Source organism: Myxocyprinus asiaticus, chromosome 24 (genome assembly GCF_019703515.2).
Source record: "Myxocyprinus asiaticus isolate MX2 ecotype Aquarium Trade chromosome 24, UBuf_Myxa_2, whole genome shotgun sequence".
In the NCBI taxonomy this organism is placed as follows: Eukaryota; Metazoa; Chordata; class Actinopteri; order Cypriniformes; family Catostomidae; genus Myxocyprinus; species Myxocyprinus asiaticus.
In genome coordinates, this window is record NC_059367.1 from 20,486,409 (window position 1) to 20,774,766 (window position 288,358).

Sequence of the window (288,358 nt, forward strand, 5' to 3'; positions counted from 1 at the left end):
CACGGTTAAATGTGGTCCTGGATCTTTAATGTTGTGGGGCTGTTTTTCTGCTAGAGGTCCTGGACATCTTGTTCGGATACATGGCATCATGGACTCTATCAAATACCAACAGATAAAAAATCAAAACCTGGCTGCCTCTGCCAGAAAGCTTACAATGGCCCTGGTTGGATCATCCAGCAGGACAATGATCCAAAACAAACATCAAAATCAACAAAAAAATGGTTCACTGACCACAAAATCGAGGTTCTGCCATGGCCATTCCAGTCCCCTGACCTGAACCCCATAGAAAATTTGTGGGGTGAACTACCAACATGGACCTCTGAATTTGAAGGATCTGTAGAGATTCTGTATGGAGGAATGGTCTCAGATCCCTTGCCAGGTGTTCCCCAACCTCATTAGGCATTATAAGAGAAGACTCAGAGCTGTTATCTTGGCAAAGGGTGGCTGCAAAAAGTATTGAATAAAAGGGTGCCAATAATTATGGCCAATGCATTTGAGAAAAATATTTATTTAATAATGAGTTATTTCCCATTTCAATTGTTTGTCTTCAATTAAAGGTTAGATTTTAGTAAATTTTTTGAATGAAAGATCAAAAGGATAAACAATGCAGATTTTTTTTCACAGCATTCTTTGTTCATATTTACCATGCGTGCCAATATTTTTGGCCACAACTGTATGTATTAGTTTATTAGAGGACGTATAAAGTGTTACCCATTTCACTGTTAATTAAAAGAACAGTTAATCAAACCTATTAATTTAAATGGATATAATATCAAGTTTTAGATGTCTATTATCATGCCAGCAAGAAACTGTCTTACCCTGACATACATTTTGTAAGTTCAAATGGGACTATGATTACAACACACCACAGATTATTATTATTAATGTCGTGAAAAATATAATTTTCTTACACATTCTATATGTGTAAATATCTGACTTTTTAATACCGAGTGTGTTCATTGATAGATTCACAGTATGTCCACCTCTTCAGTCACTACTACAACACTACACCAATTCCAGAGTCTTGTACAGTGGGCGCTATGCATGAAGGGTGCATTGCTTCATGTGCTTCCCTTCTTACTCTGACGCACCCATCGCTTTGGAATAGGATAAATCTGGACTTATCAGACCACATTACCTTTTTCCATTGCTCCACAGTCCAATCTTTATGCTCCCTAGCAAACTGAAGTTGTTTTTTCTGATTAGCCTCATTAACAAGTGGCTTTCTTGTGGCCACACAGCTGTTTAGTCCCAATCCTGTAAATTCTCGTCACATTGTTTGTGTAGAAATGCTCTTACTTTCACTAATACACATAACCGTGAGTTCTACTGATGATTTTTTACAATGTAACTTCACAAAGCACGATCATTCAAGATTTTTTTTTATTCCGTGAAGCTGACGGTTCACCACTATCCTTCCAGGTTTTAATAATGCGTTTGACAGTTCTTAACCCAATTCCAATGATTTCAGCAATCTCCTTAGTTGTTTTCTTTGCTTGATGGAGGCCAATAATTTGCCTCTTCTGAAACACAGTAATATCCTCCATGACCACAGGATACGTCTTCCGACATGGTTGTTTAAGAAATGAGAAGCTACACACTGCAACAGTTAGGGTTAAAAGAATTGTTGCCAGCTGAAACATACACTATATTGCCAAAAGTATTCGCTCACCCATCCAAATAATTGAATTCAGGTGTTCCAATCACTTCCATGGCCACAGGTGTATAAAATGAAGCACCTAGGCATGCAGACTGCTTCTACAAACATTTGTGAAAGAATGGGCCGCTCTCAGGAGCTCAGTGAATTCCAGCGTGGTACAATGCACACAGGGTATCAGAAAGTGTGCCTCAATGTTATTAAAGCTTTCTCAAGTGTTCTTTTATACATAGTATACATACCAGTTTTTGCTGTAACCCTTCCTGTGCTGTTTCATGCAGTGATTTCTATCAATGACGGATCAGAAACAGTATAAACCATTTTTCTTTTATTTTGTTTGTTTGATATTAGCAATGCATTCAATACAGCACAGAGAAAAATCTAACAGAGCTTCATAAAGAGGTCTATTGTGGTTTACTCCAGTCAAACTGACAAGTGCTATAAAATGACCACTGTTTTTTTGGGACTGCTTAATCTACACAGAAGGGAAGCATATTGAGCTTTGGGCTACAAGACTATTTTACTTTGAGTATCCAGGCCCCTGGATTTACTGTTCTTGCTACAGGTCGTCAGATCTACAGTACCTGAAGGTGCACTCTAGGAGGATCTTTATAAAGACACGTGGCTAACATTACATAACCTCAGAGAGAGGATATTATACATCAGTTTTAATTCAACAGATTAAAAACATGGATATATACTGATGATACCAGCAGGAAAAGTTAAAGAGCCATTTAAAGTATTCATAATGCAGTTATGCAATGGGGTATAGAAGGATATACAGTAGAGAGACCTCATAGTCAAACATTATAAACTATCAAATTTACTATCCCTCCACTTGAAAAGTGAGTTACTGTTTAAACTGCTCTTAAAGAGAACAATGTGTAAGAATATATGAGATTAAGAAATGATTTTGAAACTGTAAAAAGAAAAAAAAAAAGAAAAAACTTTAAGGCCCCCAAAAGAAAGTCTTGATTTGTGAGCACCATTGAATCTGTTACTCTTTGAGCTAAAGGTACACTTCAAATTGAGGCTAAAAAGACAAAGTTGAAAAGATTGGAAATATAAACTTAAAACATCACTGAAAAACAGGTCAACAGTTTAAGGTAAAAAAACAAAACAAAAAAACAATTAATGCATACGTTTCAATTGACTTATAAGTAATGTTAAATTATGCAATAACACCTTTTAAAAAAATCCAAATGACGCAGAAACCTGAGTTTAATATACAGTAATAGGAACGTGCTAATGCCATGTCTTTGGGTTTTACTACATTTAGGTTTTACATACAGAAATTATAGGTTTCAAGTGGACATCATAAAGCACTGTATGCAACAAGCAACAACTAGGACCTTCAAAACATACAATACAAAGTGCACAGATTCTGTTGAAGCAATTAACAGTTTCCAGTTTAAACATGTTTTACTTTGGGGACCAAATAAAAACAATTCATTATAAATCTGTGTATTACCAGCACTAGCCTTCAAGATGGGTAGACAGTTGAGGAGAAAGAACACACAATTAGCATAAATTCAAGTATTATTTTTCAAATATATTTTGCCATTATCATATGTAAAACTACAACATGATCTTAAGTTGCATTGCCTTCTTCCATGCTGATATGTAACAGACAGTGACTTTATTGGGCTAAGCTACAATACAATCAAGATAAATATCTGAATTACATAATTCCATGAAGCTTTTGTGATGACAACATGCATACTGTGACCTTATATTTACCCAAATCTGTTTCATTCTTTATAATGTGACAGATCTGTTAAGATTAATGAAGATAACTGTTTGCAGACTATTGCGTGTTACAAAAGCCCACCATATATACTGTACATACTAGCATAACTAGCACAAATGAATCTAGGTACACTGTTACATTTTCAGGCCTTCTCGGTTACTGACCACATAGCCGCAGTTAGAAATTTAAATATGTGTAAAAGCACAATAAAGTTTCCTATTCCAATATACACTAAGTATACAAAATGAAAGATGTACAATATTATATTTGTTTGTTTTAACATTATTAATACTCTTTAAATTATAGCACTGCTGTTGAAGAGCATATAGTATGCTTATCCCTCATATATACATATATTTTTTTTTTCCTTGATAAAAAAAAAAATTCAATAAAATGCTGCTATATCTATTCATTCTTCAATGATCCCTTTGCTTTACTTCTATTCTCTACAATGTACAGTACTTTTAACAAACACTGATGAACAAGCTTTTTTTTTTATTTATTATTGTGCTTTGTCAAACCGACGCACTGAGTAACACCCCAGAACAGTTACACACTGTAACAGCATTGATTCATTGTTTTTTTTTTTTGTTTTTTTAAAGTGCTATACACCAGGGACAAATGAAGACAACTAAAATGTTTTCTCCAGTTGATCAATAAACTTTTTCAGTCTTCAATATCAACACTTTGATAACAGTGAAATCTTTTTGCATTTTATATACAGGCCTTCTTCTTGTGTCGTTTCAGAAGCTGACTGCCTCCCATTTCTATCCTTGTTACCCTTTAATGGAAGCTGAAAGAACTTCATAATAAAACTGTTATTTAACAGAATCAAATCAAAATACAAGGACAGATAAGAATTAATATTTTAAACAGCCTCAAAATGGTCCATTTATGCTGGAATGATTTCAGTACTTTTGTAATACCTGATACAAGTAAGAGAAACACAACCGCTCTCTGTTTGAGGACACAACCTTCCATGACATAGTGCAGACACACTCACACTAAGCTACAGTAATTGCACATAATCACCACGTATCTGAACTTAACCTCTCTATACACAGACCAAACCTGACCCACCTACTTGCTGACTAAGATTGCAGTCAAAAGCAAAGAGATAATATTGCCTTTCACAGATAGATTTAGCCTTCAGTTAAACCATTCTCTGACATGCCAGTCCAGATCCATTAGGAGGAGACTCAATAATGTGGGCAGACACTACTAGCCAAGATTAGCATTGTTAGCATTATCAATATCTCAGCTGCCTGAGCAGGAGATAAAGGTGGCAGGACTGTTCTCATTTCTCATCGTGTTGAACTGAGCCAGAACACTCTGAGTGAACTGGCCAGGAGTTGTACTGAGGCATGGTCTCATAATGATTAAGAGTTCTTTGAGCCAGTCTTGATACAGTATCTCACAGCATCTAGAAGGCCTGAGAGACTGACATCACCTCATTCAAAGATCTCCATCAGAGGGTGGTAAACACAACCTGAAGAGCCTATGATGAGAATTAAAAAAAGGATTTTGTTAGAAGGGTCCATACTGTATAAGGAAATACATTCAACACCAAAACCAAACCATGAATGACAATTTTGATTTTCATTGAGGTCTAGAACAAGACTGGGCAGCGAAGAGCAAGTGATACCTAGGAGCAGGAGGCATCTGGTCCATTACTCTGAGATTTTTGGCAGAGATCTCCACTCTGGTGCCCTGTAGAAAACATGAGTTAATGTTGTTCAATCACAACTGGCAGAAAAGGTCAAATTTAGCCTCCACACACACACACACACACATACATACATATATATATATATATATATATATATATAAAAATGTTTTTTTATTTATTTATTTTTTTAATTTTTTATTATTATTATTGATTTACAACCCCATTTTACAATGACTCCATTTGCCTATGCATATTCATTGATTTGTTAGGCCAGAAACATACTTTACACAAGTATGGAAGTATGTGCAGTCTGGTTAAACATACTTAACATGTGCTCTTGTGTTGATCTGGCTGTATAAAACCTCAGTGCTCAAGGGGGTGATAGAGTTACCTTCAAATTTCTGTGCCATTAAACCACTCATTCAGGCAAGTTGCCAGTTTACACTAATGTGGGTTATAGTGCCCCTTATGACAACACTGAAAATACAGTGTGTACTTGCACTGTGTGATGATTCAGGGTTTGACACATTTCAGACCACAAGAAGTGTCTGCGTTCACATACTTTCACAGAGTGTTTCATGCCTTAGTTTTGATATGTATCGATAACATTAGTTAAACAGTTTGAGTTGTATGCTACCATTTAAAAATTGTAGAACACAAAGACTGTTTGTTTTTAAATAAATTGATGCTTCTGTTCACACCAAGGATGCAGTAACTTAATCAAAAATACTGCTGAAAACTGTAATGTTGCAAATTATTAATACTGTCTGAAATAAGCGGTTTATACTTTTATTTACTTATAATGTAGTATTTACCTATGATGGTAAATCCCCATTTTAACAGTCAGTACTCCATTCTACAAACAAATATACTGTGTCACCTTATATTTAAAGGGATAGTTCACCCAAAAAATGAAAATTCTTTCATCATTTACTCACCTTCATTCCATCCCAGATGTGTATGACTTTCTTTCTTCTGCAGAACACAAACGAAGATTTTTAGGAGAATATTTCAGCTCTGTAGGTCCTCACAATGCAAGTGAATGGGTACCAACATTTTGAAGGCCCAAAATGCATATGAATGCAGCATAAAAGGAATCCACATGACTCCAGTGGTTAAATCCACATCTTCTGAAGTGATATGATAGGTGTGGGTGAGAAACATCAGCATTTAAGTCCTTTTTCAATATAAATTCTCCTCCCTGCCCAGTAGATGGCAATATGCATGAAGAATGCAAATCGCCCAAAATAAAAAGAAGAATGAGAAAGTGGAGATTTATAGAAAAAAGGACTTAAATATTGATCTGTTTCTCACCCACACCTATCATATCACTTCTGAAGATATGGATTTAACCACTCTTATGGATTACTTTTATGCTGCCTTTATGTGCTTTTTGAGCTTCAATATTTTGTTACCCATTCACTTGCATTGTGAGGACCTACAGAGCTGATATATTCTCCAAAAAATCTTTGTTTGTGTTCAGCAGAAGAAAGAAAGTCATACATATCTGGGATGGCGTGAAGGTGAGTAAATAATGTGAGAATTTTCATTTTTACAGTACAGTGTCTTTTCCAGTTGCTGAGGTTTTGAATACATCTGCATTTCTTACAAGTCACTTTAAACTTGCAAGTCAAATTTTAGTAAAAAAAAAAAAAAAGAAAAAGAGTCGAATCTCTCTAGAAATTCATCAGTCTTCTTTTTTTTTTAAGAGATGGAAGGTTATTCCATGCACTACTGTTTTGAAAGAAGAAAGTAAACTGGACCTAACCAGGACAGACAGGGGAGTGAATGGCCCAGATGCACAACAACAAGAAGACAAGTACATCAGAGTCTCTAGTTTAAGAAAAAGACTTCTTACAGGTCCTTAACTGCAACCTTTAATAAACAGTACAAACACTTGCATTGCAAGTAGAGGATTCTTAGATGATCAGAAAGTTTGAAGAATTCAGCATTTATTTAAATAGAAATAATCATGTCATCACATTATGTCTTTACTGTAATTTTTGATTAATTTAATGTATCCTTGGTGAACAGAAGCATCAATTAATTTTACAAACAAAAATGTCTTGGTGTTCTAAAACTTTTGAATGGTAGTGTCTCCATGATAAGCTGTACCTGTTTGCGCATGATGTCCATGGTCTGCATGAGACAGCGAGGCATGAGGCCGTGGTTTCTGGCCAGAGTAATGGTCTGCTCTAATGACACAGTCAAAGTGCACCTGCATAGTACAAAACATTAAAATTCAGAGGCACCTCAACTAGAGATATTTTGTAGCAAAAGCTAAAAGTAAATACTAATTTAAACGTTTACAGTAGAGACATGACTTAAACAGTAAAAGATTGACTAAACTTGAAACTTGAGCACTGTGGTTTGAGCCATCATTCAATAAGAGTTAATGACATCTGTGGTTTCAAGACTAACGATCAGATCTAGAGCAACATTACTTCAACATTTTACTGCAGATACCTCTGCATCCCAGTGGCACACATGGTGATGTGACAGGCCCCAAGGCGGTTACAGAGCTCGGAGGAGACCAGCAGAACACTGACTCCAGAGGGTTGACCTGCAGAGCCGGGTTTAATGTTCATATACGTCTGCATGACCCGACAGAGGTCATCCAGGGTGTTAAGCGGCCGGAGGAGCTGGAGAGTGGATAAATGAGATGGAGTTAAACTAAATCAGAACATTTCACGGAAGCTTGTATATCAAACATATGACTTAATTTCTACATTTTTGACAACACAGTTGATGTTGTTGGCTTGTACAAGAATTCCAGTGCACAAACGTACAGGGTAATGATCACTATACCAACCTGGTCTATTTTCATGGCAGTCGAATTTGAATCAGAATTGGATTTCTCCAGATAAAAAGCCCTGAAAATTATAACAATAACAATATTATACAAACATATCTAACATAAAATGTTAACTCTAAGGTAGTATATACAGTTCTCTAGTATATACAGAATCTGCAGTTTAACAGCACAATTAATACTTTTGAACACTTGCTACGATGATGACATATGGGAGGGGAGTATACCTGAGTTTGCGATAATACCCTTTGACCTTCTCCAGTGACAGAGCATTTGTGCGCTGTTGAAACTCTTCCATGGCAAGAAAATCCTGAGACAACACACCCTCTGGTTTCTCCAGCCCTGAGGTAGGTTATGAAAATGCATAAAAACTTAATGCTTTGCTACTGTAGGTATGCTAACAAATACAGTTGAAGTCAGAAGTTTACATACACCTTAGCCAAATACATTTAAACTCAGTTTTTCTCAATTCCTGACATTTAATCGTAGAAAACATCCCCTGTCTTAGGTCAGTTAGGATCACTATTTTTAGAATGTGAAATGTCAGAATAATAGTAGAGAGAATTATTTATTTCAGCTTTTATTTCTTTCATCACATTCCCAGTGGGCCAGGTGTTCACATACACATTGTTAGTATTTGGTAGCATTGCCTTGAAATTGTTTAACTTGGATCAAATGTTTTGGGTAGCCTTTCACAAGCTTCTCACAACAAGTTGCTGGAATTTTGGCCCATTCCTCCAGACAGAACTGGTGTAACTGAGTCAGGTTTGTAGGCCTCCTTGCTCGCACACGCTTTTTCAATTCTGCCCACAAATTTTCTACCATATTGAGGTCAGGGCTTTGTGATGGCCACTCCAATACCTTGACTTTGTTGTCTGTGACGAGGAGGAGGGCGGGGCCGGACCATGACTATGCACGCCCGGCCCCCAGTCAGGCTAATCAGCAGAGGAGAGGGATAAGTGCAGCAGGATGCGGCAGTTCGAGAGAGAGAGCCACACGCAGCTGCCGTGTGTGCATTTGTGTTGTGTCTTTTTGTTTCATTAAATATTATTTTGACTGTTCAGCCGGTTCCCGCCGCCTCCTTTCCCAATTTTAACCTTTAAGCCAGAGGACTTGCTCCGGTCCGCCGGGGGAGGAGTGGCCATCGTCAGCCAGAGGGTGGAGGAGTAAGAGGACCAGGCAACGTTGTGTCTGGGAAATGGCGAGCAATTGTTTTCTCTCTCTCTCACTGTCACTCCACCATGCCCTTTCCCTCTCCTCTTTTTTGTTTTGTTTTTCCCTCCCCTTGTCCCCCTCCCCAGCTCTAGAGAGGTGGGGGAAAGCCTGCTGGCAGGCGGGGCCAGAAGGGAGGGATAAGTGCAGCGGGATGCGGCAGTTCGAGAGAGCCACACGCAGCTGCTGTGTCTGCGTTTGTGTTGTGTGTCTTTTTGTTTCATTAAATATTATTTTGACCTTTCAGACGGTTCCTGCCTCCTCCTTTCCCATTTTTAACCTTGTTACATTTTCCTTACGCCATTTTGCCACAACTTTGGAGGTATGCTTGTGGTCATTGTCCATTTGGAAGACCCATTTAACTTCCTGGCTGATGTCTTGAGATGTTGCTTCAATATATCCACATAATTTTCCTTCCTCATGATGCCATCTATTTGTGAAGTGCACCGGTCCCTCCTGCAGCAAAGCACCCCCACAATATGATGCTGCCACTCCCATGCTTCACGGTTGGGATGGTGTTCTTCGGCTTGCAAGCCTCACCCTTTTTCCTCCAAACATAACGATGGTCATTATGGCCAAACAGTAAAATTTTTGTTTCATCAGATCAGAGGACATGTCTCCAAAAAGTAAGATCTTTGTCCTCATGTGCACTTGCAAACTGTAGTCTGGCTTTTTTATGGCGGTTTTGGAGCAGTGGCTTCTTCCTTGCTGAGCAGCCTTTCAGGTTATGTCGATATAGGACTCGTTTTACTGTGGATATAGATACTTGTCTACGTGTTTCCTCCAGCATCTTCACAAGGTCCTTTGCTGTTGTTCTGGGATTGATTTGCACTTTTTGCACCAAACTACGTTCATCTCTAGGAGATAGAATGCGTCTCCTTCCTGAGCGGTATGATGGCTGCATGGTCCCATGGTGTATATACTTGCGTACTATTGTTTGTACAGATGAACGTGGTACCTTCAGGCATATGAAAATTGCTCCCAAGGATGAACCAGACTTGTGGAGGTCCACAATGTTTTTTCTGAGGTCTTGGCTGATTTCTTTTGATTTTTCCATGATGTCAAGCAAAGAGGCACTGAGTTTGAAGGTAGGCCTTGAAATACATCCACGGGTACACCTCCAATTGACTCCAATTAACCTATCAGAAGCTAAATTAGGCTTGACATTATTTTCTGGAATTTTCCAAGCTGCTTAAAGGCACAGTTAACTTAGTGTATGTAAACTTCTGACCCACTGGAACTGTAATATAGTCAATTAAAAGTTAAACAATCTGACTGTAAACAATTGTTGGAAAAATTACTAATGTCATGCAAAAAGTAGATGTCCTAAACGACTTGCCAAAACTATAGTTTGCTAATATGAAATCTGGTTAAAAATGAGTTTTAATGACTTCAACCTAAGTGTATGTAAACTTCTGACTTCAACTGTAACTGTAGTGTACTCTATCTACCACTAGATGGAGAACAAGACTCATCAAGGCAAACAAGTGCCTTTTATTCAATCTAAATGAGCAACTTAGGACCATGACTGATTTGTACTAGAGAGGCTGATACACATTTAAAGTATATTTTCTTTAATACAATAACTACAGTTTAGGATGTAAATAGTAATTTATCCCATTTCTTTTGTATGTTCGCACCTCTAGTGAAGAGGACTGATTGAATCTTCAAAGAGCCTCCGTTCTGCAGTCTTGAGGGCAGCTCACTGAAATGACAGCTGTCCAGGAACATCGTCACCCTAATGGCCTGCCGACTGCCTTTCACCTGGTAATGCACTGATGTATCTGAGAAAACAGGGAGAGGAGGACTAATGTGAGACCCTTTTCCCCCACAATTTTTTTTTTCAGTGCACCTGTAAATGTAATCAGGAGGTGCACCGAAAAACTTGTCAGGTTAATTAGTTGGGAGTTGTAATTAGCTCAATGGGATGAGTAGGACAACCCCTGCAGATGTGTGAACCAGGGGAACAAGCTGTTCACTTTTCTACAACACATAGAGGGACTCTGATGACCTTGTAAATAAAACACCTTAGCAGCAGGAAACAAACCACAGTACAGCAAATCCTTCCTCTGATTCACTCAAAGCAAAACAGAAGAGTTTAGATAAATCTGCTCTCATATCACTGCTAACTGTGCTGACATTCCTGAAGAGGACATCTGGAGGGTGTGTGTGTATGTTTGTGTGGAGAGGGAAGTGTGTTTGGGGAGGGGTGCAACTATAAAAAGGATGAGAGTTTTGGCTGTAACTTTTTAGTGGAATTGCACAGCTTTTATCAGAGAAAGGGAGGGACCCTGGGTGTAATTCTATTGATATAAGAAAGGGATTTTTGGTCATTCTTTGACTTACAGCATGCATTTTTAAGCCATTAACTTTTTAAGTCTTAAACAATGTACATATGTAAACAATTCTGTCAATCAAGCTTGTTAACAATCCAGAAATACAATCCTCTTGAAGGCTTATGTTTTTGTTTTGTTCAATAGTCAGTAATATGTCGGACCCCAGTAAGATCTAGTTTTTACATCATTTAATTTAAATTAATGATGTTATCTAAAATTGAATTAAAGGTGGAGTGTGTAATTTCAGCACCACTGAACAGAACAGGAAAAATAATGACCATTTTCCATACATTCCTCACGTCTTCCATTGATCAAAAAAACAGATAGTCCCGCCCCAATGTCACGTTATTGGTTGAGCAAATGTTGTTTTTTGGGCAGGTCTGGATGCCCAAACAAACACAAAGTTTTGTTAGCACCACAGAGCCACAGTGTTTAGTCTTTGAGAAAATCAACCTACAAATGGCTTACTTGTGCTGTAGTTGTCTCTGTATATTAAAGGGTTAGTTCACCCAAAAATGAAAATTCTCGCATCATTTACTCACCCTTATCATTTACTCACCCTCATGTCAGAAGTGATCCAGTTGACTTTTTCACAGGACATCTTTTCAGCAGTCTCTAGGCACAATCATGATTTTAAGCTTGATTACACTTCCTATAGCGCCATCTAGTACTCTGCGCATGTGTAAAGCACTAGGAAGTGTAATTGAGCTTTAAATCATGATCGTGCCTAGAGACCGCAATGGCAAGATGTACTTCTGAAAATATGGATTTAACCACTGGAGTCATATGGATTGCTTTTATGCTGCCTTTATATGCTTTTTGTACCTTCAAAGTTCAGGTCACCATTCACTTGCATTGTATGGACCTACAGAGATGAGATATTTTTCTAAATAAATATTTTTTGTATTCAGCAGAAGAAAAAGTCATACACATCTGGGATGACATGAGGGTGAGTAAATTATGAGAGAATTACAATTTTTGGGTGTACTCTCCCTTTAATATAGGTCAAAAGAATTTTAACATTGTAAAATTACAGGGAGCCTGGGTAGCTCAGCGAGTAAAGGCGCTGACTACCACCCCTGGAGTCGCAAGTTCGAATCCAGGGCATGCTGAGTGACTCCAGCCAGGTCTCCTAAGCAGCCAAATTGGCCCAGTTGCTAGGGAGGGTAGAGTCACATGGGGTAACCTCCTCATGGTCGCTATAATGTGGTTCTCGCTCTTGGTGGGGCGCGTGGTGATTTGTGCATGGATGCCATGGAGAATAGCATGAAGCCTCCACACACGCTACGGTAACCCCACAGTAACACGCTCAACAAGCCACGTGATAAGATGCGCAGATGCGGAGGCAACTGAGATTCGTCCTCCACCACCTGGATTGAGGCGAGTCACTACACCACCACGAGGACTTAAAGCACATTGGGAATTGGGCATTCCAAAATGAAAAAAAAAAAAAAAAGAAACATTGTAAAATGACACACATCACCTTTAAAGCTGTACAGAGATTTACAATGGATCTATATTTACGTTGGCACTGTGATTTACAAGCTATTCCTCGATGTGTTAATATATGTGGTGTCATACTTGGGACAAGGCACTCATTCTCCAGTGGGCGGAACAGCACTGTGACTTTCTCCAGATCCTGCAGGGCTGCTTTCGTATCTTCCAGCATGATTCTCTCTTCTTTCTGTTAAAAGAAACAAATAATGAAGTTCTTTTGAAACAGGAGAGTCTGAGACCAGTACAACATTGCATCCATAAGGAGCATGATAGCCGATGTCATGCAGCACAGATAATTCATATTGTATGTATCGTAAATAGCAGAAAATGATGCATTTTGGATGGCTTCCTGATGCAGAGAAATCCTGGAGGTTATATGGCCCTGGAATTTAGTGAGATCTACTGTAGCATGTTATGGCCTGGGTTCTTTAATTAGTCCTTACAGTACATGACCAACCAAAGATTCAAATTTAAGAAAACAGATCAAAAAACTTCAAGTAGGGGTTCAGATATGATGTTGTGGTTCTTTACACCACCCACTTTTTATGGCTTTTTGTTTTCCATTCACAATTCAGAGGCCATCTGTTCATTCTGAGGTTCTAATAATTTAGCATGCTTGTGTTTATTACTGGAGAATGCTGGGACATTGTGGGATGAGTGTCACTGAATCAGCCTTGAGAACACGTGACGCTTCCTGGTCTGATCTAGAACCAGGATTCTTTGCTTAAACTCTAACATAAACAGCAACAGCAAAACAGCTCTTAGATCAGCTGATGTTAAGCAAGCACATGCTGGAAATATGTCTTACCACGTGTGGACAGAGTGTTGATTGGAAGTTAAAAAGCACTCCGATAGTGGCGATCTGCTCGAGCCATTTTCGGCTGACCTCTTTACTGTCCTCATCATACTCTCCGTTATTGTTGAAGCGCAGGTTCAGCGCGCTCACAAGCTGCTCCGCCAATGCACACAGCGCCCCCACCAGGGACTGGCAGAATATGACATCCCGCCGCAACTGGAGTTCTGTGTCTGTGATAGAAGGATAGAGAAGAATTCATGATATTTGTATAATTGTTTTTTTTTTTTTTATATATAATGCATTTATACTGTATATGATTAAGATGTGTACACTCACTTTTTACTTATAGTTGTACTTTAAATTTATCATAATTGTATTTTTTTTAATGATTTTTTATTTTCATTTTGGGCGGCTGTGGCTCAGGTGGTAGAGCGGGTTGTCCACTAATCGCAGGGTTAGCGGTTCGATTCCCGGCCCACATGACTCCACATGCTGAAGTGACCTTGGGCAAGACACTGAACCCCAAGTTGCTCCCAATGGCAGGCTAGTGCCTTGCATGGCAGCTCTGCTGTCACTGGTGTGTGAGTGTGTGAATGGGTGAATGAGACACAGTGTAAAGTGCTTTGTAGAACCGCTAAGTTTAAAAAAGGCGCTATATAAGTGTAGACCATTTACCATTTTCTTTGACATCATTAATTGTCACTGCCCATTCATGGTCAATCATTTGTGAGCAAGGAAATATAGATTGTATATATTCAGCATTCTAGTCCTGATATACATATTAAAGCAATAAGCCATGAGAGGCTGTGCATTATAGTGATTTTACCCCGAGTAATTGGTTTTCTTGGGCAATACTCAAAGTGGAGTGCCTAAAACCCCCTTAACCGTAGTAAAATCAAAACAACACACTGCCTTGAGTGGCTTATTACTTTTATAAAACAGCGTCAACAGCAGTATGATAAAATACACCAATGTTCAATAAATAGGTACATTTGTTAATAGTAACAAGCACAAAACAATTTTTCCACCAAGCAAAATAGTTAATTAGTTTAACTGTAGGCCTTTACAGTAGTCAAGCAAAGTAGCAACTTGAAGGCAAGGAGTGCATGCATCAGCATTTTTCAACAGCTTCAAATATGGATAATCCAATCAGAATGTAGTTCTGAATGTGTTTTTAGAGAATTTAATAACCCGCACAGCCATGTTATCAGGGGAACTGATGAATTCACTGTTCAGAGATCAACATGCATCTTTTAGTACAAACAGTGATTGAAAGGAATCCTTTGCTAAGATTGTGTAATACTTTGAGCAGCTGGTAGGTTTCAGTGTAATGCTGGGTGGGAAAGGGTTTGGAGCTGCTGTGTGTGTGAAGCATTGAGGATCAGGGCTCTAGATCAGGTTCCAAAGCAAACGCTCAACAGCTTCCATATGTCTCCCACCGCAGACCCCACGGGACAAACCCACTCTCTCCGTTCTCCCAATTTATCTCTGTCTGCTGCAGCTCAGAAGCTCACAGACAGACACACATTGCTGCAATTTGGCTGCACACACACACTCTGTACAGAATTCCAATAAAACACACCCTTATTGCAGAACATAGAGGTGTCTGTAAATTGAGGATAATCCAAAACATTAGTGGGGTTGACACACACACACGTTTTAAACTTTTCGAAATCTCATAGAGACGATGACACAAGCACTAGATTATGTAAACATTCTGGGTTGCCTTTCAATACCTAATCTACAATGGTCAAGTTCAACAAGAGGGAAATAACACATTCAGGTGTAACTTACCAGTGCATTTAAGTAACGCCAATAAGAGCTGACTCCTTCCATCTGCAATACAATTACAAATGGACTTGAATACAAGCCAACACAGAGAACAGAAATACTGGATAATACAGCTGAGTTGCTGGGCTTAGTAAAATTAAAGTCAACATAAAATGTACATATTCAAATGTAATCCATCAGGAATTGACTGGATCGTGAAAACTGTCCGTTTCATACCAGAATGGATCCAGACCTGAATGCAAGTTTGCAGTTGACTGGGGAATATAACTGCCCTCTTAAAACACTGCCAGCTCCCACTTTCAGAAGGCTTTTTTGAACGTGGAGACTAAATTTTTAGCTCACCCTTGTCATGGCCTCATCTTGACATGTCCCAATTGTAACGCTTCTTTTTCAAATATACTGTCATTATGGTTTAATAGTTATTAAATATATAGTTATTATTATTAAAGCTGAAAACTTTTATTACATTAATGTCAGAAAAAAGTAATGTAACGCATTACATTTATATTCTTGTAATCAGATTACAGTAACTGACTTTCAATGAAAGTAATTGTAAACACATTACTTGAGCTAAAGTAATAAAGTAATATTTACTGTATAATACATTTAAAATATGAATTCATATCTCTGTCTGTTAGTGTTTCTGTGACAGCTGAAGGGTGTGTGACAATGTATGAGGAGGAAATAGACATTTTGAATTTGAGCAGGAAAACAAAAAACCTTTCTAGGAAAAGTGATTTAGAAAGTAATTAGTAATGCAGTTACCTTTTGAATTAAGCAATCAGTAAAATAATCTGATTACATTTTAGAGAAGTAATTATTAACTGGCATTAAATTACTGCAGTAGAAGCCTAAAAAAACCAACGCCTGACTAGCTATTTTACTTTAGGTTAGCATTAAGCCTAGTAGATAACCTAAAAAAAAGGAGCGCCATTTATAACATTTTGATGAAATATTACTTTTTTTTCTTTTTGAAAAACATGCATTAATGAAACATGCAAAAAATAAAAAAATGTGTTAAAGTATTTTCTAGTAGGTAAAATTGGATTTCATGTTGACTTTAATCATCTTCTTAGGATTGAACGTACCCTCTACGAAGCGATGAAGGCTGTTAATTAGAGATTTGATTGAAATAGGCAGGTTCCATGGGTCCTCCTGAATGTTCTTGTGTAAGATGCACCGCCAGCGTATAGTCCAGTCATCTGTGTGCCGAAACTCTGTTTAGGTGTAAAAATTGGAGTGAGAGATTAAAATGAATTGGTGTGGTGTGCAATACTTTAAAAATGCTCAAGAAGGATGATAAACATTTTAAGAGGTCAATAGGTGAAACTGGCATGCATGCTTGAGGTAGGAAACACAGAAATACACACAAACACACACATAGTAGATACAAAGCTGCTGTTTAATCTCTATATTTAAATACACGCCAAATATGAACACAACCCAAAAATACATGAAATACACTGGAAAATCGAATGTGGTATACTCTCGGGCAGAAGTTACAAAGCACACATACAATCAAAAAACATACACACACACCCTGTCCACCTATAAAAGTGCTCAACAAACTCCAGACACACTATGTACCCAAATACACCAGACACACAACCCTCAAATGAGTTTCAAACATAACATGCATTCAAATATAGCGCACATGCACATCCTGCCCGGGCGGTACCTGGCTGACTGTGGTCAGTGTGGAAATGCTTGGTTTCCTCGCAAGCTTTACTCATGACACGGCCCTTCAGGAGACCGTTGATAGAGTCAACCTGAGAATTAAAAAGACACAGTTAAACCTATCACTACTCTCACATCCCGAGATAAATGAAGACATGCTACTTGCCCTCTCTAAAGCCATGTCTGCTGGTTTAAGTTTGTCCACATGTAATCTGTTCACACTGGATAAAAGAGCCCTTTATTGATATCTGGGCTTTGGAAGAAATGGAGAGGGGGTCTCATTCTGCTGACCTCTAAAAGACGATAGATTCTGAGGGCAAAGGTTTGAAGGTCAAAAAGTAGTGGTCAAAGAAAATGGTGATGGGGGGGCTAATGTGATAAACTATACTGTGGAAGTTAGTGAGGAAAAAGAGGGGATGTATTGATGAAAAGGGAATATATAGATGGAGAACAGCTCTTCAACTCTTGACTTGTCATATTTAAGACATTTTGGATAAGAAAAAACAATCTGCTAAATGAATAAATGTACATGTAAATGTGAATAATATTACAAGAAAAAAACGAGGAGTTGAGTGTTGTGAGAGGCAAAGCTTAAGAAAAGAAAATTACATTTTAATTGGCAAAAGTGTGTGTGTGGGGGGGGGCATTATTATACCTGATTGAAAAGGTGTTCCAGACATCCGTGTAGTTTATCCTGCTTGTCTAGGGGGATCTGCATATCACATGGCAACTCATCTCCTGTAAATAAATAAATAGTATTAATAATCTTGTTTCCTTTATTGAAAGTAATCAATTTCAATATTTCTGTCAAAACTGTAAACAGATCTGGCAGAGTGCAGTTACCTGAACCCATCTCATCACTGCCCAGGTAAGAACTGTTGCTCCGGACACTTGTGTATGACAACACTGAGTCCCGGTTACTGTTGCATTCACTGTAAAACACACAAAAGTAGAAATGTTTTCAGTTCAGTGTTTCCCCTAGGATTTTTTCAGCAGCAGTGTAATTACGCACGTCGGTGGAGGAATAGCTTAAAACGACCTTAGAATCATAACACGGGTTATTCATGTTAACCTTGTCATGTCTGTGTTTATTTAGTGGGAGCTTTTGACACTTGAAGGGCTCTGGAAGCCCATATAGCTGTAGTAATATCTGTCAAATAATGAAATGCCTCAATGCAGAAAATTACTCTGACATTTTTATTAAACATGAATACAAATGCATAATATGAACCTATTTAACAGATCATTCACATATAACAACTATCAACACTAATGAATCACTACACTATACAACTGCCATTTTTGTTTGTTTGTGCATCATCTGTGAGGGCAAAATTATTTATTTATTTTTTGAGAAACTGAACATGAAATTGAAAATTGAGCACTCCATTAACATCCAAATGTATAAAAACGATGAACAAATGAATGAGACCACTTTGGAGTCATTTGGGTGTTAATAGGGTACTGACATAAGACCTATATCTTAATATATCCCTAATATCTCAACTCTGTTGGTCCTTACAATGCAAGTGAATGGTGACCAGACCTTTGAAGCTCCAAAAATCACATAAAGGCCACATAAAAACAATTCATAAGACTCCTGTGGTTTAATCCATATCTTCAGAAACAATATGATAGGTATGGGTGAGAAACATGTCAATATTCAAGTCCTTTTTTTTACCATAAACCTTCACTTTCACTTTCAAAACGTGAATGTAAAAGTGAAAGTGAAAATGGAGATTTATTGTACAAAAAAGGACTTAAATATTGATCTGTTTCTCACCCACACTTATCATATCACTTCAAGATATGGATGTAACCTCTGGAGTCGTATGGATTAATTTTAAGTGGCCTTAATATGATTTTTGGAGCTTCAAAGTTCTGGTCACCATTCACTTGCATTGTATGGACCTACAGAGCTGAGATACTCTTCTAAAAATTTTCATTTGTGTTCTGCAGAAGAAAGAAAGTCATCTCATGAGGGTGAGTAAATTATGAGAGAAATTTTCATTTTTGGGTGAATTATACCTTTAAGTGAATTCAAATCAAGCGGATATATTATATAATTGTTCGTATTATCAGTCAGAAATTATTCACAGCTGAAGAAAAGACAAAAGTGACCTTTACCATGTTAAACACAATTCTTGCTAGATCTTGCTATTCTACTATCCAAGACAATGATCAACTGACCATAAGAGCTGAAATCATTTCAACAGCCATAGTGATTTAAAAATCAACAAACTTTCTGTTTCAACTTTTATCCACTGGTATCAACAATGTAGATGTCTTTATGACAGCCTTGTATGTTTACTCAGAGACAGACTGAACTTTTTAAAATGCATTTTTTTGCCCTAAACAGCGTGTGAGGAAAGTACTACTCTTCTACTTCTACCCATTAGTAGAAGAGCAGCAGAAGTTCCCTTTTCCCCACCCCACAGAGAGCAGAGGCCAAATTTAGTGCCGCCAAAAGCAAAGAATGGAAGACCATGATCAGCAGGTTGCAACACTCCCAGAATTTGAGCGAGAGAAAGAGAGACTGAGAGAAACAAAGAGAGCATTCCCTCATATTTTAACGAAAGCATCCTAATTATTAGAGATGGCGGGAAATATTGATATTTCAAAGTATTGTAAAATTTGACCTCACAATATTGTATCAACATTCTAAAATGTAAAATTCAGTTCCTTACTGTAAGTGCATAAATAGAGGGAAAAATGTTTCTACCTATAAAACATGACAGCTGCAGCTGTGCATGAGCTCACACCATCACAAAGTAGCAGGATTTTAAAGCAGAACGCCACATAATGATAGAGGGTGCAGAGACAGGCATCCATTTAGGCCAACAGAAGCATAAAATCCGCAGGCTGTTTGTTGTCAGTCTTAGCTTTGCCTTCCTCAGTTGGGTCTAGATTAGAACCAAACAACCTCTGGCCCATATAACGATGATATAACAACAGTGACAATGTATTGTTTAGCGGTTTAAGAGAGCAAACTCTGGGTTGCTATGGTTCAACAGGTTCTTTGTAAGAGATGTTTAAAATCTCCCTCTGGGTCTGTTTTAGCAACATCAGTTTGACAGGAAACAAGTCTCGCTTTCTCTCTCTCTGTCTCTCTTTCGCTGTCTTGCTTTCTGCTTCATGCATGTGCTGGAGGAAGAACAGGATTTTTAAATCATCTTTTATACACATCATACAACTTTTAATGGAAAACAAATTAAATGACCTGAAAATAGCTTGAATTATGCACTAGAGAGAAATGCTGGTTCCAGTTTAAAATCTTAGACGAGGGTGGTAAGGTTTCTCCAATACCAAAATTTTGGCTTCTGTACGATACCAGCCCTGGTGCATTGGTATCGATACTTAGGCAACAAATAAATAGCAATTAAATTATTGTTATTAGTAGTGTTATTGCTATTACTTTGAATATTAAATTTTTCTTAAGAGTAGTAATAATTTTCTGTCATTATGTCTTTAATCTCACAAATCCAGTAAAACAGAGATTTAATTATGGCAGAACTTTTAATCCGCAACTACAGTACGTGGTATCCTGCACACTGACAAAAGCAGCTTGCATTATTCGCGCATGCCCGCAGTGAGAATCACATTAAGATTGCTGTCTTCTGGAGAGAAAGACATCAGGCTTATCTCCAAGTTGTAGAAAAACACTGGACATATCTGACTTTACTTTGGCAGCAAAATGCTTTTATGCTATGAAAAATTTGAGAAATTATGACCCCATTTCCACCTGGTATTAAGATGCGTTTCGGGTGATACGATCACATTTGGTCAGCCCTAAGTGCAGGTCTAAACGGGGTCTAAAATGTCCTGTATGCGTCCCGGCAGCAGTGAAGCGCCACCCCTCACCTGTCAATCAACCGTTGCACTAAAACAAGGGTTTAAACTTTGTCGTTTACGAGCGGCTTTAAAAAGAAATAACTATCTGATGAGAAATTTTGAAAAAGCAAAATACATACACAATCACGAGAGCTTCACGGATCTTCTTCAGTGTTTGACATCAACAGATGAACATCCGAAGCTCCTTTAATACAGGTAATCCACTAAAATAATGGATAATTCTGTTTGACGTTGCGTTTGTACTTAGATAAAATTTCAACCACATCTAGGAGAAATAGCGCTCAGGTTTTTTTTGTGCTTTCTTTTATGACTTTGTTGCGCTTTAATATCATGCAGTAACATGCTGACATAGTGATTAATGTATGTCGTCATGAAACAGAGAGCCTCCCCTCCAAATCCGAACACAAGTGGTCAAAGGAGATGCATTTAAATGACCAGGTGTAAACAGCGTTGTGTATCACCTGACCACATGTGATCGGATCACCTGAGATGCATCGTAATACCCTCATGACATAACCTAACGATTTGTTATTTTAATGTTTATTTATAAGCGAAAAGATATGTTGCAAATTGCAGTTAGGTTGTTTTTCCCCCATTGTTGATTTTTATTTTTTAATTAGACGCTAATTTATTAAACGTTTATTGTTCATTTGACTTGATTGTGTCAATATTAGCCTATATCGCATAATTATGCATAGTCCATAATTATACTGGATGTGTTTACAGCGCAAAATATACACTGAATATACACCGAAATGAGGTGATTGAACTTTATCAATCCCGGACACGATGGCCAGCACTAAAATTTCTTAGCGGAAACACTGATGCAAACTGTATATTATTTAAAGACATCCTTCTGCTGTTCAATGATCACACTTGGCCAGATCGAGATTTTAATTTGATTAATTGTCAAATTGTCATCGATTTCATCTAAAAAAATTTCACATTCCGTAAACTTTTCTAACTATACACTATACTGGAGTATGGAACCAAATCATGCAACAAGATGATATCGTACCGTTTAAACATTTTTGATATCGAGACATTTCGTTAGTACACCGCGCAACCCTACGAGGGGGTAATGGGTTCGGGATATGTTGCAGGTTGGACTCAAACTCGCTTTTCTGGACTTAGGCGACTAGTTAAAATGAGTAGTCATGCAAGTCCAAGTAGAACAGCTCAGAAACATCAGCTGAAAAAACCTTTCCCCACCTATAGGAGTCTCTGTAGCTCATGGTGTCATGTCCAGAATCCTCCTGATCATCTTCATTCACTTTGAAGCACACTCTCTTGTTCCCTCCATGCTCTGTCTTGTCTTGATCCGTCTCCTCTGGTACGGGAGAGATTGAGGATGTGCTCTCAAACGAGGGGGGCTCAGAGCCCTGTGGCTGGGTCGGTCCGGTTATGGATGACAGGAGTCTAAGATAAAATAGTCATATTTAGAGAGGCTGTAAAATAGAGCTGGACATAAATGAGTTATCAGAACAATGTTCTGACTCTAACAACGAATTATGAGAGGGCTTTCACACTAAACCTGAATGAGTTGTGAGTTAAATTTCCCATTTATTAACAATACCTGCAGCTGTGGCTTACCAACAGGTTGTATTTGTGTAAATATGGAAAAACATATTGAAAACATTATCAAATTATTCCTATATTAATTCAACTTTGGATGTCATAGTTTTGAGTCTCTATTCTTTTTTTTTTGTTTTTACTTTTTTTTTATTTATGGTCTTTTTTGGCCTTTTTGAGACAGGGCAGTGTAGAGTAAGAAAAAAAAGTGTAAGAAGAGATAGATGGTAATAGGATAGGACAATGACTCTACTTCACCAACAATTAACTTCTACATCAGCACATGCTTGCTACTGAATAACAAACATTGGTTCCTCCTGAGAGGTTGTGGAAATGTCTTCACTGCAATCATCTGTTATGGCTTCCGCCTTATGTTTTTTTCTGTCTAACCCATAAATATTTTTAGACTGTTAAAAAAGGACATCCTGAAATTTTGAACGAGGAGGGTAAGAGGAGAATAGTAAAACTGACTGTACTCTGAAGAGAGGATGAGAATTTGAGAAATTTGCACCATTTTTCCATGAGTTCTCCATATTTTATAAATTCATTTCACAGAGATTTCATTCAAAACAGCTTTCTAGATGATTAAATATTTTTGAACTGAGCATAACAAATATGAATTCAGTATTGACATTTCCATGACTTCTCCATTTTTAAGGAATAGTTCTGCCGAAAATGAAAATTATGTAATTATTTACATAATAATTTTTTGAATAATCCTCCCATAGATCCCAGAATTCATACAATAATAAGTTCATAGCGACCATGCCCCAAAAATGACAGTATACAGGTTTGGAACAAATATAGGTGCGAGTAAATAATAATATAATTTTTCAGGTGAAAGGTTTCTTAAATTACCATGACTTTTAAAGACCTGGAAATCACACTTTTAAAATCCCCTGATATTTCCAGGTTTTCCAGATCCAAAAACAAACAAGCATGACTGAATTGTAGCAGCATAAGCCTTAAGTAAACATACACTGTTTAACTGCCTCATCAGTTCCCTACAATAGTGACTAGGGCTGTCAATTGAGCAGAAAAACTAAATTCACATTTTTACCTTAAATATTTTCAAAATTCGAATAATATTCAAATTTTCAAGTCAGCTGATTTTTAAATTGATGTGTTTCCTTAGTCAACAAGAGTGCACAATAAATACATAAACCATACAGCACCATTATATTATTGCAAAGAACATTCCTGGCTGTTAAAAAAAAAAAAAAAAAAAGAGCATTTCATTTTCAACTAATGTGCATAAAATAAATAAATAAAAAGTTTCAGTCTGTCCATATTCTCAAATGTTAAGTCAAAAGTAAAATGAGGGGGAGAACCCTTCAATAGACAGTTCACATGGTGTTACACTTGCACTGATGCCACGGTATACTACCACAGACTCAAGCTTCATAATAACAGCGAAATAGCACATTGTTTTTTATTCAGTACAGTTGTATGTAGGGGAGCAATATTCCCAGATAGCAGTGGTATTTGGCTGAACTCGGTGGTGAAGCGGCTCAGACTATGAGCACAGACCAGAGGCTGTTCAAACAGGCGGAAAACAACAGAATTGAACCGAACGTGAGGATCTGGAGACAGACACACATTTCCAAGTTGAACTCCTTTCCTGAGAAAGTGTTTAAAAAATGTATTTCTTAATCTGAGAAACGCTTATAAGAGAGCAAGATCCAATGGCCAAAGACCTCCACCTACTGTAAGGGGCTGTTCACACCGAACACATTTGCAATCATCCATTTGTTTTTCTTTGTAAACGCACGCTAGACGAACATCTTTGTTTCGCTTTGTTTTTGTTTATTCAGTGTCTCAAGCTGGAGCACAGTTTTTTAGATGCTGTTTCTAATTAAAAATAACTTTAAAAGCATCTTGAGACACCTGCTTTCTGTTAAACTGTATTTGTTGTGCTGTGTCTAGCCATTTTTAGTGCAAGAATGTGATCGATCTGAAGTCTTCGTCAGTTCGTTGCACACATCCAAAATTCAAATGCACAGTTTTAGCATTCAAATGTGCATTTTCTTTCTTAAATTCGATGAAGATTCCAATTTTAATTTGACAGCCCTAATGGTGACCAACATTCTCCTCATTACTTACACATCTATCTGCTCCACATATTGCTTCATCTCCCGCACTGCGATGTCCAAGCGGTTATAGAGGCAGATGTAATTGTCCTGGCTCTCTGTGTCTTCTTGTTTGAGGAGGAAGCTAAGTCCTCCCTCTTCATGCTTCCTTCCATTCTCTGTGCTCCCCTCTCCCTCCTCCATCTCTTCATCCAAACTGAAGCAGCTCCAGGTGGGGGCCGCCATACTGGTCACACAGTGTATGGAGTGAGACATGGGACTCAAACTGGCTGCAGGAAGAATAAAAACAAACTAATTAATTAATGAACTAATTAATTAATTAATTAATATCAATTGAGACGACTGAAGATCTTTGAGCTGGGGAAGAGGAAACAGAGCCCAGTGTGATGATTCCAAAACCAACTGTTTTTTTAAGGCAGCATCCTAACTGAAATAGAACCTCATAAATGACTGATTTGGAATATTCTACAAAGGCTGCCACTCTGTGTGCTACATACATTGTCTAAAGTGTACAACAGACTCAACTAACAATTGATTCCATTGAGTTTATCATTAGCATGTTGCTAAGCTAACAACGTGATACTCTAAAAAGCACAGAGATACATATCACCCACAAATATTGGGTCCATTTTCAGGAGTGTGGCTATAGTGCTTTAAAATTCTGTCTGGGTAGGCAGCTCTGGTTTTGCAACATTTCCAATGCCAGAAAACGTCAGATGCAGTGAAGCATAATCTTGTATATGGTTAAGCCCATTGAGCATGAAGTGGTAGAGGAATTTTAAACATCTCTGATCATGAGACAATTGCAGGCCAGATGTGAGACAGAAAAATAAAAGGCTCTCATGCTAAGGAGGCTCAAGGAACAAAAGCAGTATGTGGTTCTTTTCTCAACTACACATGATGGCTAGACAGCAAGTTTGGCTGCAGCAATCTGAGCAAGTGGAGTCAAAAACATGAGCCAGATGGAGCCAAAGTCGAGGGATGCCCCATTAAAAGGGATACAGTAGCTCATCCAACATACTGTAATAATTTGCTCACCTTCATGTTGTTCCAAACAATTTTCATTTCGGGTCAACTATTCCTTCAAATTTTTTAATTCAGCCAAAGATTACTTGGTTAATACTTGCCTATTTTCTGTTTGCCCCAAGACTGTTGTGCCTGATGATATACACACCCAAAGACCTATCTCATATGTGCTAGTTAAACATGTAATTTCAAAACCATCTTCATTAATCCCTCGCTTTACTTATATAACAGCTTCCACATACTGTACAGTACTTTTGGTGCCGCTAGTATGGCCAATGATGTCATGATGTTTACCTTAAATAAAGCATCAGACCCCATAAACAACAATCAAACAGTCATAAGAAGAGATGGAGGCTTTGGGCCTCAGGGAATGGTAGACTGTGGGCCTATGGGCAGTGGAGTATTACATCACTAAAAGCTACTCATCAGGGCCTACTGGTGTCTTAATGGAGGTCTGATGGAACCAGCTGTTTGACCATTTTCAAGATGTGTAATTTTTGCATCAGTCAGCACTGTTTATTTAATTTGAGGATTCCTAAATGATACATAGAATTTGAACCAACCTGGAAGCTTTAAAAGACACTGGATCATTTTGGGAATAGCAGGCCATGACTTTTCACTGTTTTAATTATTATTTTATAACTTTCAATGATCATAAGGGCAAGATTTGTTTTACTGAGCCCATGAGTTGAATTCACAATCTACCCAAATTGCTGAGAAACCTATTTGGGAATTTAGAGATTTTATGGAGGTAGTATTTCAAGGTGATCAGTGTAATTTTTTTATTTGTTAAAATACTGTACTTTCTACTATACCTTAATATTCAGAGACAACTATAATTAACCCATTGGAAGGTTGATTTCTCCGAAAAGTATAAACACTGTTCCATTTGTCAAAACATTGCTCAGTTTGTTTGTGAATACAGCCCGACATAGCAACATTGGCACAATCAAGTGAATTTGGTGCATAACTATACATTTTTTTACCCACCAAAGGTAGAAGGGGGGAGTGTTCAGGAAACCTTTTTGAAAACACTAGTGTATGGTGGAATTAGTAGTGGATAAACTACACATACACTTCAACTTTAATCAGCGTCAGATGTCAAAATTCTATGTATCATTAGGAATCCTCAAATGAAATAAACAGCGCTGACTGAAGGTAAAATTACACATCTAAAAATGGTTAAACAGTTGGTTACCTTGGTCAGGATCGAGGCCGAAGATGGAGTTCTTGCGTCCGAAGCGGATGCTGAAAGCTCGGCCAGCTGAGGTAGAGCTCTTGGGGCAGGACACCTGAATCAGGTTCAGGTGACAGTTGGTGGGGACGAAGTCCATGCAGCCCAGAGCGTGAGGTTTATTGCTCGCCTGCTTAAACGTGGGCCAGGCCTCCATCTGCAGTTCCTCCACAAACTGAGATCCGGGATGATAATAATAATAATAAAATAAAAAAGTCTGTTACTGTATTGTGGATTTTAGCATGGCTAGAACACTGTATTGACTAATCAGAATCTAAGACTGGAAATATTCATGAAAGATTAAGGATATAACAATGGGAGAAAGACATCACACCTGTGTGTAGCTGCAGATGCGTTTTTCTATGCTCTCCAGTTTGGTGTCGCAGATGTTTCGAAACTCAAACTGCGGCATGGTCACCACCTTCTCATTCTGAGCCATTAGCTGCCGACAGCTCTTCACAAACAAACTGTCGTCCTTCACAAAAGCCTCCAGAATCTGACACAAACAACACACATCAGGAAATTAACTTCTGCTTCTGAAAAGGAGGAAATATTTTAAGGCAGGCACAAAGTAGTACATATATACAGGCATGAGCTTGACCCTGGTCTGACCTTTGCAGCAAGGTTGAAGCAGCCCTTGGGTTCCACCATCCTCTCCAGCACACAGTGTTTGATCCCTGCTGTGCTGACATACTCGTACAGAACCCCATGTTCCACATGAACATTGTCCACATTCAGACTGACTGAAGGAACATCATCCGACATGGACAACAGTTCCAGTCTTCTAACAGAGCCTAGAACATTCAAAGTAGAATAAATAACAGGGACAGTGTAAAGGACTATTTGTCTTGGTGCATCCTCACTATTTTTGGTATTAAAACCAAATTAACAATTCAATGGTCCAGTGATTGCATACGTCTATCACACTGAGTCATCAACACGCAATGCCCCAACAATGTACCGTATGCAAAACCTGACCTCCACCCCACACACACACACACACACACACACACACACACACACACACACACACACACACACACACACACTACCTGTTCCATTAGGACAGCCATCCTCTGAATCAGAGCCGTTCTCATAGGACCTGAAAGACGCTTTCTCTTCTATATTCTCATACACGCGGTATGCCCACTGACCACAGCTCTGCATACATACACAACAAAATAAAAATCACATAGAAAGGGAACAGGTATACAGCATGAGAAACAAATAACCTCAGGATCATCTTATGTGGGCCTCCATAGTCTATTAAAAGTATGAAATATATAAGGCAGCATTATACACAAAACAATGCAGTGGTGATTCTAACCAAGTCTTGCTGCTCCAGGACAGGCTGATGGCCACTGAAGTGCTCCAGAACTTCCTGGTAGCTGCTCTGGTTCATGTTGTTACCGTTGACTTTGAGCACACACTGACCGGGCTGAAGACCTGCTGCTGCAGCCTCTGAGCCTGAAAACACACATTTAATTAAATAATATACAGTCTGCATGCGCTACGGGCTTCAGAATGAACGAAAGGTGCCCCTGTGTGCTCTGTCATATTTCACACACACACTCACACAGGCACGCACGCACAAACACACACTTAGCTTTACTTTGCTATCTAAAATTAGGACATATCATAGACTTGTAACAACTTCTATAACTAACACAAACCACTCATTTAAATAACAAAAATAATCTCATCACCTAATAAAAGCTTAGGTTGATTTTTGTCTTAACTCATCTTTAAGGACCATCAGTACGGATTACGCAATGCTTTGTACAGCAGCAATCTGGCTATGTGTGTTTTAAGTGATGCATTTGACATGTTTGTTGAATATTTGTGCAGTTTTCTTTGGGTTTTATTTGCTTTTTAAAGCCTAGCCTTTTCATACATCATGTTCTAAGCAACCAGTCCTGGTATGTCAACTCAACTAAATGACATATTATAAGTTTACGCTTATAATGAGAGTGTGTGAGATGCGCGCACACACACACACACACACACACACAAACAAACAAACACACCCTCTCTCAAGCCTATCCATGTTTTCTCCTTTGCACAAAATAGACTTCAAAAAAGCTGTTTGCTAGAGAGACCTTAAATCTGTCATCTCAGCCCAACCAGTCATTGCAGCAAAAATATTTATGAGGAAAGATGTTATGATTATTATTTAAAAAGATTTAACATATTCTTTACCTCTGCTTTTGAAAAGATCGCTGGAATTTACACCCCTGTACTCTGTGTGCACTGCATGCAGAAGCATTTTCGCACTTTCAATGATGAAAGCTGCTATAATGACACATAACAAATCTCTGCATTTGTCTGAATGACATGAAGATGAGCTCACTGCTTTAAGTTCAGAAGTATGCTGTTTAAATCCAGAAACATGTGGTGGGACTTCTGAGTTTGGGTTCAAATGGTGAGGAACAGTTTTAGAACTCCAGATGTTCATCACATGATCACAACAGCCTGTGTTACGAATTTGCTTTATTTGAAAGCTTTTTATAGCACATAAACATCTGCCTGGCAGGTTAGAGAGGGGTAATGCAGTGTGTTCCTTAATTCATAATGACATGCATTAAATTTTATGGTAAAAATACAGAGGAATGCTGTGTTTTTCCAGGATAATAATCACCTAGATATAAGCTTTGGGATCATCGTATGAATGTGATATAGTCTTAAAAATGTCTCTAAGACACCCACCCAGATACAGACATACAGCCCAACAAGTGTTTTGATATCTAACAATTAGAGGTAGACCGATACATCGTTTTTACCGATTAATCAGTGCCGATAGTTACTTTTTGGAACTAACTGTGATCGGCAAAAATCTATGCTGATAGTTTTATTTTTAAACTCTTCTTTTTTTTCAATTCCTCATCAATAAACCCCATCTGGTGAAATATATATATACAAAACTCTTAATCTGGTGAATACATTGGCTATTCAAAGCTTCATTTGGTATATACTTACATATAGAGCACTGTAACAGAGCCAAGTCTCTGTCATTTCAAAAGAAGAGTCCCCGTGTGTTTCAGACTTGTTTATAGTTAAAAGTCCCATGCTATGCAACAAATTTGTCTGATTATTACTGGAATTTTGGTTTTACAATAAACTGCTTTTGGGATTTTATTCATTTTGGACTCTTGTAGCCTTAATGTCTGTTTCCATCATAGTACGACAAAGACAATATTTCTTTTTATCATGCTATAAATCAATTAAAAAAAAAAACTATGTCAATTAAATGGTTATCGGCATTGTCCACTACCTTAGTTATCGGTATCGGCAAAATCCACTAGCGGTCGATCTCTACTATCAATGGTTGTAAATGTTATTGTTCTAGATAGTGGGATGAACCAACGGGAACTCACCTTTCTTTACTGCATGAACGTAAGGTGGACAGGAACCACAGAGAACAAACGGCAGAGTGCCATGAACATCTGGGATCTTCACAGTCCTTTACAGATACACATAGAGAAAGGACACAGGCACATTAGACAGTGCTTTCTTTTCCACATTCTTGTTATAACGCTTTCTGTGATATTTAGTAGACTATCTTATTACAAGTACATCATTGTTTGGGACACATATACAGTGAGTGTAAACACTGAGGCACAAGAAGTGCTGGCACTGGTTTAATTATTAATTCTCTTTTGAAAAGAATAGTGCTTTGCAGGGTGCAGGTCTCCTGCATGTAATTCCAATACCAGGAGGGTCCTTTTACATGTACCCGTCTACATTTAACATGTGCGTATGTGTGCAAGTATCCAATATCTGACTTGAACACAAACTCACTCTTTGTTCTTGGTGGCAACCAGTAGTCTGAGGGAGCGACGTATACAGAAGGACTGGTTGATCATGGTCTCCACCTCAGAAAAGGGCCTCAGGAACACCAGATCCTCATTAATGGAGTAGATCTTCCTACCTGACTGTAGCCCTGCCATCTGCACAAAGCAAAAACACCATATGGAGGAAATAAATCCCAATAATCCAGCTGTGTGCAGAAACAAATTCCTGTCTATTCCAGTTCAATGTGCAGAGACATTCACAACCCCCCCCCCCCCCCCCCCGCCCCGCCCCAACCCCAAAACAATAAAAAAAAAAAAAGTAAAAAAATAAATAAAAAAAAGTTAATAAAAAAAAAAAAAAAAAAGAAAAAAGGAAAGAAATGGAATAAATGAAAGGATAACAAAAGGAACGGAGTAAGTGAAATTAAAAGAAAAAGAAATGCAAAGAAATAGGAATAGGTATAGGAATGGGAATAGGAAAAGAAAAAAGGAAAAGGGAAAAGAATAAGAAAATTAAAGCAAAATGAATATGAATAGGCAAGGAAAAGGAGAGGAAAAGAAAAGTAAAGGAAAAAAGTGAGTATAGGAGAAAGGGTAAATAAGGGAAAACAGAATGAGGACTCTGTGGAGAATATGATGGGACATGCTTAATTGCTTCTCATAGAGCCCCAGAGATCAGAACTGTGAAGGAAGAGGGAGTGAAATTAATTAAGCAAGCGTGGCCTGGGCCTGACGGACCGACTGTCTACAGATCTAAGAAGTCTGTGATGCAAGTGTCAGGACACAAATAGAATTAGAGCAGTTCCATTGATTACCACCATTAGCGAGACACTCTCCACCTCTGTACATACTGCTGAGACAGTATAAAACAGACAAAATGTCGTGTGTCAGGTCTAACAGGCACAGTAGGGGTAAATTACAGTAGGTGGTTTAGATCCTAACCATAATTATCTACAAAACACCTTCCATAAACAACTGACAGAGCCCTACAGAGAATGAAAATATATCACCCTGTGCACTTCAAATCGCATATCCAAGTTGGAGAGATCCTCCCACAAATGACACATAATGATCAGGGTTTATCCCCAAAAGGCAATTTTTTAAGATACTCTATGCCGACTACACATTAAGACACATGCAACAAAAGACATTGGAAGCCAAAAATTATTTGCCTTTATATATAATTATTATTTTTTTTAAATAAAAAAAATTGTGTTTGTGAAGGGAATACACTTTTTATAGCACAACCCCATAGACTGGATAAAATATATAGACATCTATCAGACAGTATTACAGTAGAGGCAGAAATGCCCCATGTCCCCTTGCTTTCCACAATATATATAAAACCTTGTGGGCTGTGAATATGTGGTATGGACAAAAATAAAATTACTTTATATAAAACATTAAGAACATAAATGTTTTGAATGTATATGATGTGCTGCTATGCACAAAGGGACACTCATTTTCAGAAATAATGGACCTCTGTATACTGTCTAGTAATATTGCTGTGTTTAAAAATGTAACCTAATTTGAATGTCTCAATTATTGCAAGTACTTAAGATGTTAAATACCTTTTAAAAAAAAAAAAAAAAAAAAAAAAAAAAAGAGTGAACATCTCATTTACTGTAATTACTTAAGAGTATACTAAACAAAAGTTATCAAAGCATCGGCAGACAGGAATTATAGTCCTTTTATTATGTATATTATGTACCTCTGCATATGAGCCCCTGGTCACACTCTTCACTATAATGGCCTTGTTTTTCTCTTCGATCTCAAACCCATAGTCCTCCTCATCAGGATGAATCTGTATAGGGCCAACAGAAGCACAACATCAGCACTAGAGTCATGATTATCAGGACATAAAGTCAATACCTGAGCAATACTTGAACTGGCCAGATTTAAGACCCCATAGAGATTTGTGGCTTTTTGTCCATGTCTTTTTTCTTTGAGGTCATCTATGTGCAAGTGTACTCTTCAAAGTTGACAACATTTTAATTTATAGCATTTTAACATATCAAGTTTAGTCTTTCTCTTCCAGGAAGACTCATCTTGCACTTATTCATTTTGTCCAATCAAATGTTCTCTGAAATGGGAATGCCCCTTCCCCTAATACCACCTACATCTAAGTTACATTTAAAATTAATGGCTGTGATGTATCAAAAAGCTATTGGCTACACAAAAAAAGTGACAAGCTCTTAAATTCACTTGTCAAATGATTTTGCGATTTTTTTACCAAAGCATTAAAACAACAAAAATTGTACGTGATGATTTAATTTGTATATCTGAGAGTAAATGCAGCAGTACACCTTGACTAAAATAGTGTTTTACATTAAGAAATCAAACTGTGATTCAGCATGTCAATATCACACTAAAGGCCGATTTATACTTGTGTCGAACCTACGCCGTAAGCATAGGCTCCGCATAGTGGCCAATGTGGAAGTTTTAATTTATAGTTCTGCATCATTCTGTGAGTTCATAGACAAGTATATTGAGAAAATGCCTTTATTTCTGAAATAATTATACAGATCATAAACAAAAGTGATGCAATTTGTGGATTCAAATGTATTTCTTAAATTATTGTAGCATTAACAATTAGTTCAAAGTAGGTGAACATGTTGAGATTTAGATACATAGGCCTATTATTTATTATAAATGTTTTCTGCCAAGCAGAGAGACAATAAATCAGGCAATTACTGTGTGCTTGATCTTAAGTCGCTTGAATAATAATAAATACATATTTTTGCATACTTTTGATGCTCCGTGCTGAACCCCCCCCATGTGGGGGGGGGGGGGTGTTCGTACTGTTGTTCTATGGACATGCGCTACACGGACGGCTTTTGTGGTTGCACACAGTCTCTGTGTTTAGACGCGCTCCTCTTGCCAACTTTCACGGGGAAGAATGTGATGCCGGATGCCGCAAGAGGGGCCCCCCTGGGAGTTTGTATAAGCCTGTGCGTTAATGCGCCCCTGCCCCGATGCAGAAGTATATATCGGCCTTAAGAGAGCCAGCATGGTTTGTGCAAATGTGTGAATAAGCTACATATCCTCTATAGCCCAAAAGCTGTTAAGTCAAATCTACTAAAAATAACAAAAACCTTAATCTGTTCAAATGTGCCATGGCTGCAGCCCCAGGATGGTGTTGTCAAGCTGCTAATAGTTCAGCTAAGGTGCTAAAGGCGCTAAAGGCGCTGGAGGTGTTATCATGGATGAAAGGTACATTGGCTTTAGGTCATGAGACAGGATGTTCATCTCTGGATCATAACAAGGATTTAATGCTCAATTTCTCCACAGCTCCAACACAAAAGGTTTTGTGTGCTTTTATTAGCTACGGGCTAAAGCAGAACATGTTTTCCCAGCCCTGTAAATGCTTTCCTTTCTTTTATTCACCATCCCTTCTTTTCTCTGAAAAGCCTTTGACGTCAGAGAGAAGCGTAGCATGTGGGGTTGTGACATAAGAGAAACTGTGGAGGGATTTAAGGGGTTGGAGGATAAGTCTAGAAGCACTTCTGGTCAGAGTGGAAAGAAGGCAAGATTTTGAAGCATTTGATGGCTGGAGGAGAAATCTGTCTGTCTATAAGGGATGAAAGAGTAGTTTGTAAAGGTCAGGGTAATAACTGATGGATACTGAGGGTCTTAATTGGCCCTGCACCAGCACGGAGCAGAAAAATCAATGTGCGTGTGATGGTTGAGTTTGAGAATGTGTGTAATAGCGTATAAACAGTGGTATCCAAAAGTCTGAGATCACATTTAGGGCCCTATGATTTCTGCAATGTGGAAAACACAGACGAAATCATGGAATTCAGTCATAAAAACAGACTTAACTATAAAACATGGAATGTTATGGAATTTGACATTTTTGGGATAAACTGAATGTATGAATGATCAATTAATCAAAGTAAATTCATGATATGCCTTAATATAATGATTAAACCACAAAAGGCTAGATCAAATAATCAAAGCACATCTTTTAAATTCACTGCCCGGAATTAGCATAATCACGGAAGTGAACTCTGATTTATTTGCATATGGTGCAGGAATTGAAGATCAGATTTATATCCGTTTGGCGGAGACACATTGATGTGGCCAAGTGTAAATGGAATGAGCTTTTTCAATTGGATAGCAATCCGATCAGTAAAAACGCATGAAGTGGCAAAGTGTAAATAGGCCCTAAGAAAGATTTTAAACTGATATACTTCTTTACCCTCTTCAGTGGTAGAATCCCTGCTATGCAAGTGTGTGTGAGTGTGTGTATCTCACCACTAAGGACTTGGCAAGGATGTTCTCGATGAGTTTGAAGTCACTACGGAGCTGTTTACTCTTGGAACTAGTGCCATCAGTCTCCTCATCAGCGTAGAAACGGAAAAACTGTGACTCATCCTTAAATTCACTTTTCTCCAGAACTGCAAGGCAGAAAAAATCAGAAATTAAATTGAACTCAAATCATGATTCCCACATGTTTTGACCAATTATTTTCCATGACATTTCCAGTTGCCTGTGAATACAGAAGGATTTTTAAAAATCAGTTCAAGACGATCCTATAATGAATAACTTATGTTACGCTATACATTTATGTTCTACGATGAATCAATGTTCAAGAAATGCTTTATTATAGAATCAGTCTGAATCAAAATGGTTTACGGTTTGATAAATTAATTGATAAAAACCAACTCGAACGATTCGTTCACAAATCAGACGGTACTATGGCTTTCTAGCAAGTTTTACACCACACAAGAGCAATTTCTAGTTCATAATATATTTAAGAGCAGAGAATAACTACAAAATATTTAAAAAAATGTGGGAACCCTGTAAAATTAAACTGGAATAAACCACTTCCCACCTTTACAAACAGGTAAAACTAAACACTTTTCCTCCATAATTCAATACTGCTCATATCTGCCGATGACAAAATGATTTGACTGTGTGAAACTGGCCAATTGAATCACCTCTCAGTAGTCATCAAAACAGCTCATGATGTGTCTGGGAATGATGTTTGGGAAAATGTGAGGTGAAGGAGGAAGGCACAAGATTTAATGGGAGGTCTGCAGTCAGTAGAAACCTGGTGTGTGAGAGTGTAATGTTTTTCCCCCTAAGGAAGACACTGAGTGTGTTTTCATGCCATTCATTTCATGTCTTCAAAGCAAAATTTGGATGGGGATTGTTTTGGAAGTCTGGATCCAGCGTGACAAGTAGCAAAATACTACGATTACTTTTGACAGGATACATGAGTCTATGTGTATCTCATCAGAAAGTTATTTTCCATTATTGTGACTAACTTTTGTTCCAGCTGAACCCCAGATTTTGTTCCAACAGCTGTTTACATCTTAAAACACAATTGTTCTGATCTCTCTTTTGGTCTTTCTTGTGCACACACACACACACACACACACACACACACACACACACACACACACGTCGGTGCAGCTATCCTTAAGATTTTTATACTGTGCGAACTATAGATTATATCCCCTAACCCTACCCCTAAACCTCACAAAAAACGTTCTGCATTTTTACATAAAATACAAAAAACAAACAAAAAAACATTGTTTAGTATGTTTAAGCGATTTGAATTATGGGGACACTAGAAATGTCCTCATAAACCACATTTATAGCATAATACCCTTGTAATTACCAGTTTGTAACCTAAAAAGAGGTCCTCGTAAACCACCCAAACCCGCCCACAAACACACACACACACACACACACACCTCTGACGCACTAAGTGTGTGAGAATAATTAATCATACAGTAACTGTGTTTCTCCTATTGCACTAATCAATTAATTTAGAAAGAACAAAGAAAATATATTAGCCTATATTAGTCATATAGTAAGATTAAAGTCTTAACCTTTAAAACAACTACTTTAGTGTTTCAATTAGGGCTGTCAGCTGGATGGAGTGCAATGGAAATGAACAGAACAGCGTTTTTATTAAGTTATTATATTATACTAAATTCAATGCATTCATCTGCCACAATAATGTTAGATTTTGGAATTATCTTTATGCTGATTAATTAATATTGATTAATTATTCTGCATAATATGTAATGAATTCAATTAAAATATTTGTCAACCCTGGTTTCAACATAATTCTCAGACTGCTTTACTGCTTCCAAGAGTCAAAGCTCTTTCCCTTTCACTCTCTCTGACACAGAAACAAACACTGGCATGGATCAATCCTTTGCCCTGGACACTAGATCTATTTCAATAGCAAACAGAGAAGGCCATGGAAAACTGCAAAACCTGCAGGTTATATAACCACCAGATACAGAGTAATTTACTACACAATTGTAAATAATAAGAGTGCTGTTTTCGGTGGAGATTTTTAAACTTTAAAGTTTATTTTTTCAAATAAGTGAACATTTAGCAGTATTTAGGACTGACATTATACCCACCAACCCAAAACCAGATCCTGTTTCTATATAAAAGACATATTCTGTCTTTATGAAGCAGACATTGACACTGACCGTGGTGCATAAAACCGGCATTGCAGAGTCCCACGCCAAGAGTGACAGCATCCTCACGGCTTGTGCAGTCGCCCTGTTCAGCAGAAATATCACACACAAGGTCACAAAACAGCCAAGATAGTGAGGCGTGGCATATTATATTACTTCTATGTTGGATGAAATGACACACTGGAGAAAACGTGGAGGGTAAATATTAGAGCATCTTGAGCACTTTTACAAAGCTATTTGCAATAGAGCAGAAATAGTATATAATGTAGATTATGCATGAAAAACCAAAAGACATGAGCAGAAAAGATGAATAGAAACCTAAAGTGAAAGAAGGTGAAGGGGATGAGAGATAGAGACGAGAGAGAGAGAGAGAGAGAGAGAGAGTGGGCAAGTGTGTGTGTTTATGTAACAATAACAGCTGCAGTGGGTTGTGGGGGAATGGATCTAAATGTTTTTGCTAAACATTACCTGTGACACAAGCCATTCCACCAGTTTGCTAGCTGGTATGACAGATTTAAAGGTTTTCAGGTGATGGTCTCTGTCTCTATAAAAGCAAATGTTGAAAATTGAAAATAGCCAATTCGCAAAGCCAAAACACAAACAACCATTTGATTAAAACAAAAACTCTCAATACTTCTCATACACTTCACTGAAGCACTGGCTTTAAAAAATGAACTAGACAGATATTCTATCAACTGAGGTATTCTATTAACACCTGGCTCTTGTGAATGATACTTGACTGCAGACAGCTCTGGGGGGGCTCTGTCCTTACAATTAGTGTACTGTAATTAGTGTATTGGACTGTCACCTATAAAGGAAAAGCATCTGCTAAAGGTCAAGTAACTTACAGACTGTCCCAATAGCTCCCCCTCAGCTATTTATAAGAGATATCAAAGGTGATTGGTGACAGAAAAGCAATATGACTCTATAGTGCTCATATTATTGTGTCACGTGCAGCTGGCTAAGGTGAAACCACACTAAACAAACTCTCACCTCACCATCTTTTAAAACAGATGCTTTTAAACAAATATTCAAATTGACTTTTTGAATTACTAACAATGAGATGTGTCATGGAAAATGTATTAATAAGAAATTAATATTAAATATTTGTCCCCCACCAAACATCAAAATCCATTGCAATCTTTAAAATACTTTCTCCATTGCTCTGCACTTAGCATTGCTGTAGCGTAGTACTAATCTAAAACATTTGTGCATTTGTGCTTTGGATAAAAGTACCAGTTAAATGAATGAGATATTATTGCTCTGCTAACCTACACATGCAATGCCTTTAAAATGAACAAAGTGTTAGCAAAATGTACTGTCAGATCTTTCATTTCACATTAGCTTAAACCTTTAATGACAAGTAACAATGTGGTCTGTGTAAAGTACAAAGCTCACATTATGGTACAGAAAAACATGTCACTTACTTGATAACAGGTGTGAAGAGACTGTGGAGACGACAGTAGAGTCTTACTCCCTGTCGGACACATACACAGACACTCATATAATGCATCTGCACAAACAGCTGCGTCTCTTTACAGTGTGTATTTCAGCTTATTGTCCTGTTCGAATAAATTTTTTTCAACATTTGCACATTTGACACATTTTTAGATTTAGATTTATCAAGATCACATGAACTCGAAATTGTATTGACTAGCTGTCAGAAGGGCTGAAAATTAACTTCTTCAACTCTGGGGCATTCTTGGGCAGCCGCCTGCAACTGTTCACACTCAAATTTAAAAGCTCATTAAACATACTGCGGACTAATTGCCAAAAAATTAACCCCCCCAAATAATAATAATAATAAAAGACAACTTATTCATAAATAATATTGTATACAGTTGTGCTCAAAAGTTTGCATACCCTTGGAGAACTGGTAATATATGTACCATTTTAAAAGAAAACATGAGTGAGCAGGCAAAACATTTCTTTTATTTCTTATGGGATTCATATTCAACTGTAGGTTATAACAGAATGGCACAATCATAAAACAAAACATGGCAACAAAGAAAAAAATGAAATGACCCCTGTTCAAAAGTCTGCATACCCTTAGTTCTTAATACTGTGTATTGCCCCCTTTAGCATCAATGACAACGTGCAGTCTTTTGTAATAGTTGAACTATGTCTTGCAAGTGGTATAGCTGCCCATTCGTCTTGGCAAAATGCCTCCAGGTCATGCAAAGTCTTTGGTCGTCTTGCATGAACCGCATGTTTGAGATCTCCCCAGAGTGGCTCGATGATATTAAGGTCAGGAGACTGTGATGGCCACTCCAGAACCAAATTGGTAGGGCCAAACTGGCCTTGTGCTTAGGGTCATTGTCGTACTGGAATGGCCAAGAGCGTCCCATGCGCAGCTTTCGTGCAGTAGAATGCAAATTGTCTGCCAGTATTTTCTGATAACATGCTGCATTCATTTTGCCATCAATTTTCACAAGATTCCCTGTGCCTTTAGAGCTCACACACCCCCAAAACATCAGTGTGCCACCACCATGCTTCACAGTGGGGATGGTATTCTTTTCACTATAGGCCTTGTTGACCCCTCTCCAAACATAGCGCTTATGGTTGTGACCATAAAGCTCTATTTTGGTCTCGTCACTCCAAATTACAGTGTGCCAGAAGCTGTGAGGCATGTCAAGGTGTTGTCATTTGTGGCATTGGCGCAGTAAAGGCTTCTTTTTGGCAACTCGACCATGCAGCTCATTTCTGTTCAAGTATTGTCATATTTGTGCTCTTTGAAACAACCACGCCGTCTTTTTCCAGAGCAGCCTGTATTTCTCCTGAGGTTACCTGTGGGTTTTTCTTTGTATTCCGAACAATTCTTCTGGCAGTTGTGGCTGAAATCTTTCTTAGTCTACCTGACCTTGGCTTGGTATCAAGAGATCCCTGAATTTTCCACTTCTTAATAAGTGATTGAACAGTACTGACTGGCATTTTCAAGGCTTTGGTTATCTTTTTATATCCTTTTCCATCTTTATAAATTCCATTACCTTGTTACGCAGGTCTTTTGACAGTTCTTTTCTGCTCCCCATGGCTCAGTATCTAGCCTGCTCAGAGCATCCACGTGAGAGCTAACAAACTCCTTGACTATTTATACACAGACACTAATTGCAATTTAAAAAGCCACAGGTGTGGGAAATTAACCTTTAATTGCCATTTAAACCTGTGTGTGTCACCTTGTGTGTCTGTAACAAGGCCAAACATTCAAGGGTATGTAAACTTTTGATCAGGGCCATCTGAGTGATTTCTGTTATCATTATGATTTAAAAAGGGGCCAAACAACTATGTGATAATAAATGGCTTCATATGATCACTATCCTTAAATAAAAGACATTTTTTTGCATGATCAGTCATATTTTCAAAATCAATGCCAAAATTTCACAATTCCAGCCAGGGTATGCAAACTTTTGAGCACAACTGTATGTTCACAATCTTATGATGAATATAATATTTTTGTTGTTGTTGTCCTAAATTTGTAAGCATGTAATTCTGGTTCTGTTCACTCTGTCTCCTTTAAATAGTCTTATTTTATTCCACTAGATGGCAGCAAGCACTAGAAAATTATTTTTTCCCTCTATCACCTTCCATCACAAAATGTCGACCTGATATGTATGTGGCGCTCTAACGCATTTTAGCCCTCGCATATGTGCTTGTCCACAGACATTCAGTCTAATTTTCATTTCATCCACCTACCCCATTGTTTCACAGAATATCTCGGCCTCTGAGTGGACTAGAAGCTCAATATTTGTCATTAGAAAGTTGAGATCTTCCCCTTTGCAATGATATTTATCATTTTATCATCAATAGTGGATAACATATATTTCCGATGATTTGTTTAGTATGCTTTTCCTGCTGGACTGAGTATTTTGTTCTGGACATTTAAAAAATAACATTGGATTATTCACAAAAGCAAGCCCACAGACAAGTAAAAAATGGCTCAGTTTTAAGAAAACTACCTAAGGTAAAAACAGATATAAAGTTTTTAGCTATTTGGGGATTACAGCAGCGGTGAACGGTGCATAAAAGAGACATTTGTATTTGATGTCTTACAAATATCATATTTCACTCTTTCATTCTTCTGAAAATATTTCAGACTGTGGTATTAGGGCAACAAAATAATAACTGTACAGTCACATTCCTGAAAATTCCTATGATTTGTCTATTTAGGTGGTATTTTAATTACTTTTAAATTTCACATTAATGTTTCTACCACATGACCTCTAGATGGAGCTGATTTGCAACGCAAATGTTTTCAGGACTTTTTTTGTTATTTTATGTCAAATAAATGCAATAGTGATTATTATCTATGAAAAGTTCCGATTCTAAGCTTTCAAACGATACCCTTTATGCCTGACTTATTGTATTGGAGACTTGAATATTTTAAGCTTAACCTTTTTTGCGACATAGCATCCCCTGTTGGCAGAGTTGTAGAGGTTAATACAAAAGGAGTGGAAAATTACTCTAAGTAAAAAAAAAGACAAAAAAGGGTGTAGTTGAGTGAGTTTGGTACCTTTGATATGATATCTTCCATCTCACTCCTGGCTTTATAAGTGCCGTCATCATAACGAAAGCGATATAACACCTGCTCGTTCTTAAATTGGTGTTTATCTGACACTACAGTGAAAAACACACACATTTAATACCTTCTATTTCACTATGAAACATTAAACTATCCTCACCTCTAAAGTAACAATACACATCAACATGACCTAAAAATATTATATTTTTCAGTTTTTATAGCCACTGTTTTTCTAACAGTCTCAGAATGCAGTAATAAACCCCTAATAAACATGTTCAAGATGTCTGATTAATCAAAACGTGTGAGTGCTATCTGTACACAAAATCCTGTTTGACCTCTCCTTGAATGCTGCCACCATATTATTGATTGACATCTATTATACTAGGATTTATCACTCCAATCCCTTCAGGTGCATGTTGTTGTTTTTTTCCATTCTGACTGAATGTGTAAGAATCCCCTGGTTGTAATGTAGAGCTATGATGCTCCCCTCCTCTCAAACACTCACGAATTATTTAAGAATGTTGTTCTCAAGCAGCATTTTTCATGTTATTATCCAGACTGCTGATCATCTGTAGAGGATCTCAGTGACTGCTGGTCAATATGATATATGGGCCAAATTTGTAAGTGTAAATCTGTCAAAATAGTCATTTTTAAAAGTCCAACACTTGTATAAACAGTTAATGGACTGTGGTTTATTTTGGCAAGTATATGTCCAAAACAGAATGTGGATAGCAGTAGCTTTGCTGGTGAAACCCAAGGAATGCATAAAAACATGTTGCTGAAATATTATGGGGGGTGAGAAGTGGGGGGAACAGTTTGAAAGAGGAAATGACAGAAAAACAAAGAGAGAGAGACACACACAAAGAAAACACTGAAAGAGAATAATACATTTATAAGATGTAGTGACAGTGGAAGTACCATGGTACAGTGATAGTGTCAGGTGGTAATATTACAGTACTTTGATGTATACTTTTAAATATAGATGTATAAAATCCTTTGTAATTAAAGGTGTTAGCTTATATATTTGAAATTACTAAATTATATATAATAAAGAATCAGTAGGGGTGTCAACTGGTTGTCTACTTTAAAAGAATACCATGGTACATTTTGGAGACTCTGTTCTCTTACCATGGTGGATGATACCATTCTCCAGGAGCGCCTGACCCAGGTTAATTCCCTCCTCAGCTTTACTAATCTCCCCACTTTCCAGCAGCCATGAGACAAACTCACTGATGATACACAGAGATAACAGCTGTGTCAGTCTTCACATAACAGAACAATTCACATATGCTACAGAAGGGCCTATAACACCAGAGGGACTTACAGTTGAAGTCAGAAGTTTGCATACAACTTAACCAAATACATTTAAACTCAGTTTTTCACAATTCCTGACATTTAATCGTAGAAAACATTCCCTGTCTTAGGTCAGTTAGGATCACTAATTTATTTTAAAAATGTGAAATGTCAGAATAATAGTAGAGAGAATTATTTATTTCAACTTTTATTTCTTTCATCACATTCCCAGTGGGTCAGATGTTTACATACACTTTGTTAGTATTTGATAGCATTACCTTTAAATTGTTTCACTTGGGACAAATGTTTCTCACAAGCTTCTCACAATAAGTTGCTGGAGACAGAACTGGTGTAACTGACTCTGTAACTGGTTTGTAGGCCTCCTTGCTCTCACACTGCTTTTTCAGTTCTGCCCACATATGTTCTATCAGATTGAGGTCAGGGCTTTGTGATGGCCACTCCAGTAGTTTGGCTTTGTTGTCCTTAAGCCATTTTGCCACAACTTTGGAGGTAGGCCAGGGGTCATTGTCCATTTGGAAGACCCATTTGCGACCGAGCTTTAACTTCATGGCTGATGTATTGAGATGTTGCTTCAATATATCCACATAAATTTCCTTCCTCATGATGCCATCTATTTTGTGAAGTGCACCAGTCCCTCCTGCAGCAAAGCACTTCCACAAAATGATACTGCCACCCCCCTGATTCACGGTTGTGATGGTGTTTTTCGGCTTGCAATCCTCACCCTTTTTCCTCCAAACATAACGATGGCCATTATGGCCAAACAGTTACATTTTTGTTTCATCAGACCAGAGGACATTTCCCAAAAAAAGTAAGATCTTTGTCCCCATGTGCACTTGCAAACTGTAGTCTGGCTTTTTTTATGGCAGTTTTGGAGTAGTGGCTTCTTCCTTACTGAGCAGCCTTTCAGGTTATGTCGATATAAGACTCGTTTTACTGTGGATATAGATACTGTCTACCTGTTTCCTCCAGCATCTTCACAAGGTCCTTTGCTGTTGTTCTGGGATTCATTTGCACTTTTCACACCAAACTATGTTCATTTCTAGGAGACAGAATGCATCTCCTTCCTGAGTGGTATTATGGCTGCGTGGTCCCATGGTTTTTATACTTGTGTACTATTGTTTGTACAGATGAACGTGGTACCTTCAGGTGTTTGGAAATTGCTCCCAAGGATGACTTGTGGAGGTCCAAAAAAAAATTTCTGGAGGTCTTAGCTGATTTCTTTTGCTTTTCCCATTATATCAAGCAGAGAGGCACTGAGTTTGAAAGTAGGCCTAAAAAAAACATCCACAGGTACACCGCCAATTGACTCCAATTAGCCTATCAGATGCTAACTGGCTAATTGCCTATAGGCTTGACATAATTTTCTGGAATTTTCCAAGCTGCTTAAAGGCACAGTTAACCTAGTGTATGTAAACTTCTGACCCATTGGAATTGTGATATATTAATTAAAAGTGAAACGATCTATCTGTAAACAATTGTTGGAAAAATTACTCATGTCATGCACAAAGCAGATGTCCTAAACGACTTGCCAAAACTATAGTTTGCAATATGAAATCTGTGGAGTGCTTAAAAAATGAGTTTCAATAACTTCAACCTAAGTCTATATAAACTTCTGACTTCAACTGTATGAGGCACCAGTCAAAGGTACTTGGGAGCTTAGATTCACTCAATCTACCAGAGTGAAGGAAAACGGTCGACACAGGTAAAAAGTTCAACCAGAGCACAAATCAAGGTGATGATCCAAAGCTGCATTCCATCTTCAGTGGGGATTTAAATGGTTTTAACGTTCAAACACTACAAGTGGGGTTCACATATTATTTCTTTAGCTTTGACGAAGTCTTTAGGGAGTGACTTCAAATGCCTTTTACATTTAAACCTGATGTGTGTACTTTTTTCGATGTGAAAATACTTTCTCCTTTGGAGCTGTGGCACAGAAAGTAGCACACTTGCTCACAACATAGCTGTTGGATCACAGGGACCTCGGATTGATTTTGTCCTTTAAATATCCCCTTCTCTCTTTCCTGTCTGCATCTACCGAGTACTCTAAAACAATGCGTTAGGGCGAGTATATGATTACATAATTTTCAGTTTTGGCTAAACTATTCCTTTAAGTCATTTTATTTATACTGTACTAATATCCATAGCAACATACAAATACAAACACTTCAGCTACACATTTCATCAACTGCCAAAGGAAAAGTAAAAAACAGTAATTAAGTTGTGACTTGGTTCTGATGATGGCTGGGTAGGAATTTTAACAATAGCAAGTAGTGACACCTAAACAGTTATGACACCTTTAAGGGAATGTGAGAAAGGTGTGAGTGTGTGTGTGTGTGTGTGTGTGTGTGTGTGTGTGTGTGTGTGTGTGTGTATGTGTGTGTGTGTTTGTGTCTTTGAATTGTTGGAAGATGACAGAGAGGGGAGAGGGGTCGGATGAAAGGACGGTTTAACAGATGGAGAAGGCGCCCCACATATATCCAGTACAGTAATACAACCAGATTCTCCATTCATGTCTCAGCTGACGACACAACTGCTTTGTCCTCTATGCTTCCTTCAAATTAGCTGATGACAACTTAATACACTTTTAAAATTCCTCACCTTCATAATTGTCCTTCAATTTTAGTAGAGTGCTTGATCAGCAAACAACGCACAGTGACAATAATTTTTTGCTAGTCGTAATACTCAGAACATACAGAACTCTCCCAATATTTTGGACTCATGGGTTAGCAGCTCTGATACATTAAACTGTGGCATTCAATACTGACAATGCAAGTTAGAGTACGGCTTGTGTCATTTCCCCAATATGGTTTACTTTCTCCTTCCCATCATTTACTGTTTTCTCAATATTATTCATATATATAAATTATGTATAAATTTATATATAAATTAGTGCTGTCAGTCAATTAAAATATTTAATCGCGATTAATCACATGATTTTTCATAGTTTATCACAGATTTTCAAAGTGCTGAAATTTGACACTATATCTACACTTCTTTTCCTGACAAAATGTATTTAGTTCCTTCTTAGGAAAGATAACAATATCCATATTCAAACAATGTTTTTAAACATTTTCCCTAATAAAGTATTCCACAGTATAAAGATATAAATGCACCAAAATAGCACCAATTCAAGTTATATTAAATGTTTCCAAAAGTCTAAGTGTGAGGTTGACTAATTAATTTTTAGACCCAGTATTCGGTTTTCATAGCAATGGGCATTAAAACTCTTAAACCCTCATCCTCCACATCCTGCACGGTCCTGCTTTGTAAGCCTGCACTCGCACCGCACCCACAGTAATTAACATAACACCCGACCCGTTAACCGACAGTAGCACAAATGTAATACTGTACCCAACCCGTTTAACAAACGGGTTGGGTACGCAATCCGAACTGCACCCGCATTAAAATAAATCTACCACATCAGGTAGACAAAAATTAAGTAATCAAACTAACATTAGGCACTCTGAGTTGGAGCATTTAAGAAAAATAGACACGTAGCCTAACGTTGTGGTGACAATTAACAGAAAAAAGATGAGAAAGATGAACATTATATGACATTTAAAAAAATTACGTTGGCCATTTGACCTGTAGTCCGCCCGTGTCTACTGATTCCCAACCCGCACCGCAAATGACAATATAAATATTTTTCTACCCGTTACATCAAATAATAGCGGTTCACCTATCAGGTACATGCGGGTACCCACCAATGTGTAGGACTTTGCTCCACAATATTAATAGTGGCTATCCACTTTGCTACAGCAACCGTGAAGCTGCATTTACATAATTTGCCAATTTAAACTCCACATGAAAAGCGCTTGCAGAGAACATCTCGTTTTTCTTTTAGCACTGGTACTGTCCACGTAATGATACTTCATCTGAATTATCTGGAATATGACGCAGGATCTGCACTCACACAGAGCTGAATAAAATGTAAGAATCGAATGTAAAAATTGGTGAATTTGTTTATTGCGATAAAGAAAAATGTGCGTGTTCAACATTTTAATCACATGCATTTACGTGTTAATTTCGACAGCCCAAATATAAATGTGATACAATAAGGCCATATTAAAGGAATATTCCGGTTTCAATACAACTTAAGCTAAATCGACAGCATTTGTGGCATAATGTGGATTACCACAAATCTTGTCCCTCTTTAAAAAAAAAAAAAAAAAAAAGGAAAAATCTAGGATACAGTGAGGCAATTATAATGGAAGAAACAGGAGTGCTCGTCTTTTCTTTCTTTTTTTTTAAGAAAAGGTGAGACAAGTCATAATTATTTTTTGTGGTAAACGATTATGCCACAAATTCTGTCGATTAATGGTTTGGGCCTTCCGATCTAAGTTTATGGGAATTTTTAAAATTTTTATTATCTGCCAGGAGAAAATCTTAAATATGATCACTCATAAAGGTAATAGCACACTTTTATTCATGTACGTAGCACAAACGGTGCATGACGAGTTATGCACTGAAGTTTAATGTTAAGAGTTAGGGGTTTGTTCAGATCCCTCGTGCCAGGTATGAGCTGTAATGATACTTGCCTTAACAGTTACCCTTAATAAAAACTGAAAATGATTAACACCATAAAGGTCTATTCAACTGTAATCAAGCCTTTCAGACACAATATAAATAATACATATTTATGATGTGGTTATATGGGTTTAAAGCATGCCATTGGAGATCTTACTAAGTAGTTATAGAGTCTTTATATGCAGCCCCACCTCAGAGCAAAGTGCAGTCAGACCCATGAAAGAGAGCAGTGAAATGAAACAGAGTCAGTCTGCTGTGATTACATAAATCTCTAATTCAGATTGGCAGGAAAAGGAAAGGGGTGGAGGTGGGCGTCCCTAAGGGAATTAATTAGTGTTTATGAAACTCATTAATATCCTCCACAGCTAATGCACACAGAGCTCTCTCACATGCTGTAGATTTGTGTGTGAGAGAATGTTTTCCACTTGTATCTATATCTGTGTGATTATGTATCTGTGCCAAAGTGTGACAAAAAGGGATACTAATGAGATATTAGCTTATTAAAAGGAATGTTCAATACAAGTTGAGCTCTATCAACAGCATCTGTGCCATTCTAATTACCACAGAAAATCATTTTGACTTGATCCTCAGTTTGTTAAAACAATTATAATAACTTATATTAATTCTTCCGTACAAAAATATGTGTTATTTGAGCTGTATATTTGTCTAAATCATTCAATTAGTGGTGGCTACTGCTCTAGGCAGATGAACTTCTAGTTATGCTTGTAATGTAATGGATTTGCCTAGGCCCTTTCTTCTCTGGCCATTTAATGCTCTTCTCCCTGCCAATAAAGCTTCTTGAATCTTAACAGAGAGGTAACAAAAAGAGAAATAGATGTCCTAACCAGTCATGACCACTTTGTTTTTATTTCTGCAGTGTCATGCTGAATCATACATCACAGGTCCAAAATACAAATCCACATAACAGTATATTAAACAAATGTGTTCTGACTCAAATTTTCATGTTCAGTGTGGACAGACAAATTGCTTGTCAATAGAAATTGGTTGCATTACACCTGGTTAAGACTAAGTTTGGTTAAGAATTATAATCCCTCCAAAAATCACATTAAGGCAGCATAAAGATGTCCATATGACTCCAGTCCATCTTTGTCTTCTGAAGTGGTGCAATCACTTTGGGTGAGAAACAGATCAACATTTTAATCCTGTTTTGTTATAAATCTCCACTTTCAATTTCCCTTTCGGAATGTGAAAGTGGAGATTTATAATAAAAAAGGACTTAAATATTGATTTGTTTCTCACCCACACCTATTATTTAGCTTCTAAAAGATATACATTTCACCACTGGAGTCTTAGGGATTACTTTTATGCTGCCTTTGTTATTTTTGGAGAAAAAAGAAAGTCATATAATCTGGGATGGCATGATTTATTTTTAGGTGAACTTCCTTTAAGCTTCAAAAATAAAAAAATGGCAGCAAATGTCATATGGACTACTTTTATAGTGCTTTTATGGGGGCCTTTTTGTAGCTTGACAGCCCCTGGCCACTATGAACTATCGTTGGCAAGAGCTGCTTATCAGTTCTTCAAAGCTTTCTACTTTTGTGTTCCACAGAAGAAATAACAGTATATGGGTTTAGAATTACATGAGCGTGACTGAATAAAGACAAATGCAGTTTAAATCCGAGTGTGTGAATTATTGCCACACTTTTAAAATAGATTCAATCAGTATATAATAGCTTTAAACGCACCACATAAGGGGTTTTTCCCTTATGTACTAGTGCGGTGCAAAAAGGGAATTTTAACTGGTGAGGAACGCACGCACGCACTCACGCACTCACACAGTATTTGGAAGTTTAATGGCGTACATAGCACTCATTGTTCATTCATGGTGTTGAAAGACGGGGTGAGCAGGAAAATGAGAAAGGGAGAAATGAAGAGAGAGACACACAGAGAGAAACTGAATACAGATTTTTCTCTAATGAAGGCTTTTTTGCTGGGAATGTCTGTGTCCAATGGGGTGCTTGGCAGTAAGCTTGGGAAAGCATTTACAAGTGCTAAGTGAGTGTATGTGAGCGTGTATGTATTTTCATTCATTCAGGGGCCTCTTGGATTAGGATGACTTGCAAGATATTCAGGAAACAGTCAGATGGTGTAAAAGCAGCCGAGGAAAGTTGACACACTCAGCGCAGAGCAACCCAATCACTGGCCTTGGATCTGATGGGTTGTAAGGTGAAACTTACAGTGGGAGAGAATCTTTAAAATGCAATTACATAACTCAACACTGGCAAAAACTCACTTTCCCAAGAAGCACTTGGGTACGATGGTGAGCTTCTTGCGTCGATCTTTGATGAGGTGGCGGTTCTTGGTCATCATCATATGGTAGAGCTTCTCTCCCTTCTCCGCGATCATGACATAGGCATCACGCTCCATACCGAGCTTCAGACCTGCCAATCATTAAGAGATGAAAACACTCAAAAAACCCTAACTAAAACTGAATGACAATCTTACACATATAAGTATCACCAAACGGAATTAAAAAAAACTTTTCAAACTAGTTTCCGGAACTTGAAAAAGTGGTCTTGAAAAAAAAAAAAAACTTTTTAAATTCTCTGATATGAAAGATGAGGGAGGAACTGAACTAGTCTGCATGTAAAAAAAAAAAACTGTTTTAAAGTGTAAAATAATTTTAAACTGGTGTGTAATTATAGTATATTCCTCAGAACAGTTAAATTGCAAAGTGTGTCTTTTCTCTTGCTGTTCCTCTAAATCAGTGTGGGTGTTGCTGTGTCAGTTAATTTTTAGGTGAGGCTGAAAGGAAACACTGGTTTAACTGATTTTATTATAAGTGTGTGCATGTGTTCACACGTGCACATGTGTATGTTGCTATTGCGGCATTTTGGTAATTGGAGGGGGCCTTATAATTGGCATCAGTATTCTGGGTAAAAACAACTCATGCATATAAGCTGCACAACACACACACACACACACACACACACACACAAAATAAAATTGTTACTTCCATTTGTCTACTTAGACCACTAATTAAAAATAAATAAAAAGAAAGTAGCATTTGTAAGTCTTTAGAGTGGTGTTGAACTACTGCAGGAACCCTGTGAGATGAGGGATAAGTTTATTAGCATTTCTCAAGGCACGTTACCCAAAACAACATTCATTCTCAATTTCTCACAACACTTCTGGTCGAGAAACAAGATGTGGTTAACATGCAGAGAATAGTCAGAGCTAGAGAAGGAGTTGAAGCTCTACCAGGCAGAGTTTACAAAACAACAACACATAACCAACTAAAAACTGTGCAGTGGTGCACTGCAGCTCGGCTACTGCCGATAAACAGACTTGTGTGCATTAACAGTGCAGCCAGTGTCAAGCTGTAATGGAAACAGGAGCTTCACAAAGTAAAACTCCAACAACCCCTTCGGTCGAGAACACAGAATGAAATATTGAAGTTTTCACCCATTTAAGGCACTGTCAATGAAGAGGGTACAAAATAGGGCCTGAAATTACTTCTAAAATTAAATTTTTTCTTTGTTGTCAACAAATGCCCTGCATCCAAAACTGCTTACTGTCACAGTATGTACTGTAATTGATGAATGACTCACTTTTCGGCTAGTAAAACAGTACGTTCTTTTAGGTATGCATGCGAGTAGTATAAATGCGAGCTGTGATTGACCTTTGACCCGAATATATGACCCAAGAACAATAATCACGAAAATAATCCACTCTGGCACAAGAAACAACTTGCTTGGTATACTGTATATTCACTCACTTAGCACTTTATTAGGAAATACTATGGTCCTAATTAAGTGCCCGACATGGTCTTCTGCTGTTGTAGCCCATCCGCCTCAAGGTTCAATGTGTTGTGCATTCTGAGATGCTATTCTGCTCACTACAATTGTACAGAGTGGTTATCAGAGTTACTGTAGCCTTTCTGTCAGCTCAAACCAGTCTGGCCATTCTCCGTTGACCTCTCTCATCAACAAGGCATTTCTTTCCTCAGAACTGCCACTCACTGGATGTTTTTTGTTTTTGGCACCATTCTTAGTAAACCTTAAAGACTGTTGTGTGTGAAAATACCAGGAGATCAGCAGTTACAGAAATACTCAAACCAGCCTGTCTGGCACCAACAAACATGCCACGGTTGAAATCACTGAGATCAATTTTTTTACCCATTCTGATGGTTGATGTGAACATTAACTGAAGCTCCTGACCTGTATCTGTATGATTTTATGCACTGCACTGCTGCCACACGATTGTCTGATTAGATAATCACATGAATAAGTAGGTGTACAGGTGTTCCTACTACAGTGTTCAATGAGTGTACCACTTACAGGCAAAAAGTTCAACTCACGATTCACCACTGTTCTTTTAAATCCAGCATTTTAAAACATGATGTCTCCTCAGCTCCCAAGGGATTATGGGACTGTAAACTGTCCAGTCGATCCGCACTTCAGAATCTCACCGGAAATAGTAGGCCATCCGGGTATTTCTCGATTACAGCTTCATGAATACTGAGGATTCGGACATACTACTCCATTGGCATTCTGTTTTTGGCATATATAATAGGAAAGTGTGGATATTCGGACGCAGCAATGGTCAGTAAACTGAGGTGCTTAATTTTCAGACAATGTTGATTGTTAACCTCAGGAGAACAAACTAAACATTATAACTGTTTTACATTATCCATTTTCTGCGAGGTTTGACACTGTTTTGCAACACATGTCTAAGAACAGTTTAAAATTCTCTAATGCTTTAAAGTAGTAATGGGCCACAAATTTGCACCCCATTAAGGGAAAGTGCCTTAAACAAAAGGTTAATGTTAAAGAAAGTGTAATAATGGGTGTAGATTGTGGAGCTGATCCAGGAGGTGGTGGCAGCTGGCGTGGTTCTCGCTCAGAGCTCTTTACTATGTCTGAGATCCCAGAGAGAGGGAAGCCACCGGCAGCTGCAGTTCTCACTCACAAAGACCATTTTGAGGAGGTGTTTGTGGCAGCTGTGCGAGGCTCCAACTCAATTAAATCACAGCAAAAAGGAAACACATCATTAAATGACTCTGCTCAAGCATAATTTGCATTGTGGCTTCTGATGTTCTGACACCGAATGGCAATTTTAGAAATGAGTTTTGCATAAATGCAACATTCAGCATGAAGATTCAAAGGCCAAATCTTCCTGTTTTTTTTTTTGTTTTTTTTATTTTGAACAGCCTAATCCAATGATTGCACACAAAGACGAACTGGAGGTCTGCGGGTATGTGGAATTTCAACATTGGGGAATGCTCACTCAATTTTCAAGCCAAAAAATTACAAAAATTCATTTGCAAACGTAATTCTTTCAAATGGACAATAATCTGTTTGTAATAAGCAACTCTTTCTAGAGAAGAGTTGAACTGGGATGCATTAGACCAGAGGTTCGCAACTGTTGTTGCTGCAGGACCCAGATTTTACATCGGACATCAAGTGGCGACCCAACGCTGTACATTATTTATTGAACAACATATATTGTAGTCAGGGCCATATTATCTTCTACCATGCATAGTTTTTCCTCATGATTTGAGTATGATGTTACACAATCTGTTCATGTTTGCATCTACCAAATTTAGTAACAGATAAATGTATTGCAAAACACTGTAAAACTTGATTGAGCCAATGCCTTAAATGTCAAAAACATGCTACTGTATATATGAAGTGTTTCCTCCATGCCTATTTATTTTGCCATCATAACTACGCATTATACAGTATAGTTAGTTGCAATTTTATTATTTGCAATTAGCACTGCTTTTCCACACTGTCTGCAACCTTATCAGAATAGACATGCAACCCATTTTTGGGAAAAACTGCTGCATTAGACTCATGATTAGAGGCATTTTTTTCTATGTCAAACCAAGTATTAATTTGAACAAGTAATTTGATGACGTCTTTGAGCTGCATAGAAGAACGAGGGACCAGACAGTCAAGAGAGGTGTGACTGATGTGGCACCTGTTGGACTGGGCTCCAATTTCAAATGTTGGAAACCTGATACGCTCCATAAAACTTCTGCTTTCATCTGGCATCACAGCACAAAAGTGACATGTTGCTCTAATGCCAACTAACAGTGCATGATAATACTTTGGCTGAGCATTAAGGACTTTTGACTTGGAAACTAGTAACTGATCCTTCTAACCAATACTTCACGCTGAAATATGACAGTGGTGATCAGAAGGGGCTCTGTGGTATATTTCTGCTTTTACAGCTACCTAAACAATCAGTGCAACCTTGCAGTAAAACACATCATAGAGGCCTTAAAAACAAGAACAGGTGTCCCACAGAGGACAGGAGTTCCATATCACAACATCACAACAGAAAAAAAAAAAGAAAGAAAAAAAAAAGCCTAAAAACATATAAGATGAAGCTGAAATAAAGGATGCTAAATTACTAAGTACATCATGAACATGTTGACATCAAACTTATATATTATCTTAATTGTATTATTTTGGTATGATTCATAATATTTTTCAAAAATGTAACAATGTAACTGATGAAATAATCAAACATGTCCACATAGTAAACTAATTTCATCATTTTGGATAATAATTGAATGTGTAATAGTGTATTTTTCTAGTAATTAAAATGCATTTAATAACTTATTTTGCAAACAATTCAGAATTGTCATAGTAAGATCAATACTTCAAGATGCATTTTAAAACCATATCAGGTATACATCATTGCTGTATCTCTGAGGTTACCAAAGACTTTTGTAAATTTAATTGAGATTTATACTGTCCTGTGCCATCCTCAATGTGTTAAATAAGAGCAAAACTACTCACTTTCTCTCTGTTCACGTTCCTTTAAAATGGCATCCAGCCATTTCTGTTTGTCCTCTGCGTTCTTGGCCATGCACACAAACCACTTGTTTTTGGCCGTGTTGTGAATCTTCCAACCATTGGTCACTGTGTAGTTATTACTGTGATAGTCCGCTAAAAAGACCAAGTAAAACAAAATGAAATATAACAATAAAACAAGTTGAGCACCAATTGTGCATCAATTAACAACTAAATCACAGAAATGATTATACAGCATAGCATGCAAATAAGTATGGTCTAAAATCCAATTGTCTCTAAAATCCTTTGTACTTCATATTAACCGTAAAAACAAAAACAAAACAAAAAACTTGCAGGTTGACAACATGTCAATAAGCTTTTTCATCAGTCAAGATTTTAGGTAAGAATAATATGAATGCATAAGCAAAAGTGTGCATTTTAGGTGACTAGTCACCATTTCTTTTCATTTTTCAAACTTTTTATGTTCATTTTAAAATGGTCCTACGGTGTGACAAATACCTTTTCTAAAAGTACAAATATGCCATGTACTTATAAAAACTGCATGCAGAATAATGATTAAATAATTATCAAAATTATGTTTAAAATAGTCTTTGATAATAGCATGTCACACCGCAGGACATACAGTATAAACTTCCCAGAAGTATTTTATGTCAACTACCCCGTTAACTAATTTTACCTTATGTTTTGCCAAATAGGGTTAATTTGATTCTCTCTCTCAATGCTAAATTAGTTACTGAGCCAAACACAAATATTGACATAGATATTCAGACTTACTTTAACAATCTTGAACCATTAATAATGCAGAGAGGTTGAGGGCCTGGGTAGTTCAGCGAGTATTGACGCTGACTACCACCCCCGGAGTCGCGAGTTCAAATCCAGGGTGTGCTGAGTGACTCCAGCCAGGTCTCCTAAGCAACCAAATTGGCCTGGTTGCTAAGGAGGGTAGAGTCACATGGGATAACCTCCTCGTGGTCACGATTAGTGGTTAGCGCTCTCAATGGGGCGCATGCTAAGTTGTGCGTGGATCGCGGAGAGTAGCATGAGCCTCCACATGCAGTGAGTCTCTGCGGTGTCATGCACAATGAGCCACGTGATAAGACTGACTGTCTCAGAAGCGGAGGCAACTGGGACTTGTCCTCCGCCAACCGGATTGATGTGAATAACCGCGCCACCACGAGGCCCTACTAATTAGTGGGAATTGGGCATTCCAAATTGGGAGAAAAGGGGCTAAAAAATATATATAAAAATATGTACAATTATGCAGAGAGGTTAAACTGTCCCATTAAAGTGAGAAATCGTTAAAGGTGCATTTCGGCACATGGCAATTCTTCCCACCATTAAACCAAAGTCTGACAAGTGTGTGTGTGTATGTATGAAAGGGATTTAGCCTTTCACTCAAAGTCCAATTTTATCCCAGATCTGACAGTAGGTGAATTATATAGAGAAATGAATGAGGTATGGAATAAGTAATGAGCAGTGAGTTAGTGTTGAGGTAGTATAAATAGATCTCACTGTACTGAGAGGATTTAGTACGGAGTTTGAGTAATCGTATTTGTCTGAGTGTATAAGAGCAGCTCAGTAATAAACAACACCTACTGTAAGTATTACCTGAGCCTTATTTTCCAATTACAACAATGGCCTAGTCAAAACAAGGAGATAGCTTTGCCAAGTCAGCTAATATCTAGTGTTGACTACTGGATACTTGTTTTTGTGATAAATTAGACTTTGTTGTAAGCTAAGTAATATTAAGTCATAAGCTATCCCTTACTTAGTAAAAATTTTCAATTAATAGGACAAATCTATGTCCTTGCTGATGAAATAAAAGCCAAGTATTAAGTATGAAAAGATAAGTATTAATTTAAATATTAAAAATTAAAATAATTATAAGTAGCTTTTAAGTATTTCTAGTAAACTCTCATATTAATGATGATCAAAAAAATAATTATATTTTAAGAGATTGTTCACCCAAAAATGAAAATTCTGTCATTGTTTACTCACCCTAATGCAAATATGTAAGACCTTCTTTCTTCCATGGACTACAAAAAGAGATATTAGGTAAAATGACAACCTCAATCACCCTTCACACTGTATGGAAAAAGGATGCATTTAGGTCTGTCGCGATTATTAAATAATAGTATGATGGCGGTTATTTGAGATAACCACGATCATTGTGCACTTTAAATTCCAAGCACATCTTAATGCCCAAATAAGGCAATTTTAAGGGAATATAATAATTTTTAAAATGCCATGAACGGCGAGTTTGTGTCATTCAGTTGAACTCTGAGCGTCACTGAACCGCACCGCGGATGTCAACCAGATCAGCTGCTATCCGGAAGAACGTGTGAACAAGCACTCTGATGTGCGATCGTTCAACAGTGTCAAACTCCCAAGAAAATATAAACAAACAAATATAAACTTTGATTGTGAATGCAAAGAGCTCCAGCTTCACTTTAAACGAACGTGCAATGGAAATATTCCTGGTCATAACGGGTTCATACATGCCATGTTAATGACCCGAAGTGACACAGAGGAGGAGATGCATGCTTACTCTATTTCTGTGGAGTGATAAAATTATGAAACAAAATCTCAAAAGTTTTACTTCATGAGGAATAAGGACTCATGGGTTTAATCAAAAAGCATGTGAAAGTGAAAAAAAATTAGGACAGAAATATAATATATTATGGTATAATATTATACAATAGAAATCTATATCTATATCTATCTATATATCTATATATTTTTTATAAAATTAAATTTATGAACTCCGAAAACAGTGTAAATGTAAAACTGACCAAAAAGAGAGACATATTTTAAGTATTTAGAAATATTTTGATATTTAAAACATTATTTTTCAAGCATTAAGCATTAAAGCCTTAAAAGGATATCATACAGTATATCCCAGTTTTTTTATTTGATTTATATATTTGATGTTAATTATGTACAAATTTATTCTTAAGGTATATGAAGCACACATGAATCGTGAAAGCCCTAAAAGAGACAATTAATCGTCATAGCCTTTAAACAGACAATTAATCGTCATAATCACAATTATTTGTTTGACAATTAATCATCAGCCAAATTTCATAATCGTGACAGCCCTAGATGCATTGAAAGTAAATGGTGACTGAGATTATTAGTCCCTAACATTTTGCCTAACGTCTCCTTTTTTGTTCTGCTGAAGAAAGTAAGTCATACAGGTTTGTATGGGCAAGTAAATAATGAACTGGGATGCATTAGACCAGAGGTTCGCAACTGGTGTTGCTGCAGGACCCAGATTTAACATTGGACATCAAGTGGCGACACAACACTGTAAATTATTTATTGTACAACATATATTGTAGTCAGGCCGTATTATCTTCTATCATGCATAGTGCTTCTCATGATTTGAGTATAATGTCACACAATCTGTTCATGCTTGCATCTACCAAATTTGGTAACAGATAAATTTGCGGCAAAATATTGTAGAACTTGATCGAACCAATGTCTTAAATGTCAAGAACAAACTACTGTATATATGAAGTGTATGACAGGATTTGAATTTTTTTGGTGAACTATCGCTTTAAAAACGTTTCCATAAATGCAAAATAGCAATTAAGATGAATATCTCAATTTCAAACCCATTATCTGCTATCTTCACCCACAATCTGTAATCTTATCCCAAAAGGCAACCATAATACTGTACATCCAAGATGTTGGACGTCATATGAAACCAGCAACAATAAACATGACACTGAGTAGACTGAAACACAAAACACATGCTTATATTTGTTGCAATAAGACACGTGTGGTTTAGGCTGGTACTGTGAAAGCCCTATGGTTTGTTTTTCACATCACAGAGAGGATGTTTTTCTATGTGGCTCAGAAGCGAGAGAACAAAAGAGACAGCGAGAGAGAGAGAAGTTGCACTTCCACCCTGCCACTTAAGGTGTGGTGAAAGACAAAAAGCAAAAGGTGAGATGAGCAACCGTTACTTCCCCTGAGAGTTGAATTTCATGCTCTGCTCAACAGCTGAACAGCACCTTTGACGAGGGTCCCAATGTGCTCAGCACAGCGAAGGTGCAAAATGCAGAGTCTATTGATTCTAAGAAGCACTGGGTGATCATATCTTCAGGGCACAGCAATGCTAATTTCTACATCTTAAGTTCCCTTTCAGTGGTTTTGTTTATTGCTTGTGATGTTCATAAATATCACATGGTGTTCAGATGGAACAAACAAGATATCATACAGGAAACTCCCTTAAACATCCCATGAACAGAGTTGTTTTGTATATTTGTATAGCAGGACGCAAACACACAAATAGAAAACAAAGCTCAAAGAAAGACATATCATCTTGTTGCTTTTATTAAAGGGGTAGTTCACACAAAAATTTAAATTCTGTCATCACTCACCTTCATTGAATCACTCAATCTATTTCCCATACAACGAAAGTGAATGGTGACTGAGGCCAACATTCTGCCTTACATCTCCTTTTGTGTTCCATGGAATAAAGTCATATGGGTTTGGAACAACATGAGAGTGAGTAAAGATGACAAAATAAAATGTTTGGGTGAACTATCCCTTTTAAGCAAAACAGTTTAGATACTGAGTGAGTTTACATGTACAACAAAATGCTGGTAATTATCAAAAATTGGTTCATTACAAAACCCTGAAAACCAAAGCAAACTGCATTTGCTTGAGATTTTAAATTTGTTGGGATTTCCTCTGGTTTTTACACGAAAATGTATCCAGACATGCGCACATTGAATAAGCTGCCATAATGGCGGTAAAGGTGTTTACATGCAGAGTGAATTCGGGGTAAAATCTAGGTGAGCCAATCAGGTTAGCTTATGACCTTTCCCTGATAAAAGAACACTATTTACAGCATTTAACATGACCTTCATTGCTATCAGTGTGTGCACATAAGATGTGCATGCAAACACTCAGAAAAGTGGTTAGATTTTAGAAACAAAACTAAAACATACCAGTTCCGTCTTCCACATTCTCAACCTCCATGACCTCAGTGTTGATGCGGCCTCTGAACACATACTGTGGCCCATTGATGGATTTCGTTCTCTTGGTGGATTTCTTCCCTGACACGCTGAATGTTAAAAGAGTGGAAGAATGAAAACAGTATTGCTGTTTTCATACATTTATCGAATGGGTATTTCAGTAAAATTATTAACCAACTGGGGGAAAAATTTAACAGTAACCCAATGCATTTTATGCAGGTCAGTTACCAATGTTACAGACTAGATTAATAGACAAATCAGAAGAATCCTACTTCTATCTGGTTTTAGCTAAATAATATCCATTGGATGGAAAACACTGTTAAACTACAACTTAACATCCTGAAACTGTATCAATTGTGCAACTTGAGTTGTACAACTTTGTTGTATTGTGTAACTACAATAAAGCTTGTAACGTCATTGACATGAATAATTCTGGTAACATGATTAATAAATAATAATTAATATGAAATGATTTTAATATGATATGATTAACTAATGCGAGCAATACTGGCAATGTAAGTACTGTTATTAACACTGGTAACTAAAGGTGGTGAATAACACTAATAACATGAGTACTAGGGCTGGGCGACAGGACGAAGTAATCGGTTTCGACAATATCTGACAAATACCTCGATGTCGATTGACACACTCATTGACAGACGATGATCGACAATATTGGAAATTTTAAAAACCATGGAGCTGGGAAGTTGCCATATCTGCACTGACAGACAATGATCGACAATATCGGAAATGTTCAAAACCATTGAGCTGGGAAGTCACCAAATATATGAAATTAGCACCCGCCAAATGCGAGTAGCCTAAGTAATTTTGCTCATCTTCTCACCACTGTGGAGGGGTAACTGTAAGACGTCTCAGAATGACACATGACAATAAATGCTGTTAGACACAAAAGACACACGCTTGAAGATAAACATTGTATTATATTTTGAAGAACAGATGTAAGAAAAGCTGTCGATGCGCGTCTCTGATGCATGTCTTTGATGCGCTGTTTGGTCAGAGGCATGCAGCGGGAGTGTGTTTGCGAGACGCGCATGTAAAGAGTTCTCACTCTCTCTCTTTTGTTTTTAGTCATCTGAAAACTGCTTTCAAGAATAGTGTTGTCTATGAGAATGCTACAAATGACTGCAGACCATCTCAGGAGGTGCTCGAAGTTTAGTTCACTTCATTTTCATGGAGCAGTTTGCGCTTAACATGCATTGTTAACGCAACTGCAGGTTCACTTTATAACCTATACATGTGTATAAAACAAACAAGTTCACCTTGAACCTAAAATGTACTTATATTTAAATTATTATTATTATTATCATCATTATTATGTTTACATTTATAATTGTCTTTAGATCTTAATTTGTAATAGTAATTGTCCACCTGTTGCAGACGGATACTTGCGTGGCAAATAAAAGGGTGGTTGATGATGTAATCGGATGTTGCAATATTTAAAAATAAAAATATTGTGAAAATATTTCTTACGTATCACCCAGCCCTAATGATTACTGTGTATTGCATGCAAGTCTAACCGGGACTTTCTCTTGCAGTAGACTAGGAGGTTGTCAAAAAGGAAGAAGACTCGCTCCTGGATGTTTCCAGCTGATATCTTCAAAAGGTTGCCTTGGAGCAGAAGTTCTGTGCAAATATCGGTCAAGTTTGTCCCCTTGAGAACAGAACAAAAAAACATTAGTATTAGTCTGGATAAAACATCCACCTCACATTTACATTTATGCCTTTGGGAGACATTTATATCCGAAATGACTTATATACATTTTCATCAATATGTCTGTTTTCTGGGAATCAAACCCATGACCTTGGCATTGCTAACGCCATGCTTTACCAGTTGAACTACATTAACATCTATACAGGAGCCATTAAAATCAACATAAGATGCACTAAAAAACTGCTGTGTAATTTCACCATAATTTTTTTTTAGTCACAAGTAATTCCTTACATTTATATAGCACTTTTCTAGGCACTCAAAGCACTATACATAGTATAGGGGGAATCTTCTTAACCACCACCAGTGTGCAGCATCCACCTGGATGATGCGATGGCAGCCATAGTGCGCCAGAACACCCACCACACACTAGCTATTCGTGGAGAGGAGAGTAGAGTGATGTAGCCAATTCAGGGATGGGGATTATTAGGACGCCACGATAGATAAGGGCCAATGGGGGGAATTTGGCCAGGACACCGGGGTTATACCCCTACACTTTACGAGAAGTGCCCTGGGATTTTTAATGATGACAGAGACTCAGGACCTCAGTTTAACGCCTCATCTTTTTTTTTACTGGGGCATTAGGACCCACACAGACCGCAAGGTGAGCACCCCCTGCTGGCCTCCCCACCACTTCCAACAGCAACCTTAGTTTTCCCCATGTGATTAGTTGCTTGTGTTTCATGAAGCGGAACTTACAGCAGCAGTTAGGTATTTAAATGACGCAGTTATTAATTCATTCATCGATCCATCCATTCTATCAACAGGTGGACATTAGATTTGCCTTGGTTTACAATCTACTTGCATTAGATTAACAGTGTCTCATTCAATTTTAAAATCCTATTAAAATTAGGGCCTATTAAACATGACCTTCCATACCTCTCTCTAACATAAGAGCAGTCCCTCTCTCTTTAAGGGTACAGAGGTGGCCCAACAGGTTTTGTTAACAGAGACTGTGTCCAATTCAATATCTCAGACCATAACAAATTTATTCTGCTCAGATGGCAAAGTCCATGATGACTCTGTACAGGATGTGATTTTCCATGCTTGGCAGGTATGCTTGAGTGGGTGTGTGTGAGTGTGTTTGATAGGCAGACTCCATTTTCTCTGCTTAATCAATGGTGTGCCCAGACGGTTCAATTAGAAAGAGATGGGAATCAGCTTCCTGCTTGTTCTGCACTATTTACCTATAAAGGTGAAACACTCGGGACTAAATGGAAACTTGATGCATTAGCTTATAAACCAGAGAACATATTCAGAAACCTTGCTCTCAACATGTTCAAATTCTGAGATTATTTAGCATTAAGTGTTTAATATCAGCTATGCATGATGTAATAAATCTAGAATTTCAGTTTCAGTTCATTTAAATAGAAAGCCTTGTTCTTGAACTAAAAGGTCTTGATCTGATCTGGATCTTGAGTGCTCTAGTCTTGGTCTGGGTCTTGAAGGGCCTGGTCTTGTTGATGGGATTGCACTGCAAGGGCAGCAACTATGGTATAATGGCCCAGGATGCACTCAATGGTGAAAGTTTTAAACAGCACCACTAAGTACACTTAGGGCTGACTCCCAGCTAAAGAAATGCCTCACTTTATACAGCCACTCAGTATGCATCAGATAAATCAATACAGAGGGTTAATGGACAGGGTAAAAAAGTGAGCGAGAGAGAGAGTAGTTCTTATGGTATAGAAAAGAATAAGAAAAGGAAAACGGTGGGTATACTAGCAAAGAAAGACAAGCAAAGTGCTTAAAAGAGAGACCAAAAGAGAAAGAGGAGTGGGAAGTGACTTCGTGGTGGCACAGTGATGCATATTACACAAATCTAACTGATCTCCATGGTAACGGGCCTTTGTGTTAAGACTTCCTCTTCCTGCTTGTAGTATGTTCTAAGAAAATGGAAGCAGCAGACACAAGGCGGCACTGACACTGCCCACATCATTGATTCTTTCTAGGCCACACTTAAAAACTGATAAAAATAAAGTACATTGTCATTGAGCCACTTTTCTAAACTAGACATACTGTATTTTAAGAAAACACGCAAGCTAACTGTAAATAACTGCTGCAGGCCTGTTCAAGAATTACAGTTAACCGTTTGTCATTTTATGCTTTTCCTTATAAACCATCAACCAGGAAACATACACAAAGGAGTTCAATTTGTACAGTGTTACGCTACCTTCCACGTAAAAAGAAATAATGACTGGTAATTTGATCCTCAATCATTTCCAGTTTATACTTGTATGCTTTAGTCATCTTTTATTTGGTTCCATTAGACACTATACTTGCTCAAAAAACTTTTAAGTTCATTACATCAAGTATTATCCATCTCTCAAGTCATTTCCGGACAAAGGCATTTGCCAAGAGTGGCACTGTTCTCTAGGGCAGCACATCCTTTTATTCCTCATTGGACCACTCTTTCTTTCAGTGAAATCACTAAATAAATAAATAAATAAATAAATAAATAGTGTCACATTCCTGATATATAGCCACTGACATACTGTTGCAGTTTTGCTATTTTATTTATTTATTTATTTAAAGTAGAGCTGTCAAAATTAATGTTAACACATGCAATTAATTACAAAAATTAAACGTTAATTTTTCATAATCGCGATTAACACATTTACAGTTAAACCAGCATAAACACGGGTTAAAAAGGGCAGAACCATTACACTGATGCACAGACCACAATACACATACAGCAGTGATTCATTGTCGGTGATAAAGTAATGGGGAAAGGAGCTCTTAATGCTATTTATTGTACAAAACAAGCCTAGATGGAACTTGTGACAGAAATCAATATTTTTCAGCCTAACGCCCTATCTACACTGGGAACATTCGTTGATGTGACGCAGCGGCATGAGGCTGTCTACACTGGATGCGTCAACACGAATGTTCTAAACTGTTTATTTGTGTTGTTGGGAGTAGTAGTGCCAGTGTGTGCACCAAAAACTGAAACGGGACACCCGTTTACTCTTTGCGCGAGGCGCTGCAACAGACGATTCCAGTGTAGACAGCATCATTGATTATAATGGGGTTCTAATGCTTTTGACACAACACGAAGTGTCGTTTGTGTGGTGTAGACAGGGCGCATTTTAATTACCACAGAAGCATGGCAAGTTTTAAATATCACCAAAACGCAGAATGAGACGTTTTTTTTTTGGTCTGCAATCACATTTAATGTGGATTTCAAAGCAGTGCTTGACGCTGGCACTGAAGTCTTGACGTGAATCATGACCGTGGCTTCAAGATTACTGTAATAAAGTGGATAGCCACAGTCTGCCTGCTGATTAATATTGGGGAGGATGAGAGTTTAAGACATTTCATGCCCATTGCAATGAATATGCAACCTATGTGCAGACTAGTTCTTTCAATTAGTCAAATTCCCACTTAGACTTTGGGAAATATTTAATGTTACTTGTATTGTTGCTATTTTAGTGCATTTATATCTTTATACTGTGGAAGGTTTTGTCTGGAAAACGTTAAAGCATTATATTGTTAATATTGTTTTGGGTAACATTTTATTTTACAGTGTTATTGTTACACGTATTACATGAATAGACTATAGTAATAATAGTCAATTATTACCCTAACCCTAAACCTATAGTAAGTACATGTTGTAAATTAGTAATAATCAGTAATTATTTGTGTAATTAAGCCCAAAGTATACTTCGGTCAGACGCGAATGGATGCGCAACACAAATCTCGTCATAAACAGAGTGCTCGAGCACTGAACGCGCAGCCCAATTTTTCTAACCGCGCGTCTTTTTAAGGTGCAGAATGCGCATGTGTCAGGAATTACTGTACACTTAACCAGTGCTGCCAGAAGGTGGCAAAACAGGCTCCTGGGTATTCACAAGTCAAAGAAGAAGAGACAAGGACAGCAAACAGTTGAGACCACAACGACAATGGAATCCAAGTTGAAGAGCACTTGTGTGAGGAGGTTAGGAGATACCCGCCCTTGTACAGATCTGCTCTGAATGAGTATAAAGACATTTTTATGGGTCATAACTCCTGGAAAGAAATAGCACAGACACTGAGCAAAGACGAAGCGAGGTGGAAATATCTTCGGGACAGATATGTTAGAGCCACGAAGACGCTGATGCTCAGTGCTGCCTTCTGCAGGTCAGAAGGAGTTAAAGCCAAGCTATCGTTGTGTGCATGTGTCAACCACCTGTTTGCACACACTGTCTGTATGAAGTTAACTTTGACAAGCTCGCGTTCAGCGTCAAAATTGAAGTATACTTCGGGCTTTACACTGTAACAAGGACACTGTAAAATAAAGTTTAACCTTGTTTTGTCTTTCCTAAGAAAGAAAGTAATGCATTTTGAAAGAAAAGTATATTTAGTCAAATTTCAGCATTTTAAAAATCTGCGATTAATCACGACTGACAGCACTGAAAAAAAAAAAAAGTTATAAACATGGGCAGGTTTTGAACTTGAGAAGACTTGCATTAAAAATAGTCTGCATGTCACTGGACTAAGTTCTAAATGAGTTTTTTTGCAGTTTTATCTTCATGTGTGCATTCAAACATAACTGACAAACTGATCAAATGTAAACGCTGAATGCACTGTTAGCTGCTTTGGATAAAAGCGTCTGCCAAATGCATAAATATGCAAACTGTAAAAAAAAAAAATATATATATATATATATTTTTAATTAATCATTCAATTTTATTATTATGTTGTTTTTTTTTTTATCAATTATATATAGAGAGTAGTACGACAAAGTGGTTGTATCAAAAACACACTTACTAACATTACAAGAGAGACAAACACACACCTCACATCTCCACTCACCTCCCAGCCCTCTATGTGTGACTGTAATATTTCAAGAGCCTCAAGCTTCTCCATCTGTCTCTTGGTCTCATTGATGTTGCAGCACACAGCTTTCATGGCCTGCAGGGCCTCCTCTACAGCAGGGTAATCTGGATGCTTCTTTGGGGTCCTCTTCAAAAGCTCCTGAACGGCAGACAGCAGGTGCATGCTTGTGTTACACTGTTTTACATATCAGCTATCTGCGTATCGCCTCCAGTTATGTTTACCTGTAGTCTTTTATGACTTTTCAGTTTTCATGAACATGACCATTTAAAAATGGTATGCCATACACACAGTTGTGTGTTTGCTTACTGGGCCAAGTCAAAAGTAAGCACCTTACCAAGCACCACTAATAAATATCTTTAACACATAATGCATATGCTCTGCTACCCTTCCAAGGGGGAACCATACCTTGAGTAGTAGAGGGTATTTACAGATTCTCTGGATGGGAGAGAGGAGGTACCCTTCAAGAGGAACATCTGTGCTCTTTTTACCTCCCAAAAGCATGAGGTGCTGAATAAACAAATAGAAGAAAAAACAGAATATAGAGTTCTGCAACAACCCATAAAGCACTGATCTGAATTAAGCTATTGACTCATGACAATATTCTAAGTGAAGGATTTCCAATGGAAAACATTAAACTCTCTAACATATTATGTATGAAAAGTTAAAGTAAGCTTGGGTACCAGTTTCACTTTAAATTTGATAGATCAATTTATTTCCTGTAGCAATTTTATCTTTTATACCTTTTTATCTATGATATACCACTAATGAAATCTGACAGAGGTGAAACTGTTCTGTGATCTGAAGGATCTTCATCAGAATCTGATGTAATGAAAAGCAATGGACTTTTTCCTATGATAAAGATCAAGTGAAAAGGTGCTTACCAGCAGGAAAGTCCGTACGTGGGGGATCTTGTTCAGCTCCATCAGTAGTCTGAGTGCTTTCTCATGGTTACTACAATATTCCCCATACACAGAGAAACGCTCCCTCTGAAGTAGAGAAAACTGAGTCACAATTCAAAATACTACAATGCAAACTTCTATAGATTTTACCAATGGATTTTTACCAATTTATACAGTTCAACATCAGGAAATATTCAACCTTCCTTGCAAAAAAAATAAATAAATAAAAATAAAAAGGTATTTCCTGTTCTCCCAGCCTGGTCTGATTTGCTAGTTTAAAAGAGATTTTAGGCACTTGCAATCCAGGGAGGGAGACAAGCTAGACCAGCATAAACCAGCTAAAAACAAACCATGTTAGGCTGGTTTAGGTTTTTCAGGAGGATTATTACATTTGACAAGATCAACACTCACTCGGTGTTAGCGATGTGTTTTAATATTTCATCCATCCATGCCACAAATTTTTTCGTAGTTTGTATACATTTTTGGTTAGATAAGCACGTTTTATGCACACTCCTATTTATTATTCTCACGTTCATATGTGAAATCTCCAACAGATAATAAACACTTTGTATAGCTCAATGCCACCTCCTCCTTTGGCCATTCTCTAAGAAGTTGAGAAGTGACATAAGGAGAAGATTTCGTGTAGTGAAACTTTAAGAGAAACAACGAGGATTCTCACTGCTTTCATTATGCCCTACAATATTTGAAACAACACAGGAAGTGAAATCTATGTGCATAGATTTTGTCTAAAAGCCACACCTTCTCTATGGACTGCAAAAGCTAGGTGGAAATAGGAAGTTTGAAAAAAAATAAAGCAACTCATCTTTAGGTTAAAGTGAGCACTGCATATACAGTATAACCTCAGCCTGTGGTAATTTCAAACAATTTCTATAGGTCCATCATTTAACTGCCTGTATGTTCTAAATTTTGTCATTGTCTTTAAAGGTTTGGACACACCTACTGATTCTTTTCACATTTAAGAATAACCATGTTAGTATGGAAATTATGTTGTGCCCCAAAAATGTTGCACTAATTAAAACACTTTATATACAGGTGCTGGTCATATAATTAGAATATCATCAAAAAGTTGATTTCACTAATTCCATTCAAAAAGTGAAACTTGCATATTATATTCATTCATTACACACAGACTCATATTTTTCAAATGTTTATTTTTTTTAATTTTGATGATTATAACTGACAACTAAGGAAAATCCCAAATTCAGTATCTCAGAAAATTAGAAAATTACTTAAGACCAATACAAAGAAAGGATTTTTAGAAATCTTGGCCAACTGAAAAGTATGAACATGAAAAGTATGAGCATGTACAGCACTCAATACTTAGTTGGGGCTCCTTTTGCCTGAATTACTGCAGCAATGCGGCGTGGCATGGAGTCGATCAGTCTGTGGCACTGCTCAGGTGTTATGAGAACCCAGGTTGCTCTGATAGTGGCCTTCAGCTCTTCTGCATTGTTGGGTCTGGCATATCGCATCTTCCTCTTCACAATACCCCATAGATTTTCTATGGGGTTAAGGTCAGGCGAGTTTGCTGGCCAATTAAGAACAGGGATACCATGGTCCTTAAACCAGATACTGGTTGCTTTGGCACTGTGTGCAGGGGCCAAGTCCTGTTGGAAAATGAAATCTGCATCTCCATAAAGTTGGTCAGCAGCAGGAAGCATGAAGTGCTCTAAAACTTCCTGGTATACGGCTGCGTTGACCTTGGACCTCAGAAAACACAGTGGACCAACACCAGCAGATGACATGGCACCCCAAACCATCACTGACTGTGGAAACTTTACACTGGACCTCAAGCAACGTGGATTGCGTGCCTCTCCTCTCTTCCTCCAGACTCTGGGACCCTGATTTCCAAAGGAAATGCAAAATTTACTTTCATCAGAGAACATAACTTTGGACCACTCAGCAGCAGTCCAGTCCTTTTTGTCTTTAGCCCAGGCGAGACGCTTCAGACGCTGTCTGTTGTTCAAGAGTGGCTTGACACAAGGAATGCGACAGCTGAAACCCATGTCTTGCATACGTCTGTGCGTAGTGGTTCTCCCCCACATTTTTGAATGGGTTTTGTTTCACAATCCTCTCCAGGGTGCGGTTATCCCTATTGCTTGTACACTTTTTTTCTACCACATCTTTTCCTTCCCTTCACCTCTCTATTAATGTGCTTGGACACAGAGCTCTGTGAACAGCCAGCCTCTTTTGCAATGACCTTTTGTGTCTTGCCCTCCTTGTGCAACGTGTCAATGGTCGTCTTTTGGACAACTGTCAAGTCAGCAGTCTTCCCCATGATTGTGTAGCGTACAGAACTAGACTGAGAGAACATTTAAAGGCCTTTGCAGGTGTTTTGAGTTAATTAGCTGATTAGAGTGTGGCACCAGGTGTCTTCAATATTGAACCTTTTCACAATATTCTAATTTTCTGAGATACTGAATTTGGGATTTTCCTTAGTTGTCAGTTATAATCATCAAAATTAAAAGAAATAAACATTTGAAATATATCAGTCTGTGTGTAATGAATGAATATAATATACAAGTTTCACTTTTTGAATGGAATTAGTGAAATAAATCAACTTTTTGATGATATTCTAATTATATGACCAGAACCTGTATGTATATATATATATATATATATATATATATATATATATATATATATATACACATATACATACAGTTGTGCTCAAAAGTTTGCATACCCTTGGAGAATTGGTAATATATGTACCATTTTTAAAGAAAACATGAATGAGCAGGCAAAACACATTTCTTTTATTTCTTATGGGATTCATATTCAACTGTAGGTTATAACAGAATGGCACAATCATAAAACAAAACATGGCAACAAAGAAATGAAATGAAATGACCCCTGTTCAAAAGTCTGCATACCATTAGTTCTTAATACTGTGTATTGCCCCCTTTAGCATCAATGACAATGTGCAGTTTTTTTTAATAGTTGTCTATGAGGCCCCAAATTCTTGCAGGTGGTATAGCTGCCCATTTGTCTTGGCAAAATGCCTCCAGGTCATGCAAAGTCTTTGGTCGTCTTGCATGAACCGCACGTTTGAGATCTCCCCAGAGTGGCTCAATGATATTAAGGTCAGGAGACTGTGATGGCCACTCCAGAACCTTCAGCTTTTTCTGCTGTAACCACTGGAGGGTCAACTTGGCCTAATACTTAGGGTCATTGTTGTGCTGGAAAGTCTAAGAGCGTCCCATGTGCAGCTTTCGTGCAAAAGAATGCAAATTGTCTGCCAGTATTTTCTGATAACATGCTGCATTCATCTTGCCATCAATTTTCACAAGATTCCCTGTGCCTTTAGAGCTCACACACCCCCAAAACATCAGTGAGCCACCACCATGCTTCACAGTGGGGATGGTATTCTTTTCACTATAGGCCTTGTTGACCCCTCTCGAAACATAGCGCTTATGGCTGTGACCATAAAGCTCTATTTTGGTCTCGTCACTCCAAATTACAGTGTGCCAGAAGCTGTGAGGCGTGTCAAGGTGTTGTCGGGCATATTGTAACTGGGCTTTTTTGTGGCATTGGCGCAATAAAGGCTTCTTTCTGGTAACTCGACCATGCAGCTCATTTCTGTTCAAGTATCGTCGTATTGTGCTCCTTGAAACAACCACACCATCTTTTTCCAGAGCAGCCTGTATTTCTCCTGAGGTTACCAGTGGGTTTTTCTTTGTATCCCGAACAATTCTTCTGGCAGTTGTGGCTGAAATCTTTCTTGGTCTACCTGACCTTGGCTTGGTATCAAGAGATCCCCGAATTTTCCACTTCTTAATAAGTGATTGAACAGTACTGACTGGCATTTTCAAGGCTTTGGATATCTTTTTATATCGTTTTCCATCTTTATAAAGTTACATTACCTTGTTACGCAGGTCTTTTGACAGTTCTTTTCTGCTCCCCATGGCTCAGTATCTAGCCTGCTCAGTGCATCCACATGAGAGCTAACAAACTCCTTGTCTATTTATAAACAGACACTAATTGCAATTTTAAAAGCCACAGGTGTGGGAAATTAACCTTTAATTGCCATTTAAACCTGTGTGTTTCACCTTGTGTGTCTGTAACAAGGCCAAACATTCAAGGGTATGTAAACTTTTGATCAGGGCCATTTGGGCGATTTCTGTTATCATTATGATTTAAAAAGGAGCCAAACATCTATGTGATAATAAATGGCTTCATATGATCACTATCCTTAAATAAAAGACAGTTTCTTTTTGCATGATCAGTCATATTTTCAAAATCAATGCCAAAATTTCATAATTTCTGCCAGGGTATGCAAACTTTTGAGCACAACTGTGTATGTATATATGTTTTTATTATTCTTTAAAGCAGCCACCCTTTGTCTAGATTACACCCCTGCAAACTCTGGGAATCTTCTCCACCAACCACATGAGGTATCCAACTGGGATGCTTTTTAAACAGTATTGAAGGAGATCCTATGTATGCTGGGCACTTGTTGGCCTTCACTATCCAGTCCAACTTATTCCTTCCTAAACATATTTAAACTAAAATTTTAGTTTTGTAAATAAATTTATATTATATATATATATATATATATATATATATATATATATATATATATATATATATATATACACACACACACACACACACACACACACACACACACACACAGACACACACAGACACACACAGACAGTATATACAGTATATATAAACTAAAACAAACAATATACACTCAGTGAGCACTTTATAAGGAACATCTTTAAACCTACTTTTTCATCTGATTATCTAATCAGCCAATCGGTGGCAGAAGTTCAGTGCATAAAATCACATAGATACGGATCAGGAGCTTCAGTTCATGTTCACATCAACCATCAGAATGGGGAAAAAATTTGATCTTGTGATTTTGACCATGGCATGATTGTTGGCGCCAGACAGGCTGGTTTGAGTTTTTCTGTAACGTCTACGGTTACACATGTAACCTCGGTTCCCTGAGATGAAGGGATCGAGACATTGTGAGAATCGCTATGGAGAATTCCTTCCAACGACTTAGTTGAAGCCCTTGTACAATAACGGGAATCCTGAGATTGGCAATGGTGTCTGAGCCCCACCCCTTTAGGTGTTCAGTTGGCCTATATAAGTGGGTACGTGAACACCATTTCTTCAGAATTTTCTGACTGAGGGTAGTGCACAATGTTTCGTTCCCTTCATCTCAAGGAACAGAGGTTACATGTGTAACCGGACACGTTCCCGTTTGATTCAGTTCACTCGACATTGCGAGAATCGCTATGGGGAACTGAGTCCCATCACGCCGCACTACGTGACATCATACCCCCTGAAGTATAAACACCTGAAAAAGAATAGGAAGTCACAGGCCTACAGGATGGTGACTTATTAAAAACATATCTTGGAATGTATGAATTAATGAATAACCCCACATGGTGAAAACCAGATGAATGTTAATTTCAGCCTGGGAATCTATTTGAACCATATAAATCCACACACAATCTTAATTTAACCCCTTCATAACCAAAGGTTGGGAAAGGACATTTATTCCTTATTGGAAGTGCTTGTGACTTCTAAGGGGGATCATTTCAACAACAGCCTATATACAGGTGGCTGTACCAAAATATAAATATATCAAGTAGCCCGCCTATAATAAAAGGGCCTAGGCTCACCTGCTGAGTGTTGGAACAATAAGCGCTCTAGACAGAGAGGACTTTGGAAGAGATGGACGCCACATAGTGTTTGTGATGACCAACCTGCAGCAAAGCAAATGTCCTGCAAGGACACACCATTTGTCCATGTTCATGAAAGGCCATGCCTCTAGTTGAATGTGCTTTCACACCAATAGAGCATCTCATGACCTGTGATTCATAAGCGAGGGCACTCGCCTCAACAATCCAGTGAGAGAACCTTTGCTTGGAGATGGACATGCCTTTTGTGCATCCTCCATAACAAACAAAGATATTTAACTAACTATAAGTGACTTATCAACTGGCTTGCTATAGCTAGTAAACAGTGTTTCAACAAACATTCAGTAGACTTTCAGTAGCCTGTATATAGATCTTTATTAATGACCTACTTACATTTAGCAACTGACATGCTATAGTTAGTAAACAGTGTTTCAGCAAACATTTAGTAGACTTTCAGTAGCCTGTATATAGATCTCTATTAATGTCCTACTTACATTATTGTTGAGAACATCAGTTCATTAAAAGGTCATTAATAAAGATCTATATACAGGCTACTGAATGTTTGTTGAAACACTGTTTACTAGCTATAGCAAGCCAGTTGATAAGTCACTTATAGTCAGTTAAATATCTATTTGGGACCATCAAAATAAAGTGTTACCCATTTTACTTATTAAAAAAAGGGGACAAATTGGATTTTATGTATTTTGACAATGGTGAATGTGGTTATGTGCTGAGCTATGCACTGTAAGAAATTATTTTGGTTAAACTTAAAGTAACCTTTGAATAAAAAGGTCTAGTAAACTAACAATTAGTGGAATTAATTATTTTTTACATTATATCAGTACATTGCCATTGTGCCATTAGTTTACTCTATAAAAACACAGATTCTTATGTTATCTGAACAAATTAGTAAATTTAAGTTGATCTGGCAAAAATATAAAGTTAACAAATCATGGAAGTATTTTTTTACAGTGTGGTGTATCATGCTCTATTGAATACTGTAGCTTATGTCTCAATGAAATTCAAACAAGGAGGTAAAGTTGATAATTTTTAGTGCTCTTCTGTTTCATCTTCAATTAGTTAATTATTTTCTATGCTGTACAGACATTGTGGCATAAAAGTGAACTAAACAAACATGTATAAATAATGAGGAACTACTGCAGCTGACTCCACAGCATAAGGGTCCTGCTTTCTGAGCATCTTAATCATTTCATGGAATACAGTGAAGAATGTAAACATTTAGCATCTAAACCATATTTTATCATATGACACAAATATATTCTATATTGTATAATAATGATAATAATAATTATTACAATACTATTTTACCTAATTGTTTGCGTATCACATATGGACCTGTTTTTCTTAATTACTACCTTTTATTTTCATCAAGTCTTATGTATTATGGTGCTCCTTTTCACTCACTTGTTTCCCTGCAAGGTGCAAATCTATGCTGTAATATACTGACTTACTGTACATTTCTTTGCAGATATTTTATTATACATTTTTATTTTTCCATGTTATTAATGTCATATTCTTATTTTAAATTTATTTCGGGTATATGTTAATACAACAAAAGAGTAAATATGTGAGAAGGTGCTTCCTTTAGTGTGAATATTACTAGTGCAAGAGGGCGGGAGAGGGGGTGGTGGGCCGATAGCGCTGATATACATAACACACACTGATTAAAAATAAAATTGTTGATTTTATTTGTTCATCTGTGGGGATTAATTTGACTACTTTTCACCATAATTTTATAGTTTATGCGGTCTGTGCGGGAATTACCACATTATGAAGGCCAAACTTTCAGGAATGTTTTACACTGTGCAATACAGTCCTGTGCCAAATATAGAACCTGTTATAAAATACACAACAATATAACTTCATAACATAAATAGCTAGTATGTGCCTTACTTTGCAGCTTATAACAATGATGATAATTCTCTTCAATTACCTGGTCCAGTTCTTAATGGCAAAACTGGCCCGACCAAGTAATCAGTAAAGGAAGACGAATGATTTGAAGCTGCTATAGTGAACAGCCCCATGCTGGTCAAAATAAACAACACACGGTAGGCTTTGCTGCTCGGGCTTTCTTGCAATATAATATTTCACTATAAATGCTGTCTTGAATGCTCGGGAAAAACATTTCCAGGGACAGCAGAGCAAGAGCGGCATCAATACACTTTAAGAGTGTGGACAGCCAAGGAAAGGACTCTAAATTAATAAGCTGTTCCCTTGAATGAGAATCTCAAAACAGCCTGAGACCAGGTGCAACTCAAACATGAAAGAGTGCGTCCTATGATCTGTTGACACAAATCAAAACATTTGGGATTTAGGGATTTACATTGAAAGTGTCACGATGCAGCACTCCGTTGCAGCTGAGCAACGTGACCATTTTTAACTACCTCTATGATGCACGGTAAGATCGTTTTTTGAGATACTGTTTTGAATGGCCGCTTTGCGAGCGCGCCTCGGATCTAAAATGGGCCGAAGCCTGTCGTCTTACTCCGTAACGGAAGACATCGGCTGTAGAACCTTTGTGTACGCTGCAGTTCGGAACAATATCACATTCTCTGCGAGGAGATTGAGAGTTCCTGCACTCAACATAGGTGCATCCCAAGCCAGGACTATAGATGACAGAACGCTGTAAGCAAGACAAAGGGTGCGTCGGTAAAAGAAGCGTGAAGGGCCTCTTTGAGTGTGTGCACCTCGTACAGTGCAACGAGCGCTTTTATCTTTATGAGAACATCCTTTATTTAAACACAACACACAGAAGCAACATTGTGTGTAATATCCCAGTCCCAATGAACTCCGGCGGGGAGGGGGAGAGAAATGAGAATGTTTGTGTGTCTCATGAAGGCATCATGAGCACTTTTCTCTTTTTTGTAAGAATCATTCTTTATTTAACACATCACACAGAAACACCATTTGTGTATCATCCCGGCGAACTCTGGAGAGGAATGAGCAGCATGTAAATGTGTGTGTGCATCTCTTGCAACAAGTGCTTTCTTTTTTGTGTGAGAATATTGGTTGTGTGAAAACAACATACAAACGCATTTGTGTATTATCTCAGCAACCTACGAGGGAAAATGAGCAGCGTATGAATGTGTGCATCTCAATACTTGCGACTAGCACATTTCTGAATTCAATTTTATGAAAACATATTTTGTGAACAAAATACACAAAAACAGCCTGCGTGAAGCCTCCCGTTGAACACCAGCAGGGAGGGGAAGCAAATAACGTGTAAATGTGTGTGTCGAGCATGTGCAGCGCGAGCAGACGCAACAAGCACTTTCTCTATTGTGTGAGAAGATTGTTTATGTGAAAAATCATCACACAGAAATAACACACATGCGATCTCCCAACGAACTCTGGTTAGGAGGGGAAGTGAACGGTGTGTAAATGTGCATGCATGTCGAGCCGGTGCAGCCTGAACAGGCGCAAAAATTACTTTGTGTGAGAAGATTGTTTATGTGAAAATCATCACACAGAAATAACACACATGTGATCTCCCAGCGAACTCCGGCGAGGAGGGGAAGTGAACAATGTGTAAATGTGCGTGTGTGTCGAGCATGTGCAGCGTGAGCAGACACAACCAGTGCTTTCTTTATCGTGTGAGAAAATCACCACACATAAACAACACACATGTAATCTCCCAGCGAACTCTGCCAAGGAGGGGAAGAGAACAGCATGTAAATGTGCATGCGTGTCGAGCATGTGCAGCGTGAGCGGATGCAACCAGTGCTCTCTCTATTGTGTGATAACATTGTTTATGTGAACACAACACAATGGAACACACTTCTCTACCATCATGGCTTACCCGGCGGGGATGGGTAACGTGTGAATGTGTACGCGTCTCGACAGTGAGCGCATTTCTGTTTCTTGTGAGAACATTCTCTATTTGAACACAACACAGAAACTATTCGATGGCTCGACTGTCTTTGGCAGAGCCAGAGCAGTGGGGGCGGGGGATCTCCGTCAGGTGCTGATCTAAAATATAGCGGTGAGTCATCCGACTGAGTCACCGGTGACTTTTTATGACCCACAGCGCCATCTTGAGGCAACCACAAAATTTCGTGTCACATCCATGGCTCTGTCATGGCACGTAACAGCTTGAGTTGACGGCTAGTTTTTAACTGCGGTCCTCTGACTCTAAGGTCAATGAGGTGAGTTAACACGCAAGCCGGATATCCAGGTAGAATGGCGCTACCCTTTGAGACACAGTCTTTTGACGGTGGCCAGACTGCAGGACCACTCATCCAGGCAAGATATTTCCTGCTTGACTGGAGGGACCACTGTAAACTGAGCTCCTCAACCACCCACGAGGGGACGCAAATCAGCTCTTATCTGTGGCATGTGCATGCTCCTCACCCTCACTGGGAGAAGGGACGGAGACATACTCTGTGGACCACTCGCTCATATTTGATGCTGCGAGGGACAGGATGTCATCACCATTGTCAAAACCGGCAATGTGATAAGGATGTGCACTCCGATAGAGGGCAGGAACTCATGCATATACTGTACTGGCACGGATGCTACATCAGAAGATCAAGGGGATCGCGGGGCGCGGAATCTTCCTCTACTTCATCCAACTCAAGCTCACAGCAATGGCAGTGATATAAATATGATATGTAATATAATATAAAAATAATATGAATGTTTACATTATATTTTAACTAGTATTTACGCTGCCTCATTATCATCAATGAAGCTTGTGCTCGCAAATATCTGTTCGGGTGTAAATGTGTAAAATGTGCAGAAGAGACATCTTTTTAAAACATTAAAAAATCTTACCGATCTAAAACGTTTAAACGGTAGCATAGGTCTAAAGTTTTTAAGTCTTTACATAAAGAAAATGTATAGTCAGATTACAACGTCGACAATAAAAAATTAAAAAAAGTTAAAAAGTTAATACAGAAGCACTCTTGTTGTGGAATAAGCAGAGCCGGAGCTGATGCTCAGCTTAAGCAAAACTTGCGTGTCGAGCGTCTTTAAAGGAAACACCCCGGAGTTACATCTTCGATGCAGTCCTATTTAATGCGTTATAGCTTTATTAAAGTTCAAATAATAAGGAAACTGGCATTTCTCTGTGCGGTCAGCGCCTCTTCTATGAGTTGCACAAAGTGTCCTGATCTAAGGGGGAGAGATTGAGACTGCACACAGCTGATGCACACTCAGTTGCGGGGACGCTCATCCCTCGAGTGCGTGTGCTTTATGCAGCTAGATTATAATGCGATGGCAACTTATTGAATCATAATATATGTCACTGTGCATTTCTTATCGTGATGAAAATTGGAAAAACGCAGCTTTATTAATAAGAGAGAGTTTGTTTTTTTGTGAGTTAAAGATGGATTGAAGTGAATAAAAAGGTGAGAGATTAAACACTGCAAAAAAATACATTTTTTATTTGTTTTTGTTTTGGCTCGTTTTCCAATATAAATATCTAAAACTCCTTTAAAACAAAGTACATTTACTTTAGCAGCTATACTGCAGAATATATTTATTTTTTTCTGAGAATGTTGAATATAATATTAAAAATACAAATATTTTAAAATATCTAAAAATCCTTTAAAAAAAAAAAAAGATGCATTCACCCGAGAAGCAGCATATACGATGTTTAGACTTGCTTTTAGATAACAGATCTTGAATATAAGTGTATTTTGTCTTTACTGCACTCGCAGAAGTATAACCAAGTGAAAAAATACACTTATATACAAAATACACTTATATTTAAGATACATTCTCTTAAAGCAAGTCTAAATATCTTATGTTACTTCTCAAGTAAATCTATCTTGTCTTAAGGATTTTTAGACAATTTTAAATGGAAAACAAAGACAAAAACACTTGATAACAATAGGATTTTTTTGTAGTGAAATTTGTACTGAATTAAACAAAATAAAAAGTATTTTTTCCCTTTAATTCGGTGAATGTCATTTAGAGGTATTTTTAAAAGATGATTTTGTCCTCTCTATTGTTAGCAAGCATGTTTAATACAACCTTTTAAGTCGGGGCACAAGCTGAATAGTCAGTTTAGAGCTAATGATTAATCGTTGCAATATTCGCCCGAATAGTCGAATAATCGTTCTAATAATTGTTAGATTAGTCGATTATCAAAATAATCATTAGTTGCAGCGTTATTCAGGTGTGAATCACATCAATATTCATGATCATCCACACCTCCTCGCATATGGCCTGTCTAACACTAAAAGTGTCTTACAAAAGTCAAATTATTATATTGTTTTGTATGAATGAGTGATCAGGATGGTTTTCACATCATTTTGTAGCAAAAATTCTAGGCTACAAGATCCAGTTCTCAAAAGTCTTGTAAATAAATGTTTAGTATGTGTTATAAGGCCTTATTTAAAAAACCACGCATAAACGGTATTTTCTCAAAAATACAAACATGTACATACATGTTGCTCACATATTATTGTAGCCCAGTTTGTGCTGAATACAGTGTTATCAGACTTTAGCTATTAATATGTTTTTAAGCAACTGAAAAAAGCAGAAATGTCAAGGCATGTCAAAACTTCACCAGGGCCCAAGACCCCAGAGAGTTAAACAATCCTGACAGAGCAGGAAACCGATATTGTGAGGTTATGACTGGAGAGCTGTTGTGTTTGTTTTTCTCTCTCTTTTAACCTTTAAATGCACCTCTATTTCCATTTGCTCTCTCTCATTCTCTGTCCACTTTCATCCAAATGTGAGCAGGTCATCTTCACCTCTTCATTTCCCAAGACTTTATGTATTGTGCTCAGCCAATGTTTTTCATGTACATATGTATGACCCAGTTTACACATGGTATTACTGTAGGTCTGATCTGATCAAAAGTGGTCAGTGCTAAATGCAGCTGTAAAAAAATGATACATACTTGCACAAGACCTCTCAGAACTTCTCAAGTATGTCTGATATCAACATGCAGTGACAGATCATGTGAAGGATTCTTAGCTGAAGTTTAGTTAACAGAAATACTCAGAAACTGCAGGCAGATTGTTGCTTTCTTCTTTTTTTTATGCTTCATCAACATGCAGTTATACCAGAATCCAGAGACCCTCTCCTCATAATCCGCCAACAAGTGGTGACCAGGAGTAAACTACGATCTGTGTTGTCTGATCACTTGATCCTGATCACCAGAGAGTGTAAACAGTGTAAACAGGCCTGACATGTCTGCAGCAAGTTTGCCATTCAAATTAGTGTGCATGCAGTGTGTGTGTCATTGTGTTTAACAGGAGTTTCAGTACTCTGGTTTGGCCCACAGGGCTCCAGACTTCAGCTCCTGTAATGAGAGAGCTTGGCAGCATCACACACCCAATCCATGACTGAGACAAACATCTGTCCTGGCATACAGTATGTTTTATAACACAGCCCATCCACAAACACACGTGCATACACATACACAGTCACTGCAATCATACGCAGCCATTGCAATTAAGGGGAAATTCACTCCAGTTGAGGTTAAACCTCAGGATGTTTCAATGAACTTGGTCGAAGGTCAAATACAGATGCCAAACCCAAAATGGTTTCTTGTGACAACCATAGAAAGAGTTAAAGGAAAGCATTAGCATGCAAGTCTTTAAACGATAAAACTGATGCTTAAAACCAGCACTGAGTAAAAGAAATGACTTAAATCACTGAATATCATCATTTTCATTATTACCATAAAGAATTTCCTGAAAGGGGCAACATATTTTTACTTACAGACAGAACAGTTTCAAACAGAAAAAGAAGCAGAATTCTAGGGGCCTGGGTAGCTCAGCGAGTAAAGACGATGACTACCACCCCTGGAGTTGCGAGTATGAATCTAGGGCGTGCTGAGCGACTCCAGCCAGGTCTTGTAAGCAACCAAATTGGCCCAGTTGCTAGGGAGGGTAGAGTCACATGGGGTAACCTCCTCGTGGTCGCTATAATGTGGTTCTCGCTCTCGGTGGGGCACCAACCGTGAAGCCTCCAAACGCGCTATGTCTCCGCGGTAACAAGCTCAACAAGCCACGTGATAAGATGCGCAGATTGATGGTCTCAGACGTGGAGGCAACTGAGATTCGTCCTCCACCACCCGGATTGAGGCGAGTCACTACGCCACCACGAGGACTTAGAGCGCATTGGGAATTGGGCATTCCAAATTGGGGAGAAAAGAAAAAAAAAAAAAAAAGAAGAAAGAAAGAAGCAGAATTCTAGACAGATATTTGTTAACATTGAGAAAACACTAGGGATGCACCGATATGAAAATTTTTGGCTCGATACCGATTTTAACAAAAAACTAATGCTGGAAAAGATACGGATACCGATATTTTGCAACTTACATTATTTTGTCATCAGATTACTGTTTTACTTAGGAATGCTTAAAAATTTACAAAGAGGTACAAAATATTTTTCACTGTTCTAACAATAATTTCCACTGAACATTGGATCTGTTGAACACATGGTAGGCCAAAATTTTAAACAGATTCACAGTGAAAGACACATAAAAGATTAAAAAAAAGATACAAAAAATTACTAATTGGATAACATTATGATTGCTAAAACATTTTTGCACTTCTGTTTTTGTGGTTTAAAATGCAGCCTTTTATGGTTTAGTAATCGCACAAAGCCATATTGCGATTTCAATCTTATTTTAAATCAATCTTACCAATGTCTCAGAATTCAAAGTCTGCTGGTTTCAAAGCATGCTGAATTGTTTCCCTCATCATGTAGCCTATAGGTAAGTGCTGCTTTCACAACTTTTAAGTCCATTTATGGTCACAAAGTTTTTACAATGTGTGTTACTAATTAATGATAAACTATGGTTTTAATTTGGTCAACAATTGGATAATAAATATTGGCAGCTGATACATTGGTGCATCCCTAGAAAACACTGCTGGTTATTTCAAGCAGGGGTTTAAAGTACTTGAATAATTGTACTGTACATTACTATACTAAAGTATTATTTTGGGGAATTTGTACTTACTCAAGTTTTCTTTAAACTGAATACTTGTAATTAATTACTTAATTACATTTTCAAGGAGAAAAAATATACTTTCTAATCCTTACAATTTCATATAGTCCTTCAAAGTACAAGGTACATTTCACATGTCACCACAACTTTCACCTTTTGCCCATTGTAATGGGCTAACAAGTCAAATTACAGTTCTATTAAATTATGGTTATAGTTAAAACCTATTACTTTTTACTTTTAAATACTTACTGCATGTACAGATACAGTGCATCCGGAAAGTATTCACAGCGCTTCACTTTTTCCACATTTTGTTATGTTACAGCCTTATTCCACAATGGATTAAATTCATTATTTTCCTCAAAATTCTACAAACAATACCCCATAATGACAATGTGAAAGTTTGTTTGTAATCTTTGCAAATTTATTAAAAATAAAAAAATAAAAAAATAAAATAAAATAAAAAAAATCATATGTACATAAGTATTCACAGCCTTTGCTCAATACTTTGTTGAAGCACCTTTGGCACCAATTATAGCCTCAAGTCTTTTTGAGTATGATGCTACAAGCTTGGCACACCTATTTTTGGGCAGTTTCTCCCATTCTTCTTTGCAGGACCTCTCAAGCTCCATCAGGTTGGATGGGGAGCGTCGGTGCACAGTCCATTTTCAGATCTCTCCAGAGATGTTCAATCGGGTTCAAGTCTGGGCTCTGGCTGGGCCACTCAAGGACATTCACAGAGTTGTCCCGTAGCCACTCCTTTGTTATCTTGGCTGTGTGCTTAGGGTCTTTGTCCTGTTGGAAGATGAACCTTCACCCCAGTCTGAGGTCCAGAGCGCTCTGGAGCAGGTTTTCATCAAGGATGTCTCTGTACAATGTGCATTCATCTTTCCCTCGATCCTGACAAGTCTCCCAGTTCCTACCGCTGAAAAACATCCCCACAGCATGATGCTGCCACCAACATGCTTCACTGTAGGGATTGTATTGGCCAGGTGATGAGCGGTGCCTGGTTTCCTTCAGACATGATGCTTGCCATTCAGGCCAAAGAGTTCAATCTTTGTTTCATCAGACCAGAGAATTTTGTTTCTCATGGTCTGAGAGTCCTTCAGGTGCCTTTTGGCAAACTCCAGATGGGCTGTCATGTGCCTTTTACTGAGGAGTGGCTTCTGTCTGGCCACTCTACCCTACAGGCCTGATTGGTGGAGTGCTGCAGAGATGGTTGTTCTTCTGGAAGGTTCTCCTCTCTCCACAGAGAAATGCTGGAGCTCTGTCAGAGTGACCATTGGGTTCTTGGTCACCTCCCTGACTAAGGCTCTTCTCCCCCAATCACTCAGTTTGGCCGGGCGGCCAGCTCTAGGAAGAGTCCTGGTGGTTCCAAATTTCTTCCATTTACGGATGATGGAGGCCACTGTGCTCATTGGGACCTTCAATGCTGCAGAAATTTTTCTGTACCCTTCCCCAGATCTGTGCCTCGATACAATCCTGTCTCGGAGGTCTACAGACAATTCCTTGGACTTCATGACTTGGTTTGTGCTCTGACATGCACTGTTAACTGTGGGACCTTATATAGGCAGGTGTGTGCCTTCCCAAATTATGTCCAATCAACTGAATTTACCACAGGTGGACTCCAATCAAGTTGTAGAAACATCTCAAGGATGATCAGTGGAAACAGGATGCACCTGAGCTCAATTTTGAGTGTCATGGCAAAGGCTGTGAAAACTTATGTACATGTGATTTTTTTTTCCGTTTTTTATTTGTAATAAATTTGCAAAGATTTCAAACAAACTTCTTTCACGTTGTCATTATGGGGTATTGTTTGTAGAATTTTGAGGAAAATAATGAATTTAATCCATTTTGGAATAAGGCTGTAACATAACAAAATGTGGAAAAAGTGAAGCGCTGTGAATACTTTCCGGATGCACTGTAAATGCTAAAACAATTTTACTTTTCACTAAATAAGACTATGTTTTTAGCTAGATACTTTGGCTTTCAATTAAGAAGAATTTCGGCACGGTATTTATACTTTTGCTCAAGTACAATTTCTCTGTACTTTTACAGCTCTGATTTCAAGGTTTGGATTATTTCCATGAATCAACAACCTTATCAGTAACTTTTTATTTTTAAAAAAAGCTTTAAACTACACCCTAGAAAACATTTCTTCAAAACAGGAAAAAATAAGCAGACATGCAATATATGGACATTGAGGGTGTGTTCACACTTGGCAGGTTTGGTTCGATTAAAACGTACTCTGGTGCGATTGCTCTATTAGTGCGGTTCATTTGAACAAGTGTGAACGCTCTCACCCGAACCTTGGTGCACACCAAACAAGCAGACCGAGACCGCCAGAATAGTGGGTCTCAGTCCGCTTCCAAACAAACTCTGGTGCGGTTCGATTGATATATGAACGCAACCTGAACCAAAGACATCTAAACGGACCAAAAACAGGAAGTAATTTGCCAAATACTGACCTCATAGGAGCTATGTTGCCCATTACAGTTCGGTACAGGTGTCGGAACCGCCGTCAGCCATCCTCGCAGCATAACTTCATTTGTGTGTGCAACGGAGGAATTCCTGGTGCTGTTTTGACTCCTTTACACATTTTATTAGCTCTTCGTTTGTTCTCAGCTGGTAAAAATACCACCATATATACATAAATAAATATAACGAGCGCATTTCGCCCAGCAGCCAGCATTGTTTTGGATGATCAGCAAGTTCGGTCAAAAAATATACATCATAAAAGCTGTCCAATCAGGTTGTGAATTTTTCCTGATGCCTTTGGTTTTGTATCGTTAGGTTCGGTGTTAAAAATGCCAGTGTGAACGCTAAGCGAACAAGGACTAAATGTATCATTTTCTTTTTTTGGTCCGGACCAAGAGAACCGAACTACAAGTGTGAACACACCCTAAGACTTCACAGGAAGATGGCCATGACACCATCAGTATAAGGCACGTATTGACTGCAATGCCCCTAGGCAAGAGTACACATGAAACTCCACTAATTCTATTTCTTGGGATAACAGAGCCATGTGCCAAAGCTAAGTTAAATACAGGGCTGTGTACTATTCCTTCTTGTGTCTTAAGTCAGAATCTCACTGGTCTGAATTACACACTGAATCCCTTCTGTGGCAGCTACTCTTTATGACTGAGTGCATGGAAAAATACATCTTGGAGACACATGATACACGTTTGTTACACTTTTTGGAGGGGCTTTTTTCCATTTTTATTTAAAGGATGGGCAAGAGGGGACAGAACATTTTATTACTGGGTGGGGTAGTATACCTGGTTACTATAACAAATTAGAGTAGCTGGTCTATTTTGGCTTGTGTGGAGTTTGTTGTGGCAGAGTTATAGGCCAATGGCTTGAGTTTTCAGTCTCAGAGGCTAATAGTATTTTGAGAGAGTGGAAGAGTCTTTGTGACAGCATAAAGATTTAATATATTTGGAACAATCCCACATTAAGAGCAAATCAAAATCAGGTGAGAAGTATAGGGATGGATTGGGATTAAGAATTTTATTATTTGCATTAAGCTATACACTAATGCACTAGTTCAAAGATTCTTTTATATGTGCAAGTAAATAATTGATCAGCAATATCATGGACTCACAAACTTGAGGAAGACATGTCCGAGAGAGTGGTGTGCCTGAGGTTCAGGCTGCAGACTGGAATCCAGAGTGGAGAGAAAATCACAATGAACCTTCAAAATGGACTCGATGTTGGAAAACAAGATCTGTGAGAGAGGAAGAGAAGAAATTAAAGAAAATCACCCAAACGTAATGCTCCTTTTTTCCTCTGGTTCAAATCTAGTAGGTTGTGATCCAAAAATGGGTCATGGGTCTCTTCTGATTGCGGTCAGCAGGGAAAAACCAATGCTAAATGCAAGTAAAAAATGCTAAACTAATCATAAGTTGAGTTAAAAGTGCAAAATAAGTATTCCTTTTAAAAGGGAGAAGAAAATCTTAATCTTTTGTTGTTGACATCAAAAGCTCAATCCAATAAAAAACTACAGTATACTGCTGCAAATTAATCTGCTATTTGGTATTGTGGCTAATACTAATACTGGATGAAAAAGCAAAGGCAGTTGAGAATCAATGCTCTAGATGAAAGATTTGTTCTCTACAAATGGATTTTCTAAATAAAAAAATCAAACATTTTACCTTGACCTGCTCTGGTGTCAGACATTGTTGATTTTCTGAAGTCTGTTTAATTCTCTGGAGAAAAGCCTGTTGATTTACACAAAAGAGAGAGAGTAGTGGTTAGTGTTTACAGATGGAATCACTGTGGTCTAAAAGAAAGGGAACGTGCACTTAACTCATTCTTACTATCACACTTGTGTTCATTTTTTGAAGATGTAACACAATTTTCTGCATATTTACACCCTCTCTCTGGTTGTAACTCCCACCTAAACCATTCTGATTCTGTGAGAAACGCATACAAGAATCTCAAAAGTATCAGAGAGCATGTCAAGCTACATGTACTGTCTACCGGTTTAGCAAGCAGCAACTCCAGAGAGACAAACAGAGAAGTGTCATAGTCAAGTTGTCAGAAGCTTTCAGAGGGATTTTAACAGCACAAGAAAGCTTTATCCTGCTGTGGATACAGACTATGTGCCGACAATGAAAGGCTGGGGGCCCCACTAAACAAACACATACATGAACAAGATAATAACCAAGAATATAACAACAAACCAGCAACACAACATCTAAAGTAACAATTTATATCAACATGAAAGACTCAAGCTTGATTTTAAACATCAATCCAATCTTTTGTTTTAGGGTCCTTTCACACTTTGTTCAACAACTTGGACTAAACACGAGTTCGTTTCATCCCCCTCCCCCTGTGCTCGCTGGTCATATTATTTGGGTCTGAACCACGGTCCGATTACGTCATCAACATGAGTACAAGTGGCAGCTGTTTATCACTGTAACTATGTAACAACTTGAGAAGACGTCACTGTGTTAAGTAACGTATTAAAGTTTTTCTCTTTGGATTTACTATGAAAACTTTGGATTTACTAACGACACTTGTTTGTCTTCCATGGATGCATTGAATGTGCAATGATGTTAAGAATGTTAGCGTTTGTCTGCTGCGAGCCCGCAGATGCGTTGCAAGGGATGTGAAAAATGTGAGCTGCTCTCTGATGGTGATTTATTTGAACACAATCAGGTATGAGAAATGTATATACCACAATAATTGCGATTGGGAGCCTGCAAAGACACAAATCATACATCATCACAAGCATTTTACTTCCATGATTTGGTACGATTGCATCCATATCAGCAGCGAACCGTAACCCAACCACCTTTTAAGGCAGACTCGTGTGTGTGGTTCATGGGTACACATCTCCGTTCGGTAAACAGCGTTCACATCATCCAAACGAACTGACCATTGATGTCATTCGAACCCGGGTGCACACCAAAAGTGCTTGTGTGAAAGCAACTTTTGTGTCAAAAGCTCTGATTTGTCTCAACAAAACCATTATGCATTCAATGCTCTTTTGGAACCCACTGTCTGTACAAAAATCTAAATATCATTCCTGAGCATTCACAGACAGAGAAATAAGATAAAATGAGAAGCAGTTGAGAGAGAGAGAGAGAGAGAATATTTTTAGCATTTGCATTGCTTCATAAGTGTCTCCTCCGGAGAAAGACAGTCTGAGAAACACTCACTGACTGTTTCGATTTCTGGCTCTGTAAAACAATTCTCATCAGCAGAGGCAGTGGCAATGAGCCGATCTGCTAATAGTGATTGTGACTCACTCCACCCCAGTGTCTGTAAAAATTACCTGTCACTCTGGCTATTGTTTCTGACGGTCTCCCACAGCAACACGACAAGGCCAGCTAAGTCTTTTTGAGAGCATTTTCACCTTTATCACGGCTGTTGTATTGTTCATTCCATAGTTTTCTTTGTTCTAATTATAAGCATGTATAGGTGATTCTGTGCGTCAGTGTATGGCAAACTGTTTCAGAAGCTCAAATAGCAGAAAATCTCTACCATTTTGCGATTTAATGTAATTACTTTTAATACTTAAGTAAAAACATCTTAGTCCTTAAAGGACAAGGCCTGGATCCCATTAAAATGAAAATTATGTTATAATTTACTCTAGTTCATTTCATTCTAATCCTGTATTACTTTGTTTTATGCAGAATGAAAAAGGAGATGTTTTAATCATTATCTTAGTCCATCTTTTCAATAAATTTGTGTGGATAGTGCCTCACTGTAAAGCTTAAAAAAGTACTATAAAAGTAGCTCATGCGATTTATGCATCATATTCCAAGTCTTGTGAAGACATACAATAGGTCTTGGGGAGAAACAATCCAAGAATCTAGTCATTTTTTAGTGGAAATATTGACATTCATTCTGCATTAATAAGTGCATGTGAGAAGTTGGTTCACAATGGCATACAGGTTCACATGAGAACTTGCGTTGTTTTTAGCGCTACATTTTAACCTAAAAAGTAGTTCATGGACATGTTATGCATCAACTACCAATTTCTCAATAATCCTTCCCTCATGGATTTTAAAAGCATTCAGGACATTAAAAATGGGCCATCTCTCCTCTTTTCCATTTACCACAATGACAGAACAAAACGTTTGTTAATGCCAACCACTCACCATCCCATGGCATCCTCCTTATCCCCCTCTCTTAATGACAGACTAACTCTCAGTCACACTTCAGTATCTCTGGAAGCCATTTACCACAGCAGCTTATGCTCCTCTAAGATTGTTTGTTTGTAGAGACTGTCAAACGCATTTAGCTGTAAACTTCAGTAACATCATGTGAAATCACATGCTCGCACTCACACTGGGTTTAAAGTATAGCTGAAGTATAAGCCAAGAAAAGTTTGATTTCCCCAAAAAGTGTAAACACTGTGGCTCCATGCCACTACCAAAACATTGCTCGGTTTGTTTGAGCATCCCGACCAGCACGACACAACAACATTGGCACAACTAATGGTGTGAGTTTGGGGCAGCACTTTCCATTTCTTCGATCAAAGGAAGATGACATTTGGCCACACTAATGGTGAAGAAATCACATCAGCTTTAAAACACTGCATGCTCTTAGTAAATATGAATTCTGATAAAAGGGTGGTGGCGCATGTTTTGGCACTGTGAAGTAAACGCATATCAGAGCTCCCAGAAGGGGCCTGAACACAAGCTTGTAACTGATACCCAGTGTAATATGGGTGATCATAGTGGCTGTGTTGTTTGCTACTGTCCTGCAGACATTAAAAGGGGACCGACCCTCAGGCGTGGGCTAATTAAATCTTTCATATGGCACATCCAAATGTATCCATAAAAACGGTTATTCATGTGTGACGCAGCCTGAGGGGCTGGTGGGGTTAGAGGCAGGATGTGGAGCAGGGGCATGAAGGGCAAAAGGGGTCTTTGGATAACACAGAGGGAGTTTGGTTCTCTGAAATATTGCTCCAAAAGCATCCCTTCCTGAAATACTGTTCATTCTGTTTGTTTATGCTTTGTGTATTTTTTTTTCTATTTATACTTCATGTTTTCTTTTTTTATAAATAAACATGACTTGACTGTTGAAAAAGTATGAATCACGTAAATAAACAAACTATAACATCTAGGCGATATTGTGCTTCCATGGCAACTGTTACTGTTCCTCTGGGCAACAGTGAGTGTGAAGTCAGCAGCAGACGATGACAGGTGCGACCAGGGGCAAGTGTACAAAATGAAAAATGAATTCATTCATCCTGATTCAAAGACGCAATAGGCACTGAACTAATGACGTCAACCTGCAATTTTTTGGGGAATTGCAATTCAGTCATCAGACGAGTCTGTGATTCATTTCATCTCAATAAAAAAAGTCTGGAACAGATCTAAATGAGAGGACTGATTTCCTGCCCAAATTGATTTTTCACGTGTATGTGGGCTTCAAATATCACGTGTTCATTTGACATGTACTTTTCAGAGAAAAGAATTATGAAAGTCAGAATTTGTCTAATTTTTTACATTTTCTGATAAAAAATGCTAGGGTGTTGCTATGCGGTTGTCGTTCTGAGTAGTTGCTTGTTGGTTGGTAGGGTGTTGCTTACTTGTTAAATTCAAAAGAGCTCACCTGTCATATTCTGGTCCCTAGATATGGCTTTGGTCCATCCTTCAGTGTAAGTCTAAGGTATTTTATGCCTGTTTTATCGTCTGCCAGGTAGAAAACGTAAGTCTGATCGCTTAGAAAGGGTATAGCACATCTCTCCTTAGAGTAGCAAAAATGTTGCAGAATGAATTACGCACTGATGTTTAATATCTTAGCAATCACCACTAAATAACGGCTATTTTTAAAACACTCCTGATGAGGCTCAGATATTTGAAGACTGTGATTGTGGCCGCTCTGTCCAGCTGGTAAGAGAGACAGGGGAATAGAGTTACACACAGTAGAATAGCCACAGGCTATTCGATCTAGATGAGCATGAATGTGTCCATATGTCCCCACAAAGGAAACAAGCTGTTAACTGACTCTTTTTTCCCCCCTCAATGAAATGCTTTGCCAGGAAGCAGACGTTATAATTTTGCCACCTGCAACACAGGGTGACCTTAACCAAACACTACGATTAATTCAATGACAGGAGAGAGACCTTGGCCTCTTGCATTTCAGGAAGGAAAAGGCAGAACAAATCTTTTCCATAACAAAAAGGCTGCTGTTTCCCACACAATACATAAACACTGTTCACTGTTTAGATGGGTTTCCTTTAAATTAGTGCATTATCAAACAATGATTGTCATTATTGAGATGGGGGGGAATAATGATTCGGAAGCTTGCACTGCCTTTCACCCTTGTATTGGGGATGGACTGCTGCCAATTCACTTACCCCATGGAAACAGTGTACACACACAGAGCACTTATGCACTGATACTGTAGCCCCTCCCCAAAGTATTTGTACATGTTTACCCACTTAAACGACACTTAAAATGCAATAATTGCATTAGATAATTTTTTTTAATCAAGTGGCATCTGCAAACAAATTATGACCTTGACCTTTTCTTAGAACTAACTGTACTTTTCCTAGTCAATCTTTTTTGCAATCACTTTTAAGCAACTGGTGCCAAGTTCACACAGGTGTCCAAGTAGAGCAACCCCAGGTGTAGTTCATCACATTAATAACTATGGAAATGATCCAGAAAATACTCAATTAGTTTTAACTTTGAACAATATATCTAATATCTTTGTTTAAAATAAATGCCACTTGGTTTGAGATTTTGTTATATAATGCAAAAACCTTCATACAGTACATTGTGGTTTAAGTGTCTCAATGGCAATTCCATTGCCACTGTAAATGGAGGTTTTAAAATATATCTGAGAAATAACTATAGCCATATCCTATAATGCCTACTGTAGTATACATTTCCCAGTATACATAAGTACATAGAAAGTACTTTGGAAAGCAGGCGTCTGGATGGAATATAAATGTTAAGCATATGCACTTGTGGTAAATAATGGCATCGTTACAGACCCTGTAGCCAAGGCAATGTCTTTTACAGGCTTGTGTTGACTTCCTAGGAATGATGTTGACATTAAAGGAATATTCAGAGTTAAATACAAATTAAACTCTTTCAACAGCATCTTAGACTTCCATTGTAAGTGCATTACTGTCAACATGTTTTTGTTAGATTAAACAAACTAAGGAACAAGTTGAAATTATTTTCTGTGTTAATTGGTTCTGTGATAAAACTTGAAGACATTCATATGAAGTGTAAACACTGGTGCATAGCAACATTGCCGTGAGTTTGGGGTGGAACTGGGTGTTTATTTGACCATTGGCAGGCGGGTTGAGTGTTTGGGATACCCGTTTAAAAACACCCGTCATTTAGGATTATCACACCTTTTGATGAAATAATTTCCATTAGTTTTCCAGTCATTCGAGATTAATGGATAAAGAATTTTACAAATCATTTTATAGAAATTCCACTCACAACTAGGGATACTTGAGTACTCAAACGCGACAGCAATTATTGATCATGAAAACGTTGATCGATAGTCATGCGTGATGTGACTTTTGACTAAATTCAAAATTCAGTGACAACTACCTGACAACTAAACACAAACATGTCAAAGGGGGGGGCTTGTTTTTAATTTGAACATCAATTACATTGCGATTTTGAGTAGTTACTTGATTGTCAACAGAGACATCTCATAGCAACCATACTGATAAACGATGCTGCAATGCTAGTGTTTGTTCTACATGTAAATCAAAAGAGTATTTTGTTACATTTGGCAAAACTGGCAAAACTATGTTTTGAAAACCTGTCTCTGCAAACATTTGCTAAACACATTTTATTATCATTTTATGTAAGCACTTTTACACATTAGTGAATATTATTTAATAAGGGTGATTATTTATCATTTAATCTGTAAATCTCCCTGGGTGCCGACATGTTTGCATGACATCACACACTTGCATCTCGCCAAAATGGGAAGATTTCCGCATTAATTTCTAAGTTAGAAGTCCGACATGTCATTCCATTGCACTTTTCCCAGTAGAAAGGAGGAAATTCAGACTCTCCAAGTTGAATGGAATGCATCATGAATCACACAGAACAAAAACACAGGGCACCATGAATTCATTCTAAGGGGGAGAGATTGAATCTTCTCCCGGCTGATGCACACTCAGGCGCGGAGGAGAATTTATAGTACAAATTTACTTAAAATGTATGTATTTCTCACCCACACCTATCAGATTGCTTCTGAAGACACTGATTTAACCACTGGAGTCATATGGATTCTTTTATGCTGGCCTATGAGATTTTAGGAGCTTGAAATTTTGGCACCCATCCACTTGCATTGTATGGACCTACAGAGCTGAAATATTCTTCTAAATCTCTTCACTTGTGTTCTGCTGAAGAAAAAAAGCCATACACATCAGGGATGGCATAAGGGTAAGTAAATGATGAGAGAATTTTAATTTTTGGGTGAACTATTCCTTTAAAAAACAAGTTTTTTTCCTTGTAATTCAGTGAATGTCACTTAGAGGTATTTTTAAAAGATTATTTTTTTTCCTCTTTATGTTAGTAAGCACATTTAATACAAACTTTATGTTGAGGCATAAGCTGAATAAACGGTTAAGAGCTAATGATTCATTGTTGCAATAACCGCCCAAATAGTCTAATAATTGTTCTAATAATCATAAGATTAGTCAATTATCAAAATAATTGTTAGTTGCAGCCCTAAAAACAGCCTTTAATAATGAATAGGCAAGACACTGGAACAACGACAAGCAATGCAACAACCAAAGATGTATGTCTGACATATACTGTATATACACAATATGTACATTTGTATATATGTCAATATCCCCCCCACAGCTTCATTTTCTTTTCCTCCCCTTATTCTCCCCAATTTGGAATGCCAAAATCCCAATGTGCTCCAAGTCCTCGAGGTGGCGTAGTGATTCGCCTCAATCTGGGTGGAGAAGGACGAATCTCAGTTGCCTCCACATCCGAGACAAGTCACATGACTTGAGCACATTACCACGGAGACGTATCGCTCACGCTATTCTCCGCGGCATCCACGCACAACTCACCATGCACCCCACAGTGAGCAAAAACCACACATTATAGCAACCACGAGGAGGTTACCCCATGTGACTCTACCCTCCCTTGCAACCGGGCCAATTTGGTTGCTTAGGAGACATGGCTGGAGTCACTCAGCATGCCCTGGATTCGAACTCACGACTCCAGGAGTGGTAGTCAGCGTCAATACTCGCTGAGCTCCAGCCGCACCTGGGCAGATCTTTCCAGTCTGATCATCAGTATCGGAGCTGAGATGAGGACATGAGTGAGAACAATTAACTTCCGTCCAACTCATCTATATGTCCTCAAGTGCATTAAGAGCCCTTTCGGTCACACTAGCTCACTCTTGGAGGGGTCAGACCTTCCATTGAAAAACTATGGGCAACTCTAATGACCTTCTCTATGGCCTCTCACACAGAATAGGGAGTCTTTCATTATCATGCAAAGATACACACCACTCCAACCCTCTCTGATAAACAAACACCACTGTAACTCAATTAGCAGATATTAGCAATGCCAATGTGTTGCCTTTTGCAAGTATAGACAAATGAACATTTATTACACTGGCTATGTTGGTAATAGCATACTACCTTTGCTATAGTATGTATAATGTGCACAGTATGCAAAATGTCTTTATGCATTAAATAACCAGATGACTTACTGCATGGAATTCTGCATCCCACAATGCAATGTGCTTGACTTTCTTTTCTTGACTCGTTTTATTGAGTGCCTCATGTCAGACTTTTTACACAAAATGGGATTTAAAATGCAAAAGTTTTATTTCCAAGATGACAAGTGGACACCACACTTTATTAAACATACAACATAATGAGGTCATGTGATAAATGTAGTGAAGTCATGTGACTGTTTCAATACTACTTTTTAAAATGTTTTAAATAAATTAAATTAAAAAAAAAAAACAGTAGGCAGTATACAGTTTGTACTGTGCATTATTCAGTAAGCACTGCATCAGTATTCCATTACAAACGTTGCAAATTTCTAGATAGATCACAGGATAATAAACAGAAATACACTGCAACACTGTTTAGGATTCTTACGAAAGATTTGCTTTTTTGAATTTTCTCTGGTTGGCATACTGAGTACAATAAAAATCTTCCTCACAAATGTCTTCTTTTTTAAGAATGAATGCCTCCAAAATCAGATAAATAAATGAACTGAGATGAAACTTTTAAGGGAGGAAATAAAGTTGAGTTCTCTTTACAGAAAACAAAAAGAGGAAGGATATGACTCCGGATGGGAAACAGTGTGGTGTGAAAAGGCTTCATGTGGTCAGTGCTTGTCAACTCACAGAATCAGGCCACATGCATGTATGTGCACTGCTACAATAGAGAAACAAGTTGATGCAAAGCGGATGAATCTGGGTTCTGATCAATTTAGAAGGTGTCTCTCAGCTTTGCAAATTCATTCCACATACTGAGGCTAGAAAGCTTGGAAGACTTTTATCTTTCAGGTAATAGTGTTTTTTCACAATTCTTGGAGTGAGGGCAGTTTAGGTAATATATATATATATATATATACACACACAGTTGTGCTCGAACGTTTGCATACCCTTGGAGAATTGGTAATATATGTACCATTTTTAAAGAAAACATGAATGAGCAGGCAAAACACATTCCTTTTATTTCTTATGGGATTCATATTCAACTGTAGGTTATAACAGAATGGCACAATCATAAAACAAAACATGGCAACAAAGAAAAAAAATGAAATGACCCCTGTTCAAAAGTCTGCATACCCTTAGTTCTTAATACTGTGTATTGCCCCCTTTAGCATCAATGACAACGTGTAGTCTTTTGTAATAGTTGTCTATGAGGCCCCAAATTCTTGCAGGTGGTATAGCTGCCCATTCGTCTTGGCAAAATGCCTCCAGGTCATGCAAAGTCTTTGGTCGTCTTGCATGAACCGCACGTTTGAGATCTCCCCAGAGTGGCTTGATGATATTAAGGTCAGGAGACTGTGATGGCCACTCTAGAACCTTCACCTTTTTCTACTGTAACCACTGGAGGGTCAACTTGGTCTTGTGCTTAGGGGCACTGTCGTGCTGAAAATTCCAAGAGCGTCCCATGCGCAGATTTCGCACAGAAGAATGCAAATTGTCTGCCAGTATTTTCTGATATCATACTGCATTCATCTTGCCATCAATTTTCACAAGATTCCCTGTGCCTTTAGAGCTCACACACCCCCAAAACATCAGTGAGCCACCACCATGCTTCACAGTGGGGATGGTATTCTTTTCACTATAGGCCTTGTTGACCCCTCTCCAAACATAGCGCTTATGGTTGTGACCATAAAGCTCTATTTTAGTCTCGTCACTCCAAATTACAGTGTGCCAGAAGCTGAGAGGCATGTCAAGGTGTTGTCATTTGTGGCATTGGCGCAATAAAGGCTTCTTTCTGGCAACTCGACCATGCAGCTCATTTTTGTTCAAGTATAGTCATATTGTGCTCTTTGAAACAACCATGCCGTCTTTTTCCAGAGCAGCCTGTATTTCTCCTGAAGTTACCAGTAGGTTTTTCTTTGTATCCCGAACAATTCTTCTGGCAGTTGTGGCTGAAAACTTTCTTGGTCTACCTGACCTTGGCTTGGTATCAAGAGATCCCCGAATTTTCCACTTCTTAATAAGTGACTGAACAGTACTGACTGGCATTTTCAAGGCTTTGGATATCTTTTTATATCCTTTTCCATCTTTATAAATTCCATTACCTTGTTACACAGGTCTTTTGACAGTTCTTTTCTGCTGCCCATGGCTCAGTATCTAGCCTGCCCAGTGCATCCACATGAGAGCTAACAAACTCATTGACTATTTATACACAGACACTAATTGCAATTTAAAAAGCCACAGGTGTGGGAAATTAACCTTTATTTGCCATTTAAACCTGTGTGTGTCATCATGTGTGTCTGTAACAAGGCCAAACATTCAAGGGTATGTATACTTTTGATCAGGGCCATTTGGGTGATTTCTGTTATCATTATGATTTAAAAAGGGGCCAAACAACTATGTGACAATAAATAGCTTCATATGATCACTATCCTTAAATAAAAGACAGTTTTTTTTGCATGATCAGTCATATTTTCTAAATCAATGCCAAAATTTCACAATTTCTGCCAGGGTATGCAAACTGTATATATATTTTATTTTTTTCAGACTCCATTTTTTTCACATTTTGTTATGTTGCAGCCTTATGCTAAAATGTTATAAATTATTTTAGATTTAACATCAATCTACGCTCCATACCCCATAATGACAAAGCAAAAAACAGATTTTTGATAACTTTGCAAATTTATTAAAAAGACAAAACTGAATATCACATATAAGTATTCAGACCCTTTGCTATGACACTTGAAATTTAGCTCAGGTGCATCCCATTTCTCTGGATCATCTTTGAGATGTTTCTACACTTTGACCTGTGGCAGATTCAATTGATTGGACATAAGGTCTCACAGCTGAAAATGCATATCAGAGAAAAAAACCAATCCATGAGGTCAAAAGGAGCTATCTGCAGAGCTCAGAGACAGGATAGTGTCGAGGCACAGATCTGGGGAAGACTACAAATAAATTTCAGCTGCATTGAAGGTTCCCGAGAGCACAGTGGCCTCCATAATTCTTAAATGGAAGAAGTTTGGAACAACCAGGACTCTTCCTAGAGCTGGCTGCCTGGCCAAACTGAGCAATCAGTGGAGAAGGGCCTTGGTAAGAGAGGTGGCCAAGAACCCGATGGTCACACTGGTTGAGCTCCAGAGATCAGGTGTGGAGATGGGAGAAATTTGTAGAAGGACAACCATCACTTCAACACCCCACTGATCTGGGCTTTATGGAAGAGTGGCCAGACGGAAGCCTCTCCTCAGTTCAAGACACATAAAAAAAAAAGCACATAAAGGACTCTCCGACTATGAGAAACAAGATTTTCTCATCTGATGAAACGAAGATTGAACTGTTTGGCCTCAATTCCAAGCATCATGTCTGGAGGAAACCAGGCACCACTCCCAACGGTTAAGCATGGTGGTGGTAGCATCATGCTGTGGGGGTGTTTTTCAGCGGCAGGGACTGGGGGTACTGGTCAGAGTTGAAAGAAAGCTGAATGCAGCAAAATACAGAGATATCCTTAATGAAAACCTTGTCCAGAGTGCTCAGGACCTCAGACTGGGCTGAAGGTTCACCTTCCAAAAGGACAATGACCCTTAGCACACAGCCAAGACAATGCAAAATTGGCTTAGGGACAACTCTGTGAATGTCCTTGAGTGGCCCAACCAGATCCCAGACTTGAACCCAATCGAACATCTCTGGAGAGACCTGAAAACTGCTGTCCACTGACAGTCCCCATCCAACCTGACAGAGCTTGAAAGGACCTGCAGAGAAGAATGGCAGAAAATCCCCAAATCCAGGTGTGCAAAGCTTTGTCGCATCATACCCAAAAAGACTTGAGGCTGTAATCATGTGTGTTTTAACAATTCTTGGAGTGAGGGTAGTATATATATATATATATATATATATATATATATATAATATTCTATTCTGAGATGCAAGTTGTTGCTGTTTTGGTGGCACAAGGGGGACATACACAATATTAGGCAGGTGGTTTTATATATATATATATATATATATATATATACACACATACACACACACACACACACACACAGTACTGTAAAAAAAAGATTAGAATAGAAGAACAGGGAGCCCTGCAACAGATGTCATGGCCCCCACAAAGCCCCCCACTGAACATCGTGTCAGTCTGAGATTACATAAAGAGACAGAAGCAATTGAGACAGCCTAAATAAATAAAAATAAAAATGGATAAATAAATCTTTATGGAAATAAACTAGAACTGTTGCAAAGCTTGGAACATCCTATCTGCCAACAACCAAGAAAAACTGTGTCCAGGTGTACCTAGGAGAAATTGGTGCTGTTTTAAAGGCAAAGGTGGTCACACCGAATACTGATTTAGCTTTTTTATGTTTACTAGACTTTGTATGACATTAAGTGATAAATGAAAACTATTTATGGCATTATTTTGAAGACATCCTTACTATTATGCAAAATTTTTCACAAGTGCCTAAAACTTTTGCATATATGAATATATTATATTTATTTATATACTTTTGCATATATATATATATATTTATTAGGGCTGTCAATTTAACGCATTAATTCAGTGCGATTAATTATATAAAAAAAATAACGCAAGAAATCATGTCCCCGGACCGTGATAAGGAATATTCCTTCCATCTGAGCAAATCAAACTTGAAGTACCACAGTTTTCTCCAGTGGCAGTAAGCGAAACTTCAGCTGTTTGGGCAACGTGGTTATACAGAGAACAAACCACTCACCAACAGCAGACAAAACAAGATGAGATCACATTCTTGTGTTCAAACACAGCTTGATGGAGCGCAAATACGAATGCAGGGATCTCAAGACGTGTTTTACTAAGCTTCAAACTATGTTTAACTTGACATAGCGACCTAAAAACGGTACGTTTATGACGCAATGCAAACGAGACGCTCGAAAAGCGTCTGACGCAGGTGCATTGATGCATCCTTAGAAAATCCCTCATAATAAATATCTCGGACTGATTGACCAATTCAATTTCAAAATGAATTGTGTGAACTGTAGGCCAATGATTGGCAGATGACATAAGTTCAATAATATGGATATAAACAAAATATTGCATACTAAAGCCACTTTTTGAATTGTCTTTTTGGTAACACTTTACAATAGAGTTCAATTCGTTAATATTAGTTAATGCATTAGGTATCATGAACAAACAGTTAACAATATATTGTTTACAACATTTATTAATCTTTATTAATATTAGTTAATAAAAATACAATTGTTGATTGTAAGTTCATAATGCATATACTAATGTTAATAAACAACTTTTGATTTGAGAAATGTATATGTTGAAATTACCATTAACTAAGACTAATAAAAGCTGTAAAAGTATTGCGCATTGTTAGTTCATGTTAACTAATGTTATTAACTAATGTTAACTAATGGAACCTTATTGTAAAGTGTTACCGTCTTTTTTAATGCCTTACTCGTGTGCCACAATGATTGATTGAAATTGATGACTTGGACCAAATAATAAAGCAAAGCAGCCAATAAGTGCCCAACATAGATGGGAACTCCTTCAGTACTGTTTAAAAAGCATCCCAGGGTGATACCTCAAGAAGTTGGTTGAGAAAATTTCAAGAGTACATGTCTGCAAATTCTAGGCAAAGGGTGACTACTTTGAAGATGCTAAAATATAACACAGTTTTGATTTATTTTGGATTTTGTTTAGTCACAACATAATTCCCATAGTTCCATTTATGTTATTCCATAGTTTTGATGACTTTTATTCTAAAATGTGAAAAAAAAAAAATTATAATAAAGAATGAGTGTGTTTCAAAACTTTTGACCGGTAGTGTATATACACACCGATCAGCCACAACATTAAAACCACCTGCCTAACATCGTGTAGGTCCCCCTAGTGCCGCCAAAACAGCTCTGACCTGTCGAGGCATGGACTCCACAAGACCTCTGAAGGTGTCCTGTGGTATCTGGCACCAAGACATTAGCAGCAGATTCTTTAAGTCCTGGAAGTTGCGAGGTGGGGCCTCCATGGTTCAGACTTGTTGGTCCAGCATATCCCATAGATCCTTAATAAGATTGAGATCTGGGGAAATTGGAGGAAGTCAACACACTTTGGCATGTTCCTCAAACCATTCCTGAACAATTTTTGCAGTGTGAAGGGGTGCATTATCCTGCTGAAAGAGGCCACTGCCATTAGGGAATACCATTGCCATGATAGGGTGTACCTGGTCTGCAACAATCTTTAGGTTGGTGGTACGTTTCAAAGTAACATCCACATGAATGCCAGCACCCACGGTTTCCCAGCAGAACACTGCACAGAGCATCACGCTGCCTCCGCCAGCCTGCCTTCTTCCCGTGGTGCATCCTGCTGCTATCTCTTCCCCCCGGTAATCGACGCACACACAACCGGCCGTCCACATGATCTAAAAGAAAACATGATTCATCAGACCAGGCCACCTTCTTCCATTGCTCCATGGTCCAGTTCTGATGCTCACGTGCCCATTGTAGGTGCTTTCAGCGGTGGACAGGGGTCAGCATGGGCACTCTGACTAGACTGCGGCTACACAGCCCCATACGCAGCAAGTTGCGGTGCACTGTGTGTTCTGACACCTTTCTATCATGGCCAGCATTATGTTTTTCAGCAATTCGTGCTACAGCATCTCTTCTGTGGGATCGGACCAGACGGACTAGCCTTTGCTCCCCATGTGCATCAATGAGCCTTGAGCGCCCATGACCCTGTTGCTGGTTCACCGGTTGTCCTTCCTTGGTCCACTTTTGGTAGGTACTAACCACTGCATTCTGGGAACACCCCACAAGAACAGCCGTTTTGGAGATGCTCTGACCCAGTCGTCTAGCCATCACAATTTTTCCCTTGTCAAAGTTGCTTAGATCCTTTCGCTTACCCATTTTTCCTGCTTCCAAAACATGAAATTCAAGAACTGACTGTTCACTTGCTGCCTAATACAGGTGCATCTCAATAAATTAGAATGTCGTGGAAAAGTTCATTTATTTCAGTAATTCAACTCAAATTGTGAAACTCGTGTATTAAATAAATTCAATGCACACAGACTGAAGTAGTTTAAGTCTTTGGTTCTTTTAATTGTGATGATTTTGGCTCACATTTAACAAAAAACCACCAATTCACTATCTCAAAAAATTAGAATATGGTGACATGCCAATCAGCTAATCAACTCAAAACACCTGCAAATGTTTCCTGAGCCTTCAAAATGGTCTCTCAGTTTGGTTCACTAGGCTACACAATCATGGGGAAGACTGCTGATCTGACAGTTGTCCAGAAGACAATCATTGACACCCTTCACAAGGAGGGTAAGCCTCAAACATTCATTGCCAAAGAAGCTGGCTGTTCACAGAGTGCTGTATCCAAGCATGTTAACAGAGAGTTGAGTGGAAGGAAAAAATGTGGAAGAAAAAGATGCACAACCAACCAAGAGAACCTCAACCTTATGATTGTCAAGCAAAATCGATTCAAGAATTTGGGTGAACTTCACAAGGAATGGACTGAGGCTGGGGTCAAGGCATCAAGAGCCACCACACACAGACACTACAGTTGTTGTATTCCTCTTGTTAAGCCACTCCTGAACCACAGACAACGTCAGAGGCGTCTTACCTGGGCTAAGGAGAAGAAGAACTGGACTGTTGCCCAGTGGTCCAAAGTCCTCTTTTCAGATGAGAGCAAGTTTTGTATTTCATTTGGAAACCAAGGTCCTAGAGTCTGGAGGAAGGGTGGAGAAGCTCATAGCCCAAGTTGCTTGAAGTCCAGTGTTAAGTTTCCACAGTCTGTGATGATTTGGGGTGCAATGTCATCTGCTGGTGTTGGTCCATTGTGTTGTTTGAAAACCAAAGTCACTGCACTCGTTTACCAAGAAATTTTGGAGCACTTCATGCTTCCTTCTGCTGACCAGCTTTTTAAAGATGCTGATTTCATTTTCCAGCAGGATTTGGCACCTGCCCACACTGCCAAAAGCACCAAAAGTTGGTTAAATGACCATGGTGTTGGTGTGCTTGACTGGCCAGCAAACTCACCAGACCTGAACCCCATAGAGAATCTATGGGGTATTGTCAAGAGGAAAATGAGAAACAAGAGACCAAAAAATGCAGATGAGCTGAAGGCCACTGTCAAAGAAACCTGGGCTTCCATACCACCTCAGCAGTGCCACAAACTGATCACCTCCATGCCACGCTGAATTGAGGCAGTAATTAAAGCAAAAGGAGCCCCTACCAAGTATTGAGTACATATACAGTAAATGAACATACTTTCCAGAAGGCCAACAATTCACTAAAAATGTTTTTTTTATTGGTCTTATGATGTATTCAAATTTTTTGAGACAGTGAATTGGTGGGTTTTTGTTAAATGTGAGCCAAAATCATCACAATTATAAGAACCAAAGACTTAAACTACTTCAGTCTGTGTGCATTGAATTTATTTAATACACGAGTTTCACAATTTGAGTTGAATTACTGAAATAAATGAACTTTTCCACGACATTCTAATTTATTGAGATGCACCTGTATATCCCACCCCTTGGCATGTGCCATTGTAATGAGATAATAAATGTTATTCACTTCATCTGTCAGTGGTTTTAATGTTGTGGCTGATCAGTACATCTACAGCCATATACTTCTCTCACAATATCCCTTTTTTTGAGCATCTCACCATGAGCTCTGTGTATTTAAAACTACGTGTCAAGTTAAAAATAGTGAAACTTTTAAACACACAGCTCGAGACCCTTGTGTTCCATTTTATTTTTTGCATTCCATCTAGCTGTTTCATAATGAAAGACTGCATCTATATAAATGTCCCCTGAGAAACGCATCCATCTGTGGCCAGGTGAACCCGAAACCAGTCAAACGGGTATCCTCAAGACTGATAAGTCAACTACTCTTTAGTAAATTTTAAAAATACCTAATTGTGCAGACCCCTAATTATACAATGTGTTTAGAAAGAAATTTGACCAACATGCTTCCACATCTCACAATGCTGGAAATCCAACCCACCAGCCGGGCTGAATTGCGGCATGACAGAAGGTCAGACATGGGCAACACGCCTTTTGTTTGATGTGAAGCAGTCAGGCAAAGATGGTCAGACAGTGAGGTGGACCAAACCAGACTGGCCATATGCTGCCATGGTCTTCAACCTCTCCCAACAGGACAGAGGGTCAAGAGCCTGCTGCCACCACTTCTGCCACCAGCAGACATCAAGACTAGCACTGTTCTGGTTGACCTAGTAGCACCAGGTATTGGTGCTGAAGTCAGTATTGTGGACAATAAGCACCAATTTTTACAGGGATATAATTAAAAATAATCTCAGGTAATTTACCTGTAAAAATTTTGTTTTAAATAATCAAAAACACCCCTCGCGCACCTGGGTGGTCACGTAGGACACAGTCAATACTATGGAAAAAATAGAAAAAGTCCCTCACACTGTTTTGCAATCTACAAAACTTGGGACTTTTCTCCATTTTTCCATATACATTGTAAATAAATTATGGTAACTCTTATAATTTCCACATTCTGTTCTGAGTGCTATGCCAAAAGCAAATGTAAGCAAACTGTGAAGAAATCGATTAGACAGTGACACAAAGGGTACTCAAGACACTAAGCCATTTTATTGCTAGAATATTCTTATTATGCATCACTGAAATCCTGTTTTAACCACATCCATCGAATAAAACAAGTGAAGTCTTTCACACAGGGCAAATAAAGTGCTGCTCGACTGAAATAAGGGACAAGAGCATATTGCAAAACCCTGAGTTGTGAAACTGGGTAAACTCAGCAATTTCTTAAAAAGTGAGCACGCAAAACCATCGACTAAAACTAGGGGACAAAAGACAAGGTTTTTTTAGCTGTTCAATTCTAAACAAATTTATTTGGCAGAAGAAACAATAGCATGTTAACAGAAGCTCTTATACTGTAATGTAAAGCATTTAGATGGCCTAAGAACATGTATACTGTAATGCTTGAAAATGGTAATCAGTGACTCCATTTAAAGCAAGAACAAGTGAGATTCCAATCAAAAGTCAGAAAGAGTGGTATGGGACAACCTAAATTGCTTAACACCATGAAGAATGCAACAGGCGACAAAAAAGCAGAAATGCAAAAACAACTATAGGCACACTTCTAAACCATTACTTAGTGGCACGTGATCCCTGCAAACTGGATGGAGAAACAGAAGTGAGAAAAACTTTGCAGCTTCTTAATGATTTCTTTTTTGATATTAACATTTTATTGATTCACATAACAGGATTGAAGAAACGGAACATACACACACAGAATCAAATTATATCAAATTATTTTTACAAACTACAAACATCCAGTGGTCTAACACAAAATGAATTTATACACACATACAAAAAAAAAAAAAAAAAAAAAATTTTTAAAACAGACAACAGGAAACACTTATGAATAGATAAAAAAATAATAATAATAATAATCATACATTTAAAACTACAAATCTCTCTCCACTGCCCCTCCACCAGAACCCTCCAAAAAGGCCAAATAGTTGCCCCATTTTTTATTAAACACATCCATGCTACCTAGCCTTCTATACGACATTCCCTCAAATGCCGCCACCCTGCCCATCTCTGTGTGCCACTCTCGAAACAAGGGCGCTCCAGCCGACCTCTATCCCCTAAGAATAATTTGTCTGCCAATCATAACACTGGCTAGGATAAACAAAATTATGTATTTATCCCCTATATTAATGACCACCCCATCGCCTAAAATACAGAGTATGGGGCAAAATGAAATTTGAGTTCCCAATACGTCACACATAAAACTCTGAACCCTCAACCAAAATTCTTGGATCTTAACACACCATCAAAAAACATGGGTGTGTCTTTCAGACCAAGCCTATACAATCTAGAGGTGGTCCAATAGAATCCATGTAAAATCTTAAATTGCACAAGGCACACCCTTGCATCTCTAGATGTAGACTTTACATTTTTAGAATCTTAGCCCACACTCCCTCCTCCAATACCAAGTTTAAATCTTTCTCCCATAATCTTTTGAGAGAAGTTGAAGCTCCGTCCCCCAGACTCTGAATTAACAGAGTAATACACTGATGCCTCATGACTTTTTCCAAAGGCAGTAATCACCATTCTCAGAGTGTCTGCCGCTTTAGGGGGGTGTGTGCTACTTCCAAAAACAGCACAGAAGAGGTGGCGCAGTTGTAAATATCTAAAGAATTGAGATCTGGGAATCTCAAAATGTTGAACCATATTTTCAAAGGATCTCAACACTCCACTCACATATAGGTCACTGAGCGTATTAACCTCCCTCACAATCCACTCTGACCAGCAGAAAGGGGACTTAATAATACCTAATTTTGGGTTCAGCCATATGCTCAAGGCAACATTTAAATAAATGTCTGAATTAAACATTCTGGACACTTATGTCCATACCATCTGAATGATTTCTTAAATGGCTCCTCTTATAAAAAAAAAAAAAAAAAAAAAAAAAGTAACATTTCTATCCTTCAATCTAAATGGAGGAAATCTGCCTTTTAGAAAAGTAAATATTTCCTTATAATCTGTCCAGTAACTTTTTATTTAGGTTGTCGTTTAGTGAGACCACAATATGATCTTGCATAACTAAAGCCAAACAATTCTAGAACATTTTGTCACAACTTTATTTAATTGTGTTCTATCCTTCTTAATTTGTAAAATGCAAGTTTACTCAATCCTTTTGAGTTGGGACTACATAAATACTTTTGTGGTGTTAAAGTAGCATTGAAACCGTTCGATTTCCATTTCCCAGCATGCGTTGCATGGGTCTCGTTAGGGAGAGTAAATGTTAAAATTGAGTGTTATTTTGTGTGTTTTGTGCAAGATGAATATAAAGGGTGATACCTATTAGTGTTTAATGTTTTGTTATGTTGAAAACATATTTCAAACACGTGGAACCACTGTCCACGTCTGAATCAAGTTCAGCCAAAGAGCTATTTTTGGAGTGTATGATCAAGTAGTTTACACTAAAAGCTAGCATCATAGTGAAAGGTATGTGTTGCACTACTACCAAGGCACTGAGATAAGGTGTCCTTCAGGGTGTGATTACAGTATATTGACACAACAAACAAGAATGTTTCATATTTACACACCTAATCACATTAACAATAATATATTATCTACAGTAATGTACATATTGCATTCCCTGGATGTTAGAAAAGATTTCTGATGAATTAATATCTCAGTATAGACCTCAAAGTTTCGAATTTTACAAAATATGGAGTGTACTGTCCACAGACTGTCAGAAAACTGAATGCTTTTATTCTGCGTTCAAACTGAAAGTAGGCAACAGACATTTCTGCAGACACAGAGGTTTGCCAACAGTCAAAATGCTTCAAAGTCACTTTCATTCAGCAGGAATTCTACAGGAACAGCAATGAAGGGACGTTTTAAAATACACAACAATGCAAGGAACTATGTATTCTAAAAAACTAGGTCAATTAACAAAAATACAATTAAATGCACATTTCCAAAAGTTTGAAGTGTCATATCCAAACTCATCTGAATATTCATGATTCATCAGTCATGAAACTGTTCAATAACTCACTAACAGCAGTCTCATCAGCAAGATCTCGCGCTCTTCGCTTTCAAATTACATACATCACTTAAAGCGTGATTGCGTCACTCAAGGCCACCTAGAAGGCCTGGACTGGGACATATCCTAAAGACCACACCCACCAAGAACAAATCAATCTGATTGGCTGAAGAATCTGACAATCTGACATCTGACATGACTTTGCTTTTAAGCACTGAGGGATTCATTCTGATTGGATAAACGTAATTTTTTTGCTATTCATTTGTAGATGAATTAGGAGTGGAAAGCGATTGAAAATACACAGGCAAAAAGGTGAATGAGAATGAAAGGATGAAAAAATATTCATTTATTAGGCATGTTACGCCAGCAGAGAAGGCTTTGCTGGCCCTGAGAAATCGCTACTGAGTGTCACCAAACAGATTTGCAAAAATAATGGACAGGATTTGAGACAGGATATAATTAAACTATAGGATGTTCACTCTCCCTTTGTCCAGGACATCCTCAAACTGTAAACCATCAGTCCTTTCTTCACTTAAATGCCTCAACACATGTTAGCAAGGGCAGTATCCTGCCCAAAGTTGGTTTTCCCGCTTTAAACAAGCATTGCTGTTTACTTGCTGATACTTCAGCATTCAATGAATAGCAAAGGGTCACAGAAAAACCCCTGAGGTTCTCCAAACCTCACATTTGACTTTTTTCTCCAGTGCAAGGAGAATCTTTACAACCCATCCTGGTTCCCACAATGTGAGTAACAGCAAAACTGATTAAATCCAATGAACACACAGCTAAATATGTACCCAGGCAGGGCTCCAGACTAAAAAAAAAAAAATGACAGAATAGCATTCTGAGGGTGTGTTCACACTTGTAGTTCGGTTCTCTTGGTCTGGACCAAAAAAGAAAATGATACATTTAGCGTTCACACTGGCATTTTTAACACCGAACCTAAAGATACGAAACAAAAGGCATCAGGAAAAAGTCACAACCTGATTGGACAACTATTATGACGTATATTTTGTGATGGAACTTGCCGAATATCCAAAACAATGGCGGCTGCTGGGTGAAATGCGCTCGTTAGATTTATATATGTATATATGGTGGTATTTGTACCAGCTGAGAACAAACGAAGAGCTACTAAAATGTGTAAAGGAGTCAAAACAGCACCAAGAATTCCTCCGTTGCACACACAAACGAAGATATGCTGCACGGACGGCTGACCACGGTTCCGACGCCTGTACCGAACTATAATGGGAAACATAGCTCCTATGATGAGAAGAACCAGGTATGCTTGAGGTCAGTATTAGGCAAATTACTTCCTGTTTTTGGTCCGTTTAGACGTCTTTGGTCCATGTTGCATTCATATATCAGTCGAACCGCACCAGAGCTCGTTTGGAAGGGGACCGAGACCCACTATTAAGGCAGTCTAGGTCAGCTTGTTTGGTGTGCACCAAGGTTCGGATGGCAGCGTTCACACTTGTTCAAATGAACCGCACTAACAGAACAATCACACCAGAGTTCGTTTTAATCAAACCAAACCTGCCAAATGTGAACACACCCTGAGATGCTATTCTTCTCACCACAATTGTACAGAGCGTGTATCTGAGTTACCGTAGACTTTGTCAGTTCGAACCAGTCTGGCCATTCTCTGTTGACCTCTCTCATCAACAAGGTGTTTTCATCAACAGAACTGCCGCTCACCGGATATTTTTTGTTTTTGGCACCATTCGGAGTAAATTCTAGAGACTGTTGTGTCTGAAGAGATTCCAGGAGATCAGCAGTTACAGAAATACTCAAACCAGCCCATCTGGCATCAACAATCAGCCATGCGATTATCTAATCAGCCAATCATGCGGCAGCAGTGTAGTGCATAAAATCACGCAGATACGAGTCAGGAGCTTCAGTTAATGTTTCAACCATCAGAACAAGAAAAAAATTTATCTCAGTGATTTGGACCGTGGTATGATTGTTGGTGCCAGATGGGCTGGTTTGAGTATTTCTGTAACTGCTGATCTCCTGGAATTTTCACACATAACAGTCTCTAGAATTTACTCCAAATGGTGCCAAAAAAAAAAAAAAAAAAAACATCCAGTAAGCGGCAGTTCTGTAGACGGAAATGCCTTGTTGGTGAGAGAGGTCAACAGAGAATGGCCAGACTGGTTCGAACTGACAAAGTCTATGGTAACTCAGATAACTGCTCTGTACAATTGTGGTGAGAATATCATCATCTCAGAATGCTATTCTGAGATGCGGGTTGGTGCTGTTTTGGTGGCACGAGGGGGACCTACACAATATTAGGCAGGTGGTTTTAATGTTGTGGCTGATCAGTATATGTATTTATATATTTAAAAAAAAAAATCTTAGTCTTTCTTTAATGTGACTAGATGGCCCAGACACAAAGACTACAAGGGTGCAAACTTAATGAAATCCCAGATGTAGTTTATTGTGCTACTCCAATCCCAAATAATAATAACCAGGGGGAAAAAAAAAAGATTTGGTATATAACACGGGACTTTTAATTATAAACAAGCCCGAAATACACATGGGACTACTAATCTGAAATGTCTGTGCTCACAGTTGTGAACCCACTGACAGCTGATTTGCTGAGAAAGTGACTCGAATTCAAACCGCTAACCTGAGTTCCTGAGTTCCTGAGTTCAAATGAGCTCTTGTCGGGTGATTCATTATAAAGATCCAGTTCAAAAAGAGTAATTTGTTCACGATTCAGACATCATTGCTCATGCTGTTTTTGTTGTTGCGTGCAGCCAGCAAGCTCATATCATCAACAGAAAGGGTGAAAAGCAGCGCAAGACACACTGGCGCTCTAAAGATTTTTTCAGTAACTCACAACATATCTGATGAAACCGCATATGAAAGCACACATCCCGACTGTCGCCAATGGCGACTACATTTTAAATTATTGTCGCAATCATTTATTTTTGGTCGCATTTGCGACCATTTTATTCACAGTCTGGAGCCCTGCCAGGCCCTTCCAAAAGGCCCTTTCATGGCGCTCTGTGAGAATCTGCTTCAGTGCAAAAGGGTATGTAGTTTTGGACGCAAGGAAGAGACCATTTTGGCCTGCATGGTGTGAAATTGAATAAATACACCAAGAGGGATGGGGGGTAGAGAGAGGAAAAATCCTCTCTTTGTGCCTGCGACCCAGCTAATGGAGACAAAGACCTCAGTAGCATGAGGATGAGGTCTGAAAGAGGGGACCCGAGCTCACCCCTCTGATTCACTATCACCCCTCTCCACCATCCCTTCAAGCAGCGCCCACTGCAACAAAGTCCTCTTTGAGTTTGGCCCCCTGTCCCGCACTTCCGTTAAGAGGGGCTTCAAAGTTCACGGCTGTTTGAGCCGCTCACAGGGGTGGAAATGAGCCATAGCGCCACAGGAGAGCAGAGACAGAAAGACATGAGGATGACAAGGGAAAAGAGACACTTAGAACTATGTATTAAGAGTGTAGAGTAAAACACCTAATCTGAGATGTGATCGGAGCTGTGGTGCAGAAGGTAGCGAATCTTCTCCTGACATGTATGAGAGCTGATGGCTTACAGGACACGAGTTCATATCCCGATCATGTTGTCCCTCTCTATCCCCCACTTCCTGTCTCTACTATTCTACAAAATAAAAAATTACAAAGGCCCAAAATAAAATTATATTTAAAAAGAAAATATGAGAGGTGTTGCCCATGTAAAACGTGCCACCATGATGCTAAAATTTAGAAAACAGAGTAATCACAGACGGAACAGTATGGTTACTGATCGCAACTAATTTTCTCACATAAGCACCTTAATGCTTTCTACAGCAAGCCCCGAGGGGATAAATACACAATCACACACATACACACAGGGTAAAGTTACTTTTTGAATCGCATCCTTATCCGGTGCGTTACAATTGTTTACATCCACACGGTACTCCTGTTATTTCGCCGATCTCCACGTGACAGGGAAGCAGACAGAAAGTCAGAATGAGCCAGTATGTCTCCCCACTGCCATTCTGAAACTCTGTGTGTGTGTGTGTGTGTGTGTGTGTGTGTGTGTGACAGAGCTCTGACTGAAGAGAACGAGACCTCAAGCACAACATTCGGTAGGACCCATTTGTTGACTGCGCTGTCTGGCGCAAAGTCGCAGAAATAGAAACCATCCAAAAATAGAAAGCCCTGTCGCTCGTCGTGTTTTTCACGGCTGGTTAGGACAAAAACTCTTATTAACATGGAAAAGATACATTTTATCGCGTCGCTGCGTCGCATCTGGTTAGGACACGGTGTAATGCCGTCAGTATTAGTTTCCATGTAAGCTTCTGCTGAGTGCAAATATTTTTGCTGTTATTTTTTATTGATTTATTTTTTCATTTTCATTAATGCATATTGTTCATTTAATTTTTGTTTTTTTCCAAAAAGAAAAGCATAGTTTGTTGAACTTAGCTTATTTTGAAATTGTTTTTGGTAACATTTATGAATAAAACAAAATATAAATTTCACTTACGTGTCTTACTTTTCATTTTTAACTTACATTTTAATTCATGAGTCGATTACTTGTTTTTTGTGGGTAAGAGCACTCGACTACAAAATTAATAAAAAATGCCCATCCCTAATTTATCATCTGGGAGGCAAAAATATTAAGTCTGATTGCTTAGAATTTGAGGTAACATTCAAGCCGGACAGTTCAATTTTGAAAAATCTCTTACCTTAAAGGAATAGTTCACCCAAAAATGAAAATTTGCTGATAATTTACTCACCCTCAGGCCATCTAAGATGAATGTACTCCGTCAAAAAATGGAGTACATTCACTTGCACTGTTTACAGGAGGAGGCCTGAAATGAAATTCTAAAAGTCTTAAATTCTGTTTTGATGAAGAAAGAAACTCAGATACATCTTGGATGTCCTGAGGGTGAGTAAATTATCAGCAAATTTTCATTTTTGGGTGAACTATTCCTTTAAGCATAAGCAATAGTTATAGTGTGCATCTCATCTCGCTCTCTTTGTCGTGAATCAGTATATCGTGAACACTAATTTAGCAACTGGGGGAGTTTATCCAATGACCATTGGGACACTGATGACTCTGCGACAAGATTACAAGGTCTCGCATTTGAACGCAGCTGGTATTAACAACATTGCCATATTACAGATACCCTTGTGCATTTTTGTTGCAGATATTAAAATGTACAGTGATTGTATGAAAGATCAATTACATAAAGAAATAAAAAATACAAAGGAGTGTATTTCTAATCTTCTAACAACTCAAATATTTAAAATATTGTTTCTCTTTTACGCCCATTATTTATAAAACATAATTAGCTCTCTTAACCCTTTCGCACGAGAATTTTTTCCTGTACTGACTAATTTCCCTGCATGACTTCTTTAATGCGCACTGTAATTAAGATGCACTGAAGGACATATTATACATTATCAAACATATAATGTGTTTTTTAGACGTTTATAATGATTATGATAGATGTCAAACATGGCATTTTGTTGTTTAAACTGCAATGCAGAATGGGATTTGGAGTTCGTCAAGCCTAGATAATTCTAAAAACCTAGCCCTTCCTTTTTGTTGCACCAGAAGTGGTGAGAATGAGTGATGGATGGAATAGGAGAAGGCTCAAGTGGACTAACTACTGTAGTTTATACATTTTTGGTTTGATGTCAGAATACATTAATTCAGTCAGCTCCGACGGTAACGGCTTTAAACTTTTATTTTGTGATTATTTGAATGTTTGTAATTTAAAAAAATAAATGTATTGTGATGTTGAAAAGACTATTTGAGCAGCTGATTCATTATGACAACCACTTCAGTCCCTCTCTGCTGGTAAACAGCAGCATGAATGCAGATTGCACCGTTTTAATTATACGCCTGTGCCCAGCCTAGTATAATCACACCTGTTTGATCGTACATGCGAAGTGGTAAAAGACAAAATAAGGCTTTGACTTCATAATTTTACACTTGTGCTCCAACATGATCACATGGGAAGTCGGCATGTTGCTTCTTAGAGTTTCAGTACCCTACAATCGGCCCCGATCGGACATTTTTGCATCAGCTCAAGCATGTTTACCTTCCCTTGTGGTGCGACTGGAAGCTTGTTGTGTCAGCAGTGTGGGAGAAACTGGTTTTAGCTAAAGAAAGCTCAACCTACAATTTTGCAATTTCATTTTGTGATCAGACTGTGCGCGCATCCTATAACAAATGAAAGTCTCCCGAAGACAATGATGACATTTCCAATAAGGGAATACAGAGAACAATGATGCTCCCTGATTTTTATGCCACATTGTGGGAATTTTTAGGGAGTGAACATTTCAGTGCACTGGACTATTTTACGAATGGGACAGCCCTAGAAATGGCCAACTCCCTGGAAAGTGACCTGACTACTGAACTAGGAAGCTGACTGAGACAAACCCATGGTGATGTTTGCCTTCACAAGCACCACTAATTATGCCTAGCATAATTTAACAGCTTTGGCAGTTCAGCTGTTTTGGACAGCTCAGATTATGTATGCTTCCTGCTTGAGGTCATTTGTGTACACTACCAAGAACAGTTTATTCACAAGAAAACCCAAGTGTCTATGTAACCACCCCATCATTAAGGAGCTGGAGGAAGCGTACAGAAAAACCAACACTTCTGCTGACTGACCGTTGGACAGTACTGCTACAAAAGGTCTGGTGTTGACATGTGGAAGTCCAGATAAGATCTCCTAGTCCAGATTGGAGTGGCCATCTGGAAGGCATTTGGGCTCATCACCATGGAAGAGTGATTTGAGCACGTATGGAAAAGTGCCATGTGAGCCACTGTTTCATGCACCACAAGGGGGAAAAGGACCCCTGAGCTTGCCTACATGACAACAGCAGACACCAGCTCTGGTTATGTTGCCACTCTGTACAGACCAATCATTATTAGGTCACATATGGCACTTTTCCACTGCACGTTGCGGTTCGACTCAACTCGACTCTGCTCGCTATACTTTTCTGAGCTTGCTTTTCCACTGCAGTTAAGTGCCGCATCAACGTGGGTCGGATTATAGGCTGATCGTCATAGTTGCGCCGCCTCTACTGCCGTGACATCATCTTAAACTTGACACAAACATCACTGACCATAAACAATAACACGACCGCTAGCTGTTAGCTACTAGCTCATTGTGCTGCATAAAGCAGTTTATGCATGGTGATGTTACACAAGTGTAACAGTTAAATTGGCCTGGTTGTTTTAGAAGCAAGCTTTCCAGTAGCTGGTCAACTAAATAAAGTGAAGCTTTCAAGTAGAATATAGAGTTAACGTAAAAAAAAACGTACCATCCTCCATCGTGGACTCCAACAACGCAGAGTCCAGGGCACTCTCCCTCCCATTGCTCGCCGGTCTATTGCCATAGATAGCATCCATGTGGTCGAACCACTTCCACTTTCTTCTGTTTGAACCACTCCGGCTGTTGTGGTCCTTGATGGTTCTGTAGTCACTTTTACATATTTTTAACTTTTCCCTACACTGTTGGTAGGTCCATTGGTAGCCATGTGCGGCCAACAGCCGAGACACTTCCTGAAAGACTTTTTCATTTTGCGTTGCTTCGTTCATCGCTAACGAGAGGAACGTCTGCACCTCATTTATTGACCACGGCGTGGTTTTGCGCACAGCCATTTCTTTTTACAATTCAAAAGTCGCGTGAACAAATGATATTGCTGTCGCTGTTGCTAACTTTAAAACTAGCGGGCTGATGTCCCGTGTCGCAAGTCCAGTGACGCTGGTAGTGATGATTCTCTCTGACCAATCAGTGATCTGCAGGGATTTGACGTCACATTTAGTATCGGCTCGGCTCGCTTGGAACCTCGACTGAGGTGGTACTAAAAAAAATATCAGGTACCAGGTACTATCCACAGTGGAAAACCTCCAAAAAGCGAGCAGAGTCGAGTCGAGCTGTACCGTGCAGTGGAACAGCCCCAATAGAGAGCTGCTTACTGTTTAATTACCTGTTGTGTGTACTGACATATAATGGTATTTCTTTGGCTATGGTGGTTTATTTTGTCATTTACCACAAGCTTATATGTGTGTGTGCATATTATCTAATTTCCTGATGTGTCATTTCTGCTTTCTTCTAGAGTAATGGATTAAATGACATAGTCAGCCCAACAGCCAGAGTATAATCAGCATTGCTTCATTTAAGCCACATTATTACATATTCATAATTTCTATTATTTCTTCATTGATTGTCCCCCCTAAGTGTGGCTTTGTGGCTGGACAAGAAGACTCTCCCCTCTCTCCACAAAAAAACACAAGATGACATAATATCCAATGCTTTACGTCCGATTGTCATATATTGAATGAATTCCTTTGTTTCTACATGAAACAAGATGCATGAGATCACTTGACTTAAAGAGTCAGAAAGAATTAACTCAATGACTTTCCATTATCCTCTGAGCTACATTTCTGTACCACAAAATTAAAAAACAAAATCCCAGTTGGAAATGTGAAATATGTTGAATTTAGTTCTTTGACCAATATTATTGAGTTATTTATGGGCATTAGATCAAGCAAACAAGCATTAAGGACTTATCCTATCAAAGCATTCTCTACAACATCAGTCAATAAATCAGTTTAATTACACATCTCTCTGGAAAACTTGACTCTGATTGGTCAATCGCAGCATTCCTTGATCCAACTGTTTTATATAATGACAAGTAAACTGTATGACTGACCATTGTCCCACGCAACTGATGTCTCTCTCATTACTCTGCGGTCTCTTTTATTCTTTAATCAAATCAACAGTTTATATCCTTTTATTTATTTAGCAAGTAGCACTAATGAACAACTCACTAGGGTTGCTACAGTGTTACCGGTTTTACTTGGTACAAGGGACAACACTGGTGTCAACTTTTATACCAGCAGAAACATTATGAATGGAACTTCCAATATCAATACAATAGCTTAACAAATAGAATAGCCTTAAATAAAGAATAGTTGCCTAATTAAGAGTTTGCGACCCATGATAAATTAATCTAAATAACGCATTGAAAGCCAGATCTTCTTTACCTACATATTAAATTACACAGGCAGCAAAGTACGCGCACTGACAGAAGACGTTTAATTGCATCTTATGGAGTTTCGTGTTCCTTTCCACAGTCGCCTTCGGCTTGCTATCAGGGTTTCTAAAATACAATTATTATTTAATTACTTATTTTTATACACACTTCATAATCGTATTTAATCAAACTACACAATGATGACTAAGACTTTATAGATATTACAGTTTCATTTTCTGTTAATGCATGTTTTTCTGTAAAGCTGCTTTGAAACGATGTGTTGTGAAAGGCTCTATACAAATAAAAATGTCTTGACTTGCAAGTAGCGAACACAATGTGCATGGTGGGTAACTGTAAGATGTCTCTGATTTGGAATGACACAAGAAATTCTGTTAGACACACAGACACACGCTTGAAGAAACACTATTATATTTTTAAGAACAGATGACAGAAAAGCAGTCCATGCGCATGTCTGACGCGCTGTTTGTTCGGAGGCGTGCAGTCTCGTGGAACACACGTATGTAAAAGGTTCTCACTCTTTCTTTGTTTCAGTCTTCTGAAAAATGTATATGAGAATGTCTATAAGAATGCTGTAAATGACCTCAGACATCTCAGCTCAGGAGGTGCTTTGAGTTCATTTCGCTTTATTTCCACAGAGCAGTTCGTTGTGAGCACAACTCTGCAGGGTCACTTTATATACAGTCTATACATCTGTGAATTAATCACAAAACCGCGTTCACCCTCGAACCATGATTTATATTTCAGTGATTATTTTCATCATAATTATTATGTTTACATTTAGAATTGTTTTTAGTTTAATATGTATTAATCATTTTCCACCATTGTCATAGACGGATAGTTGCCTGACGGTAAATGGAAAGGTGGCTACATAAGGTTTTTTTTACCACTTCGTTATTTTAATTGCTTTTTCGTTTTGTTTGAGTGAAATTTGAATTTAGAAAATGTCTTTGTTTTAAGTTTTTCATTTTTTAAATAAATGTCACCGGTGTGAAAATTATGAAACCGTGGCAAGTTTACAACTCAAATTATAATATTTCTTGCTTATTCCACGATTTGTACACAGTTCATATCTATCGCAACAGCACACTCTGTTGTTTGTCATTGGATGAGGCAAGTGGGATAAGTTACCAAAAAACTCAGTATGTTTACATGCACAGTTTTAATAGAGCTACAGCAGATATTGGGGTAGACGAGCTAGTCTTTATCGGTCTGTCAATGTATAGACCCTACATAACACTCTGTACAATGTGTAATCAAATAAGCCGTGTTAAATACACATCGTGCATCACTTCTGTCTTTTGGAGCATACGCTAAACGGCGAGGCTAATTGTGGTCCAATTAACGTCATGCTGTACGAAGAAGAGCTACAATTGCATTATCTGGGTGTGTAAGTCTAACTTCACAAAAATTGGACTGGTACAATTTCAGTCAGACTAAATAGTTTACATTACATTTTAAGACAAATTATTGTTTTAGTTCGACTGAGATCGAACATTCAAACATGCATGTTTACATATTGATTGTTCATTTCCTTCTCTAGTCACGGTGGTGCTCTCAAATCAGAAGCAATGGGAAAACCTCAAAAATCTCAAGAGTCATGGTACTATGGCCGGCCTCTGGCTACAAACCGCAGGGGCAATTCCCTCGGGACAACTGTGGAATTCCTCAGAGCTCTCTCTGTCAAAGGGGCCAAAGGGTTGATGGCCCCTGTATGGGCTCCTATTTACGGCTGCCATTCTCTTTGAAAAACATGACTCAAGTAGGCATCTATTGTGTAGAACTGCAGAAGTAATGTTTGTAGTGGGATCTCAATCAAAGCTATTGACTCTCAAGAGACAGAGAGAGAGAGTGAGAAAACACTGGCATTGTAGTATAGCTATTTCAAGCAAATAATCTCCATCACATACAGCAATCAGACAGGAATTCAGACCTTATATCCACACAAATCCTCACCACCTGAACAATTAAACAGCAAAGAATATAAAACAGACAAATGTTAGACAGGTCTGAATGATTCACAAATTGGACTTCACAACATCTCTCATGAACTCTCATGACCGCACCAAGGAGAGCTCTGGAGGTCATTTTTAGTGAAAAACAACTTACATTTTGGTCTGTTCCTCATACAAAGCTTTCGAATGCCTTCAGAAGACTCACAATATAGCACACAAGTCGCATGGACCACTTTTATTGTGCTTTTGCATCCTTTTAAAAGCTTGAAACCTCCAGTCCTTATTCATTGTAATTGTAAGGAAAAGAGTGATCAGTACATTCTTCAAAATGTCTTCTTTAGCATTCCACAGAAGAACGTCATACAGGTTTGGAATAACTTGTAACAAAAGCCTGTAAAACGTAGTTATGCAAGTGTTCGTTTCATGTCTGTGATATCGCTGCAAGCCACAATCTGTAGTTTATTTAACATTTTGAGAACATCTGCAGAGAGACTTATCCCATATGACTGTGGTCTGCATACATCTCCTCTGTCAGATAACATTCATAATCTCTAACACATGGATTTGTTTGCTGTCTACTTGTTTGCTAAAGGTAAGGAGGTGCCAAAAAGCATACCTTATTCATTTGCTTTGTGTTATGGCACCTGGCCAGATAGATGTAATTAAATTTGAGGTGTGAATCAGCTTGTGAGAGAAGGTGAGAGCCATTACACCATCAGCTGGTTGCATATCCAAAGAATGCTAATCTGTCTATGATACCTGAATAAACATATAAAGTTAATTTACACCTCAGAGGCCTTTATCAGGGCAGACAGGAACACAGACATCTTTATCATGCTATTTCATGCTGTGCTCAAGACCTTACAGTGACTCACCAATCAGCCAGCTCTATCTAGGGTTTGCATGTTTGACTTGCAGTTTAGATTGTATGATTGGCTTAGAATATTCAATATCACTCAGAACATCAGCAGGCTTTCTTACTCACAATATTTGTCAAACCACAAAAAGCCACAGGAGGGTTATTTTAGATAATTTATTTTATGCAAGATCCACAAATCTTGACTGCTGATGCAAGAAAAACATGAACATGAACAAAACATGCACATGAAAACATGCAAGTACATCCCTCACAGCCTTGTTTTCATTTATGTCAAAAATCAAACATGACGCTACAGTGAGTAAGATTTATTTGGATTTTGGTTGCATAATAAATTGCATCTGGGATTTCATTTAATTTTGGAGTCATTTAGCTCCTAAATATTTACCTGCTCTTTGCCCGAGCAACCTCAGAGACACTTGGTGGGAACCAAGAAATAATCGTGTTCACATAATCAATGATGAGAGCGAAGGTTGCGTCTTCCCTCTAAAATTACATTTTGATTGTTAGGTTTAGGGTGTACGGTTAATAAACTCGCTTTTGGCACCACTCAGTGGACATTTTACATACCCTGAAACTGGAGTTCACACTTCCCCAAACGTTTAACAACACTTTCAGCTTCGGCCACTGGGGAGTTTCGGTAAGCAAAGACCGATTTCAGAAGCAGACCTTTCGACCTACTTTTTCTGAATTCACAGTACGATCTGTCTGTAACCAGGCACGATGTGATAAAGTGACAAGCTATAAAAGATATTTCTCCCATGTATATCTTTTGTTTTTGTCCCAACCAGCTGCGACCGAGAATATCGACAGTACATTTTGTTGGTCAATTTGTATCTACTTCTGTAGCATTGCGGGGAGTCCCACCCACAGTGAAATCTCATTAGCCCAAAATTCCTCTCCACATATAGAGCACAACAGTGCCCACCCACTTATTCAACCAACTGGGTTCCGGAAGTATTTTCCCCATACATTTTCCCCATAGGCTTTTCATAAAATCCTTCATAAAACAGTTGTAAGCCATGAACCAAACAAACCAACTCCAAGGTAAATCATAACATCACAAACTTTGTTTTGCGGCAAAAACGTTTTTGAAAATCTGAAAAAAAGACAAAGGTAGAAGACTGTGTACTTACCATCTTTCATGAGGGCACGGACTACAATCCCATAAAGCATTGCGAATAATGTCATTGAATAAAAAAAACGATAAGAAGATATAAAACTAATGATTTTAGGTTGTTGATTATAAGTATAGCAACAATATATTTTAAGTTTATTGCATAATATTCAGATATGTACAAATAGATAAGTAGTTTAAGGGTGAAGAGAGACAGACTCGATTACGTCATTCACAGAGTGTCATTGGAGCGTGCAGTCACTCCGAGGCATATTTGGCGGGCTAGGTTGGCCGCGGTTCTCTGATTGGTGAAGCTTTCTCTGCTGGACCATAGGTAATGTAGTTGTTTACCAATAATTCCCATCAAAAATAATTCCCTTGTTAAACCCCATTTCAATTTTAAACAAAGTCGAAATGGCGCAGACTAGTGCCCGACCGATATATTGGTCGGCCGATAAGCCTTTCACCGATATATCTGTATCGGCGTATATTTTACTGATATGCGACGATATAAAACACATTTTTCAGAACATATAATGCAGAAAACAATGCTTTAGAATTGGTGTCATTACATAGTTTGTCCAGCAGAGCGCGCTCCGACTCCATTGTTTACAGAGCTGACGGTGGCTCTGCAGACAGGGCGGAGTTGAGCTGTGTGTCGGTAAGTTGCTAACTAGTTTGTGAAATACATACTGGAAACTTAATAAACAATGACCCCATCATTTTCCCTTTTCAATATAACTAATATAACGTTAACCCTGTCCCTGACAACCATGTCACTCATGTCTGTTTGCTGTTAGACAGCTATAGTTTGTCAGTTCATCAGTAATGTAGCAGATTGAAAGGTAAACATCAGAGCATCTTTTTGCAGCTCAGCAGACAATGGTGCGGTGGTGGATTGTGTCTGATGAGTGTTGATTTCATGCTATGTTGTTACCTAGTTGGTGAGACACAATGCTGGAAAGTAAAATAAACAACATCTGTCTTTTACTCTCTATGACAACGAGCTTAAAGCTAACTAGCTAACCACGTAGCTACTTTCATTGTTGTCAGCTGAGTGGAAGCTAATGAGTAAACATGTATTCACCAAACTGTTTTGTTCAGGATTCACAGTTTGGTACCCCTTCAACCGAACAATTCCAGTCATTGCATTTATAAAATGTAATTTTTAAAAGTCTGGTTTTCCACCATTGAAAGTTTCCCCTGAACTTGTAAAGCAGAATACGGTGTAACACCGCTGCTGCCATTTATCTTGACTCGGCAGTATTAATATAGTCAGCATTTGACTGATAATAAACAGTACTGATGTTTTGTTTAGCTATTTATTTTATTTGTATTTATTCTTTGTTTAAATGGTCAACATTTGACTGATACTAAACTGTACTGCTGTTTATTTAGCTATTTCTTTTATTTTTATGTATTCTTTGTTTAAATGGTCAGCATTTGACTGATACTAAACAGTACTGATGTTTATTTAATTTTTGTTTATTCTTTATTTAAATGGTCAGCATTTGACTGATACTAAACTGTACTGATGTTTATTTAACTATTTATTTTATTTTTATTTATCCTTTATTTTAATGATCAGCATTTTACTGATACTAAACAGTAATACTGATGTTTATTTAGCTATTTATTTTTATTTATTCTTTATTTAAATGGTCAGCAACTGACTGATACTAAACATACAGTACTGATGTTTATTAAGCTATTTATTGTATTTTTATTTATTCTTTATTTTCTCAGTGTTCATTTCTAGAATTTGTTGACAATGTATAATAATAATGTCAAATATTCTTTGATAAAAATATTTGTTTAAGAAAGCAGCCTTCCGAGTACCTTTGCATAGTCATATCGGTGCAAAATCAGTGAAAAATCCAAATAGAAAGGGTCTGTTTTCATTCCAGCTCAAAAATTAAATATATCGGTAATCGATGAATTTTCCCTCTCTAAAATCGGTATCGGTCGGGCTCTAGTGCAGATGCCTGGCTTTAACAGAAGCATATACCATCGATGAACAACCTTGGAGCTCAAGGTAGGTCTGTCTTTAAAGGTTTATAAGTTATCGTTGACAATCAATTAGCCTATGGAATTGTTTTATTTTATTATTTTTTTTACTTCTGGAACTAGACTGTTGCGCTCCACTGTAACTGAATAATAAACATCATGTTTTTATTGGCTGTGATTGTTGCATTGCACAGCATTTTCCTTTTTTAGTGTTGACAGACAAGTTATTTATAGATAAACACTTATGTTGCACCTTGTTAGAACGCAGTGTAAGAACACTGTTTGTCAAACCACAAATGGTCACATAAGGATTATTTTTGCTTATTTTGCCATTTATAATATCCACAAATGTTGACCGAAGATAAAGGAAAAATATTCAAAGTATCCTCCCACAAAACACAAAAATGAAAACATTATCCTTACATGGATTATAAGGGCTGCTGATTCACAACATTAAGCTTCTTTTTCACTTACAGACAACAGTCATTAAAAACTTTTCTTTTAACTGTATTTCCTTCACCTTTCAATCAAGAGTAATGTTATCAGGGTAGAACATGAGGAAACTCAACCCTCTCAACAAAACCAGTCACACATCAGCTTTCAAAATGAAGCCATATTTAACAACAGTGCCCCAATGTTTGTTTGTTTGATATCAGATATGATGAACATCATGAGGAAAGGTCTACCCAGCTAATGGATTTCAGAAAAGTTAAAGAGATTCCTGAAATTCCTAGTGCTGACTTCAGACTCTGTGCCACAGCTTATTATGCATGACTTGCCACGACTTTAAGACACTGTGACAATCTGACACTTTAATGGATGATGGATCATAATCAGCAGAGCTTGTGGCAGTCACGGTGAGAGCTACCAGCTGCAGACTGTTTTAGTACAGATGGCTCTGCTGATGCTGTTGATTGTCATCAGTAGTACCGAGCATCTGCAGGGTCTACGGGGGTCAGCGGACTAACTGTATATCAGACCTGGCATGTACGGCCAGTTGAATTACAAGATAATGTGCCAAACCGTATCCAGACACATGGTGTCAATGGAAATGTGATTGGTTCTTTGTGGAGCTTTTGTAACAGTTACCGATTCAATCCACAAAATACATTTGCGGATTGACAAATGATGAAAGCATATCGATATCAAACAACAAAGTAGAAATTTCTCATGTCCAGTAATAGTTCCTACACCCCTGGTAGGGATAAATCTAGTATATCTCACATTTCTTTTTAAGCTACAATTTAAACAAACATTCTAAACTTATGCTGCAGTTTAAGGGTCAGATGAGGGTTGTTTCTGTTGTGTGGTTGGCGAGGATGTGTACCTGCTAGGCCGTAAGGCAGCTGGGTAGCTGGTTGTGACACTGTGGTACAGATCGGGTCTATAAAATGCACTATTTATAACCAAGAAAACCTACAATCGAGCTTCCCTCCTGCAAGGGCTCAAACAGAGACATCATCTGCAAGAAGGAAGCACACCAGGTCGACTTCCTCTCTCGGCTCCTCCTCACATTCCTGTCATCCTGTTTGGGTAAATTCTTACTCCTCCTAAGGAGCCCAGCTGGGGCAGAGAAACTAACAACAGCTGGATGGGCAACATAGACATCAGAGGGGGCACAGATCCCAGCCCAACAGAGGAAACGGATCCTCAGTTATATATAAACACTTTAGCTCTCCAGCGGAGCACGTGAGCGGAGTGGAGCGAGATGTCGCTCCGCTCAAATATTCGCTCATGTGCGATCGCTCGACTCCAGTGCTCAAGTTCAAAAGTCATCGCTCCGCTCCTCGCTCACAATCGCTCATGAGCGAGAGCGATGTTGGAGTGGAGCGGCATGAAACGAGAAATAAATTAGGAATCATTTCTTTGTCAACATTCTTGTTTATTTTTTTGCATCAGGTACAAAAAAATCCCTCTTCATATTGGCATACGACCTAATATTTCATGGTGCAAATAACAACTGCACAAACAATGCCTTGATGTAGGCTACTTAAAAAAAAATAGCCTTGTTCTCTCTGCCCTATTTGGATGTGGTTAGTTTATATGGGGACGTGGGGTAATGTAACAGCCTAATTACCAGAACTTCTCATTTATTTTAATCCCACGCTAATCGTTCATGTCAGTAATTCTTCCAGACTTTTTGCGGGCTGCGCGTTCCCGTGCTGGCAAAGGTAATAGCGTCTTTTACCTGTCAAATGCTCAGTAAAAAATAACCCCGGTTATACTTATCCCATGCAAATTGACAGGTTGGTAAAAAGCAAGTGAATCTGCACTATCCGGCCTGTGAACCCTTTAACTCATTGTTTCTAAAGTTCACCAAGTGTCTGAAGTGGATGTTGGTCATTGAGAAGACACCAGAAAATTTAAGACGTGCTTCAAAACTTCATCTAACACTGGCTGTTGCTTTTGGCTGATGCATTAGAAACAAACAAGCATGATTTCTTTTCATTAGTAAAATTAGAAATGGACACAAGTGCTAATTTTGTAATTTGAGCAGAGTGAATGGGAAAAATTGTGCCCCGCTCACATGCTCTGCTCTCCATACATTTAAATGAATTGCTTGAATGACAATCCTGCTCTCTTCCTCTATTTGATTGCTTTGTGCCACAGATTCACACGGTTAACACTTATTGGGGGAATCAACATACGAATGGCTTAAGGGAGTCACACACTGGACGCGTCTGGCGGAAGACATGGTTTGTTCTAAATTTCGAAACATTTGTTTTCTATGAATGTACGCACACCAGAGCTACCGCTTGCTGCAGTCGGCGGTGCCCAGCAACAACTCCAGAGGCTGCTCGCTCAAATTTCTGCCACGCCACAAAACGCAACTCGAAAATTATGTATTTTAAAGTTACAAGTATGTCTTTTGTGGTTTGACACATTGCCCATTCATGAAGCCCGTTCAATGCTACAGATTAACAGACTAACTTGGCCATTTCTAATTGTTCAGTTTGCACAGTTACACCAGTTTCATACACTAACCTGCAAACTCATCAACATCACTTTGTTCATTCTCGAAGAAGTACAAAAACGTTCATAACTTTTGTTTGTACTGTCTGCCACCTGAACCGCATCGACGTGCCCTGTGTTTGATAACTGTCTCATTGCTGTGCCATCAAATGTGAAATAATAAGAAGTATTTGGCACAATATCCTACACTCTGACTTCTCTGATCTAAAATCTAACAGAAAAGATGTTAAAAGAAGTTAGAAATTGGGCAAGATAACCAAAAAGGGCTCTTAAGGCAACTGTTGTTCTGCCAGGTGGTTTATGAAATGGAAGCCTTTGAAAATATGACATTTTCCTTTTATAATGTCTGTTTGAGAGTCCTTGTGTAATTCCACAGATAAACAGTGGCAAGAAGAGCCATTCAAACACAGAGACACAGCCTTGAAACCTTTATCACTAATAAAAAGAGTCTGAGTATCCTGCTTAAATATCTAAACAAATTGATGATGCAATTATCAGTTTCCCTAGAGTGTGGCAGCCAGCCATGTCTGGGATGACTACATCTATGGTGTGTGCTCACAAAAGAACATACCACCTAGAGTGACTGCCATGAGCTGAAAGGCAGACTTCTTTGATATCGATCACTAGCACTGCCTTGTTTTTCACATTATAGCCCTTGGAAAGACAGAAGCAATGAAAGATGAAGAGCCATATGAAGCAGTTTCCTCTTCTTTCACCTGATGCACTGCCATCCGCTTCACTTCACCGGTGTCAATACACAGGCAAGCTTCATCCCGATGAGAGGCCGTCAGGTGCATCTGCAGGGACTAATTTGATTGGTTGTGCTTTGTTTAATGCTTCCAGATCAAATAACATTAGACACACCACTAGGGAGATGAATCCCTATGAGACAGCAGACTATGATTTTTACCATATGGAGGGACACAACGATAATTAGGACAAGTGTACTCATTCATCTTCCACTCATCCCTTTGGGAAGAACAAAAGGGCCAATCAGAAACACGGTCTTTAATATAAAGTGATACTTCATCATTTGCTCACCTTCATATTGTTCCAAACCTGCACGACTTTCTTCTGTGGAATACAAAATGAATGTTAGGGACTGAACGCCCCAGTCACTATTCACTTTCATCGCATATTTTTCCCCATTCAATGAGAGTGAATAGTGACTGAGGCTCTCAGTCCCTAATATTCTGCCGAAACATTTCCTTTTGTTCCATGGAAGAAATAAAGTCATACATGTTTGGAACAATAAGAGGGTGAATAAATGATGACAGAATTTTCATTTTGGGTGAACTAACCCCTTAAATCTTACTGCTACAGCCAGGTCTACATCACCAATTGGCAGCACCCTCACGAAAGCCACTTTGCCTCCGCAGCTTAACAGGCCAATATGATTATGAAGGATTGGTACAAACTGGTTTAATAACTGTAAGGCTGCTAAACCCTCTTTGGCATGCTTATAAAACCACTCAAAACTCCAGCTACTTTGATGATGTTAAATTTATCCCAAGGTCAAGAGGCTTAGGACTGGGACAAAAGCGCTGGTGTGGAATGTGAAAAATGAATTTCGGAATGCTCAAAAAATGGAAAAGTATGGTTTGATATTGGTGGACTAGTTTTATAACACTAAACTTCGAAGGGGAGATGGAATATGAATGGGTTCAAGGTTTTCTATTCTTAAATCCAGGCAAGCTATGTCATGATGTGATGCTAATCAGAGCAAGAAAACACTTGTCAAGTATGCAAGTCCCTGTCTGGAGATTTCAGTTACACTTTTGTTTATTTTGTACTTTTATTTGATCTATTAACATACTTTAACAGTGCATTTAAATACTATGGAGGGTCACTGATGTTTTAAATGGGGTGTCAGTGCTTTGAGGGATTGCATACTGAAATCCTTATCACAAGACACACAAAAAAAACAAGTGTTCTGAAAGTTGCAGATGATTCTGACTGAACGTCTGAAAAAAAAAAAAAAACACAAATCGCCCCTCTCACACAAGCCTAAACCACTGCTTTTATGAGCCTGAGCTTATAAAACCTAACTGCACATGACCAGGAAATATGCTCTGATTTAAGTAGCTTGGTTGAAAAATATTTAAAAACCAGTCAAAGTGACAACCTCTTGTTTCTCGATTTGAAAGTGTTCTTAGATCAAACGCATCTCAGAGTCAACTTTAAACTGTACAACAGAAAAGTACCAGCAGGGAGATCACCCAAAGAGGTTAAATATTAGTCATTTAAAACCCAATGGAGAAGCAGCACTGTATATATATACACGCACGCATACATTTCCTTGCAAAGCATTAGCTACTAAAACCCCAATGAAATTCTTCAACAAAACAATCCCTATTGTATAAAAGAATAACCCAGTCAACACGATTTGTTTCAGAATGTTTTCAAACATTCTGTCTCTTCCCCTTTCTTGATGATCGCACAAAGTGACTAAAATACGAATAGTCTGACAGCTTCGCCAGTAGGCAGGCAACCCGTTATTTCCAAATGAAGAGTTTTATGAGCCTGTAAATGAGAGTTACCGCTCAACTGCAACTAACTAGCTACATGGGTGCTCAAACGACAACATTCAGGTGCATAAGAGTTTAGACTGAGCCTAGTGCATGTGCTCTAAGTGAGAGAAACTTACCGACTGCAGAAATACCAAGTTTCTCACGTAATCCCGTTCGGTGTTCAATATTTCATTTAAAACGCACAGTCTCAAGCGAAACTGACGGTCCGAGTCCTTATTGCTGCTGTGATCCCCGTTTTCTTGTTGACTGTCCTCCTCGGTGTTTATTTCGCTCATTTTTTTTAAACCCTTTGAGAGAAACACCTTCAAACAAGCCAAAAAATATACGGCAGTTGCCCGAAAACTCTGCGGAATGAGGTGAAGGTGGAATAATTAATCCATTTAATCCGTCGCGCGCCCCGCACGCGACCTTTCAAAAGGATGCGGCGGGATAAAATGTTACGTTAAAATGGGAGAAACGTCTGTAAAAGTAGCAACACGTAACATCGAAGTTAACCGCAAGACAATTTGCATCTCATTAAAAATACTTTCCGTTTAAAAGGCAAACCAATGAAGCGAAGTAACACACTGGGCGCCTGCAGTATATATGAAGAAAGTGCCCAGATGGGCGAAATGATGTGACAAATGGGAGTGTGCACTGAAACGATTGAGTAACCGTAAAGCGCTGACAAACCGTGTGGTGAAAGCCGAAGTAGCGTGTCCACGAGTGTTCAGGGCTATTAAGTGTGAGTAACGTGAAAAGTGAGACGGTTGTGAAAGCTGTACAGAGAACAGCTAGTATACCGCTGAGGGACCGTCTGCAAGTTGCAGCGCTCCCACAATCACGTCACCATTTTTGACGTGTGTTTGCATTGGAGGCTAGATCTATTTTGTATGTTTTTGGATGCCTATTTGTGTCATTCGGTCATTAAACCCATTAGAAATAGCTTTTGGCGTCCTTCAAAATGGCAGACCTATCATATTCTAGTGGGTTTTATTAAAGGTGCATCATTAAAAAAAGTTCTACTTCTACCTAAAGAAATTAAATTAAATTTTGAAACATGTGCATAAAATTATGACTATTCACATGAGATAAAGACTCCAGTCATATTAGTACCCTTATAAAAGTTGTTTTATTCCACATGGAGAGGGTCCCCTCAGGGGGGCTGCCATGTTATGATCACATGATCATCCAAATACTACTGGTTTAATCTCACTAACCACTCTGTTATTGGACACTTTCACTCATGGATTAAATTAATCATGACTGACTGTGAATAGTGAATTTCTACAATGGCACTGGTAAGTGAAAACTTTTGCGTTTGAATGATGCTTCATCCATGCCTCTAGGAGTCAGTGTAAGTCCAAGATAACATACATAAAAATTACTTGGTGCACCTTTAAAGCATTAACATGATTTATCTGTCGATAAACGTTATTCAGAGAATCGCTGTATTTGAATTTGACAGGAATGAAAAGGAGGCCATGAGGGACAGACTTACGCTCTCACCTGAAGTTCCTGATCACAGCTAATTTTCTGGAGTTTTCAGTCAACTGAACAATTTCTGGAAAGATATTTTTCACATTTTTTCAGCAGAACGATCAGCACCCATTTAAACAACAGTACAACCCATAGTACATACTGTAAGTATATTACAGCCTCGTTTTAATTCCCATCAAAAATTTAAAATGGCACTCCTCCACATAAGTTCTATGAGAAATAGAGGTGATAGCAACTGTGACTGTCACTAATGTTGGCTGAAAGTGCCAGTGCAATATGACAAACCAGGGCAGGATCTTGGGGGCTACTGGGGTGGGCTTTGATGCCCCGTTATATGTTATTGCCTCCCTAATGTAACCATTCTAGATCTGGGCCTCTGACAAACCAATTTTTAATAAAACATACTGTATATCGTTGTCTACATGACATGTCTGTGGTTTCTCAGTAGATATTTGGTTGTTCTGATGCACAGACAACAAGGTTTTGTTCATACCCTCTGTGCCCTTAAGGTGATGCTTCCTCAGCATGATAAGCAGTTATCAGAGCCTGTCCACATCCTGTTTACACCATTACAAAACACTACAATCAGCAGTACATTTAATACTCTCTCTTGCACAAATTGTGCCACCAAATCACCAGACTCCACCAAATGAATGGGTAAAAAAACAAAAAAACATAAAGGGTAAGAATGACTTGTTGGTTTGAATCACTATTAACCTGCGGACTCTTTCAGCTGCAGGCATTTCACAGATGGCTGACATTTGAGAGGTGTCAATAACCACCGCCGCTGTGCTTAACTTGGCTTGAGTACTGCACTGCCCAAACTAACTGAACAACATAGTAAAAGGGTTGTCACTGTATGCTTTGATATCACTTTAATATTAATGTTTATCAGTAACAAACGACTAGAATGCCACAAAGAGAGATAATATAAGTAGATTAGGGTGAACCGAATACAGTTTACACACTGCAAATATTTCCCTTCTTATGCAAGTTTGAAGATTATTAGTATGCACATTCCACTCACATTAACATCCTCTGTCTGTATGGGAAATTTGAAGGTTTATGATTTAGAATGATGAATCTTATTTTTGAAAGATGTTTAGCAGATATTAATTAGACTGTGATGCTTTCCAGATGAAAAGACCTAAAACAGGCATCTCAGAGATGTATGTGAGCTATCTGGGAAGTAATGATGTGTTTGAACTGTACTCACGGCATAACATGGTGGCAAATGCTCCTAGAGTTTTGTACACTTTAAGTAAGAAAGCTTATATAAGCAAGACAAATACAGTGCATCCGGAAAGTATTCACAGCGCTTCACTTTTTCCACATTTTGTTATGTTACAGCCTTATTCCAAAATGGATTAAATTCATTATTTTCCTCAATTGTACAAACAATACCCCATAATGACAATGTGAAAGAAGTTTGTTTGAAATCTTTGCAAACTTATTAAAAATAATAAGGGGGGGGGGGGAGAGTACATAAGTATTCACAGCCTTTGCTCAATACTTTGTTGAAGCACCTTTGGCACCAATTACAGCCTCAAGTCTTTTTGAGTATGATGCTACAAGCTTGGCACACCTATTTTTGGGCAGTTTCTCCCATTCTTCTTTGCAGGACCTCTCAAGCTCCATCAGGTTGGATTGGGAGCGTCAGTGCACAGCCATTTTCAGATCTCTCCAGAGATGTTCAATCAGGTTAAAGTCTGGGCTCTGGCTGGGCCACTCAAGGACATTCACAGAGTTGTCCCGGAGCCACTCCTTTGTTATCTTGGCTGTGTGCTTAGGGTCGTTGTCCTGTTGGAAGATTAACCTTCACCCCAGTCTGAGGTCCAGTGCGCTCTGGAGCAGGTTTTCATCAAGGATGTCTCTGTATATTGCTGCATTCTCCCAGTTCCTACCTCTGAAAAACATGGCAGCATCATGATGCTGCCACCACCATGCTTCACTGTAGGGATGGTATTGGCCAGGTGATGAGCGGTGCCTGGTTTCCTCCAGACATGATGCTTGCCATTCAGGCCAAAGAGTTCAATCTTTGTTTCTCATGGTCTGAGAGTCCTTCAGGTGCCTTTTGGCAAACTCCAGGTGGGATGTCATGTGCCTTTTACTGAGGAGTGTCTTCCGTTTGGCCACTCTACCATACAGGCCTGATTGGTGGAGTGCTGCAGAGATGGTTGCTCTTCTGGAAGTTTCTCCTCTCTCCATAGATAAATGCTGGAGCTCTGTCAGAGTGACCATTGGGTTCTTGGTCACCTCCCTGACTAAGGCTCTTCTCCCCCGATCGCTCAGTTTGGCCGGGCGGCCAGCTCTAGGAAGAGTTTTGGTGGTTCCAAACTTCTTCCATTTACGGATGATGGAGGCCACTGTGCTCATTGGGACCTTCAATGCTGCAGAAATTTTTCTGTACCCTTCCCCAGATCTGTGCCTCGATACAATCCTGTCTCGGCAGTCTACAAACAATTCCTCGGACTTCATGGCTTGGTTTGTGCTCTGACATGCACTGTTAACTGTGGGACCTTATATAGACAGGTGTGTGCCTTTCCAAATCATGTCCAATCAACTGAATTTACCACAGGTGGACTCCAATCAAGTTGTAGAAACATCTCAAGGATGATCAGTGGAAACAGGATGCACCTGAGCTCAATTTTGAGTGTCATGGCAAAGGCTGTGAATACTTATGTACATGTGATTTTTTTTGTTTTTTATTTGTAATAAATTTGCAAAGATTTCAAACAAACTTCTTTCACGTTGTCATTATGGGGTATTGTTTGTAGAATTTTGAGGAAAATACTGAATTTAATCCATTTTGGAATAAGGCTGTAACATAACAAAATGTGGAAAAAGTGAAGCGCTGTGAATACTTTCCAGATGCACTGTAAATTAATGAATAAATTGATAGAAAGTTAGATTAAGATGAAGTCCACAAAATATCATTGTAAATTTGTAATTTTGGTGTGTGCATGTCAGAGGGTGCCTTGTATCAGGGTTAAGACAACCAAGAGAGGATTTCCAACTGATATGTTAGAATTAATACATATGCAAGCATTAGAAATGTTTGACAACAATCATAAAGTATAAAATGTGTCAGCATATTTCACTTTAGTTAGGCCTAATGCCTTATTTAGCACATTACTAATGAGTGTTACAACTGTCCTGAGGTAGTGTTTAAACAGTACCCAGCATGGCCGGTCAGCTTATTAGGCGACCACTTAGGGTGGCATCGCTTTGGGGGCACCAATCTACCGAACCAATTACAGCATGTGTCCAATCTGTTTTGAACAAAATGCACCCTGTGCATTCTGAAATGTGTTGTGCCACCCCCCATTGAACATAGAGACCGTGTACTAAATGCTTTACTAGCATACTACTCTTACTGTTTCTTTTATATCTATGTTTGGCAAAAAAATGTGAGAGAAGTATGGATAGCATGCCATTAAGGATAGTAAGCATTGATTACATTGCGCTTTGCTGGGAAACAAGTGACTGAAAAGAAGCATTGTAATGCATAATAGTTGATCAAAATAAAAGGTATAATTAAGAAAAACAGGTCCATAGGAGACACCATATGAGATAACTGATAGAAACAGTTAGGTAAAATAGTTTATAAATTATAATGATTATTATACAATAATGAATAGCTTTGTGTCATGACTACAAAGTGGAAAAATCCCCAACAATATGAGGTGACTAAGGGGGCAACCAGCCATTCAGAAATGAATTTCAGGCCCTGATATAATACATACAAAACATTTCTGTAATTTTAACGGTAAAAGACTGTAAAAATGTACATTATGTTTGACAAGAGAGTACATGTACTTTTTACAGTAAATTATTGTTAAAATTACAGCAAAAAACAATAATCGGGCATTCCCACAATTCCCTGCATGACCCATCATATTTCATTATATTTTATGAGAATAGTTATGTTTCTTCTTATTTTTAATATCAGTTATGTACATTTGGGTGTTCTGTTTTATATTTAATGTAGTTTAGTTAATGTTTCCTGCATTATTTAAATTTCACATGTGTTACCCTGATGGTGTTTAGTGTTTGTGTGATTGACACTGAGTACTGTTTCTACATGTTTATTGGTCATTGGTCCTGGAAGAGCCTCTATTGGTGAACTTCATGCCATCATGTGCTCTACTGTAATTTTTTTTTTTTTTTTTTTTTTTTTTTCGGTGAATAACAATAACTTATAAAGTAAAAAAGCAGTTTTTTGCAGTTTCAGAAGGTTAATAACAAGTTTATGAAGGTTTTTTTTTTTTTTTTACTGTAAATTTAACAAACGTAAATTTAATAGTGTGGTCATGTAAATTACAACAGTTTTAAACTGTAAAATTACAGGTTGTTCTGTAAAATCATTGTTTATATATGTTTGTTTGTTTAGTTCACTTTTATGTCACAGTGTCATCTACTGAATACAGTGTAGAAAAGAATAAAGTCATATGTAACAGAAGACAAAAAAAAATTATCAATATTACCTCTGTATCAGGATTTACTGAGACATATTCAACAGAGTATAATATAGTTTGTGACATTACTACATTCACCATGGTCAAAATACATAACATCTGAATTGTCCCCGTTTTGTAATTCATAGATAAGTAGCATGTGAAATTTCAATGACATATTTTCCAATGAACTAGAAATGTCCCCGTTTTTCATTTCAGAAATCTAGTCACCTTAAGATAAAAACATCTCATGTATATAAAAAAAAAAATATAATAATACAAAAAAATGCATGTTTATTCTGGTCAGTATATGTGCAGTACAGCAAAAAGCAAAAAGTGTTACAACCCTATTGACATAATTATTACACCCATAACGTAAACCATTTAATCAAACTAAACGCACGTTCTGTGAGAACGAGCGCCATCCAGTGGAAGATGGAAAAAACAACTCTGTAAATGGGTTTAAAACCGGCTAAGGATTATCAAGGAAGTAAATACACTTAAATAAAAATTGACAGTAAAAGTACATTTCTTTTTAAGAATACGCAACGCTCTGTGTAGGCATAGACTGTATGATGTCACTAAGATAATTTAGAATGTTAAATGATCCATTCTGTGTTTTTTCATTTGCTTGCATCTAAACACTCCAACAGAGGTAACAGCTCACTATTGTTGAGGTAGATTGTTTTTATTGAATTTTATTTACTTTTACAATGCTAATATATCAAACAATATTTTTAATTCCCAAATTCGTCCTAGTAAGTGTCTAATCCTATTCTAATACAGTATAATTATTCTGATAAAGGTGATTTTTCATTTAAACCTTTTCTGGCTAAAATTCCAAGTGTATTAACAAAGAATCTGGAATCATTTGTTTAGCTAAAAGACAGAATTTAGAAAAAGTAGGAGTAAAATGAACAATTTTCCATAATCACATAGCCTTCTCAGAGAATCTCAATTCTGGGATCCTTTGTGACCTTCTCATTCCATTTATTTTCTGACAGCTTTACTGGTTGGTGCTTCTCAACTGTGGCATAAGAAGTTACAACAATGACCCTCTCAGCGCTTTGGCTGGTGTTGTTCTACTGGACAGTCCTGCACTCCCCCTGTGACTGCAGCACTTTAACCAAAGCCGACCTGCAAGAACTGGAGAACATCAACACCTGGGTCATTACCCGCAGCTTTCCCTGCAGTGCCACCTGCGGGCTTGGCCTCCGAACTCAGGAGCTCTGCCCTATTGGTGGCACCAGAAACTTCTCCACTGCAGCATGCAAACTGCGGACTATCCGCTGCCTCGACACCTGGCAGTGTGGACTGAAGACCCAAACGGTGATTGCTGGTCAGCGGCTTGAGCTTGACTGTCTAGAAGAAGTGATGGAAGCCATAGGTCGCTTTGCCTTTGTGGTGTCTTGGCGCTTTGCCCGTGGAGTGATCACCTCTGATAACTCACTGTTTATCCGCTATGAAGCTCTGAGTCTAGACAAGGTGGTACTAGACCCTCTCAGAGAAGAGGATTCCGGGACATATCGTTGTGACGTACTGGACACTGGTAAACGAAGAGTGAAAAGAATGTACAAAGGAGTGAAGGTGTTATCTCCCAACATGCTAAGTTTGGACTTTACTAAAGGTCTGATTCATTGGGAAAACCCTGAGAGCCTGTGGCCTAACATAACCACCACCACCACAAGAAAACCATATCCAAGCAGCACTGTCCGCAACATGGTGCTGGTAAGCCTGTCCATATCCGTTGCAATCACGGCGGTCATCTTTCTATTCTTGTGGGCTTTTTACAGAAAAAGACCAGCTCAACTTCTCCATGACAGTTTATAAGGCCTATTACTTGTGCTTTAACATTTGGATGATATCAAATAAAAGATGCATGACACAGAATGTTCCCTTCTTTTTCCTTTATCATTTCCTAAGCCATTGATCAATAGAAGTGTTAAGAATGAGTTTGACAATGTCAAGAATGTGTGGTATGTTGATTGAAGATTGAAGAACATGTTCAAACTACTGTGTACTATTTTTAGGTTGGAGCTGTTAATGAACCGTTTAAACCATTTTAAAAAAGGATTCACATTGCTTCGTGTGAAAATGGTACAACACTAACACAGGGCTCATAGCTAACAGGTTCCTAATTTTGATCCCAGTGAAGGATGCTGATGTTTTATGTCCCTTATTTCATACTCACAGCTGTACATATATTGTAGACATTGTGTGTCTCCATTTAAAAGGATATTTCATCAAAAAAATGAAAATTCTCTCATCATTAATTCACCCTCATGCCTTCCCAGACATGCATTTTTTTTCCTTCTGCTGAACACAAATGGGAATTTTTTTTTAGAAGAATATTTCAGCTCTGTAGGTCCATACAATGAAAGTGAATGGTGACCAGACCTTTGAAGCTCCAAAAATCACATAAAGGAAACATAAAAGTAATCAATAAGACTCCAGTGATTAAATCCACATCTCCAGAAGCAATATGATAGCAGTTGGTGAGAAACAGATAAATATAGAAGTCATTTTTTTAGTCTATATCTCCACTTTCACATGTGAAAAATATGAATAAAAATTAATAAAAAGGGTTAGGGTTAGGTTATTGAACTATCCCTTTAAGAGAAACACATTACGCAGTCCTGAAAATTATTCAAAATATTAGTTTTCCAAAGTACAATTCAAATGAAAAAATACAGGACTGTCCATTAACAGCCCAAGTATTTTTGATATTCTTGTCCCTAGATATGGTTTGGATCCCTTGTTCAGTGCAAATCTATGGGATTTTTTTTCACCTATTTTAACGAACCGCCAGGCAAACAAATAAATAAAATAAAACAAAATACAAATAAGATTACTCAGAGAAGTAATAACACAACTCCTGAACAAGCTGCACAATTTATGTCTGTATGCAGGATGATTTATGTGCTGAAGTTTAATACTTGGGGCTAGGGGTTTAAAAATTCCCTATAATGGAAAAATAGAGGTTCAAATCCCTGACTCGAACTATGAGCAATAGCAGTTGTTATGCTTAATTAGCAAGGACATTAGGGACATAAGAGTCTCACACATCATGTGTAAATGAACTGGCGTTTATTCAGGACGTTTAAAAGGTCAAAGTGTGCCCCACCTCAAAAGCAAACTATCAGACAAATAAACCAGTGAAAGGTGCTCTATGAGCACAGGAAAAATACACAAACACACTCTACAGCTCAAGCTTAAGGCAGAGAGAGGATAAACTTCCATCTCTCACAGCAGAATGTGACATCAGTGAAAACTGGAGCAGTGTTCACAAATCATCTCTAACCAAACATGATCAGCTTTGTATATTACATAACTGACAATCTGAATGAACAGCAAAAGACCTCCCCTCTCTTGCACACTTTGTGAGCACTAGCATCAGTGTAAATAAACTCCTTTATACAAGTGAAATTATTTCGTTAGCAGGTAAATAGAGACCCAAAAGTATTAAGACTAGTCTACTTCTGGTTAGGTGAAACACTTTCTGAAAGAATTACAAACTCTCACAGGCAAACAACAGAGCAGTCATTCAGTGTGTACTTTAACAACTTGACAAGTGTGTGTGTATACTTTAAAAATACATGGCATTACAACTTGTAAAAGGTGCATTGTTAATCTTCAAGAAAAACGCAAAGGTGTCCTTTCACAAGTTATGAAACCTACAGAACAACCCAAATAAAGACAAGAGGGTAAGAAATTATTAAAAGACCAAACCCTCTAAATGAAACGCTGGTTTCATGGTCAGTTTTCAACGTGTGAAATACAGCAACAGACACAAAGCAGTCCAAGAAATGAGCTGCTTCTTGCAGACAGTGTATAATTCTATATATTCCATAAAGACCCTTCTGACTGAAGGTTTTATCATTGATATGCAATAACCATGAAATTATCCCCACGTATTCTCATTCAGTGATACTAGAATAAGGGGAACAAATAAACAAAGCAGCACAAAATTAAAATACAAATTCTCAAACTTATTCATAGCTCTGCCATTTTTCCAGCACTTTTGAAAACATGCAGCAGAATGTTCAACCATCAGAGAGCATGAAAATACTGATCTCCTGCAATGACCATTATATATCATAAAACACACAAATACACATCCAGACCATCAACAGTCACGTATTGCTCAAAGGATAAAAATTCACCATTCAGAAATGAGTTTATGCTACTTTCCATATTCTGGGATTCAGTAATATATAGCAGTATATTGTGTTCAATTGCAGCAGGGCTACTCAGCTCTGCATCTAGCAACAAGCAATTCCACATGTAATATCTCGATCATGCTGCGTAGCATAGAAAATAAAGACGTCAAACAATCAAGACGTCAAATCATTCGTTCAAGCATTTAGGCAACTCCATACTTGGGTCAATCCACATTCTAGCATTCTTAGGTGTTCAAGCATAAATTATAGAAAATTTTAGCACTCAATTAGGCCCTAGTTTCATTTTATCAATAGGATACATTCAATTTGGTCATAAAAAGACAACTTGTGTCCTTAATACAGAAATATTCTGCTTGTTTTTTGTTTTTCACTTTTTGGGAGATACTAGAAAACATTTTGTTTGACTTTAACAAACATACTGACCTAGAAGAGCTTAGTCAAATTCGAACATCACAAGCAACATGCAAACTGTACAAGCAGCTTGCTGGACTAAGTAATGCAGTAACAATAATGCATTGACTGATTATAACTATTGTGGAATGAAAAATGAATGTTGAGTGACAACTTTAGATGTATTTTCATTTTGCTATGGGTTTAGATGGTAACTCGTCAAGACAAAGCTTAAGTTTCCTAATTAATGCATTATGAAAATCTATGATCAGACAACAAGGAAGAGCCTCAAGCCCTCAGACACAAAGCTGCTTAAGACAGAGCCAGTTGTGTCTGTTTTGTAATGTCAAATTTTGCTTTTAACATTTTATTCCCACATTAAAATTTAAGAATTGGTAATTGGACACTCATTATGCAATTTAAATCCCTGAACAGCGTTGATATTCTCCTCAAGATGCAAGAAATGTGACTTTGTTCCCCAAACATTAGAAATTAATTAACCCCTTTTTCAAGAAAAAAAAAAGAAAAAAGCATTTGCATCAATCAACATTAGAATCTCCAGGTCATCTGCAAATACTCATTAAATATACAAACGCTGGTCCGTAGAGTTTGTTTGGTCTTTAACATCAGCTGGTGAGGTTTTCGGGGAAGTAGAAGAACAATAAAGTTTGTGCTGGTCTTAGAAGGATCCAAATATAAGGCAACATCTGCAACTCAAGGGAGTTCTAACAATGACAACTGACGAACATAAAGACTATAAAGCCCCTTGTTTTGCCATTGTCACTGAGATCTTTGATGGCAAGCGTTACCAGGGAAGGAATTTCCATGAAACAGAGAAAGTGATTTACTTTAAAAAGTATAGATTTTAAAACATGGCTTGAGCACAAAAGTTATCCTCTCCTTCTTAATTAAAAATAGCAAGGAAGTTTTCAACATTAAAGATTTATACAGCAGATGTGGACAACAAAAAGGCTGAGAAGGGGTGATTCAACCAAATATGCTATTCCTTTAAATGATAAATCAATGATCCACCAAAACTAATGCAATTAAAATTGTTGTACAATTATTGTTGCAGGAGTACTAGTCTGGTTTTAGACCTGAAAGGGGTCTAAACAAGCTAATGTTCAAGCCCTTTTTCACTGCAACAGTGTACTGGAAAAATATTTTACAAGACTTGGCAACATGAAAGATGATTGCCCAAAGTCTTAAATCCTCAAGAATGATAAAGGAAAAGCCCAGTGACTACATTCAGCCAGAAAAAAAGCCCTTAGGTAAACTCTGAATGAGTCCTTCTATGGATTAAGGGCGGGTGGAGTCTACATCCATGAATGAGTCATGACTGAGTGATAAAAACAGGAAAAGTAGGACAGGATGATGCAGGATCCTTCAGATGCTAGAAGTGATGGAGAAGGTCTTATAAAAACAAAAAAACAGAACTACTGCAAGAGATCAGCATGTTATTGATTCCCACTGGGTCTATCTCTTCCCAGTTCTCATGTATGATGGAATGCCTCCTCGTGCGGTCAACCCCTCAAAGCGCTTATATGTATAGTTGATGAACACCCAATCTTTACTCTTTAGATCAGCCTCAGTGTGGTTGGATACAACAGGAGCTTTAAAGATAGAACAAGGAAACATCATTACATCATTTTGAAGAACGGCAACCCGTAAAACTTCAGTAAGCATCACAAGTGACTAAAAACCCACCAGAAGGCTGGAGAATGTCTGAATCAGGGAACTCGTCAAAGTTGGAGGTGTCGTCAATACTTTTGATCTCAATTGGAATGGCTGCAGGTCTCTCCCTGGAATAAACATGAACCTTTCTGTTCATTCAAGTACCAAAGATCTACAAGCATTTTAGTCATCTCTAACAACTATTAAACATTAATAGCAAGATCATTTCCTTTCTAAACATCATCTTTGACATGACATAGAAGTTCTACCTGATATGGTCATAGTCCACCCCCTCAAAAAAATGGTTACTCTTTATCTCTTCCACTCCAGTGGCTCCAATCCTGTGCTCACTCTCACAACAGAACCTAATGGAAAACAGCAGAACAAGAGGTCAGTGCTTAAGAAAAGTAAACAAGATTGTTTAAGATTAACTATACCTCAAAATGTAGGATAGCAGCACAGTTAATACAATGGAATGCTAACTGAAAATGAGTCACATAAGTGTGACGAAGCAAAATGCGTTGGGTTAAACTTGCAGAATAGTGAAAACAGTGTATAAAACAAAAGTCAGAGAACACAGTTTAACAATATAGTAAAAGATATGACCACAGAACCCCTAAACAACTGAGGAAGAGGATAAGGAGGAGTGAAAGATAAACCTGAGGATGAGATCTTTGGCCTTCTCTGAAATTGGGACCTCAGGAGGAAAGGTCAAAGTTTCCCGCCAGTTCATCACCTTCCTGTAAGTCTCCTGAGGTGTTTCTGAGCAAAATGGAGGGTAACCTAAAAAAGGCACAAAGACAAATTTTAGCCATATTTTAATAGTATTAATTTGCTTTATTTACTAACCAAAACCTTCTGAAAAATCTCACCTATCAGCATTTCATACATAATGACCCCCAGACTCCACCAATCACAGAGCTTGTTATATCCGTTTTGCATAAACACTTCTGGGGCGATGTAGTCAGGGGTTCCAACAGTTGAAAAGGCCTGCAAAAAGAAGCCTTTTATTCAAACAAAACTCTTTGTCTCCATAATAAAAGATACATGCACATTGAGGCAGTAATTCCAATTACTGAGCACATAAATTAGTTGTTTAACCTATTATGTTCTAGGAGTGTAACGGTTTACTCATCTCACGATTCGGTTCACGATACTGAACTCACGGTTCAGTTCGTTTTACGATTGTTTAACTAAGCCTGAAACTTGAAAAGTTAAGATTGTAAGTGTTTTTATTATTATTATTATTACTACTTTATAATCATATGCATAACAGTTTGTTTCCTTAAAGATGTAGCTAAAAGTACTGTTCTTATAAGTGCTAAATGATCGATCAGAGATGTACTAGGACTAAAAATCCACCCAGAACAGGGAAATGGTGACACCAAATGAAAATATTAGCTAATAATTCTGCTTACTGAAAATAATGAATTATGTTAGATACTTATGCTGCTTACACACGGTCAGTGATTACAAACATTTAAAATATTTTAAATAAAATTTATTTTTCTAAAATAGTATTGTCTCTGATTACATCTAAATATTCTTTTTTAAAAACATAGGCTATTTAATGGAAGTACATGCATATCCAATTAAATAATAATTTTCTGATTAAATCAAATCAGACATGACATTTGACGTAAGGATTATATTCCCCCATAGCATTATTATACATAATATTCAGCATTATATATAGTAGATTAATATGGCACTCTCATTAAACCGCTGTAAACTTTAAAATTTTCTCTCGCGCTGTCAGAGCAGATCACTCTTGCGCTTCAAACGGACATGCAATCCCTCGAGCTCAAAAGGCGCATCTCACTCCCGCTCTCAATGCACATTGTCACTTTTTTGAACCGTGATGCATCGTACCACGATAAATCGCTGCACCCCTATTATACTCTGTATCTTATTTTGTATGCATGGCAACGAGACTCTCTTATCCTTCCCAATAGGGATGTGCATGAGTGATAGATTAATCAACTATTCTTTCTGCACCAACTAGTCGATTATTTTTTTATTTTATCATTTTAATATTTATTCATATATTAACAAATAAAAGCAAAAACATTAACAAACAGAATCAATGCTTAACCCCCTCTATTACCCCCCCAATCCCACCCACAAGAACACCCCAGTTGTCCCACATGATTATAGACACACAAAAACAATTATTAAAAAATAAAATAAATAAAATATAATAATCACACACATAACATCTACACCTGTCCCTCCCCGAGAGCTCTCCAAAAATGCAAGATATTTGCCCCACTTTCCCACAAACAAGTCCAAATCACCCAATCCTCTAGATACCCCTTCTTCAAAAGCTGACACCCTCCCAATCTCCGCACACCACTCCGGAAATGGCGCTCCGTCTGACTTCCAACCTGTTAAAATAACTTGTCTGCCAATCATAACACTTGTCAGAACCCAGTTTTTTATAAATTTGTCCCCCAAATTTATGACCGCCCCATTGCCCAAAATACAAAGTCTGGGGCAAAGTAAAACTTGAGTGCCCAAAACGTCACACAAATAACTATGAACCCTCAACCAAAAATCTTGAATCTTAACACACCCCCTTAAGGGACGAGTTGTGTCTCCAACTTCTGATTGGCATTGCCAGCAGGTGGGTGTGACTTTAAGACCAAGCCCATATAATCTAGAGGGGGTCCAATAAAATCTATGTAAAATCTTAAATTGCATAAGGCGAACCCTTACATCTCTACATGCAGACTTGACATTTTTTAGAATCTTAGTCCACACTCCTTCCTCCAATACAAAATTCAAATCTTTCTCCCATAATCTCTTGAGAGAAGTTAAAGCTCCATCCCTCAGACTCTGAATTAGCAGGGAGTAATACACTGATGCCTCATGACCCTTTCCAAAAGCTGCAATCACCTCTCCCAAAGCGCCTGCTGCCTTAAGGGGGTGTGTGCTACTCCCAAAAACAGTACAGAGCATGTGGCGCAGCTGTAAATACCTATAAAACTGATATCTGGGAATCCCAAAATGATGACCCAAATTCTCAAAAGATCTCAACACTCCACTCTCATACAGGTCGCCGAGTGTAGTAACCCCCCCTCACAATCCACTCTGACCAACAGAAAGGGGACTTGTTGATACATAATTTGGGGTTCAGCCATATGCTTGAGGTAACATTTAAATAAATATCAGAATTAAATACTCTGGCCACTCTTGTCCAAATCACGTGCAAATGTGATATAATGGGGTTTGACTTAACGTCTCCGGTTAGTTTGATAGAAAGGCTTTGCAATGGCGAAATAGGGGCAAGGTCTTCCTGTTCAATAGAAAACCAGGGAGGGGCTCTTTCAGGTGGAAGTGACCAATGAGCCAAATGCCTGAGACGAAACACATAATAATAAAACAAAATCTTGGGTAGGCCTAGCCCACCTTTGTCAATCAGCCTATGTAATTTGTTGAAATGTAGTCTGGGACGTTTACCATTCCAAATGAAGGACTTTGCTATGCTATCAAATTGCTTGAAATAAGAGAGGGGGACATCTATAGGGAGTGACTGTAGCAGGTAGCTGAATTTTGGAATCATCGATAAATGTAATGAAGCCCACCTGTCCACGTCGCTCGAAAACCTTTTTATTAAAATGTCAAAATTAACTAACTAAATCAGACATATTTGCTGGGAATAAAATACCCAAACACTTAATGCCCTGTTTGGGCCCCTGGAAGGCGCCCGGCTGGAAGGCCGTTACTGGACAGTACGCTGTCAGAAACAAAGCTTCTGATTTAGACCAAATTACTTTGTATCCTGAGAAATTGGAAAAGGAATGAATAATTCTTTGGAGGCAAAGCATAGATCTAGTATGGTCAGAGACAAATAATAAAATGTCATCTGCGTAAAGCAAAAGCTTCTGCGCCACACCTCCCACCATCACCCTTGGAAAATCATCCTCCTTTCTTATCGCGGCTGCTAATGGTTCCAGGGCAAGACAGAACAATAATGGGAAAAGAGGCAACCCTTCCGAGTGCCCCTATCCAGAGTAAAATATTCTGAAATTAATCCATTTGTTTTTACCGCTGCTACAGGGTGTCTGTAAAATAACTTAATCCAACCCAATAAATGTACTCCCGAACCCATACATTTCCAAAATCTTAAAAAATAATCCCATTCTACCATATCAACTGTCTTTTCGGCATCAAGTGAGATGGCAGTGACCGGAGTCTGATCATTCGCTACTGACGACTAGATATTGATGAAACCCCTAATGTTATCAGAAGAGCTTCGGCCCTGAATAAACCCCACCTGATCTATATGTATAAGAGATGTCATAACTTTACTTAATCGGTTAGCCAAAATGTACAACATTTTTACATCTAGCTGGATCAGGGAAATTGGACAGTAACATTTACACTCGCTTGGATCTTTGTCCTTTTTAAGAATCAAACTGATCTGGGCTTGTGTCATGCTTGGGGGAAGATCTTTAATGATTCCGTATAAACTTCTAACAAAAGTGGAGCCAATTCTGTAGCATATGATCTAAAAAATTCAGCGGCAAAACCATCTGGCCCCAGAGCTTTGCCTGTAGGCAAGGCCTTAATTACCTCGTCAGGCTCCTCCAAGGTTATCTCAGAATCAAGAGAATTTTTTTGTTCAGTTGTCAATTTAGGGAGTTCTAATGGTTCCACAAATTTTCTAATATCTTCATCAGTAGACGAAGACGTGGAACTAAACTCAGCAAAAAATGAAACGTCCCTTTTTCAGGACACTGTATTTTGAAAATAATTTTGTAAAACTCCAACTAACTTTACAGATCTTTATTGTAAAGTGTTTAAACAATGTTTTCCATGCATGTTCAATGAACCATAAACAATTAATGAACATGCACCTGTGGAACGGTCGTTAAGACACTAACAGCTTACAGATGGTAGGCAATTAAGGTCACAGTTATAAAAACTTAGGACACTAAAGAGACCTTTCTACTGACTCTGAAAAACACCAAAAGTAAGATGCCCAGGGTCCCTGCTCATCTGCGTGAATGTTCCTTAGGCATGCTGCATGGAGGCATGAGGACTGCAGATGTGGCCGGGCAATAAATTGCAATGTCCGTACTGTGAGATGCCTAAGACAGTGCTACAGGGAGACAGCAAGTACAGCTGATCGTCCTCGCAGTGGCAGACCACATGTAATAACACCTGCACAGGATCGGTATATCCGAATATCACACCTGCGGGATAGGTACAGGATGGCAACAACAACTGCCCGAGTTACACCAGGAATACACAATCCCTCCATCAGTGCTCAGACTGTCCGCAATAGGCTGGACTGAGGGCTTGTATGTCTGTTGTAAGGCAGATCCTTACCAGACATCACCAGCAACAACGTCGCCTCTGGTCACAAACCCACCTTTGCTGGACCAGACAGGACTGGCAAAAAGTGCTCTTCACTGACGAGTCACGGTTTTGTCTCAGCAGGGGTGATGGTCGGACTCGCGTTTATCATCGAAGGAATGAGCGTTACACCGAGGCCTGTAGTCTGGAGTGGGATCGACTTGGAGGTGGGTCCGTCATGGTCTGGGGCGGTGTCACAGCATAATCAGACTGAGCTTGTTGTCAATCCAGGCAATCTCAATGCTGTGAATTACAGGGAAGACATCCTCCTCCCTCATGCGATACCCTCCTGCAGGCTCATATTGATATGACCTTCCAGCATGACAATGCCACCAGCCATACTGCTTGTTCTGTGCATGATTTCCTGCAAGACAGGAATGTCAGTGTTCTGCTATGGCCAGCGATGAGCCCGGATCTCAATCCCATTGAGCACGTCTGGGACCTGTTGGATCGGAGGGTGAGGGCTAGGGCCATTCCCCCAGAAATGTCCGGGAACTTGCAAGTGCCTTGGTGGAAGAGTGGGGTAACATCTCACAGCAAGAACTGGCAAATCTGGTGCAGTCCATGAGGAGAAGATGCACTGCAGTACTTAATGCAGCTGGTGGCCACACCAGATACTGACTGTTACTTTTGTCTTTTTTGTATCTTTTTGACTGCCCTTTTGTTCAGGTACAAATTTTTCCATTTCTGTTAGTCACATGTCTGTGAATCTTGTTCAGTTTATGTCTTAGTTGTTGAAACTTTTTATGTTCATACAAATATTTACACATGTTAAGTTTGCTGAAAATAAAAGCAGTTGAAAGTGAGAGGATGTTTCTTTTTTTGCTGAGTTTATAAAGATCAAGATAGAACTCTTTAAAGGCATTATTAAAATCAATGGCTGAGGTAAAAATTTAACCACCAGCAGATTTCACTGAGGGAATGGTAGAAAAAGACTCTCTCTGCTTTATATATCTAGCCAAAAGCTTCCCTGCTTTGTCCCCCGACACAAAGTATGACTGTCTTTGCCCTGAATAACCAAAACTTCACTTTCCGTGACAAAATAGTATTATATCTGTATTTCAATCAGGTCAATTCTCTGAGGCCATCAGACGATATTCGGCGCTTCAGCTCTGCCTCTGCACTTTTAATATTCCCTTCCAACTCCACGAGTTCTCGTGCTTTGTATTTTTTGGTAAATGAGGCATACTGTATGATCCAACCCCTAAGAACCACCTTAAGTGCCTCCCAAACCACGCCCACAGAAGATACAAAGGACCAGTTGGTCTCCATATAAACATTGATTTCAGTCTTTAACATTTGTTGGAAATAAGGATTTTGCAAAAGGGATACATTAAAGCGGCAACTATATGATTTCTTTTTCTCCATATGGCAACACCTCTAAACTCACCAGGGCGTGATCTGAGACTAAGATATTTCCAATTGAGCAAGCCACAACAGATGAAATGAGGGACTTAGATATATAAAAATAAAAATCTATTCTAGAATAAATTTTATGGACTGATGAAAAAAAATTTATAGTCCCTACCAGATGGGTTCTAAAGTTGCCAAATATCTGCAAAACCAAGCTCTAGGGGGTTTACACACTTTTGCTTCACTATGATCAAGGACTGAGTCCTTCAAAAGATTAAAGTCTCCTCCCAATATTATATCATGGGGGGTGCCAGTGGCTTGCAACATCCCTTCAAGATCAATAAAAAAGCCCTGATCGTCAACGTTAGGCATGTAAATATTAGCCAAAACCAACCTTTGCCCCTGAATTTCTGCTACAACAATAATGATTCTCCCTAATTTATCTTTAATCTGTTTGAGAGATTTGAATTGTAGATGTTTATTTATCAATATAATGACTCCTCTGCTCTTACTTGACCTGGCACTAAAGAAAACATGCCTACCCCATATCTTCCCAAATTTTTCAGCTTCTTGTGAGGAAAGGTAGTGTTTCTTGAAGAAACACTACATCACATTTCTAACGCTTAAGAAAATAAATAACCTTCCTCTTTTTATGGGGTGCCACCAACCCATTCACATTCCACATGGAGAAAGATAACCCACTCATATTAACATTTGACATTTTTATATAATAGAAAAAAATAAATTGTGTCAAAAACAAGATTATACAGACCACATTCCAACATTAATGCAACAATCAAACCCCGAACTGCCCCCTGGACCAAACAAACAGAAAAAATAAAAACGTGTGCATTAACCCCGCGCACGACAGTGCCAACCGGCGTCAATCCCTCTAAACTCGAAAGGTCCATGTACACATACAGGAGCCCCCGCGATAACTTTGCCATCGGATTGCTCAAGTCCGGTGCTTCTGCACAAATTCTGTGAGACAGAATTACACAACAGAAAAAACTTTGTAAAACAAACCCCAGCCAATAGGCAGAATAAACACAAAGCATGTGTAGATTCATTCACAGAACAGTCTCGAAGGGGTGTTCCTCCACAAAACAAATTCCAGCCGATATAAAGCCATTCAGTTTCCTCGGACAGACAAACAAGTGTTCAGTGAGCTGGCTGTTTATGAGTGCAGCAGATGACGTAATCATTCCAATGTCCCGCAAAAATACTCCACAAAACAAACTCCAGCCAACAGGAGGCATAAGCACAAAGAACGAACGGATTCATCCACAACTGTCCCGAAGCAGTGTTATTCCACAAAACAAACTCCAGCCGCTAAGCAGAACCAGCACAAAAAGAAACAAAACTTTATAAAAGACATCCTTTGTGTAGGCATGTAGATATTTTGTGGCCATCATAAATATCCATTATCAATCTGGCCGGGAACTTCAGTGTAAAAGCGATCTTCCGTCCATGCAAAAGTTTCTTGAAGGAGTGTTATTCCACAAAACAAACTCCAGCTGCTAAGCGGAACCAACACAAACAGAAACAAAAATGGCACCCAGCTTCCTCATACAGCCAGAGTAAGAACAGTGAGTTAATCCACTCTGGAGCTACATGAGAAACACCAAATGGCTTACTCACCCATTGTTTCTATGAAGGACAGTGCTTGCTTGGAACACGTAAATACTTTGCAGCAATCCGTTGTATCTATTCTCAGTTTGGTCGGAAACATCAGTGCAAAAGTGATCTTTCGTTGATGTAAGAGTTTCTTACATTCCTTGAATCGATCATGTTTCTCTCATTGAATTAGCAAAGTCCGGGAACAAGAAAATATTGTGATTCTTCCAAGAAAGCTTTCCTTTGCTCCTCACCTCGCACAACACAAGATATTTATCGGATGATCTCAGAAATTTGGCCAGAACTGATCGGGGTCTGTCCCCCTCAGCAGATCTGCGAGCCGGGATTCTGTGAGCTTGCTCGATTTCCAGCTTATGGCCAGTTATGTCAAGCAGACTCGGGAAGAGCTCATCTAAGAATTTCACCATATCTCTGCCTTCTTCATGCTCAGGAATTCCAACTATCTGTACGTTATTTCGTTGGCTCCTATTTTCCAAATCTTCTAGTTTTTCCAAAATGTTTTCCATGTTTATTTTGGTCGCGAGTGGATTAGCGGATAATTCCCTTTCCGATGACTCCAGATAATCGATCCGTGTCTCAACATCTGACACTCTTGTAACCAACTCAGAGAATTTTGTTTCCATCGCCGTAATCGATCGACGCATTACAGTGAGATCTTCCAAGTCAGCAACAACCTTTGTCAGCATCACAGACATGTTGGACAGTTGACGCTGGATTTCTCCCGCTGCATAATTCAAATAGAGTCCCTGGTCCGCAGGCCCATCAGAGGTTTCAGCTTGAGCACGTAAGTGTCTTTTAATGTCTACAGAGCCCGAGGATTTTGACTTCTTTGCCATGTTTACCTCAAAAAACAAATACGTAGCTGGGTGTATTGAATCTCACCGGACTATAACATGAAAAAAAATAAAAAAACCAGCAAAGTGTGCAGAGCTCACCTTTTACACGTCTGCTTCTCACATGGCATCGCGTGACCTCCCCCAGCTAGTCGATTATTAAAAACACTACTCTAATATCGCATTTGCCTGCCGTGGGCAACGCTGAATTATCCTGTACTACCTCGGGATCTCTCACCAAATCTCTCAGTTACATATGACTTCACTGTGCTGTGAATATGTGTCGTCGAGGTGTTGGATGAGGTAAGAGTTAGGAATGGCATACTACCCATACTACTTCCGCCATATATGTCTATGGCAGAAATAGTAATGGTAGTATTTTAGTATGCCATTCCGAAATCAGCAAAGGAGACACAAAGGTGACTTTTTTTTTATTCTTACTGAATTCTAATCTATTTGTATTCGATTCTTGTTGGAGTTATACATTATCAACCGTAAAGGATCTGTTTTTATGGTGGAAATGAAAAATGCGAAACGGTACGAGAAACTCAGAAGGTTATGAGCTTCCATTAAAAAGCTTGCATTTTAATTTACAAGTAATCAATTACTTGTTTTTTGTGGGTTAGAGTACTCGATTACAAAATTACTTGAAAATGCCAATCCTTACTTCCCATTCACATTAATTACCATCTTTAAAAAATCCATTCAGCACACAGCTTCCTGCATTAGTCTTTTAGAAACAGGTTTTGTGCCAACCCCAGTATATGTGCAGGACAGTACTTGGTGAAGAAGAAACTCTTACCAGCTGTCTTCTATTCCTCTTCCATGTTTCTGCTTTTCTCTTTGAATTCATGTTTTGTAAGGCTGCAGTGATACAAAAACTCAGTTATTCCCAGAAACTCAGATAACGGGGCCAAGGCATAAAATCCCTTAACAGTTCAACTTTCACCAATCAGAGACCAAATCTGATTAAAGTGAGTAAGATCTTTAAGACTAATATCAGAGTTAGAGATGTATGTCTGCTTACTGAAGTCATTTGGAAGACTGTGATTGAGGTTTCTGTAGAATTCTGTGCGGTGAGCTTTCTTTAGACCAGTGCATAAGCCAAAATCAGACAACTTCACATGGCCCTGAAGGAGCATAATGACAGTCTGAATGAGAATTGCTCTTTAAAGCAAGGCTAGGAGACCATGCTACATTGCTTGATTAAACAGAATTGTAGTGTTGCTTATCTTGTTATGAATAATGTCGTCTTTCAGGTCTAAAACTACTGCAAAATAATTTGCTGACTTGTGTGCATGTTTTATGTTCTTACTCTTGAGTCCAGCAGCAGGTTGTCTGGTTTGATGTCTCTGTGAATGAAGCCCAGCTGGTGAATGGAATTAATAGCCAGCACCGTTTCAGCAATATAGAACTGTGTTGCCTCCTCTGTTAAAGTGTCTTTCTTCATCAACAGAGTCATCATATCACCTGGGCAAACAAAAACCCATGATTCATCTTTTGGAGAGCCTTTGATACTTAAATTGTACCATCTAAATCTTAAACAATAAATTGTTTAGGGGAAAAAAAGAGACAATCTTGCACCTAACCTCTAAAAATCTATTACTGTGGATGTATGCATGTGCTCAGATGAGACACTAATGTTTCTCTGAAATTATTACATTGACCAGCGCTCACCTCCAGGCAGAAACTCCATGATGAGGTAGAGGTTCATCTTATCCTGAAAGCTGTAGAACATCTTGACCACCCACAGACTGTCTGCCTCTACAAGAATATCCCTTTCTGCTCGAATATGACCAACCTAGAACACAAATGTCAGAAAGCAGTCTACATGACAAGAACACTGATGTCATATGGACAGATGTGACTCCATCAGTGAAGATGTACCTGTTCTTTCTCAAGCATATCAGCCTTACGTAAAATTTTCATGGCATAAACATGGCCCGTGTCCTTCTTCTGAACTAGACGCACCTACAGAAAAAGCATTTAGTTTTACACAGCTTCACAACAAGCATACATACTACTATGCAAGCAATGCAATGACTTACAATGTGACAATTATAAAATATTTCATAATTTTTTCACAAGACCACAGAAAATTGTTTGATGAACACATTTCCTTTCCTGTTTTGACATATTTCCTATTGAAACAGGAAGGTAGGTTAAGAAATCTAACGGCTTGACTACAAAAAAGAAAAAAGAAGCCAACAGTCTTTAAGTTAGGCCACTGCCTTGCAAAAACATGATTTACTAGCTATTGCTAATTGGTGGCGAGTGGAATTAGGCTGAAGGGACATTCTCATTCTAGAGAGCATTTTATTGGACAAATATTGTATTACACCCCTGCATACAAGAATCATCAATATTTTGGTTCCATTTTCTCAGAAGTTTGTTTGTTTAAGCGCCATGCCAGCTTCTATAGCTATTTACATGCTGAAACAGGATAAAAAAAAATAAAAACAGGTAAACACACTAAAAACCTATACAAGATGTTTAAGATCCATTTAAAACAATTATTCTGGACTGACTTTTTTTAAAACGGTGTCTAGGGTCATTTTCTAAGAAATGTGTATGTCTGCTAAAAAAAAAAAAAAAAAAAAAAAAAACAAATTAAAAAAAAAAAAACTATTTTGTCCAACATTTAGGCTTCAAAGCTAAGAGACTAAAGAAGCTAAAAGAAAACTTCAATTTTGATTTCATGGGGTCTTTAGCGACAAAAGTCATACCTCTCCAAAAGCTCCACGACCAATCACTTTGAGTGACTCAAAGTCCTCTAGTCCAAGCCGTGTTCGTTTGAGACGGAGAAACTCGGTCTCTTTCCTGGCATGCTCAGACCGCCGGATACGCTTCTGTAGGGCCAGGAATTGCAGAAATTAATTAACCAATCACAAGCAAGTGCCACAAAAGTGCTTTCATTCTGTTTCTAGAGGCTACTAATAAGAATCTCGTGGAGGCAGCATTTTGACAATTTTAAGCCAATTAGTTAAACCACTTTATTAGGAACACCTGTACACCTACATTTTCATGTGATTTTTCTAATCAGCAAATCATGTGGCAGCAGTGCAATGCACGCAGATACGGGTCAGGAGCTTCAGTAAATGTTCACATCAACCATCAGAAAGGGGAAAAAATGTGATCTCAGTGATTTGGACTGTGGTATGATTGTTGGTGCCAGACGGGTTGGTTTGATTATTTCTGTAAGGCCGGGCATACACGGTGCGATTTCTGACATTCGGGAGGTTGTGAGCCCCTGCACACATTATGAGTCAGTTTATCTGAAAATCGTACAGGTGCAATCGTACACGACACGACTTTACAACCTGGCGAATTCCAGAGCAATCGCGAGAATTTTCACGCCATTTATCATTATAAGACATAAAGCCAGAGGAGAACATTGCTTTAATTCCCTGTAGCTTGTGATTTAGAAATAAAATAGAACGCTGGCATGGGGGCTGCATTAGCGGAAAACTCAAAAAAAAAAAAAAAAATACTTATTACAAATGCTGTCCTACATTTGACAGATTAAGATTTCGAAGGGAGGCTGTGTGATTACATGACTGTATATATCAATCATAACGTCAGTGTGTTGTTGCCAGTTACTGCACAATAATAAATTGCACAAAATGTACAAGATTAAAAAGTGCGGAAAAATCACACACCATTTCGGTAGGTTACACCTGGATTTAATTTAATCGCAAGCATGATGCTTATTGCAAAATTCTGAGTAATTTTAGTGGAGTAGGCTACCTGTATTATTCAGCTTTAGATGTAGGTTACGTCCTTCATCTGTGTCACTGCTTGCATGTTGATAGCAGACATTCTGAAGAAGATCTGTGAGGTCTTGTCCATGTGAATGTGCTTTAAAGCCGCACATAGCAAAGCTTAAAAATCTTATTAGTGCAGCGGTTGATTGACCGGTAGAACTTTCAAACTAGAAGTCCATTGTTTCAACAGACATGTGCTTGAAGAGTTAAAAAACTCTATCGTGTGCATATACAATTATAGCAGATGCTCTATCCCCCTAAATGTCACCCTAGAACTGAAACATATGCAAGTATGACAAATAAAAGCAGACCATGATGGAAATTTGAAAACTCTGTCTGTCAGAGTGATAAAGATTGTTTTCCATCGCAACCCGTATGGCAAATGATTTGTTTGAAGAGCAGAGAACAGCATGGCATTTCTGTAGAACCATTCCCAGTGATGTGGTCGTGAAGAAAGTGAAACAGTTTTAACACGACCATTTTCTCCAAATGTGTAAAAGCTTCATGAAGACTCAGTTTACAATGATCATGTGAGTTGTAACACCTTCTCTTGATTGGTCAGCTTCGGGCAGATCACCAAATCGGCCCAAATTTTTTCACTTTCGGTTAATCGTGTGAGTAAACGCGCCCGCTTTGCTTCGTTCATGCTGAGCGGATGACAGCCTACATTCCGGGTTTCATTTGTTTCTTTTTGCTTTCAGAACAACACGTGATGTAATAAGGAAAACACCACTATTAATCCTTGAGATTTCAACTCAGCATACAGGTGCACCCACCTTAAACCATGGTCACACTCAAAATTACATTATATAATTAAGAGAAAAAATACTCACATTGTGGGGTTCAAAAATCTATTCAAAATACATTAAACCTGGAAATAAAATTATTAGGATTTTGCAGGTGCGATTCACCGAAAAGGGCTAAATAGTTGATCGCTTGTGATGCGTGGATGGTGTGCACGCTCCGTGTGAGTCTAGTCATACTTCAATAGTGTTTAGTCTCCCATTCAGCTGATGAAAACACGTCATGATCATGAGGCTTGACCAGGAAAATAAAAAATGGCACTCCATGTCAAAAAGGTTGCCGACCCCTGCTCTAGAGTTTACTCACAATGGTGCCAAAAAACATCCAGTGTGCAGCAGTTCTGCAGAAGGAAACACTGTGTTAATGAAAGAGGTCAATGGAGAATGTCCAGACTGGTTGGAGCTGACAGAAAGGCTACAGTAACTCCGATAACCACTCTGTAAATCTGTAGTGAGCAGAATAGCATCTCAGAATGCACAACATGTCAAACCTTGAGGCGGATGGGCTACAACAGTAGAAGACCACATCGGGCACTTTATTAGGACCATAGTGTTCCAAATAAAGTGCAAAGTGAGTGTATATATGTAAAACCAGTATCTAGGCACTGTTTGAGTGTATTTCTGTGTATTTTGACTTACCTCTTCATCAGCTAGTCCCTCTTGATCCATGACCTTCTCCAACTTCTGCTGCCTGAAACAGATACAGGAGAACTTAAACACACAAGCTGAAACACTAGCACCAGTGTTTAAGAGTTTGAGCTGTTTTCAGTCCAACGAAAGGTGTGGTCACCTAGTTTGACATTAGGCTGACAAAATAGAGAATTTTGTATGAAAGAAGCCCTGGAATATGGGATGTTTAAAAGATATAATTGTCTCTCCATACACTTTATTTTGTCTGAGTCAAACCCAAAGTATGCAAGGAATTGTTTCTAAACGTCAAAATGCTTAGTGGCTAATTTTGACCTGCCAAACTTGTTTGCAAATTAAAGTTTTAAGGCTTCATTAGAGAAACACCCAGTTCTGGTATTGCTGGATAACATGTTATGTGTGACTCTCACCTCATCTCTCTTTCCTCATGCTGTGATATGAGGTTACTATAGAAATTCTCCAGGGTCACTTTGGCCACGGTGACCCTCTCCTTAGTGTGGTTACTCATCGAGGAACAGGATGTCTGACTTGTCATCGCCATGGCTAATTGGACGGGTAAAAAAAAAAAAAAAAAAAAAGCATTATATTAGAATGGGCAGAATTTGACCAGTGAGGCTATAGCGATAATAACAATTCTCACTTTCTAGCTACAATCAAGGGACACAAAAAGTCCAGGCATGTCTTTGCACTTGTATGAATGGTATGTTTTTAAAATATCACTTGTATGCCTGTGTTTACACTTTAATGTGTGTACAGAATCAACATCTCTTTCCATTACCAACTCTACAGGAGCTTCCTTAAAATGAGGGTATTCACTGAAAGGCAGCATTCAACAACAACTACTCTAGTGAATTTACACTGTAACCCACAGTCTTTTAAAACGGAATGTTCCACTTCCTAGAAATTCCTTGCCAGTAAAGTCTGACTGGCCCTTATTTGCTCTTTGGCCAAAACAAGCATTAATGCACTGGCTAAAATAAGGCTGATATTTTACTCTGCTTGGAAATTCAAACAAACACCATATTTGTCATCGGAGTCAACTTCCAGACTTGATGTCACTGCGACTGACTGAGGTCTGAAGGAGTTTTTTCAGACAGCATGGGGAATTTCACTTTGAATAAATATTGTGACTAATGAAATTAAACAAAAGTTGAAAAAGAAAACTTCTCTGGTTACTCAGGTGACCTCGGTTCCCTAAGATGTAGGGAACGAGACATTGCAGTGAACGCTTTAGGGAATTCCTTTTCCACGACCTAGTTGAAACCTTTGTATTATAATGCCAATCTTATGATCCACACGCATGCATCAACCGAGCTTCCTGCAAAACACGAGCTCCAGACCAGTGACAGGATCAGTGCAAGCACGTCATCTGGGCTTCCCGCAATACGCGAGCTCCAGACCAGTGACAGGATCAGTGCGAGTGCGTCAACCAGGCTTCCCGTGAAACTCAAGCTCCAGACCAGTGACAGGGTCAGCGCCAACCGGGCACTCATTAAAATGCGAGCTCTCATGACAAACGCAGAGCGGCTCACATGCGCGATTAATTCGGGCTTCCATCGATATCGTTGCGCATGCGACCCATTTGAAATTCACATTAGAATTTGCTATTTTAAAGTACCATGGAACAGTTCACCATCATGTGAAACGTCTTGACAACATCGACATTCTGAACAGCACTAATGAGGGAGAGAGAAATCACCTGCTGACCAGCACTAGCAACAGTTATTAGACTTTACACATCTACACATCAACACCCTTACTAACATTTATCCCAGTTAACTGTAACAGAATTTTTCATTACAACTATGGAAGTTGTAGCCAAGAAAACCACAGATAGCACGGATAGTTGGAAACAAATCATGGGTATGTAAGTACTGTGAATTGGATTAATCTAAAAAATAAGCTGTAATCAAACGATTGATGATCACTTGTGTGTGATGTTATTTTTTATATTATTATCTGTATAATTTGTTTCAACATCTGAAGTACCTTATTGTGTTGTGGAAATCCCAATGTGGATCCTAAATTTGCACTTTTCAGAGAGCTCAAAATATTCAAACTATATTTATATGAGTATATAATACACACAGAATAATTTAACCTCTTCATAACCAGAGGTAGGGAATGAGGTTTTATTCTATTGGAAGTGCTTGTGACTGGATAGTGGCCTACACAGACGGCTGTATTAAAATTATAACAGGTAGCCCACCCGTAATAAGGAGCTTGGGCTCACCTGCTGGGTGTTGGAATAGTAAACCCAGTAGACAGAGGACTCGCGAAGCAATGGACGCCATGTCTAGATTATAAAATCTCACGAACGTGTTCTGCGAAGACCATCCTGCTGCAGGGCATACATCCTGTAGGGATATACCGTTTGTCCATGCGGAAGCCATGCCTCTAGTTGAATAAGCCTTTACACCAATAGGGCATCTCACGCCCTGTGATTCATGCCAAGTGAGGGCGATCGCATCAACGATACAGTGAGAGAGCCTTTGCTTGGAGATGGACATGCCTTTTGTGCCTCCATAACAGACGAAGAGCTGATCTGACAGTCTAAACTAGCGACCGGCTCCACATACGTTTGCAATGCCCGCACAGGGCATAATAAATGTGCTAACTGCTTCTTATCTGAATTAGATGGTGGAGAAGAGAAAGCTTGTAGGTGCACTATCTGAGCCCTAAAGGGCATGGAAAGGACCTTAGGCACATAGCCTTTTTTGGGTTTGATGGTGGCTTTTGAAAGCCCCGGACCGAATTCCAGACATGAACTGTCAACCGACAGTGACTGTATATCACCAACCCGTTTAACTGAGGCCAGAGCCAACAGCAGTGCAGTCTTTAAAGAGAGCACATGTAACTCAAAGGATTCCAATATATGGAGTACCAAAGAGGGCAGTGGGCTGTCTCTGCGGAGGCAAATAGGTCGATTTCCGCTTTGCCGAACATTCCCCAAATCCTCAGAACTGTCTGAGGATGAAGTCTCCATTCCGCCACCATTGGTCTCTGGCATGACAGCATGTCTGCTCCGCAGTTCAGATGGCCAGCAACATATATCGCACACAGGGAGAAGAGATGGCGCATGCTCCATATGAGGCGGCGTTGCGCCAGGCTCATCATTGGTAGCGATCAAGTGCTGCCCTGGCGATTTATGTAAGCTACCACTGAAATATTTAAATATCACAAGGAAGGCGCGGGAGACGGAATCGTCCCTCAAAACATGGGCGACCCTAGAGCGGACAGTCTTGAGACTCATGACCTCACAGTGAGGGCAGCCTGTCCCCATGAGAGCTGCTTCGGCATGGGTAGCTGCCCAGGCAGCGTACGCAGTTCTTATATTGGTCTTACATTACGATGTGTCGCTCACAGGAACACTTGCGATACGACATCTTTAAAAATACTCGTACACACAAACGGCTGTTTTATTGTGCGTTTTACATCACCAATCCGGCTGCGAGGCGGACACTAGAAAACTAGAGGGGGTGGGTGAATCTTTCACTGCAGGCACTGTGAGTCAGGCGAAGAATGTCCTGATGCGTCTGCAGGGAATCCTGTCTGCTGATGGGTGCCCGTCTATGGTGAAGAGAGGGCTGATCAAGACGAGATGATTATCATAGTCAAGACGAGACGATGTCGATCTTGAAGGAAGAAAATTCTGAAGAAATGGTGTTTGAGCGCAAGCTTATATAGGGCAAGCGCACACCTAAAAGGACGGGGCTCAAACACCATTGCCAATCATAAGATTGCCATTATGATCCAAGGGCTTCAACTAGGTCGTGGAAAAGGAATTCCCCAAAGCGTTCACTGCAACGTCTCGTGAACTGAATCGATAGGGAACTAGAACAAAAACAGTTACAAAAATCTAAACGAGCTGATCTTTTAAACTGATGAAATACAGTTAATACTATATTGAATTCTCCATCACGGGCAATATATCACGTTATATGCAGCTATTAATATGATAAATATATAACCGAATACAAATATAGAAAGTTTAGGACACTGACAGTGAAAAAGATAAAAGGAACACAACAGACAGACAGACAGGCAGGCACACAAGCAGAGTCAGATAGACAGAAAAGTAAACAAACAGGCAGACAGAAATCAGTAAAAGCAGACAGACAAAAGAGCAAACAGACTGACAAAATAATGTCAACACACACTAAAGTTCCTGTCACTTCGGAAAAACCACGCAGTTAGTGGATTTGTCCAAAGAGTTGCACTTTATAAAAACAATGAAAGGCCACTTATAATTAATTAATGTTATAAAAACATCCATTATCCTGCTATAGGGGAAGTATGGAAACTAAAAGAGACAAAAAATAAAAATATTTTCAGTAGAGTAGTCTGCTAGCCGCCGCCGCAGCAGCTAATAAACTGTCTGTCCAGTCTCATCTACTCGGATGGCAAAGTGTGAAACGGCGGAAAACCCGCTTAATTTCTAACTAAAGCTCAAGCGACTTTTACAAACTAAAAATTACTTCTCAAACAAACTGTTACTTACTCATAAACAAGGTGTTAGTTTTAAATAATACTTGTTTTCTTACCTTCCACTCGACCTCAACCTGACTTGAGCCTGTTGTGGACGACAGTCATGATTTCCTTCTTCCGGGTTTGAGCTTTAGTCAATCGTGAACAAAACAAAAGTCCCCTTTATGAGTTTTCATCAACCGTTTCCCGATTAATAAACCCATTGAGAACTATCATGAAATTCCTTTTGTGTTTTTTAAATTTGCATGCACACATATTTTCACAGACATTTTTTTCTTCATTTTGGAATATAAATTAGTGTATATTTAAGAGTATTCACCGGCTCTTTAGCCATTTTCACTGTGTTTCACTATTTTATTCATTGTGTTACAGCCCTTTTTGTTTTAATCGCTCAACACAAAATATTTTTATATTAACAAAAGGTTATCCATATATGTATGTTGTGTATTCGTTGACAAAAGAATTGGTCTATTTCCAAAAAACACTGTTGTGGTACAATCTTGGGTAAACCTGATCAAATATTAACTAAAAAATTTAATAATAGCAATTTAACACAATAATCAAAAAGGATAATGAGGATCAGAATTTGGTATCTAAATTATGGTATTTTAATACATTTCAGAATCAGAATGAGCTTTATTGCCAAGTATGCTTACAAATACAAGGACTTTGTCTTGGTGACAGAAGATTCCAGTGCACAAAAAATACAACAAGACAGAGATAATAAAAAATAAAAAATTTTATAAAAATAAAAAGTGAATCGAAAATATAAGTATATATAGAAATACACAATAGGACTATATATATATATATATATATATATATATATATATATATATATATATATATATATATATATATCAGTAATATTTGTATGGAAGCCCATTACCGTCAGGTAGAGAAAAAAAAAATCTTGGCTTGGTAAATCAAAATTATGAGATACAAAGTTACAACTGTGTGATAAAAACTCATTGATGAGATCAAAGGTCATAATTTTGAGATAAAAAGTCAAAATGATGAGATAAAAAGTTACAATTATGAGACACTGATTCATAATTCAGAGATGCTAAATCATAATTATGAGATTAAGAATTAAAAATTGAGATAAAAAGTCAAAATTATGAGATAAAAAGTCATAATTCTGAGATATAAAGTCATATTTATGATACTAAAAGAAAATTATGAGATATTAAGTCAAAATAATGAGATAAAAGGTCAAAATTATGATACTGAGATACTGAGATGCTTAATCATAATTATGAGATTAAAAAGTCAAACTTTTTAGATAATAAATCAAAATTATGATATAAAAAGTCATAATTTTTATTAAAATAATTATGACTTAGCATCTCATTATTATGATTTAGTATGTCATAATTATGATTTTTTTTAATCTAAAAAATATTACTTTTTATCTCAAAATTTTGATTTACCAAAGCACTTTTTTTCTATGTGATGGAAATGGGCTTCCAATAATTTTGTATTCTTTTCTGTAAAAAAAAAAAAAAGGAATCAATGACCTTGCTGCAGTATCTCCATGGCCCACTGGAGGGCTGCAAACCACATGTTAAAAAACACTCTTCAAATCTCATGAGTTGTATATACCTGTGAGAAGTTGGTCTGTGTTGTAGACTGTAGTATTTCCTCTTTTCCCCTCCCAGTTATACGAGTGTAGTTTAAGTGCATGAAATAACACACATTGTTATTGGGATAAAAGGTTGTGATAGAAGTGCTCTAGAGTCAGATTCAACTTGACCCAGTGACCTAATCTGTAGTGCACCGATTCATCAAGGACCAGATTGTCTGACCGGATTCTGCAACATTCCTGCTAGGCACGAAACAAAGTGTGGCGGAGTGAAAATGTGCCCTGTCACTTTAAGAATCTGCCACCAATCCCTAACCTTAGACTATAAAAGGGCCGGCCGTTAAGGTGGGACAGGTGTGGTGGGACAAAGTGCCTGTGTGGGTGCCTCTGCCACCCCCCCCCCACAAGATGCCGCCCTGGGCAACTGCCCATGTCGCCCATGCCTAAATCCACCACTGACCAGCGCACACTATTTCTCTGATCCCAGTGCGCTCAAACTTTCTCCCATGCGCCCATACACATATACCCTATAGCCTAAACACATCCACATACACGCAGATGCATCACTTGTTTAATTTAATTGATTGTTTGCTTTATTTACATTGACTTACATGATCTACATTTTCATTATTGTTTAAAATAAACATTGTGTAATGTTTGTCACTGGCACTTGTTTTATCTCTGTTTTTTGCTAAATTTTTGCTTTGACTGGTGGCTTTAAAAGAGCTATTTTGCATTTATTCTTTTTGACAAGGGTTTATCTTGCCTGGTGCCCGAATTTATTTATAAAGAAAAACGCTGTTTACATTTATTTTGGGGGCCACCACCGTTACAAAAGAAAGAGAAACAAGATTATGTGTTAAGAAAGTTATGCTACAAAATGCAAGTATCATTCTGAATAATGAGATTTTAAATTTCTAAGCTTCTAATATCTGCTTGTGCCAAAGCAGAAAAGGGGAACCTGGGTGGTCAATTACCATACACACTCATTCACATGGACTAGCAACTAATATTCTCAGAATTTTGGTGGTAGAGAAGTGATTAGTGTTTTGGGCTAGCAGTCTGAAGGCACAATAATTGGAGAGTTTAGAGACCCTCTTTCAGCATTGTGTCTTTGAGCAAGGAACTTAACCCCATTTCACTCCAGAGGGACTGTTTCTTAAGGATGGGTGATACCACTTATTTTCTTTTCTCTGATATCGATCATTTCAAGTCCAATATCGTCGGTACTGATACCAATATTGATATTTCTATTAAACTGATTATTTAATAAATAAATGTATTTATTTTTGCGATTTCTTGGGATATAATGGGTAATTTAAAATATTATTTTTTGTTATAATTTTTTACTTTTATTTTTTTCACATTTGTGAGCCTAAACAGAAAATGATTAGACTGTTTTGTTTACCCTTACAAAAATTAACCATGTTTTCACTACAGTAGGCCTAACTATAGTTTAACCACACAATTAACCATGGTAACTTCTACAATATTACTGTAGTAAAACCATGGTTTCAGGCACACACACACACACACACACACACACACACACACACAAACAAACAAACAAACATGGTTACTACAATATTACTTTAGTAAAACCGTGGTTAACTATTTTATTCAATTATTTATTAACAAAAATTACCCACAAACTCATGAGAAATGTCACCTTTAGATGTTATTTTAGTGTGAATTTACTCCAGAAGCTGTTTCTCTGATTTTCTATCATTACCTCAGCACAAGGCTGATCCCTCGTTTGAACGAGCCTTGAGACGGCGCAAGCGCTTGTCTGCTTGTGTCTTTCAGCGTGCATGTTAAGATGAGCAGAAGAAATAGTTCCCATCCTGTACAAGCATTTGCTAATATAGCCTAATCATTTTTATTTCACTTTGAAGCTTATGATTGTACTTGTATTGTTCATGGTAACCAAATGATAATATCCCTATTTAAAAAAAAAAAAAAAAGTTAGAATCGATATTTTTGTGTGAGGATCGATATTGTCGATACATCACTATCGGAAGTATGGATACTTTTGGATCGATCTGCCCATCCCTACTGTTTCTACTGTGGCTGTGTCTCGTTTGGAAGGATGCGGCCAATTGTCGGCCGAATACGACATCGAGACTATCTCGTTTCAGAAAAGCGAGTAGGACACTCCGAATGCAGCCTTCGAAGGATGCATGAGGTGTATCCTTCGTGCGCACTCACAACCCACAATTCTTTGCTTCAATGGAAATGTCTAAAAAATAAATAAATAAATAAATGACGCCAATTTGCCCGTAAATATGATGTTCAAATTTTATGTTAATTCCCAAGTTGAAGTACCTCAGTAGATGGGTGCAGAGTATATTATATTAATATATAATTAAAATATAGTATTAGACTAAAAGTACTCCTGTAAAATCTATTTTCTTTTCTCTTTACATCATTATAACTCTCGTAAAATTTACCTCATACATTCCCTTCTAAAGGGACTTTGTTCCCTTCTCACTCAAAGCACTGGCGCTTGTTAAACAGTGGCGTGCTGTCGTAGCAACCATGTTACATTCCGTTTCCGTTTGTCCTACGAAGACCCTCTCGTCTAAACGAGGCGTACTGCAGCCTTCAAAGGACGCGTCCTACCTAGCACGCAGCCTTCAAAACGAGACACAGCTCGTAAGTGCACTTTGTGTCTGCAAAAAATGACAAGCTATTGCTACAGGTTAAAGGGATAGTTCACCCAAAAAATTAAAACTATCATCATTTACTCACCCTCATGCCATCCCAGATGTTTATGGCTTGCTTTCTGAAAACAAACATAGATTTTTAGAAGACTATTTCAGCTCTGTAGGTCCTCAGAATGCATGTGAATGGGTACCAAAATACTGAAGCTCAAAAAAGCACATAAAAAATAAAAGTAATCCATAAGACTCCAGTGGTTAAATCTATATCTTCAGAAGCTATATGATATGTGTGGATGAAAAACAGATCTATATTTATATTCAGTTTTTACAATAAATTCTCCTCCCTGCCCATAGGTGGCGATATGCACAAAGAATGCGAACCACCAAAAACATAGAATGTGAAAGTAAAAGTGAAAGTGGAGATTGATGGTAAAAAGGATTTAAATATTGAATTGTTTCTCACCCACACTAATTATATCGCTTCTGAAGATGTGGATTTAACCACTGAGTCTTATGGATTACTTTTATGGTATAAAATAATTTACTGGAAGCTGGTATTTACAGGAAAATTGGATCCTAAAGGTTTATTTTGTCATCTTTTTAGTCTTAATACATTTAGTGTAAATCTATAATTTACTCTATGCTGCCCTTACTGGTTATTTGTTTGATTTATAAAGTAGTTAAGTATTCACATATGGTACACACAGAAAGAGGAAATGCAACATATGTGAGATTGAGAACACTGTATTCATGTAATTCACTGAATGTTGATGACAGTAATAAGGCGGGAACAAACTGGAACTCCTGCTCTTTGTATAACTGAAGGGAGTGGCTAAAAAAACGTGCCTTACTAGTACATGCCACCACACTCCGGCTCTCTTTCTTTTGCTCTCTCCCATCCAGTCTGTCTGACTGTGTTGTATGATATACTGAAGAACCGGGGAATATTAACCATTATCCTGGAGGACAAGTATATCACCTTTTTCTGCATGTATTCTATAGGACCTGCTAGTAGTTGGTACACTAATTTGAAGATTTTTTTTAAAGTATCAAAGGTAAGGAGACAACATTAACTCTTAATATTCACTCAATATTAAACAATTCCAAAGCAGCATTACTAACAGTTGACACAGGGTTTTATTCTGTGTGTGTGTGTGTGTGTGTGTTTTGTTTTTGTTTTTTTCTTTTTTTTTAGATAGAGTCCCTGGACAATTATTTATGTGTGTCTTGAATCATTGCTAGCATCATTCATAAGATCCTTCATTAGAAGGAAGTGTGGAAACCATATGGCTCATCGCAGCAAATATTAGCAATACTTTATTTAAAATAATAGTTCAGAAGGAAAAAAGCATAATTAAAACCTACAGTTTTATATGTATCCTTTCACAGTTAGTTTCAGCTTTTGATTAACATTGAAGTGTTGTATATAATGTATATTACTTCCTTAATGATTCACATTGTTCCAACTAATGTCCATACATCCAGAATCTTGTGGATTCCATTTGAATAATAATCACGAGAACATTTGAATAGCCCCATTACAATGAATGTTTACATGAATTATGAATTGTGCTATTCTTCAATTAGGATTTTCTGCCTCTTATCCCCCCAAACGCACATATGATTCACATGTGATGTGGACAGGATGTGGCGTGATGAATGAATAAGGTTGATTATTATATACAGTAATCCACCACATCACTATGCTTAGAACATAGTGTTATTTTTTACATACATGTCCTTATAGTACATGGGCTACACACAGAGACGCACACTGAGTCATTCATTCAGTTCTGGCCTGCATTAAGAACCACAAGCAATGTAACTTTGATTGTAGTATTTTAGTTCCATTTTATCATAAAGGTGCTTAACGACAGTGCATGATGCAATGGTTCTTTGTGGCCTTTTTTTTTTTTTTTTTATCTCTGAATGTTTGTTAGAAACATTTCCTGGATAGCAAGTATGTTCTGGTGAGATACCCGTACACAGTGCACATTTGTGTCAAATCTACAACGGAGCAGATCCCTTTATCTAATTCATAGTATTGCAAACTTTAAGCCTTGTTTATACTTTCACCTAGCATGGCAGTGCTTCTTGGCGGCTTCAGGCATTTATAGTTGACGCGCACCGCAATTGCACTGTTTTCCAGATGACAGACGACATTGCAGAGAAAATATCAGCTAATCCAGCAGGAAACTGCAGCGAAGTCTAGCTTTGATGAACTTTACATTTACCTAGCCAGGTATTATAATAACTGTCCATGTTCGCTGGTCATATGCAAGAGGTGAACAAAACAAAAACACTTCAGAACTATTAGTAGGCAATTTACATTGTCCGTCAGTGGTTAAACTCAAGCACTTTTATTTGTTTACAGATACTAGTGTTTTATATTTTATAGCCAAGATACGTTTTACATTTAAAATAATTAAAAAAAAATTTTTTTTACACTATATAAAATAAACAAGAGCTGTTCAGTTAATGAAACCAAACTTTAGTATATTGTTTAGACCATTTTATTCAGTATACAGAAGGTAGTGGATGAACAGGCTCACTTGTCTTTTTGAACAAGAACAACTGAGGAGCTACAACAGGTAATTTCGCTGTGAAAACATTGTCCTTTTAATATTATTTCAGTAGTTTTACCATGCCTCAAAAGCATAGGCACATCTGCCCTGCTCCTTTCCTCAAATTCGTGCAAAAGTGCGCGAGCACCACGCGAAATGTAAAAAAAAATTGGCATGTGCAGGACCACACCAAATGGAGCTTTGCAGAGACCAGGTGAACTCTGCGATGACGTCATTTGTGCGCGCGAACCTTCGCGAACAAGCAGCTGCGTCCAGCAGGCTGGACTTCGTATTTACTTTGTAATTTTGTTGCTAGATTTAGCAACTTTTCAGACTACAGTGGCAAGTTTTTTTTTGTCAAAAAGCACCTAGCAACAAATTTGGCTACTTTTAAAACTTATTTGGAACTCTTAGCAACTTTTGAAAAGTGACTAAAACGCTAAAATGCACGCATTTTCCCTCAAAATTGCTCAAAAAGTCTCTGTTACATACGTAACCTCAGTTCCCTGAGACGAAGGGAACGAGACATTGCATTCTGCTAATGCATATGGGGAGTGTCCTTCTAAACGTCCTAGTTGAAACCCTTCTACAATAACGCCAGTATTCTAATATTAGCTATGGTATTTGAGCCCAGCCCTTTTAGGCACGAAGCTGTCCGCTATAAAAGGAGGCGCACAAGCACCATTCCTCAGAATTTTCTAACTGAGGGACAAAGAGCACATCGCTCGCACCTCAAAGAACTCTGAGTCTTGCAGTGCGGCCAGCATTCGCAATGTCTTGTTCCCTTTGTCTCAGGGAACCGATGTTACGAACTTAACCGAGACGTTCCCTTACGACTCAGTACACTTGACATGCGTTCTGCTAACGCATATGGGAAACAGAGTTCCATCACGCCGCACTACACGACATAACCTTCCAGAGAGGAAATATGACACCACAGTTCCGAGGGATGGTGACCGACATAAGTATGCTGCAAGTGAGTGACCCTCATGTTGGCCAGGAGGGGAACACTCTGAATAGATATATGAACTATAGTCATAGAGTATGAATTAACCCCTTCACGAACCCAGTCGGGAAGGAAGTTTTATTTATAATGAAAGTGTTTGTGACCTATGGGAAATTACAAAGGCCTGAAAGCAGGTGGTTGTGTAAAATGATGGGGAGCCCATACTTAAAAGGAGGGGTAAACTCAGCAAAAAAAGAAACATCCTCTCCCTTTCAACTGCTTTTATTTTCAGCAAACTTAACATGTGTCAATATTTGTATCAACATAAAAAGATTCAACATCTAAGATATAAACTGAACAAGTTTCACAGACATGTGACTAACAGAAATGGAATAATGTGTCCTTGAACAAAGGGGGTGTCAAAATCAAAAGTAACAGTCAGTATCTGGTGTGGCCACCAGCTGCATTAAGTACTGCAGTGCATCTCCTTCTATAATTATAATAATTGTATTTATTTATCACACATATACAGTGAAATTCTTTTTTTCACATATCAGGGTGCAGGGTCAACCATGATATGGCACCCCTGGAGCAGATAGGGTCAAGGGCCTTGCTCAAGGGCCCAACAGTGGCATCTTGGCAGTGCTGGGGCTTGAACCCCCAACCTTCTAATCAGTAACCCAGAGCCTTAACTGCTGAGCCACCAATGCCCCTCATGGACTGCACCAGATTTGCCAGTTCTTGCTGTGAGATGTTACCCCTTTCTTCCACTAAGGCACTTGCAAGTTCCCGGACATTTCTGGGGGAATGACCCTAACCCTCACCCTCTGATCCAACAGGTCCCAGACGTGCTCAATGGGATTGAGATCCGGGCTCTTTGCTGGCCATGGCAGAACACTGACATTCCTGTCTTGCAGGAAATCACGCACAGAACAAGCAGAATTGCTGGTGGCATTGTAATGCTGGAGGGTTATGTCAGGATGAGCCTGCAGGAAGGGTACCACATGAGGGAGGAGGATGTCTTCCCTGTAACGCACAGCAATGAGATTGCCTGCAGTGACAACAAGCTCAGTCCGATGATGCTGTGACACACCACCCCAGACCATGACTGACCCTCCACCTCTAAAGCGATCCCGCTCCAGAGTACAGGCCTTGGTGTAACACTCATTCCCTCAATGATAAACACGAGTCCGACCATCACCCCTGGTGAGACAAAACCGCGACTCATCAGTGAAGAGCACTTTTTGCCAGTCCTGTCTGGTCCAGTGAAGGTGGGTTTGTGCCCATAGGTGACGCTGTTGCCGGTGATGTCTGGTAAGGACCTGCCTTACAACAGGCCTACAAGCCCTCAGTCCAGCCTCTCTCAGTCTATTGCGGACAGTCTGAGCACTGATGGAGGGATTGTGCATTCCTGGTGTAACTCGGGCAGTTGTTGTTGCCATCCTGTACCTGTCCTGCAGGTGTGATATTCAGATGTACTGATCCTGTACAGGTGTTGTTACATGTTGTCTGCCACTGCGAGGATGATCAGCTGTACTTCCTGTCTCCCTGTAGCGCTGTCTTAGACATCTCACAGTACGGATATTGCAATTTATTGCCCTGGCCACACCTGCAGTCCTCACGCCTCCATGCAGCATGCCTAAGGCACGTTCACGCAGATGAGCAGGGACACCGGGCATCTTTCTATCGGTGTATTTCAGAGTCAGTAGAAAGGTCTCTTTAGTGTCCTAAGTTTTTATAACTGTGACCTTAATTCCCTACCGTCTGTAAGCTGTTAGAGTCTTAACGACCGTTCCACAGGTGCATGTTCATTAATTGTTTATGGTTAATTGAACAAGCATGGAAAACATTGTTTAAATGCTTTACAATAAAGATCTGTAAAGTTATTTAGATTTTTACAAAATTATCTTTAAAATACAGTGTCCTGAAAAAGGGAAGTTCCTTTTTTGCTGAGTTTATATGTTTGGCCAACGAAATAGCAAGCGCTCTAAACAGAGAGGATTTGTGAAGACGTCTAGGTTGAAAACCTTGCAAATGTGTTTTGAGAAGACCTTCCTGCTGCAAAACATGTCTTGTAAAGACACAACATTCGTCCATGCCCATGAGGAGGCCATGCCTCTAGTTGAGTGTGCTTTAACACCAATTGGGCAAATCTTACCCTGCGACTAGTAAGCCAGGGCAATTGCATCAACGATCCAGTGAGAAAGTCTTTGCTTGGAGATGGACATTCCTTTCATGCATCCTCCATAGCACACAAAGAGCTGATCTGACAGTCTGAACTGGCGGTGCGCTCAACGTATGTGTGTAGCGCCCGCACAGGGCATAACAAATGCACGAATTGTTCCTTATCCGAATTAAATGGAGGAGGGATGAATGCTTGAAGGTGAACCACCTGCACTCTAAAGGGCGTGGTTAGAACCTTAGGCACATAGCCTTTTCTGGGTTTGACAGTGGCTTTTGAAAGACCGGGACCAAACTCCCGACATGAATTGTCAATTGATAGTGCATGTAAATCACCGACCCATTTTACTGAGGCCAGAGCCAGCAGTAATGCGGTCTCAATCAGAGGTGAGCAGTAACGCGCTACATTTACTCCGTTACATTTACTTGAGTAACTTTTTTTTTTGAGTACATTTACTTTTAGAGTAGGTTTAAAAGTGGGTACTTTTTACTCTCACTCAAGTACATTTCTAATGAAATTTTTTTACTTTTACTTCTTTACATTGGGTGGCATTATTGTCATTACATTACTGGGTTTAACTTTAATTAATGTGTAATTTATTGAGAGATTATTGAATGGGTCTTTTACAAGAGCGGAAGTTCACACAGCTGCGCGTGCTGAGCCGGTGTCACAAACTGTCACTCAATCACTGCAGCAGCATCAAACTCTTCAAAGTGAAACACTTTCTTTGCTCCGCACAGTGAAAAAATAATAGTTTCGTCATGCAGTGCCTTCATTTAATACCAAGATAAGCTGATATTTCAAGATAAAAATCACAGCTCCAACTTAAGGCAGCACGCTGAGGTAAATTTTGGCTCTAATCGTAACGTGGGCTTTTCTGTGTAATGAGATGGTAATTTTCTGGGTGATTCTGTAACTGAGCTCTTATGACATCAGTTTTTAAGTGTACATTTTTAAATCAGTGCAGCAATATATCAGCGTGCTTTGTCCCGCATCCTGCATGTAATAAACAGTATTTATGCATTTACTCCGCGCCCTCACGTGGGTACTGGAAACCATCGCAGCTACTTCAGGTGGATTAACTGTGTAAATCCATGTAATCATCCAAGTTAAGTGTAAATCACTGCCATTCATGTGATCGACAACTGGAGCAGGAACAGACAGCATTTCTGCGCGTGCACAGTGAGGTGGATAGATCGAAATAGTGCACTATATAATGGATAGGGGTGGTTTCAGACACAGCGAGTGAGTTGGTGCCCTACGTAGGCTGCATACTCTGCATTTAGAGATTGGCGGTACTGCTGTACAGAACTAATGATCTAAATACTTATGACACTGAAAACTGTAACTACACTGAAATAAGAATCCACACAGGACTTTAAAAGCTATGAAATAGCGAAAGAAGGCATTAAAAAGCATGATCTTGCTTTGGTTTATATTTCAGCATTATATATAATGTCCTTGTGGTACATTTTCATGTTTTCACCATAATATTTACTAGAAATGTTTCCAAACCTCTCTTATTGACAAATTCATCAGTCACCATTCACTTTCAAAATACATACAGTATATATATAAAAAACACATTCACTGAAAGTAAATAGTGACTCAGGCAAACATTCTGTCTAATATCTCCTAATTGTGTTGCATGGAAGAAAGAAAGTCATACGGGTTTGGAACAACATGATGGTGAATGATAACAGAATTTCCATTAATAATAGTAATAATTCTGTAATACATGTTAAATGTGTATTATGTAATGGAATATAGGGGAGTTAATGTCCATTATGTCATTTGTGAAAGTAACGAGATACTCACTACTTGAGTACAATTTTAATTGGATACTTTCTTACTTTTACTCAAGTAATTATTTATGTTAGAACCTTTACTTCTAATTGAGTAATTATTTTTTTTGGAGTAATTGTACTTTTACTTGAGTACAGTTTTTGGCTACTCTACCCAACTCTGGTCTCAATAGAGAGCACACGCAAATCAACTGAGTCCAAAGGCTCGAAGGGGGGACCTGTGAGTGCTTTTAGGACCCAGGTTAGGTTCCAAGTCGGGACTGTAGCTGGCCGAGGTGGATTTAACCATCTTGCTCCTTTAAGGAACTTTATGATTAAATCATGTTTGCCTATAGTGGCGCCGGCTTCAGGTGCGTGATACGCAGATATAGTCATCACATAAACTTTGAGCGTTGACGGAGTGAGCCCTGCGTCTAATCACTCTTGAAGAAATATGAGAATTTCAGGTATGGGGCAGTTCACTGGGTCTTTGCCATGTGAAAGACACCAGTCAGTGAACACATTCCATTTTAGCACATAGAGGCGTCTCGTGGACTGCGCTCTGGCCTGCAAAATGGTGTTCATAACTGAATGTGTCAGTTCTGGCGCGTATAGCATGCTCCATTCAGGGGCCTCACATGCAGGTTCCGCAGCTTGGGCTGGGGATGCCAGATTGTGCCTTGCACCTGAGAGAGGAGATCCCCCCTCATCAGTATTTCCCATGGCGAGCCGTTCAAAATCTGTCATTTCCGGAAACCATGACTGATTTGGCCATTTCGCCCAAACCAATAGAATCGCTTCCTTGTCCTCTCGGACTTTACATATGACAGAGTAAAGGAGGCACACTGGGGGAAACGCATATTTGTGTTTCACAGGCCACTTGTGGGCCTTTGCGTCCGCTCCCAGTGGGGCTTGGGACTTCGAGTACCAGAGGGGACAGTGTGCGTTCTCCACTGAGGCAAATTGATCGATTTCCTCTTTGCCAAATATTTTCCAAATCCTTAGGACAGTCTGAGGATGAAGACTCCATTCGCCTGGTATCACCACTTTGCATGACAATAGGTCCGCACCGTAATTCAGACGGCCTGGGATATATGTCGCTCTCAGGGAAAGGAGATGATGCTCGCTCCACAGGAGGAGGTGATGCGTCAGTCTCATCAATGGTGATTAATGAATTCCGCCTTAGTGGTTTATATATGCCACAACTGTCATGTTGTCTGAGCGAACCAGAACATGACAGCTCGCTATTTCGGACTGAAAAGCCTTGAAGGCTAGCAATACAGCCGATAGCACTAGGCGGTTGATGTGCCACGCCCTCCTCACATCTGTCCAGGTGCTGCATGTTGCCACCATAAACCCCAATGATTTTTGAAACTGTGTTCTTTCCAAGTTTAACTGAGACGGACACTGTAGAATGGCCTGAACGCGCTCGCTTGTAAGGCGCGTGTGCCCACTCATGGAGATTTGTTGGCTGGGGAGAGCATGCCCTTCGCCCAGTTGACACTGAGGACAAAGCTGTTTAGATGTTGAAGCAGTAAGTCTCTGTGTTGGCATAACAGAGCCTCTGATTGGGCCAGTAACAGCCAATCGTCGATGTAGTTCAAAATGCGCACCTTAGAACGAGGGCAATTCGCGAACAAAGGGTCTTGAGGCTCATGCCCTTATGTTATTGTAAGTGTTATTTCCTAATTGCTTATGCCTCAAAAGTATAGAAAATGGCTATTATTCCCCACAAACTTTGCTTTTGTGACCAGGACAGTGATATTTTGAAATGTACCTATTTCCAATGAGAAAATGGGGAATTTGTGTCTTTTCGTAAACATAAAGTCAGAAAAAAACAACAACATATGAATCCAAATTAACATGTATTTATACTAAAGTAATATTCAAAGCCATGCTGGTCCATAATGGTAACAAGTACCCGTCTCTTCCCTCGGTGCACCTCAAAGAGGATTACAACAGCATCAAGACCTTGCTGGACGCCTTGAAGTATAATGAGTACGGCTGGGAGGTCATAGGAGACTTCAAAATGGTGGCATTCCTGATGGGTCTCCAAGGTGGTTTTACCAAGTTTCCCTGCTATCTTTGCCTTTGGGACAGCAGGGACACCAAGGTGCACTACCACAGGCGGAACTGGCCACAGCGGACCGAGTTCTCTGTGGGGAGGAACAACGTCAAGTGGGAGCCACTGGTGGACCCCCGGAAGGTGCTGATGCCACCACTACACATCAAATTGGGCATTAAGAAACAATTTGTCAGAGCTCTAGATAAGGAGTCGGCAGCCTTCAAGTACCTTCAAGACTTCTTCCCTAAGCTTTCTGAGGCAAAGGTCAAAGCCGGTGTCTTCGTCGGACCACAGATAAAGAAGGATTTTGGATTCATATGTTGTTTTTTTCTGACTTTATGTGAATGAAAAGACACAAATTCACCCGTTTTCTCATTGGAAATAGGTAAATTTCAAAATATAACTGTCCTGGTCACAAAAGCAAAGTTTGTGGGGAATAATAGCCATTTTCTATTCTTTTGAGGCATAAGCAATTAGGAAATAACACTTACTACCCAGGAACAAAAATTGTGTTACATAGTGTAATTTTAAAAAAAAAAATATTATTTGTTAGTTCCTGTTAGTTCATAATGCATTAACTATTGTTAACATTTACTGTTAACAATAGTTGGAATAGTAGTAAAGCAATAGTAGTAAAGTCGTTTTAGGGCTTGTTGACATAACATCGGCATGGTAACGAAGTTGTAAAATTGGCTATAATTGTTCATAGAAAAGGTTAGTAAGAGATTTGATCACACTAAAATCATCTTAACATGCATAATGTATGCAGTATGTCTTGTGGCTATCCTTTTGAAACAGTGAGCATTTTAATGTTTACGGACTGGCCCCATTCACTTCCATTGTAAGTGCTTCATTGGAACCCAGATTTATGCTTTTTATTAAAGAAATTTAGGGGCCAAGTCAAAATTAATTTTTGTGGTAATCAGTATTATGCCACAAATGCTGTTTATTGAGCTTTACTTGTATTGAACACAAAATATTCCTTTAAGCTTTATGTTGGTAATAGCAGTGACTAAGTATGCCAGCTGTTTTCTTGATTGGCCTGCAAATTGCTGTGACTATGGGTTGCATCCTTATAATATGCATTTTTTGCATACTAATGCTTTGAAAGTCAAAATGTCCCCAACATTTTTAACTTATCATTAGCATCAGCAAATAAATATACAGTAGAAATTCATTATAAATGTATAAATGTAATTCAGTGCCAATAAACAACAATTTTGTTTCCTGCCAAACCCATGTTTCCATAATTTGTCCAGACAAATATTTAGCATTTGACAATATTCCTGATTTTCATCAGCCAGGCAAATATTTTGGCAAACATTTTGATGGCATATAGCCTATTATACATATTAATGACTGACTGATTCCTTTTGGAAATCCGTTGTGTTCAGATTATCCACTTATGTGAAAACTGCCTTTTCCAGCCAGGGCTATTGCAATACACAGGAAGCATTGGGAATTATTTAGGGGTTCCTACAATGTAGGACAAGAGCAGAGGTTTATTCATAGCTACGTAATTACTATGAAGGCTAGATGCTTCTATCTGCTAATATAAAAAATCTAGTCTTTTTACCATGTGCATTAACACAGCGTGCAATATTCAATGTAGCTCAGAAAAGCACATATGTAATTTATTTAGGATATTAACATTTCTTCATAATGTGAATACATACATTGTAAAAGTCTTCGTTTGTCAGTTGGTGTTATTCCAGGTCTTGTATAGCAGGTGCATGCAGGCAGCCTTAAAAACAACCCTGATCTTCTAATCTCATTACATACAAAACAAGAACGCACACATTCACCCCCACACAAGAACACACAAATATGCCCTCTCCCACCCACTGAAATACCGGGTGGTAAACACACACCTTCCTCAAATTTACTCTCCTGTTTATTAAACAATAAACATTTACACCCAAACACTGACCCTACTTTGGGGTCAATATCCTAAAGCCTGCTCTGAATGTCTGTTTTCGAGAATATTTTAACTTGTATTAATGCCTAAACACAAGTCATGTGTATAAATGTAGGTAGATGCATTATTTTAATTTTAATTAGAGTGATAAGAAAGATTAAAGACTAAGGCCAGGGTGTCCCGAAACATAGAATTTTTACACACACATGTCCACTCATCCCTCTTTGTTAGTGTCTCCATGCAAGAGTTAATCTCTCTTGCTCCCCTCCCCCTTCTCAGGACACAGGTAAGCACTGACTTGTGCTCAGACAGACTGGACAGCTTCACTACAGCATCACAGAAACTAAAATTGAATGAATGAAGATTTAGGATACACGCTACAATCATAGGGATTTCTGTAGGATATCTTTTGTCATTGTGGTGAGTAGTTGCTCTTTTAATGCAGTCACTTCCTCCTGGAATAAATTTGTTTGTCTGTTTGAATAAGGGTGTGTAGGAAGGTTGATCCTGTTTCAATAGTGACAAGGTCTTGCATCAGACAAGAGTCATGTGGCCAAGCATAAGTCTGTCTAGGAGGCTGAACTTTTATTGCTTAACAGTTTCTTTAATCTAGCACATTTTATTAATTTCAAATTTTATTTAACCTAAATTGTTTATCCCTTCTGATAAAACAAACAGCTAAAACCAGCCTAAACTGGTTGGCTTGTTTTAGCTGGTCCCCCATGCCTGATCAGGCTGGTCAGTTTAGAGGGATTTTGAACACTTTTTAGCTGGTAGTGCTGGGAAACCAGCAAGCCTCCTAGCTTAAAGGGATAGTATACCCAAAAATGAAAATTCTCTCATCATTTATTCACCCTCATGCCATCCCAGATTGGTGACTTTTTTTCTGCTGAACACAAACTAAGATTTTTAGAAGAATATTTCAGCTCTATAGGTCCTCACAATGCACGTGAATGGGTACCAACATTTTGAAGCCCCAAAAGCACTTAAAGGCAGTATAAAGGTAATCCATAAGACTCCAGTGGTTTAATCCATGTCTTCAGACGCGACATATAGGTGTGGGTGAGAAACAGATCAATATTTAAGTCCTTTTTTACTATCAATCTGCAATTTAACTTTCACTTTCTTCTTATTTTGTTTTTGGCGATTCGCATTCTTCGTGCATATCACCACCTACTGGGCAGGGAGGTGCATTTATAGTAAAAAAAATAAAATAAAATACACACATATTATATTACTTCTGAAGATACACAGTAGATTTAACCACGGGAGTCTTGTGGATTACTTTTATACTGCCTTTATGTGCTTTTTGCAGCTCTAAAATTCTGATACCCATTCACTTGCATTGTGAGGACCCACAGAGCTGAAATATTCTTCTAATAATCTTTGTTTTTTGTTTTTTTCAGAAGAAGAAAGGCATACCCTCATGCTGTCCCAAACGTGTGAGTAAATGATGAGCAAATTTTTATTTTTGAGTGAACTATCCCTTTAAACCAACTTGGCCAGGCTGGGAGACCAGCTAAAAAAGTGTTCAAAATCCCTCTTAAACCAGCCTGACCAACTATGACCAGGCTGGGCTACCAGCTAAAACCAGCCAACCAGCTTAGGCTGGTTTTAGCTGTCTTTTTTGGCATGTTTTTTCAGAGTTACTTTTGTATGAACCTCTCAGTCTTGGACATATTTTTACATAGTAACCAAACAGCTACAGACTTTCTGTGATGGAAAGTTTTAAAATATACTTTACTAAAAGCCAACAGTATATCTCTCTTTCTTTCTCTTGAAAAAAGATTGTTATACATTTACGAAATAATCACAATAGCTGAGCACAAGATTCCAATATGTTAAATGTACGTACATACTGTATAACATTCTGACTTGCCCAGACCAATTTATTACCAAGATTTTGGCAGGACCCAAACTATTTGGGGAATTCAGCATCAAAATGTAAATAAAGCACTGAATGAACATTAGACAATTTGCCTGTTAAGGTAATATAAAAAAACAAAACACTTGGGAGTCTCAATGACCTGCCACTTTTATTCTGCCAAGCAGATTATTACAGTCTCTGTAAGTATTTCCTGACTTACAAGCTTGGAATAAAATTGGTAAAAAAATGTTCTTGTTACACTCCAAGTGCAAGCTTATGAAAAGTTGCATCAGCCGTTTTTCTTGTCCTAGAGCACACTCAGCTCTAGGATGTTCCAGTCTGTCCCATATAATTCTTGGTATTCATACATAAGCACAATATGCATGCTGGTTCCTCTGCTCTCTCTATGCTGTGACCACCATAATTTCAAACCACACGGAAAAGAGAAAGAAACCTGGCAATTGCTATTCGTGACTACTTTATACAATACATATTCATATACTTCAGTTACTTTATATAGTTATATTGCTTACTAAAAACTTTAATAAAACACTTTCTAGGAAACAAATAGGTTTTTTAGGTTGAGAATGGTACTTTTCACTTTAAAAAGGGGCAATTGTTAAATTAAAGGGATAGTTCACCCAAAAATTCTCTCATAATTTACTCACTTTCATGCCATCCCAGATGTATTTGACTTTCTTTCTTCTGCTGAACACAAAGGTTTTTAGAATATATTTCAGCTTTGTAGGTCCATACAATGCAAGTGAATGGTGACCAGACCTTTTTCAGCTCCAAAAATCACATAAAGGCAGCATAAAAGTAATCCATATAACTCCAGTGGTTTAATATAAAGTGATGCAAACACTTTGGGGGAGAAACAGATCAATATTTCAGAACTTTTTTACTATAAATCTCGACTTTCATTATAACTTTCAGAATGTGAAAGTGAAAGTGGAGATTGATAGTAAAAAAGGACATACATATTGATCTGTTTCTCACCCACACCTATCATATCGCTTCTGAAGATATGGATTTAACCACTGGAGTAATTTGGATTACTTTTATGCTGCCTTTATTTGATTTTTGGATCTTGAAAGGTCTGGTCAGCATTCACTTGCATTTTATGGTCCTACAGAGCTGAGATACTCTTCAAAAAATCTTTGTTTTTTGGGTGAACTATCCTTTTAAATTTCTTCTGTTTGGTCTAGTCCTTAACAATTATTTTTGTTCGTGTTACCTAATTTAGTCAGGTTGATTTATTCATTAATAATATTTTATCATATCATGTTATTAAATTATATTTTTTACTTGGACTTATTGCTTAGACTGCCTGACAAAAAATATTTTTTCACTGAATGGTAAGCCTACTCTTTTAGCCTTGACTTGCCAAACTGCATCTAATTTCACCTCCCACATATGCGAATTACAGTGTATTTTTACTTTGTTTCCCATAAATAAAGCTTCAATTACTATTGCAAACACAGATCTGCAAAGTACTTCCCACAACTAATTTATATACACTACCAGTCAAAAGTTTTGAAACACTCATTCTTTATTATAATAATTTTTTCTTCACATTTTAGAATAATAGTAAAGTCATCAAAACTATGGAATAACATAAATGGAACTATGGGAATTATGTTGTGACTAAACAAAATCTAAAATAAATCAAAACTGTGTAAAATTTTAGCATCTTCAAAGTAGTCACCCTTTGCCTAGAATTTGCAGACATGTACTCTTGACATTTTCTCAAACAACTTCTTGAGGTATCACCCTGGGATGCTTTTTAAACAGTATTGAAGGAGTTCCCATCTATGTTGGGCACTTATTGGCTGCTTTTCTTTATTATTTGGTCCAAGTCATCAATTTTAAAAACGTATTTTTTCTTAATTAAATGTTAGTTTTATAATGAAATAAATTAATATGGTAGAAACAATTATATTTTTGTCTACAAAACTAATTTCAAACATTTAAGCATACGCCTTCAGATCAAAAGATTTTTAAGATCATGAGAAACATTTCAGTCAAGTGTTTCAAAACTTTTGACCGGTAATGTATGTGAATTTGATGCGAAAAACGCACATACTCACAGCTGGTTTATATCAAGGCTAATCTTCCATTAGGTGTCTTTATAGCATTTGGTAATGCTCCGAGGAATGTTCTGAAGACTTTTGGTACATTTTAATGTTTTTTCCATTGCTTTTCTTGCTCTCTCTAAAACACTGCCTTTTCACCCCTCTCTCTCTCTCTCTCTCTCTCCTCTCTCTCTCTCTCTCTCTCTCTCTCTCTCTCTCTCTCTCTTTCTGTGTTTCTCTTATGTGTTGATATAAAGCTGTATGTTCCTGTCCTTTAAGGCTACATTAGATGATTATATCAAGTGATTGCTATTTTGCTGTTCAACAAGTTTGAGAATCACATCTGAAATGTATTTCCAGCCAGTAGACACCTTTGCTCTAAACTAAACAATTGATTTTCATATCATTCATATTAAAAAAAACACAAATGTTTTGAGAGGCTGCTATTATTATTATTAATATTATCACACATAAAGACATGTTATTTTACAATCATTTGAATTCACTCTAAAATGGTAATCCCAGAACTACATTTTTCTGTGTTTCAGATTGTTTACAGAGTTTGACCTTGAAGACCTTGCTCTTTGGACTGTTGAACCTTATATAGACCAAAATGGAGCTACAGAAAATGTCAAACGGTCACCATGATCTCAGCCCTGAAAAAATCACTATGGAGAATGGGTACGTTTCCAGACCAACACAACATTTAGGAACTATCTGTAAACCTTTTACTTTCTTCCTCTCCTCTACTAAATCATAAATCATATACAAATTTTACTCAATAGATATTGTTGCATGACATAACCTGCACTTGCCATGTAAATTCTACATTTTTAAAGCAAAGGTTTGTTTATAAATATGTAGCATATTCCACTTAGGAGACTTTTTTTTAAGGAATAGTTCCCCCAAAAATTTAAATTCTGTCATCATTTACTCTTGAACTCATATGAATATCTTTTAAGGAATTCACAAAAGGTGATATTTTAAAGAATGTTCAATTTCCTGATTTCCATACAATAGAGGTTAATAGTGACTCAATTTAAAGCTTTAAAATGCACCCAAAAGCACTCTCAAATCAAATCATATAATTTATTTAACTCAAAATCATTACAGATTAAACACATACATTCTTCTAAGAGTTCTCCCCTCTAAAAAATTTTAGTTGTTTCAGTCATTCAGTAGCTGTGTAATTTCCTGTATTGCTCAAAGCAATTTCCTTATAGGCAAGATGGAACAGAACTAATGAAAATATTCACCTCTGTTACATTTCAAATGGATATAAATATAAATAAACAAATACTGACAATCAATTGTTCAATTTGCATATATTACACAGATTTGATGCCTTTGAAAACATGACTGAGCCGGGTGATACATTCCTTACCAGTGAGATCAATGGAACGATAAATACTCAGTTTACAGATGTGAGTATGACATGCAAATATCCTAAATAATGTCATGCAAACCTTACAGGTTATTGGCTGGGTGAAACTGATTGGGAGCTTACAACACTCACAAACACACTCTCGTTACAGATAAATGTACAAAATAACAGTAGGAATAACTTATGACAACTCTACCTCAATATTGTTTGTGGAGTTACATGATACATGCTAATATTCCCATTCAGGTTAAGGAACTTTTGTATTCACTGTTAGTGATAAACACAGTACATTACGCACTATTTTTGAAGAAAGGTAAACTTTAGTGACAAATCTACAGTATGAAATGCCATAATTTTTGTGTTTGCTTTATGTGTATTCTAAGTACTGTTTGCTTTATGGAAATTCATGACTAGTATATCATTCATCTTTCTTTTTTTTCAGTTTGTGGGAAAGACTTCATTCGGAATGTCTATTTTCAACCTTAGTAATGCCATTATGGGCAGTGGAATTCTGGGACTGGCTTATGCCATGGCCAACACCGGAATCATTCTTTTTGTGTAAGTCAGATTGCAATCATGCATACATTTACATGTTTGTGTTTGTTTGTGTATGTAAAAAGGGGCTGCTTTTGGTACAATGAAGGTTGTTGAAAATGACCAAAATGAGTGTCTATATTGCCATAAACAGAAATGTACTGAGTTTTTTATTTTTAGCACAGTAAAGTATTTTAAGAATCTTCCCTGTTAGGATGCAAGGGATGTGCGTTCATGTGTGTCACATAAACATGACTGCCAGTCTGCTCACATTCAGCAATACAAATAAAAGTCAAATATTTGCATGCTTCTTCTTGGGTGGCACAGAGGCAGCCATTTGTCAAGTAGAGCCAAATTAAACTCTCCTAAATATTCACTTGATTCTTTTTCATTTTCAGTCTCCTTTTTTCCCCTGATTATTTTAGCAAGAGGGGTGGTGGATGCCTGGATATGTATACCTTTGTAGATACTTCTTAACCATAATGACTTAAACTATAACATATACTATAAGCATATACCCAAACCAGATCATATATAATCTACTAATACTGTATATTAAGCAATTAGTGAGATAAGAACAAGAGATCTAAAAATAGAACACAATTTACAAAGAATCAGTATTTGTTGATAGAATTTAGCCATCAGTGATCATTGACATTGCTGTCACAAAACAAGACTGTACACAGTTCATGAACTGACTGAAATCATGCCAGTTTATGTATAGGCTCATACATGATTTTTTTTAAATATGTCAAAAGGATAGTTCACACAAAAATGTAAATTCTCTCATTATTTACTCACCCTCATGCCATCCCAGATGTGTATGACTTTCTTTTTTCTGCAGATCACATACAAAGATTTTTAGAAGAATATTTCAGCTCTGTAAGGTCCATATAATGGAAGTGAATGGTGTTCAAAACTTTGAAGCTCCAAAAAGCATATAAAGCCAGCATAAAGGTAATCCTTAAGACTCCAGTGTTTTAATTCATGTCTTCTGAATTATCCAATCGATTTGTGATGAGAACAGACCAAAATATAACTCCTTTATCTCTATAAATCTTGACATCAGCAATTCCATGGCGATCATGATTTCAAGCTTGATTACACATCCTATAGTGCCATCTAACGCTCTGCGTATGTGTCAAACACTAGGAAGAGTGGGTGTGTAATCAAGCTTGAAATCATGATCATGCATAGAGACTGCAATGACAAGATGTACCGTTAAAATGAGTTACACACTAAAACACATTAGATCGCTTCAGAATTCATAGATTAAACCACTGGAGTCGTATGGATTACTTTTATGATGCCTTAATGTTTTTTTTTTTTTTTGGAGCTTCACACTTTTGATTACTATTCACATTCATTGAAAGGGCCTACAAAGCTGAGATGTTCTTCTAAAAATCTTCAAAAACGCATTCTGCGAGAGACGCTGATGTAAACACAGAGAGGGTGTGCAAAGGCTAAACCCGTCTGTGTAGCGCATGATCATTGAGTGATAACGTTCCGCTCCCCTCCACTCTGATGACTGGCAGGGGTAAGCCCGGGGCCCCGGACCACCTTAATGCGGCCCTGATTGTCCTGTGTAAACATGAGCTCCAGCTGTTTTTTTTTCTTTCAGATTTTTTCATTTTGCTCAGGAGCACTGCATTTTGTAGATGCATTTTCATGTTAAAAAATGAATTTAAATGTTAAAAACACATCTCGACACCTGCGTTCAGTTATATGCGTTGCGCTATGTCAATTTTATTTCTTTTTTCTTTTAGGACACATTTGGTATTAATGGCCCCTGAGCTTGTCTGATGCATCATTTATTAGATTAGGCATTAGATTTGTTTCTTTATCATGGCTTTGACGTCTGTCGTTCATAACCCTAATCATACTGTGTGCCATCTAATTAAATATCAAATATCTGAAAGAGAAATGATATGGGGTATGATGATATCTAAATATTCTAGCCTGAAATGTCACTGATGCTTACCTGTTAAAACAAAAGAAAGAAAGAAAGAAAAAAGATTGAAAGGGATAACATTTGATAAGATAATTTGGTTTGAAATTTCACTGAAATTGTCTCATAACAAAGAATAACTGTCCACTCATGTTACCACCAAGTTTTCATGTTTTTACAAGGGAAACAGCTTTTTGTTGTTGTTGCTTTTAGTTTTTTAAGCTGAAATTCCTGTACTTTTTTTCCAGAGCCCTATTAATAATAATTGCTCTGCTGTCTGCTTACTCCATTCACCTTCTTCTAAAGAGTGCAGGAGTTGTTGGTAAGAAACAGTTATTATGTGTAACTCTCTTCTTATTTTTCTTCTCAACACAATCCTGATAACATAACAGTACTATAACAATATGCTATAACTATATAACAATACTATAACTTTCTTCTAAACTTTATGTGGTGTTTCTTTGTGTGTTTAGGGATTCGTGCATATGAACAGCTTGGGTACCGTGCATTTGGTCACCCTGGGAAAGTCTTAGCAGCATGCATTATAACATTGCATAACGTTGGAGGTAAAATTAAATGCATTATTACTGGCATTTGGTACATTGTCAGAAGGCATCACAACTGATGTCTTTTGCAACATCATTTAAAACTCAGATGCAATTATAATTATTTTGAGAAAAATGAGCAGTTTACCATTCTTCCTTTATCCAACAGCAATGTCCAGTTACCTCTTCATAGTGAAGATAGAGTTACCTCATATTATTCAGAGTTTTATGGAGATACCAGACAACAAGTGAGTTTTACTTAATAAACAGAACAAAGTACTCTTTTTTTATTTTATCTATGAGCATGTGGCTAAAATACACTTTGCCATGGTCATATATCACTCTTACTCTTTCATGGCATCTTTTGTAATACGTCTGTTTTGTCTTTATCAGCGGGTGGTATGCTAACGGGAAGTACCTCATCATCATTGTTAGTGTCTGTGTCATTCTTCCATTGGCATTCATGAAAAGGCTTGGTATGGTCACTCCTCTTTCCTCTCATTCATTTATTCTTTTTGTTTTCTCCCTTGTCAGTCTATCATATTTCATTATCATTCACATTTCTATATCATTCACACTGACATAGCCTGCTGTAGCGCTTGGTTGAGTGTTTGAGACGTGAGCTAAGGAAGGTTTTTTATTAATTTTATAAATGATTATTGCTTATTACTAATTTGTTATTTAGTTTACTCATTTACGCAAACTTCTTACAGTAAACTTAATACAGGGACAATAACAAGAAACCTGGGGGTTTATCCCTTAAAAGAGTAGTTCACTCAAAAAAGAAAATTATGTCATCATTTACTCACCTTCATTTTGTTCGAAACAAAAGAAGATGTTAGGCAGAATTTTAGCCTTAGAAACCCTTTCATTGCATCTTTTTTCTATACAATGAAAGTGAATGGTGACTGAGGCTGTAATTCTTCCTAACATCTTTTGTGTTCCATGAAAGACAGAAAGTCATACTGGCTTAAAAAAACATGAGGGTGAATAAAAAAATAGCATTTTCAGAACTATCCCTTTAAGTACCTTTGCACAATGGGGAAAGTTCACCCTTTGCAAGGTTTGAACATACAGCCTTTTGCCAGTCTTGATCTTCAACAACTACATAATAATTACATTACATTACATTTATGCATTTGGCAGATGCTTTTATCCAAAGAAACTTATAGTGCATTTAAGCTTTACATTTTATTAGTTCATGCATTACCTGGGAATCAAACCCCAAACGTTACAGGAACACCAAGAGTCCTTAAAGAGATAAACTTAGCAAAAAAAGAAACGTCCCTTTTTCAGGACACTGTATTTTAAAGATAATTTTGTGAAAATCCAAATAACTTTACAGATCTTTATTGTAAAGGGTTTAAACAATGTTTTCCATGCTTGTTCAATGAACCATAAACAATTAAAAAACATGCGCTTGTGGAACGGTCTTTAAGACACTAACAGCTTACAGACGGTAGGCAATTAAAGTCACAGTTATAAAAACATAGGACACTAAAGAGACCTTTCTACTGACTCTGGAAAAACACCAAAAGAAAGATGCCCAGGGTCCCAGCTCATCTGCATGAACATGCTTAGGCATGCTGCATGGAGGCTTGAGGACTGCAGATGTGGCCAGGGCAATAAATTGCAATGTCCATACTGTGAGACGCCTAAGACAGCGCTACAGGGAGACAGGAAGGACAGCTGATCATCCTCGCAGTGGCAGACCACATGTAACAACACCTGCACAGGATTGGTACATCCGAATATCACACCTGCGGGACAGGTACAGGATGGCAACAACAACTGCACGAGTTACACCAAGAACGTACAATCCCTCCATCAGTGATCAGAATGTCCGCAATAGGCTGAGAGAGGCTGGACTGAGGGCTTGTAGGCCTGTTATAGGGCAGGTCCTTACCAGACATCACCGGCAACAACGTCGCCTATGGGCACAAACCCACCTTCGCTGGACCAGACAGGACTGGCAAAAAGTGCTCTTCACTGATGAGTCACGGTTTTGTCTCACCAGGGGTGATGTTCGGACTCGCGTTCATCATCAAAGGAATGAGTGTTACACCGAGGCCTGTACTCTGGAGCGGGATTGATTTGGAGGTGGAGGGTCCGTCATGGTCTGGGGCAGTGTGTCACAGCATCATCGGACTGACATTGTTGTCATTGCAGGCAGTCTCAACACTGTGCGTTACAGGGAAGACATCCTCCTCCCTCATGTGGTACCCTTCCTGCAGGCTCATCCTGACATGACCCTCCAGCATGGCAATGCCACCAGCCATACTGCTTGTTCTGTGCGTGATTTCCTGCAAGACAGGAATGTCAGTGCTCTGCCATGGCCAGCGAAGATCCCGGATCTCAATCCCACTGAGCACATCTGGGAACTGTTGGATCGGAGGGTGAGGGCTAGGGCCATTTCCCCCAGAAATGTCCAGGAACTTGCAAGTGCCTTGGTGGAAGAGTGGGGTAACATCTCACAGCAAGAACTGGCAAACCTGGTGCAGTCCATGAGGAGGAAATGCACTGCAGTTACCCCTTTGTTCAGTTTATGTCTTAGTTGTTGAATCTTTTATGTTCATACAAATATTTACACGTGTTAAGTTTGATGAAAATAAAAGGAGTTGAAAGTGAGAGGACGTTTCTTTTTTTGCTGAGTTTATAACAACTGTTACGGTATTTATTTATACAGGCATTTTTATCTGTGTTGCATCACTTTTAGGGTATCTGGGATACACCAGTGGCTTCTCCCTCAGCTGCATGGTCTTCTTCCTCATATCTGTGAGTCCATCCATCCATCCATCCATCCATCCATGCAATTACAAAGACACCAATCTACAGCAATCATGGCAACCATGTCATTGTCACTAATGGAAGTACCTCACTGCATTGTGTCGTATTAGGTGATCTACAAGAAGTTTGTCACAGAGTGTTCTCAAGAACACAGCTATAACGACACTATGCTCAACCAAATTATGTTTGACCAAACCATATCCAACTCCACCTCTGAAATATGTGAAGCTAAACTTGTCACTATCAACCCACAGGTAAGAGATATCATGTCAACCACAAATCAGGTGTGAGGCGAAGAGTATGAATATCTTGTCTCACAGTCCTTAGTGAAATTTTTAGCTTGCTCTCTTTAAATGCAGTGAATTAATCTGTTGTTTTTGTGTTTTTAATGCAGACGGCTTTTACCATTCCCATTATGGCATTTGCATTTGTATGCCACCCTGAAGTGCTGCCCATCTACACAGAACTCAAAAAGTAAGCTTGCTCACCAAGTTTGGTACATTCGCAGTCATCTCTGATTGATTGATTGATTATTGCATATGTGTTTTTTCTCCTTGTTACATCAGGCCAACTAAGCAACGCATGCAAAATGTCGCTAATATCTCTATTCTGGCCATGTTTGTCATGTACCTGCTGACTGCCATCTTTGGTTACCTCACCTTCTATGGTAAGACTGTCAAAAAAAGTACCCAGAAAGTACCATGGTATTAACATGGTTGTTGTGGTTGTCAGACTAATTGAATTGTGATTTTGGCAAAAGTAGGCCAAAAGTTCTGCTGCTTCGAATCACTGCCCCAAGTGGCCAAAGCTGGGAGTGTTGTTGAATGTATGGGAATGTGTGAGCTCCAGTTAAGGCTGCTAGCTGTGTCTCGTATCGAATGCTGCGTCCTCCGGAGGTTGCATTTGTCGACCATATAAAGCCTTGTTTATAGTTTTGCCTGGCACCGCAGTGTGCCCGACAGCAGAATGCGTGCACACCTCCTTAAAATCTAGAGGCATTTATACTTGACGTGCTCCCCATTGTACTATTCTTTGAAACTACAGGGGGCAGCCCAGAGAAAAAAATTTTTTCTCCCCAATTTGGAATGCCCAATTCCCACTACTTAGTAGGTCCTCGTGGTGGCGCGGTTACTCACCTCAATCCGAGTGGTGGAGGACAAGTCTCAGTTGCCTCTGCTTCTGAGACAGTCAGTCCGCGCATCTTATCCTGTGGCTCGCTGTGCATGACACCGCAGAGGCTCTCTGCATGTGGAAGCTCATGCTACTCTCCGCGATCTACGCACAACTTACCACATGCCCCATTGAGAGCGAGAACCACTAATTGCGACCACAAGGAGGTTACCCCATGTGACTCTACCCTCCCTAGTAACCGGGCCAATTTGGTTGCTTAGAAGACCTGGCTGGAGTCACTCAGCACACCCTGGATTCGAACTCGCGACTCCAGGGGTGGTAGTCAGCATCAATACTCCTACAAGAATCTTTGTAATAAAAGCATCAAACTTCAATCTGGTTTTGTTTTTATTCGATATTAAGGCACCGGACAAATACTTGTATCATGCCTGAAAAATGCTAATAAATATTTATTGACCTTACTCCTATACATTTGTACATGCATATAGATATGCTACAGCATTAAACATTTTTCACACAAACTATTCAAAACAATTTAAAGGTGTTATACGTAATATTTTTTACTGTACTAAATCATAAAATGACCATAATATGTCATTAGAGAATTAGGAAACATGCTAAGTTGAAATACTGGCTTCTCAATGCTAACAATGCTACAGCCAGTATATTCTACTTTGAAGTTTCCATTCTGTCCGAAATTTCTGTTTATGTTTTGGCCTGTGTGATCCCGCCCACTGCCCACTCACCAATAGTATTTCGACACCGCTGGGTTGCCAGATTTGAACAAGTTTGCAGGCAAACAACGTGTGCTGCAGCAATGGAAGCCAGCAAACGAACTGGATCAGAGATAACAGATTCCACTTGACCTAAAAAGCCTCGCCATCCGTCTAAAAACCCCATGACCAGAGGTGTAGTAAAACAAGGATAAATATTGGTGATGCCTTTGGAAGATGGAGACAGCTTAAAGGCCAGAAATCCTTTAAAATGGATACTAAGTTGGCTAATTTGCATGTCAACATTCTGGCAACCCACATGAGTTTCGAGTCTGGGGCGGGGCAGACAATTTTCCAGTATTTTGAATTTGGACTGCAGTACCCATTTCAAATGCTTGTTGTCAATCTTACATATAGCACCTTTAAATCTAAAGAGCAATGCTACAGTCTCTGTGAGATTCAGTGTGTAGAAGGCACCTTTACTATATTTTATGCTTTTAAAATATGCATTGAAATGCTTGCACCCATATAGCGATACTCTTATAGATATGCAAACTAAAACATCTCATTAAGAGACAACTCATTAAGCCTTATACATGAAACGTGCATTAAAAATGTGTGTGTAAATGCATTCTTATGTAAACCGTACCATTTAAATAAATGCCACAATTTACATAATATTGTTTTACTAACATTTTACACACAATTTTGTTCTGCTCGTGTTTCCTGAATAAGGCAAATTTACTTAATTTTCATTAACCTGTGTTATTTTTTATGTCCTCTATTTTTTTGGCAATGTAAAAGTCTTAAGAACCTTAATAAAAAGCAACAACCTTCTATTTCTATTTATGGAAGATTCATTATCCATAAGATGAAATGGTCAGAAAATAAACCTAATTTTAATGTATTTCTGATAGAACAGCAATGTTATTATAAGATGGTAAAGCTTTGTAAAAAATAAAGCAAAAAGATTTGTTAAAATGTTTGATTTAACTTAACAGACTATCTTTTTCTTTTGAAACCCCTCTTTTATTTATTTTATTAATATTATAACCTACTTTCGTGTTTGTTATTGTTGTTGTTTTTTTTTGTTTTTTTTATGTTTGCACTGTATCTGAACATGTTTAACAGTATAGCCAATGTTGCCTCACACAAGTTGTTCATTTTTTAATGTGGTGCCACGTTCGCTATTACAAAAAATGGGATGCACCCCGCCGCGCGACTTGGGGTCTAGCGAAGTCAAAGTGCACTTCCGTCAACGCCGCAATGACATCATTTGTCGCGTGCAACCTCACGAACTTGTGTACATGGCGAGTATAAACCAGGGTTACGTCATCGAGGCTGTCTCTTTTCAGAAATGTGAGTAGGACACTCCAAATGTAGCCTTCAGATGAGACCTTCTTTCCAGTCTGATCTCAAATCAAATCAAATCAAATCAAATCACTTTATTGTCACACAGCCATATACACAAGTGCAATGGTGTGTGAAATTCTTGGGTGCAGTTCCGATCAACATAGCAGTCGTGACAGTGATGAGACATATACCAATTTACAATAACATCAAATTAACACAACACAATTTAAACATCTGTTATACACATAATTACACACAACAATATACAAATAATAACATACACTATACAGTATGCAATACGCTGTTTTTTTTTTTTTTTACTATATAGATACACATTATTCAATAAAAATTAAAAATAAAAATATATATATAAAAAAGTATATATATATATATATATATATATATATATATATATATATATATATATATAGAATGTACAGTATTGTACTGTATTGACATTCAGGCTGTCGGTTGATAGTCAGTTGTTAAGAGAGAACATAATATAATAATAATAATATAATTTATAATAGTCCGGTGTGAGATATAAGAGTAAGGGTAATAAAGTGCAGTGCTGATGTATTTTGATCGTGGGAGATCAAGAGTTCAGAAGTCTGATTGCTTGGGGGAAGAAGCTATCATGGAGTCGGCTGGTGCGGGTCCTGATGCTGCGATACCGCCTACCTGATGGTAGCAGTGAGAACAGCCCATGGCTCGGGTAGCTGGAGTCTCTGATGATCCTCCGAGCTTTTTTCACACACCGCCTTGTATATATTTCCTGGAGGGAGGGAAGCTCACCTCCGATGATGTGTCTGGCAGTTCGCACCACCCTTTGCAGTGCTTTGCGGTTGTGGGCAGTGCTATTGCCGTACCAGGCGGAGATACGGCCAGTCAGGATGCTCTCCACAGTGCAGGTGTAGAACCGTGTGAGGATGTGGCGGTTCATTCCAAACTTCCTCAGCCATCTCAGGAAGAAGAGGCGCTGATGAGCCTTCTTCACAACGACTTCAGTGTGGACGGACCATGTGAGTTCCTCAGTGATGTGGACACCCAGGAACTTGAAGCTGCTGACTCTCTCCACTGGTGCTCCATTGATGGTGATGGGACTGTGTTCTCTGTCTTTTCTTCTGAAGTCCACCACAAGCTCCTTTGTCTTACTGACGTTGAGGGAGAGGTTGTGCTCCTGACCCCAGTGTGTCAGAGTGTGCACCTCCTCTCTGTAGGCTGTTTCATCATTGTCAGTGATCAGACCTATCACCGTCGTGTCATCAACAAACTTAATGATGGCATTTTTTAGCTATCTCACAGTGAAATCGGAAAGAGTAAACTGACTTTAGTCAAAATTGGTATACGTTGACTGAAATTTCGAAACACTGCCCCCACTGGCCAGTGTTGTAGGGCATTTGGGCACGTGTGAGCTCCATTTATGTCCAGGAGAGGTCGCCAAAAGCTAGTAGTGAAGCAAGTTGTTTTCAGCTATACATGATGTTATACAATGAAGGGAAAAGCATATATTTATAGATTCTATCCCCCAACCCAAACCTTACTTTATCCATATGTGGAGTAAAAAAGTAATGTTAGAGGGAAAAGTAAAACCTCCAAATCATGCTCAGCATTGATTATTCAAACATGGTTCCTGCTTAGCTTTGAACCCTAATCTCCCATGCAGCTGATGCAACATGCTGCCAATCAAGCCAGGTGGAAAGGTAAACACCCTGAAACCACTGCAAACATGTCTGAAAAGAATGCTTCATGTCAGCACATCAGCATACAGTCACTGATCCTAGGGTACCGAAACAATCTGTCACAAGCCAGACTCGAACTCGGGTCTCCAGTGTGGGAGTAGAACTGACTTTCCACTGAGCCCAGTGTAAATACCATGGTATATGAATATGTTATATATTCAGTAGAGTTCGTCCACCAGTGGGTTTTGCCGATATGATAACTAAAGTGGGAAAACAGGCTGATAGCTGATTAATCGGCCAATAGTTTTTTAAATGTATAATATGAATGAAAACTTTTCACTCAATGTAAAATAGAGCTGAACTTTAGTATCACTTTCAGTGATGATACTTTAATACATTTCTCCCATACTGGTATCTTCTTCTAAACATTTACCATCTGAAATGTATGAAAATATGAAATAAAATATTACAGGTCAAATGTATTTGTTGTTCAGCAGTAACATAAAACACTGCCGTACAATGCCAAATAGCTACTGTATGCTTCATCACTATTGACAATATTTATTTTTTTCTTATTTTTATTGTCATATGAAATCTATGAATGTTGTACAAGAAAGGAAGAGAGAAAAGCAGGTAGAAATAAAATCAACTCAATCCTGTTTTTTTTTAAATGTCATTTTAGAATGGCATCATAAAAATTATATATCCATGTGTCTTAACATGAACACACTTCATATATTATAAAATATGCCCTCTCCTGAAAATCAAATGAATCAGATTTATATTGTTTCTTTTGTACATAACATAGAAAACTTGGACAGAAGCTTATTTTGTCAGAATGGAGAAAAGTTTTGGAAACTTTATAGGCAAATAAACGATAAAATGGAAAACGTCTCCGGTTACTCATGTAACCTCGGTTCCCTGAGATGAATGGAACGAGACATTGCTTTTGAACACTATGGGGAAAATCCCTTTTCCACGACCTAGTTGAAGCCCCTGTATCATAACGCCAATCTTGTGATTGGTAATGATGTTTGAACACCGCCCCTTTAGGTGTGCATTTGCCCTATATAAGCAGGTGCTCAAACATAATTTCTTCTGAATTTCTGACTGAGGGACAAGAACACATCACTCATTCCTCGAAACTTTGACGTAGGAGTGAGGCCAAGTTTTGCAATGTCTTGTTCCTTTCATCTCAGGGAACCGAGGTTATGTGAGTAACTGGAGACATTCCCTATTGATTCAGTTCACTCGACACTGCATTTGAATGCTATGGGGAATGGAGTCCCATCACACCGCACTACGTAGTGTCATACCCTAGATGTACCAGGGTAGAAACGCTTAGAAGAATGTGTATATGAGGTCATGACCCTTTGGTCAGTGACTTATATGTCTTCAAGTGTGTATGAATATGAATAACCCCACATGGTGAAACCCAGATGGAAAATTAATCTTAATCTGAGGATCTATATGAGTCATATAATACACACAGAATAATTAACCCCTTCATAACCAGAGGTAGGGAGGGAGGTTTTATTCTATTGGAAGTGCTTGTGGATTCTAGTGGGCATAAACTGGATAGCGGCCTACCCAGACGGCTGTATTAAAATTTTAATAGGTAGCCCTCCTGAAGAAGGAGCTCGGGCTCACCCGGTGGGTGAAGGAATAATAGCTCTCTAGACAGAGAGGACTCGTGAAGCGATGGATGCCACGTCTAGGTTATAAAACCTTGCAAACGTGTTCTAAGAAGACCATCCTGCTGCAAAGCATATATCCTGTAGGGATATACCATTTGTCCATGCCCATGAGGAAGCCATGCCTCTAGTTGAATGCGCCTTTACGGCAATAGGGCATCTAATGCTCTGTGACTCAAAAGCGAGGACGATCGCATCAACGATCCAGTGAGAGAGCCTTTGTTTGGAGACGGACATGCATGCGTAAAGACGTCTCGTGGACAGTGCTCTAGCCTGTAAAATGGTCTTCATAACCGCATGAGCCAATTCTGGCTCGTCGGCTGTGCTCCGTTCAAAGGCCACACCTGTAGGCTTCACAGCACTGGCTGGGGATGCCAAACCGTGCCTTGTGTTTGAGAAAGAGAGTCTTTCTTCAGCAGTATTTCACATGGAGGCCCATCCAGTATTTCTAGCATCTTCAGAAACCAGGACTGATTGGACCATTTTGGCACAATTAACAGAACTGTTTCCATGTCCACTCAGACTTTGCTGATGACAGAATGAAGGAAGCGCACCAGGGGAAATGCATACTTTCGTTTCACCAGCCATAGCGTCCTGGTGACTTATATACGCCACTACTGTCGTGTTGTCCGAATGAATCAGAATGTGGTGATTCATGATAAATCACGAATTCACGAATGAAAAGCTCTCAAAGCTAGAAAGATAGCCAGTAGCTCTAGGCGATTGACATGATACGCCCGTTTCACACCTGTTCAGGTGTTGAAAGTCGGGCGTCCATCACACACCGTGCCACAACCTGTGTTGGATGCATTTGTGGTCAGCACCTTCCTTCTGAAAATTTGACCCAGCATAACACAACTTCTACCTGTTGGTAGAACAGGTGAGCATGTACGTACGCATGCTCACCTGTTGGTAGAAGGCTGGCACTGCACATGGTGCTAGAGCAGCCAGACAGCGGCGAGTCACCATGATGCGCATGCGCCCGAGGCTCTAGGCACGATGTGGAACATCACTTGTGTCAGTACTGAAGAGGTCTCATATGTAACAGACCTAATGGTATGACAGCAGATGCTGCCACCATAAAACCCAGCATTCTCTGATATGACTTCTGTGGTAATGTTTTTTCAGTTTGAACTGAGACAAACACTGAAGAATGGTCTGTACGTGCTCATTCGTGATGTACGTACGCATGCTCATGGATGAGATGATCTCCTAAAAAGGAGATTTACTGGCTGGGGAAAGTGCTTTTGTTAGACCAGATTTTCCATATGGCAAAGCAGCAAGTCTCTGTGTTCACTCAGTTGTGCCTCTGATTGGCTAGTAATAACCAATCGCCAAGGTAATTCAAAACACACACACCATTCATTTTTAATGGGGCGAGCGCCGCATTGATACATTTCAGTGGGGCAAGCGCCACATCGATACATTTCATGAACATGCGGGGAGCCAGAGACAGACTGAAATGAAGGACTTTAAATTGATACGCAGTTCCCTCGAACGCAAATCTAAAAAGCCACCCGTAATGTGGTGCAATTGGTACATGAAGTATGCGTCCTTCAGATCTATTGACGCAAAGTCCTGAGGATGGATGTGCGATAAGATCTGTTTCTGAGATAAATTTTTAAAGGGCGCATTGCAAGCACGCGATTCAAGCATCTCAGAACTAGAATGGGCTGAAGCCCGCCGTCCTTCTCCAGAATGAGGAAATAACAGCTGTAAATCCCGCTGTGTGTGTCGCAGTCTGGGGCAGTCTCTATCAAATATTTTGGCAAGGAGACTGTAAATCTCTGCACGCAACACTGGCGCTTTGCAATCTGTGGTCCGACCACAGGATGTGCCGGTGTTGCGTGCAGAGATTTACAGTCTCCTCGCAAAAAAACGCGAGGTGGCCAGCATACAAACTGAATCGTATGACCATGCTCGATTCTTTTAAATACCCAGTCTGACATGCCTTCGTTTGTGTAGGGACTTTCGTGGCTCGCAGCGCAAAGTCCGTAGCAGTGCGGAGCTCTTTGAACATCTCTGGATCGTAGCCTTGCTTGTCTATTTGTTTAAGGAGCTTAGCTTGGAAAAATTGGAGCACCGCCAACGCGTGGAGTGCTGAACCAGTTTGGCCCGCCGCTGAGTATGTTTTTCCAGCCAGTGTGGACGTCAGTTGACACTGCTTGGAAGAATGAACGGGGCGTGAATTCCACGCCCTGTTACTCACCGGGCAGAGATGTGACTCTACCGCCTCTTCCACAGGGATAGTTGGGCATAACCTTTGAATTCCCTGTGGTCCACTTTATTGAGGAGAGTGGTATCGCTGTGTGAACGAGCTGAATTGGGCGTGCCAGGATTTTGTCAGTTCATTATGAACTTCTGGGAAAAGCGGGGCAGATCTGCGCAATGCGGTCGCTTGACGGCGTCCAGGCTGCAAGAACCATATATCAAGGCGAAATTTTTTAGGTTCCTCTGGAGGAAACCACTTGAGACCGAGCTCTTCGACCGCCCTTGAAAGGACGAGAAGCATCTCCTTATCAGTGGTGTGTGCACGCTCCTCGCCCTCGCTGGGGGAAGGGGCGGTAGCATCATCCACTGACCACTCACCAGATGCAGTGAGAGATGTAACATCATCCCCAGTGTCAGAACTGCCGAACATGACTAGGCCGTGCGCTCCTGCAGAGGGCCGAAGCTCGTCACGCACATACTGTATGGGGATAGATGCAGTATATGGAGATTGAGGGGCTCACGGGGCATGTGCCGGCACGAGATCCACCTCAAATTCATCCTGCTCAACCTCACGGCCCTGCCGTGCCGCCTCGTGTGATCCTCGGGAGTCACAGAAGAGATGGGTGGGAGGGCGCTGGAGGCTGAATCGTCCCTCAGAACAAGGGCGATTCGCGAGCGAAGCGTCTTGAGACTCATGCCCTCAATGTGAGGGCAGTCTGTCTCTATGAGAGCTGACTCTGTGTGGGCACGGCCCAGACAGTGAATGCAGCTCTCGTGCTGATCTGACGGCGGGATGTGTCCCTTGCATAAGAAACACTTACGGAACGACGTCTTTAAAAAGACACGAACACGTAAGCGGCTCTTTTAGTTTTATATAAATATATCTATATCTATATATATATATATATATATATATACACACACACACACACACACACACAATATCACAATAGTTTATAAGGATACAAAACTCCTGCCGAAGCACTGCAGGGAATCAGGATGCTGAAGCAGCCTGTCCACCAGCGAAGCGTCAAGCGGCGAGGCGGAGTAAATGTTCGCTGGAACACTGCAGGAGTGTTTTCTCGTTGTTGTGAAGATCCTGCCCACTGACTCGTGTATGTTGACGGCGAAGTAGTAGAAGGCTTGTAGACGAGAGATGAATCACTGTCTTGAAAGAAGAAAATTCTGAGGAATGATGTTTGCGCTCCCGCTTTTATACCGGACAGTTTTGCACCTAAAAAGGCAGGGCTTAAACACCATAGCCAATCCTGGCGTTATTGTAGAAAGGTTTCAACTTGGTCATGTAGAAGGACACTCCCCCATATGCGTCAGCTTAGTGACGCAATGTCAATTGTACTGAGTCTTAAGGGAACCCTCCAGCGCCAGCCACGGAGGAATTGTTAAAAAAAATCATTCTGACAATCAATGTTGATTTTTTCTGATAGATGATAGTTAAAAACACAACAGTCGGCACCGATTAATTGGTTAATCTGATATATAGTTCGACCTCTAATATTGATTTAATTTAATTGAATTGAAAACTTTATAATCATTGTACTGCTGAGCAAAACACAAAATTATTTTGGTATCCCCTGAGTTCTTCAGACAACAACATAAAGAAGACAATATAACAAACAATAAGACAATAGAACAGATCATTAAAATGCATAATACAATTGCATGTATGTATGTGTGTGTTGGAGGGGGGATAAAGCAGTGTTCAACTGTTTTACAGCTCTGGGGAAAAAAGCTGTTTTTCATCCTTGTGGTTCGTGAGTGAATTATCCTGTAATGCCAGCCAGAGGGAAGCAGTTTGTGGTGATGTGATGGGTGGGTGGGGTCACTGATGATTTTTAAGGCTTTGCTCCGACATCTGGACAGATAAATGTCCTCGACTGCTGGTAGCTGTGTGCCGATGATATTTTGATCTGTCCTGTTAACTTGTTGCAGAGCCCTCTGGTCTTCTCTTGTGCTGCTTGTGTACAATGCAGTAATGCAGTACATCAGTACTCTCTCCACAGTACATTGATAGACGTTCACGAGAAGGTCTTGAGGCAGTCCCACTCTCCTCAGTCTTCTCAAGGAGCAGAAGTGTTGTTGTGCCTTTCCAATTACAGTGAAGGTGTGTGTAGCCCAGGAGAAGTCCTCTGTAATGTTCACCCCCAAGAATTTAAAACTGGAGACTCTCTCCACGGCTTCACCATTTATAATCACAGGACTCAGGTCAGTCCTCCTAATCTTCCTAAAGTCCACCACAATCTCCTTTGTCTTCCTGTAAAGGATAAGATTAATGACAGGGCACCAGGCTGTCCAGTTTCATACCTTATCCCTGTATGCAGTCTCGTTATTGTTCGTAATCATACTAATGTGCTTAGGCCTAGGCTGTGAAGTTTGGACACCAGTGCATTGGGGATGACCATGTTGAAGATTGAACTGAAATCAATGAAGAGCATTCTGACATACGTGTTCGGCCCATCCAGGTGCTCCAAGGCAGTATGGAGAGCGAGGTTGATTGCATCCTCTGTTGATCTGTTCACCCGATAGGCAAACTGATATTGGTCCAGGGTGGCAGGGATGGTGCTTTTAATATATGCCAGAATCAGCTTCTCGAAGCACTTTGATATCAGAGGCATGAGTGCAATCAGCTGTTTAGGGATAGGCACAATTGTTGTACATTTGAGGCACAGAGGGACAACAGCATTGGTCAAAGAGAGGTTGAAAATGCTTGTGAAGTCTTCCGCATGCACAAAGTATGCGCCCCGGGAACATCATCAGGACCAGCCGTTTTCCTCACATTTACACTGCGTAGAACCCTTCTGACCTCATTAGTGCCCAGTGTCGGCAGTTGATGTTGGTCAGGTGGCAGTGCAGGCCTAAGTGTTTCCCTGCTATTGTTCTCTCATATTTAGTTCCTCTGCCATGGAGTGATTGCTGTTTATATGCATGTTATCATTCCTTTTGTAATCTGTGACAGCTTTTATGCCTTGCCACATTCGTCGGGGGTTGTTATTATTAAAACTGTCCTCAATCCTTAGTTTGTGTTTGAGTTTTGCTGCTCTAATGCCTTGTCTTAAATTAGCCCTGGCTAGACTATAGGCAGCTGTGTCACCTGTTCTGTAAGCAGCATCTCTTTGTTTTAATAACTTCCTAACCTCTTTGGTCATCCAGGGTTTCTGGTTAGGGAACACATGGATTGCCTTAACTTGGTAATGTTCTCTGTGTAGTAATTAATGTAAGACAGGACAGATGAGGTGTACTGCTCTAGTCCTGTAGGAAAGTTGTTTTCGGTAAATACACTCTACTCCGTACACTCAAAACAATCCTGTAGTTGTGACATTGCTCCCTCAGGCCATACTCTAACCATTTTACTAGTTGATTTAATCCTGTTAATGAGTGGTTTGTAAGCTGCAACATTAACAAGGAAATATGGTCAGACTGTCCTAGAAGGGAACAGGGCAGGTCCTTATATGTGTTATCAACATTCATGTAGACATGGTCTAGTATGTTCTTACCCCTGGTTGAACATTTAACATTCTGATGGAATTTTGGATAAACTGACCTGAGGTTTGCCTGATTGAGAGTCTGTCCATGGCAATTGCATTCATGCACCAGGCATTGTTCACATGTATACAAATGTCCAGTCAGCATGGAACAATGTGCGGCCTGCTAGCTTCACTGCAGAGTCAGGAATGTTGCAGTTTAACCATGTTTCCGTCAAGATCAGGATACAACAGTTCTTAATACCTCGCTGTGATGTTATCCTCAGTCATATTCAGTACTGTGTTATAGTACCATGGTACCTTCATCTGATACCATCACTGTGCCTTGCTGCTGCCATAGTACTCCTTTTAAGTGTTGTTTTAAATACTTCTTTAAATGGAAAGAAGTTGTAAAATATCTACACTGAGAAATGTTGTGATATTTGGTTACATTTTAACTATTAATTTTTTAGGTCACAAAATAATGGGCATGTGTCTGTGTGTTTACATGTGTATGTAGAAAGTACAGATTCAGAGCTTCTGGAGATGTACAGCAAAACAGACACACTGATGCTGTGTGTTCGGCTGGCTGTGCTGGTGGCAGTGACACTGACCGTCCCTGTTGTCCTCTTTCCGGTATTTCGCACACAGATATAAACACAAACTGCACACCCACTCTCTGTTTTTCTGTTGTTCACACACTATTACTGTATATACTTCTCATCTAGTGCAAGACATATGCAGTGTTGAAATATTTTTGTATGTGTGTGTGTCTTTCTTCAGATTCGCCGTGCTGTCCTGCAGCTTTTGTTTCCTGATGAGCCCTTCCACTGGATGCGTCACATTTTCATTGCTGTGTGTCTCCTCTTCATCGTCAACCTGCTTGTCATCTTCGTGCCCAACATTCGTGACATCTTCGGCTTTATCGGTAAGCCTCTCATACTGTTCAGATTTTTATTATAATTTATAATCACAGGCATAATTAATAATGAAAACAGACTTCAGGTGAGTCATTTTTGTGTGTGTTTTAGGTGCCACATCTGCTCCCAGCCTAATTTTCATTCTGCCAGGATTATTTTACATCCGCATCATCCCTGAAGAACAAGAGCCGTTGAAATCACCACCAAAGATCAAGGTTATTAAGCCAGAAAGAATTTTACACCACTCTCAGAGATCTAGAGCTTCCCCTGCTTAAACTTAAACTAGCCTAACATATTTTGCTGGTCTTACCTGGTTTAAGATGTTATAGCTGGTCTCCAATCTGGTTTAAGTTGGTCAACCAGCTGGTCTCCCAGCCTGACCAGCTGACAAGTGCCCAAAACCCCTCTAAAACCAGCTTAGGTTGTTTTAAAATGTTTGTTTATTTTCACCAGTGTTCCTCTGTCTCTTCCTCATTTCCTTTCATGTTTTCCAGGTGATTGCATTTGTGACACTGGGTTTCATCTTCATGATTATGAGCATTACATTCATAGTAGTGGAGTGGGTGACAGGAAGGAAGACCATGGGTGGCCACTAACAGAGCTGAGAGAACCTGAAGACTAGATTCTAATGCAGAACACACACACCACAAAAAACTGTAACTTCTAAACCAGTGCAGCCACTGCAACCCTCTATAAATATCTGTCAGATCTGTGGAGCAGTGGTTGTGCATAAAGTAATGATGCATAAGAGCGGTGCATCTAAAATCAATTTTGACATGACGGATATCAAATCAGGCAACGCTTAATTTCAATGAATCCAGAACAAGATGTTCCTCAAGGAAGCTAGTTACCAGGCTTAACCATCCAAAGTGGCAGCAATGCAGAAGCTCTTGACACGTAAGTGCCATGATGTTCGTGCATGTGATGCAGGACTGCGTCATGCCCCCTGTCTTTACCCAATAATTTAATGTTGCTATTTAAAAAAAAACATTTAACAATTTTTCCTCATCACTGCACCAATAAGAAGCCCAATAAATATATACAGTACTGCGCAAAAGTCTCAGGCACATAAGATGTTTCACAAAAACATCTTAAGTGTTTTAATCAGCTTTAGTGTGTCAGTAATAAATATACATTTTAGACTCCCATACATTCCTTTTACAAACAGAATAGAATAGAAGAACAGGGAGCCCTGCAACAGATGGCATGGCCCCCACAGAGCCCCCCACTAAACATCGAGTCAATCTGGGATTAAATAAAGAGACAGAAGCAATTGAGACAGCCTAAATATATAGAAGAACTGTGGCAAATTCTCCAAGAAGCTTGGAACATCCTATCTGCCAACAACCAAGAAAAACTGTGTCCAGGTGTACCTAGGAGAATTGGTGCTGTTTTAAAGGCAAAGGTGGTCACACCGAATATTGATTTAGCTTTTTATGTTTACTAGACTTTGTATGACGTTAATTGATAAATGAAAACCATCTATGGCATAATTTTTGAAGACATCCTCACTATGCAACATTTTTCACAAGTGCCTAAAACGTTTGCACAGTACTGTATATATAAAGCTGGTTTTAACTTTGCAGTTATTGGTGTTACCTAACAACACTGAAAATGTGAAAAAAATGAACTCATTGCCAAAGTTGTAAATATTATCCCATTTTTTGCTACCTCTGAGGAAATAGAGTAGTTTAATAGTGACCGTTACATTTTTTTTTTCGTTTTTTTTTTTTTTTTATAATCCTCAAATATATTATATTATTTAAATAGGAAAATGTACAGTTTTATGATGAATTTCAGCATTATCCTTCAGGACAATCTTTAAAGAACCTAAAATAATAATGTTATGTTTTGCTACACCCATTAAACAAATAAAACGTACAGAATGAGGGAGTCTTATGTTACACACCAGCAGTATTTAGTACAACTGCCATCTTAGGCTATACAGTATATTTACTCTGTTTTAAAGAGGAGGCTGAAAGTAATGTCTAAATAGTAATTCTCTTGTATTCAAGACAAACAAAACACTTTTTGGCAGTTTTTTTTAAATATTTTTATGTTGTGTGTCATTTTATATGGTGGAAATATATTTTAAACACCTTCAAAATGTAGGATACTTTTAACACACTTGAAAATGGTTTGTTTCTGGTTTGCATAGTGTTATTTTATGTTTTAGTGTCATTAAAATTCCACTCCAGAAATGAACCAGACAATAATGAATGCTGGGAAACACGTCATGTAAAGGTTCCCAGAAAATTGTGTGGGCAAATAGCCATAAGCTATAGTGTTCATACTATATGACCATATCTGTCTCTCTTCATCAGTATCTGTGAGTTTTTACATACAATCAGGGCCGGTCAACCCATTAGGCGACATAGGCGTGTGCCTAGGGCGGCATCGCTTGGGGGGTGCGGCGGGTGCCAATCTACCGAGCCAGTTTTAGCATGTGTCCAATCTGTGTCTAACAAAATGTGCCCTGTGCGTTCCGATAGCGTGTTGTGGCGCCCCCCACGGAACTTATAGACAGTGTACTTGCCTTACTACCATACTACTCTTACTGTTTCTGTCATATCTGTGTTTGGCAAAAACAGTGAGAGAAGTATGGATAGTATGCCATTGTGAACATGGCCATAGACTTGCACGGGGCTCTTGAATCCGAGTGATGCCCGATGGACGCGTGAAATAAATCTATGTTTTGAGTTGGTTCTTCTCAATTCTTTTATCAAAAGTATGGGCTGAATCGTTTGAAGCGCTTTGTCACGCAGTAAAACATGCTTTAGAAGACAGAAGACAAAAACAATGCTGAATGAAGTGGATATTTACTTACAATTCACTGAAACAAAACCTGCAGCTACATTCAACCGTCATGTGCGAGTGCAGTATGTGAACGATTGTCTACTGCATGTAAAGACATTTTCTAAATAAAAGTGTATCAAAACACTAACATTACATGAAAGCTCTTAAAAGTACCAAAAATGACAAAGCCCATACCATGTTTATTGGACATGTTCTTTTGAGTTGCCTACCATATAAATACCATAATATATTATAAAAAATACCACGGTTTTACCATATTGTACCATCACTGTACCATGATACTGCCACAGCAGGCTTTTGAGAAAGATCAGTTTGATAAACTTCTTCTTCTGCTGTGTCCTAATGTGAAAAGGTGTCAGTATGTTTTTAGTCCATAGTTTCATTAATGCTATACAATATTCTGTATGTAGGCTACTAAAGAAAATGTTCAAATGATGCTGTTAATATAACCACAAATTAATGCTTTGGTGCTGTTACTGCAATAAAATCAAATAAATAAATAAATAAAAACATAAAATCTCCCAAGGAAGCATGCCCCCAGACCCCCTTAGAACATCATGGTGTACTTGTTGGGCCCCAGGCTCCCCAGTAATGATGAAAGCCTACAAATGTCCCTGCTGTGAAACATACTGTACAGTGTGCACAGATCTTCTGGGCAGTCCTTTGCTTTTTTTTTCTTTCCTTTATTTATTTTATTTATTTATTTATTTGTTTTGTTTTTTGAACATCTTAGACCACTTGGTTTGGTTTTCGTGCATTTACATTAAGGATATTTCTTTCTTTTTTTTTTTTTTCTCTACAATTTGGAATGCCCAAGAGGCGTAGTGACTCGCTTCAATCCGGGTGGCGGAGGACGAATCTCAGTTGCCTCCATGTCTGAGACCGTCAATCTGTGCATCTTATCACGTGGCTTGTTGAGCGTGTTACCACGGAGACGTAGCGCGTGTGGAGGCTCACGCTATTTTCCGCAGCATCCACACACAACTTACCATGCGCCCCACAGAGAGCGAGAACCACATTATAGCAATATTTAGGAGGTTACCCCATGTGACTCTACCCTCCCTAGCAACCAGGCCAATTTGGTTGTTTAGGAGACCTGGCTGGAGTCACTCAGCACGCCCTGGGTTTCGAACTAGCGACTCCAGGGGTGGTAGTCAGTGTCAATACTTGCTGAGCTACCCAGGCCCCCCACATTAAGTTCATTTCTATATATGGTGATACCAATTTATGATGCCTACTTAAGAAGCCATAACTTAGTAGTGTTTATTCCCAACATTGTTTTTATTAATTTTTTGCCAGATTCAGTTTATACCCATTTCTGATATATTTAACTAGAAATTAATTTGTACTTTTTTTGTGTAAAAATGAATACATTCATTTTTAGCACGTGACTGGGGGGTGACTGGTGGGTCTTGCCTAGGGTGCCAATTGGTGTAGGACCGGCACTGCATACAAGGAAGAAAAGTTGCCCGTTTGGCCTAAAAGGAATATTCCAGGTTCAGTATAAGTTAAGCTCAATTGACATTGACTCAATTAAGCATTTGTGGTATAATGTTGATTATCACAAAAATTAATTTTGACTCGTCCCTCCTTTTCTCTAAAAAAATAAATAAAAATGGAGGTTACAGTGAGTTACTTATAATGCAAGTGAATGGAGTCAATTTTTGGAGGGTTTAAAGGCAGAAATGTGAAGCTTATAATTTTATAAAAGCACTTACATTCATTCTTCTGTTAAAACGTGTGTTATTTGAGCTGTAAATTGTTGTTTTTACAGTCGTTTCAGGGTTTTAGGGTTATGGCATTACATCGTCATGGCAACAGAGTTGTAAAACTGGATATAACTTTACACAGAAAAGGTTACTAAGCAATTTTTTTACACTAAAATCATGTTACCACACATATTGTTTACATCGTATTGCTATACTTTTAAAACAGTTAAGTATTTTAATGTAAACGGATTGGCCCCATTCACTTTTATTGTAAGTGCCTCACTTACAAACCCAGATTTGTTCTTTTTTTTGTTTTTTGTTTTTTAAAGAAAAAAAAAGATGAGTTGAGCTTAACTTGTATTGAACCCAGAATACTCCTTTAAAACTACATTTTTATTTTCAGGTTTGTGCTTTTGTATACTCTTTTATGTACATGTGATATGGTGAACAAACTTTCTATGAATTATGCTACATGTACATCTGTTTGTCATTATATGTGCATATTTTAATTTTATTTGGCTCCAATTGGACCTGAATGTTGTGAGAAATATGAAATATGTCATTCTTAATGGAGAAATAATTTGTGCAAAGCTTATAAAGAGATACAAGAGATACATTTCACATTTCCCATGATTATCTTTTTTTTAAAGTGCCTAAATTTGAAAGAGACGAAAAACATTCTAGCATTCGACATGGATTTATGTTCAGAAACATGTATTTATAGTCAAACACATTGCTGTCTGACTTTTAACTAATAAAGATGTTTAAAGATGACTGGTTTGATCTCATTCTAGTTTTTAGTGCGTTTGTTATGTTGGCATGAGAAAGCCAACATACTGAAATTCTATTTAAACGTATTATTATTCTTCCGAGACTAAAATTTCTGACTCTAACTCCTCCTAGAGCTTTTAAGTTACAAACACCAAACTCACCACAGACCTTCAGACTGGTCTGACTCGGATTGCTACATCTTTTCTAACTGATTGGACTTCCAGTATTCCCGTATCGGACTTCCGAACAGGACTGATTTTAAATTGACTCCCATTCAAGGTGTGAAAACTTTTCCCTGTAATAACTCCTTTAGAGGATTTAATCTACTTACTATCACTCCACCATTCATACTTTCTATCTATCACTCCATCACTTTCTTTTTCTATCTTTACATCACTCTTTTTATTCTTTATTTCACTCCATCACTTTAACACCCTAGCAACTGCATACAGCCTAGTTTAGACAACTGCATACAACCATTTAGCGCACCCTAGCAACCAAAACCCATTGACTGCCATTCAAAATGGCTTAGATGGATATCTCCTGATCAGAATGTCCTACAGACATGAGAGTTGGCTTGTTTGAATTGGGTGAGCAATCAGTCTTCAAGTATCATCATGGAAACTACTTAGCCACGCCCTAGCAACCATTTAGAGCACCCTAGCAACCAAACACCATTGACTTCCATTCAAAACCACAAAGATGGGTATCTCAGGATCAGAATTTCGTAGAGACTTCCAGGTTGACTTATTTCACTCAGGATGGCAAGTAGCTTTGATAAGTATCATCCTGGTAACTGCCTAGCAACCATATGGTGTTACCCTAGCAACCAAGTAACAAATCACATATCTCTGCACCAGAAAATCGTACAGATTTCCGGGTTGACTTATTTCACTCAGGATGGCAAGTAGCTATGTTAAGTAGCACCCTGGTAACTGCCTAGCAACCAGATGAGGTTACCCTAGCAACCAAGTAACAAATCACATATCTCTGCACCAGAACATCGTAGACACTTCTGGTTTCATTCAATGGACTCAGGGTAACAAGGAGCCTTTTTAGTATCACCTTGGAAACTGCCTTGCAACCAGATGAGGTTACCCTAGCAACCAAGTAACAAATCACATATCTCTGCACCAGAACATCGTAGACACTTCTGGTTTCATTCAATGGACTCAGGGTAACAAGGAGCCTTTTTAGTATCACCTTGGAAACTGCCTTGCAACCAGATGAGGTTACCCTAGCAACCAAGTAACAAATCACATATCTCTGCACCAGAACATCGTAGACACTTCTGGTTTCATTCAATGGACTCAGGGTAACAAGGAGCCTTTAAGTTTCACCTTGGTAACTGCCTAGCAACCAGATGGGGTTATCCTAGCAACCAAGTAGCAAATCATATATCTCTGAACCAGAACATCATAGAGAATTCCAGTTTTGTTCATTTGACTCAGGGTTGCAAGGAGCCTTTTGAGTATCACCTTGTTAACTGCCTAGCAACAAGATGGGGTTACCCTAGCAACCAAGTAACAAATCACATATCTCTGCACCAGAACATATCTATCTATCTATCTATCTATCTGATAGACTGAATGGTCTTATAATCTTTAAACTTTGAACTTTTAAAACTACTATTTAAACTTGTAACTACTTCAAACTTAAAACCTTCAAACTTCAAGCTTTTACAACTACTTAAAACTTTCAGGTTAGGCTTTCTCAAGTCAACATCAAAATTTGTCTTAAAATTAACTTTTTTTTTTAATCTAGTTTTATTTTGTTTTCTTCATGATATGTTACTTATTGGTCTTACAGATGGGCTAGACAAAAACTGACCAACAGAATTTTATTATACAGTATAATAGTTGCAGGATTGGGAGGGTTACTTTTGAAATGTATTCCACTACAGATTACAGATTACATGCTGTAAAATGTCATTTGTAATGTATTCTGTTAGATTACTCAAGGTCAGTAACGTATTCTAAATACTTTGGATTACTTCTTCAGTACTAGTAGATTTTTTCAATTGTTTTGACTATAAAAACTCTGCCAGTACAGTAAGACAAAATACACATGTTAAAAATACATTCTCTGAAAAGCCTAAATATCTAATGCAGTGTTGTTTCTAAAACAAGATAAATGAAACTGATCTTGTTTTAAGGATTTTTTTATATTTTTACAGGAAAACAATACAAAAATGATCAAAAATAAGATTTTTGCCCTAAAATCAAAGGTCTTACTAGAAAAAATTAATTATGATCCAACGTGAATTTTCACATCATAAGAAAGTGTTTCACTGCTGTTCAAATGCTCTATGGATCGCATCATTTATATGTATATATTTTTCCATCTGAAAGGACTAAATACTAAATGAAACAAATGACAATAAAATGCAAAGTAATCTCTTCAGTAATCAAAATACTTTTTGAATGTAACTGTATTCTAATTACCAATTATTTAAATTGTAACTGTAGTGGAATACAGTTACTTATATTTTGTATTTTAAATACGTAATCCCGTTACGTGTATTCCGTTACTCCCCAACCCTGAATAGTTCTACACTGTAGACAGTAATGGCTGTTTTCATGAGTTCACTGCATTGATGGGGGCGGCCCTAAGGGGATTTCCGCTTATATCTGAAAGCAACATAACATACAGCAGTGTATCACACTAACAAGGCGAGAATGAAAATAGAAAAGAAAAAAAAAGTGTGGTTGTCCATTTCCTGTGAAAACCTTTTGTCTGCTGATGTTACGAGTGAGTAGGAAGAGAAACTCAATGCTCTCTGTTGAGCCTAGTCATCAGTACATCACAGGATAACTCTCATTCTTTCTCTGTCTTTTGAGTGTAACTTTTTAAAGGTTAGATTTGAGTGCATGTGAGGCCATGAGGCGAGGAACAAAGGGGAAAGGTCGGGAGAGTATGGGTAGCTCTCTGCTCAGTCCACAGGAGAATGAGAGACTGGAAGATCTGCTGGGCAGGAGGTGTGTGGTAAGTTCAAGGGCCCTCAGGACAGGGACTGGGCCAGAGGTAAAGCTACAGTTTAAACACTGCAAAAATGTTATGTCTGATAACCTGAAATATGTACATCTAAAGTAACTGGTTTTATTCAAATGAAAAATGTCATTTATTATTATAAAATCTATATGACTACTTAAGGTTACACCAGCAAAAGTCATTTTTTTAGGGTCAGATCACACTGAAAAAGAAAATGTGCAGACAAATTATGTTAATGTAACTTCACATCACTGAATCAACCAGACAACATCAGGTAATACCAACAAAACTAATTTTAAGGGTTAGATCAAGTAGTAATAACCCTTTAGTGTAACAACTACATGTTACCACTTTTTACATTGCAGGCTAAACCAGAAATTTCACATTTTTACTTTTTACAGGGAAATAGGGAGGATGGGTCACAGTTTGTCTTCATTTAATAAATTTAGGGTAATCAAATTGGGTGACATCAGTGCAGCTGTGGCCAAAAGTTGAGCCCAATTGTCCAATGAGGTCATTTATTTGTGGGGGAAAAATTTGCAATTGTTATACCAGTCATATTTTTCTACTTGATCTAACCCATAACAATTACTTTTGTTGGTGTAATCAGATTAAATGACATTTTTAACTTCAAAAATGAAATCAGGTTACTTTACAAAACATTTTTGTAGTGTTGCTTGTTTTGTGACTAATTGCAATATTTTAAAAATAAAAAGACATTCTATGTAATATTATATCAGAAATATCTGCACACTTATCTGATGAATGTCTGAATATCAAATGTGTCTGAATGCACAAACTATTACTTGTACTATAAATTTACCATAATTAAACACTTCTCCATTTGAAACACTGTCACAGAAGGGTTTTTTTTCTGTCATTTGTCTGAAAATAAAGAAGTTGAGCATTCAGTTTTCCTTTTGAAAGTGTATGGCTGTCATTTTAAATGCATTAAAAAATGTCTTTGAGGTTCACAAATTCACTCAATGTCAAGCTAAAACCTTCTTCCACATTTTGTACCATTATGTTAATGAGGCGTGAGGCTTATTGTCTAACTGAAACTCATTATGTTAATGAGGCGTGAGGCTTATTGTCTAACTGTACTGTAACTCGATCGAATGAAGTGTTTTAATGTTCCATAAACATTTCTTGATTGTGACTTTCATTTCATTTACAGTCTATTAATCATAACCACATATAACTCATACATCAAAGAAAGCTGTAGGTAAACCAGTAAATCTGAACATGTTTTTCACTTCTATTTTGGGTTGTATATTTCTGTTTCCTCCTGTCATTCCACTATGACACAATCAGCACCAGATCCTGTTTTTGTTTTGTTTTTTTGTTTTTGGTGGCTGTATTCTATATATTGACATTTATTCAGTTATTTATTTTACTGTTATTAATTTAGCAGACGCTTTTATCCGAAGTAACCGTTTAGGTTTCACGCCACTCAGATACACGCCTCAAAGGAATAGTTCACCAAAATTTTTTAATTCTATCATTATTCACTGATCCTCAAAAAATATTTATATGAACATATACATATTAGAATGTTTGATCAAGTTTAGCTAGTTGGAACTGTGCTTCTAATGTAAATGTTGGCTTTTTATGTTTTATGTTGATTTAAGTAATCTCTTGCAATATATAATGGCAAACAAAACCAGATCCCTACAGTCAGAGAACATTAGAATAGAACAGATTTTACAAAGAAGGAAAACTGATAGCTTGGTCCATAATTCATGGAGGTCCAGGTTTAAAACCAGAGTAAGAATAACCAGAGGATAGAGTAGACCATGGATGGCCAGCCCAGTCGCCATTGAGTAGGTCTATGAAACTATTCTATAAAATAAACTATAGCATTTTGTTATGGACAGAAAAAACAGTAGTCTAAACACATTTAGAGTTTATACAGTAACTAAAACTGGCTTCAGTATAATACAAATAGAGAAAACTTCTCCTTCCCCTTATATAGTATTAATATGAATCTATAACATTTCTGTCAAAATACCAGTTACTACAGTCTGTGTTGCTATTATGTTTTCTCGTCTTTTCCTCATCAACGCCATTTAGAACATGGGGGCTGTCTGGCCTTATGAGATGTTTGACATTCTCCATAGTGCTTCAGAGTAGAAAATTCTCTGCTTAATTCTAATGAGTCTCAAGGGTTTTGTGGTTTGTGCCACACTGTTGAGTGTAATCCACTCCAGATGATTTAATCAAGTTATGTCGTGTCCACACAAGCGTGAGATTGCACTGCACTGCACAAATTAAAAGTGAATTCTGCGTTAAAAATAAAAAAGTGCTTTTAGAATAAATCACTGAATGTCTTAAGTGAGAGTCAACACACTAGATCATGTTTTATTATCAAGAAAGAGCAGTCTTCACTCTTGCTTACCTTTGAGAAGTGGCCATTTATCACAAAATCATGCAGGAAAAGAGTCAGAAGTTCTTCTGGGCCCCCTGTCTGTTCAGGGCCCTTAGAATTGACCCAACCTTCCCCTGTTAAGGCATCCCTGCATATGATGTGCACTTTATTCCTAGACTTACGAATATAATAGCTTTGTGTGAGAAACAAGCTGATATTTAAGTCTCTTTACTAATAATCGTCACATCCACCGGAGCGTGCGTAGCATGGCTTTAGAAGACTTAGAATATAGAGCACAAGACATATGGACTACATCATTGATACTTTAACTGCCGCTTTTGTGCTTGTTTTGTTCTTTTTGGAGCTTGACAGATATGGTCACTACGAACTGAGTCTTAAAAGATTTCTCCTTTTGTGTTCCACAGAAGAATAAAAATAAAAGCATAAGGGTCTGAAACAACATGAGGGTGTATAAATAATGGCAGAATTTTCATTTTTGGGTGAACTACTCCTTTAAATGCATTGATAATACAATTGAAAAGCAAAGATCATCTATCACAAAACTCCTTTGACAGATATAGCTAGACCTAACAGTGAAGTAACTGCCATTTTGTTGGTGCTTGGTTGCTTGACTGCACAATGAAAGCTTTGTGATTAAAGGAAGAAAAGGTGTGAAATTAGCCCTCTGCAGCTTGAATTGTGATCACTGAAAGGGGTATGACAGGGGAAGTTGCTTGAACACATTTCCTGTCACAGTTTAATAGTTTTTGCAGGTAAAAAGCTATAATCTGTCTCTTTCACCAAACTTTTTTGACACTGAGTGTGATGTGTTCTACGTTTTTGTGAACAGATCTGTTCATCAGTGAATGTGACTAAAGTAAAATCATCTTTGTGATAGAGCAACACTAATTACGGCTCTTTTATGTTTTGTTTTCTATTTTTCCCCCCATTTGTCTGCAGTCTCTGTCTTCTGCAGTTGTTCAGCTGTTTATGGCTCTGCCGAGCGAGCCGACCCGCTGGACCTTGCAGCAGGCTGGTGTAGTTAGTTTCGTCAAGGACAGCCCTCAGCGCTCCTATTTCATTCGTCTCTATGACATGAAGGTTTTTACAACATTATTTCTCTCTTCTTATCTAACATGTCAAAAAAAGTAGGCTAGCTATGTTAACACTTGCAAATACCTGCAGCAGATAAAAGAACCACAAAGAAACACATAAAATTAAAACAATTATTAAAATAATGTTTTCGAATTTATGAGCAATACATTACAAAATCCTTATTGCATGTAACGTGCAAATCTGTGCCATTTTTAATAGCCATTTATTTAAGGAAGATACCAACGATATAATAAAATGTTACTTGTGCCATAATTTTTATTCACTTTCACCCAGAAACAAATGTTGAGTTTTATTAACTGAAGTGAAGGTAAAGTAAAAGAAGAAGTACATTTAAAAGTTTCTCTGCTTTTTAAAGATATTATTATAATGTTTCTACAACAACCCGTTTGCAAGCTACTCATTTAGACTTTCTTTGTTTAGTGCATAAAACTCAAAATATGTTTTTGGGTCAAAGTGACTGAAAATGATGGAGTAAGTCACAAATACTCATAACTGGGAAGGAGTAAAAAAACATTTAAATTGATCATTAGAATAGAAACCCGTAATGACTGACCCATTACTAATTCTAAATATGTCTATGGTGGTTACGGCCCATGTAGATACACACAAACCCATTCATATTTGAGCCCTTTTGTCTCTTGATTATTTCTGCAAACTCTTGACCTCTGTTTGTCTGGGAGAAATTGAGATGAGCTCAGACATGTTACTTCCATTCAGGCAGGGAAGCTGGTGTGGGAACAAGAAATCTATAATCAACTGATGTACCAAAGGTCCAAGCCTTTTTTTCACACATTCTCTGGAGACGTAAGTATCATCAACCTGTTGTCTTTTCTAACCATGACTGTGCTTGATGCAGGTACCAAAATAATTGCTACCACCTTCCTCATATACCCAGTTATTCGGGCAATTCGGTTTGACATCCATCCACTGTTTGTATCACATGTTTTTGTGTTGGGGAAATTTGTATTTCTCTTTTCTCTAAAGTTATTTGAGTGCACTTCCTCAAACTGTAGCACTGTGTACAAGACCGACTCCCATTACATTTCAGCAGAATGCAGGAGCTTAAAGGAATAGTTCACCCAAAAATGAAAATTCTCTCATCATTTACTCACCCTTATGTCATCCCAGATGTGTATGACTTTCTTTCATCTGCAGAACACAAATGAAGATTTGTTGAAGAATATCTGGTCCATAGAGTGCAAGTGAATGGTGACCAAAACTTTGAAGCTCCAGAAAGCACATAAAGACAGCATAAAAGTAATCCATACAACTACTAGTGGTTTAATCCATGTTTTTCATAAGCGATCCATTCGGTTTAGGGTGAGAACAGACCAAAATATAATTCCTTTTTCCCTATAAATCTTGACATCTGCAGTCTCATTGGTGATCATGATTTCAAGCTCGATTACACTTCCTACAGCACCATCTAGCACTCTACGCATGTGTCAAGCACTAGTAAGTGTAATCAAACTTTAAATCATGATCATGCCTAGATACTGCAATGGCTAGATGTAAGGAGATATATTTTGGCCTGTTCTCATCCAAAATCAATTAGATTGTTTCAGAAGATATTGATCAAACCACTGGAGTCTTATGGATTACTTTTATGCTGCCTTTATGTGCTTTTTTGAGACTTAACATTTTTTTGGTCACCATTCACTTGTATTGTATGGACCTACAGAGCTGAAATATTCTTCTAAAAATCTTTGTTTGTGTTCTGCAGAAGAAAGAAAGTCATACAAATCTGGGATGGCATGAGGGTGAGTAAATGATGAGATAATTTTCATTTTTGTGTGAACTATTCATTTAAAGTATATGCCACATTGTTTAAATATCTAACTAGCTTTCAAACACAATGTTATGTCACCAAAGTTGTTGCTTAATCACCATGCTTTTAGGACACCATAAAAAAACAATAATAATAATTAAAAAAAACAATGTCCCATTTAAGCCTAATAACATTTTTGCTCAAAGTATTTGTGCCATTATCTCTGATGCTCATACTTGCAAGTCGCAAATTAGTTTTACATTTTGAATTTGTTGGGGTTACTTTTTGATACAATGGTGAGTTAACATAATGCTAAAAGCCAGCATAAACCTTTCTTTAACACTGTTTACAGTAATAGTGTTACTGTGTTTGGTATTCCTGCTTGAAAGTAATCTACCTAGTAATTTTCAAACTTTATCTAAAAATTACTCCTATACAGTTGCTTATATTTCATGAGATTTGTTTAATGATATATGGAATAAAAACTCTGCTAATCTGTTCCCAGGAATGTCAGGTGGGGTTAAATTTTGCAGATGTAACAGAGGCTGAAAATTTCTTCACTGTAGTGGAGGAGAAGATCAGCCAGAGAAATAATCGCTTTGGTATAAATAAAAACTATGTTCTTGCATATGGTTTTATTGTTTCTAATGTTTTTCTGTCAATTCGAACTTATACATACATGAACCGGACTATCAAGAGAATCTAATGCATATTAGTATTATGTTTCTCTCGCATACCTTACAGAGAAACAGCAGAGAAAAGGATCTGTATCTAGAGGTAAGAATCGCTGTCTTCTCACAATCACTACCTTAATTGAGTAACAGTCAGCTCTTTCAATGAAGGTTATTTGAATGGGTTAAGTGTATGTTAGCAAATCCAATAAACATGAAACATTATATTCTTAGACTGTGGAGCTTTGCCACCACGTCCTCCACCCGATGGTGAGTTAGGTCCATTTTTATCTTGGGAATTGTGTTCGTACACTATTTGTTTGTCATGTGACCAAACAACAGAACTATTCTTGTGATTTTCTGCCTCCCACATGAACCAGATGCATCAAACTATAAAACTATATAAACTCAACCTTTTTATTTCAGTGGTGTAAAACTGCATTAAATGTACGCAGATTAAACACAAGTATTTTATCTTCAATCACAGGCTTTGGCACTCCTACCATGCCTCCAATGGTGCCTATTACTGTCCAGAACCAAATCATTCCTACCAAATCAAAGAAAGAGAAGAAAGAGAAAGAAAAGAAAAATAAGAAGAAAGGATCCAAACTGTTGAAGGGAGATATTGGAGCACCCAGTGGATTCACGTGAGTCTGGATCTAGAAAGTCATCAGTTATTGGTCTCACATTGGCCTTTTCGTAAGGTTAAAGGGATTGTTCACCTAAAAAATATTTAATCAACCTCTTGCTGTTCTAAAACTGTTGGACTTTGCTCTGTCTTCTGTGAAAAAAAAAAAAAAAAAAAAAAGGAGATGCAAAAATAAAATGTTAGTCTCAGTCACAGTTTGCTTTCATTGTACTGGAAACTTTTATGAAAATGACCATTAACACAGACTAACATACAGTACTGCTTAACATCTCATTTTTTGTTTCACAAAACAAAGAAGGTCATATGGATTTGGTACAGCATGAGAGTGAGTAAATGATGACAGAATCATATAATGCTGTAACACTTTAACTTTATTTTGAACGTTAAAGGGACAGTTCACCCAAAAATGAAAATGTTCTCATTATTTACTCACCCTCATGCCATTCCAGATGTGTATGACTTTCTTTCTTCTGCTGAACACAAACAAAGATTTTTTGTAGAATATCTCAGCTCTGTAGGTCCATACAATGCAAGTGAATAGTGGTCAGGCCTTTGAAGCTCCAAAAGGGAGATAAAGTAAATATAAAAGTAATCCATACAACTCTGAATTGATCCAGTTGGTTTTGGGGGAGAACAGACCCAAATATAACTCCTTTTTCACTGTTTGCAGTCTCTAGGCATTGCGATCTCTAGACACTCATGATTTCAAAATAGATTACACTTACTGGTGCTTTAGAGTCATATATGGCACTATAGGAAGTGTAATCAAACTTGAATCGCCAAGGAGACTGCTGTCAACATGTGAAGTGAAAAAAGGAGTTATATTTTGGTCTGTTCTCACCCAAAACCAACTGGATCGCTTCAGAAGACATGGATTAAACCACTGGAGTCTTATGGATTATGTTTATTTATGCTGACTTTATCTGCTTTTTGGAGCTTCAAAGGCCTGATCACCATTCACTTGCATTGTATGGGCCTACAGAGCCAAGATATTCTTCTAAAAATCTTTGTATGTGTACAGCAGAAGAAAGAAAGTCATACACATCTGAGATGGCATGACAGTGAGTAAATGATGAGAGAATTTTAGTTGAACTAACCCTTTAAGCCAGAAGACATACATTTCATTGTGTTATGACTTTAGGCATGTCAGTCACTGTGGCATGAATTCCAACAATTTGGACCCAGATTTGATGAAACTTCTGTCCCGCGCTGGGATCAGCGAAGCAGATTTAAACGATTCAGAAACCTCTCGACTCATCTATGATGTCATTGAGCGTTCAGGTGGAATGGAGGCTGTTAAAATGGCCTTTCACCATCAGGGTGAGTCTTGGGGTGGTGTTTATTCTATGTTTCAGATTTTAAGTTAAAATAATTTTATGGTAAACACTTTATAATAAGGTTTTATTTGTTAACATTAGTAAGCATTAAGTATCATGAACTGACAATAAACAATGCATTCAACAGCATTAATTAGTCTTTGTTAATGTTAATTTTAAAAATATGACTGTTCTTTGTTAGTTCATAATGCATTAACTACATTAATCTTTTAAAAGTGCTGATAAGGTATTGTTAATTGTTAGTTCATGTTTACGAATATAGCGGTTATTGTAAAGTGTTACCATCACATTTCATGTTATGACTTGTTTATTATTTGTTTAGAGTCTCCGCGCCCTCCAGTCCCTGGTGGTCATCGTGGTTCTCTTCCCCAAGTGCCTACTGGGCACTCCTCAGCACCTACTCCCCCTCAAGGTCGAACAGGGCCTCTACCACCAGTCCCTGGATCGATTCAATCCTCTGGTCCTCCACCCACACGTGGTTCCCTTCCACCTACACCTCCAAGAGGCCACAGTGGGTCTCTACCACCGGTTCCATCACCACAAGCCCATGAGAGCCGCAGTGGTCCTCTGCCCCCACGATCTGCATCATTAGGGCCCCTGCCACCTGTTCCAGGAGGGAGGAACGGGCCCTTACCTCAGCCCCCAACGGCACGTAGCGGACCCTTACCCCCACCACCTGCAGGTCGGAGCGGACCATTGCCACCACCTCCAGCAGAACGCAGAGAGTCTTTAACTCCAGTTCAAGGAAGAAGAACCGTAACTCCAGTGAACGAAAGGCGAGGAAGTGTTTTGCCACCCCAGCCTGCTGCAAAGTCTTCCCCACCACTACCACCTGGAGCAAGGAGCGGACACTTACCTCCCCCTCCAAGAGACAATAGTGGATGCTTGCCACCTCCACCATTATCTGAAATGCCATTGCCGCCTCCCCCGTCAGATTTCTTCCCTCCTCCACCTTGTGAACCATTCCCCCCTCCGCCACCTGAAGACTTAGTTGATTCTGTGCCTCCACCCCTTTTCTCTGAATCGAGGTTTCCTCCTCAAAGTAATCACCAGCATTCTTCTGGCTTTGCCCCTCCACCCCCTCCACTCTCAGCCAAACCTTGCACAGGTGGTCCAGCTCCTCCACCTCCACCTCCTCCTCCGCCGCCTCCCGCTGCCCCTACTATAATGAACTTTGGCAGCAAACTGGAGGGAAATGGTCCTCCCACTTCAGCATCCTGTGGTGGGACAGGAGGTAGAGGTGCATTACTTGCCCAGATACAAATTGGGAAGCAGCTCAAAAAGGTGAGTACATAATTATTGAGCAATTTTACCCTTATTTTATTCTTCGAAGACATTGAGTCTAGAGTCAGAAATTAACTTTTACATCAAGGGGCAATATTTGCCTTGTAATTCATTTTCAATTCAATTCAATTCAAGGGCAAATTATTTCTAACATTAAATGATTCAGTGTCATCCTTTTATACCAAAAGTACTTCAATTTAATAAATTATTTCAATCTGAATAATGGGTTACTGTGGGCTGCATTAAAATAAAATTAACATCAAAAGATATCTGTAGGGCTGGGTATAATTCTCAGTAAAAGTTTTTACTTGTCCATTGTTCAAATGAAAATCACGATGTATGTGTAACTAAGCCTAGAATCAAATTTTAAGGACTATATAAATTGCTATAAAAAAATTAAATACAATAAAATATGTTGCCACCATATTAATTTCGGGGGCAATTTTAATGACATTTTTACCATGACACTCCGTTAATTGCTGAACCTGTTTGACTCCCGTATTCCAAGTTCAAAAGAATTAGTTTCCTTTTATTGACAACATTTACACATTAACAGTTAACCCAAAAATGAAAATGAAAACATAATTTACTCACTCTAATGTTGTTCCAAACCTGTATGACTTTGTCTCTACTTTGGAACACAAAATGAGACTTTAGGCAGAATGTTAGCCTCAGTCACCATTCAGTTTCATTGCATCTTTTTCTCATACAATGAAATCAAATGGTGACTGATTCTAACATGCTAACGTCTTCATTTGTGTTCCACAGAAGAAAGAAAATCATACGATTTTGGAACAAAATGAGGATGAGTAAATAATAACAGAATTTTCCATTTTTGGGTGAACTATCCCTTTAAGGATAAAGCAGTCTAAGCTATAATTTATTTTGCCCAGGTGACCAACAACCCAGAACCACCATCACCTGCATTGGAAACAGGAGAGGGAATAGTTGGAGCTCTCATGATGGCAATGCAGAAGAGGAGTAAGGTCATCCATTCCTCAGGTAAACATTTAATGTTTTAATGACAAAATATTTGTAATTTAATGGGAAAGTTCACCCAAAAAGGAAAAGGAGATGTTAGACAGAATGACAGCCTCAGTCACCATTCACTTTCAATGTATGGATAAAAGATACAATGAAAGTGAATGGTGACTGAGACTAACACACTGCTTAAAACCATATTTTGTAAGTATAAAAGCCATACGAGTTTTCATTTTCATTTTTGGGTAAATCATCCCTTTAATTTGGTTTGTTGGATTCTAGCTATTGTATGCATCTTCTATACCTATCTAGAATCTCACTGTTTTGTTAATGATCTTTTACCTTGTAGAAGAGGAAGATGAATTTGATGATGATGACGATGACGATGAAGAGTGGAATTAATCCTGATTTTATCTGAAACAATTAACATTGCACAAACCTGAGCAGCTTAAGCATGTTGTGAAAGTTAACTTTCAACACTGAGCCAATGAGTGGTCTTTCTAGCCTAAGAGTTCTCAGCCTCTGTGTGTGTATTTAATGCATTCTATACAAAAGAAGTATAGAAAAGGTTATCAAAGAAAACAGAAACAGTAAATTGATTGCTTGCTGAAATATACTACTGCACACTTGGCAAGGCCTACAGTATGTTTGGTGTGTACACTTCCCTGCCTAGACCAGACAATGAAAGACACAGGTAGCAAATAAAAGTGTACAATTTGTAATATTTGGTTTGTTAACGTGTTAATTATTTAGATGATGAAAATTATTTCTATAACATTTATTTGCCGTATGTAAATACGCTGAGATCTAAATGTGAATCAAAAAGTAAATCTACACAAATTATTGCCCATTTATTTATTTTTTGGCCTAAAAACTTCTATGAACAAGACATTTCACAACCAGAGTATTCTACTATTTTATGTCAAAAAAAAAAAAAAAAAAAAAAAAGGACAAAACTTTTGCCCAGTTTAGTTCCATAAAGATATTTCCAGTGTTCAATATTATCAGAGTGAACCTATGACCATTTGTATTTGCTTTTATGGTGATTGTTCAACCAGTCACAAATCATGATACTAAACGCACAGCATACAATTGTTATTTCCTAAACAGTGTCAGTCATTTTGAATGCATTTAAATAAATAAAACAAAATTTCTAATTTGTCAATCAAGCAAAAATGCCCCCCCACCCTTATTCAGGATCCTCTAGCAGCAAGGATCATCCCATAAAAATATATACAACTTCAAATAAATAGATATTACAAATGGTGAGAAACAGCCACAGTCACACATACATGAAGGCAAGTAGTGCTCTTGCAAAATGTTTGGTGCCATTATTAACCTAAAAAGTTAATGGAATGCATACATATATTACTATTAAACATACATAAATACATACATTACTATTATAATTTCATAATCCAAGTGGAACATCAGAAATTGCACTGGCCCAGTGATTTAGTGATTTAACAAAGTAGTAGCAGAGATCTTATAGGATAATATAACATTTTTTAAGCTTATGAAGTACTATCCTCTTTAAAGGTGCTTTATGGTTTATTGGTTGATTTTTTTTTTTTTTTTTTTTTTAAAGACCCCATGAAATCAAAAGTTTTGTTGTTTATAGTCCATTTCTATTAGCTTTGACGAGATTTACTGTATATGCTGTAGTGTATACACTTAAAAGTTGACAATTTTGTATTTTTTTTTATTTTATTTTTTTATTTTTTGCAGATATACATTTAAAACTTAAACTAAGAAGAAATCAAATAAAACAAAATAAATTTGTTCTGGGAAAACTGAACTCTTTTTTTAAACCAAAAAAATCCAAAAATATTACTGACTCATCTTGCACTACACAGATTTTTTTCCAATCAAATGCTCTCTAGAACAACAATGTCCCTCCTCCTAATACAACCAACAACTGACTAGCAATAGCAAATCATGATACATGCTGTGACGTACACTACAGCCTAAAGGCTATTTAAAAAAAAAAAAAAAAAAAAAAGGGATGCAGCCTTAGATATGCAACAGACACTGTGAAAACAGGAAAGAAAACAGTGCCAGCAAGTTATTTCATGGGGTCTTTAAATACATTTACATTAAAGGCAATATGTAATAAACGTATTTTGAAAGTCATTTACATAATTTGACTTCTGAGGCAAGTAAAAGTTTACACCTTGGCATAATACTGAAATGTAGTCAAATCACTGTGGCAACTGTAAAACACTTTAAAGAATCAATCACCACCCACAAGAATCCCAGAACAATGGATGAATGGGCACTTACTGTAACTTTGGTGAATGAATGGTGAGTGACTGCATAAACACATAAATGAATTAAAGGGATACTTAACCCAAAAAGGAAAACTCTGTCATTATTTACTCACCCTCATGATGTTCCAAACCTATATGACTTTCTTTCTTTCTTGTGGAACACAAAAGAAGTTATTGCGCAATGGAAGTGAATGGTGACTGAAACTAACATTCTGCCTAACATGAACATGAGAGTGAATAAATTAAGACAGAATTTTCATTTTGGGGCAGTCTATCTCTTTAACCACATAGGAATAAGGGAATGGTCAGATAACAACACTTGTTTCCTCTCATCCTCACCCTCCACTAGCCTTCTGTGCTTCTATGTCTCTGCGGCTTGTGTGTTTAGGGAAATAAGCCTTAGAGTTCCCCTCAGCCATTAGCTGCTTCCAGTATGACTGGCAGTACTGTTGAATCAGACGCATTTCAGGCTCAAGCAAGAGCGCTGGCGTAGGAGGTGCAGTACTCTGTTGATGGTCTTTGTGTTGGCTCCTTGTTGTCACCTCCTCCTCTTCATCAGGGGTGGTGAGGGCTACTGCGATGTCCCGGTCCAGGATACGCAGGGAGACACGAGTCAGCGTGTGTTTGAAGTTGTTTTCCGTGGCCAGGCAGTGGTAAAGGCCTGCATCTGCTTTGGTGAGAGATTTCAGAAGAACGCCCTGCGGTGTCTTAAAAATCTCCCCTTCTCGATTCAGCTGCGAAGAGAGAAATCATCATTAGATGTCTGCTGATGTTGCTAAGGGGTTGAGCTGGTTAGCATATCCTAGTTAGCCCCTGCTGGTAGATATTAGAACTTCATCATTTGGGCCTTGAAAGAATACAGTATTTCTCCATTGACTTCCATTCAAAAGTAGCTGTGTATTCTGATTAAAATTTTTTTTTTTTTTTTTTTAAGAAATCTTAAATACTGCAAATGTTTCATTATATTATAGTACATGTTTTACCAGTGCCCAGTTTTTGAAGGTTTTGTAGCTCTATCCAGGTATTATAGACATCCGTATAAGTTATTTATTTAAGCAGTTTACAAAATAATAATAATAATTAAATAAATAAACAGCACAGTCACACACACACACACACACACACACACACACAAAAGAAAAAAATCACACATCCAATCTTTTAATCTGGTTGATTTTGTGACTGGTGATTTTGAGCACATTTGACTGGTTATTTTAATTTAAATTTTCATTAAAAAAAATAAATAAACATAATTTCAAGGACAGACAGCTACAAGCATACAATCTTACCACTTTTCGTCTTCCCTCCTTCTGGTACAGCCATTTAATAGTGGCCTGTGGAGAGCGTGGTGAACACTCCAGAAACGTGCTGCTACCCTCCACACCAAACTGCACTTTCTCTTTCAGTCTCCTTTCCACTAGGAGACACATCAAAAGAGTAAAGTCAGATGCTGTCTTTCACACACACACACACACACACACACACACACACACACACACACACACACACACACACACACACACACCCACCCACCCACCCAAAGGCAACATGAAACAGTGTTCACGACCTGTTTTACTTTCATAATTTGACATATCTCAGGATGAAACTGGATATTCAAAGAAGAAAAATGTTAGACGGGGTTGATTTTATCCATCAGGAATTTATTGGATCAGAAGTAGTTGGTTTTAGTTAGTGAAAAATAAAGAATTGGTGATGTCAGCTGAAAGAGAATGCTGTTTGTTAGGCTAAGCAAGTTTTTTTTAATGTGCAACATTGAATCGTTTACAACAAGACTAGGAAGTAAACAGGGTCAAATTTGATTCCATGTTCATTTAAGAGTTCACCCAAAAATGAAATTCTCTCATCATTTACTCACCCTCATGCCATCCCAGATGCAGGGTTGGGAGGGTTACTTTTGAAATGTATTCCACTACAGATTACAGAATACATGCTGTAAAATGTCATTTGTAACGTTAGATCAGATTACTCAAGGTCAGTAACGTATTCTAAATACTTTGGATTATTTCTTCAGCTCTGGTAGATTTTTTCACTTGTTTTGACTATAAAAACTCTGCCAGTACAGTAAGACAAAATACACGTTATAAATACATTCTCTGAAAAACCTAAATATCTTATGCAGTGTTGTTTCTAAAACAAGATATTGATCTTGTTTTAAGGATTTTTAGATATTTTTAAAGGAAAACAATACAAAAATTATTATCAAGAATATGATTATTGCACTAATATCAAAGGTCTTACTAGAAAAAATTAAATTATGATCCAATGTAAATTTTCTTATAATAAAATATGATCGTGCCTGGTATCATGTGCATGTATAATGGCCAGAAATAATATTTTAGCTTAGCGTAAATCTGACAATTTACACAAGGTTTATTTCTATTTCTTCTGCTCCAAACTTACTTCAAACTTACTTCTCTGTCTGCTGAAAGGACTAAATATTAAATGAAACAAATGATAATAAAATGCAAAGTAATCTCTTCAGTAATCAAAATTCTTTTGGAATGTAACTGTATTGTAATTACCAATGATTTAAATTGTAACTGTAGTGGAATACAGTTACTTATATTTTGTATTTTAAATACGTAATCCCAAATACAAATATTGAAAAATATCTCCGCTCTGTTGGTCCATAAAATGCAAGTGAATAGTGACCAGACCTTTGAAGCTCCAAACATCACATAAAGGCCACAGAAATGTGGTTCAATTCATGTCTTTAGAAGTGATATGAGAAGTGTGGGGGAGAGATAAGTGTGGGAGGAGAATTTAAAGTAAAAAATGACTTCAAGATTGATCTGTTTCTCACCCACACAATCATATCGCTTCTGAAGATGTGGATTTAACCACTGGAGTCATGTGGATTACTTTTATGCTGTGTTTATGTGCTTTAGGAGCTTCAAAGTTTTGGTACCCATTTACTTGCATTGTATGGACTTACAGAACTGAAATATTATTCTGAAAATCTTTGTTTGTGTTCAGCAGAAGAAAGAAATCATACACATCTGAATTGGCATCAGGGTAAGTAAATGATGAGATAATTTTCATTTTTGTTTAAACTATCCCTTTCAGCTTGAAGTCTGCAGAGATTCTCATTCATAAACAATAGCAAATATAAACATGGGTAAGCTACTTGTGTTCAAAATAGTACTGCGTGTTTTATAGAGTATGCATGTGTGTGTATGTTATTGTTACCTTTGGCATTGTAGCCCCGGCACTGACGCAAAGGGTCTCCATGTTTCACATCCTGTCTTCTGCTTCTCCTGAATGCAAGGTACAGTGTACATTATAATAAACTCCTCATAGCATTTTGCTGTCTAACAAAATGGGACTTGCCATCACTAGCTCTGGCAAAACTTATCCGGGACCTTATAAAGTGTTTAAAAATGCATAGATTAACTTTTAATCTTTATAGTACACACACTATATGTGCATATAGTATGAATCCTTAAAAACTTCACTGTTTCTGACCTTTTCGTGGCTTGTGTAAAGGCGGAGCAGTTTTCACCATCCCAGGCACAGTACGGGTCTCTGGCCAGGCAGCAGTCTGAACAGGCCATTCCATACACCCCACAGCGATGCAGAGACATCTGGGTAAGACCTGCTTCTGAAGATGCGTACAATTGTTGCTATAGAGAAAAAATAAAAAATAAATAGTTTTATGATGAGATCATAATTATTTTAATTTTGTAATACATTTTGAAAGATTACACTTATCCAAAGCTATTAAATATTTATAGTATACCCTAGTGAAAATGTTATATACCAAAGTTGTATTTTAAACATATTTATTTCATGATAAGTATACTACAAATACATTAACATATGTACTAATTAAAAGTACCATGTAATTGCACATATTTCATGCTTTCTTCAAATGCACACAGAGAAGTTTTGATCACAACAAATGAAGTGGTAAAGTAGTATAGCTTTTACAAATGCAATTAGGGGAAGTATAAATTTAAGTTTATATATAGTGTACTTTAAAAAAGTACACTGGTTAGGTGCTTGTTTCCATCTTATGATTCTACAAATTGTTTGTCAGAATAATGTTCAAGCACAAAATAATATTAGTAATATGACTTTATCATATTTCCCAATATATATACTGTATACTGTCATAATGTCTGTTTGGAGAACTTTTAAGAGCGCATATTTCATTTGCATTTGAACATACTGTTATCATACTAATTATAACTTGGATGTCTTATAACAAGAGGTTACTAACGCTGGAAACGTATTAATTTTAAAAATGATAATTAAAACATTATTTTGGAGTACTTTTTTTAATTGCACAATGCACGTTCCTTAAGACACAAGAGTGATACAAAATTTACATGGTTGTACAACAGTCACTGCACCAGAACCAGTTTTGAAGTGTTGGGGGGGGGTTGAAGTGTTAAATCTGCTTCCTTGGAGAGAGACTGGCTATGTGCTTGTCATTATTTTCAGTTCACACAAACTGCTGCTCAAAAAAATATATATGTATATATATATTTTTTTTTCCAACAAAATGAAATGCTGTCTGTTAAGCCATTGATGATGATACTGCATGTTCTTGTGTATGGGTTCCTCCTCTTTATGTATATATTAAAGTCTCAATCAGACAGTCTTTTGTTGTTTGTGTCTGCATTCAACAACGTTACACAAGTACAGTATGCCCTGTGTTTTATTCAATTTTTAAAGCAGCATATTGCATTCGATATTGTGTGATTTGAAGAGGTAAATGTTAATTTCCTCATCCCCAATAATAGGGTACAAAGCAATATTTGTTCATTAATCTACTTTGTCTAATGCTTCTTGTCTGCTCAATCTTGTCTTACTTTGAATTAAGACAAATTTCACAAAAAGTAAAACTGTTAATTTGCTTGTTAACACTGTGCTATCAGCATATGGTCATTCTACAACTATCACGCAAGTCATATCATGTAAGTTATAATTATCTACATAAACATCCTATGTGTTAAAACTATAAACCATTTATAGTCCTTTCCAGAAATAAACTGTAACGACTGCTTGGGGACTTGCTATTGGTTGTTGTGTTCGCACAATTAATGAGGCAGTTCTGTGTAGGTTTTTATTTATTTTATTTATTTTTTATTAACTAACATTTAGAAGTAATTTGGGTTATAGTTATGTTTTGAATTCCGCTTAATGTTAAATATGTCATTTTATGTTATGAAAAGGGGTTATTTTTTAGTTACCCTTGGTGAGATTAGTGTTGCTTTGAGATAGGTGTGATCATGTGTATAACAGTGTTAGAGGGACTACAAATCTTAAACGTTTACATTCTTGAATAACAGTGGTTAAAAACTCACTATGCTTGGTCCCTGAACTTTCTTCCCAGTAATACCCATGCTGTAATATTTTTTATGCAAGCACCAGAACTACATACTGTATATTAATGCCAGTATATATGCAGTTGTGGTGTGGGCCAGCAGTATATTATCAGTATAACATTAATTTATGTCCAGCACTCCTACAGTGTAATGGAGTTACAATTGTAATGTCACCAAAATATAAGTTTACACTGAGTCAATTCTGTTTATTTCAAATTAAATGCAAGGGTAGATATTTAAAGTGTCCAAAGTCTACTTGAATAGTTCCATTTTAGCACAAACAAGAACACTTAACACATCTTAAGTTGCACCACAGCACTGCTTTCTAAAGCAAACTAAATTGCATTAAGTACAAAATTAGTTGTTCTGATATAGCAGACTTGAAGTATATCAGTTTATAGCCTGACAGCAGAGGTGGGTAGTAACGTGCTACATTTACTCCGTTACATTTACTTGAGTAACTTTTAAAAAATGTAGTTTTAGAGTAGGTTTAAAAGTGGGTACTTTTTACTCTCACTCAAGTAAATTTCTAATGAAATATTTTTACTTTTACTTCTTTACATTGGGTGGCGTTACTGTCATTATATTACTGGGTTTAATTTTAATTAATGTGTAATTTATTGAGAGATTATTGAATGGGTCTTTTACAAGAGCGGAAGTTCACACAGCTGCGTGTGCTGAGCCGGTGTCACAGACTGTTACTCAATCACTGCAGCAGCATCAGACTCTTCAAAGTGAAACAATTTCTTTGCTCCGCACAGTGAAAAAAGAATAGTTTCGTCATGCAGTGCCTTCATTTAATACCAAGATAAGCTGATATTTCAAGATAAAAATCACAGCTTCAACTTAAAGCAGCACGCTGAGGTAAGTTTTGGCTCTAATCCTTACGTGGGCTTTTCTGTGTAATGAGATGGTACTTTTCAGGGTGATTCAGGAACTGGGCTCTTATGACATCATGATAAATGTGTGTTATGTAATGGAATATAGGGGAGTTAACGTCCATTATGTCATTTGTGAAAATAACGAGCTACTCACTACTTGAGTACTCTTAATTGGATACTTTCTTACTCTTACTTAAGTAATTATTTATGTTAGAACTTTTACTTCTACTTGAGTAATTATTTTTTTGAAGTAATTGTACTTTTACTTGAGTACAGTTTTTGGCTACTCTACCCACCTCTGCCTGACAGCAATACACTTTAGTATACTAAAGCACCAATGAATAAAGTGTGCTTAAGTATATAATTTTCCCTCTAGGGTATATTTATTTATTTTTAATTAAGTGTTTTTTCCTAAAGTCTTACCCTTTTGGCTGATATCTGCATAGTTTTGACAGCAGCAGGAGTCTGTACAGAGGAATAGGAAAGCATACATTTTGTTATAACATTAAACTATTGCGGGTTTTTTTTAAACAAAGTGTTTTGTACTGTTATTTACCCTGAAAACTTCCACTTCCTCTAAAGTGAGCTCTTCCATTGTGGTGGGATCCTTGGGCAGGACTATCACTTTTTGGACCGTGCCACGATCTGTGGGGTAAAAGAGGATTCAAAAACTCTCTACACAGCATGTTTGCTAAATATCTGCAACCCTATATTACATTCTACCACTGGGACATGTTCAAAAATACTAAAGAGTTTATAGACACAGCTACAAGGGAATAAAACTAATTGACCTTGTACATCTCAGTCAGAGGACTTTAAACTCACCAGTTCCCAGGAAAAGAACCTCATATCGGCCATCCACTGCATCCACCTGATCCACTGCAATAGTAGTAAAACGATAGTCTACACCTGAGCGCACCACCAGAGGGCGCTTATGAATGGGATACACAGGGTGGTACATGAGTGGATGTCCACGAATGAAGTTCACCACTTCATCTGAGAACTCTTTTGTTGACTGAAGACCCGGCGTGAATGTGCCTCCTGTACACTAATGTGTGAGACAGAGGAAAGAGAAAACTCTATAGTCAAATAATTTAATTTTCAAATGTATTTGCTTCTGTGTCTATACTTGCTTATCTCCTTTTTCAAGGTCAAAAGATAAAACAAAAATTTTTTTTTGGACTGACTCACTGTTCCAGGCCGTGGATAGGGAATCTTTCCTGTGTATGTAGTCCACTGGTAGTTGTGTCCATGTTTATGTGCAAAAGGGCCATTAAAGACGTTTCGAATGTCTGCCATTGAGTACACACACACGGCCGAGCCTTTAAACACAGAGCTAAGAGACCAAAACAAGATTGATGAGCAAAATTTAAAATAGAAAGAAACAAGACAAAAATGTCTATAATTTGACATATGGATAAAAAGCGGGGCGAAAAGGGAGTGAAAACAAGGTAATTGTTTATTTATCTGTTCATCTGATGAAAAAAAGAAAGAATAAGCAAGTTTATACCCAGCAGTTGAGAAGACGGCATATACCACAGGGTTTCGTTCATCCTGAGTGGATTGGATAAATATGTCCCCTATAGTGGATAAGAAAAGAAAGGCAAAAATGTATCAAAATGAGATATTGAGCATGCATCAGGATCAGAAATGAACCATGGCTTGCTGCAAAACCACAGAGCAGGTCACACACACACACACACACACACACAAAACTCACTCAATTCATCAAAAAAGGTTTCCACCCCATCATTTCCCATTACAGAGCACACCAGCCTGGCCTTCAGAAATGTCGTCCATTTATTCACCAGAGACTTCTGACCCCCTTCATCATTCTGTGAATGCACAGGATACAAACACAAATAACTGTTTATTGACTGATTGAACTGCTTCCTTCCCACCTGCACTTTTAGGATATGTTCTGCAGGACGTTTCTCACCAGGCACACACGGCCGACTCTAGCCACCACACTTGGACTCGCTCCTCCACCAGAATCCAGACTCTTCTCACGGAAGAAGAAATAGAGTTTGTCATCGTTCCTCTCTGAGCTGTCAGGGATCTGTTTCATCTGAACAAACACAGGTTCTGGGAAATAAACAGAGCGTGCATGTAATGTCCATCCAAATATTTAAAGGGAAGTAAAACAAATAACCAAATATTTAGTTTCAACCTGATTAGAATTGCATCTGCCAATCCAAAAATGAATAGCATAGTTATTTACCATTAAGCCATTTTGAGTCATACTGTTCCGATCTCACAGCTGGCCGGCTTCCCATGGTCCTAAAGATGCCTGGATCAGTACTCATGAAGTCCACAGCCACTCCAGCATACAGGTTTCCATCTAGATGGAGGAGATTGAGTGAAAGAAAAGAATGAATGAGCACAAGTGAGAACTAAATGTTCTGTGATGATATACAAGATGTGAAATTATACAAAATATGGCTTAGTAATGAATTTTTGCTTACTAATCAGCGCTGCAACATTTTCCTGGTTTGGATCATAAGAGCATTTTCCCCTTCCAGAGTCCACAAAACCTGGAACCAGCCTGAAAAGGTAGTCCTGAGGGCACGATAGTGAGAATAGCAGCTTTAGTTATGCACAGAGCATTGCTGTTGAAGGAACAGTTCACCCAAAAACAATTATGTCATTATTTACACACCCTCATGTAGTTCCATACCAGTATGCTGTTATTTTTTCAGTGGAACACAATAGTAGGACATTTTGAAGAATCTATCTTTCATTTCTTTTTGTCACCTTTGGAGCTTGACAGACATTCACTAACAGTCACTATGAACTGTTCTTATTTGGCAAAAATTGCATACTAATTCTTCAAAAATCATAGCATACAAGTTTGGAACAACATGAGTGTAAGTAAATGATAATAGAATTAACATTTTTGGGTTAACTATTTCTTAAAGGTGGTTGCACACCGGACGAGAAGCACCACACAGCGGGTAGACACAGCAAAGGTATCACACACAGGGCACATCGATGTGGTTCAGGTGGCAGACTGTACATACAAAAGTTACCAAGGGTTTTTCCTTCTTCAAGAAAGAACAAAGTGACTTGATGAGTTTGCAGGTAAGTGTATGAAACTGCTGTAACTGTGCAAACTGAACGATTAGAAATGGCTACATTAATTATGCAATTTCTCTGTCTGTAGCATTAAATAAACTTAATTCAAGCTGTCAAACCAAAAAAGACATACTTGTTACTGAAAATACATTATGTAGGCTCTATGAAAGAAACACATACACAATATATCATCCAGTGATGGCTAGAGTAAATAACCTATGTCATTTGATAATGATTTGAGTCTAATTTAATGGAAAACTATGCGAGTTGCGCTCCAAGGTGCGGCAGAAATTTGAGCAGCCTCCGGAGTCATAGCTGGGACCACCGACGAATGCCGAGCAGCAGCGGTGGTGTGTGTACATTCACAGAAAACAATTGTATTTGAATTTTAGAATGTGCCATGTTGTCCACCAGACACGTCCGGTGTGCGACCCCCTTAAGACTTGAATAAGTTAATTCAGATTGTATGTGATCAAGTTGTGTGTGTGTGTGTACCTCAGCTTTCCAGCCTCTGTTGATGAATGTGCAGATGGGTTTATAAGCTCCAGTCCCACAGGTGTACAGGTGAGTCCTGTTCCACGGCTCAATCAGACGCACAAAATTAGCACACTCTCCCTAAAAACACACAATTTTACAAGCCACTGTTAGATTTCTATTGTTCATAACAAGGGTCTTACACCCCATCAACAATCAGTTCAGCTAGAAAGAACATACTCTAAATACATGTGATTCAATAACTACTAATTAGAGCAGTTTGATCAAAATAAATTATGTAAACTCACATGCCTGCCTTTCCCAGTCATCTGACACTCTCCCTTCCTCTGAGCAGGAGCTGGCCAATGGATCTAGAGATATAAAACACACATTACACAATGAGTAAATTCACTAACACTTCAGTTTTTCTGGGGTCATCAGTTGGATTTTAAAGGGGCGGTCACATTACACTTCGCGCTCCATTCACTCTCATTCAGAAACACAAGCTCAAGTGAAGAAATTTAGTACGATGCTGCATACCAGAGTTCAAGCTTGGTGAATTCTGAACTGTGAATCTGGATGATGAGAGGACCCAGGACCAATAAAGGATTGAAATATCACACACCGACATTTTGGCTCAGTTCAAAGAATACATATTTCAAAGCTGCGTAATTAAATTGTTGCTGGAAAGCAGAGGTGCAAAAACCATTTAGGCAATGTGTGCAATTCATAGGGGCACCATATTAAGGGGGGTGCTGGTGGGACACCAATGGGGTACAGTTGGGTTTATTGTGTTCGCATTGATATAGTATCTGTATTTTGGTTGTGAATTCAACAGAATTTAACCATTTAATCATTTATAATAATTTGAATCACAACTTACAATGAGAGGCTCTTTGTTGATATTTTGCATGTCCAGAGAGACCAGATACTCGCGGCTGCCCAGGTAAAGCCGGCCCTGATCCTGATCCACATGCAAGATCCGGTAGTCACTGGTGTTGAAAGAGAAACTGAATGGTCTTGCTGTCCGTGTGTCCATAAGTTCTAATGAATGACAGAGGAGAAGCAAAGAAATTGTAATCATTAACATGAAATTAAATTTGAACCTGTTTACTTTCTTAATGCATTTTTTGGCCTTATTGTGAATGATTCATAAGTGCATGTTATTCCAAATAATCTTTGTAATCTTTAAACAACATTTAATAACTTGCTCTTCCTCTGAAAAACCTTTCCTTTTCTGCTGATGTCACTATTGGATAATGTTAACCAATTGCTATTTATGCATTAATTAAATACCAATAGCTATTTAGGCATTAGTTTGGCAAACTTTCATTCAGATATGGCTCAGTTTTCATATGGAACGTCCACTTTTCAATTAATTCAAGATGGATACAATCAAATTTTGCCCTGGATTTTTTCTGTTTCACTCCTATTCGCCCTGAAGTCATATTACGGAAGGAAAATTGGTTTTGAACAAGATTTCACATTTGATTTGTTTGTTGTCCCACTTTATATTAGGTGTCTTTAACTACAATGTACTAAAAATTAAAATACATACAATAAAATTAACTTATTGTGTAACTACATGTTGTTCTGAAATTTCTCACAAGATTCACATTTGCTTCTACTGAGGTTGAGGTACAGGTAGGTTTAGGGGTAGGGTTAGGGTTTAGGGTAAGGGTAAGGTTATAAGTGTTATTACAGAGGTAATTAAATTAAGGTAATTTAAATGTAAGTACGATGTAACATCATGTGCATAATAAGAGCATTGTATCAAATGCTTAAGTACATAGTAGTTAAAAGACACCTAATATAAAGTGGGCCCCTGTTTGTTACACCTGACTTCCAAAGTCTAGTTAGGTCATGCTTATTGTCATTTGCTTAAGAATTACAAATGAAATATAGTGTTTCATCTTTGGACCCAAAGGGGGCGTTCATGTCTCTTCATGCTTCTGCTTTTTTTGACTAAACACACATAGTGTTATGGGGTTAACACAGCTCAGTGGACATTTCCTCATTCAGATGAAATTGTTAAAATAAATAGCTTGTAGCAGCAGTGTTCTGGGCAGCCGCTCTTCAGCGAGCTCTCCTTAAAGGTGCAAAGGAAGAACCAAGAAGCGTGAGTTGGTGGCTCTTGGGAGCAAACTGCACTTAACACAGTTCCTGAAACATTTCCTGAGTGCTGGCAAAGAGAAAAACACTTTCACATGCAGGCCAAGAATTCAGTCTCAAAGGCAAGGATTAAAATGAAGTTTAGTTAAAATGAACCATTTATGCAGACATTCTTGTAACCTGTCACAGGACTTCAAAGAACACCATGCCCTGATGTAAGAATTGCAGTTAATGTTGTGTGAATATTTAACAGCGCAGACTTGTGTCGGTTATGAATTATGATCAGATGGTTTCAGTCCTGGCAGAAAAACATCAACATCTTATATTAGGACAGTATACTTTAAAGCTGAATAATTGTTTTTAAGTTCAAATACTTTCTTGTATCCCAGTTTAATATGCAGAGACAACTATAAGTAGTTTGCCATTTGTAGGTTGATCTCGTAAAAAGTATGAACACTGTGGCTCTGTGAATCTAATCAAACATTGTTTTGTTTGTTTGAGCATCCCGAAAAGCCCAATGCAGCAACACTGGCTCAGTGTAATTCGTTTATTGTCTCTTGTGGTGCAGAAATTTCACACTTCCGCTTTAAGAAGTCATAGATGCCACATCTACATGAAAAGACTGATGTCTCAATATACGTATTTGGTCCTGCCAGAGTGCTCCAAATTTTATCCTTCACCTCTAGTTCTTTGATCTCATTCAAACTCTGACATATCTATACTGATCGGCTCTTTTCTATCTCTTCCTCTGTGGTGTACCAGTCTCATTCATTCTGGCGCACATAATTTCACTGTCTCTCTATAGAGAATGAAATTCTATTGCTCTTTCATATGCCAAATCAGTAGATGATTAATTATACCCTGGCCTCACCTCTGGATCTCATCCTTCCTAGATCCATCCACATCATCTCCACTGGTTTCCTGTGCTTCCTGTTTTACTGGATATGGCACTGGACTGTTATTCAACCAAACTATGTTATGTTAAACTAGGTTTCTAATGGATGCACATCTACGGAATTGATTACTTGTATGTCTCTTTGAATAAAGGCATGTTAAAAAATAAAAATAAATGTAGTATATCCCTTCATAAGAAGATGGAAAGCAAGTTTTGTCAGGAAATAGATTATAATCTGTATCTTAATTATGTTAAAGGGATAGTTCACCTAAAAATGAAAATTCTCTCATTTACTCACCCTCGTGCCATCCAAGATGTGTATGACTTTCTTTCTTCTTCTGAACACAAACAAAGATTTTTAAAAGAATATTTCAGCTTTGTAGGCCCTCACAATAAAAGTGAATGGGTACCAACATTTTGAAGCTCCAAAAAGCACATAAAGGCAGCATAAAAGTAATCCATATGACTCCAGTGGTTAAATATATATATTCAGAAGGGATATGATAGGTGTGGGTGAGAAACAGATCAATATTTAAGTAATTTCTCCAAAAAATTCTCCTGCCTGCCCAGTAGGTAGCGATATGCACGAAGAATGTGAATCTCCAAAAACAAAAGAAGTAGAATGTGAAAGTTAAAGTGGAAATTGATAGAAAAAAAAGACTTAAATATTGATCTGTTTCTCAACCACACTTTTCATATTGCATCTGAAGATATTGATTTAACCACTAGAGTCTTATGGATTACTTATATAGTGCCTTTATGTGCTTTCAGAGCTTCAGAAGTTTTTGGTACCCATTCACTTGCATTGTGAGGACCAACAGAGCTGAAATATTCTTCTAAAAATCTTTGTTTGTGTTCAGCAAGTAAGAATGTCATATACATCTGGGATGGCATGAGGGTGAGTAAATGATGAGATAATTTTCATTTTTGGGTGAACTTTTCCTTTAATACACTTAAAAGCTGTGGTCTCAGACTGTATAGGGAAAGCAAAAAAGCAACATGAAAATCTCAAATTTGTTTCTTGCTATTTGCTCATTCAGTGGAGCGGAATTGTAGTGTGCATTGTCAAGCAGAAATATCCAAGAGTGGGTCTTAAAACTGAGTGATTTTCAGTGTTTCGATGTGCTTTTAAGGGTTGAATATTTCAAGCACTGACCCACTGCTTGAAATTGCTGTAGACTTTCTTAGCATCCTAAGGCCAGTGAGGTTCTCGAAGGAATAGTCCACCCAAAAACGAACATTCTGTCATTATTTACTCACCCTAATGTTGCTCCAAACCCTTAAGAATTTTTTTTCTTCTGTGGAACACAAAAGCTTGAAATCTAAAGAGCTTTGAAGAGATTTTTGCCATACAATGAAAGTGAATAGGGATTCTGTGCTGTCAAGCCCCAAATAGGAAAAAAACACCTTAAATCCCACATTAAATGTAGTCGATATGATTCGTTTTCTATATTCCAAGTCTTGTGAAGCCATACGATTACTTTGTGTGATGAACATTATTTACTCTCAATTTAAATCATTAATCAATTTATTCAACTGATTACTGTCCCCAATTCAAATATGGTATCTACGGCAATAATGCAGCCTGGTCTCATGAAATTTATGTGAGCATTGCAACGCTTTTGCAAAACTGAAATTACATGCTTCTTAACACATTTGGCTGCACTTTTCAAGTGAAATGTCCAGCAGCGGGCGCCAAAACCAAGCGAAATGAGGTTGTAATCAGACAAGGATATTAAGGTGAATTTCAGATGGAGGATTTAATAAAACGTACCTCCCTAACCTAAAACTTTACCCTAAACTTAAGCAATAGTGTCTGAAAAGAGAAATGAGAGTTTAACAAAACAGACATTCTTACCTTTATCCAAAACCTAACCTTCACCAATAGTGTTTTAAAATGCAGAAACGAAATGAAAAGCACATTTTCTGAAGTAACCACATAATTACGTTTTGTTTCTATGTCTCTGTCGTGTCACATATCAGCTTGAGTCCTTGTCTGGTTTTGAAAAAGTCCAAAGTCCAGTGCTCTATGAGGTGCGCTACCGTGCAAGCTAATCTTATTGGAATAAGTGTATACTGTATATGTTGGTGGTCTTTAATACAGGCATTAAAATTTATACTTTTGGTTTTTTTTGTGTGTTTTTTTGGGGGGGGGGGATTTTTTCCTCTTTTTTCACCCAATTTGGAATGCCCAATTCCCAATGCGCTTTTAAGTCCTCGTGGTCGCGTAATGATTCGCCTCAATCCGGGTGGCGGAGGATGAATCCCAGCTGCCTCCACGTCTGAGACCATCAACCCACGCATCTTATCACATGGCTTGTTGTGCGCGTTGCAACGGAGACATAGTGTGTGTGGAGGCTTCATGCCATCCACCGCGGCATCCATGCTCAACTCACCACGCGCCCCACCGAGAACGAACCATATTATAGCGACCACGAGGAGGTTACCCCATGTGACTCTACCCTCCCTAGCAACTGGGCCAATTTGGTTGCTTAGGAGACCTGGCTGGAGTCACTCAGCACACCCTGGGATTCGAACTAGTGAACTCCAAAAATTTATACTTTTTCAAAAGATTAGCAGGGTCTGAGTAATAGAGAGAAAAATAAGTGTTTATAAAGTTATAATCAGCCACTGAAGTCATGATTTGAGTGAAAGTGAATAAAACACACAGTTGTTGTAGCACCTCTTTTGTGGAGACATGTATAACAAGTTTTGCAAAAATGTATATAGAGTCACGTTTTCATTATGAGATAAGGTTGCAATAATGACATCAGACCTCATTGGTTTTTGTATCTCTCAAGACCAAACGACATGATGTCAACCAGATGCGCTATTCACTTTCATTATAAAAAAATAAAAAAAATTAAATTTTTGAAATTTCTCCTTTTGTGTTCCACAGAAAAAGTAAGTCATACAGCTTTAAAGTGACATAATGACAGAATTTTTTTTTTTTTTTAGGGTGAACTATATCTTTAAAACAGTTGCGCCAAAACCCAAATTACAAACTCAGCACCAATTTGTGAATGAGCTTTGTCATCCTTTGGGAATTTTTACCGGAAAATCATCCGTATGGATGTTTAAACACCCTTGAAACTATTTAGGTATACAGGAAATGAGGGCATTTCGATGACGCCTTTAATGTTCTAAAAGTGTATATATGTTTTAGTGTGTGTGTTTACAGGATGCTGTGGAAAGGGTGCTAAAATAACCACTAATGATCGGATATCTGTTGGAGACAGAACAGGGTGGGCAAAAGGGAAAGGGTTTGTGTACAGTCCAGTTCCCCTCTCTTTCCTTTACCGTTAACAGGACACAGAACACACCACCTCTGGCAAGCCTGAAGTGGACTAAAGTGGACAAAAAGCACATGGTTCGTTACAATAACAGGAGAAAGACACTGGTATGAAGTTGAGCAACATCAAGTCATGACAGTTTCCTGCCGTAATTGTTCTTAGGAAGCTTTTGTTTTGTATGCAAATAATTCAACAGGGAATATCAGAAGAATCAAAAGACAGTCCTGGCCAGTCTCAGATATCAGTCTCAAAATATAGCACATCACAAAAATGAATACTAAACATAACACTAAAATTAAATGAATAGCTCACCCCCCCCCCCCCCAAAAAAAAAAAAATTCTGTCTGATTTTGCCTACCTACCCTCATGTCATTCTAAATCTGTATGCTTTTTATGTATTATCCAAAAAGGACAAAAGGCATCATAAAAGTAGTCCATCTCACTTGTGCGCTATATTAAAAGTCTTTTGAAGTAATAAAATAGCTTTGTGTGGGGAACAGGATGAAAGTCATTATTCACTGATAATCTACTCCTCCAGTGAGCATCTATGTCATTGAGTCAGTGAGCTGAACTCGAGAACCAGATAAGAAAGATTTGTGAACAAACTGTTCAGTACGGATTGTGAACCAGATCAACATGATGTTGTTTTGTTTGTTTGATTTTATGGAAAACAAAACAGCATAAAGGTGTGAGTATGATGTAAGGGTGAGTAATTTAAATTTTCGGATAAACTATTCTCTAAACCTTTATGTGAGATCTCAGGTAATATTTTGTCTGAACAAAGGTCTGAACTGTAATATAAATATACAGTATGTACAGTCTCGTGCGACTCCGTGTACACATGCGTGTACTTTGTATTTTGGCTTCACTATACGCAGCGCATAATTTAAATTGATTTAAGCCGACTGAATTCTGTTCACAACACTTTGTCATTTAAGGGTTAAACTTCTGACGCACCAAGTCACGTGACACAACAGCATTCCTCAATTTCCGTGAAGTGCTTCTACAGATGCAGTGCCAACAAAAGTGCAAAAAACCTCTAAGCTTTTTCAATGAAACCTGTTTGGGTGTAAAAAGTAGCGTCTCTAGTTTCGTATGATATGCCACTTTAAAAAATTAATTAATTTTTTGCACGTCAGCGGGATAAACATGATGTACACACGTAGATTGTGGGACATTATTGTGGGACATTAAAGTTTGAAAAAACATATTAGTTATGTTGAATAACTTTATCTGTGGGTAATTTAGCTTCATTTTAATATAAATTTTGTTAGATTTTATTTTGTTATCCCTGTAAAACACAGTTCTATTCATTAAAGAGGCTCTATTATGCTTTTTGGGATTTTACCTTTCCTTTAGTGTCTAACATAGCTCTTTGTGCATGTAAAAGGTCTGCAAAGTTACAAAGCACAAAGTCCATGCAAAAGGGAGTTATTCTCTCCCACAGAAAACACTGCTCAAGAACTACAAGAAACGGCTGGATTGTAGTCCAGTCATTTCTTCTGTAAAGTATCTACGTCACTGTGTAACACATTTGCATAATGCCTGCCTAAGGGCTACTTTGGTCCGCCCTCAAACAAACATAGTTATAGACAGGGTTGGAGAGTAACGGAATACAAGTAACGGGATTACGTATTTAAAATACAAAATATAAGTAACTGTATTCCACTACAGTTACAATTTAAATAATTGGTAATTAGAATACAGTTACATTCAAAAAGTATTTTGATTACTGAAGAGATTACTTTGCATTTTATTGTCATTTGTTCATTTAGTATTTAGTCCTTTCAGATGGAAAACATTTATACATATAAATGATGCAATCCAAAGAGCATTTGAACAGCAGTGAAACACTTTCTTATGATATGTTACATTCATACGAGCAGACAGAGAAGTAAGTTTGAAGTAAGTTTGGAGCAGAAGAAATAGAAATAAACCTTTAGCTTTACGCTAAACTAAAATGCTATTTCTAGCCATTTTACATACACGTTATCAGGCACGATCATATTTGTTTTATCAAGAAAATTCATGTTGGATCATATTTTCTTTTTTTCTAGTAAGACCTTTGATATTTGGGCAAAAATCATATTCTTGATAATAATTTTTGTATTGTTTTCCTGTAGAAATATCTAAAAATCCTTAAAACAAGATCAGTTTGATTTATCTTGTTTTAGAAACAACACTGCATTAGATATTTAGGTTTTTCAGAGAATGTATTTATAACATGTGTATTTTGTCTTACTGTACTGGCAGAGTTTTTATAGTCAAAACAAGTGAAAAAAATCTACCAGAGCTGAAGAAGTAATCCAAAGTATTTAGAATACGTTACTGACCTTGAGTAATCTAACGAAATACATTACAAATTACATTTTACAGCATGTATTCTGTAATCTGTAGTGGAATACATTCAAAAGTAACCCTCCCAACCCTGGTTATAGCAGAAGCCAGTTGGGTTAGTGTTGTCGCCATGTCGAGAGGATGCTGTTTTCTTCACTGCAAAAGCAAAACCTCTTTGTTTGGACTTCCAAAGGCAGATGAATTGAAGTATCAGGGGTTAAAATGTATTTTTACCACTATTTCTCAGCAGTACAACCACAACCAATGCCGGACTTTCAAGACGGTTACTCCTGAAAGATGGTGCAGTTCCCACTTTGTTGGGATAATCTGGCGCTTCAGGATCACAACCTGTAAGTATGTTTGATTATTTGTGGATTTATCTGCTACCGAGAGTTCAAATGCAGAGTTTTGTGTTGTAGCTACGGTGTACACCCAGTACAGCTTTAGGCCTCTGCTATCCTGCTAGCTAATGTTATTGTGTTGAAATAGATTTACTAATCAGCTGCAGGCCCACTTTTACCTACATTTGTGTAGAATTATGCAGATTGTTTGTCGTTCTTTCTTTCATGAATAGTGATCAAGTGTGGAGATGGATTTATTTTTACAAACGGTCGTTGTACATCTGCAATCCACGGTAGTGCTCGGCTAACTTGCTATGTAACGTTATTGTTTTAGTAAAGGTTTACTATTCAGCTGTGGGCCAGCTTTGATCTAAAACTGTGAAACAAAATGGTCGATCTCAAGAGTCTTATATAATTATAGAATTACAAGCTGTAATGTTACAGCCACGATCTACGGTAGTCCACGGCTAACTTGCTCACTAACTGGTAGTTAGCCTCTGTTCTCTGTTCATAGCTCAGGCGACAAAAGTTCGGCTACACCCATTCCAGCAAAAGATGACTAACTTAGATGCACTACGTGTCTTTTACTTGAAGCATTATTAGGTTCACAAAAATCAACAGTGTACTTGTAAGAAAGCTACAAAATTAAAACTTACCAGTTGACCAATCAGAGCACACTGGGCTTTTCGAAAAGGGGGGCTTTAAAGAGACAGGAGGTAAATCAGAGCGTTTCTGCCAGAGTATGAAGAACAGGGTAGAGAAATGTACAGTATGAGAAAAATAATGTGTTTTTTGAACATTAAAGCATGTAAACCTATTCTAGGAGACCCTCAAAATAAAACTATGAACCTGTAAATTAGCATAATATGAGCTCTTTAACATTAGTAAATGCATTACCATATTTACTGTGCATTTTCACATTGAGAATCACACATCAAGAAAAATGTTGCTTTCAGAGGCTTCATATGGAGTTAGCATGAAAAAAAGATGCATTTCGAATTGTTCTGAGACCTATTAGTCTATTAACACCTAAAATCCAACCAAAAGTTCAGTTTCAGGCTGCAGATGATGTTTGGACCACTCAACATGTTAGGCAGACATGGGACAATGGTAATCAGTACATACATAGATTCAGAATTTATAATGCTACATTTTATTTTAACATGGTTGGCAGTGATTGGATTATGCTGGCCATTACTTTGAATCAGATTTATTTATACAGAAAAAATCAGCTGTAATGTCTGTAATGTCTCAAAAAACATGAATAAACAACACTCCAGGAAGCATAAACAATTTAATGAAAAACAATCAGACTTTCTATAGCATGGTATTACTTAAAATTTAACTTAGGGTGTGTTCACACTTGTATTTCGGTTCTCTTGGTCCTCTTGGTCCAGACCAAAAAAGAAAATGATATATATAGTCCTGGTTCGCTTAGCGTTCACACTGGCATTTTTAACACCGAACCTAACGATACAAAACCAAAGGCATCAGGAAAAATTCACAACCTGATTGGACAGCTTTTATGACATATATTTTTTACAGAACTTGCCGATCATCCAAAACAATGCTGGCTGCTGGGCGAAATGCGCTCGTTAGATTTATATATGTATATATGGTGGTATTTTTACCAGCTGAGAACAAACGAAGAGCTAATAAAATGTGTAAAGGAGTCAAAACAGCACCAGGAATTCCTCCGTTGCACACACAAACGAAGATATACTGCGAGGACGGCTGATGGCGGTTCCGACACCTGTACCGAACTGTAATGGGCAACATAGCTCCTATAATGAGAAGAACCAGGTATGCTTGAGGTCAGTATTAGGCAAATTACTTCCTGTTTTTGGTCCGTTTAGATGTCTTTGGTCCATGTTGCATTCATATATCAGTCGAACCGCACCAGAGTTCGTTTGGAAGCGGACTGAGACCCACTATTCAGGCGGTCTCGGTACGCTTGTTTGGTACGCACCAAGGTTCGGATGGCAGCATTCATACTTGTTCAAATGAAATGCACTAACAGAGCAATCGCACCAGAGTTCGTTTTAATTGAAACAAGCCTGCCAAGTGCGAACACACCCTTATTCCCATTGTCCACAGATGTGGACATAATTTTTAGGAAAACTATTTGCTCTAGAATTAATATTCTTTATTAGATGCTACTTTTACAAATCAAACATGAAAATGGAAAATGCACACAGCAGTCACGCTTGGGTCTCAGGAGGTTAAATAAACATTCTGAACCTTTGCCAAAGTTGATTTTATGAAATATAATATGAATTCTTTTTGAATTCTTATTCATAATTTTATAAATATTCTGAGCATATTCATATTAGGATATGGTTACATTGTAGAATATCAAGTTTATCTTTCGCTGTTCCTGCCAATTTCTTGCTGTGTTCTCATAGTCTCTAGTTGGGAACACTTTCTAGAGTTACACAAAGACCTTCCCTCATCTGCAGGCGCCTCTGAAACAAAGATTATCCCAGTGGCAAACAATGAACAATCCATCTCAGATAACAGCAGAAAACATAGAAACCAACAAGACAAGTAGATTTTTCCGCCCAACTATTCTTGATGTGGAGGAGAGGGTGGAGTCGAGTAGATAGCAGAGGGCTGATCTTTCCTTGTGGGTAAAATACATTGTAATTCAGGAAAATGGGACTTCAGAAATGGTCTGGATCTGAGCCAAGGCCATCCAGAGTTTCAGCAGAATTACAGGGGTGGGTGATGAAAGAAATGACAAAGCTTACAATAACTAGTTGGAACGAAATTACTGAGAGCACATAATTGAGCCCAGTCATCTTTTCAATTAGGTTTTTTCAGGGCACAAGCAGGAGGAATATGAGCCAAGGGCAATTGGAAATATGAAACATTAGGTGATTGATATAGGAAACAACTTTTGTTTCTCATGAATCCTGGTAACATTATTATGAATTTCCTTCAAGGCACATTCAACCCACATCACGATTCGATTATTTGCGAAGAACAGGAGGGTCAATTGAATTCTCACGAGTCATTGAGAATTGTGGCATCAAACACAATTGCCTCATTTGAGTTATGTGGCCCAGTAAACAACCCCCTCAGCACAAAATATGCCATTGTGACCTATTCCTCTCATTAAACAATTCTATAATCCAATAACAAATTCACAGCATATTTCTTTGATGCAGTCAAGTTAACCGTATAAAAATAAATAAATAAATAAATAAAAAAACAAGGAGCTTTTTGGTAATAAGCAGACCCAGACGGAATATACACATTTAGTCTGCATTTTCTGCACTGATTTTGAAAGGAAATCTGCTGAATTCTGTACAATTAAACATGGCAAAATGTTTTAAAAGCTCTCTTTAAGTTGGTGGAAAGACAAAAGAGTTGTAAATTCAAGGAGGTTCAGTATCATAGCTTCAGTGCAACCTGGAGTGTGTTCTGTAAACACAGGCCTTTTCTGACAGGCCTTAACACATGCTATTCTTCACAGCAAGCTTTCCAAAGGAAATATCCTTTCAAAACTGTTAAATGACCTAAAAACAACTTCTAAAAATAATAAGATAATATTTTTTACCAGGATATTAAAAAATACCAACAGTAGTAACTTTGAGCCTTTCTCTATGTACAGTAGGTCATAACTACTGTACCGTGGCAAAGCATGAGAACTCAAGAAATAAGCAAACTAAAAGGTGTGTCTAAGAGAAAATGTGGTTTTTGGAAAGAGCTGGCTGGCACAACACAAACAATTCTAAAATTGTGCTTATATTGTAATGGGTTGCTGTATCAGGCTCACCGCTGCTTTTTATCGTAGATTACTTTCCAAATAATGAGGTGCAGAGTTATAATCCCACAAAGATGAGAGAGGGAATGCTATATTATCTTTGGGGTAATTATGTAGCACAGTGGCATACATCACTCTTTCTGAGATGAGAGAATTCTTCTTGACTGATTCACACATTTAATTCCTGTTTACATCAGGTATGCGCTGTAAAGGATACTTCAGCCTGTCTCAAAATTTGAATTAGAGGGCTGTACATGTGTACATGTGGTTACGTGTGTACATGACTATACAGAATGTGTTTCAATTTTAATTCGGTGTGTATGTAATGATTGCATGTATGTGTGTGTCAGAAAGGTTGGTGACAGTTAGCTTGTCATAACTGACAATGACTGTAATTTTTTTGATTCATTTGATTACTGACAAAAGCTTTGAAGACTAGTGCCAAATTATCAGAACAGGATGCTGGGAAAGATTTGTGGGAATATCCCTAAACTCCTCCAAAACAAGGGTTCAGAATATTTGGGGTTCAGTACAAGTTAAGCTTAATTGACAGCATTTGTGGCATAATGTTGATTACCACAAAAAACTAATTTGGACTTGTCCCTTCTTAAAAAATAAATAAATAAAAAAAATAGCAAAAATCAAGGTTACAGTGAGGCACTTACAACAGAGATGAAAAGGTCAAATTTTTGGAGGGTTTAATGGCAGAAAAGTGAATCTTATAATTTTATAAAAGCACTTACATTAATTCTACTGTTAAAACTTGCGTATTATTTGAGCTGTAAAGTTGTTTAAAGGTGCACTCAGTAACTTTTGTCTTTGTGTCATTTTGATTTACAGTGACACCTAGCCGCTTGGATGCAGCATAATTTAAAATCAATAGTTTTCAGTTTCAGATGCCACTGTAGAAATTTAGCATTCACAGTCAGCCATGATTACTTTTTTCAGATTAAAATTTTTATTGGTTGCTTCTCAACATGACACATAACAAAGCAAAACATTTGTAATGAGGTACAAGGGAAAGGAGCAGGCGAGAACCGGCTTGACAATATAAATAATAATTTAATAATAAACTTAAACAAAAAGACAAACACAAACACATGCTGGGCAGCTGCCCATAACTCTCTCTCTCTGGAACTGCCACCTCCGGTCACCTTTATCCCTCTCGAGAGCTTGATTAGCCTGATTAGGGGCCGGGTGTGCAGCATCACGACCCGGCCCCACCCTCCTCCCTGCCACACTCCTCCCTCCTCCCTGCCACTCTCCTCCCTCCTTTCCTTCAGGCCAGGGTGCCCCTGGCATGACGTACAACCCCCCCCCCCCTTTACGGGGGGTGTGTGCCTTCCCAGCCCCGCCCTCTTTGGAACTGGGAAGATGACAAGGGGAGCAAAAAAAAAATGAGAGGGAAAGACCAACACAGAGCGACAGCAGGAGAGAGAGAGAAAAAAAAAAAAACTTACTCGCCGGTTCTCCGATATGCCGTAGCTTGGTCCTCGGCCACTCCTCCACCCTCTAGTGGACGACAGCCACACCTCCCCGGGCGGATCAGAGGCAGTCCTCAGGCCCCTGGCAGACGGAACGCCCCGCCATGTTTTCGGTTCTCCCGCTCCAGGCGGTCGGCCAGGAACCCCTCCCCACTCGCGGTTGGCGGTCCTCTCGACCCCGCCGCGTTCTAGCGGCTGGTAGGGGTCTCCTCAACCCCTGGCAGCAGCCCTGACCACTCCAGGCGGTCAGGTAGGAGCCCCTCCTCCCCTCGCGGTCGGCAGCTGTTCCTCCGCTCTCAGGTGGCCGGGCCCCTCCGTCTCCCGGCAGATGGCCGTGGCTGCTCTGTTGGGATGGATGGTAGTGGCGAGGACTCTACTATGGCGCATCCCTCCTCCTTCCCGGGTTTCGGCACCAGTGTAACGAGGTACAAGGGAAAGGAGGAGGCAAGAACCGAACAAACACAACCACATGCCGGGCAGCTGCCCGTAACTCTCTCTCTCTGGAACTGCCGCCTCCGTTCACCTATATCCCTCTCGAGGGCTTGATTAGCCTGATTAGGGGCCGGGTGTGCAGCATCACAACCCGGCCCTGCCCTCCTCCCTGCCACACTCCTCCCTCCTCCCTGCCACAACATTCATATTCAATCAACCATTACTCCATAACTCCATTGTTTCCCTTCCCCCCTCCTGATCCCCAACCCCACCCAGACCCCCAACAAACATCCCTGTGGCCAAAGTCCATGTACACACGCAGATAAAATAAATAAATAAATAATAATAATAATAATAATAATAATAGATTTTTACTTCTCAATGTAATGACTCCCCTGCTCTTACTTGAGCCAGCACTAAAGTAAATATGTCCACCCCATATCTTCCCAAATTTTCAGCTTCCTGCGGGGAAAGATGCGTTTCTTGAAGAAACACTGTATCATATTTCTTACGTTTAAGAAAAAAATAACCTTCCTTCTTTTTATGGGGTGCCCCAACCCATTCACATTCCATGTGGAGAGAGATAATCCACTCATATTAACATCTGACATTTTGACATATAAGAAAAAATAGATTATGTGTCAAAAATAAAATTATAAAGACCACATTCCAACATTAGTACAACAATCAACCCCAGAACTTCCCCCAGAACCAAACAAACAGGAAGAAAAACGTGTGCATTAACCCCGCGCACGACAGCGCCAACCGGCATCCATCCCTCTAAACTCAAACAGTCCATGTGCCTACGAGAGCCCCTGCAACAACTTTGCCATTAGATTGCTCAAGTCCGGTGTTTCTATACAAAAATTTGTAAAACAGAATTACACAGTAGAAGATAATCTAAAAAACAAACTCCAGCCCATAAGTGGAATAAAAAAATAAATAAAAAAAACCATGTAGATTCATCCACTTAATTGTCTCGAAGTTGTGTTCCTCCACAAAACAAGCTCCAGCCACAAGCGGAACCAGCACAAAAACAAATAAAAGGCTTCAGCCTTTGTTCAGTCGTTCAGCCTTCCAATGTCCTGCAAGAAATATTCAACAAAACAAACTCCAGCCGCTAGGCGGAACCAGCACAAAGAGAAGCAAAAAAGGCGCTCAGTTTCCTCGAACAGTCGAGTGTATGTTTAATGAGTCGGTCCATTAGGCGGCAACATGAAAATCACCAAAAGGCTTACTCACTCCAATGTTTTTATGTAGGACAATGCTTGCTGTGGGCAAGTAAATTCTCTACATCCATCCTTAGTATCTATTCTCAGTTTGGCCGGAAACATCAGAGCAAAAGTGATCTTCCGTTGATGTAAGAGTTTCTTGCATTCCTTGAATCGATCACGTTTCTCTCTTGTCAAATTCTCAAAGTCTGGGAACAAGAAAATGCTGTGGTTCTTCCAAGAAAGCTTTCCTTTGCTCCGAGCCTCATGTAACACAAGATCTTTATCAGATGATCTCAGAAATTTGGCCAAAATTGATCGGGACCTGTCTCCCTCAGCCGATCTCCGAGCCGGGACTCTGTGAGCTCGCAGCTTCCATCTTATGGCCTGTTATGTTGAGCAGACTCGGGAAGAGCCCGTCTAGGAATTTCACCATATCTCTGCCTTCCTCATGCTCAGGAATTCCAACAATTCGGATGTTGTTTCGCCGACTATGATTCTCCAAATCCGCTAGCTTTTCCCAAACGCGTTGCAAGTCTGTCTTGGTCTCTAGCGGATTAGCAGCTAATTCCCTCTTTGATGACTCCAGATAATCTGTTTTTTGACATCCGACAATCTTGTAACCAACTCAGAGAATTTAGTCTCCATGGAAGTAATCGATCGACGTATTACAGCCAAATCCTCCAAGTCTGCAACAAACTTCGTCAGCATTGCCGACACGTTCATCAATTAATGCCGGATTTCTTTCAATTCACTGTCCGAATTGAATCCGGGGCTTCCTGCCTGCCGCTGCGGGGAATCAGCTTGAGCACGTAAGTGTCTTTAAATGTCTCCAGAGTCCAAGGATTTTGAATTTTTTGACATATTGTCTTCCTAGAACAGTTAAGAATCAGGGTGTATCGAATCTCACTGGTTTATGACACAAATAGCATTAAAACTAGCAAAGTGCACAGAGCTCGCTGCTCACACGTCCACTCCTCGCACGGTGCCACGTGACTCCAGCCATGATTACTTTAATCAATGAGTGAAAGTGTCAAATAACAGGATGGTTACTGAGATTAAACCAGTAGTATACGACTGGTCATGTGATCCCCATGTGCGGACCCTCTCCATGTAGAATTGTGATGAGGAGGAGGGCTGGGCCGGGCCGTGACTACACACACCCGGCCCCCAATCAGGCTAATCAGCCGAGGAGAGGGATAAAGGCAGCCGGGTGCGGCAGTTCAGGAGAGAGAGAGAGAGTCACACGCAGCTGCCTTGTGTGCATGTGTGTTTGTGTCTTTTTGTTTCATTAAATATTACTTTGTCTGTTCCGCTGGTTCCCGCCTCCTCCTTGCCCATGTCCCTCCTTCCCGGCTGATTAGCCCGACTGGGGGCCGGGCATGCATAGTCATGGCCCAGCCCCGCCCTCCTCCTCATCATAAGAATAAAACAGTTTTTATAAGGTTACTGATATGACTGGAGTTTTCGTTTTAATGTAAGTGGTCATGATTTCCTACATATATCGCAAAATAACAGTTCATGTCTTTAGGAGTTAAACTTTTTAATGAGGAAAAAAATTGCAGAGTGTACCTTTAAATCACAGTTTTTATAGCTGTTTAATGGTTTTAGGGACTACAACTTTACGTCGTCATGGCAACAAAGTTGTAAAATTGGATTTTACTTGACACTGAAAAGATTAATAAGCGATTTTATCACACTTAAAACATGTTAACATGCATATTGTTTACGTCTTGTGGCTATACTTTTGAAACAGTGAGTATTTTAACGTTTACGGATTGGCCCCATTCTATTGTAAGTGCCTCACTGTTAACCATATTTTTGCTTTTTCTTTTTTTGCTTTTTTTTTTTTAGAAAAGGAGAGACAAGTCTAAATTAATATTTGTGGTAATCAACATTATGCCACAAATGCTGCCAAAGCTCCCATTTAATGGGAATTCAAAGAACTCAAATGGCATCAGTATTCCTTGTATTAGATTGCACTACATATGTGTATGTGTGTATGTATGTATGTGTGTGTCTGTGTGTGTATGTACGTATGTGTATAACTATTTTTTATTTTTTATTATTATCTATGTCTTGCTGCTGTTTTTGTATTGTTTTTGTATTGTTGTACACTGGAAGCTCCTGTCACCAAGACAAATTCCTTGTATTTGTAAGCATACTTGGCAATAAAGCTGATTCTGATTCTGATGTTCCATTATCACAACTTAAAATTCTCATAAAAATGTATGAAATCCTGGAAATGACATATATTACTATGACCTTTTGAATTTTTTTAACAATAAACAATGTACAGGATTCAGTGGTTCTCTGGTATATGCTGCCTCGAGGATACCCGCCCAGATCCAGCACATACCCTACCTCAACCTTGGTGACAACATCCTCCATTTGTTTTCAGCCAAGAACAGCTGGGCACTGAAAAATAACTATGCATACATTTGTCTATGTGAGTGTTGGAGGTGTACGTCCATGTGGGTGTGGGCAAAAGAGAAAGAGCGAGATTGAGTGCATAAGTATGCATAGACAGGTAATGAATAATGTTTGTTCTCACCTTTAAAAGCCAGGTGCACTCTGGGAGCGGACCGATGTGTGCAGGCCACTTGAAATACAAAGGAAGCCAACAGAAACAGGAGGAGTTTAGTTTCCATAATTCTCATAGTAAGGCCCATTTGCAGGCAACCTATACAAATTCACAAAAACATAAATAAATAAAAAATAAGAAAAGGTGGACTGAGAGAGAAAAATAGAGAGAGGCTAAATTTATCACTGGTTTAGACAAAGGAAGTATGGAGAAAAGATGAGAGGAGTTTAAAAAATAGCTTGGAAACAAATGAGAGATACAGAGAGGAGGAAGAAAAACAGAGACAGTTCGATTTAGACAGACAACAAACGAAACAGAAAAACAAACAACATGACTACAGCTTACTGTACTCTCCACACGGTCATATATTTAGCTTCACGTTCTAGCAGCCAGACAAATCCCAGCCTGTCACACCTTCCTCCAAAATAATTCCATGCAAAGACAGAGCTTTCAGTCCTGCATTAGAGGGTCAGCATTTATGGTACACTGTGTCAATTTTATTTTTGGAAAAACAGGTGTTGCTAATCATCTTCATCCACCCTGTGCAACTGCGCAGACTGTTTTCAGAGTTAGCAGATTAAAATGTGGTTTGTGACCCATGAACAGGTTGGGGAGGGGGGGTTGTGCAGGGGTGGCATGATAAAAACCACTAATTGTGAAAAAGAGCTTAGAATGCCATGTGCCTGGGAAAAGCTTGAGGTGGCAAATTCCTCCAAGCTGCTGCAAAGCCCTGTTCTGTTTGTTAAAACTTGGAAGATCTCGTAGGCCCCTGGTGTCCAGGGCTGCGCCTGCTGCCACTTTTAGATCCATTTCCATCAGGTACTGATCCTGTATATGACATCATCAGCTTTCCAGTGATGCATGTGGGTGATGTCAGTACAGCAGTTACCCACATGGTTGGGATTTGAGTGTCTGTGCATTCTCTTTGCCAGAGATGTGTGATTAGATCAGCTTAAATCAGACTGAGAAGTATTTATGCTAAATATTTGTATTAGCATTTTTAAGTACTGCACCTGTGAGTTGGCCAGAGTTTACTTTAGGTTGTTTGTGTGTTTTTGTTTTTCAACATGTGGAGGCAAATGTTTTGACACAAGGCAACATTGTAACTTGTTTAATCCTTTTCCATGAACTCACGCGCGCACACAAAACAAAAAAAGAGCCTAGATAAAAAAAGTCTAGGCTCTTCCAGCTGTCAGTTGTTCAAATTCATATTCAAAACACATCTAAGGGCTTGTCTAGGAATGTAATACATGTCCAAACTGCAAGATGACATAGACTGAGAGAGAAAAGTAGGTGAGAGACAGAAAGGGGACTGGAGATGTTTATCTTTCTGTATATTCATGCAGATGTTTATCACAACTCTGTAAAAGTTTGATTGGGATCATAGCTGGCAGTGTAAGAGTTAGGTACTGAAACAGCGATGAGATATACATGGATCTGTGATTTCTGATGCACTCATAAAAGACTAGAAAACCAACAAATAATTGATATGATCTGTTCCAGCTCAAAGCCTCCTCACTTCTGATTCTGAATTAAAAAATGCCTTGATGTTACATCACAGCGTTTCATTGGCTCTTGATGAGACTCACTCTGTGCAAGAACAGATCTGTCTTATGTCTCCTTTCACTCACATATTCAGCAGCATCAGTCACTCAGTTGTTTTTACATTTTGATTCTGGCACTGATTTGAGGGAAAGAGAAGGAAACACACGCACACACGCACAAACACACACACAGCTACACAGTTAAAGGAATATTCCAGGTTCAATACAAGTTAAGCTCAATCAACAGCATTTGTGGCGTATTGTTATTACCACAAAAAATAATTTCTTAAAAAATAAAAATAAACTAAAAATTAGAGGTTACATTGAGGCACTTACAATGTAAGTGAATGGGGCCAATTTTTTGAGGGTTTAATAGCATAAATGTGAAGCTTATAATTTTATAAAATAAAACAAATGTATTATTTGAGCTGTAAAGTTGTTTAACCCGACCGTGAGAAAAACAAATAATTGTCAAAATATTAATAACTACAGACTTGACCAACACAAAATAGGTATCGTTTGAAAGCTTAGAATCTGTACTTTCCAATGCATGTAGGCATTATGACCAAAACTGAACAAGTGCTTTGAAATTTGCAGACAAATCAGAAGTGTTCCATTTTGATAATTTATAAAAATTGTGCACTTATTGTGCACTTATTGCTATCAGTAAAAACATCAAATTGATCAAATAGCCATGTGTCATATGTTGTTGAAAAAGCTCTCTAAGAGTAGAATACAATCAGCCTAGTTGTTTTACTCACAGACAAATGTACAGTGAGTAATAGTTAAATATATGTCTTTGGTAATTCTGTTGGTGTTGCTTATATGCCATGCTTTCGCTTATAACTTCAAGAAAAATAAACGGAACATAAAATATCACATACCATTACTTAGAGGAGGTGATTATTTTTTAAACAAGCTACACAAGGTAATTGGATGCATAGATCATTAGATAATCCACACAAAGCACAATGTTACATATGGCCACCAGGAGATGGCGCCAAGTAAATGACACAGACTCAGTAATGCAAACTCATTGGCTGTGTCTCGTTTCGAAGGCTGCATGCTAGGTAGGACGCATTCTTTGAAGGCTGCAGTATACCGAGTGTCCTCCTTTAAACAAGCCTCGTTTAAACGAGACGGCCTTCGTAGGACAAATGGAAATGGAACGTAACGTGGTTGCTATGAAAGCACGCCACACTTTAACAAGCGACAGCACTTTGAGTGAGAAGGGAACAAAGTCCCTCTGGAAGGGAATGCATGAGGTACATTTTAGGAGAGTTATAATGATGTAAAGAGAAAAGAAAATAGATTTTACAGGTGTACTTTTAGTCTAATAGTTTATTTTAATTCTATATTAATATAATTATACGTATTATATACTCTGCACCCATCTACTGAGGTACTTCAACTTGGGAATTCACATTCCTTGCGTTTGAACATCATATTTACGGGCAAATTGGCGTCATTTTTTTTTACATTTCCGTTGAAGCAAAGAATTGTGGGTTGTGAGTGCCCACAAAGGATACACCTCATGCATCCTCTGAATTCCTGTGAAAGAAGGTTGCATTCGAAGGCTGCATTCGAAGTGTCCTACTCGCTTTTCTGAAACGAGACAGCCTCGGTGACGTATGCGGCCGACAAATGCGACCTCCGGAGAACACAGCCTTCCAAACGAGACACAGCCCTTGAGTCAAAAGGCACTCATTCTGTGAAATCTCATTACTAAAATAATGTCTGCATGCTATGCAAACCTTTAGTCTTTGTTGTGTTTGCATATGTAATTAGTTCTAATGTACAATGATTATGTTTTATTTGTTTGGATAGACTTTTGGACACATGGAGACGTTTTTGGACACTATGATAAATTAGGGGCCAAGCCTCGAAGAGGCTGTAGCCCCTATTGCATCTGATAGTTTTCTGTATTATTATTATTATTCTGGCAGGGAGTCTATGGCAGCCCATAGAACCGTACGTATAAAAATGATGAAATTGGCACACTGATGGGGTGGTCACGAATAGCCCCCATAACAAATTTTGGGTCTCTAGAACAAACTCTGTAGCGCCACCACCATGTCAAAATTCACTTTTCTTTTGGGCATATCTTTTGAACCGTTTGACCTAGAGACATAATGATTTTTTGTCTAATTAGTCTCCTCCTGATGATTCCAATGGACATGATGATTCCCCTGACATTAGGGGAATCATCATTAAAACTCTGCCCATTACAGTGGTCGTCATCTTGGATTGTGATGTTTACAGTTTAAACCTTAAACCAAACAATGGCTCAAAATAATCTCCAGACCGAGCCACACAGATATGACTTCACTTCATTTTGATTTTTGAAATTATTGAAAAGTTACATCATAGTAAAGATAAAGAGGTCAATGTGAAATAGGATTTAAGGCTAATCAGGACCATAATCTTAGGGTAAATGCAGAGTTTGGAGACAGTGCCACCTATGGGTCAAGAAATGTGAAAAAATTTTGTTTTTACCCATAACCTTTGAACTGTATGTCCTAAAATCATGAAGTTGGAGTCTCTGGATTCCTTGGGTCATGAGGATTTCAACGATACCAATTTTTCCCATAACTTTTTTATATCTTTTGAATGCATTGTCGGATTTTAAAGAAAATTGGTATGCTTCACAAATATCATGTCCTGAGGATAGCTGAGCAGTTTGGAGACAGCGCCACATAGTGGTCAAAATGCTAAATTTTGGTGTATTATTGTGTATTATATGTTTTCAGAAAATGCAGAGAGAAATTTAAACATTTTTTTTTTTTTTTTTAAACCTTCTAATTCTCAGGTTGGAATCTCTCTTTAGCAGTTTTTCAGCTTGTGGCTCATAGCGCAGCAGTCTGTATGACTTATGTATGTGGTATGGAGATCAAAAAGGTTTGCTAGTTCAAGCCCAGCTGTGGACAAGTTGAAAACAATTTAGAAGTTGCAAACACTTTTAGTTGTGTTTGATATCGGCTCTCCAACATTTTGAATATTATGATAAAACTTTTATCTTTTGAATGCTTGGACGGATTTGAATGAAAATTGGGATGTGTCTTCGACATCAAGTCCTGAGGGTATCTGAGCTGTTTGAAGACAGCACACCTGTAGTTGAACAGAAAACACTCTAAACTCAGCTTGTTTCTTGCCACTCATTGAGCATGTCAACTGAGTGGCACAGTGTCCTGGACTATAATTCTAAAAGTCATGGGTTCAAATCCCCACCTAAACAGGTCATCAGGTTTGATTTATCTTTTACTGGAGTCTTTGTACTGTGCTTACTGAATGATTGCAGGGCTAATTGAATTTAGATTTGTATCTTTGTTGTAAAGTTACTTCAATATGAAGTTGATCATGGTAACTGCTGTGTTTGGCTGTGCTTACTGTAAGCATGGTATGACACTCTGGTGACTGTCAACCATGAGGCAGCATGGTTCAGTGGATTGTGCACAGAGCTGTAATATGGAAAGTTACAGGTTTGAACCCAGCTTTGGATGACTTATATACCAGTGTGCATTTGCAAAATACACCATAGCTACTCTGAGGGTCCTATAGGTTATAAAGGCCTGTAGTGTGGAGGAGGGTGGGGCTGGGTGGAATGACAAACACCCAGACCCCAGTCAGCCTGATGAGGCAAGCAAGGGCTAAAAGCAACTGAAGACAGCAGCTCAAGAGAGAGAGAATTATGGGCAGCTGCCCTGTATGTGTTTGTGTGTCTTTTTATTTAATAAAAATTATTTATATTCTCAAGCCGGTTCTCGACGACTCCTTTCCACTGATGTGTTACAAGGCCATATAGACAAGGCAATTTAGGGGGCTTGGTCCAAGAATGGCTGCTTGCAACTATATTTGTAATGCTATAACTTTTGATTGCTTTGTCGTATCAACACAAAATTTCTCAGACACAGCTGACATGAATGGAAACAAAACAAAAGCAGTTTTTTCGAAGCCACCTTATTTACACCCAGAGATATATAATGTCAAATCAGAAAAATCAGAAAAAAGTACATATTTGGTAGTTTCAGAATGTATCATAATCTATATCATTGATAAATACGTTTTCTTTACATTGATACCAAACACTTGACCCTCGTTTCTTTTGTTGTTGTTTTTTTTTTTTTTTTTTTTTTGTCAAGTTATAAACCTTTAATTTTGGGTATGCCACTGACACAGGAAATATTTAAAAACATCCTCAGAGCTTAAAGGTGCTGTAAGTGAGTTCAACTGATGGATTAGCCACACCCCCTCTTTCCAAAACCCCGAACTCCAAAGATACCAGAATTAGCTTTATTGAGAGCAGAAACGGTTGTTTAAAACAACCATAGTAAAACAGCACCCTCAACTGACAACTGTTATGAACAACATGGCTTAAAATAGCATTATGCCTCAATAATCCGCTACAATACTATGAGAATGCGCAAAATGATTGAAAGGCAGAAAGTGTCATTGTCCGCGGATCACAGACACATTTTTGTTTGCTGTTTACAGAGTCTAGAGTTGTCACAGAGACAGATCAGATATCTCAGGGCACATATTTCATTAATATCTTTCAGGAAGTAAGAACATTTTTTGCATTCCTTTCCATGAAATAATCGCTTACAGCCCCTTTAAAGGGTTAAATATTACTTTTAATTGTCGTTTTAGGGTTTACAGTGCTATGTCATCATGGAAACGAAGTTGTAAAATTGGATATAACTCTAGAGCGAAAAGATTAGCAAGCGATTTTATCACACTAAAATAAATTTAACACGAATATTGTTTACATCTTGTGGCTATACTTTTGAAACACAGAGTATTTTAATGTTTAGGTATTGGCTCCATTCACTTCCATTGTGAGTGCCTCACTGTAACCAAGATTTTGCTTAAAATTTGTGGTAATAAATCAACATTATGCCACAAATGTTGTAGATTGAGTTTAATTTATATTTAACCCAGAATATTCCTTTAACCTGAAAGTTAGACAAAGACAGACAGACAGACAGACAGAAAAATGCTGGAGTGAGATTTTCTGATTTACTAGTGAGAAACCAATCCTGAACAGTAATTCTTAACTAAATGCAACAAATTAAGGCTACAAATAACTACATAACATGTATTCCTAATTCTCTCTTTAAAAAACTATAGCCTACCTGTTAAAGTGCATATTTGCTGTTTCAAACCTTGAGTGAGAACTGACAGGTGTAAGCCGTTATATTTTCTTGTTTGCATGCATTATGTATCAGTCGTCTGCCGGAATGGCCAGCATATTAATTATGGATGCTCAAGCGCTATCTATGACGTCCATTAAATCCAACTGAAGCGCGTGCGTTTGTTCCCCCCTTTATTTTTTTATTTTTTTATTTTTTTTATTTTTTTACTGGCAAAATTACAGACTGCTGTATCTCCTTATTATTCCAAATATACGAATTACCATAAAACTAAATCAGATTCAAGCAAATGTTAAAAACACACATATGTTAAAACACATATAAGTTTGTCAAAATTAGGCCTATTTAAAAAAAAAAAAAAAATTAAAAAAAAAAAAAATCGAATAGTGAATAAGCCCATGCAAAATCACGTAATCTTCACAACAGCGTAAATTATTACGACTACATCTTTTTTCTCGCGATAATTAAATAGAGCATTATAATAAAGGCTGTTTCTTAACAGAAGTGTTGCAGTAGACTATATAAATCGGAGGTTACGACCTTATTAATTAGGCTATTTATAAAATGTAAAAACGATTGTTTTGATGACAATTCAGCATGTTCGCACAAAATTGAAGCCCACGTATCTGTTACCACGTAACAAGACAAAAGAAACTATATAAAAAACTAGCTAGACCCTTTAAAAATATATAAAGACCCCAACAACGAATTCCCCGACATCCTCTTACCTGAGACCATTTAAAAAAACTCTCACCGGCTCTGACCGATTTAAACTCCAGACTGGTTTAATAAAAAATAAGAGAACTATATTTACCTTATTCGGTCCTCTGTGACTCTGTCGGTGATTTCCTCCGTGTATTTTGTGACTTTCAGGCAGTGTATTTTGAGATGTTATCGTTACATTCCTTAAAATCGCTCGCGCTTTACATCTGTCCAAAACCTTCTCGTAAAAACATAAGAGCTTTTACAGCTCTAGTCTTTTGAATTCCGAGATTTGGGGCATGCCAGTGATTCAGTAAAGTCGGCGACACAAAAAGTTTGTGAATTTGTGCACGCAATTCCTTAGTAGAGCTCTTATCTGGAGAGTTGAGGAGATAAAGGCAATACAAGTCAAGAGGTGTTTAGCTGATTTCGTGACACTATCTTCTTCATTTACCGCTTTGAATACAAAACAGAAAATGTATGCGTCGTCTTGTCACGGACAGCTACACACTGCCCGTCGCTGTGTCGGAAGTGTGGATGTTTTGCGCGGTGGCAGGTGTTTTTGGTTCATTTTGCCGGTGAGGTGTCACGGTCCAGCCCCCTCAGCAGACAACTGCTCCCGACGAGCCGCATTTAACTATGTGAAGCCAGGAAGTCATGAACAGAATAGCTATGAATGCAGATACTGTATACAACAGTTTATATGCCAGATTAATTTCTGTTTGCATTTGATGATGCTTCTTCTCCATATACATACATTTATATATATATATATATATTTTTTTTCTCTCTAATTCTTTTTACTGTATCATTACCTACCTACCTACTTTTAACTTTTAAACTCTTAACTTTTTAATTTTATAATAAAATTTAAAGGGTTACTTCACCCAAAAATAAAAATTGTCCATGGAACCCAAAGGGGGATGTTGGGCTGAACATTAGCCTCAGTCACCATTCACTATCGTTGCACCCCCCTCCCCCCCCCCCCCCCCCCCCCATTCATACAATAAGAGTGAATAGTAACTGAGACTGTGTTGCACATAAGAAAGACACACGGGTTTGGAACGACATGAGGAAGAGTAAATGATGATGCAGAATTGTATGTTTGGGTGAACTATCCCTTTAATGATAATTTTACAACGTGATGATACTTGTACATGAATGTATTGCTATGTGTGTGTGACAAACCTTGATTTGTTTAGATGCAAATTATTGTTCAACGCAAATTTACATGCTATGACATCTGTGTGGTCTGTCCTGTCCATCTTCATTAGAGGCACATCACTAACTATTGCTAACAGTGATTGACAGTTGCAAGGTCTTGTATGGGATACCAACTGTTGTGCACATGTAGCGGATCAGTTTGTCCCGCCAGAACGTGTTCAGAAAATCCCAAAGCTCTTTCGCGTCTGGCTGCAGGACTCACGACAGCGGGGACTTAACACAGAGAAGTTGGGGTGGGTGAAAGGACATTCTCTCACACAAAAAAAAAACGTGCAACTCAGTATTTTAGACACAAAGGGCTCATGGTGTGTGTTCTTACTAGGGCCTCCACTTCTCTGGCACACACTTGGATGAGCAAGTGTTGTTATTACAAGTTTAACACATTTTCATTGCCCTATCACATAATTCCAGAGTTAGTCCAAGAATAAAAACAAATTCCATTTCCTTTTGGTCTTATTAAAAGGGGGGGTCTGTTTTTCCAAGACATTACACAATGAGCCCTTTGCTTGTAGGCCTACTGCTGCGGATGTGGAGGTGGTTTCTTGTCTTTCTCTCTCTATGTGGGAGGCATCCTTTATTCTCCTTTGAGAGGAAGTGACTCAAGTCAGCTTTAAGTTCAGGTTTCCGTGTAATTTTTTACCCTGAACGCACTAAGCCCCACCGGTTGACCCATCTTCCATTCAGCCCAACATTCATCCACGTCAGAGACACTTTACATAGTCCGTATTTGTTGGCCACATCTACGCACACCAGTGAATCAACTAAGTTTAGGACAAAACGTGCCAAATATATGACATTATTTAGTTTAAACAATGTGGTAACAACACCAAACCACATTGGTGTAACAAAATGTGTTATATTCACATATGTTGGCCTATGTGTGGTGTTTTTATTTTGTCTTACCATGCTGTTTGGTATGGCAGCTCAACAAATTGATGACTTAATTTTCCAACTAAACATTTCCCTTTGTTACTAACTTTGACAGAGTGACCATCTCATGTTTGTGAAAGCACAGAATTTGCACTTTATCCTTTGTGTTGAAGAGCACAATGATTTACCCTCCCTCCAAGTTTCATTGATTTGAATTAATATTCATTTTAAAAATGAAAAAGTTGAAAACAGGATATGTTGGAATTTTGAAGCGCTCAAATTTAAACAGGGTGAAAATGGGATCTGACCCCCTCTCCTTCTATTTAAAGGGATAGTTCATCCAAAAATAAAAATTCTCTCATCATTTATTCACCATTCCAAATGTGTATCACTTTCTGTCTCATGCTGAAAACAAAGGAAGATTTTCAGAAGAATATTTCAGCTCTGTAGGTCCATACAGTACAATGCAAATGAATGACCAAAATTTTGAAGCTCCAAAAGCACATAAAGGCGGCATAAAAGTAATTTTAATGACCAGTTTCAGATCGTGACCACAGTTATAGGTGGGGCAGATGCCACAGCTCTCACCCCTTTTTATTATTATTATTATTATTATTTATCTACATGCCATTTACATGTTTCCCCAGTACTAAAAAAAAAAAAAACTAAATGCTTTACAATGTTAATAATGTTTCAAATCAGTCAATTTAAAACATACAATTTGTCATCATACAGAACATACAGTTTCTTATCACCTTCCCTTATCTTTTGATTGCCATACAATTATTTTATGTCTGGCTCTTTAGGAACCAAATTGCTTGATGGTCAATTTGTCTTGAATTTGCAATAGAAACGATACGCTGTTACACAAACGTTCATCGATAGTGCTCGCCATGTTTGCGATCTGTCACACTGCTGGCACGCACTAATACTAATGTTACCTTTGGTTAGGCACTATGTATGGGCACAATAATTTCTGTCCCAATGGGTCTCATCAAGAGCTCGTTGCAGTACCGTATTTGACCACAGATTTCCATTGGAAAAACTAAAGGGACGCTGTGGATTTCTGGAGGGCAGCAGACTTGTAAACCGCCCAAGATGCTTGAATATCTATATCAAACATTGTGTAACAGAGCTTTCAGCTACTTTACGACTTAAAAATTGGATAAAAACATTGGCCTGCTTTTAAATACATATGTCAGCATTTTGAAAACATTTTCGGACAAACAAATAACAATATTGCCAGTTTATACTATGGTCTATGTTTTCAAGTGGATGAATATTTAGGAGGGGCTCTACCCTACCTGCCCTTATAGACCAGTGGCTCCTGCATATGTCTCCAGTGGTTAATTCCATAGATATACATACGTAGATGCCTTATTAGCAGCTGTTCCTATGGACCGTGTTACGTTGGTGCATCCGCCATATTGGAAATGTCAAGAGCCGTCAGTCAGCACATGAAAGAAATTGATGGATACGATCTGCAAATAAAGTCCTCTACAAATGAGTGTATCATTGCAAACATACTGAAAATTACCACAGAGTCAGACAATTCATTTCATGAACTGTTTTCATACAAAAGCAGTTTGTGCAGCTTCTGTGGGGCTCCTCCATTTACTTGCATTCACACAGCTCTCCTTGTTGACCATTCCAAAGGAGAGTGTACGCAGTTGACGTATATGAACCAGCCAAATGAGGCATCTACGTATGTATATCTATGGTTAAATCCATATCAGTCAGTAGCTAGGGTAGCCTTAGTACTAACCTACAAATGCAGAGAAAAGGAAAGAAAACAGGAGCCATGGAAAGTTAAAAAGCTAGAGGGGTGTGGGAGTGTAAAGTACATTTGTCTTAGGAGATAAATCTGTCAACACCTCAGTGGCAGCCCACGGGATGCCCAGGATGGATGAGCGTATCAGCACCCTGCCTCATCAAAGATGGATGCAGTGCCATGAGATTTTGGGATGATAATAGTCTCACTCTCTACAGAGTGTACAGCAGCTTCATCTTGATAACGAATGCCTGAAGAATGATGTTCCTCTCTAAGAATGGTAATGGGCAATTTACACACAAATGCTGAGACACACACACTCAAACAATTTGTTTACTGCTGTTTTATCACAGAATGGCAGGGTCGTAACAAGGTATTCTGGGCCCCCTGACTGTATATTGCTCTGGGCCACTTTCCTATTAAAAATTACGGTTTAGAATTTGTTGTGGGGCCCCCCTGGATCTGTGGGCCCCTAGAATCGTTACTACCTTTCATTCCACTAGCTACGGCCCTGCAGAATGTCATGCTAAGTTAATGATGTGTACACACACATGCCGTTCAAAAAAATGAATCCACATTTTTCTAATTAAATAAAAAAATAAAATAAAATAAAATTATATATATATATATATATATATGATCAGCAAAACAATTTCAGTGAAGCTGAATTTAAAGATTAAAATTAATTTCAGATTTTTTTTTAATTATTATTATTTGTTATGTCCCTCTTTTGCTTTGATGAAAGCATGCAATTGAGCTGGCATGGACTTCACAAGTTTGTGCAAAACCTGATGATCCATGTTATGCCAGCATGATCCAAAGTTCCCAAGAACATCTTGTGCGCTTCAACAGAAGCAAGGAAATCTGACCTTTTGTTTACACAAATTTGATTAGTGATGTAGAAAATAATGCAATCTTAAATATTGCTTTTTCATTACACATCAAAACATTTCTTTGTTTTAATTTTTAAAACATCCCCAAACTTTATTTACTTCCAGGTTTAAATTACATTTTGAATTCAGATTTTCAATGTGAACGCAGACTTGTGAACAGCACTGCATTTAACCAAAGAGTGTCTAAAAAACACATACCACAGTATAGATGGGTAAAGAGGGTGCAGTGGACGCCTGAAGGCTGTGATTCCTGCTGCTGTTGGTGATCTTTCAGATAAAAATAATTTATCTGCTTGGCAGAGCTGTCAGACAGTAAGGAGGCCCTGCTAATTAGCTTTACCATTCATTTCTCTCATTCTCTCCCTCTGTCTATCTCTCACTTTTTCCATTTCCCATTCTTTCATTCCCTTACTCCCACCCTCTCCATCACACTCTATCTCTGTCTGTTTCACTCGCTAATCTTCTTTTATTCCACTCTTTTTTCGGTTTTACCATGCAGCAACATTTTACTATTTTTGTACATCTGTTTAGCCTGCAGTCAATATTTAGGTTAATTTATGGGACAGATGGTCTCATATGAATTTAAATGGATCTAATTTTATGGACTGGTATTCTGGATAATAATTAATTGAGTGTCAGTTTAACTGAAATGTAAATGTAAAGACTGACTTGAGCAAAATATTTATAAACCGAAGAGTAAAAACACAAAAAAGTAAAAGAACGTCAACATCAGTATGAGCTTGAGTCACATACTGTAGCTTCCATGATCAACAATGCGGAAATAATGTTTATGATTAATTAATTAATTTAATGTAAAAGGTTTTGAGATTTACTGCACTTACAATAACTATACAAGAACAGCATAATGTGGGGCATATTGAGTAAAAGAATATGCCCTTTTTTTTTTTTTTTTACTTAAATAGCTTACAGTATAAACTTATATGGATAGTTATTTATTCTCATCATTTACTCACCCTGATCCCAGATGTGTATGATTTTCTTTCTTCTGCTGAAAACAAATGAAGATTTTAGAAGAATATCTCAGCTCTGTAGTTCCTCACAATTGCAAGTAAATGGGTACCAAAATTTTGAAGCTCCAAAAGCACATAAAGTCAGCATAAAAGTAATCCATAAGACTCCAGTGGTTAAATCCATATATTCAGAAGTGATAAGATATGTGTGGGTGAGAAACAGATCAATATTTAAGTCCTTTTTTACTATCAATCTTCACTTTCACATTCTACTTCTTTTGTTTTTGGTGATTCGCATTCTTTGTGCATATCGCAACATACTGGGCGAGGAGAATTATGGTAAAAAAGGACTTAAATATTGATCTGTTTCTCACACACAACTATCATATTGCTTTATAGATTTAACCACTGGAGTCTTATGGATTACTTTTATGCTGCATTTATGTGCTTTTTGGAGCTTTACATTTTTGGTACCCATTCACTTGCATTGTATGGACCTACAGAGTGGAAATATTCCTCTAAAAATCTTTGTTTGTGTTCAGCAGAAGAAAGAAAGTCATGGGAATGTCTGGGGTGGCATGAGGGTGAGTAAACGATGAGAACATTTTCATTATCTATCCCTTAAAGGAATAAAGGAATGTTCTGGGTTCAGTAGCCTACAAGTTAGGCTCAATCAGCAGCATTTGTGGCATAATGTGGATTACCACAAAAAAAGTATTTTAAATTGTCACACGTTTATAAAAACAAATGCAAAAATTAAGGCACTTACATTAAGGCACTTACAATGGAAGTGAATTGGGCCAGTCCATGAACATTAAAATACACACTGTTTCAAAAAGTCACAAGACATAAACATTATATGTGTTAACCAGATTTTAGTGTGACAAAATAAGGGATTTACCAGCGTTTCAGTGTTTACCAGATTATGTCATCATGACAACAAAGTTATAATATTGGCTATAACTTTACACAGATATGGTTAGTAAATAGTGTTATCAAACTAAAATCATGTTAACATGTATAATGGTTACACTGTACATGTGGCAATACTTTTGAAACATTGTGTATTTTATTGTTTATAGACAGGCCCCGTACACTTCCATTGTAAGCAGGGTTGGGAGGGTTACTTTTGAAATGTATTCCACTACAGATTACAGATTACATGCTGTAAAATGTAATTTGTAACGTATTCCGTTAGATTATTCAAGGTCAGTAACGTATTCTAAATACTTTGGATTACTTCTTCAGTACTGGTAGATTTTTTCACTTGTTTTGACTATAAAAACTCTGCCAGTACAGAAAGACAAAATACACATGTTATAAATACATTCTCTGAAAAACATAAATATCTTATGCAGTGTTGTTTCTAAAACAATATAAATCAAACTGATCTTGTTTTAAGGATTTTTAGATATTTTTACAGGAAAACAATACAAAAATGATTATCAAAAATATGATTTTTGCCCTAATATCAAAAGAAAAAAAGAAATTATGATCCAAAATGAATTTTCTTGATAAAAAAATATGATCGTGCCTGGTAACCTGCATGTAAAATGGCCAGAAATAGCATTTTAGTTTAGCGTAAAGCTGACAATTTATACAAGGTTTATTTCTATTTCTTCTGCTTCAAACTTACTTCAGACTTATTCTCTGTCTGCTTGTATGAATGTCACACATCATAAGAAAGTGTTTCACTGCTGTTCAAATGCTCTTTGGATCGCATCATTTATATGTATAAATGTTTTCCATCTGAAAGGACTAAATATTAAATGAAATAAATGACAATAAAATGCAAAGTAATCTCTTCAGTAATCAAAATACTTTTTAAATGTAACTGTATTCTAATTACCAATTATTTAAATTGTAACTGTAGTGGAATACAGTTACTTATATTTTGTATTTTAAATACGTAATCCCGTTACTTGTATTCCATTACTGATTTGGGTGTTGCATCTATTATCTGGCAACCCTGAGCATATTACAAGCTTGTGGATGCACAATAGGTCCCAAAGCCAGATAAATGAAAGCTCTAATAAGAAACGTTCATGATAATTCGACCCGCGGGCAGTAGTTTGCCCTGGTCTGCAATTGAGGGTGCTCTAAGGTTCGTTTGAGGGTGCTTAGCACCTTCAAGTACCCCAGTAGAACCGGGCCTGAACAATACAGCTTGATTCCCCACTGCATGCTTGGCTGCTTTGCATTTTAAAACAGGGCAGGCCTTTGCTAGTGGAATATTCATTGCATTGCATTAAGCATGAAATCAAAGGTTTTAAGTGTACCATTGCAACATCGCCATTCCTCTGTTGAGGCCTGCCCAAAAATGCCTGCCCTGCGGCTGTTTGCAGAGCTGTGGTGTCTCCATATAAATATATGCCTCATTACACACTGACCTCTCTTTTGTCAAGATCTAAGCTACTGTAAACTTCTGGTTACAGAGCAGCCAGAGGTGACAAGGGCAAAGTAGAGTTTAGAATTCCATTACCTCATAAATTACACATTTTCATAATTTACAGTAAATATGTAATGACAAGTGGCAAAGCTGCAAAAATGACATATTTACTTGTTCTGAACATCATCAGCATGAGAACATATCACACCAATGCACTGTTTACTCAGTTTGTTATGACACTTGCATTTCTTAGATTTACCTCTGAAGGTCAACCTGTTAGAACTGTTGAATTCATCATGAAAAAATGGAATGCATCAGTTCATATGATCAAGCCCAGCTGTCTAAGCACAGGCATGATACGAGCACTTAACAATGACATCAGTCTGCAAAGGGAGGGCTTATCTCCTCGCCTTTAACAGTCCCTCAGACCCTTATAAAAAAACAGGAGCTTATGTTGTCTAGGGGTGCTTCAAATACACAAGTCAAAACAAATTGTTTATGGAAAAAACATTTTGAAAGCACAATATTCATCCACACATCTAAGCACAAGTGAACAAATTTAAGATGTTACTTTTTGTCTTGGAGTCCCAAATGAAAACTTAGATAATAATTTTGCACATGAAGTGCATAAAAAGTGCCTTGCAGTTTTAAGTGTCATTAATTAAACAAAGCAAACTTCTGATGGTGGAATCCAGAAAGATTTTCTTTGCAATACTGCCTCCTTGTGGGTTAACATAGAAAAGTATGGCCTAACTCAGTGATTCAAGACCCAAATTTTATATTGGACATTAGTTTACATTTTTTTCCAGACTCAGGTAAGGCTTTTAATTGGCCACTTCAATGCTTTACAGCTTCACAAACTCAATCTCAGAGGCACGTAGGCACTCAACTCAAACATAAACAAATCAGCCTCCAAGATCACTGTAGGCTCTCTCGTGTCAGACTCTCTCACTCTATTTTTGGCGGTGGCATGGCTGTTTATACGCCGCTCCCCCCAAACTCACTGGAATTAGAGACGGGTGTTAGACATAATTTAGCTCAGGTGTAAGCAAGTAGTTTTGTTCATAGGCCTTAATCACAGTCCGCGTGTCATCACATTCGGCTCCGAATAGTAGTGTTACCAAACATCCGCCCAAAGATCTGCCTATGGACGATTGGCAGTTTTTATAAATAACTTAACCCAACTTGGATGCACTTGGCAGTAAACATCATCAGTTTAATTGTTTCTTTGACTTAACACTACACTTCAACACTTCACCATCTACCACTTTAATTAAGCAATATCACGAGCAAGAGTGCGATATGGCCCTACATCAGCACTGCTGTGATTCGGCCGTAGGCCGAGTGCCGTTGGTAATCACATCAGTGCTGATTTAGGGCCATATAGCATGATTGCGTGTGTGATATTGCTTGTATACAACAGTTCAATGAACAAGTACATTTGAAAAAATTAGGAAAAACTGAGTACGGTCATAAAAAAACGCATTTGTGCATGGAACTACTTTCTTACGCTACAGATCAAAATCTGCCTTTGCTGGTTCAAAACAAATGATGCGTCCAAATCTTCGTTAGGCAAAAAATGTCACTTCAGAAATAGTATCACAGCTTGTGCTGTTTTTACCAAGTTATTGGATAAACAAGGATGGATGGATGTGTGTGTGTGTGTGTGTAGAGAGAGAGAGAGAGAGATAGATAGATGGAGTGTGTGCGATCACCTGTTGCCACTCCCAAACAGAGATGCTATCAGCTTTCTCAGTGGAAAAATAACCATCCAAGCGGGGGTATTTCTCCCTATTTCGCAGCAGCCATTGCGCAAGAGTCATTCACTATAGAAATAGCAACCTTCTCCGCCATTTTAAACAGTATTTCCTCTCCAATGTGGAAAGTCTGGTAAGAGGAAAGCGCCTTGAGATTGTGTAATTAATCGGTCTGTTGTGTCTCTCAGCTGTGATGAGCCGTAATGCTGAAGTTGTTCGTTTAAAGCCGTTTAAAGCTATTTCCTGGCTTTAGTAGTGTAGTAGTAATACAAGCGATCACATAGTGCTGTTGTATGTAAACACTGACTGACTCTGACTTACTTCACCTCACTTGACTGGCTCATACTACACAAAAAAATGATCTTTTGCCACCACCTGCTGGCTAAAATATGTAATGTCAAAACATTACATGTAAAGAGACACATATACAGTAGCTCTTACCACATCTGCACTGCTCTTACACTTTAGTTTAGAACGGCACGAACACATGCGGACTGATACAAACAGTAAAGCGTCTGCGTGATGATGGCATGAGAACATCAGTAATCATGGAACATCTCTCGTCCAATCAGATTCGAGGACCGGAACTAAATGTTGTATATTGTATAATAGCATTTGAGCAAGGCGATCAAAGTTTCCCTGGTTCATGAAGAGCTGCGTTCTGTTAAGGTTTCTCCCAGAGGATTAATGTGTGCAACTTAAATGTCTTTGTTTTTACTATTGCAGCATGTTCACATAACACAACTGTAGATTGTTTATTTATTTACATTGCATTGAACGCCTCGCCAATCATTTTACTCAACCCGTGAGGATATTACTCCATGTTTACAACTATTCACATAGTAGGCAGCATTATATTATAATTAATTAATTATATTACATTATATTATAATTATAAAATAGCATGGCACCAGTTTCTTTGCTTTGCCATCCATGAGTAATGATTGAAAGATGAGGTAGGTCTGTTTAGATGAAGTATTTGAGATGAATTGTACATAAAATAGACCATAATAATTATGTGCTATGGCCACTGCCACTGAAACAGCCTGTAGCGGAAGATGTTTTACACTACCAAGCGAAGTTTCCGCTGTGCGAACGTGAAAGTGTGATAATGGCCTATTGTTCATGCCACTGTCCATGGCAACTGGCTAATTTGGCTAACTTAGCTCTTAATATCAAATGACAGGAAAATTGGCGCCAAAATATTGTAGATTTTGATTGGACGCACGACTTTTGTCATCAACAACAAAAGCTACATGTGTACTGTATGTGAAGCCTCCTCCCTGATCATTTTATTTATTTTGCTACTCTAACTATGCATGATTATACATAATTCAGTTTTTAAATCAATTATTCACTATTCAGTTTCTGTGAAGATATGTGCATTCCTACTTGGACTTATTTCATGTTCAACAACGACAAACCATGGTTTACAGGAATACTCAGCTTCGTCATGCCAAAGAGGATGCTTACAGAAGCGGGGATAAAATCTTGTATAATCAGGCCAAAAACACGCTGACTGAAGAAATTATAGTGGCTAAAAGAAGCTACTCTGAGAAGCTGAAACACAAGTTTTCAGCTAACAACCCTGCATCAGTGTGGAGAGGCCTGAAAGACATTACTAACTTCAAGACACCATCCCCCAACACTGTAGGGAACCAACACCTGGCTGACGACTTGAAAGTGTTTTACTGTAAATTTGAAAAGCCCAGTCTCACACCACACACCTGCTCTGACCTTCACTTCACACAAACACCAACATCTGCAACAGACCTGTCGCTCTGACTTCTGTGGTCATGAAGTCATTTGAAAGACTGGTGTTGGGCCACCTGAAGGACATCACTGGACCCTTTCTAGATCCCCTTCAATTTGCTTAGAGTGCAAACAGGTCCGTGGATGATGCAGTCACCATGGGATTGCATCATATTCTGCAACATCTGGACAGACCAGGGACATATGCAAGGATCCTTTTTGTGGACTTCAGTACGGCTTTCAACACCAGCTCTCCTATGGAATAAATTAACCCAGCTCTCTGTTCCCATGTCTATCTGCCAGTGGATCACCAGTTTTCTGACAGACAGGCAGCAGCTTGTGAGACAGGGGAAATTCACTTCCAGCACCTGTACAATCAGCACTGGTGTGCTCTCCCCACTACTCTTCTCCCTCTACACCAACGACTGCACTGCCAAGGACCCCTCTGTCAAGCTCCTGAAGGTTGCAGACGACACCACTGTCATCAGCCTCATCCGAGATGACGATGAGACTGCATACAGAAGGGAGGTTGAATGGATGGCTCACTAGTGCTGTCATAACAACCTGGAGCTCAACACGTTCAAAACAATGGAGATGATAGTGGACTTTAAGAGGAACACCCCAACATTGACCCCGATCACCATTCTAAACAGCACTGTGGCAGCAGTGGAGTCATTCAGGTTCCTGGGCACTACCATCTCACAGGACCTGAGATGAGAGACCCACATTGACTCCATTGTGAAAAAGGACCAGCAGAGGTTGTACTTCCTTCACCAGCTGAGGAAGTTAAATCTGCCGCAGGCGCTGCTGATACAGTTTTACTCAGCAGTCACTGAGTCTGTCCTCTGCACTTCAATAACAGTCTGGTTTGCTTCAGCTACGAAATCGGACATCAGAAGACTACAAAGGACAGTTCGGACTGCTGAGTGGATTATTGGTTGCCCTTTGCCTTCCCTTCAAGAACTGTACACTTCCAGAGTGAGGAAAAGGGTTGGTAAAATCATTCTGGACCCCACTCACCCTGCCCACTACCTTTTTGAACTGTTGCCTTCTTGCCGACACTACAGAGCACCAGAACCGTCAGGCACAAGAACAGTTTTTCCCTCAGGTTATCCATCTTATGAACAGTTAAAACTATAGTATAATTACATGCAATACACTGCCTAGACAGTTATATTATTTAACATACCCTACTTCTTCTGCATTACATTCCCTTGCATTGTATATAACAGAATATATACTATGTAGTCTTTCGCATTAATTTCCTATGATTGGTCAATTTTGACTGCGAACAGTAAAGGTATTGTTTTTTTTGTTTTTGTTTTTTTAGAACCGCTTCCACTTATCAAATCAAGTTCCAATTTTTTTTTGTGTGTGTTCAGAAGCAAATGGAGGAAAAGTCAGTTTTGTGCCACTCTGATAAAGGTAACCTACTTCTTTTTTTTTTTTTTAAATCAGAAAAAAAAAAAAAAAAAAAAATTCTGGTAAAAAATGACCAAACAGAATAGGAATGTTAAGCATATAATATTGTGACTCCCTTTCAAGCTGGAATCTATAAATATTTTTATTTCCTATAAATTCTTATCATACTCCACTCAGTGAGATTATATTAGAGACTAACACTAAATTATCCTTACTATTAGTAATCGATAAAGTTGTCCATTTGATATATTTCCAGGAGAAAGATAAAGAGAGGCCACATACAACATTTTGATTGAAAAACAAAACAAAAACTTTATTCCACATGGCAAACAAAAACCAAACAAATACACAGATTTAAAAATTGTAGTCATCTATAAAATTTAGCGCACAAAATATAGATTTTCTTTTTGATATTGTAGGTCAAATCTACTCCAATTATTCAATAACAAATTATAAACCCTTTTTAAAGGGAAACTTACTATATACATACCACTGGCCTTACTGTTAAACCAAACATAATCCAGTACTTTAATTTTTTTTAAACCAAACTTTTATGAACTAAAACTCCAAAATCAATGCATTAAATATCTTGCATTTTAAACATGATTTCCTTAACAAACACAGATAATTGATTAACCCAATTAAGGAAGAATAGACTATTGCAAAAAAGTAAAAGAAGCAGTATAACAAATACATAAAATAAGATGTAAAACCAAATGAACGAATGTGTACATATTGACTTATTACATTATCTAAGCATTTAACTGGGCAAAACACATGCTGTTAAATAAAATAAAAAACATGTTCCTTGTGTAAAGCTACGTCACATATGCTCATTTAAATGACAATGCAATTGCTATTCATTACAGTTCATAAATATTAACGTGTATGTTGACAGTGTGTAGTACATTTCCAACTCAATTCCTATAAAATGACAAAAGTAGTTTCAAGGATCACGTGACACTGAGGATCACAGCAGAGGTACTATCAGAATTTTTAAGCTGCTTTTTATGTAAACAAGTGAAAACGGTAAGATATCACTACAATTATTTTTTAATGGTTCATCAATGCACAATAAACATTCGTAAGGTGTTAGTATGTATTAAAGACATTAACAAGACAACATGATTATTAATGAACAATTTAAATGAATAAAAAGTAAAGGGAAAGGACGTCTAAGGAGCATAACAGCATAAACATCCCTGAGAAGTCTAGTTTTGGTTCAGAATGAAGTGCATTTGAGAATGTTTGGGATTTTTGTCCCCCTTATTTATCACTTTAAAAAGTGATGCTGCATCCTACAGCTCCCAATTGTTATCAAATAAGTTTTGGTAGACATTTATGAACAAACACAAAAAATAGTTTTATAGCAAGGTAACACATTTTGATGTTAGAATTAATTCATATAGAGGAGCAACGACTGAAAAATATGATTAGACCCTAAAGCATGCATACAGCAACTTTTCTTACTGGTAATTAATATCAAACTTCTTGGTGTGAAAACTGTACACTTTTTACTTGTGACAAAGATAATACTGTATGCAGGTTAAATTCCACACCAAAGTTTAAAAAAAAAAACACAGGAATTCACAATCTAAAACAGCCCAAAATCAATGTCCACTCAGAAATAATGCAGTGTAAAATCCTAAGCTCTAAACAGCCAGTGTTGTATGGGTGACACTCTTTTGTGAGTTTCAGTAGCCCTCTCTGTGAATTTGTTCATGCAGTTACAAATGCAAAATAAACATGTTGAAATCTTAAACAAATTTTAAAAAAAAAATGTTTTGGGGATGAGTGAACACATCTGTATATTCATTTTCTTTGCTATATTGGAAAATTCCTGAAACTTGGAAGTACTGTCTACATTAAGCACTGTCAACCAGTTATTTATTGAAACAGAGTCTTATTTTTTACAGAAAACAAATATCAGTAAAATGCAAACAGAAACAGAAAATCTAAGAATGCTTTTCTGCATAAAAAAAAAAAAAAAAAACTGAGATAACCCCACTAATTCCTAACTTTCATCTTCATCTTCCCCTTCATCTACATCAATGTCTTCCTCTTCCTGTCCTTGTTCTCTGACCTCACAGCCAGTAGAGTCATGTGACACATCTACTTCCTCAATGTCCACTTCCTCCCTCTCCTCATAGGAAGATTCCCCCTCATCTCTGTCATTCTCTTCCGACCCTGGGAACAAAATAATTGATATACAGAATATACAGAGATCAAGTCATGATCATCTTGCCAGACACGGTCAAGGAATGAAAGCTATTGAAACAGGCTTTTGCTTCTCATTAGAAAATATCTATATCTATAGTTTTTCTTTTAAAATTAAAACCTGGCTTTATACTCTAGAACTGACAAAACACTCTGGGGTATTATGTGTACCTCCTACTTGGTTATCATTCTCTTCCTCCTGCCTCTGGTTCAGGCTTCGGCTGTTTGACTGCTCTTGATCTTCATCTGAATCGGAGATGATTACACACTCGTCTCCATTATTGCTGCTCTGAGCTTTGGGGGCACTGTTGAACAATGGCCGAAAAAGACATTTTGGAGAATCTGTAGAGTCCTTGTTTTAAGGAAATAAACATGCAGCAGAATGTTGAATTACCTGCCATTCTCTCGTGGCTCCCAGAGAGGAGTCAGATAGTACCTCAAAGGGTTTCTGTACAGGTCTTCCTTCAGAATCTACACTCACAAAGAGGGATGGAATCAACTGCTTGTTATTGTGTGTTTAAAGGAATAGTTCACTCAAAAATTAAAATTCTCTCATCATTTACTCACCCTCATACCATCCCAGATGTGAATGCCTTTCTTCTGCAGAACACAAATTAAGATTTTTATTAAAAATCTCAGCTCTGTTGGTCCATGCAATGCAAGTGAATGGGTGCCAAAATGTTGACACTCCAAAAAGCACATAAAGGCAGCATAAAAGTAATCCATATGACTCCAGTGGTTAAATCCATTTCTTCAAAAATGATATGATAGTTTTTAGTGAGAAACAGATCACTGAATCAATATTCAAGTCATTTTTTGCTAGAAATTCTTCTCCCTGCCCAGTAGGGGGCGTTGGCATGAAGAATGTGAATCACCAAAAACACAACAACAACAATGTGAAAGTGAAAGTGGAGATTGACTGAGCAGGGAAGAGAATTTATAGTTAAAATGGACCTAAAAATGTATCTGTTTCTCACCCACACCTATCATATCACTTCTGAAGACATTGATTTAACATTTGGAGTCGTATGAATTACTTTTATGCTGACTTGTGTGATTTTTGGAGCTTCAGAATTTTGGCACCCATTCACTTGCATAGTATGGACCAAAAGAGCTGAGATATTCTTCTAAAAATAATCATTTGCATTTAGCAGAAGAAAGAAAGTCATACACATCCGGGATGGCATGAGGGTGAGTAAATGATGAGAAAATTTTCATTTTTGGGTAAACTATTGCTTTAAGAATTTACATTGTTATCTTGTTTGTACCATTTTGTCATTCTACTCTTATCCATTTTATTATATTCACTTTTCACAAGTGAATACAATATATTTTTCACATATGTATTCACAAGTGTTGTACCTGTGCTATGTCATCCCTTCCTGGATTGGTGTGGTCACTGAACCAGTGGAAGAAGCTCTGGTAGACTCCCTGTGACGTTCGACGTGGTTCTCCACTTCCAACCAGACTCTGACCTCTGTGCCACAAAATCGGGTTTGAGAAGGACACTGGAGACCCTGAGAGAGTGAGTATGTGTGTGAGTGAGTGTGTGTGTGAAAGAGAGAGAGAGAGAGAGAGAGAGAGAAAAGCACTATGAAAATATTTCAATATTGTAACCGAGTTAAAGGGATGGTTCACCCAAAAATGAAAATTCTCTCATTTACTCACTCTCATGCCATCCCAGATGTGTGACTTTCTTTCTTTTGCTGAACACAAATAAAGATTTTTTTAGAAGAATATTTCAGCTCTGTAGGTCCTCACAATGCAAGTGAATGGGTACCAAAATGTTGAAGCTCCAAAAGCACATAAAGGCAGCATAAAAGTTATCCATATGACTCAAGTGGTTAAATATATATTTTCAGAAGCAATATGATAAGTGTGGGTGAGATCAATATTTAAATCCTTTCTTGCTATAAACTCTCCTCCCTGCCCAGGAGGTGGCGATATGCTTGAAGAATGCGATTCACCAATAACAAGAGTACAAGAATGTGAAAGTGGATACTGAAAGTGAAAACCGACTTGCATGTTAATTTGTTTCACACGCTCACTTATCACATTGCTTCTGAAAACATGGATTAAACCACTGGAGTTTTATGGATTACTTTTATGCTGCCTTTATGTGCTTTTGGAGCTTAAATTTGGGTACCCATTCATTGCATTGTGTGAACCTACAGAACTGAAATATTCTTCTAAAATTCTTCATTTGTGTTCAGCGGGAAAAAAGAAAGTCATACACAGAAATGATGAGAGAATTTTCATTTTTGGGTGAACTATCCCTTTAAGACTCCTCTTGTAGAATTTGTTCTACATTCATGAAAATGATGGTCAACCTACCTTCCATTCCTAGATGTAATTCCTTCACTATGACTTTGTTTTGAAAGAACGGATTTCGCCGGAAATGGAAAGAAATGCGGTATCCAAGTTTGTTGTTCTTGAAAGACTCGATCTGTTAAATGGTAAGGATATAAAAATGTATCACTTGTTTCAGGACAGATTTAGCAAACAAAGCAAGAAAAACTGAAAGCAATTCTGTATTTTACCTCTAAATTAATCATGTAGCTAAGAGCGTCTTCATCAGTCTCGTCAATGTGTGCTGACAGATGCGGGTGATTCAGAAGCTGATTGCCTCTCAGTTAAGTGAACTACATAATCAAAGTAAATGGAGGACAAACAACATCGGCACTCCTCAACATTTTAGAAACCTTTTGACAAATAGAACAACAAATGAAATGCATAAAATGTCTACACACAGACTGCTGCAACATAGACTTCAAGCATGATCTTTAACAGACGACACCCATGTCTCCAGGAATTATGGAAAGTAAGTGAAGTTGGTATGCAACTCAAAAAAACTTTTAAATTGGATTTTATATTTGTTATGATGTTAGGATACAGCAGTGACCCAGAAGCCTGGGATAGCTTGAGTGATGGCGCTGCGCTGGTCCAGGTGAGGGCGTCGCTGGTGGCTCACTTTCATCTCCAGGCGCTGATGCAAACGTGCGCTTTTCTTCTCCAGCGCATCCAGCCGCATCTGCACCCGTGCGAGCAGCGAAACGGACTGCCGCACCTCCGGGGCCATCTTCACCGACACTATAGCACACTCGCCGTCCTCATTCTCAGAAGCGACCGACGAGCTAGCCGTGGAGGAAGATCCAGAGAGTGAGTCGTCATCTTCTTCCTCCTCCACATCATCCAAAAAAGTTGCCTGCTCTGGATCTTCTCTGCCTTCGCAGTTCAGCAGGGATGAGGAGCTGTCCGCCGCGGCTGCCTCCGTCAGCTGAGCCCTTCTCTCGCTCCCCTTAGAACAACTGGGACGATTGGATTTATCCTTGGATTTTTCTCGGCTCGCCTGTTTGGATGAGCATGGCATTTCTTTGCGGTCATCGTTCCCGTCGCCACCGGTCAGACTGGCAAGCGCTTCTGCAGCGGCGATGGCTGCGGAATCGGACGGTTCCTCTCGACTGGAAGAGGAGAACTGGCACTCTCTCTCGACTCCAACAGTATCCCCATAAGCCCGTCCTGCGCTCTTCTGTACGCCTGCTTCAGGGCTCATCCTCTCCGCAGCAGTTTCAGGAAGATCTGTTCTATGTTTTGGATCAGCATCCCCAACTTTCCCAGGTTCAACACTCCCATCAGACTGTTTCTCTATCGGTTCCTGCACACTTACTTTCGCCTGCTTGGGCAACGCGGAGTCACATTCTTCACTAAGACTTGCGCTTCTTTTCCTCTGGTTAATTTCGGACGGCTTACTGCTGTCCGAGACTGTGGTCATGTTACTGTTTGGGTGCAGCTAAATCAGTAATCTAAAATTCGAGTATATTGCGATTTTACAAAACGTTTTTAAGTGATAATGAGGATGTAAACTGTGCGGGTCTCTCTATCTCTCGTGCATCCCCGATTAAATTACAGCACTGGCGATTTTCAGTCTGCGCAAATTTGGGCCTATATAGGTTACAAACGCAGAATTAGTTTAAAAGCGCGCTAACTCACGCATATCGGACGTTTCCAATTGTATTTTGACACGACATTCGTAATGTTGGAGTATTTTTCACAAGTCATTAGGCTGCTTTTTTTTAATTTATTTTTTAATAATATCTAGTTCTGTTTGTTTACAGTTTGCCCTTCCGTTCGCCATTTATCTGAAGGTTTGCGTAGAGCGAGAAAAACAATGCTCTGATTGGCTGAAATGCACCGCGCAAAACCCCCTCGACCAATCGTAGACGTCGCGCAGCAATTTGTGGAAATCGAGGTCATTGAGTAGATCAACATTGCGTTGCACTTACGCATTATGAATGTGAAATATTCTGGCGGGTAAACTGAGGTTCAACAATGGGAGGTGTTAGATATTTTGGAGGGGTTAGATTATATTTCAGTTTATATCTTTTAGTTTTATTTCAAAAAGTATTCTCATATTCTTTATTTGCATATAAAAAAATCATTTACAATTCATAAAAATAATAATTTTTATTTTATAATTTTGTTTAACAGCATGGTTTTCAATATTAAATTAAACTGTATTTGTACAGCAGTAAGCTATATATATATATATATATATATATATATATATATATATATATATATATATTATTCAAAATATGCCTCTGTAGAGTACCATCAATCTCAAAGAACTTAAAAACAACCATGTCTGTCCTTCACAAGATGACTTATCCCATCAGCTGCAATAACATAGGTGTGAACAATTCTTCAAATAGTTGTTATTTTGTTAGTAATTGAATATAATTTGCAATATCTTAACCAGATTCCACATGGGCCTCATATCTGGTAAGATTCACCTTGTGGATTCAGAGGAAACAGGTGAAAAGGTGCCATCCAGCCAATGTCCTGGTCCCTGGAGAAAAAGTGGTGTATAACTGCTATTAATCTCTGATTGATTCATTAGCAAACAGTGTAAAACTCAGTTTAGTCCACAAGAGGCTGAGGTGTCTCCCATTCCGAATTTAAAGCATACTATATTAAACCAATCGACAACCTTACAGAATACCAGTAGCACACTCTCCCCAGGTCCCTAAAAGTTCAAATACTGTTAGATAAGGTGTTACTTGCATAGCACAGGAAATAACCTGTAACAAATATTACGTCTCAGATATTCCATATTAATCATTTTTTAATTTATTGTATTTGCATGCAGAACATGTCCATGTTTGGAAAAGCATACTACCATAATACTCTTACTATTGCTGTAGTTTATAGCATGTATAATGTAAACAGTATACACATTTTTTGTTACCCAAATTACCTACTACATTTGTCAAAATGTGCAGTATAATGTATAAGAGATCTTTATGGAAGTACATTAATGACAAATGTCTTTGAAACAAAAAAGCACACTGAATTGCACTAATTGAAAAATTAATGCATTGTATTAACAGTGTTTGCATTTTTTGTGGATGCAATTTCATATGGTTGTATATTTAAGTGTGGATATTTCAGTTGAAAGCATTTGGCACAAAATTTCATCAATAAAAATTCAATAATAAATATTCACCTTCCAAAAAAAATGCAGTTTTTTTATTTATTTCATCTTTGTTATTGAATAGGTAATATTCAGCCCATTTTATTTTGATTTGCAAATTTGCCTAAAATTTCAGTGATTAAAATTTGGTTTGAAATTCATTGCAGGAAAAGCAGTAGCATGCTGATGCACAATCTTCGCTCTCTGCTACTTGGCCTCACTACTTGGTGGTGCAAAAGAGTGTTGATGAAGATCAAGAGCAACAGGGAGAGGACCATATACAGTTTGTCACACTTAAATGTTTCAGATCATCAAACAAGTTTAAATATTAGTCAAAGACAACACAAGTAAACACAAAATGCAGTTTTTAAATGAAGGTTGTTATTATTAAGGGAAAACAAAATCCAAACCTACATGGCCCTGTGTGAAAAAGTGTTTGCCCCACCTGTTAAAACATAACTGTGGTTTATCATACCTGAGTTCAATTTCTCTAGCCACACCCAGGCCTGATTACTGCCACACCTGTTCTCAATCAAGAAATCACTTAAATAGGACCTGCCTGACAAAGTAAAGTAGACCAAAAGATCTTCAAAAGCTAGACATCATGCTGAGATCCAAAGAAATTCAGGAACAAATGAGAAAGAAAGTAATTGAGATCTATCAGTCTGGAAAAGGTTATAAAGCCATTTCTAAAGCTTTGGGACTCCAGAGAACCACAGTGAGAGCCATTATCCACAAATGGCGAAAACATGGAACAGTGGTGAACCTTCCCAGGAGTGGCCGGCCGACCAAAATTACCCCAAGAGCGCAGTGACGACTCGTCCAAGAGGTCACAAAAGACCCCACAACAACATCCAAAGAACTGCAGGCCTCACTTGCCTCAGTTAAGGTCAGTGTTCATGACTCCACCATAAGAAAGAGACTGGGCAAAAATGGCCTGCATGGCAGAGTTCCAAGACGAAAACAACTGCTGAACAAAAAGAACATTAAGGCTCGTCTGATTTTTGCCAGAAAACATCTTGATGATCCCCAAGACTTTTGGGAAAATACTCTGTGGACTGACGAGACAAAAGCTGAACTTTTTGGAAGGTGTGTGTCCCATTACATCTGGTGTAAAAGTAACACCGCATTTCAGAAAAAGAACATCATACCAACAATAAAATATGGTGGTGGTAGTGTGATGGTCTGGGGCTGTTTTGCTGCTTCAGGACCTGGAAGACTTGCTGTGATAAATGGAACCATGAATTCTGCTGTCTACCAAAAAATCCTGAAGGAGAATGTCCGGCCATCTGTTCGTGACCTCAAGCTGAAGCGAACTTGGGTTCTGCAGCAGGACAATGATCCAAAACACACCAGCAAGTCCACCTCTGAATGGCTGAAGAAAAACAAAATGAAGACTTTGGAGTGGCCTAGTCAGTGTCCTGACCTGAATCCTATTGAGATGCTGTGGCATGACCTTAAAAAGGCAGTTCATGCTTGAAAACCCTCCAATGTGGCTGAATTACAACAATTCTGCAAAGATGAGTGGGCCAAAATTCCTCCACAGCGCTGTAAAAGACTCATTGCAAGTTATCGCAAATGCTGATTGCAGTTGTTGCTGCTAAGGGTGGCCCAACCAGTTATTAGATTTAGGGGGCAATCACTTTTTCACACAGGGCCATGTAGGTTTGGATTTTGTTTTCCCTTAATAATAACAACCTTCATTTAAAAACTGCATTTTGTGTTTACTTGTGTTATCTTTGACTAATATTTAAACTTGTTTGATGATCTGAAACATTTAAGTGTGACAAACATGCAAAAAAATAAGAAATCAGGAAGGGGGCAAACACTTTTTCACACCACTGTATATACCGCCACACCCAGTGATTAAAGTAAATCAACTACAGAATGGCTTCAAAAAAAAAGAAAATCCACCTTTTAGAGTGGCCCAGTCAGAGCCCAGAATTTAACTCAATAGAGATGCTGTGGAATGGCCTCAAGAGAGTCGTTCACACCAGACACCCTACGAATATGTCTGAGCTGAAGCAGTAAGGAAGAATGGTCCAAAATTCCTTCTGACTGTTGTGCAGAACGCTTGATTGAGGATATTGCTGCCAAATGAGGATCGACCAGTTATTAAATATAAGGGTCCACTTACTTTTTCCACAGCACTGTGAATGTGTTCAATAAAGACATGAAGATTATAACTGTTTGTGTTTTGCTAGCTTAAGCACATTGTTTTTGTCTGTAATTGTGACTTTGATGAAGATGAGATCACATTTTATGAAGAAAATTCACCATGGGTTCCCTCTGTCTGTCTTTACGTTTTGTTCTACAACATAAATTACACATAGCAATATCTCAAACGTGAATTTTGAAGCCGTATTGAATTACGTTTTTTTTTTTAACACACAGGTATGCCTGTGTGTAATTTATGTTGTAGAGCAAAACGTCCACGTATTGTCAAGTAATGTTTACCACAGACCTTATTTTACTCAAGTTCAAAAACCTCATTATAAAAATTCATGGGAAAATCCAGAGGGAACCTATGGCCAGTTTTCTTCCGGGCTGGCCTACAAATCTGTGAGTAAGACTCAGAAACTGTTATGGCTCAATTAGACAGTTATAGGGGCCCCCTTTTGGCCCAAGAGGGAAGGGAGATTTTAACTGAAATTCATGGGTGGGCCTGGATTCCGGGGTGGTGCAGTGGGGGGAGCTCCAAGCAGAATGTCACTTAGGGCCCCCATATACTCAGAAACGGCCCTGATCAGACTGATACAAGTAAATTTTTTTTTTTATTATTTATTTATTTAATTTTTTTTATAAACATGAAATAGAATTAAAATACAAAATAACCATTAATATTTCCAATAAAATAACTGGAGCATTCATTGAATTAAACATGCAACAGTATTAGATTGTGACAAATGTAGTGAGGTCATGTCATGTGACAATGTATTGTACATATTGTATTCTGCAGTTTTCATTTTGTAATGAGCTAGGATTCCACTCTGAACATAGCTAATGCATACAATCAACTATCCACCAACAGTGCCTAGATCTTAGATGTTGTTTCCATCCATACAGAGAATGTGAAGTTGGTATACCTGTGCAACTTTTGTCCTTTCCTTCTGAGAAATTCCTCCTCATCCACTGTCCAAACGGAACCTTTCCTTCCTTCAACACGCACAAAGCACTTATGAAGACTGAGGTTATGCCGAACAGCATTCTACAGACAAAATAAAATAAAACAATCACTAGAAGAAAGTGAAATGCGTATTAAAATTTGTAATGAAGTTACATGTAATCTGAGATGCATGTAGTCTTCCCCGACATTAAACAAATTTCATAATTTCATTCTGTCAGTGACATGAGTGCGAAAGTTATCTCGAAACCGGAGGCTGTGGCTTTCAGGATTGGCTTGTTTGTGGTCAGTGAGTCATGGAATGACATAAAATGTATACCATGTCATACCTTCCACGTGGCCGTGTTGTGGCGGAAGTAGAAGAACATGCGCGTAAACCAGTGATATATTTCGTTCAGAGTCAGCTGTTTCTCTGGAGACTCCAGGATCGCCTAAGATACAGACACAGCTTTTGTATGACTGACAGGTAATGAAAAGTAAATATACAGGAAGTGTAATTCAGCAGTCCTTACCCATCTTATCATGGAGGCATATGTGAAAGGTGGTCTGATGTTTGTGTACTTGTAATACTCAAAACTGGGGATAATCCCTATGGAGCGATACAGAAATAAAAATCACTTTTAAGACCCCTTGAAATGGTTTAATGAGTGCAGTTGTCTTTCCTGTGTTGACACATTTCCTAATGAAACAGAAAGTTGGGGCATTCTCAAAAATTTGGATGCGCATGCGAGTGCAAGATATTTTAGTCAATCAATATATTATGTCCATTTTCCCTGAAGAGACTGTACATTTTAAAAGCGTATCTGTTAAAAGTATTTTTTAGGAGTACACTAGCATAAAGATGGCCTCAAAGCTAACAGACATGGGCAAAAAACAAGAAAAATGTGGGGTATTTACGAAAATGGTTACATCATAATACAGGTCAACTGTTCCAATGTGATGTGTGTGGAGTGGAAATATAAATGGCTGATAGTCTTAAAAGGAATCCATTCAAATATATTTTTAGTCAAATTGGTTTTAATGGAGATTTTTAATAGTAATGGTCACATTGTTTTACAAGTGTTTTGGGGTGCTGAATGACCTGGTATAACTTGTGAGGTAGAGATCTGCCAATATCCTTGTGTTAATGCATCAGCTGCCCCTCTCTCACTGTCAAAGAAACCATTAACGTTCTGACATGCTGCAGGTTGCAGGAGTCCTGACAGATGTCCTGTCTTCTCCAGATGGTTACCACCCTGAGATCAGAAAGAGAAAATTACATCAACATTAAGTACACCTTTTTTATTATTAATTCAGGGCATAAAACATCCTCTGGTCTTCATCAGGTCCTAAAAGATAGCAAATCTAACATCAGATGAACAAAACATAAAAGGCACAATTCAATTAATGACATTTATGCACAGCTCACTTAGGTTTGGCCACAGCACCCTCAAAGGGGCTGAGGTCAGGATTTTGATTTGGGTATTCTAACACTCTTTTTCTGTATTGTTGATATACTGAGGACCATTGTCCTTTTACATGACCTGATTTCAGTCCAGCTTCAGCCAGCAGACAGATGGCCTCACTTTTGTCTCAAGAAAACAATAGTATAAAGAGGACTTAATAGTAAAGTTGACTGACTAGCTCACATGGCTGCACTGTAAACCCTAATGCTCAAAATAATTTATTGTTTTGATTAGGGAAAAATTAAACCATTCTAATTAGTTCAAATAAATTAACCTTGATAAGAATCTAGAACATTCTCTTTCTTTTGAGTTCATGAAACTGATATATTTTATGCACCCTGAATTATTTTATCGTTTTGAGTTTAATGAACTTGTCTCTTTAAATTTACAGGAACTTAAATTTAACTGAAACTGGGCAAGGGATTTTTATTATCGAGCATGCTTTGCATGGCACTCGACGGGGAAATTAAATGTTAAAATAAAGTGTTATGTAATGTGTCTTTGTGCAAGATGAATGTAAAAGGGAGACTTGTTAGCGTTTAATGTTTTGTCGTGTTTTAAGAAGAGTTTGTTAGTTTTTGAGGGTCACCATTATGGTGAATAGTGGGGCTTGAGGTTAGGTTGAGGACAGGAACAATTTAAGAGTTTTCCACAGTAAATTGCTTTACTCATTGAGCAATTGCTATGCTAATCAGAGCATAGTGGTTGCAATTAAAATGCATTCGGCATCCTAGCATTCACTGAATCTGCTAGTTCTAGCTAGTATCAGCTTGTTAGGTTTCCTCTACTTGAAGTATTTAAGTTGAGCTTACATGGTAATTTTAAGTTCAGCTGAAGAATTGTATTTATATTTAAGTGCCTTTAAAATGTATGAGTTAGCTTACTCAGTATTACTTTAGAGCAATTAACATGCATGTGTAATACAAAATAAAAATCTGAAAGTACTAAAACTTGGGAGTTTATTAACTTTTTATTTTATTTTTTTATTGATGTAACTGATTGCCTCAAATATTTTGAGTTCTGCTTACTCATAAGGGTTTACAGTGTGCAAGAACAAGCCAAGTTGGTACTATTCGATGGGAGACATATTTAGGGATACACTACATTTAGTGCATACTTTGCATACCTGCCATGTTCTTTCTAGAAAAAAAGGATTTTTCTCCTGGTTGCCCTTTTATTAGGCATTATACTTCTTCGGTCTTATTGATCATAATGCCATGACTTTAAGCTCTGTAAATCACTTTATGTAGCCCTTGAATTCAGTTTCTCTGAGCATTCTACATTCTCACCTTAGTGAATAAGTTTGCTGGGATACCCACTTATGAGAAGAATGCCAAATGTCTTGAATGTTCTTCATTTATAAACAACTCCTCTCACCATTTCAGATGGATTAGAAGTTGCCTTATAACCCTTCCAAAACAAATGAGGACCAACACAACTGCATCTGTGAATTGCTTAGTTACTGCTTTTATAAAAGCTGAAAGTTCCGCAACTCAGCAGGTGTATTTGATTAATAGCACCTGGCTGCTATTACCTTCTCAGGCAGCAAGTGTGTACTTCATTTTTGTCACCTGGTAAGGGTTTACATTTTGTCTTACATTTTAGACCAGGTTTAAAAAGGTTAAATGTTGTACCACAGTCAGAGTTAGATAAGAATATATATGTGGTATAATTTAATATGATTCAAAGTGATATAATTGAAGGGTTGGGAGGGTTACTTTTAAAATGTATTCCACTACAGATTAGAGTACCTGCAGAAAAATGTAATTTGTAATGTACTCCATTAGATTACTCAAGGTCAGTAACATAATCTTAATACTTTGGATTACTTCTTCAGCACTGGCAGATGTGTTTTTGCTTGTTTTGACTATAAATAAGTTAATAACAAACAAACAAATGAATAAATCTGCCATTACAGTAAGACACATATTAAAAATATCTTCTCTGAGAAAAGCTTAAATATCTTATGCAGTGTTGTTTCTAAAAGAAGATAAAGCAGATGTATCTTGTTCAAAGGATTTTCAGATATTTTTACAGGAAAACAATACAAAAATTCTCATCAAGAATAAGATTCTTGTAGTGCATTATTTTCCCCTAATATCAAATGTCTTACTAGAAAGAAAAAAAGATAATTGTGCCTGGTAACAGGAGCATGTAAAAATGGTATTGTATTTTAGCTTAGCATAAGGCTAAATGTTCACATGACAATATACACAAGATTAACTATTTCTGCTGCTCCAAACTTACTTCAAACCCCCACAGAGTGTACACAACGACCTCTGATCACATCATTTATATGGATAAATGTTTCCCAACTGAACAGACTAAATACTACATGAAACAAATAATAATAAAATGCAAAGTAATCTCTTTAGTAATCAAAATTATTTTTGAATGTAACTGTATTTTGATAACCATTTAAACTGTAATTGTAGTGGAATATAATTTTGTAATTTCAATACGTAATCCCGTTACTCCCCAACCATGTATAAGTGCTTACCTCAGAGGTAGATTTGACATCAAACAGGTGTAGCTGCATAGCCTGCAGTTTCTGTCTCTCTGCAGACAACTAACAGTAACATTAAAACACAACATAATGAAGGCTCATAAAAACCATCCATTTATAATGCAGTTCTCAAAACTTACATAAATACAGAACAACATAGCTATCAGAACTTATGAATCAATGGCTCCTGGGGTACATAATAAATTGGTTCTGTATTTCATACTTAAATTAAATCTACAACAAACAGTGTCATTTCCTGAAAGTATAAGCAGCAGTACGCACAGTGTGTGAGAGCACTGGTTTTGTTTTGAGCATTGGGGTTCCATACCTGAGTCTCCATATGCTGTACCTTGTCTTTCTGCATCCTCAGCTGGGCTACACTTCTGTCCCCAGGAGCATGCTCAGTAGACAGATGTCTGGATTAACAGAAAGGATAAACAGAAAGACATTCAGAAATCAGTTTATTGATGGAATTATTTTGGTTAATTATTTGTTTTAAGTATTAATTATTTTGTGGCTCACTTTAAGAAATGTGCATATTCCCTGAACACTTCCCTGCTCCTTAAGCACCCTGGCCATCTACATTGTCCTTTAACATACAGCAAGCCTTCTGGAACAGTATATCGATGCCTAGAGAAAAAAATAAAAAAATAAAATGCACAATAGGGCTCACATGTGGATTATTTATTTGTTTGTCAGTTTGTTTAATTGTTTGTTTGCCTAGTCACACAAGATACTCACTTTTCAGTGTGCTCTTGGCTGCTTGCCTGAGGACCTGACCTGGAGGCCCTGAGCCTGCTTTCTGATTGGCCAGTGTAAAGGTGGGCAAAATCTGACAGGTCACTTTCAGGCTCCGTCTTACACACAGCACCCACAACCCAGTCATGCACACCAGACTGAAAGGCCACAGCTGAGAAGCATCATGAAGGGTATGTGGATTAATAATATTCGGTTGTGTTTCTGCAACACTGACTTCTGTTCTGTTCTAGTGCTTTTGCTAATTTTAAGGCAGTCTGTTAGTCAACATTACCTTGTGGGAAAGGCTGGTTGCCTTTGCGTAGTACTGATGGCCTGGGCTGTTGAAAATGAAGCTGCTGTTTGCTTGTATTTTCGCTGGAACTCTGGACACAGACAACAGAGAAGGGATAGTGCTTAATGCTTTAAGAAAAAAAACTTTAAAGTAGATTTGTCATTTAACCTAGACTTTACTGTGGAAGGGAAAACTTTTACAATTGGTTTGTACCTGCTGATGTAGAGGGTAATTTTGAATGCGAGATGAGCCAGAACTTCTGAGATCACTCTCCAAGGTGACAGAAACCTTTGAAATCACAGTCACAGAGGGAACACAACAAGGTGCGTTTTTATAGTGTGACAAAACAGAAAGGAAATTCAAGCTCAACCTAAACTGAAAATCCAAACTGAAAACATATTTGGGTTTTTGGATGAGAAACAGATCAATATTTAAGTCATATGTAAAACTGTAGTTAATTTCAAATGAATGTCTATAGGACACCATATCAGCTTCTCTTAAAGGAATAGTTCACCCTAAAATGTAAATTCTCTCATTATTTACTCACCCTGATGCCATCCCAGATGTGTATGACTTTCTTTCCTCTGCTGAACAGAAACAAAGATTTCTAGAAGAATATTTCAGCTCTGTAGGTCCTCACAATGCAAGTGAATGAATGCCAATATTTGGAAGCTCCAACAGCACATAAAGGCAGCATAAAAGTAATCCATAAGACTCCAGTAGTTTAATCCATATATTCAGAAGTGATAAGTGTGGGTGAGAAACAGATCAATATTTAAGTCTTTTTTAACTATCATTCTCCAATTTCACATTCTTCTTCTCTTGTTTTTGGTGATTCACATTATTCGTGCATATTGCCACCTACTGGGAAGGAAGAGAATTTATAGTAAAAATTACTTGTATATTGATCTGTTTCTCACCCACACCTATCATCTCACTTCTGAATATATAGATTTAACCACTGGAGTCTTATGGGTTACTTTTATGCTGCCTCTATGTGCTTTTTGGTGCTTCAAAATGTTGGTACCCATTGACTTGCATTGTAAGAACCTACAGAGCTAAAATATTCTTCTAAAAATCTTTGTTTGTGTTCAGCAGAAAAGAAAGAAAGTCATACACATCTGGGATGGCATTAGGGTGAATAAATGATGAGAGGATTTTCATTTTTGGGTGAACTATTCCTTTAATATACTTTTAATAGAGAGAAGGAAAAAAAGGAGTTTGTTACTTAAACTGTAAAGTTGTCTCAGTGTTATTGAGGACTACTTTTTAAGATGGAGGAATGTTTGATTATGCGTTGCCAACATCATTCTTGTGGGTGGAGTTGAACTGAGCTCCTTTATGCTTTACGTATAGTTATGTTGTAAGGTAAGTGTATCAATTTACAGTAAATGCAAATTACAACAATAATTAAAAACTTAATTTGTTATTTGGTAATCTTCAGCAAGACACAAATATGTTTCCAGTCTGTTACCTTAGTAGCCATGGGCTTAGCAGAGGTCAGAGGTGAAGTAATTCCTTTGGGCTTCATCTGTGTGCTGGAAAAGTTTGGATAATCATCCTTTTGATATTGATGTGGAGGTTGCTGACTTTGCCTGCTCCGGTTATCACCACCTCTGTGTGTTCCTGTGCCATTTTGAAGCATTCCTGGAGGTCAGATATAAAAGAGCTTACATACCATAATAATAACATTAATACTGAGAGTTGATTATATCAGCTCTCCAAGCGCATACCTACACTTTCCTGTGTAAGTACGTTCACATATTCTCAAAGTTTCCAAATATAACGTTACATGTTTTTTGATGCAAATTCAAGACTGCACAAGGAAATTTTTTTACTTCTCTTGTTGCACTGTGTAGGTGTGTTCTGAACACAAACACACTTCACTACAAACAGGGACCAAAAGGTCAGGAAAGCCAGTGATGGGCCCCTCATACTTTAAAAACACTGGTTTTCATTTTCATTGTAGAACTTTTATCTACATTCTATGGAACAAACAATTGGTTGAACGTAAAATTTTCATTTATTATTAATATTATTAGTAATATATTTGGAATATGGCATTCCAATAAATTGTTTGCGTAAAAAATGTGAAACTGAGAAATTGGATTGAGGAAAAAAGAAAGAAAGAAAGAAAGAAAGATAGAAAAATAAATGGAGTGAAAGGAAAACATGCAAAAGTTTTCGTCTTTGGATTTTAGAGCACCACTGTCATTGCGGTTTTGTGAACTTGTTGAAGAAGTCCTGTTTTGAGGGTAAGCTTTGCAGAAAGTTTGTGTTTCTTATTTCTTTGGCAGGTGATGTGACATTTCGAAATTAACCACATCCAGTGTGATAAATGTCACCTGGGGTGTGGGGGGGGGGGTTTAAGTGTGCAACTTGATGTGATAAGAATGAGATATAGACAGATGTAGGAAATCAGAGGAGAGCCTTGTTTTGCGGGTACTGAATCGAAACAAATGTTTTCGAACTATGTTCATACTATAAACATCTTGTAGGCTGAGAATTAAAAAAAATATTAATTGCACATGTTTGCAGCATGTTTCTATACTTTCAAGGACATATTTTTAGTCCTGTGAGGCACCCCTTGTTGCAGTGGCATCAGCACTGTGCAAAAGTTTTAGGCACATACGATGTTTCACAAAAGCATTTGTCTTATGATGGTTATTTATATCTTCAGCTTTAGTGTGTCAATAGGAAATATAAATGTTAGACTCCCAAACATTACTTTTGCAAATAAAAAAAGATTAGAACAGAAGAACTGGGGGCCCTGCAACAGATGTCATGGCCCCCACAAAGCCCCTCACTGAACATCGTGTCAGTCTGAGATTACATAAAGAGACAGAAGCAATTGAGACAGCCTAAATAGACAGAAGAACTGTGGCGAATTCTCCAAGAAGCTTGGAACATCCTATCTGCCAACAACCAAGAAAACTGTGTTCAGGTGTACCTAGGAGAATTGGGGCTGTTTTAAAGGCAAAGGTGGCCACACCAAATATTGATTTAGCTTTTTATGTTTACTTTGTATAACATTAAGTGATAAATGAAAACTATTTATGGCATTATTTTTGAAGACATCCTTGATTTTTTCAGCTTGAGGCTTAAATTTTTATTCTTTCTTGTTCTCACATCAATGTGGAAAAAATGCCATAAACGGATGTGACAGTTGTGAAAGCAGCACTTACCTATCGGCTACATGATGAGGGAAACCATCCAAAATGCTTTGAAACCAGCAGAATTTGACTTCTGAGATATCGGAAATGATATAGGCTACAGTATTTTGGAAATATGTTCTTGATAGAACAGTATAAAAGCTTTTGGACCTCTTTCTGCATTTTTTAAGCATTTATAAGTAAAACAGTGATCTGATGACAAAATAAGCTAAGTTGCAAAATATCGGTATCATTATCGACCTATAGGTTTTTTGTTAAAATCAGTATCGCATCCCTATTTTCATATCGGTGCATCCCTAAATGTAACATAAAAGCAGTGTAAGCACAACAAGTTATTATTTAATGAGCAGGTGTCTTTTTCTGCTCTTTTCTGGACTCCATTTCACTAGTCATCAAGACTAATAATCTGATGTTTAATTTACACAGATGTGTGAGAGTGTATATTCTCCAATAATTAGAATTTTGTACAATTATTTTTGAAATTTGGAATAATTTGACTACTTTTCAGTTACTATATTTACATGCACTTTAAAAGTTTGATTTCAGTCCGATACAATTGTAACTTGGGTCTGTTCAGAATGTATGTTTGTCAGACCACAGTTGACCTCGTCGTTGTTCACATTAAGTGGTGCAAAATGTGTATTTAACACTTCTTCAAATATTTGATTACGCATTGTGCCATGTATACTTGGACATGAAGGCTGTAGCTTGACTACAAAAACTCTGCTGTAGCTCAGTTATAACTGCACATGTAAATGTACTGTTTTACACTTGTGTAAGAACTGTGCATTGACTCTAATTTGCTCCTCGGGAGAGTTTGACCAGAAGATGATATTGATAGGACTGGGATTATTCAAGGCACTGAAATTCATTATTCGTCTCTCAGTCTGAATATAGCATTCTCTCAGTTCTATTCACTGAGCTGAAATCCCTCAAGATATGAGTGTAGTATGGACCAGCAACAACTTTCATTTTGCAGTAACTCCACTTTTGAAACTTAAAAAATCTATTTTAGTTTCCATGTTTGTCTCTCATAACCTTACCAAAACAGATTTAATGTTGTGATGTGGAATTCACAGTCCCAATGATCCTGAATAATCAATAGATCTAAGCTGCGTGTCAATAGAAACCACATCGATCTGCAACTAAAGCAACACACTCTGATGAAATTCTTTCAATTTGTAGTGAACCTGAAACTTATTAATACAGTTATTACAGATATGGAACAGAGAGAGCATTCTGGCCTAAATCCTCCTCTGCTTCAGCTGTTTATAGCTTGAAGATTTCATTTTGACTCACTTTTTCCACTTTTTTCGATTGTTCTCGCTGCCCACTCATTTAATAGAGCTAGCTGACACAATATGATGATATGAATTGAAAACTGGAATATTTGGGGCATGCTGTACTGTATGTTACTGTACTGTAAATTGAATAGCTGGACACCCTGTGCCCCAGTTCAACCATCTTAGAAAAATATCACGGCAATCATGCTTTATCACATCATTGTTGGAGGTCAGAATTGTTTGTGGCAGTCTGTGGCAATTGCAGAAGATGTGTAATTTGAAGCACATCTTGCACTAAAAGTACAACTTGCATCATATATCCCTGGTTTAGTATTATGTGTTATGATTTTGAAAATGAATAACCAACATCTATGCATCAAGATGACTGTGTCTCCATTAGCCTGTTTAATTTTGTATATCCTATCCATTTTACACATTTCAGCAAGCACTGAAAATTGGTTATCCAGTCTGTATGATTACTCTTCTTTTGCAATCATAACTAGCTAATGCTATCATAACGTGTCTTTTTAGGAGTCATAAAGATTGGATTTCATAGTTAAAACCTTCAAAAAAGATGTGACCCTTTAAAAGGCTAAAACAAAGACATCATAAACACTTGTAAATAATTGTGTAAACCCTTTTGTCAATCAAATTATTTTTAAAATTCTGAACATGTGTCATCTGCTTTTGTTTTCGAACACATTTTCACCCCCTTTTATCAACAGCTCCCAGGTACACAAGAAGTGTATTTTTAGAGTTTTGTAACTTACCCTTTACACCTGTTGCCTGAGTGATTATCCTATATTATGGAACATTAATTTTCATAGCCAGTATTTTACCCAACGCATGATGGAATTGCTTTCATAACTGCAGGAGCTCTGTGTAGAAGAAAGAGCATGTTGTACCTCCTACACCTTTCCTTTGTGTCTGTTGCTCTGGTTCCTTCGTTCTCCTCAGCAAAGGGCTTTGTGGTGCCGCTGAACAGGAAAGAAAACCCAAACACTGAGTTTGACTTTGTGTCTGTAAGAAGCATTG

At 38.2% G+C, this 288,358-nt stretch overlaps 8 protein-coding genes and 1 long non-coding RNA gene across 17 annotated transcripts in view; 4 read left to right on the forward strand and 5 right to left on the reverse strand.

Annotated features, from left to right (window-relative positions):
• Positions 1 to 1,970: 1,970 nt before the first annotated feature.
• Positions 1,971 to 127,266, reverse strand: LOC127414752 (phosphatidylinositol 3,4,5-trisphosphate-dependent Rac exchanger 1 protein-like). The gene is made up of 40 exons (XM_051652992.1): positions 126,668 to 127,266; positions 85,552 to 85,617; positions 85,002 to 85,124; positions 66,770 to 66,874; positions 66,294 to 66,395; positions 65,865 to 66,026; positions 60,883 to 61,016; positions 59,318 to 59,433; positions 54,342 to 54,491; positions 49,823 to 49,970; positions 42,856 to 42,956; positions 41,719 to 41,822; positions 38,639 to 38,688; positions 37,680 to 37,755; positions 37,224 to 37,296; positions 35,020 to 35,162; positions 32,474 to 32,566; positions 30,770 to 30,918; positions 30,346 to 30,431; positions 28,299 to 28,438; positions 28,024 to 28,132; positions 27,584 to 27,765; positions 27,306 to 27,467; positions 26,936 to 27,146; positions 24,725 to 24,980; positions 22,262 to 22,468; positions 18,041 to 18,129; positions 17,853 to 17,935; positions 17,199 to 17,289; positions 16,609 to 16,737; positions 15,524 to 15,565; positions 13,742 to 13,959; positions 13,018 to 13,120; positions 10,741 to 10,884; positions 8,116 to 8,230; positions 7,889 to 7,949; positions 7,543 to 7,718; positions 7,192 to 7,294; positions 5,053 to 5,117; positions 1,971 to 4,905 (listed from the first exon to the last, which is right to left on the reverse strand). The coding sequence occupies exons 1-40, from the start codon at positions 126,824 to 126,826 to the stop codon at positions 4,863 to 4,865; spliced, it is 4,869 nt and encodes a 1,622-aa protein (XP_051508952.1). The 5' UTR covers positions 126,827 to 127,266; the 3' UTR covers positions 1,971 to 4,862.
• Positions 127,267 to 132,343: 5,077 nt separating this feature from the next.
• Positions 132,344 to 137,597, forward strand: tmem81 (transmembrane protein 81). The gene has a single exon (XM_051652988.1). It carries the CDS (start codon positions 133,538 to 133,540, stop codon positions 134,315 to 134,317), a length of 780 nt encoding a protein of 259 aa, XP_051508948.1. The 5' UTR covers positions 132,344 to 133,537; the 3' UTR covers positions 134,318 to 137,597.
• On the reverse strand, positions 135,558 to 157,752 carry stk38a (serine/threonine kinase 38a). Of its 3 annotated transcripts, none has more exons than XM_051652985.1 (14): positions 157,680 to 157,752; positions 153,546 to 153,678; positions 153,127 to 153,178; positions 150,647 to 150,769; positions 149,808 to 149,891; positions 149,598 to 149,721; positions 149,236 to 149,390; positions 148,948 to 149,050; positions 148,723 to 148,784; positions 139,605 to 139,722; positions 139,392 to 139,515; positions 139,002 to 139,097; positions 138,766 to 138,860; positions 135,558 to 138,671 (listed from the first exon to the last, which is right to left on the reverse strand). In XM_051652985.1, the coding sequence occupies exons 2-14, from the start codon at positions 153,674 to 153,676 to the stop codon at positions 138,535 to 138,537; spliced, it is 1,404 nt and encodes a 467-aa protein (XP_051508945.1). In that variant the 5' UTR covers positions 153,677 to 153,678; positions 157,680 to 157,752; the 3' UTR covers positions 135,558 to 138,534. The 3 variants fall into 3 exon arrangements, with proteins under 3 accessions (XP_051508945.1, XP_051508946.1, XP_051508947.1); XM_051652986.1 differs by lacking the exon at positions 157,680 to 157,752 and adding an exon at positions 156,571 to 156,590; XM_051652987.1 differs by lacking the exon at positions 157,680 to 157,752 and adding an exon at positions 152,795 to 152,828 and having other exon boundaries at positions 153,546 to 153,607.
• Positions 157,753 to 162,742: 4,990 nt separating this feature from the next.
• On the forward strand, positions 162,743 to 202,953 carry slc38a5a (solute carrier family 38 member 5a). Of its 3 annotated transcripts, XM_051653118.1 has the most exons (18): positions 162,743 to 162,926; positions 173,610 to 173,750; positions 174,737 to 174,772; positions 177,821 to 177,953; positions 178,609 to 178,696; positions 179,099 to 179,214; positions 181,387 to 181,460; positions 181,612 to 181,704; positions 181,853 to 181,931; positions 182,077 to 182,159; positions 184,400 to 184,458; positions 184,581 to 184,724; positions 184,865 to 184,944; positions 185,037 to 185,137; positions 197,254 to 197,369; positions 197,517 to 197,661; positions 197,765 to 197,868; positions 198,148 to 202,953. In XM_051653118.1, exons 4-18 carry the CDS (start codon positions 177,886 to 177,888, stop codon positions 198,247 to 198,249), a joined length of 1,452 nt encoding a protein of 483 aa, XP_051509078.1. In that variant the 5' UTR covers positions 162,743 to 162,926; positions 173,610 to 173,750; positions 174,737 to 174,772; positions 177,821 to 177,885; the 3' UTR covers positions 198,250 to 202,953. The 3 variants fall into 3 exon arrangements, with proteins under 3 accessions (XP_051509078.1, XP_051509079.1, XP_051509080.1); XM_051653119.1 differs by lacking the exon at positions 174,737 to 174,772; XM_051653120.1 differs by lacking the exons at positions 173,610 to 173,750; positions 174,737 to 174,772.
• Positions 202,954 to 205,571: 2,618 nt separating this feature from the next.
• On the forward strand, positions 205,572 to 216,839 carry wasa (WASP actin nucleation promoting factor a). 3 transcript variants are annotated; one of them, XM_051653092.1, is made up of 12 exons: positions 205,572 to 205,701; positions 205,791 to 205,935; positions 209,270 to 209,410; positions 210,143 to 210,229; positions 211,699 to 211,795; positions 211,938 to 211,970; positions 212,099 to 212,134; positions 212,352 to 212,511; positions 213,655 to 213,833; positions 214,173 to 215,134; positions 216,028 to 216,136; positions 216,465 to 216,839. In XM_051653092.1, exons 2-12 carry the CDS (start codon positions 205,831 to 205,833, stop codon positions 216,515 to 216,517), a joined length of 1,962 nt encoding a protein of 653 aa, XP_051509052.1. In that variant the 5' UTR covers positions 205,572 to 205,701; positions 205,791 to 205,830; the 3' UTR covers positions 216,518 to 216,839. The 3 variants fall into 3 exon arrangements, with proteins under 3 accessions (XP_051509052.1, XP_051509051.1, XP_051509053.1); XM_051653091.1 differs by lacking the exon at positions 205,572 to 205,701 and having other exon boundaries at positions 205,708 to 205,935; XM_051653093.1 differs by lacking the exon at positions 205,572 to 205,701 and having other exon boundaries at positions 205,802 to 205,928.
• Positions 216,840 to 217,577: 738 nt separating this feature from the next.
• Positions 217,578 to 254,615, reverse strand: sema3ga (sema domain, immunoglobulin domain (Ig), short basic domain, secreted, (semaphorin) 3Ga). The gene is made up of 18 exons (XM_051653090.1): positions 254,136 to 254,615; positions 246,598 to 246,726; positions 229,053 to 229,213; positions 228,478 to 228,540; positions 228,191 to 228,310; positions 227,086 to 227,179; positions 226,842 to 226,961; positions 226,560 to 226,705; positions 226,341 to 226,455; positions 226,131 to 226,200; positions 225,812 to 225,956; positions 225,446 to 225,668; positions 225,177 to 225,265; positions 225,044 to 225,085; positions 221,872 to 222,029; positions 221,596 to 221,663; positions 219,675 to 219,802; positions 217,578 to 219,119 (listed from the first exon to the last, which is right to left on the reverse strand). Exons 2-18 carry the CDS (start codon positions 246,713 to 246,715, stop codon positions 218,721 to 218,723), a joined length of 2,259 nt encoding a protein of 752 aa, XP_051509050.1. The 5' UTR covers positions 246,716 to 246,726; positions 254,136 to 254,615; the 3' UTR covers positions 217,578 to 218,720.
• On the forward strand, positions 226,874 to 229,295 carry LOC127414793 (uncharacterized). Its single transcript, XR_007892857.1, has 4 exons — positions 226,874 to 227,006; positions 227,093 to 227,173; positions 228,196 to 228,259; positions 229,089 to 229,295. It is a non-coding gene; the product is annotated as an uncharacterized LOC127414793 (long non-coding RNA).
• Positions 254,616 to 267,358: 12,743 nt separating the features above from the next.
• On the reverse strand, positions 267,359 to 273,600 carry tspy (testis specific protein Y-linked). 2 transcript variants are annotated; one of them, XM_051653398.1, is made up of 7 exons: positions 272,183 to 273,600; positions 271,830 to 271,907; positions 271,624 to 271,735; positions 270,652 to 270,806; positions 269,684 to 269,760; positions 269,468 to 269,594; positions 267,359 to 269,259 (listed from the first exon to the last, which is right to left on the reverse strand). In XM_051653398.1, the coding sequence occupies exons 1-7, from the start codon at positions 273,059 to 273,061 to the stop codon at positions 269,185 to 269,187; spliced, it is 1,503 nt and encodes a 500-aa protein (XP_051509358.1). In that variant the 5' UTR covers positions 273,062 to 273,600; the 3' UTR covers positions 267,359 to 269,184. The 2 variants fall into 2 exon arrangements, with proteins under 2 accessions (XP_051509358.1, XP_051509357.1); XM_051653397.1 differs by having other exon boundaries at positions 269,461 to 269,594.
• Positions 273,601 to 273,738: 138 nt separating this feature from the next.
• The window catches only part of foxp3a (forkhead box P3a), a 15,373-nt gene continuing 753 nt past the window's right edge, over positions 273,739 to 288,358 (reverse strand). Inside the window, exons 2-14 of one of the 2 annotated variants that reach the window (XM_051653401.1) lie at positions 288,229 to 288,300; positions 284,342 to 284,514; positions 283,081 to 283,155; positions 282,868 to 282,958; positions 282,579 to 282,747; positions 282,360 to 282,467; positions 282,166 to 282,253; positions 281,832 to 281,900; positions 278,968 to 279,121; positions 278,399 to 278,475; positions 278,216 to 278,317; positions 277,849 to 277,970; positions 273,739 to 274,138 (exon numbers count right to left, since the gene is read on the reverse strand). In XM_051653401.1, coding sequence (XP_051509361.1) covers positions 274,063 to 274,138; positions 277,849 to 277,970; positions 278,216 to 278,317; positions 278,399 to 278,475; positions 278,968 to 279,121; positions 281,832 to 281,900; positions 282,166 to 282,253; positions 282,360 to 282,467; positions 282,579 to 282,747; positions 282,868 to 282,958; positions 283,081 to 283,155; positions 284,342 to 284,512 — 1,302 coding nt within the window. In that variant the 5' untranslated portion in view covers positions 284,513 to 284,514; positions 288,229 to 288,300 and the 3' untranslated portion in view covers positions 273,739 to 274,062. Of the gene's footprint in view, positions 274,139 to 277,848; positions 277,971 to 278,215; positions 278,318 to 278,398; positions 278,476 to 278,967; positions 279,122 to 281,831; positions 281,901 to 282,165; positions 282,254 to 282,359; positions 282,468 to 282,578; positions 282,748 to 282,867; positions 282,959 to 283,080; positions 283,156 to 284,341; positions 284,515 to 288,093; positions 288,301 to 288,358 lie in introns of both variants that reach the window. The other variant, XM_051653399.1, reaches the window with a different exon arrangement.

Coding starts and splice junctions, on each gene's coding strand:
- LOC127414752 (XM_051652992.1), bottom strand. CDS start 126,826: ATGAGCGAAATAAACACCGAGGAGGACAGTCAACAAGAAAACGGGGAT. Junction 37,756..38,638: donor CTCTTCACACCTGTTATCAA/GTAAGTGACATG, acceptor TTGCTTTTATAG/AGACAGAGACCATCACCTGA. Junction 7,295..7,542: donor TGTGCCACTGGGATGCAGAG/GTATCTGCAGTA, acceptor TGTACTATGCAG/GTGCACTTTGACTGTGTCAT.
- tmem81 (XM_051652988.1), top strand. CDS start 133,538: ATGACCCTCTCAGCGCTTTGGCTGGTGTTGTTCTACTGGACAGTCCTG.
- stk38a (XM_051652985.1), bottom strand. CDS start 153,676: ATGGCGATGACAAGTCAGACATCCTGTTCCTCGATGAGTAACCACACT. Junction 149,391..149,597: donor CATGGAGTTTCTGCCTGGAG/GTGAGCGCTGGT, acceptor TTGTTTGCCCAG/GTGATATGATGACTCTGTTG. Junction 138,861..139,001: donor GTGGACTATGACCATATCAG/GTAGAACTTCTA, acceptor TGTTTATTCCAG/GGAGAGACCTGCAGCCATTC.
- slc38a5a (XM_051653118.1), top strand. CDS start 177,886: ATGGAGCTACAGAAAATGTCAAACGGTCACCATGATCTCAGCCCTGAA. Junction 181,932..182,076: donor ATGGAGATACCAGACAACAA/GTGAGTTTTACT, acceptor TGTCTTTATCAG/CGGGTGGTATGCTAACGGGA. Junction 184,725..184,864: donor TTGTCACTATCAACCCACAG/GTAAGAGATATC, acceptor TTTTTAATGCAG/ACGGCTTTTACCATTCCCAT.
- wasa (XM_051653092.1), top strand. CDS start 205,831: ATGAGGCGAGGAACAAAGGGGAAAGGTCGGGAGAGTATGGGTAGCTCT. Junction 210,230..211,698: donor TTCACACATTCTCTGGAGAC/GTAAGTATCATC, acceptor ATCTGTTCCCAG/GAATGTCAGGTGGGGTTAAA. Junction 212,135..212,351: donor ACCACGTCCTCCACCCGATG/GTGAGTTAGGTC, acceptor CTTCAATCACAG/GCTTTGGCACTCCTACCATG.
- sema3ga (XM_051653090.1), bottom strand. CDS start 246,715: ATGGGCCTTACTATGAGAATTATGGAAACTAAACTCCTCCTGTTTCTG. Junction 226,706..226,841: donor TGACTCAAAATGGCTTAATG/GTAAATAACTAT, acceptor TTTATTTCCCAG/AACCTGTGTTTGTTCAGATG. Junction 226,456..226,559: donor GAGTCGGCCGTGTGTGCCTG/GTGAGAAACGTC, acceptor GTGCATTCACAG/AATGATGAAGGGGGTCAGAA.
- tspy (XM_051653397.1), bottom strand. CDS start 273,061: ATGACCACAGTCTCGGACAGCAGTAAGCCGTCCGAAATTAACCAGAGG. Junction 269,595..269,683: donor GAGCCACGAGAGAATGGCAG/GTAATTCAACAT, acceptor ATTGTTCAACAG/TGCCCCCAAAGCTCAGAGCA. Junction 269,260..269,460: donor GAATGATAACCAAGTAGGAG/GTACACATAATA, acceptor TTTTGTTCCCAG/GGTCGGAAGAGAATGACAGA.